The sequence below is a fragment of the Vanessa atalanta genome, chromosome 16 (assembly GCF_905147765.1).
Source record: "Vanessa atalanta chromosome 16, ilVanAtal1.2, whole genome shotgun sequence".
Taxonomy (NCBI): domain Eukaryota; kingdom Metazoa; phylum Arthropoda; class Insecta; order Lepidoptera; family Nymphalidae; genus Vanessa; species Vanessa atalanta.
This window is the reverse complement of record NC_061886.1, coordinates 9,653,576-9,941,933: the sequence shown is the minus strand read 5'-3', so window position 1 is coordinate 9,941,933 and position 288,358 is coordinate 9,653,576. Positions and strand designations below refer to the sequence as shown.

The 288,358-nt window shown below is 32.1% G+C and overlaps 19 protein-coding genes across 31 annotated transcripts; 9 read left to right on the top strand and 10 right to left on the bottom strand.

Annotated features, from left to right (window-relative positions):
- The first annotated feature begins 2,913 nt into the window (after window positions 1-2,913).
- On the top strand, window positions 2,914-23,103 carry LOC125069949 (cyclin-dependent kinase-like 1). Its single transcript, XM_047679577.1, has 15 exons — window positions 2,914-2,970; window positions 14,818-14,935; window positions 16,482-16,622; window positions 16,841-17,035; window positions 17,226-17,395; window positions 17,573-17,694; window positions 17,840-18,020; window positions 18,514-18,586; window positions 18,808-18,879; window positions 18,963-19,029; window positions 19,786-19,859; window positions 20,586-20,758; window positions 21,611-21,720; window positions 22,425-22,501; window positions 22,956-23,103. Exons 2-15 carry the CDS (start codon window positions 14,855-14,857, stop codon window positions 22,998-23,000), a joined length of 1,581 nt encoding a protein of 526 aa, XP_047535533.1. The 5' UTR covers window positions 2,914-2,970; window positions 14,818-14,854; the 3' UTR covers window positions 23,001-23,103.
- A 2,071-nt stretch (window positions 23,104-25,174) lies between these two features.
- Window positions 25,175-67,115, bottom strand: LOC125069950 (SH2 domain-containing protein 4B-like). The gene is made up of 10 exons (XM_047679578.1): window positions 66,906-67,115; window positions 33,544-33,658; window positions 29,796-29,912; window positions 28,570-28,743; window positions 27,424-27,648; window positions 26,991-27,168; window positions 26,763-26,876; window positions 26,530-26,637; window positions 26,174-26,368; window positions 25,175-25,795 (listed from the first exon to the last, which is right to left on the bottom strand). Exons 2-10 carry the CDS (start codon window positions 33,646-33,648, stop codon window positions 25,698-25,700), a joined length of 1,314 nt encoding a protein of 437 aa, XP_047535534.1. The 5' UTR covers window positions 33,649-33,658; window positions 66,906-67,115; the 3' UTR covers window positions 25,175-25,697.
- A 24,173-nt stretch (window positions 67,116-91,288) lies between these two features.
- Window positions 91,289-93,412, top strand: LOC125069747 (glyoxylate reductase/hydroxypyruvate reductase). The gene is made up of 3 exons (XM_047679314.1): window positions 91,289-91,947; window positions 92,112-92,373; window positions 92,687-93,412. The coding sequence occupies exons 1-3, from the start codon at window positions 91,796-91,798 to the stop codon at window positions 93,320-93,322; spliced, it is 1,050 nt and encodes a 349-aa protein (XP_047535270.1). The 5' UTR covers window positions 91,289-91,795; the 3' UTR covers window positions 93,323-93,412.
- A 1,122-nt stretch (window positions 93,413-94,534) lies between these two features.
- Window positions 94,535-95,812, bottom strand: LOC125069847 (thioredoxin domain-containing protein 15). Its single transcript, XM_047679440.1, has 2 exons — window positions 95,663-95,812; window positions 94,535-95,415 (listed from the first exon to the last, which is right to left on the bottom strand). The coding sequence occupies exons 1-2, from the start codon at window positions 95,712-95,714 to the stop codon at window positions 94,592-94,594; spliced, it is 876 nt and encodes a 291-aa protein (XP_047535396.1). The 5' UTR covers window positions 95,715-95,812; the 3' UTR covers window positions 94,535-94,591.
- A 1,171-nt stretch (window positions 95,813-96,983) lies between these two features.
- On the top strand, window positions 96,984-106,802 carry LOC125069967 (sarcoplasmic calcium-binding protein 1). 2 transcript variants are annotated; one of them, XM_047679603.1, is made up of 4 exons: window positions 96,984-97,245; window positions 101,300-101,478; window positions 102,582-102,815; window positions 105,497-106,802. In XM_047679603.1, exons 1-4 carry the CDS (start codon window positions 97,194-97,196, stop codon window positions 105,617-105,619), a joined length of 588 nt encoding a protein of 195 aa, XP_047535559.1. In that variant the 5' UTR covers window positions 96,984-97,193; the 3' UTR covers window positions 105,620-106,802. The 2 variants fall into 2 exon arrangements, with proteins under 2 accessions (XP_047535559.1, XP_047535560.1); XM_047679604.1 differs by having other exon boundaries at window positions 96,998-97,245; window positions 101,300-101,466; window positions 105,497-106,800.
- Window positions 106,803-108,931: 2,129 nt separating this feature from the next.
- Window positions 108,932-168,724, bottom strand: LOC125069924 (NPC intracellular cholesterol transporter 1). Of its 7 annotated transcripts, XM_047679545.1 has the most exons (24): window positions 168,446-168,724; window positions 152,283-152,402; window positions 128,594-128,810; window positions 127,910-127,989; window positions 127,217-127,429; window positions 126,475-126,667; window positions 125,173-125,235; window positions 123,992-124,186; window positions 123,372-123,653; window positions 123,024-123,210; window positions 122,783-122,948; window positions 122,142-122,403; window positions 121,763-121,964; window positions 121,476-121,676; window positions 121,230-121,398; window positions 120,901-121,123; window positions 120,573-120,710; window positions 120,173-120,379; window positions 119,391-119,665; window positions 119,200-119,295; window positions 118,924-119,118; window positions 118,458-118,545; window positions 114,126-114,205; window positions 111,325-111,703 (listed from the first exon to the last, which is right to left on the bottom strand). In XM_047679545.1, the coding sequence occupies exons 1-24, from the start codon at window positions 168,527-168,529 to the stop codon at window positions 111,692-111,694; spliced, it is 3,948 nt and encodes a 1,315-aa protein (XP_047535501.1). In that variant the 5' UTR covers window positions 168,530-168,724; the 3' UTR covers window positions 111,325-111,691. The 7 variants fall into 7 exon arrangements, with proteins under 7 accessions (XP_047535500.1, XP_047535505.1, XP_047535501.1 ...); XM_047679544.1 differs by lacking the exons at window positions 111,325-111,703; window positions 114,126-114,205 and adding an exon at window positions 108,932-109,310; XM_047679548.1 differs by lacking the exon at window positions 119,200-119,295 and having other exon boundaries at window positions 118,924-119,035; window positions 119,642-119,665.
- Window positions 168,725-169,024: 300 nt separating this feature from the next.
- Window positions 169,025-170,190, top strand: LOC125069927. The gene is made up of 2 exons (XM_047679553.1): window positions 169,025-169,337; window positions 169,408-170,190. The coding sequence occupies exons 1-2, from the start codon at window positions 169,128-169,130 to the stop codon at window positions 169,891-169,893; spliced, it is 696 nt and encodes a 231-aa protein (XP_047535509.1). The 5' UTR covers window positions 169,025-169,127; the 3' UTR covers window positions 169,894-170,190.
- A 447-nt stretch (window positions 170,191-170,637) lies between these two features.
- Window positions 170,638-171,683, top strand: LOC125069881 (G patch domain and ankyrin repeat-containing protein 1 homolog). Its single transcript, XM_047679482.1, has one exon. It carries the CDS (start codon window positions 170,735-170,737, stop codon window positions 171,662-171,664), a length of 930 nt encoding a protein of 309 aa, XP_047535438.1. The 5' UTR covers window positions 170,638-170,734; the 3' UTR covers window positions 171,665-171,683.
- A 461-nt stretch (window positions 171,684-172,144) lies between these two features.
- LOC125069769 (congested-like trachea protein) lies at window positions 172,145-173,568 on the bottom strand. The gene has a single exon (XM_047679339.1). The coding sequence runs from the start codon at window positions 173,427-173,429 to the stop codon at window positions 172,533-172,535; it is 897 nt and encodes a 298-aa protein (XP_047535295.1). The 5' UTR covers window positions 173,430-173,568; the 3' UTR covers window positions 172,145-172,532.
- Window positions 173,569-174,507: 939 nt separating this feature from the next.
- Window positions 174,508-185,338, top strand: LOC125069683 (SWI/SNF-related matrix-associated actin-dependent regulator of chromatin subfamily A-like protein 1). The gene is made up of 14 exons (XM_047679212.1): window positions 174,508-174,970; window positions 175,074-175,189; window positions 175,844-175,944; window positions 176,074-176,208; window positions 176,440-176,545; window positions 177,284-177,367; window positions 178,252-178,432; window positions 178,643-178,793; window positions 179,179-179,343; window positions 179,920-180,073; window positions 180,494-180,625; window positions 181,130-181,255; window positions 182,947-183,006; window positions 183,807-185,338. The coding sequence occupies exons 1-14, from the start codon at window positions 174,631-174,633 to the stop codon at window positions 184,041-184,043; spliced, it is 2,088 nt and encodes a 695-aa protein (XP_047535168.1). The 5' UTR covers window positions 174,508-174,630; the 3' UTR covers window positions 184,044-185,338.
- A 322-nt stretch (window positions 185,339-185,660) lies between these two features.
- LOC125069684 (serine protease inhibitor dipetalogastin-like) lies at window positions 185,661-187,265 on the bottom strand. Its single transcript, XM_047679213.1, has 2 exons — window positions 187,117-187,265; window positions 185,661-186,368 (listed from the first exon to the last, which is right to left on the bottom strand). Exons 1-2 carry the CDS (start codon window positions 187,244-187,246, stop codon window positions 185,728-185,730), a joined length of 771 nt encoding a protein of 256 aa, XP_047535169.1. The 5' UTR covers window positions 187,247-187,265; the 3' UTR covers window positions 185,661-185,727.
- A 16,574-nt stretch (window positions 187,266-203,839) lies between these two features.
- Window positions 203,840-205,013, bottom strand: LOC125069859 (mitochondrial coenzyme A diphosphatase NUDT8-like). Its single transcript, XM_047679456.1, has one exon. The coding sequence runs from the start codon at window positions 204,686-204,688 to the stop codon at window positions 204,032-204,034; it is 657 nt and encodes a 218-aa protein (XP_047535412.1). The 5' UTR covers window positions 204,689-205,013; the 3' UTR covers window positions 203,840-204,031.
- Window positions 205,014-205,404: 391 nt separating this feature from the next.
- On the top strand, window positions 205,405-206,160 carry LOC125069930 (mitochondrial coenzyme A diphosphatase NUDT8-like). Its single transcript, XM_047679556.1, has 2 exons — window positions 205,405-205,443; window positions 205,526-206,160. The coding sequence occupies exon 2, from the start codon at window positions 205,559-205,561 to the stop codon at window positions 206,156-206,158; it is 600 nt and encodes a 199-aa protein (XP_047535512.1). The 5' UTR covers window positions 205,405-205,443; window positions 205,526-205,558; the 3' UTR covers window positions 206,159-206,160.
- Window positions 206,161-206,486: 326 nt separating this feature from the next.
- LOC125069819 (chloride intracellular channel exc-4) lies at window positions 206,487-241,610 on the bottom strand. 2 transcript variants are annotated; one of them, XM_047679399.1, is made up of 8 exons: window positions 241,435-241,610; window positions 212,813-212,914; window positions 212,304-212,468; window positions 211,366-211,505; window positions 210,809-210,911; window positions 208,957-209,067; window positions 208,619-208,687; window positions 206,487-207,936 (listed from the first exon to the last, which is right to left on the bottom strand). In XM_047679399.1, the coding sequence occupies exons 1-8, from the start codon at window positions 241,504-241,506 to the stop codon at window positions 207,841-207,843; spliced, it is 858 nt and encodes a 285-aa protein (XP_047535355.1). In that variant the 5' UTR covers window positions 241,507-241,610; the 3' UTR covers window positions 206,487-207,840. The 2 variants fall into 2 exon arrangements, with proteins under 2 accessions (XP_047535355.1, XP_047535356.1); XM_047679400.1 differs by lacking the exon at window positions 208,619-208,687 and having other exon boundaries at window positions 241,435-241,608.
- A 378-nt stretch (window positions 241,611-241,988) lies between these two features.
- LOC125069677 (pre-mRNA-splicing factor Syf2) lies at window positions 241,989-242,954 on the top strand. The gene has a single exon (XM_047679203.1). The coding sequence runs from the start codon at window positions 242,118-242,120 to the stop codon at window positions 242,817-242,819; it is 702 nt and encodes a 233-aa protein (XP_047535159.1). The 5' UTR covers window positions 241,989-242,117; the 3' UTR covers window positions 242,820-242,954.
- A 4,044-nt stretch (window positions 242,955-246,998) lies between these two features.
- LOC125069676 lies at window positions 246,999-254,459 on the bottom strand. Of its 5 annotated transcripts, XM_047679200.1 has the most exons (5): window positions 252,713-254,459; window positions 250,958-251,173; window positions 250,613-250,777; window positions 248,113-248,160; window positions 246,999-247,936 (listed from the first exon to the last, which is right to left on the bottom strand). In XM_047679200.1, exons 1-5 carry the CDS (start codon window positions 253,953-253,955, stop codon window positions 247,911-247,913), a joined length of 1,698 nt encoding a protein of 565 aa, XP_047535156.1. In that variant the 5' UTR covers window positions 253,956-254,459; the 3' UTR covers window positions 246,999-247,910. The 5 variants fall into 5 exon arrangements, with proteins under 5 accessions (XP_047535156.1, XP_047535158.1, XP_047535154.1 ...); XM_047679202.1 differs by lacking the exon at window positions 248,113-248,160; XM_047679198.1 differs by lacking the exons at window positions 246,999-247,936; window positions 248,113-248,160 and having other exon boundaries at window positions 248,931-250,777; window positions 252,713-254,006; window positions 254,264-254,459.
- Window positions 254,460-254,806: 347 nt separating this feature from the next.
- Window positions 254,807-256,046, top strand: LOC125069900 (ragulator complex protein LAMTOR3 homolog). The gene is made up of 3 exons (XM_047679506.1): window positions 254,807-254,963; window positions 255,040-255,232; window positions 255,763-256,046. The coding sequence occupies exons 1-3, from the start codon at window positions 254,920-254,922 to the stop codon at window positions 255,901-255,903; spliced, it is 378 nt and encodes a 125-aa protein (XP_047535462.1). The 5' UTR covers window positions 254,807-254,919; the 3' UTR covers window positions 255,904-256,046.
- Window positions 256,047-256,322: 276 nt separating this feature from the next.
- LOC125069761 (glyoxylate reductase/hydroxypyruvate reductase-like) lies at window positions 256,323-263,713 on the bottom strand. Its single transcript, XM_047679330.1, has 7 exons — window positions 263,410-263,713; window positions 261,485-261,633; window positions 258,818-259,007; window positions 258,073-258,236; window positions 257,279-257,443; window positions 256,957-257,082; window positions 256,323-256,740 (listed from the first exon to the last, which is right to left on the bottom strand). Exons 1-7 carry the CDS (start codon window positions 263,553-263,555, stop codon window positions 256,619-256,621), a joined length of 1,062 nt encoding a protein of 353 aa, XP_047535286.1. The 5' UTR covers window positions 263,556-263,713; the 3' UTR covers window positions 256,323-256,618.
- Window positions 263,714-263,921: 208 nt separating this feature from the next.
- LOC125069826 (glyoxylate reductase/hydroxypyruvate reductase-like) lies at window positions 263,922-272,165 on the bottom strand. The gene is made up of 8 exons (XM_047679414.1): window positions 272,051-272,165; window positions 269,941-270,020; window positions 269,411-269,550; window positions 268,733-268,922; window positions 267,511-267,674; window positions 266,250-266,414; window positions 264,986-265,111; window positions 263,922-264,168 (listed from the first exon to the last, which is right to left on the bottom strand). The coding sequence occupies exons 2-8, from the start codon at window positions 270,009-270,011 to the stop codon at window positions 264,047-264,049; spliced, it is 978 nt and encodes a 325-aa protein (XP_047535370.1). The 5' UTR covers window positions 270,012-270,020; window positions 272,051-272,165; the 3' UTR covers window positions 263,922-264,046.
- Between the last annotated feature and the right edge of the window lie 16,193 nt (window positions 272,166-288,358).

Below are 288,358 nucleotides of genomic sequence, written 5' to 3'. Positions count from 1 at the left end.
CTCAGTGCTCTTTGTTTAGATTTTATTTTTCTATTAAGTCCTATTAGTTTCCCATTGGTGGGCTATGGTCCCGTCGCCTTTTGAGAAAGTTCGATGTGGGTTAGTGGGTACACAGATGGCAGACTTTCATCTGACAAATGACGTTTTCGTTATGATATTTTCCTTTTCCTATAAGCACGAGATAAAACACCTGAATTTTAAGCGTTGCTTGTCCGAGTTTGAACCTGCAACATTCGGTTTAGATTCACGTTTTCTCTTCTTACTAAGCTTAGCTAAGCAGTATTCGCTTGTAATGTAACAATCGAAGCTTTTGAGGATTCGCCTGCGATCGAGTCAGGCGTTTTTACAATTTTGGACTAAAAGCGGTCATATAGAGCTCATTAATATTCAATATGATTCAACTATGTTATTTACGTAAGAAGAGTAAAAGATAAATAAAGATAAGGTAATGCTCGAATCTGTAACCTGTAATGTAATCTGTAAACTGTAACAATACAGGTGAATGCCCCCGGTGAGGGAACACCCTAAGATTACCCAGATAAAAGGGGTATATATGATCTCACGAATAAATAACATTCCGTGTTATCACTAACGTTAAAATTTAATTACACATGCTCGTTATACAATAGGCTGTGGTTTATAGTCCTTCGCTCCTTAGGGTCGTAGCGTGGAGTTATATAATCTATGACCTACTTCAATAAATGTACTAACTCACGTTGAAATCATTATTCAAATTATTTTCTTTTTTTTATATAGTTTAGTTTATTATATTCTTTTTTTGACATCAAAAATCAATCACCAAACTTACTAGTGTACACAAATACTCACTCACTCAATTCACTTAATCGTTCCTGATTCAATAGACAATATGATTTTTTTTAAATAACATTAAAAAAAAGACATATTTAAAAATAATCAGCTTATGATCTTAAATTTCGTGTATTTCTTTCTGTTTGTTCTAAAACTATTGTCTATTATACTAGCTGAAACTGCGGTTTTACCCACGCGAGGGGTGAAATGAAAAAAGCCTACGTTCGTTCCTGGGACCCAAACTGTCTCCACACCAAATTTCATCTAAATCGTTTCAGCGATTTAAGCGTGACCGAGTTACTTTCGCATTTATAATAATAACACCTGATACTGAACGGTAGCACCTGAAATAAGCGCGTTCAAACATAGTTGCTCTTAATCCTTATAATATTAGATATTGTAATTATACTTAATATACGTAATTATACTATATATTGTAATTATACTTAATACCGATAACAATAATAATAAATAAATAAATATTGGATAACATCACATACATTACTCTGATCCCAATGTAAGTAGCTAAAGCACTTAGCAAAGTGTTATGGAAATCAGAAGTAACGACGGTACCACAAACACCCAGACCCAAGACAACATAGAAAACTAATGAACTTTTTCTACATCGACTCGGCCGGGAATCGAACCCGGGACCTCGGAGTGGCGTACCTATGAAAACCGGTGTACACACTACTCGACCACGGAGGTCGTCGTACAATAATCGTGAGACATGATTATCAATACATAGGAAGGAGTTATAGTAATACAATATATTATTTAATACGTAATGATTCGTTTTTTTTTTTTGCAACGTTTTTTAAACACTGAATATAGGACGAGGGTGCTCGGATTTCGGAAGTGATGGATTAATCATTTGAGCGTCGGAGAAATTTGATTGATGGTTTTTTTACATGAAATAACCTGAGACGAATTTCCACGTGTGGAAAATTCGGGACGGGAAGTTAAAGTCGTTATCTTGACTCTTGTCGATAAAGTCTAAAGGAATATTGCTCTAAGTGAGGCTTCGCACGAATACAAAAATGAATTTTGATAAATCGTCATTTTTTTTACATTAATTCCGTATATTTTTATAAGCATAGATAATATATATTATATCAATCAGAAATAAATTAAACTAAATGTCGAATAATTATCTTTATAATATAGCTTAATTTGATATTATTAATATATTTCAAAGTTCAGTTTTAAAAACAGTTTCACACACATTACATATATTCCCGTGTAAAAAGGAACCCTTTGTTGAAACAAATAGTACAATGAGTATAAAAAATTAGCCAGTTAACCCAGTTTTTTTTTTAATTATTCTAAAATTAATATTGGGATATAAATTGTAGAGTACAAGAATTATTGTACATATAATTTAAATAGTTTGTATATTGACTAAATTTTAATTTTAGGTAAAGTTAATTTCTCCTTTTACAAATAATAATATATTAAACCCCTGCCTTAACCACGTCTTTACAAGTAACTTACTAAGTTTTACTTACTTTAAATGTTATAGATTCAGTTCCATATATTTTATATAATAAACTTTATTTTCGACATAGCTTAGTTAATCACGCTTCTCCGATTGCGGATCTATATGCATAACTTACAACATGTTACCTGATGATTGCGGGTTCGAACCCAGGCAAGCACCACTGAAATTTTTTGTGCTCAATTTGTGTTTGTAATTCATCTCGAGCTTGGTGGTAAAGGAAAACATAAAGGTTAAGGTTAAAACATTGTGAGGAAACCTGCATGTTTTTAATTTCAATGAAATTCTGGCACGTGTGTGTAGGTGTACCAATCCGCAACGGAGCAGCGTGGTGGAATAAGCTCCAAACCATCTTCTCAAATGGGAGGTGAAGCTTCTGGTATATCTCAGCTTCAAATACTTTGACTACAAAAAATGTTTTCAAATTTAAACCCTAGACGGTCAATTGGATCAAAGTCTCCACTGGGCAGTCAATATATTTTCTGATAACTAGATCTCTTAGCACTAGACTACAAACTACACAGACTAGACACATTAGCTTCACAGCAATTACTATATCGGCAGTTTTACTAGTCTTATGTAATAACAGTAATATTCTATTTAAGGTCAGCGGGACGCGATAAGCCAAGCCTACGGGAAAGTTCCGAAGTTTTATGCCAGAGGTAATTTTCTAGCAATTTTTCTTACATTAGTTTCAGTTTTATTATAATGTAATCATACAGTGCTAAATAGGTTTTCTTATGGACCGGTTATAGTAACAATTTTAGAAGTAGAATAAGTACGGGTTTTTATATAAATATCCGTCAAAACGTTAAGTCTATTCTGAATATAAGTTGCCTGTAATTACAATAAAATTGCATGTATTTTTTGCACGTTAATTTAAAATTTGCTAATTCATTATTAATGTGACTCTGTCAAACGACTATCGAAGTTTATTTAGTTTATTATAAGGCTCTGAGTAAGTAAAAAGTGCAAGTATAAAATCATTATATAGTAAAAATATATATAAAAATTGTACAGCTTATCAAAACATATTTATTGAGGTGCAACGTCCTACCAGTTCGTTATTTTTTCTTGTCGCGTTTACCAAAAAAATATTCGTAAAGAAATAAATAATTATTTATCACATTCTGTATAGTTCAGCAATCGATTAAAATCTGAATAGTAAAATTTAATAGATTTCCGATTAAAGATTGTTCAGCGGTTCGTTAGGGCAATATGTTTTTTTCTCTGGCCACCCCCTTGACCGCGGGTAAGACACGCGAGGGTTCGTTGAACTGTCGTCGACGGTGAAGTGACTGCGTTTGGTTTTACTAGAGCAGTACACACACTTGTTTTATTATGATTGTTTAAAATACAAATTGAAAGTATTTATGACTTTAGTATCGAAACAGGCCCAATTAATGTAGTTTAAAGTTATTCCTAATAGGTATTTCTAAGATAAAAATTGTTACATCAAAAATATTGATTAACTTAACACACATTTAACATTTGATATTGTTTTAAATAAATATATTAGTGATGAATTGTTCTGAATGTCTTTTTTATGTTATAATGGTTTGCTTGTAGCGGCGTGCTTAAACAGAAGAGCTTTTCGTCATTGTTTTTTAAAAGTTTAATTTATAGCCTTTCTTTCAATCTATGTTATTGTAATGTAGAATCTAAAGGATACACTTGAATAAAATATAATTTACTCAAACACCAATATTATTTAAAATACCATTTTTACCTTATAAATATTTTTAAAATGTTAATGATCTTTTTCCACACAGTCCCTGTACGGCTTCGGAGGGTTTAGATCTTACCCGGGTGAATTCTCCCCGGCAAATTTTAGGTGCTGCATTATCTATTTAGATTTGAACGGCCTGGCTTAATCTTGACCAGTGATGTCCAAAATCGGTATATCAAGAAGTGGTTGTTTTGGTCAACTTCGCTGCCATCGATACCACCTAGTTTCCGACTTCGCAAAGTTAATACATCCTTCCTGGGGCACGGTATTCGTTTCTATAATAAGATTCCGTGGTTATTTTTAACTTAGCTACTTAAAAAATTTAAAGCTCATGTCAATAAAACATTGATAAATATGGCATACTCAAATACTCAATACAAGGTTATATTAAAGATAATAAAGAGTGAACTTAGTATTTATTAATTTCTAGGTGGGATATATATATTTACTGACATACTCTGTAATTAAAATGGTGGAAAAGAGTTTCTTGCCGGTTCTTGTCGGTAGAATCTACTTTCAGAATTTAGCTTTACACTTAATTCAACATTGTAACATGACGGTTCTCAAGTGCTTTGACGAGCCTACTTGAATAAAGAATAATTTGATTTGATTTGGTTTGTAGTGGGGCAGATGTCGTGGTAAGAGTTTCCAAGGCAAATAATACTCTTCGGGTGATCGAGTGTACATAGGTTCATATCACTGTTTGCACACACAGTTCTTTTTACACAGTTTTTTTCTTCTGTCCTGTGCGAGTGAACATCATGTGCGCGTGGTTACTGACTAGGTCCTCCAAGCTTGGTGGGTGGGCGGTCATGTGGTTTGTAAAATTGTAAATGGTGCATACCATCTTTCCCAAAATTGGTGGTGCAATAACTATGTTAGGAATAATTATTTTTTAATTACCTGGCTATGATAACTGGTTCCCACTTGGTGATCAATATTTAAGTCTTTAATTAAAAAAGGGATATATTTTTTATAAATTTTGAGCAAGTAACAGTTTACGTTTTGACATTACTGTGGCTGCAACTTAACTATTTAAACCGTGTATTGAACTTTTAAAGTTGAGTAACTTATGTTATAATAATAATAACCTTAAAACATCGTGTAAATTATTTGTAAGAAAGAGGTTCCTTATAATAATTCGTAATCTAAATTATGAAGTATTATGTCAAGAACGTATAATTATCTGCAGTAGTGTTTAGAATTTGTATGGAAACCAGGACATGGAATTACACCTGGACAAAGAGTACTACAGCTATTAATATTTTATATGAATGTTCTACTTGGTTAATATCAGGTTAATACCCAATTTCTAGGTAAAAGTCTCGTCTAACTTGTTAGGGCTTTGTGCAAGCCCGCCTGGATAGGTCCAACCTACTCATCAGATATTCTATCGGCAAACAGCAGTACTCAGTATTGTTGTGATCCGGTTTGCAGGGTGAGTCCGTGTAACTACAGGCACAAGGGGCATAACATCTTAGTTCCCATGGTTGCTGGCGCATTGGCGATGTAAGGGATGATTTCTGTCACCAATGTCTATGGGCGGTAGAGACCATTTCCATCAGTCTCATTTGCCCGACCAAACCTTAATTATAAATTAAGTTCGAGAGGAGAATTGGAGCATATTCCACCATGCTGCACCAATGCAAGCGGATACAGATGCGTTATAATTACAACCGACACATGCAGATTTCCTAACGATATTATCAAATAAATTCAATCACTGTTCAATATATTTTTTTGGGTTTTAATATCATATCATCATAAGATATTAAAAATATAACTCAATTTTATACAAGAAGAGCTACTTTGTTTACACATAACCTTTTTTTTTTTAAGAATCTTAGTTATCGAACATTATTTGAATCATAAAATAACCATAGTAGCTTGTACCACACGAAGCCGCAAGCCGCAAAGTCTCCATCAGGAATAAAATATGAAATTATTAAACCGCCTAAACCCGCATACCCTCTATCAATTTCATGGCAGTCTACGTTACTTCACGACCGTAACCGCCCGCGACGGTCGCTACGCCGTAGCCGCTACGGTACACGTGACCGAGTCGACTTTTTAATCTGTGTTATACAACCTTCGTTAGTTAATCTTTATAGTTCAATAAAAATAGTTTATTTATCAGACATGTTGACGTTCGTATTAGACGTGAACAAAAATATAATGGAATGCGGTGAGTCTTTACGATATTTATTTATCGACTTTGATTTTGGCGGTAGTTATAATTTAGTAGTAGGGAAATAATAATGTCATATTTATATCTGCTTTAGTGATGTACTGATATGTAAATTTTCGATAGTCGATACTTTGTATGTTAATCGTAATAGTTCTAATAATGTTGTAGTATTGTATTTATTTTATACAAAAATAAATAATTATGGAATATTATAGGCGTTAAAAGATTTGATCATTAGCTGTGTACGACCGCAATTTGAATAATTACAATCTAAATGTATTTTATTCGAGTGCTCTCTATAGCGAAAACATTAAATTTTATATTTACTAGTTCAAAGGAACCAGTAAAAAAAAAAGTATTATTTTATCAATAATAAATGTATGTATGTGTTAAATTATTTATTTTTATGTCAAAAGCATAATAAGTAAATACATAAAAATATAAACAGGCTTTTAAAAAAATTATAATATAATACAAGTTTGATTTACTTTGGATCCGGATAAAATATTTTTCCAGGGAAAACGAATTCACTAAAATATCTATAATAATAATTCTCTAATTCGTCTAATTTATATCATAGTAATGAGTCTAGATTATTCATGATATATTAATCATGAATTTCACCAAGATTTATTTATTTTGTATAAAAACGTTTAGGTTTAATATTGTAAAGAAAGTTCGAGTATATGAACGTATAGCGTATTTGACATCTATATCAGTTTATTTAATCTAATCTCATAAATAATAAAACATTTATTTTTAATGATTTAAAAAAAAAAAAACAATGTACATAAAAATACACCAGTGTTTTGGAGAAGGTTTTAATATAAGTAATACATAGCCATGCTTCGCAGTTTTACTCGCTTACAAGTATAAATTTCATTTTGTTGTTTAAATTGCCCCTTGATGGTAGGGCTTTATGACAGCCCGATATACCACCCACTCACAATATATTCTACCGCAACAGCAATAGTATTGTTGTGTTCCGCTTTAGTTGAAGAGCGAGTGAACCGCACCGAACTTAACATTTTTGTTCCGAAAGAACTAAGCTTTGGCGATGTAAGGAATGGTTAATATTTCTGACAGTTCCAAAGTCTATCGTTAGTGACCACTTACCATCTATTGGCTAATTAGTATCAATACATTTTTGTGGGGCCTATAAAAAAATATTGATTTTTTCCATCGAAAACATACTTAGTAAAAGCCTCGGAAAGCACGTAAAGCCGTTGGTCCTGCGTCTGAACTCTTTTCGGATTAGTCGTCTCATTGGATTTGAGAGAGTCAATCTGAGGGATTCTGATATCTCGAAGTGAGAGTCCATTTGTTTTTGCACACACACTTCTGCACTATAATACAGTTCCTTCGTAGTGGGTTAGTTTCCCTAGAAATTGCCGATATCATCACATCACATATAAATTTTTATGTATACATATTATTATTTTTATTTAATTGTATGACACGCATCTAAACGTGTGAGTGTTTTTAACATGTGTGACTTCTTTTTTGAGTTTTATTTAAATAATCAATTAAATTTAAATATACTTTTACCAGTATCGTCAGGTAATGTTGTCTTGTAAACAGATTATTACGTACGTACCTAGTAATTAGTCGATTATTTCGGAGACGGTAACCGGAATCGCTCCACTTTACGTAGTTACTTAAAAGTAACTAATGACTGACCCGGTTCTAGTCTAAAGAGGTTTATATAAAATCCTCGAAACATAGCTAATCAGTTACTTTTGGAAATTGCTGTTTATTTTTCATTAGTAAGCAGAGTAGAGATACTCAAAAATATTAGTATATTTTCAACCTAAACATCCTTACTGAAAGACTTAGTTCTCTTCTCTTTATGTACGTATTTACGTATATTTCTATTTGTAAGCTGACATGCATGAATTGACAATAGCAGCCTTGAGTTACATGCATGCATTAGAAATAAAATCAACTAAATACTACTAAATAAATATCCCATTAAATACTACTTTCTACTGTAATAAAGCTTAGTTATTTTATATAAATATATATTTATACATTTAATTTGCAGTATATATATTTATTTTTATTCGTGATTTTGATACCTTGTGTACGATAAATTAATTTAGGTATTATTTAACATAATTGACATCGTTTTCCTTCATTTCTTCGTTTAAATGTCTGTGAAAATCTATAAAAATACAAAATAAATATTATGGTAGAATATTTGAAACGAAGAAAACATTGTTCTCAAATCATAAATTATAAATTCGACGTCGAATTTTATCGTGAAACGGAATATTGAACTCCATGGACATGCGACATTTATACACAATGCTATAATTACTATAACAACGAATGCAACCCTAATGTATCAATTTAGTGAATGTTTTAGTATTAACAATAAAATTTTATGTCGTTCTTTAAAATTTTTGTCTAGCGATGTTGCCAGAATTGAAAATAATTATTATTTAAATGTAGGATTAAAGTTAATATCTTCCCTCAGCTTATTCGAATGGTGTTTAAGTTTATTATAAATTACTTTTACCTGATTACGTTGAATAATAGATTTATAATTTACACGCAAATTCAGTCGGCAGATGTTGTCTGCTACCTATGAAATATTCAAATCTCTCCAAAACGCGCTGCATGTTCTGGTATAATTTTAACTAGTAATATTACGAATTTACGAACAATATTATGAATTACAAACTCACTCACTCACAATTTACGTTCAGTCTATTATATATTTCACTAAATAATAATACGAAAGTAACAAGACAGTACAATCTATCTATTTTTCTTTAAAGAGTTACTATGACGCATAGAATAAAAAAATATAATAATTCAAATACAGAATACATAAAGAAATTTTATTTTTTCAATATTAAAAATACCACTTCTTCTATAAGACAATTAGAGGAATAAAAATATCTCTGGTTTCATAAGCCTTACGATACAAACATACACACATACATACATATGTATCATACTTCAAGTTATTTTCTCATAATCCATCCACGTGATCCGTACATATCGACCGTTTTTATTAATGCCGTATATTCTCGTGCATTGATCTAGTACGCTATAAAGTTAGCGAAAAATAAATCAAAGAATCTGATTCGACGTGAGCCCAATCCCAAATATAGCGGCTCAAGCATTTTTATTGATTAGTATTTGTTATGACAATACTATACCGGGACACGCGATACTTTTGCTCGCTAACAATTTTTACTTAAAACGCAAGGATGGGGAATCGCTGTAGACGATATTAGGAAGAAGAATCGTAATTTAAATAATTTACATACCCTCCTCTATTAATCATTGCATTATAATGTATGATTGTCGTTTGTTGATCGCGTTTTAAAGCATTTTAATTTAAAAATGGTTTGTTCTTTTTTTTAAACAAGCGATGCGAGATAACACGGTGCATGGAACTCGTGAATCTAAACTGCAAGTTGTGGACTCAATCTACAAGCCACAGATTTTTAGGTGCTTAATTTATGTAAATAATTCATTTCATTCATGGTTCGGTAAGGAAACCTTTATCTTTCGAATGAAATTCTACCTCATATATGTATAACCAAATCGCATTGACACAGCAAAAGGCAAAAGGATTATATATTTACAGGTAAAGTTTACGAAAAAGGTACATGTATAATGTTTATATATATGTTATACGTGAATTAAAGCGTGCACTAATGTTGTATTTGTTTTAAAATTTATTGGTGAAGAAATGTACCTACTTATGTAACTAAAGTTGATGTGTCACGGAAGTGCAAAAAACGTCAATAAATATGTAAAAAATACGTGCATCGCCCACACGCGATATTGGCTTAATTAATTTATCAATATTTATGATTACAAAACAACTGTTTCACATTCTCGTTTGTATTTGACACTCTATCATTTTTGATATTGTTAAAAAAACAATGGTACAATAATCTACGAACATAATATCAAAAAGATTTTACACCATATAAGTTGAACAAAATTCAAAGAGATATTTCTTGATTGTATTTGAATTTTTAAGTAACAATGTCGCGCTGATAACGCTTTTATTTTTTTAAATGGTGTACAATACTTAAATTATTTGATTTATCATAGATGACAAATAAGTGTAACTTTAAATAGGCCTACCTATTTCCGTACAATCCGTTTATATTGTAGCGCTTAAGTTATCGAACCGATTTGTTTATGACATTTATCATTGTATCTGATGACGGAATTAGGTCTCATAACACTAAATTAATTCTCAGGGAATACTGTGAATTAAGCACCCTTACTTAGTCGTATAAAAATAAACTGTCTCGTAACATTTAACGTAATATTTGCTTAAGACCTTAATCTGACAGCGACTCGCCGAGCAATGTTTGTGTAGGTAAATTCAGCTGTCTATATTTTAAGACGACATTAGCACGCAGGTTCGCATGGCAGTTTTAATATTTGTTTTGTACATTTACCATCGTGAACTGCTTCATAGACTTGACAAGTACTTCGGTTGCACTCTGTTAGAATTGAATTTATTCCACATTATATTCGTCGATGCTTTCGTCCAATATGGCGTCGTTATATATATATATATATATATATATGTGTAGGTTTGGATGTGTTGCTTTTCACAGGAAATAATTGTATTTGTGATTTTAGTCCCTTTTCCAAAATTATGCTGGAAACGGTTGGAAAATTACTTTTTTGTTGTCAGCACGCTTTGACAAAAGTTTCTGTAATTGATTGTATGCTCGTGTGGCCTATGGAGCTCAAATCAAGGAGTTCGTTTATATATTCTTGTCATTATAGCGGCTAGAATGTCCGCGACTGCAAACGTGCTAGGACGGTCAACAGTTCAATATAACCGTCCGATTATATCAATATAATGCAATAGGTATCCTCGCATTTTACAGATAGTAATTCTCCGCTGGTTTGCCGCCTATTTTTGTAGAGGAGAACCATTATTTGTCACTAAAAAAATGTTGTATGATTTTCTGTAGAATTGCAAATAGTTCGAAATGCAGAAATTCCTAACTTGTCTTACCATAAGAGACTTGTATGTTTCCAATTTACATCATATATAACCGTAAACCTCAATTTTAACGCAATAAAGTTATTAAGGGTTGACATTGAACCGAGCACCCATTACCCGCACGACACACCCCCGTGACATACTCGGCCACGTACATTTTTTATAATGTTTGCATATACCCTACCTACGGTACCCTTGAAGGTCGGTTAGCATGATGGTATCGTACAGCCGATCACCTCTAATACCACAAATTGCTGGACGCTCAATATCTTGACAAACATAATCGTGTATTTCGCGGTCAATATGAATTTGTCAAAATAAAAATATTTTTGGATACATACATTAGAATTTAAATTGAGTCTCAAGAATTTATTAAGCGAATATATTAAATCTTCGATGTTTACAGTTAGATTAAAGGCAACGTGTTATGGTCCTGTTTTTTCAAGAAAACTTACTGATTTCGAAAAAGGACGGAATATTCGTAAGTCTGTCTTAATTTCCGACGATCTTTAAATAATGACCTGGATGCGTTTGAGTAAAATATTGTTAAAACATTTGAATACCCTAAAACTAAAGTAGTATCTGCATCTCAACTGAATGTTTAACATGCAGGAGATCTCCTAACCGAATTTCGACAATGACAGCCTAACCAGAACTAACTGATTCCAACTGTGTGTGCGCCAACACAGTTGCTATATCTATTACTTTATATTCTTATTGTTCAATGGATTAACAATTCGACACTTAGATTAGTACTTTAACGTCATCTTCTACTTCTCCTTAACGTGGATCAGCTGAAGATATCTGGTTCCAAAATGTAAAATTACCTACGTTGATTTTTCATTTGCATTAATTATTATGAATTTCTGTTAATATCACATCTGAGCTGTAAAAGTGGGTGCAAGGAGAGAAGTGGTTGAACAAGGTCTAAACCTTTTATTTATAAGTAAATAAGGCTTTTTTCCAGGATTTTTCCTAGTATAGGTAATTTATTTATATACTTTTTTTATCAATAAATGTTCTCGCTCGTCAAACTTTTCATACAGCCGTACGGAATCTATTTTTGTTATACAAATATAGCCAGGCACTGCCTGTAACGAGTTTCTAATGATAGTGATATAACCTTGACCGGCAGACGTAAGCTTTGATAATTTGTAGCTATTTTTAATGGCGCCATTTGTGTAATCGTTTCACCACAAACAACTGTAATGATAATTAAATAGTTTTTTTTTTCAATGACGTTAAAAGTCATTGATTTATAATCAATAATAAAAAATGTTCTGACTGACTCAACGATTTGTGGTTAAATCGTAATATTCTACTCCATAAGGGTATCGAGCACTGGTCTTTCGAGTGACATGATGGGATACTAAAAGGTATATAATATTACTAAATAAGCAATAAGTGTGTATAGTATCGTTATATATAAAAACCATAGCGGGCAATCGCAAAGATAACCGCGTAGAAGATACAGTAATACACAGATGTGTACGCAAAAACAGTTTCCCACAAGGCAACGGTTTGGCTTTACTTGTGTCCCGGGCATTACTGACGCACATGGGTGACGGTAAGCTTTTACATCATCATCATAATTTTCGCTTTCTCCTTGTTAGCTACTAAAATAGAATAATAAAGGTATTCCGAAATTAAACGAAAAAAAAAACATATAAAACCTTATTTCATTTTTTTTAACAAATATCATTAATATTAAAGTTCCAAGTTCAAGAGTTCCTAGTAAGAATTTTGTATTGTTGACAGCTCGTTTGAATAAAAAACCGATATGACAGTTCTACTAGAACTAATAAAGTATAAATTCGTTGTAAGTAGTATTTATATCTAAACGTGGGAAAGACAAGGTGAGTATAATGATAAATATCCACTTCAAACACTAGCGGAAAGCGTGTTATTAGATTTTTTTTTAAATATCCGTTTAGCCTTTTTAATTAAGTAAATGATAGTGTATCGTTGTTCACTTTGATATCTACTTTCAACAGATTTCAATTGATGTAAAATAATACAATGGCAACCTGATCCAGGGCCGGAGTAACCAAATCGGCCCCTAGAATATGCACTTCCCTTACTATCCTCTAACTTTCTAAAATATATTTTTCAACGACCGTGCAATTTGTTTCATAATTGCTATGTTTTATTATATATATATATTATAGCACGCAGTTAAGCTTGCGGCAACGGCTCTTTAATTTGATCTGATTTGGTTAATTTTTTATTATGGTATTCAATTATTCAGAATGATATATTCTGAACAATTGTAGAAACGGTACCTTTTCTCAACTAAGGTAAAGATAAACCACCTTTTATCATCACTCTCTATTGTGTTGTGTGTTATCCTCTTTTTACTTTTACTCTTATGTTCCGAAGAGACGGCAATCTGACCCTAATGAATAGAGGCAATGACAACCAATGATAATAAGTGCCTTTCGACTCGGTTTTGAGCTACCACTAAGATTTTTTTCCCAATAACCAATGACCCAAAAATATTTGTTTCATTTCATTGTTCCCGACACAGATTTCAAAATGAGAACCTTGACATCCGCAGTTTTATAAGCTAGTTACTAAACCAGCGATCGAAAATGAAAAACCAATATAAGAGAGCTATTAATTTAAAAGTGGAAAGTAATTCAGAAAAAAAATACTTCTTTTACCCGCTCTCTTCACTAGCTTACACCAACAGAAATATTATAAATTAATACTGACAAGTAATTGGCGACACAAGGCTGTGTCATTTTATGAATTATACCTTTGAGGTGATTTAAATTAGTTCAAGACTGTTTTGTCGCAGCTCAGCTGTTGTCCAAAATTCGCAATGATATTCTTCCGTCGAACAGCAATGCTTAGTATTTCGGTTCGATGGGTGAATGAGCCAGTGCAACTACAGGCACAGGGATATTTTAATCCGAAGGTTGATTAATATTTCTTATAGTACCACTATCCATGGGAGGTATGAACGATTGACCATAAGGTGGCCTATTTAAATGATAGGTTTTCCTCAATAAGTTGTAAGTTTGGTTCAATATAATGCCAGTCCTCAGTCATTTCAGGTCGGTACGTTCAGTAAGCGCAATTTACGGTGCTTGGTAGGGAACTATTCATGAGTTCACTACACTTATTCTCAGCTTCTCGTAAGCGATATTTTATCTGATCCAAATACAGTAAAAACATCAACACACCTACAATACAATTGATACATTTGATGTGGCTCGTGACGGCAAGCTTGAACCAAAACTAGCTTTAAATCAGACACCAGTTGTTGTTTAAAGTAATGCTTAGTACTGTTACGTTTCCTGTTGAATGATGAATAGTAACTGTTTCTTTTAATAAAAGTCTCTTTTAATTTTGAGAAGAAGACTCAACTTGTCGATAGATTACCAAACACTTGAAAATTATCGATGAAAATTACTAAATTTTGAACCGTATACTAATATCGATATAAATATTTAACTACAAATGTAATATTAATATACTTTCTTTGTAAACTTTTATTAACGAGGACATTAAACCATTTTTTTAACCATAGATTTTATTTCGTTCATTATCTCTTAAGTAAATAGTTTTAACGTTATCAATTTTTCTTTTAGTTTCAGAAGTAACTGATGATGCGTGAATATCATAAATATGGATCGTGTTCGTCGTGCCGTCCTCTCCCCCTCCACTCCTAGGAGCCGAGCCATGGACAAATATGAGCAACTGGCCGTTGTGAGTATTACCGAGATCAAATTGAACCTTGTTTCCCAACCCTCATGTGGAATCATGTGAATGTTATCACATGATGGAAGCACCACTATAGAAATACCTCGAATTTTAAGTCTATGTATTTTTGAGGAACGTGTATCGTATGAACGTTTCCACCACAATATGCAATGTTGAGAATTATACTGATTTTATTGATCTGATTTTTTTTCCGAGTTTTCATTCGAAGCATAATGTATACCTGATTAAATGCCTTATGAGACCTGAAAAAGCGTAAATTAAATTCGGTTTAGAAAAATGTAACACAATTTTATAATCTTTGCCTCTCTCACATATATATGTATGTGTTTATATATATAATATATATATAATATTGCTTGGATCGATAATAGCAATATAATATTTGTATTTCTCGATGGAACAGTCTCATAAAATTCATAGTGTTTTACTTTATTGCGACGCTTTTAAAAGTTAACCAACTGATACTTTTGTTAAACGGTAAGTCAGGATAATGAGGAATAAATTATGACATTTCCACTGTCTTTTGGTGCAATGTGACCTAGTTTAGTGTTATCATAAAGTGTAACATTGAATAAAATATTTAATGAATACTAAATGAAATTGTATAAGAAACTATTCTTATTATTACTAAACTCTCATATCGGTTCAGTTACAATACAAACGAATACAAAATTCACGAATAAAATCGATTTAATTTGACATTATATTTTTGTCTTTACTTTTATGATTTATTAAAGATAGTAAATTTAGCCATCCAGTAAATCCTCCTCCACGCTTTATCAGCCCAATCTTTTCCCGCTGCTTATAATATATAAAATACGATATACTAAATTTAGGCAATTCGAATATTTAAATACGTTTACTAAATATATTTTGACCATTTTTGGTATGGTACGCTTTGAACAATTGTTCTGTGAGACTACGGCTTGTTAGATTCAGTTTAAGACTATATACGTAATAGTTAGAATAGTTCGTATATTATAATATCAATTAAAGAAAGAAATACATAGTTTATTTGTCGGGAATAATAATATAGTATTAAAAAGTTGCACAGATTTTATAATCAAAATCAAAATATAAAAATCAAAGTAGGCTTTTACAAGCACTTTTGAATCGTCATTTAACAAACTATATTAAGTAACTATGTTAAGTAAAGCTATCACCGGTTCGGAATGTAGATTCTACCGAGAAGAGCCGATAGATTTAAGGTTGTTTGTTTTGCAACATAGACAACTACAAAAAGTATATTGAAAATCAGTGATCAGTTTTGTGATCCAACTTGGAACCTTTTGGATACGATTGCAGTCATTGTTTCTTAAATCTTTCTTGTTTTTCTCTTAATTGTTATGTTTTATTTTTGATTAAGTAATATACACTTTTTTTTTTAGTCATGTGTAGTGTCAAGTTTATGACATACTTCTTTTTTTTGTTGTAATATATTCGTGTTTCAAATATATTTTTTATTTTTCATATATTAGGTTAAAAGAGGATAAGACTTCACAGTATTGCATAGATTTTTTTATTATTCTAGGTGGGCGAAGGCTCTTACGGTGTGGTATTAAAGTGCAGACGCCGAGACACAGGCCAGCTCGTTGCTATCAAGAAGTTCCTGGAGACAGAAGACGATGTTGCTGTCAGGAAGATGGCGCTGAGAGAGATAAGGATGCTAAAGGTGGACATATTACTTTAATTATTGAGCGCTATTTGATTATTGAGTATCGGAACACCGGCTAGGAATGAATTACTTCAGATAAAAAAAAAATCCACGAAATAAACTCAGCAATATTATTATTTTTACAGTTCTGGTAATTTAATCAAATTAACGTCCGTATGCAACAGACAGATGGAGTCTATCGCTGCTAGTTAATATTACATCAAATATTATTCCAGAAACTTCGCCATGACCATCTAGTGAACATGCTCGAAGTTTTTCGGCGAAAACGTAGATTTTACTTAGTATTTGAATATTTGGATCACACTCTGCTGGATGAACTGGAGGCTTGCCCCGGCGGCCTGGGTGAAGATACTGCTAAGAAACACCTGTACCAGCTGCTTAAAGGGATCGATTATTGTCATCAGAATTCGGTTGGTAAATTAGAATTTTATTTCAAACGCGTGGGCTTTTGGCGCTTTTAAATTTTCCTTACAAATACTTTGACAAACTATGACTAACATACAATATGATTATTATGGACGTCATTATGCTGAACTAAATATGACTAAGCTAAATATGGTAGTATGACTATAATCTTTCGTATATCCTATTTCTTTTCAGATAATCCACCGTGACGTTAAACCGGAAAATGTTTTAGTTTCTAATAACGGTATCGTGAAATTATGCGATCTTGGATTCGCAAGAGCTCTAGCTGCGCCCGGCGAGCCCTACACGGAATATGTCGCCACGAGATGGTACAGAGCTCCAGAGCTACTGGTCGCTGAACACAGGTGATAATAAATATATAATTCTCATTAAAACTCTTTTAAATATTAATCTTGAACATTTCTTTGCACTAAGTTCTTTGGCAGAGAATGCTTAATTGATGCCCGTAGGATCTCATTGGGGCTTCATAAAATTTCATTACTTTTTTTTTCGCAAATCTAATATAGCTTTCCTTTTTATAGATACGGACCTGAGGTGGACATTTGGGCTATCGGCTGTCTATTTGCGGAGATGTTGACCGGTGATCCGCTGTTCCCGGGTGACTCGGACATTGATCAATTAGCGCTGATTATAAAGACCGTTGGTGAGTTTATTGTTTTTTTTTTTTAATTAATTCATATGTATACATCACACTGTCTGAAAGTAAAATGGACACTTCGAAGTGAAGTTCACGTGTTCTGGTCACTGCGTCATAATAGCTGAATTGATATAGTATGATATTTTTTCAGGTAAACTTGCACCTCGTCACCAGCAAGTAGTATCTCGGTTGTCAGGCGGCGCGGCGCTGGCGGCTGTGAGTGGCACGCGGGGCACGTTGCCCGGCGCCGCGCACGCCAAGGACCTGCTGGCGGCGTGCCTGCGCACCGAGCCGCGAGCGAGGCCCGCCGCCTCGGCCCTTCTAAGACACAAGTTAGTTGACGAGGTTTTCGGACCGTCTAGCGCAATTCTCAGTTACGTTTTTACCTAAATGTGAAATCAATTGATTTATACATTTTAAATGTTATGTCTTCGTAGCTGTAGTCGAGGTAACTGATTTACCTTTTAAACTAGAACACAATAATACTGTTGACTAAAGAATATTAAATGAGTGCGTGTAGTCCGCTTGCTTGGGATTGCACAAAGCCGTACCACAAAGTAATGATGTTTATCTTAAGCCATTCATTTGGCAAAGGCATAACCTATCAGACGTCCCTTTATTGGGCATGCTTCTTACTGATAGGATGGTATCCCACCATCAAATTGGTTTGTGAGACGCTAAGCGTTAGTATTGATCGACGTGCTTTACAAGATTAGTGGATTGAGTTGAGAGAAACACTACTTCTATTCTATTGTGAAAGAAAGTACGCTGCATTCTTAATTGATATAATTATTCTGATCAAAATTTAATACTTTTTTTTTGCAGATATTTTTTAGTTGATGGTTTTGCGGAGAGTTTCAGCGTCGAACTCAAGAAAAAATTGGGCAAAGAAATTGAAGTACGTATATAAGTTTGTAGTTTGTTTTTTGTAAATCTTATTTAGTACGGATGTTTAGCATAAGGTCTAATTTAAAAAAAAATGTATTTGATTAAGCACAGCATTAGTATTTGATATTTTTTTATAGTTGAAAAATATAACACTATACAAATATTAGGGGTTTTTAGTATTCTTGGGGAGCCAATTATTACTAACTTTAAAATCAAAGTAATTTATTTAAGACACCAGCCGCTCACGTTCCACCACGAGTCGTAGGAAAACCGCGTCAGCAATGGACGTTAAATATTATAGCCGTGAGTATCATTTTGAATAATCTGGTAATTTGCTTTATATAACCTTCAGTTTTCATATCTAAAATTATGTTTTTTTCGTAAAGGATCACAGCAGATCACGGACGAGCAGCACCGCGGGTGAATCACTAATAGATTACAACTACAATCCAAGTAAGTATTGGACGTTAAACTGTTCGCTTTGTTATATATTTTTAATCAAGTGTACCAAAATAAAATATTAAACGTGCCAATAAATAAATGTTTAATTATAACTATTTTAATGTAATATAACACGGACAAAACTATACTTCGATTATTGACTTTCAGAACAATCAATTCTACAACATTAGGTCTAAAGATCCCATGCGATTAGAAATTTGAGGCTGTTTGTTTGATTGGGCGTAATTTAATCGCTCAATTAATTTAATTTTTATATGTCACAGGCATATATTTAAAGCTGTGAAATTATTAATTCACTAGTAAAATATAATTTGCAATAGAGTACGTGGTACCCACCAAGGCTCAGAAATCACTTACACCTGTAATGTAGTTCAACCATCTGTCAGTATCACTTGGCTGTAAGTTATTCACGTCATCGAGATGTGAATATGATGTAAGCCCGCCACGAGACCAATACTTTGTACGTACTATTGTGTTCCCGTTTGTGGTGTGAGTGAGCCAGTGTGACTACAGGCACAAGGGACATAATATCTTAGTTTCCAAGGTTGGTAGCACAACGGTGATACGAAGAATGATTTAAATTTACGTTACCTTTGTGTATGGACAGTGGCGACCACTTACTTTCACATAGATCAATAATCAATCCTCGGACTCATATGAAATACAAAAAATGTATTTAACGAAAGTTTTATAATCGTGTCACTATTTAATTTTTGATAAATAAAATATTTTTAATTTTATCTTCAGGTACAGAAATACAAATGGAAACAGGTCCTTTTGAGAAGAAAGCGCCGCCATCACACACCACGCAGGAAAATGAGGTTATTTATTATTGTTGTTTTTTTTTTAAATTACAAATAGTATCATATAATCACAGTTAGTTTGATATGCGTGATGTTGAATCTATACTAATATCATAATTAACTAATAAGGTAAAGTAGAGTAAAGTAAGTCTGTCTGTTACGCTTTCACGGCTAAACCACTAAACCGAATTCGATGTTTATGAACCTCAAGGAAGGACATAGACTATTTTTTTATACCTAAATCCTACTTCAACCTTCCAAAAAAATATTGTGCTAGAATCAATAGCAGTGGTTAATTTATAATACTTTTTTTAATTGTGTTCTTTCAATGTCGACGACCTCCGTGGTCGAGTAGTGTGTACACCGGTTTTCATGGGTACGCTACTCCGAGGTCCCGGGTTCGATTCCCGGCCGAGTCGATGTAGAAAAAGTTCATTCGTTTTCTACGTTGTCTTGGATCTGGGTGTTTGTGGTACCGTCGTTACTTCTGATTTCCATAACACAAGTGCTTTAGCTACTTACATTGAGATCAGAGTAATGTATGTGATGTTGTCCAATACTTATTTATTTAATGTAAATTAATTGGATCATTATTTTACAAATAGATAATTTATTATAACTTATTATATACAATATTTCGACAATTTACTGCGACTAGGTAGGTACTAATTATCTTGAATTGTATTTTTAAGTCTACCATGAGTACGGGCTTTTCACTCGTTTGTTTTGTTTTCAAACTAACAGGGCTCTTTACACTCCGTCACGAACACGACGAACACGACGCACACGGGAGCCGGAGGTTCGGTTACGGGCGCGCGGTCGACGTTGCCGCGGTCATTGGCGCGCGCGATTGATGAAACATTCCAGACATTTCCCGTACCCGTCAACACGTACCCACGGACGCCCTACATTAAGAAGTAAGATTATTGGATTCCAAGCGTTTGAAAATACTTGTAGCATTTTTTTATTTAATCTTTTTACGAAAGGTTTTGAGTATGGATGTGGATGGGTATAGAGGTAGGGGACGACCCAAGAAACGATGGATGGATTGTGTGAAAGACGATATGGTTAGAAAGAATGTTACTTGTGAGATGACGTCTGACAGAGAAGTATGGAAGAAGAAGATATGCTGCGCCGACCCCAAGTAAAATTGGGATAAGGGCAGGAGGATGATGAATCTTTTTACGAAATTTATGAAAACGGCGGTATCGGTTTGTGCTTGCCCATCTGGTTAGGTACTGCAGCCAACCAGCAATACTTGATATTGTTGTTCCGGTTTGAAGGGTGAGTAATTCAGTGTAGCTACACACACAAGGGACATAACATCTTTGTCAACCAACCTTGGTTGGTGGCGCATTGGCCATGTAAGGAGTGAATATTATTGTTTCTGACAGCGCCAATATATATTGGAATTTGTGATCGAGTACCTTTAGTGCCAGTGATGACATTTGTATTAAAAAATATATTCACAGTACATTGCCTCTGAATATTTTTATTTCGTGTTCTAATTTTAATTTGAATGCTTTGTTTTAAAAGGTCCCAGTATTTTTTTTAAATTAATACTAATAGTGGAAAAAGTTCTAATACAGTAACCGTCCACAGTTTCACATTTTATTGCTTAGTCCACAGTGTTTCTCCGCGGTTGAATGGTGATACATCCAACACATAGACATTACTTCCTGATGTTTTCCTTTATCACGGAGCCGAACACAATTTATCAGTTAAAGTATATCAGCTCTGTGTTACTAAATTTTGGTATTACATTACAGAGTAAATAGCAAGTTAGTAATGGACGAGGAACTCTTGCGCGGTCGAGCCGCTGCAAAGAAAGCTTCTAAGAAAATGACGCCTGATTTTTCTCTACCTTATGTTCCTGGAGGTAAGTCATATATTAGATAGGTATGTGGGTATTTTATCAATAGTAGTAGCATTTGTGCAAGTACGTCTAGGTAGGTTAGGTTAGCAACCCCACTCATCAGATATTGTACCGCCAATATTGCTCTGTTCCGTTATTTTTTTTTTAATATTAACCGGTTAGTCATATTATTCAACTTGATGGTAAGTGGTAGTGGAGTCAAAACGCAAAGACAGCCGGTACAGTCAGGAAAAATGAACGGAACTGGAGTCGAAGATTGGTGACGCATTGGCGATGTAAGAAATGGGATTTGTAAATGTTCAGTTTAAAGTTTTTTTTTTTTACAAAAGTTTAAGTGACATGTCGCCAGGATAAGGGCTGAGTTTAATTATTTGGAGACTGTAAGACAACCGTAAAAAATTTCGAATCTACAAATCACTACATATTATAAAATAAACTCCTCCAGCCGCGTCTGCAGAAAAAGTATACCGACCAATAGAAGATGTATATAAACGTTTTTTGTAAACCATTATTCTACACGCGCGAAGACATTTTCTAGCTAGAGCATTATAAATGTAAACTTTTTTAGATATAATAATGTTCTCTTGAGAATGAGGGGGCTCTTATATGTCGCAAACCTCAAACAGCGACTGTAGATTAACGAGATATTTATAATTAAACCAAACAGTTTTTTATATTGTTACTATTTTTTTTTATTTTCGTTGCAGCTAGCAATAGCCCAGTTAAGAAAGCCAAAAAGCCACCTCCGTATAACACCAAGTCTTATGACGTGTGGGATCATACTGTAAGTGCATTAAATTACAATAATTATAATAAATCATTTAAATATGTATGAATGTTACGTTATTAAAAATAATACCATTTTTATTTATATATATTAGATATATAAATAAAAATTTTATTATTATATATATAGCTAAAAACGCTTTATTTACATAAGAATTATTAACATTAAGGCCTTAACTACATACAAATAAGAATTAAGAATAGTTACTATACAAATCATGACCGCGTGGAATGGTGGCAAGCAGCATTTCGCAGTTGATTCGCAATTCCGATCGTCTGGGCAAAAACCAGCCCTCTGTCATCAGTGGAGGCAATAAGGCGAAGTGTTATAATTTTAATGAAGTTATTTGCATTACTACTCCAAGGTCCTAGTGTTTCAACTGCAAATAAATCAAAATAAAATATGATGTACCGCTTAATGCTTTAGACATAATTTTTATTTTTTATTGTAGGTAACACCAAATTCAAGAACACCAACGAATCTTCCGTATATGTGACTATATGGACACGGCTTGTGGAGAGCCAGCCACTATTAAAATTACAGTTCTGAAAAACATTTAAAGTTTATTCGAAATTAAAAAATAAATTTGAAAATAGAACGCATACATTTTTGAATGTGTCTTGTAAAACAAATTCTATATATATTTTTTGCAGAATGTTTTGTGCAAATGCTACAAATTAAAAAAATCGTCGTCATTTTGCGATTTATGTATTATTTCTTACGATACAGTCACCACTTGGCGGTGTTACTACTACAGGACAAAATATTATGAATATTAAAGTCTACATCAATTTATATACAATTTATTAAAATTGTATATAAATAACATAATTTTTTTAAAGTATTTGTAAAAAAAATATTATTTGTGAGTGCGTGTGAATTTTAGTTGCTTATTATAATTCTAATAAGTGTTTTATTAATATTTTCTAGTTACATATGTCCGGGTTAAAAAAAAAACCAGAAATTTTTGTCTTTAGTCTTAAACACTTGTTAAGAAAATTCATTTTTATACAATATAATATGTGCATATTTTTCAATGACAGATAAATTAAGTGTGGCCTGGTGCTGAAAGGATCAAAGTACATTTTTAAATAATGTGAAGCGATTTTGGTGATTTTTTTTGGTGTTGTGAGATTTTTCAATATAATTATTTTTAATGCGTCTAGGTGATCTGCGTTTGATAGCGTTGAATTTGTTAAAAAAAAAACTATTTTTTGAACTAATATTTTTTATTTCCTTTTTAATTACTTAAAAAAGGTCCCCAGAATCACAGCCAGAAAATCAAATCAAATATAGAAAAATAAAAGAAAATTAAAAAAAAAAACGTGTGACATTTGCCGAGATCGGCATGTCAATCACTCGCGTAATCACAATCAATCAATGTGCGAGGATTTGCTTTTCCCCCTACTGCCCTAATCGCCTCCCATAATTTATGAATGCCACCTAAATACTTATACCAACAATATAAAGTAAAATAATTGTCATATATTAAACAACCAACATCTGTTCAATATATTATGACTAAAAGTAAGGATTATTGGATATTGGTCCTTTTACCACCAGGCCATAGACATATTGTAAGTATTCCATTTAAGGACATTGGCACTTTTATGCTCCACCATTGCCAAACCTTTTTTTATTATTATTTGTTGTTGTAGCTTGTGATCAATTTGAATTTAATTTGAATTTTTTAAATTTAATAATATTATAATAATTATGACAATGTGACGAATTTAGATGAACTTTACGCAAGTAGATATTTGTTAATTGTGTTTTTGTAAATATGTACAGTATATTATGAAAATTTAATACACGCGATATTAAAATCCTTTTTACCTATAATTTGTCTTTTATTTATACCTCTGTTAGCATTTCATTGGATAAGTAATTCATAAATGCTTCAATCTATGTATACTTATAATCTTTTTCCTGGCTGACTATCGACACACAGCCGAAACCACAGAGTCTAAAACATTGAGTTTATTTAAACATAAGCGCCTTTGAAATGCTTGGGATAACTTTATGTGAATTTTACTCGCACGAAGTCAGCGTAGGCAGCTAGTAGTTTGTACATGTGTATGTCTATAGGTGTAACTTTATTTCACATTACAGAAGTTTTATACGTAGTCGAATATTAGTATATGTATCAGGTTGATTCTGTTAATTATTGTTAGGAAAAAGTAGTAAAATTGTCTATGTTTATCTAAATGTCATCGTGTTTGATTAGTTCGAGGAGTTTGTATCTACGTCTGCTTTTTAAATATTTTTATGTTCGTGGTTTCATAATCCTCGTCCACTGCTGGAGATAGGCCTTCCCAAAGATACGCCAGTGAACTGGCGATCTTTAGCTCGCAATTTGCATCCGCTGCCAGCCACTTGGGTTTACTGTCACTACGCAGCTGGAGGGTATCTTACACTCCGCTAGCCAAGGCGTGATCTTCACTCCATAAGAGTTTACTAATATTTTGGGCTATGTTGATATTTATATGCGATAGCTTTACTTCTCCGTCGGATCAAGATTTAACTCTGTTCTTTTGTTTCATATATTTAGCCTGATTAATTAAAAAAATATATTATTTTTCCAAAACATCAAATCAACAGTATATGCATTATTTTTGAGTATACATTTTGTTTGTAGTATGAGGTATATTTTAAAATAAAACAAAAGTGTAATGTGTAAATTTATACATTTTATACAATATATCTAGTTGGCAGTTAATGACTAAACAATAAACACAAGATCAATAATAATAATCATAAACATACGCGTAAATGGCATAAAAAAACACTTATGCAACACCAATTTTCGAATAAAATCAACTTTGGCTAACCTTTTTTTCCCGCCTCAGGGATCATCGTCTCAATAATACTGAAGCACAGATAACCGATGCTTTAAATTGTTCATGACAATAAATAAACGTTTACTCTTTTTAAATGTCGAGATCTAAACTCTCCTAATAACTCGTTATATATTCAAAAGCACACAATATATCTTAACCGTGAAGTGTATTAGCACCTTTAATAAACAATCTATTAACAAAAAGATCGGTACTAGGAATCATTACCTAAAAACTGTAAGTATATTTCCTATTAAAGTCAAAATCTCAGTGAATTATATAAACGGTAAGGAGTACATCTTAATATCTAATTAACGATACATTGACTGTAGAGTAGTTCCGTATGGGCCGCAGCACTACACGACGGGCGGGCGCGCGGGCGGGCACGGCGCCGACAGCAGCTCGCCGCCGCTCTCGGTGATGGCCGTCGTCCTGTGGTAGTTGATGAGGTCGGCTGCAACGAACAGTTAACATCTTTTAGTTTCATATTAGACATATCTATTCAGTGAGCCGATCAGTGAGCCGGCAAGATGACGACTAGTATGTGTACATTTCTGATGTTATAACTTATCTTGCACACATTTAACGCGACACATTTGTACGCAACAGTAGTACTCGCGCAAGATCATACGCCAGATGGGGTACGATACCCGGCAATACTCAGTATCGGTGTATTCAGAATTGATTTACAGGGGCAAGGAAATAAAATCTTAGTTCTAAAGTCAGTGGTGCAGTGACGATATGAGAGATGGTAAATATTTCTTAGATTGCCAATGACTATGGCCGGTGGTGACCACTTATCATCCGACAGCGGGGAGACAGCGGCGCTTACCGAGCGAGCGGTGCGCGCGCTGCGCGTCGCCCAGCAGGCGGTAGGCGCCGCGGCTGGCGTCCACGAGGTAGTGCTTGCAGCGCTCGCCGCGGTACGACAGCGCGTAGCCCCACACGCGCTCCGACACGCGCACCAGGAAGCTGCCCTCGGCGCGCGAGCTCAGCAGCCGCTCCGACTCCGACCGGCTGATCAGGCCTGCGGAGTCATTGTGGTATTCGTTTACATGAGACTACTTTGATGTATATATATCTCTAGCACCGAAGTCTCTCCTGCGAAGGTCCAGCGAGGTAAAGATGTGTGTAACATTTCAACGACACAAATATTTGCAATCATTTGATTAAATATATATAACTTACCGTGAAACCAGTCAACCGGTTTGTTGTTCTCGTCTAAGCCCACTCCTCGTTTCACTTCATGAGTCCTGAACCATTCCAGTACCGCCTCTCTGTTTGGAGGTTTGTCGGCTGAAATGAAATTTGAATTCGTTATTGATAATATTGCGTTTATTAAACAAGCACTCACAAACAAAGTGGAAAATTCCGATTGTTTAATGTGATTAAAGTATTTGCAAATATAAATCGCGTGTAACCTGGGAGCGCGGGTGTGGGCGCGGCCTGCTCGTCGGGCGCGGCGCGGCGGTGCGCCTCCCGCGCCGCGCGAGCGATCTGTCGCATGGCGGCCTCCGCCTCCTTCGCTTTACGCTCTGAAAAATTGCATTACACGTTATTACAATCGGTAACCTTTACGTAATGAGCGAGTTTTATTTCCTGCAGTTGTAAATCAAAATAATATGTAAGAATGTGACGGCGGCACCGACCCTGCTCCCTCCACACGGCGTCCTCGTCCTGCGCCTGCAGCTGCGCGTCCCGCAGCGTGCGCGCGCGGCGGGCCCGCAGGCCGCGCAGGATGTCCCCGGCGCGCGCGGCCGCCACGCGCCGCTCCCACGCCGCCACGCGCAGGCTCACGCCGTCGCCCGCGCGGGGCACGCTGGCGTCCTATGACGAGTGCTAAGGATTAGTTGGGTGATGTTGGATTCGAAAATCAAGAACGTCGTAACCGATTTATTCAAATTAAATATTAATAGATCTTTTAAAAAACTTGACACTATGATACACCGTAGGCATTTTTGTAAAAAGTATTGAAAGGAAAATTAAATAGTCTATACTATTGTTAGCGACAATTTTGTAGTAGCAATTAAAATTTGTCTACAACATCGAAATAAATCCAAAGTAACAGCAAACGCATCGTACCTGTATAGCATCCCGTTTTCCTTCAATAAAATTGAACTGCAATGTACTCTTCTTGAGGTTCAACTTGAGGTGTTCATCGCAGTAATCCTTCTCAGTTTCTATGTCACTCTTCTCCTTGACTTCGGGCTCTAGTTCCTCGATTCTCTGCCGAAGCTCATCAACTGTACAATACAAATCAAAGCTTTCTTCGAGAGAATCAACGTTTTTTGGGGACAAGTCGAATTTCTGAAAACAAAATATACAACATACAATCAGATGTTTAAGTTTAGTAATTAATTAGGTTATATGGGTTTCTTCGCAGTATTTAAATCTTTATCACTATGTTTATTTGAATATATTTTTTAAATATAAATATAAAATACTAAGGAGGTCGGTTAAATGGATCACCGACGGTAAGTTGTCCAATTGGTGTTGTAAGAAACTTGGGAACTAAGATGTTATGTCCCTAGTGCCTCACTGACCCTTCAAGCCAGAACACAAAAATACTGAGCATTGCTGTTTACCGCCTCGGATCCAGGCGAGCTTCACAACCCTAACACATTATAAGAGAAACAATTTAGACAATAAAAGTAACTTGAGTGTTTTTATTTAGTGATAACAGAACCAATAATAAAAATACATTCGTATCTAAATGTTATTTTAATTAATAGAATACTTAAATATGACGTTTGGTAATGTTCTTTCGATTAGTGAAGATATGCGTATACTACTTTAAATACCTCTATATCTGTAAAAATAATTTTAATGGTAACATTTTCTGAGTTACTTTCATGTAATAATTATGATCAATAAATATTTTCAATCTCATCTAACATTCCCATGTTAAAAAACGAAACAAAACTATCAATAATGAGTGTTAATTTTCAAAAGGTCTTAATAATAAAAGTACGGAAGCCTATATACTAGAAGTAGTATTAGTTTTCTGTGCGTCAATCTCAAAGGTAGGTCAGCGATTTAAAATTTTAACCTTCGATCCGTATCCACAATTCTATTATCGTACTTATTATTACTTAAACAAGCTTAACGCTTGTTTGGAGTAGTAAAAATACTATTAGTCATTTCTTTACTTGCTAGTATTCTAAATAACTACGTTCATTTATTGTTTTTAGAAATGATATAAGGTACATTAGATACTACGACACTGACCTGTTCCAAGCTGTCCAAGGGTTTGTAGTCAATTAAATGTGTGAGCTCCTTCTCAACAGACTTGCGGAGCTGGTGGGCTTCCTCACGCGCTTGTGTGAGTGCACGCTGTCGGGCCTCTTCGGCTAGAATGCTCTCAATAGACTGATCGTCGGGGTGCTCTCCCATTACCCAAACCTGGAAAAGAAGAGAACAATTTATGAGCTTCATTAAAAAGCCGTCCTTGCAATACATACTTTAATTATACCAAATTCGCAGTATCTTACTTCAAGTTGTAAACAAAATAAATATACACCTTCAAAAATTGCCTAATTTATATAAAATGTTTTACAAATATTGTTACGACATATAAACAAAATACGTTGACCAAACCTTTATCCATTAGAAATACTTCAGACAAAACTGTTTTCAATCTTAAAATCCATAAATCTTAAATATATGGTTATAAACAATATTTGATTTCTTAACCCTTATAACGCTTTATCCTCGTTAGAAGCTGACCAAATAAAGATACAATTTTATTTGTCCAGGTGTTACCAGCAGGTAAGTAAGTACTATCATTATACACCCATTTTAACCTACTTAATACAAGGTTACTACCAATAAAAGTCAAGATCGACTTATACGTATTAAAGGATTTATAGAAGATTTAGTGGTCTTTATGGTTAAGAAATCAAATATTGTTTTTACCCATATATTTAAGATTTAAGGTCGATTGCACATCATTTATTTCTGGTATCAGATCACCTGCATATTTTTAAGTCATTTTACAGGCGAATTTATGATATCATGTTATCGTACCTTTACGAATATTTCGATGTAGTTATCAAATAAAAAAGAAAAATGAAACTACGCCCTTAAATATCATTCATGTCATTCTAGTAGTCAGATTATTAGGCCGCAATTTCCGAAGTCTTGATTTAAAACTTCAGGTCGGGCCATTGAACAGATACTGGGTGTTTCTGTCGAGAAATCTCAGTAATAACCTAAAATCTGGAAATTCACAGTGCTTTGAAATTACACTTTGCCTCGGAAAATACGTAAAGTTGACGGTGCTGGGGTCAGACTATTTACGGTCGTGCCGATTTGTGATCCCATCGATTTTTGAAAGTGTGAGAATAGAGTGAGCAATTTTGTTTGCATATACAGTTGTTCACTATATACTCCACGCAGTTGCGCAGTCCTTCTTGAGGATATAGGTAATTTTAAATGATGAAAACTTTACTTACCCATGGCTCCCCGTCTTCTCCGTTCAAGAACTGCACCTGCTTCTTTCCATTTGTTTGGATTTTTCGCTCATTCTCCTCTTTGCTTACTTTCTGGTCCCAAACCTGCCATCGACGCACCTGTGATATAAATTTATTTTAATTAAGTGTTTCAATTTTATAACATTGTATTTGGTCTTATCTATTTGTTTATTACAAATAAAGTATTTAAATAAAAAGTTTAGTATGTTTACAACTTTATTTTCTTATCGAACAATCGATTAGTCATTGGTTACTGTGTTTCTCGATTTAAATTCAAATAAAGACCAAATAGTTTTTCACTAAACGCTGCTTTCATTTCATTTTACGTTAACCTGAGAAAAATATTTTGCTTAAATAAGCGTAACCATATAATAGATATTTGCGCAATTTCAAAAGCGCAGTGTGAATGCACATTACAATTTCTGTACACTTTCATCTATCACGTCACATATTTTATGTATTATTATATACGACTGCATTGACTGTATGGCATTTATCGAGATGTCAGGAAAATTAAAATAACGTGTGTCATAAAGAAAAAAATATATATAACTATTAAATCAGTTATAAAACAGCCTGTAAATGTACCTCTTCAGGGATAAGGTCTGATTTTAAAGTTATATATCTATAATTAATAATACAAAAAATAACATAATATGCAGTTATATTTTATACAACACTAAGAAGAAGATTATCTTGCTTATGCCGTGTCCACAGCACGGTATTCCACCTTTTTGCAACAGACTCTTTGGTCCGGCTACCCGTAATTAGACTACACAAAAAGTTCTATACGTTAACTCGTGCTCCATAACAAACCGACTTGAATGAGATTTTTTTGTAACATTTATGATTTATTCATGCAGGAGATAGGCTTTCGTTCAGTTGAGAGAAAAAGATGGGGGGTTCAAATCCAGCGGGCCAACGAGATGTCTTTATTTACTTAATGTGTCTATATAATGCATCTTGTCTTGGTCGGTGAAGGAAATCATCATCCAATCTTAAAATAACACATTAAAGCGGTTTATATCTATCTGTATGTGCAATAACAAAATAATTGACGGCATTTAGCGTAAGTTTTATCCTAGCATAATAGTAAAGCAAAGGGTTGGTTGTAAAGCTTTGTGCAAGGTCGCCTGGGTACCACACAATCATCAGATATTCTACCGCCAAAAATCAGTACTCAGTATTGTTGTATTCTGGTATAACATCTTAATTTCTAAGGTTGGTGGCGCCTTTGTCTATGAAAAAAAGGCAATACGCGGCTGTATTCATAGAAAAAAGTCGAATTATCTATTGTATGAAACGTTATAGTAATCTACAGAAATATAATAATAATAGCCAATTAGAACTTACGATACTCGACTTGAATAATATTTACTTAAACAGTCACTCCTCTATCTACATGGAACAGGAATTTATGGGTGGGGCGACACGACAGCGTGTATCATTGATAGCGAATACATACTATAATTATACTTAAGTTGTAATGCGTACAATTTGTTTTAATATAATGTTGTTCTGAACGAATTTCCAATTTGAGAAGCCAGACACACACTCGTGCACTGTGAACAGCACAGGTACCATTTCTATTCCCTCGTTTTTAACGTCCGACGGAACACCAATCCGATACAAACAGGTCCATATGGCCATGTTCATCCTAACTAACTGTCGACTATCATTAATAAATATGGCCATGTTCCTTCATCATTACTAACTGTCGACTGGCAATGAAATTTTAGGTCAGAAAGACCCAATAATAAACGCCTAACTAATATATTGGACAACATCACACACACATTACTCTGATACCAATGTAAGTAGTTAAAGCACTTGTGTTATGGAAAATCAAAAGTAACGACGGTACCACAAACACCCAGACCCAAGACAACATAGAAAACTAATGAACTTTTTTACATCGACTCGGCCGGGAATCGAACTCGGGACCTCGGAGCGGCGTACCCATGAATACCTGTGTACAAGCTACTCGACCACTGAGGTCGTCGTATAATAAAAATACTTTATAGACCCAGCTCGGAGACGCTATACAATCCCGTGTTTTAAGATAACTCATAAATTCGTTGATCTTGAACTCGCCTGGGTCGAATTTCCTATCCCATTGGATTATGAGCTTGGTGTACTTTTGTTTACGCACTATAATATGACCTGGGCAGATGACTAGTCTCCTTTGAAAATTTGCAAATATTGGTCAGGAGGAATTTCCTACTGGTACTGGAAGAAGTTACTTCTAACATTTAAATGCGCAGTCAACCACAGGTTTTAAATATTTCCCAGTAAAAGGCGAAAAGATGAATACAAAGTATCTACCTACTATTTAGGGTAACAACAACCACCTGACCTCTGACCACTGTTATAAACATCGAATAAATATTGGACTCAAACTGCATGTGAAATTGTCGACGTAAAAAGTATTAGAAAACTGGTAATTATGCCTTAGTACCTATAGGGATAATCCGTAGAATTAATTGGATAACTTTTATTATTCAAATAAATTACTCATATTTTTTTTCAGTATATAACTTCACAAAGTTCGCTTTTAGTGCAAATTAATGTAAGTACTTTATAGATTAAAGTATCAGAGATATGCATATCGGAAGATGATTTAAAACAGTACTTATTTATAAAAAGGTGATTACGTATATTTCTCATATTAAATATGAATTAAACTTTATGCAATTCAATTGAAATTAATTTTTGTATATCAATAATAAACTGGTAATATGGCCGTTTAAAATGAGACCTTTGACCAGAGAAAATATGTAAGGAATTAGGCGAAGTTAAATGTTGGAACTACCCGAGTTGTTTGCCGTTTTTTTTTAAAACAATGTATTGCGAACCGATAGTATCTAACTACTATTTACTTGAATAGAGCTATATATTATTGATTTGAATAAGGACATGTACAGGCATATTATTCAACACAAAATTATATAGATTATAAAAAAAAACGTGAACCACATACATACTTGTCACTTGTTGACTGGATATACTATATGTATTTGTAGTTAACAAATGATGAACCAGTTTACGTTTAATATAGTACTGTAAAATATCTACTTGAATAAAGTATACTTTTAATTAGATTTTTGTCTTTGGCTACTTATTTTATTGTTTATAACATTGACTGCTAGAAGCATATAACGTAGTCTTAACTTTCCTAAGTGATTGTCTAATCGACCTTGAGTTCATATCCTAGTAAATGGGCTTGCCATTACCAAAACAAAGAATTCAGCGAGACCGTGAAAACCGTTGAATCGAAAAGGATCTTTGCCAAACGTCGATGTTGAGAGGTACTGGTAATACTGAAGGTCATTTTAGACGGGTTATTGATGCACATGATTTCGTGTTTTATTTGCCGCAGGTTAACTTTGTAAATACAAATGTTAATAGTGATAAGATATTTTCTTATCGCTGGATGAAATATTGCCATCTGTGTGTCAGAAAAACCCGCATGGTAGTGGGCATGGTGAAATAAGCTCCAAGTTACTTCCGTCTGAGGAGGTTTTCCTGACAATTGGAGACCAGAGTAAGAACTAATTTTTTTTTAGAAGAAATATATGTCACGTATCATCTAGCTTAAGAATTTGAATTGTTTCCGCACTTCTATCAAGTGAATTTCCTTATTTATTATGAACACAAACCTTAATTCAAGATTATTGTTGCTCTATCATTTCCTATTAAAAGAGAAGAAAATGTAGGGAAGTCGCCGTACCTGTTCCTCGCGCATCTTGCAGAAGAGCGTTTGTTTTTGTGTCTCGTCGAGCTCGGCGAGGATCTCCGGATCCACCCACATGTCCCTCAAGATCTGTTGCAGCATTTTGATAATTCTGTAAAACATAAAGACTAATATTACTCGAAGATTCAACAAAACTATCACGATATTTCATAGAACTCTTAAATGAGCATAATAGACAACAATTAAATTATAAATATATTTATAGGACATCGAAGTAACATTTGTATATATTTCTATTTATGTAAGTGAACTGTGCGCAACACCAGAAGAAATTTGCGAGTTGGCCCGGTTAGGTAAATGCACGATTACATTGTGACCACAACAATGTAATGCAATAAATATAGCTAAACATTTTTTCTCTAACAAATACATAAGATTTTTTCGGTTTTAATTTGTTTTTTGTAGGCAGTATACGTGTCAACTGATATCAATATTTCGATTTCTCTTGTTGTCGTTGTCATGTTGGCGTTTATTGTAAAAACCCGCAACCATGGTCGTATGCACGCATCTGGTAAAGGTATCTCACACTTGGCGTTGCCTTATCGCCGCAGTGTACCCGCTTGGTTAAAACTGACTGCTGCTGATGTCAAGAAACAAATTTTCAAACTTGGCAAAAAAAGGCCGCACGTCTTCCCAAATCGGTGTTATGCTTAGGGATTCACATGGAGTTGCCCAGGTCAGTTTGTCACAGGCAAAAAAGATATCAATAAACGAATCTATATTTTTGACTGTAAAAAGTTATCTTAAAACTTGATTAAATTCTATTAGTCACAGTGGCTTAAGTTACACTGTATCCTATGCGTATGTTGGATAAAAATCTGCTACATGCGTGGTGGAATGTTTATAGAGTTTAATAAAGTCTTGGAGTTTTCAACATTGAGATATGTAGACACGTAATGAAATGTTATTTGATAAATATCAATCCAGCAACACGCGTCGGAGTAGCGTGGTGGCATAAGCTCCAGCCCTTTTTGGTAGACATGCCTTAACACAGTAAACCATGTACAGTCTCTGTTGCTATAAGTCAATAACCATAAAATATACTTTTAAAATATTTTATAATGGCACAAAATGTAACCACATATTGACACAGGAATTATTTAGTAATTGCTAATTAGTATGTAAAGATGTTAATTACTTCTTCCGCATGTTATGACTAAATTAAGACGTGCGCGTGTGTCTAAAGGTTGTAATGGTAACGAGAAGTGATCGACTTCCGCGGTAACCTTGTCTTGTGTAACCTTAGTCTGCACTTAACAATTTTAAAAATATAGATTGATTCTTATGCTGTTTATTACATAATGCTAATGGCCGGTATTTAAATATATATGCAAAAAAAAATCATTACTACGATCCGAGAAAATTCGCGAGTTCCAACAACATAGCATGAACAAAATCAAGCTAAAACATACTAATAATATAAACGCGAAAGTAACTCTTTTACTCCTTCACAGCTAAATCACTGATACGAATTTGATGAAATTCGGGATGAAACTTGGACCTTAAGGAATGACATAGGATTTTTTATACCGATAAGCCGCGGACGACTTACTTTTTTAGCAAATTGATAAGCTTATTTTAATCAATATCGTTATAATACAATATATTATGTGTAAAACTAACATAAAATCCATCTTTTTTGTTTATATGTTACATAGAAATTATCACATCTGATACTGATACACGTGAGGAGTTTAAGAATACATTTAATATAATTTGTTTATGTCAATGAGAACTTTGAGAAGCATTGATGATCATTATTATTTTAAGAAATCGGAAACGCGCACCGGAATAACCTGTTAACAATTTCGTTTTATAATTTATGTCTATTTATGTCAAACGACGCTGTAGGCGATAATATGTTTACTGCAGGCCCCGATATATTATTGCAATTAGTGACAAAGTTTTTGCTAATTTTTATATTTCAAAAAAATGTTAAGCAAACGGAAATGTTGTCCAATAAGGAAATTCTGCTAGCATTCTTGGTGACATTCCAAGCGGGATTGGTTGACTACATACACGAATAATTATTTCGATATTTTAATTTTTTTTTATTATATACACTGTTATCACAACAAACAAGATATAGTATTTATTTTTAAAGTCCTTACAATAGTGTTTTCTTCGTGTTTTCGATAACGATGTAACGGAATTTCCGTTTATGATAACAACAATGTTAATATTCCAGACTGAAAATGCTAGGAGGCCATTATGTAAGATATTTGACACTCGATGACTTAATTTGATGCTCTATTTTAATATGCATTTCTTCTTCTAATATAATTGCAATTAAAGCCGTATATTACTTTCTGTGATTTCACGATCGAATTCTACAACGAGTTACGAGTTTTATCCAGAATAACTCCTATTTCGTAATTAGAACATTTATTTAAAAAGGTAACATCCCTTTTTATTGAAGCATAGAATATTTAAGTCACCGAATACTTTAAAGAGCGATGAAAAAGTTGTAGAATACATTGCATTGTGAACCTTATGTCTTTTACAATATGAATGTAAATTGTTGAATATATTATGTACCATATAATGTCTGAATAGTTCCCAGAAAGCGAGCGAACAATGAAATGGAAGACGCGTTGCATTCGAATATCAATCAGGCGCCGAGTGACTCCATACATTATTCATACTGCGCACAAACAGTCACATATCTTTACCCCGAATGAAACAAAGCAATACTTACTTTTTGACTCACTCAAAATATTCCTCTTATTATTAATTGAAGACACGCTTTACTATACACATAAAGTATCCCTTTTTTTCTTCATTTTAATTGATCAAAAAATTTTATGATATTTTAAATTTATTTTTATGATTTAGAAATTGTATATGGCAATATAATTATATTAAAATTATTATTCAAAAATAAATGTTTAAAAATGTATTCATGTATATCGGTAACTTTATAATCAAGTCTAAATTTTCAGTGGAAGTTCTATTTTTTATATTTGGGTAACCTCAAATGTTGACAGTTGTTAAGGTTCCTTCTTTTTATTCGTGAGTTAAAGAAATTAAATAGTAAATAATATAACAAAGTTAAGACACCACCTGTTCCGTACGTACCAAGAACTTAAATTAAATAACATACCTATGTAAATTAATAGTCAGAAAAGAGAACTACCGAGTTTCTCGCGGCTACTTCTCCTGAAAATCTATATTCAGAACCGTTGGTACTTTAAAAAGTGCTTTAAATTCAAAACTGCTAGTGCCCTTGAATAATGAATTGAATTTTTGAGTTATATTTTTTTACTATATTATTTTTCCATCGAAAACAAAAAATATTTAATTTAATTGGATTATTTCAATATTGCAAATCACTTACAATTGTTTACAATATAGTCTATTCTAATGGCTATATTACCGAAAGGTTGTGTTAATAATAAGCTTTATTGAAAGCCTTCGGCTTACAAAGCAAAGTCGTGACAAACGATGTTTTTGTAGAGTGTATATGAATTGCGAACCAACTCGGGATAGTCCTATCTAATTAATGTTGAAATCTTTTTAAAAGTAATATGCATTTAAAATCATGATTGAATACGATTTTAAAATAAGCATTAAATTTTCCTTTAATAATTTTATTAAGCTATGAAATGTAATTACAAAATGAGACAATGCACTTAATAAGATTATGTCGGTCAAAAGATTCATCATTTAAAAATCAATAAAGAGATATATATATAAATCAATCGGAAAACTTCAATACCTAATGGTCTTCCTACTATAGTACACATATCCTTGTATTACGATAAATCTCGTAACACAGTCTGAGCTATAAGATATTAATTTTAATTATCGACAAAAAACAAACATAGAAAACATTTATTTTTTACTAAACTACATAATAACTGCCCGTATCACTCGCGTATCTAAAAGAGCTAATTCCAAGTTCGATCAATTAAATTATTATTACTTTTCTGACAATATTTTTAACTCATAGAACATAGCGGTGATTTGAGATAATATTTAATGAAATACCGTGTATTTTTTTCAGCGAACTCTGAACTGTTGACATAATAAATTATAACAGCATAGTGTTATATATCTTAGCATCGCTATCAACGACGGTGAGACAAGATAGTCGCATACTTAAAAGTGAAGGTGACTACGAAATGCCAACCGTCATTAGATAGAACCGGTCCGAGCGCTTTGCGCATGCTTGTACATGTACATGCCTTTGTCACTGTATTGTGTATTATCGTAAAAAAAACAAAAGCTTTGTTTGATAGGAATGTATTCATTTCGAAATTATTTTATTTATTACGTTATTGCCGAATCTGTAGCTTTTCTTTCTTTCCAGCTTATAGGTATATCTAATATATATAATAATAAATCGTTGTTCTACGGAACCCTTATTTATGAGTTGTTACCTGCGGATTAATTCGCATTATTTCTTATTTCATACAGTTGGAGTTGTTACTGGGAGCTATATAGCCTATAACAGTTATCATAATAGAGAGTCTATTTGACGCCAAAAGAAGCTAGTCTTACAGTAATATGATGAGGAATATCTGACATCTTACCTTAGTAATAAACTATATTACATTTTTAATTCGTCTGGGAAAATGGATTGGTGTTGGTACCGTTTGACGGTTATCGTGACGCTATCACCGCGGGGAAGGATTGGCCAATCAAACAGCGCGTGCTTCCCCGGCTACCTGTCACACACACCCGTTCCTTTTAATAAGATACCGGAATATAATAAGATACCGAAAAATATAATCAATTTACCATTTAAGACTAAATTAATAAATAAATCTTATTATTCATTAAAATAATACTTTTTAGAAAAAAAAAATGCCTGGATTTAGGCTCGGTATCCATCACAGGATACTAATTGTGAAAAACAGCATTGTAAATCTGTTATTTCAAAAGAGCAACTATGCGAGTTTCTTGCCGTTTCTTCTCGCTAGAGACTGCTTTGCGAAACAGTGGTAGTGTTTAAATGTTGACGATTCAAAACCGCTTCATTGTGAAGTTCACTTGAATAAGATACATTTAATTTGATTTTCACAAAAAGGTTACACATCGAAAAGTTAATCGGCCTGGAAGTTCTTGTAACCAGCTCGTTCAAACGTACAAATTATCCAGCTATATAATATATAAAGATTACATTTATCTGTTAAAGCCATATCCAGTGGAACAAACACAGAATTCTTGAAACTGCAAGTAATCACAGGATGTTTGTTGTCGCAGCGCATGAGTAGAATTCTGATTAAAGATCGTTTGAAAGATTCAATGTTAATCTTTGTAAATATGCGGCTTATATCAAATGTGTACATTGATACCTGTAACAAGGCAAATTTAAGCAAATAGGTCTTATATGCATGGTTTTTAAGCAAGTATATTAGTTTATATAGTATAATATACGTTGCGTATTATTTTTTTTTATTTATAGCTGGCTGGCACAGATAAGATGAGGCAATATATTACATATGTAAATTTTTCATTGAATATATTTTTTAATCATTTGTAATATATTTTTTCGTGTTGAGAGATTTAACATAATTATCTCATGTGCATTAACTGAACATTTGTTTAATGACAAGTAGTTCCATTTCGAAGGCCATGCGAAGTTATTCTGAAACAAATTTGACATTCGATTTTCAAACCGATCTTTAAAATTTGAAAACCGACTGAATTATGATTGGCTAAGTATGCATATATCAATTTCTGACTTATCCAATCACGCTCTTAGTAGATTGTCGAGTTTGTCTTACAGAATACGCTCTATCACACACACTAACAACGAGATCTACACATAAACAAATGCAGTGTATGAAGCATTAGCCGTTCCTTGTATTACTGGTATGGAACCAAATATAGGATATGAGTAATGTCGCTTAAGACTGTTTACACAATATAATTCGAAGCGTTAGCAAGTTCGCTGACTTCGTAGTTTAAAAGAGGACTAACTATTGGAAAACAAAAAGAATTCCGATGACAAACAATTATGTATTATCCTAATGCAATTACACATAGGTAATTAATCCTCATTTTTCAACACAATACATAATACTAACGATGAGTAGTTAACAATGACATTGATATGAAAAGACGTAGAATAATTATTTATTTCTCAATAGTTCGTATTCAATTGAATTTATTAACGTATAACATTTAAAAGAATCGCACATGACGACCTTAAAACTGATTGAAAAATATAATGCTTATAATTTAGAAGAATTTAATCTAACGCATCAGCATATTATAATAAACAAGCTGAGCCGCGACTTCGCTTGCGTGGAAATCAGTTTTTGAAAGAAAGAATACAACATAAGCGCGTATAACTATAAAATCAGTTCCGTAGCACTTTTGCTTTACGAATTATACGTTATCTCAGACTGAAAGGTTATTATCAATGAAATATAATCTATACTAATATAAAGCGAAAGTGTCTGTGTCTGTCTGTCGCTCTTTCACGGTCAGAACACTGAAACGATTTTGATGAAATTTGGTATGAACTTGAACTCCAAGGAAGGGCATAGACATTTTTACGGATAACAGCTGACGACCAACCCCTAAAATGCGAGCGAAGGATGACAGCTAGTTATAACATATTACTTTTGGATAAAGTAGCTTAATTATGGCGAAAGAATTCTTAAGCTCAGTTCATTTGTTGTAAAGTTTATCGATAACAAAACAAACAAATCTCTTCTCTTTTTATTATATAAGAAGCATAAATATACTATTGCCAAATAGGACGAAATTTTGTAACGACTCATCATAGCTACGAGGCAGGTTTCTGATGTCTTTATCGGTTGAGCGGTCGTTATCATATTTCAGTTACGTCTGGGTTTTTTTTTCGTTCAATGTCAATAATTATATGATATTTTTTTTTTGTTTATTTACAGTTAGATTACTCATTTCGCGTATATATTATCTGAAAATTAAAATTTTTCTTAAGAACTGTAAGTATTGGAATACTTTAAAATGAAAGACGAATGTCATTCTCAAGTTATGGCATGACCAAGGGAAATACTAATTTATATTTTTTTTTTTTAGTGTTAGCAGCCCGTAAATGTCCCACTGCTGGGATAAAGGCCTCCTCTCCCTTTGAGGAGAAGGTTTTGGAGCATATTACACCACGCTGCTCCAATGCGGGTTGGCGGAATACACATGTGGCAGAATTTCGTTGAAATTAGACACATGCAGGTTTCCTCACGATGTTTTCCTTCACCGCCGAGCACGAGATGAATTATAAACACAAATTAAGCACATGAAATTTCAGTGGTGCCTGCCTGGGTTTGAACCCGAAATCATCGGTTAAGATGCACGCGTTCTAGCCACTGGGCCATCTCGGCTCATCTAATCACGTAAGGTATATAATATATATACATATATGTCAATAGCACCGGTCTTTGTAAAGTTGGTACAGCGATTGATGCTGCACCTGAATTCTCTTCGTTCGTGATGAATTGCGATTATATTTATATATAGTGCATTGACGTTAACGCAAGAACTTTATTTATTCAGTTAACGTAATAAAAATTAACAATAGTTATATTAAATAAAAATACATTAAATAATAATAAATAAAGTTAATTGCACTTTTAAATCAGTGAGATAACGACGTGATAAAAAAAAACGTTATTTCCTACGCCTATAGCTAGATTGATTTATAATATTAATTGTTAATACTGCCCTCGTACACAACAAACTAAATCGAGTTACTCCTGTACTTAAAACAATTTATTCTTAATTTACACTCAAAGTGTGACAGATCATATGAACGATACAGTTGCACATTGAACCTCCTGCATAGTTGTCTCGCCATACTGGAAATTAGGTCAGGACTGATTTTTTATTACTAAAGTACAATGTGGGTCATATAAAATGGTTAACATTTGCATTAAACTCAAACATCGAGTTCAATAATGGTCTTAACTGCCACTTTAAAATGAGCTTCAACAAATAAAGCAAATCATTAAGGATTTGGATTTGTCTTTATGTGTCTGTCATTAAGGTTAAATATTTCTTGGGATCAAAAGTCGCGATTATAAAAAGGTGACGTAACACCACAAAGTAATAAAATACACATCGACAAACAAACATAATAAAATCAAATATTTTATTTATTTTTTTTTATTTAAAAAAGTTATGCTAACTGGGAAATAGGTCAAATGTTGGTAATTGGTCACCATCGCCAATGCACGTTGGAATTGTAAGAAATACACCAATTTGTTTTATACAAATTACATCACCAATGCGCCACCAACCTTGGGAACTAAGCTGTCATGGCTTGTGTGTGTAGTTGTGTGTAACTGCGCTAGCCCTTCAAACCGGAACACAACAATAAGTGTTGCTGCTTGGCGGTAGAATTACACATAGCTTTGTTCATTTACAAAACACATACAAACTTCAACAGATTATATTAACAAAAGAGGTTTGTTACGCTATGGTTTTTAACGGCTTATATTTTTGGCGCTGTCGTGCAAAACTCGACCGACATGTGGCAAACGTGTGGGAAACATGTCAGGTCTTCACGGTCTGATTTAGCGTTAAACAAAAAATTGTCACACATAAGAAATTTCACTAAGCCAAATGGCTCATCGAACTGAACTCATGGATCTCAATCAAAGTTGCGAGTTCGAATCCAGGCAGCATCGCTTTTTATATTATCATGAGCATAATCATAGTTGATGATGAAACCTTCATCGAGTCGATTAGAATTTCTGAAACTTTCTGAAAAATACCTCATTTTGCAAGAAACAAATCGAAACTCACCACTGGACACGAGCATGAAATATCAGAATTTAATATGAAACGAAAATTATAGGATACACGTATCAAAGTCGGTTGTCAACATTTCACAAGTGAGATACGAAGTGATTTCTTACAGCTGGTTAGTCAAATAAGTTCCGAACATTCTTCTTTATTGCAATTGAAATTTTGTAACCCTACTGCATATATGTATTGCAAACCATAAAATTATTATAATTAATGAAAATATTAATTAATCTTTAAACAATAGCATACCTGATCAAACAATAGTACAATTATCAAAAGCTTTAAGCGTGGTATTGAATGAAGAAAGCGCCCGCACAAGACTAGAGCGAGTAGGCGTGACCGGTCATGGAGTCAAGGACATGTGAGTCTCGATCTTCGGCAGACCACGTAACAACCAGTTATTTTGAATTTAAATGTTTCAGATTTACTTTTACACAATATTAATTTTAGATATATACATATATATATATACTTAAAAAATGTATTTATTTACAAAAAAAAACTTTTATAAAAAGTATAACTCATCGCCTTATTACCTCCACTGTTCTAAGTCACCAGTTTCAGGGTTAATTTTTTGATCGAAATTGCGATGTAACCCGGAATTGCTGCTACCATTCTTGCCATCATTCTAGCGGTCGTGATTTATACTGTAACTATTTTTAACAAAGCCTTAATACAAATGTGTGGTTTGGTTCTGAATCTGACACATGTAGATTTCCTTTCAATGTACGAGATGACTATAACCGTAATAACTCAATGATGTGAGCCTGTATTTGAAGATATCTTCGGCTAAAGTCTACCTACCCACTAACAATTGATATATCGCAAAAATACCAAAACATATCTCCATTATAAAAAAGTTCTGTTAATATTTTGGTGTTGTATAAGTCTGAATTTGTTATAATATGTTTCGAAGACTACGATCATTCTGGCATCATTATGGCATTAAAATGAATTAATTGATGTTCAATTGAGTAAAACTGAGTAATGGAAGTAATTAAATAATCGTAATATTAAAAAAAAATACACGTTGAAATATAAGTAGTGTGTGAATTTGAATATCAATAATAACCAATTGACACCGAACTGTACCGATTTGTATTATTGTACTGAAACTTACTTATCTTTACTTTTAATGTCACCATTAACATTTTGAGGACGCTCATTAAATTAAAAAATCTACAAGAATAGCGTGCAGTCATAACCATATTTTAAAGACTTTTATGAATAACTGTTTTTTCGAAACATAATTATATTTGAATTGTTAAGGTGTGTGAAGTGACGTCGTCTATAAATTTTAGATGAGGGAAATAAGAACATCACTATGGTATGCTATTTTAAATAAACTTATTTTTACGTAGTTTAACTTTATTCAATAACAATAATAAATTCAATGACTAAATGAGTGATTGAGTATTTATTAATATACGATGTATTTTATATTCCAAATATTTAATACTACTTGAAAGACGTATTCGATAAATAAATCAACTAATTAGATGAATATTTAAATACTTTTGCTAAGAAATGTTCAGTTTTTTGCCTAATATAATAAAAACGATAAAAGAACAAAACAGTAATTTACTTCATGATTTAGACGGACGGACAAATAGACCACTTGATGGGGAAGTGGTCACCACCATACAATCACATAAAAAATATTAATCGTCCATCCTTGGGAGCTAAGTTGTTATGTGTCTTGTTCTTGAAGTTACTTTGTCAATCACAAAATCCAGATACTACAAACACTAAACAGCGTAAAAGCCACATCATAAAACATATTTTGATACTGAACTTATTTCTTAGGTACCACAGCTTCATTTCCATCGCCAGAGAAACTATATAACAACAGTTTTTTGTTTAAGAGAAAATTCAAATAAGCCGTATGTAGGGCGCATGGTATATCCGTATGATTATACTTGGAAGAAAAACATTATTATGTACATAAACTTAGCACATCATGGATTTGCGGGGTTAATTGCACGGTCTTTGTTCCATTTGTCTTATTTTTTATTCGCAAAATGTTAACTGTTGTTTGTATCTGGGCTAATAGCGTGACGCGTTTCTTGGTAGTGTTATACCATAATTCTGCTACTGTTTTACCGGGTAATGTTTTTTGTTTGTTTTTTTTGTGCTTGAATTCGAAATTTGAAATTATAATTTTATTATTATTTTACAACGTAGGTTGTGTTAAGAAAATAGAAACTATACTCTATTATATTCCTCCAAACGTATTTATACTATACCTAGTTTAAATTTAAAAACCACTAATATTGTAAATAGTTACGTAGTACAAAATCTTTGTATCAATATACACGTTACATATATTCGAAACGGCCTTGCCTAATGCCTTGGCCTAAAAAAACATCCTTGTGAAAACCAGAACAGTGAAATTTGAATGAAGAATATAAAGGAGTTTAACCGTTGCTAATTTCAACAATGGTTTGAAAAGTGACTTGAACTGTCAGAATGACAGGAGTCAAATAACACAAATGGCGGGAAACATAATTCGAAAGTAGGTTACTTGAACAAAAGAAGTTGTATTCGATAATCATCCATGTTATTTTTTTTTTTAAGATAAACAATTTTACTCGTGTACTACTTCATTAAAATGATTTTTACTACATCTGCTCCGTATATGTTTACAAATTATTATCATCATTTCGATTCCACACGATGTTTATAATACAAAACAACTGCGTCTTAACTAGACGCAGTCTTTTGCATAGATTAAGAATCCTAGTTATTTTATATTATAGGTAGCCATGATATATATGTACTTTTATAAAAATAATCTAACTCAAAACAGTTTAGTTGTTATCCTAGCCTCAATGGATTTTTTTTGGTTAGTAGCTATAGATGAGTCTCTATGTTGTCAATAAAAAAATAAGCCTAAAATTTATTATCGAAATTCATAAAAGTTACCTCAAATTTTCAATCACGATTATCGTGGAATTTGAACCACCAAGTCAAAACCACGATATAAAGGCGATGTTATATGTAAATATAGTATATTTAAATATACCTACTTATATTTGGTGTTTTAATGTAAATTATAAAACTGCACCCATCCATCTCTAAAACATAAAGTACCTACAACGATTTACTTTCAGCTTGAATTCGGTACTTTCGTTACGAAATAACGAATTACAAAACAAGTTTACGGTCATTGCCCCTCCGCGGAGGCGGTCTTTCTAGAACATACAGAAATCTATAATTAAATCTTACTAATTATTGTTAATTAGAGAACACGAGGAAATTGATATTAAATGTTATGAAATCAACTTTTTTTCGCTCTTAACTTAATTATAAAAAAAAACATCGAATGTGTATCAAGAGTATTATCAGCTTAGTATTATTAATAGATGAATATCTAAGAAAGTAAACAAAACGAAAACACTTTTATTCATTGATAGGTTCGATAAATATTCATGAATTTTTGATATTTACATGTTAAATATTGATTACATAATTGAGCTGGACAAGTTTATGTAAATTCGCATTATCAAATCACAATAAATAACTGAATTTATTATGTAATCTCGATCTTTAATATATATCTTGGCGCTAAAAGGGACGCCTTGAATTTATCTTATAATAAAGTTCCGTAATCTTCTTGATGTTACTTAATCAATCTTATGAGAAATCGTAAAAATAAAACAAATTCATTTTTAACGTTTTCGTCGGATTAAAGATTACTTGGATATTATTTTTATACTAACACTAGCTGCCCATCCCGAATAAAACTGAACGGGTAAAATTCAAACAAAGTTATTTACAATCTTAACCTCTGACGCCCCCCCCCCCCCCCTAATAAAATAAACCAATTTCCCAAATTTAAGCTTTTTACCTACACATAAAAAAGATATTATACATTGTATAGAAATAAACGACGGACATTTCTATTAGAAATTAACTTTGTAATAATCATTTCATAAAATAAATATTCAATACATATATAGGCAGAGCTTATCATATTTGGAAGTTGATTAGCTAATTAAAGTACTTAATTGTAATTTTTTAAACCACAGGATACACAGGTATGTTCAAATTCATTCTCATTAATTACGTAAATTTTTATTTTATTATGTAAACATGGAGAACGACCTATTTTTACAATTTACAAATACAAATAATATATTAAATAAAATATATCTTGGCTGACCAATATACTCAGGTTTTAACCCATCTAAATCACCTTAAAAACCTCCATGATAATTTTTCGAAAGTAGATTTTATCGCCTAAAACGAACGTCGGTAACAGTTCTATAAAACATATTCATAGTTTCTAGTTATTATTAACAACTAACATTATTTTTCTTTATCTTTAAACAATCAGTATAATAATATACCTCAACATAAATGCATAGCAAATTAACCTACTTTAAAATTTTAGGTCGATTTTTTGGAGTAAAGTATTTAAAGAAAAAAAAATACCATGAATACATATACCGTTAGCCGAATGCAAAGTAAGTACAACACGGCATCGTACACCTTACTTATACGATGATACATTTAAAATAAAACGTGTTATTTGACAATCAGTAGCCGCCATATTGAATTTAACAATTAATTTAAAATACGTTAACAGATTAAATATATTACGTTTAGTTTAGTTTTTTTTTTTTTTATTTGGGCACTAGGTAGCTTTATTTTACATAAAAGGTCCCTAAATTTCAGAGTCTTGTATTGGCTTGAAATTTAATGAGATATAATATGATAATTTCAGGTATTTTTCATAAACGACGTAGTTTCTAAACATTAGCTTGATCTGGAATGTTAATTGATCATCTGCGCTAGTTAGCGGCTTGATTGATATTACTATTATATGTGTGCGTGTAACACACCTTCCACGTATCTAATTTTGTTTTTGTTTGTAATTGTTCTTACAATTAAATAATGAAAATCTGAATAGGATATTTTTTTACTTCTTAACTACTTAATAGGTACAATGATAGGTTTATTTAAATTTTAGCCGAAGATCACGATTTCAAATCCGCACATGTAAGTGCGCTGTTTTCACGTGGTTTGTTTATGTTTATAATTATTTTTCAGTTATGTGTGAAGAAAAAACATCGTGATATGTCGAATAGACTTCTTTCCTAGTTTACAGAAAAGGAAGTAGAGCAGCGTGGTAGGATGATGCCCAAAGATTGACATTTGACAGGAGACCTTTACCAGAAATGGAACATAATTATTCCAGCATCTACCGTAAATAAAATTATATCCAAATTATTATTTTTTAAGGAATACTAAATTCTTAAATATTTTAATACCAATGTCCATGATGTGATGATTTTATTATTATCATTCTAACCGACATTTAGTTCCGTTCCTCTTAAACATTGAGTCACTTATATTACAAACTACGCAACTTTGAATTTAGAACGCATTCACATCAATCTCACATAACTGAAATATTTCGCAATATAACTGCAATTCATCACAACCTTTTTTTTAAAAATTATAATTGCAATGGCAAAAGCACAAATCATAAGCACATAAGTTAGATCATAGCAAAACTCATTATTCGCATTAAATCAATTTCCCAATACTGTCACGTCATATTTTTTTGATTGATGATGGGAAGGCAAACAAACAAATTGATCGGATGATACACTCATTTCCGTAGGCATTGTAAGCAAATTATTTCCTAAGTTAAGTAGGAACCGTGAGATTGTTAAAAAAATATATTAAATTACTAGGTACTTGACGCGGTTTTACCTGGATTAAACATTACTACTCCCAGTTTTATTCTACTAAAATGCTTGTTGAAGTTTTTGTAGGTCTATAGGTTTTAGCTATATATTTACACATAAAGGAATCATGACCCCATTTTGTTTCTCATTTCTATTGAAAAAATGTAGCTGTATTTTAATTCAAAATTTATAAAGATATAAAGTCGTTCATACACGATTGTAACCAACAAATAAAATAAAATCAAAAATCATAAATTACGGAATTCGAAGATGATCGGTTTCACGGTATTATTTCCGCTCTATCGCTATGAAATGGAAAACAAGATATAATTATGCATTGAACGTAATTATTTCCGCGTCGTCTGTATATGTTGATGTTAGTAAAAAACCGGTAGAATGAAATCTCCTTAGATTGAGATATGTGATAGAATCATTGTACTGTTTTAAGAGCAGCCTTGTGAAATGCGAGGAATGTGTTATAAATATACCTATAACATTACTAGATGAAAAACCGGCTTCGCTCGGGCGAAACTAAAAAAACTAAACAAATACGTTTATTATTTCCTTTTCATATATATTTTTTTAAAACGTGGTAATTCTATTTAGGTTAAAACTAACAATAATCATTATGTACACAGTTTTTTGAACGCACCCGTAAACGTCAAACATGGCCGCCCGCTGAACTGTCATATCATTGAATTTCACGGATTTAATATCGAAATACCTCGATCATACGAATTTTACGGATATATCAATATGGTGTCGACTAAAAATCATTATTTTTTAACGATATATAATAGTGGATAGGTATCGATCGGCCTTATCGTGAAATTACTAATTAAACCTACGAAATTATTAATTAAATCTAAATTTATTTATAAATTTACTTACGAGTAAACAATACACGAGTTTAAATACAGATTTATCTCTTTCTGTCATTATTGATTGGACATTCGAATGAAGAAAACAGAATTATTCACCCATTAAATATTTATGAGTCAGTATTGTTAGTTTAATTAGTGCTTTTCATTATAATCAATAAAATTAAATATAATAATATTTTTAATATTACACCTTTGTCTTATGTTAAATACAATTTAACTAAAGCAATATAAATAAATATCTGTTTGAGTAACTCGTAAGTAACGCAACTAAAAACGGTATCTAAAAATATATCTAACTTATTTTTTTAAAGAAACGATAAATAAAAAGTATCGCGTAACTTTTATCTACATATAAATGTAAATTTACATATTAAAATCGTTACAAGGATTATGTTATATAATAAGTTGTGCGTATTAAAATCCATGGCGTCATTCTTATTAAAAAGCCTGTATTCTGATTGAGCAGTTTATTTAAAAACAGAAATATTACCAGAAAATATAAAATAATTTCGCGGGGAATCTTCCTAATATGAAGATAAAAAATATAGATAATATATTTTATCTTCTTTTTTTTTTTTAAGTAATATATGTATGTATTTAATCTCGATGCGTTTCATAAACATTTATTTGTTATGAATTCGAGAACGGGTATTCGGGAGGTGTATTAAATAATACTAGTATTATATTATTAATATTATATATATTAAAGCTCTAAAGTTTGTATGTTTATACACAATTAACTCAAACTAAATATAATTTTAATAATTTTATTTAAGTTACATAGTGTATTAGTTGAAGTAGGAAAAAAAAGTACTTGTTTTACTTAACGCTACGACATAAAGGTACGGCACAATAACAATATCAAACAATATGATAAACTAGGAATCAAGCGTGACTAGCTCAAAGGCATTTTATCAATATAATAAATATAAATTTCGGAATAATAAACATTATCTTATAAAATACTACTAATTCAATAAAAGTTAAACTAAAATAACTTAAGAACTGTTGCTTTATGAAATGCAGACGCTGAGGAATGTTTTTTTTTTCATAAAATAGTTAGGCGGATTAGCCAACGGGCCTTATGGTAAGTTATCGCCATCATAGTAAGTAGTAGGAGCAGAAGAAATATTAACAATTTGGCAACTAAGATTTTCCGTTTTGAAGGATGCGTGAGCCAGCACCCTTCAAACCGGAACACAATAATACTGAGAATTGCCGTATGGCGGTAGAATTTGTGATGAGCTGGTGGTATCTACCCAGGCATATAAAGCTCTATGATCAAGTAAATACTTATTGTTTTTTTTACTATTGTGTTATCTTTGTGATATATGTGTTCGTGTTGCTATAGGAAACTCTCTAAAATAAACAAGCAAGCCATTGAATTCATTTAAATCCATAAGCATATTATTTATAAATCACTTGTGAGATAATCATATATCATGACGAATAGATCAGATCCACGAGATAGTCAAAATACTGCATCCACTCGTAAAAAATAACGATACGCTCTCTGGCGATATGTAAAATACATCCCGTATAGCAGGTTGTACGCGAGTTGTAATTCTGTTTACAATTGTTGTATAAATCTCATCAACTTTTTCAATCAAATTCGATTATACATTACATAATTCGAAATTTAAATATTTGTTTAATGTTTTTAAATTAGAACTTTTTAGAACATTATTATGCAAGGAAATGCATATATTATGTTAAATTAAACTCTTTTTTTTAAATCTTAAACAGTATCTATTAAATGAGCTTCTGCTAAATAACATTGTACGTTAATAGTCATTGAATTTGCTACTGGGTATGTACTTTACAAACTGCGTCTCTTTTTTAATGTCAACATTTGTTGGTGACAAAAGTTTACAATGAATGAAATCTATACTAATATTATAAAAAAGCGAAATCAACTCTGTCTGTCTGTTGCTCTTTGACGGCCAAACCACTGAACATAATTTGATAAAATTGTATGAAGTAAATTTGAACTTCAAGAGCTACACGGGCTACTTTTTTAATGCAAACACCTGACGACCAACTCCTAAAACGCCAGCTAAACCGCGGGCGACAACTAGTATTGTATAACTGGGGTTACTTGCAAACAGAGAAGTTTCCAAATATTTCTGAGAAAACTATCTATTAAAAAGTTTATTTTTTTTTGCTTTTCTTATATGTGTATGTAGGATTTATAATTTTATACAACCACTTCATCATAATAACTCTATGAATCATATTATTTATCTTTTTTTTTTCGATATATATCAAACACGAATTGGTACTTTTATCTGAGATATCTGATGATAAGATTCGGTAACCAATAAAAAACTAAAAAAGTAGCCAATACTTTCCTTATATACTATATATACTTACTATTATTATATAAATTAATGTATGTGTGTTCTTATGTTTGTTACGATTTTAATATATAAAAGTCAATAACTGGGAATGAAACTTGGCTAATAATAAATTAAATTAATAACTGAAATTGATGTCAAGCGACGTGTTTAAACATGTGTGTGTTGACGGTGTTAATGACCACGTGAACGATTTCAGTCACGGGGACTGTTATCAAGAAAAACTAATCAAAGGACATACTATAATGCACAAATGCACTTACTCTTTAATTCGTCGTCCTCATAATGTGATGTGTATCCGACACGATATCGAACGATGAAGAGTTCAAATGCAAAGGGATTTATGTGCTTCTAAGCACAGACAACTTCAAACTCCGGCTTACTACTAACTAAACTACTAACTTATTTCTTAAAAAAACCTAATAAAGTTTTTTTTTACTTCAACTGGCATTTGTATATATGACCTTGCTCTTCTATACTAGACACGAGACTAACGAGACAGTTGATAAAGGTTAATATGCATAGATAACACAAATCGAGTTTTTATTGATATAAACAAAGAACGTATAATCGTAGCCGATTCAAGTTCAATTACAAACGATATCGGAAGGTCACTCAATGTTCTCACAGAACAATCAACAATGGCGCTTAGAAATTTTCGAGATATTATGAAAATTCGGAGACACGCTCTGCCGATTTTATGATAAAATTCTACGACAATAAACGTTTCTTTTTTTATGATTCAAAAGCACATAAAAGGTTGCTAAATTTTTAGTTATTTTACAAAAAAAAATAATAGAAAAGTAAGTCTTTTCATAACAATTTTTATGCAATATAATTGGATTTAAAAGTTTAATTAAATAGATGATTAAATATACATAATAAATATTTGACTGATAATAATTTAATTTGTTTCAAATTTTGAGACAAAGATCATCCGTAACTATGCCCAATAAATTAAAAAAAATATATATCTTTACACCTTTAAAAATAAATAGTTTCACGTGTTTGAGTTTCAATTTGAAATTTATTTCAAGTTTTAAATTGTAAATAATTATATTACATTGTAAATATATATATATATCCCTCAAATATACGAATTCAAGAATGCGATTAATATGTTAACTGTAACAAGTGACATATATACAAAACATGTTGCGGTTTTTGACATTTAGTATTGAATTCTTCAATTCGTTTTTGGTAGTGTGAAATTTCTTAAAAACTCGCATACCTACTAGAATTTTAGTTCATTCTAATTTAAAAGCCGTTACATTGTAACCAAATCAACCACAACACGCCTCTCAATTTTATTTTATGTCACTAATAAACGTTGTATAGTTAAATATTGCGTTGTCTTCTTCTTTCAAATGTCGAACTGCTAATAACAGAAAGAGACAATCGCTTTGTTCGGGAGAAATTCAACATACAATGCTAAACAATAATTATATATTAGTACTAGGCTGCAAGACTAAGGTATAAGGAATGTTTTACACTTTTGTCAATGTCGATCTATTTGAGTAAAGGTGAAGTGAAGATAAATAATAATTTGTTCATTTGCCCTGTAAGTAAAAAAAAAACAACATACCTTATATGTAATATTATATAAAAGCAAAAATTCTATTCAACGTCCACCATGCGAGGAAATAAATTTATATACAAAGTGGTCATTGTTATCGAAACGGAATTGTGTTACAATAACAAACGCTGTCAGTTTCACCTCAACATTAATTTAAAAAGAATAATGTGTCCATGGGAAAGTGAAAGAGGTCTCCATAGCACACACGGGAAAACCCATCCAAAGTGTGCTCAACTATTATAAACTACATGTACTTTAATTGAATATATTTTGTTTTATTTTTCAGAAAACGACGACTCTAATGCGATTCTAATTCGTTCGTCAAACAAGCGAAGCAAACAGTTACTTTAGTTGAAATCGAAAGGATAAAATATTGTTGTGAATATAACGAATCATCCTAAAACTCTCAAGAAGTGCGTCATGTCAAGAAAGTTAGGTGACAATTATGTCTGACACCACCGAGATCTCGCTTTCCCCTCGAACGGCGGTTTAGTGAAAACGGTTAGCGGTATTTTCACCCATCTAAACATTATGGATCTACAGTTTATTGCAATTTAACCACATATTATATATATAACCAATTAATGAAGTCATTTTAAAAATTAATCGAATTTATTAAAAAAAAATCCTTTTTTATTTAATCAAAATCAAAATGTACTTTATTCAAGTAGGCTTTTATAAGCACTTTTGAATCGTCATTTAACCAACTATTTAAAGTAAAGCTACCACAAGTTCGGAATGTAGATTCTACCGAGAAGAACCGGCAAGAAAAACAGTAGTTACTCTTTTTAAACATCTAAAAATACGGTCATGTTAGTTAAATACAATTATATATGTATGTTATGTCTCCTGCCTGGAAGTCAACAAGTCAAATATTAAAGGAATTCGTTTAATGTAACATTGAAAACCTATCATTCTCCTTTTTTTAAACGACATTGTAGCTTAAATTGAAAGCTATTATAAAATCAAATATGTAGTATCGTTACAGAAATTTAATTTAGTTCGAGCAACTAAAGGTTGTCGTACATTTAAATTGCAGTTGAATTATTGGTTGATATCTCGGACGTGAATGACATTTCCTTTAGTCTAGTCAGTTTGTTATATACTGTAATTGGTTCGCTGTCCAGACTGTTCGAATACGCATAGCAATAATAGTTACTCGTTATAGTAAATAATATATTTAATTATTAAATCATTAATAGAAACATATTTCTCTAATATAATAAAACAATAATCCACATAAGATCGTTGTGCAGAGATGTCATAGTGCACAGGTGATTGCTCCCACACAGGTGTGAGTTGTCTAACTTGCATAATCCGGAATGATTGGATCAGGCACCAGACCAACGACTTTACTGGATTGCACAGAAATGTAAATAATGCAGCATCCTAACAGAATTTCTCGATTTTAAAGTCAATAAATTAAAAAAAAATCCCAGGCCCTATGAATCTGCAGTTGAATAAGATAGCCTCTCAACCTAGGCGGCCCGTAAGCCACTTAACACTGTTGATGCAGTAAAATAACACACAAACAAAAATAAAAAACAAAACAGACTATATATTTAGAAAAGAAAATAATAGAAACTAAGTATTTTCCATGATTAATATTACGTAATTATTTATAAGATTATCCAAACAAAAAAAAAAACAAAAGCTTTTCACGAAATAAGAACAATGCCATATAAAGTTCTCACATCGATTGTAACATCCGTAGGATTCACTTTCATCAGACAACATCGAAAGTGTTTTAACAATTAATTTTAATTTCAAGTGAAACCACACTGTGAATAGAACGTCTAAATATAAAAACTAGATACGTTTAAAAGCATTTAAAATTAATATTTAATGTTAAAATAACTGTAACACCTCCTTTCGTAGACTATTATAGCTAACACCCGCCATATTGGATGTATTGTCCGCCATATTCAAAGTCTAATGGCGTCATATAACCTAAATATTTTTAATAAATATAACAAAACTTTTGGCGGACAATGGCGATAGTCTATAGTCTGCCATATTCGATATGTTATTTGACTTATTTAATAGCTTGTGACGTCATATAGACACATTTGGAACGATTGAACACGCTGGTCGATTAGCGTTTAGACATCAGACATTAATGACTTCGCTTATTACTGTCACATTATGGTCTTTGTAAGAAACGACGAAATTCGAGATAAGAACTTATGTATTGCAATAAAGAATAACAAATCGAGATCGCTCAGGGGTTAGAATACGTGTATCTGAACCGAAGACAGTGGGTTTAAGCGTGTAGCGGTGGGCTTAAGCACTAAGCAATAAGATTCTGAATCGTATCGCCAGACGGAGAGGCCTTAACGGAGCAGTTAGCTAGTTACAGGCAAGTTACTTTTGGCAACAACAATTCGATACCTATAAGATATTTCTTCTGTCTCCTTCAAACTATTCGAACGTGACTTAGTAACGAGTACATCAATTTAAGCACTTTTAATAAAATAATATATTCTGAACTATAACATGAAAATTGCGATCCATAATCTCACTCCAGGACATCCGACAGCATGGTCAGGACATGGTACAGGACAGGAGGATTGCAATCCGATAATGAACAGACTGGTCAAATACCATCCACCATACCAGACCGGCCAAGGAATCAAGAATCCCAAGATGTACAATAACAAAATAAAGATGCACCAAAGGTAAGAAAACAATATCTTGGAGAATCAAGTAAATAAAATAAAATTTATGTATTTATATATAGATATGATAAAAAAAAATACATTTAATATGTGAACTCAAGAGAATATTGTTGTAATTATCAGATGCTTTAGACAGAAATCCACTGCGCTACAGTAATAACCTATTTTGATAAACAAACATAAGACGCGATTACAATTAAAACTACACAATACTTATTGTTTTTAGAGATAATGTGAAATAAACAGTCGTGATAACACCTAATCCTCATAATGACATGTTCTAATTTCTTCTACGAAACACGCTATCGTTACAATTTATTTGTTTACATATTAATCAATCATTACAGTTCAGCAAAACACGGTTTCTGTATTTATCTCCATAAGCTTCGATAATAAAAACAACAACATGTTTTTTTTTTTTTTTATAACCAGTAAATATAATACGTTATTAATCGAAGATCGCGAGCTGCAATCCGGAAATTGTACATCTGGAGTTTCGTGCAATTTTGTTTTTTTTTAATTCATCTCGCGTTTGGTGGTGAAGTGTGACACCGTAAGGTAACCTTTTTTTGCTTTTGTATAAAGAGGCAGCTTAATTATAGATTATGGATAAATATTCTCCTTTATAAACCAACATAAAAAAAATATTAATACCTGACTCCCTCCGTCTCACTTGCGGGAGAAGCAACGGGCAGAAGCTAGTGTTTAATATATGTCCTTTCTATTAATAAATATTTAACTAGTGTAAAGCTATATTTCCCGAAGCTATACTAATATTATTAAGACGAAAGTAACTCTGTCTGTCTGTCTGTTGCTCTTTCACGACCAAATCACTGAACCGAATTAAATGAAGCAAGCTTGAGCGCGATACATCTCGAGTGAAGCTGTGGGCGACAACTAGTATACCATATTTGTATTTTTATAATGAAAAAAAAAACTAGCCATCTGATCAACCGTCATTTTAATTTAATTTAAAAATAGTCGTGAGTCACAATATTAAAGTTCAAGCAAATACAGTAGAGTCATAAACTCAGACATATCATATTATTAATTTTATCAGAACTCTGTCTAGACGTATATTCGACGTCTCTATCTGACTACAATAATAATAAACAGGCATTAGGGACTTGACCCGTCGTCGTAAAATTAATATTTATTTCATGACATAATTTATTTAGTTCAATAATTTATGAGTTGGGTGCGGTTATGATGAAAATTAAAGATTTCATCTATACGTACATATAATAAAATTGGAGTGTCTGTTTGTAATATTAAAATAACCGCTTTTATCTATGCATATATACATATGTATGTATACGCCTACTTATATCAAAATAACATTTTTTTTAATTTTTGACTGCCTGTATGTTTGTTCCGGTTAATCTCTGGAACCGCTGGACCGATTTTGACAAGACTGGCAGATAACTGATGTATTAAGGAGTAACTTATGCTACTTTTATTTTAGAATTACATATAAAATAATAATAGTCACGCTTTTTTGTGCATACGCGCACGAAGTCGCGGTCACAGCTAGTTAGTAATATTTTTACATATCGAACGCTTCTGACACCAAAACTTCGGTCACGTATTAATGACCATTCGTGCTTCACGCTTCATTTTTTTTTAAATATATGTATATTCGCGTACTGGCTTGATATAAGGTCAGATCCCGAGTTACTGAGTTTAAACTCCAGGTCAAACCGATAAAAAGTTATTATGTTTTTCCGTCTATAAATTGTAGGTAACAGCCCGGAGTCTGAAAGTTGAAAGTGTGTACATCCCCGTGCCTCGGATAGCATTTAACGCCATTGGTCCTGCGCCTGAACTCATTGCGGTCGTGTCGGATTAACCGTCCTAAGAGATTAAGTCAGTGACGGAATAGAGAGTACTGTGATTGCGCGCACACTTGTGCATTATAATCTATCCTGCGCAGTTGGTTGGTTTGGCGTGAGATTGCCGTGATCCCGCCGAAACGGTCGGACGACATCATCATTTAGCACTATATCGTTTAATACATACAAATCATCAAAATATACTTTATACAGTTTCTTGAGAGTGACTCTGTTGCCGATGTGGTGCTTCAGGGTATGGAACTATTCATTCCGTTTTCTGCGGTGCGCATCGGTGGCAAGTTCCAGCCCTGGTTTGGTCGTTTCTGCAAAACGGCCTCACGCCGAAAATGGGAACGTTACCATGACTGGGCTAACGCATCAGCGTCTCGTGATGTAAAGACCAGCGCATTCAGAAAGGAATATAACTCTGCCTCTAGGTCCTTCAAAAATGTGATTGCTAAGGCGAAGACGGAGTACATTGGCAGAATTGGCGAGAGACTGGTGCGTCTCCCTTCAGGAACACGTGCGTTCTGGTCTCTCGCTAAAGCTGTTCTTGGGAATTTCTGTCAGCCTTCTTTTCCATCTCTGCACAAGGACGGTGATTCATTGGCCCATACCGCGAAAGAGAAAGCTGATCTTTTAGGCTCTCTCTTCGCGTCGAATTCGACCCTGGATGACCAAGGAAATTCACCACCAACAATACCGCGATGTGATACCACGATGCCGGAGGTTAAATTCCGGCAAAGTGCAGTTCGTAAAGCACTTTTTTCCTTGGACATTCATAAGTCGAATGGACCCGATGGCATCCCTCCAATCGTGCTACGGACATGTGCTCCCGAGTTGGCATCGGTCTTAACGCGTCTTTTCCGGCAATCTTACGCATTAGGCGTCGTCCCGATCTCCTGGAAGACTGCTTTAGTGCATCCGATTCCCAAAAAGGGTAACCGCTCAGACCCGTCCAATTATAGGCCTATAGCCATCACCCCCTTGTTCTCCAAGGTAATGGAGTCCATTGTAAAATGTCAGCTCCTGTGGTATCTAGAGGAGTACCAGCTGATTAGTGACCGCCAGTACGGTTTCCGTCGAGGTCGCTCAGCCGGTGATCTTCTAGTTTACCTTACTCATAAATGGGCGGAAGCAGTTGAGAGCAAGGGGGAGGCATTAGCAGCCAGTCTGGACATAGCGAAGGCCTTCGATCGCGTATGGCACAAAGCGCTTCTTTCGAAGCTTCCTTCCTATGGGCTTCCCGGGAAATTATGCAGTTGGATTACCAGCTTTTTGGCAGATCGGAGCATCAAGGTCGTTGTCGACGGTGCATGCTCCGACCAAAAATTCGTCAACGCTGGTGTTCCACAAGGCTGCGTTCTGTCACCCACTCTGTTTCTTCTGCATATCAATGACTTGTTGCAAATCAGGAACATTCACTGCTATGCAGACGACATTACCGTTGATACCTCATACACCGGCCGTGCTAATATTTCTCGGGAAAACGTCGAAGAAAACCGGAACAAACTTGTGTCTGAAATCGAGTCTTCGTTAAACGAAGTCTCGAACTGGGGCCGGCTAAACCTAGTCCATTTCAACCCCAAAAAGACGCAAGTTTGCGCGTTAACCGCTAAAAAAACACCATTCGTCGTATCTCCACGATTCGAGAACATTCCGTTAGCCGCCACAGCTAGTATCGGAATACTTGGCGTTGATGTTTCGAGCCTCGTTCAGTTCCGCGGTCAACTGGAAGGCAAAGCCAAATTGGCATCAAAAAAGCTTGGTGTGCTCAGCAAGGCAAGACAGTATTTCACGTCGGCCCATCGCCTAAGACTATACAAGGCGCAAATTCGGCCTCACATGGAGTACTGCTCTCACCTCTGGGCGGGTGCTCCCCAGTACCAGCTCCTTCCATTTGACCGTATCCAACGTAGAGCAGCTCGAATTATCGACGATCAAGCCCTTTCTGATCTGCTCGATCCTTTGGCGTTGCGTAGAGATGTTGGATCACTCTGCATCTTCTACCGAATTTTCCACGGGGAGTGTTCCGAGGAATTGTTTGGATTAATCCCGGCAGCTGAATTCCATCTTCGGACATCTCGACAAAATTCTAAATTTCACCCACACCACTTAGATGTCCGTAAATCCACAACAGCGCGATTTTTAAGGCATTTTCTGCCTCGCACAACCACTCTGTGGAACCAGCTTTCGCCGGCGGTTTTTCCGAACCGATACGACTTGGGAACCTTCAAGAAAAGAGCGTACTTATTTCTTAAAGGCCGGCAACGCACCTGTAACCCCCCTGGTGTTGCAGATGTCCATGGGCGGTGGTAGTCGCTTTCCATCAGGTGAGCCTCCTGCTCGTTTGCCCCCTATACCATAAAAAAAAAAAAAAAGTGAATGGGCAAATGGGCCAGCTGATGGAAAGTGATCACCAACGTCCGTAGACATTGGCGTTGTAAAAATATTTAATATAACGTACATCGCCAATGCACCACCAACCTTGGCGACTAAGATGTTATGTCCCTCGTGCGTGGCGGAATATATAATGAGCGGGTAGGTACTTACACTCGAGCTTACACAAAACCTTACCACCAAGTGACTATGGCCAGAGACATGTGGTATGAAACTAAGCCAATAATAATTGTATCTTCGATTTATAGTGTAAAGTAAAGAAGCACTATCTCCGGTTACAAAAAGTGTTCCTAAAAATGTATGAAATTTATAAGACGCTGCTGGAGGTCGTTAAGACCTTAATATGAGATAGATCTTCTCACCTCTAAATGGTCATAGTGAGACCATAACTCACCGTATCACGTGGTGTCAACCCCGATAACTCAAGTAATAAACTAGTTTGCTGTAAACGTGATCATAAACAAAGCCTCGTGCGTTTCTCGCACTAAATTATTGCCATTTGATGACGCGCGCACCGATAAGAGTATCGGCCATTGTTATGCGTATTTGGAGCAGAAATAAAAACAATCACATTATGTATATGTAAACGCCGTGATTTTATCTGTGTCGCTGTCAATTGCAAATGACATTTATTATCTGTAATGCTTAGGGTCTTACTTACAAACGTCAAACATTGTTTAGCTAGGGTGTTCAGGTCAACACTGATTTCACCCTGCCATCATTGATGTGATATTCAAAAGGACAAGATAAAACTTAAATTTGTTTAACTAATTAGTTAGGATACCTGATTAAATATGCATAAAGTCTAAGGAATTTTACTTTTACCAAACATAAATCCGAACCACCCATGAATATACATACATTCATATAAGGCATTCATATATGACAATTCATAGTTGCTTGCTAGACCCTACTATGCAATATTCAAGATAGTTTAAATTGATTTTCAAATCGCGAATGGGGAAAGTTTTCAATACAGAATTGCCAATTAGTTGTATTACGTAACTAGGTTAGAAAACACGTTCCTGGTTGATCTTCTTATTACGTAAAGCTAGATATATATTTATAATATATATGTTTAATTATAAATTATAAAAAGCGCGTAGCGTTCGTTGATTATATGCATGAAAATCATATTATATAAACAATATTATTATATAAATGTAATTGTATGTAATTAATACATGTAATTTAATTAATGAAATGTAATCATGATTTTAATTTTCATCTTGTAAACTTACGATTCATAAATATGCTCGTAATTGCAACGCTGAATATTATTTAGATTTTGAAACAAAATTAAATTAAAAAAAAATAATTTACTAATTAATTGTTACGTTCCCTTGTGTTAAGATTATGCAAGACGACTCTTTTTAATGCGTATATGTTTTATTTTAAGTCTATACTTTGATTATATATGTATAATGTTGTATCAATAGTTGAAAAAAACTTGCGTGCTCCAAACCTATCATATAGAATATATGTACAATTATTCCCCAATAATAGATTTGGTATTAGGTAATATAATGCATGTTCTGATTTTAACAACTAAAATGATAAATTGCTTCAGTACAAGAGCCTAAATGGCCCAATGGTTAGAACGCCTGCAGGCAAGCTCCACTGCATTTTCATGTGCCTAATTTGAATTTATAATTCATCTTGTTCTCAGCGGTGAAGGAAAATATCGTGAGGAAACCTGCAGGTGCCTAATTCCAACAAGATTCTGCCACATGTGTATCCACCAACCCGCATTGCAACAGCGTGGTGAAATATGCTCCAAGCCTTCTCCAGGCTACAGGCTACAGGTTGTTAATGTTTTAAATTTTTAAAAAAAAAAATATGTAACGTTACCATTTGGTGTTTTGCTTTAAAGTAAAGAAAACTTTATTTTTTTCCTAAGCATTACTTTGTTAAGAATTACTACAAAGTCATGCCAATGGGTTAAATTGTACTTGTGACTTTCACAGTAGCACTCTAATTAAGCTCTCTTCGAGCAATCTAACAGACAATGTATCGTACCTTTAGAATGTGAATACACGTCATTTTTTTTTTCTTTTTCTTTGCAGAGAAAAGAGTTCAAAATCCCATAATTGACAGCCAATTGATAGATTAAGGTACAAATAATTATATGTATCTAAAGATAAAATCCAGTTAGCATGACGTTGTATATTTTCTCTATAATCTGTTTATTTTTTTTTTCAACTGTCAATACGATTTCTGTTACAAGTTTATACTTAAGCTAATACATACATAAATAGGTTTATTATACGTATTATGATGTAATAAGTTGCGGGGCATTGGCATTCAAGACGTCGACTTCCCGGTCGAGATACTAACTTGATATGTTATGCAAGACAATTCCCGTGAAAGCGTGGCGTGACGGGTGCTAACATAAACATGTGATTGGTAATACAAAGCACGCGAACGCACGTGAGATTTGATTTTTGGATAAAGTGTCTGTGACCGAGACACGACAACTCATTTAATAATAATATACATATTATAACGATTTTTAAATAGATTTCAACCGTGGTAGACAAGTGTACGGTCATCAAATGTTCTACTTGCCATAAATTTTTGCTGTCTTCCGGTGTAAAGTATGAATGAGTCAGTTCCTTTGCCCCAGAAATGTTGCGTTGGCGAATCAATGGTTTATTTGAAACTGTTTACAGTTCACGTGTCAAGGCGAAGGTGACCATGGTGGCTCATGATTTATAGGAACTAGCTACTTTTAAACTTTTATTATTATTACAAAATCATTTTAAAATAATTGAATATAGAAGAAAACGTAAAGCACGATTCCGAGAAATAAATAATTTTATAAAATAAATCAGTTTAACAGTTGTTGAAAAACGTTTATAAAAACAAATCATCACAAAAAGATGTATTCACGTACATTTTAGAAGACTTTTTATTGTAATATTAAATTCATCGACTTTATTGCAAACAGGATGTGTATTTGGCAAATATACCTCATTTGTAAACTCGTGTAGTTCTTAAAATAGCTTTAAACCTACATCATTTCATGTTTTATTCAATAACTAGTACGAAAAATCGGGTCCAATACGTGGAAAGGATACAATTATTTTTACTCTACGCCGTACGAATTAAAAAAAAATTGAACTAGTTCTTAAATGGATAAGATACTTAAATTATAATATTCGATTTTATTGAACCAAATGATTCAATATTTGGCCCCATACCCGTCTCGAATTGTGTTCGTTCAACTTGTGGGTCGTAGTAGATAGGGTCGGGGATCGAGCAATAATATTTTTCAATTACAATTGTTGTATAATCCCCACCAAATCATCTTAATTATTTCGAAATTAAAACACAAATAAAGACTAAAGGGATTCGATATAAGAACTGATTCGGTCCATTAGAACAAGTTTTTGAATTTCAAAGTTCGAACAGTGTCAACTGTAAACGTCAAACAGACCATGCTACCATAGACAATGACAAGCTGCCAGATTGATTTATAGGGGTAAGTTATCGATATCTCATAGACACACTGTCATATATAATAAAGACAAATATAAATTGACGCAAATATTATAAACAAAGTTGTTTTTACTTTTTATTTTGATATAATCAATCATATGACATATGTCGATTACAACAATAACAGATAACAATGCATTTCTTTAATCCAATATTTTAATATTTTCAACTTTATTAAACATTCTTAACGTCATAAATCACATTAATAAAAATAGTAGGTATCCGTAATCTTTTATAAACCTAGATTTGCTTATCGGTTTACGATGTGCATTAATCGACATGATTTTTATATTAAAAAAAACATCGCCCACTTTATAAGAACTGATTATATTATAAAACTTTACTGCACCTTCTAAATCGTACAAAAATATTTATAATCTATATTTTCAAGTATTCTAATTTCAAAGCAATTATGCGTTCATAATAAATAAAAATAACGTTAATTTAAAAATTGTTATCTAAGGATATTGAAAAAAAGGAATATTATAGTCAATAATAACCAACAAGGATTTAGCCTTGAACCCAGAACAAAGGAATGTTTTGTTGAAAATTGAAAGTCGAGCGCAAACTGTAGGCTAATAAATATGACCTTCGTAAATGGTGTCGAACATCGTTGCTGTCAGTACTACCCGTGTCATGTTACACGGCCCAAGAGAAAATAACGTAAGTACAGAAATGAAAAAAAAAAGTGTATTATAATTATAAATAAAAGTATTTATTTTGTATATATGTAAAAAATAGTACAAATGATAAGGTTATCTCTCTTTTTTTTTTAAAGAATTTTATTTGTTATGGGGCTTTATCTTCAAAACCGAAGTGTATTTGTAAACATTGTGCGTTATGGATAAACATAAATAGTACGACGTGTGACTTGTATGACTTATGGCTAGTTGAGCTTTGTCAATTGTTCATTAATGGTGCACATATGGTGCAATTGAAAACTGTATTCTAATATTATCGTGGCAGAATTTTTGGTACATGTGTCTCGGTCGAGTTTTATCAGATTCTATTAATTTGAATATCAACTGACACACGCCAATATACATCTAACTTTGTCAAGGCGATAAATATGTCCGTCCGCCTTATCAAACAGCTCTAACCTAAAATTTGTTCTTGAAATTTGGAAAGCAAATTTATCTCTTATCGCTAAGTGCACATAATTGTACCAAATTAAGTGTTATAACAAACACAAGTATCTAATCAGTGTATCCCTTCGATAAGAATGCGTACTCTGAATTTTGTTGTACTTCTATTTTTATATTTACACTGATATGGTAAGACGTAGGTGGAATTTTGATTATTTATTATTATGCTACTAAAATCAAAATACACTTCATTTGAGTGGGCTCTAACACGTACAAAAGTACGTGTTAGATGATACATGTCAAACTGCGGAATGTAGATCAGCCAAAATGAAACGACATGTAGTCACTATTTATAAATTAAATTATATCAAAGGCTATAAATTTAATTAATTTTATATATCCTGCGTAAATATCAATAATTATGAAAACAAGAGCTCTAAACTTTATTATCGTTTAATACAATAATAATCATGTATTATGTAATATGCCTTATTTGTTTATCTGATGTTTTTTTAAACATATATTGTATTAAATATATATGAATATAGTCGTGTATAGGAAACGATCTGTTTCACGCGGTTTCATGCATGTTTTGAACGTTCCTGCCCTGCTCGCGTGTCGAGAACTGGGTATTTCAAAAGACAAATGATTGTTCTTTATCCGCCTGGTAGTTCCAAATAGGTTCAACCTAAAAACAAACTCCTCAAATTTTCACTTGTATTCATTAAAAACCCACAATCCTATTAAACAAAATACAATGGCACGTCTACAATTACCCTCGTTTGACCCGTAGCTTTCGATTATGACCTATTATTACCACCTGACACCTATTAACTTACTATGCAATCTGATTCGCCATAAAACGTATCTAATCGTCATACCTTCAATATCCGTTTACATCTCGATACAGATCGATCGTTACATCACGCTTTTAGTTTGATAATGCCAAGGTGACGGACAGTTAATGTAGTTATTGTATTCGTTTCATTATACAACATAAGCAATATAAAAATTTATGTTTATTGCTTTTCAATGAATATAAAATTACCCGTATGGCAGCCAAACTTTGTAATCAATCGCGACCACCATAAAAATACGATCAATTATAATATTATTACTAAAATGAGATTGTGTTATACAATACTATCGATTTCCAAGAGAAAAATAATTTTATGTTTCAATTTAGGACGAAGACTTCCTTTCCTAAGATGTTTTGGAATTTGGTAAATATAAAAATTCTATATTTAAAATATTATTAGAAGGGTAAATGTAAAATAAAACGTAAACAATCTTGTGTCTTCTTCCCTCGAATGTCGAAACAATTATGTCAAAAAGAGTGAAATCATTGTTTAACTAAACATCCGCTAAAAAACGTTTATAAGTAAGGCCGCCTTTTGCTTTGAATCAAAAACCAGTTAAACTACATGTTCGTTATCGCTATCTTCATAATAGTAATGGTATAATTCACATTCACACCTAAACACACAGTTAAAGCTTAAACCATAAATTCCTCATTACTCACAATAGAACTCTTTGTAACCGTTACTTACTGACTTCTATGAGTCATGTTTCAAGTATCAAGTACCAAATTCAAATCGTTGACTTTATTTATAACAAATTATAAGGCTAAGGTTTAATAGTATAAGTCCAATTTATCCTACCCAACATTTAAAAAGTAACGATATATAATAATAAAGATTAATGGCAGTACAATTAGAAAATATTATCTAAGTATCGAACAAAAAAAAAAATTAGACCACAAATCTTTTGCCGGTCCAAGGCCTGCTCGTGATTGTGAAACGGAATAATAAAAGTAAATATTAAGTAACGAACTTAACGATTGTAAACTTATTACATTCATAAAATTATTAATTAGAAGCATTTTTTAATTAACGTATTACTTACTTAATCACATCAGAATTATTGTAAGTCTAAGATGCCTTAATATTTAAGTAGCAACTAATAATAGGTTGTAACCTAAAATATTGCAAACAATCAAGTTAGAATACTTAAAATAATAATGTTTATTTACTCAATTATGACGTTTACTAAATATGATTAATTAAATAAAATTTATTGATTGGCTTAACGATTTATTATAAACGATTATTATAAAAAAAAAAAAAAACATTATTGTGCTTCCCCTGAATTAAGTAAACATTGCATTGCGTTATGTGATAATTGATTATTGTTTGTTTTGTATTTATATAATGGTGATATATTTGTTTGTTTGTTGTTTTAAAAATGATGCGGGTAGTACTTTATATAAACGCGCGAAGAGGTCGTTAAATTCAATTTAAGGCGGATACTTTTAATTTTTATGTATTTAAAATATAACTATTTTTAATTACCAAGACAAAGCAACAAATTTTAATTTAACAGAGACCTGGGCTATTTATTTATTTTTTGTTTATTCTAGATTTGTCGAAGAAAATTTTAATTACGAATAGTATACAATTTTAAAATAATTTATTTAAAGAAAATATCATAACACATACGTACTTGATTGATTTACAAATATTTTAATACAGAAAAATTATTCAGGTAACAGAAATTGATTAAGTAATTTAAAATTTTCACTTACAATACTTTGGCCTCTGGAGAAAATGTCTTTCCAAACTTTCCCCAAAGCTCCGATACACGAAATCACAACACTACCACAAATTATACGAGTGTTTGTAATGTGAAACCTATTTTCTTTTTTAATTGTTAAAAGAAAAAATATTTGTGTGAAATTCGAAATTTATCAAAGCGCGCACAACGCGTCTGTCGCGGCTGCGCGCTCTCCACTAACTGCCGTCTGCCGCTGACGCGTTCAGAAATCGGAGAATGCGACGCGTATCTCCCGAACCATTCTCAACACATGCAGTCTTTGTCTTAAAAAGTTTAATATAAAATTTGAACGTAAAATATTATTAGTAGTCATGAAATCGTCATGTTATGAAAACTTAATTTCAATTAAACATGGTTCAACGTCTCATTCGGTATTTGAAAATTATGCGCAAATATTCTCTCAAAACCAAGATAACGCTACAATTTTACCTATGAATTAGCAAATGTAATAAAATGATATATCGATACTGTTTTGAAGCCGTGTCAAAAATAAAAATTGAATTTTAAGTAAATATGTACCTACATCCTGTCAATTTTAAAATTGGCACAATAATTCTTACTAGCTTTTAACTATTTGGAATTTAATATTTTATTTTTTTTCTTTTGTGACAACAATTTTGGATAATTTAAGTAAACATAATAATTTATAATAACAACATGTATATGTCATGATGGTTGTTATGTGTACTGTAAGGAGTAATGGAATTTCGATGTTGAACTTGAAGTAAATTAACAATTTTAGAATCTGGTCAAAAAAATATATGATGTATATCTAGGTAAATGAATTGTACCCGTGCCGAAGCCGGGGTTTGTGACTAGTTCAAAATAATTTACTTAATCTGAATAAAATTTGCAGATGTAAATTGTACAGTTAATTACTTATAAAGCCCAAAACAATGGCGCAACTTCAAATGACCTAGTCAGCAATTTAACCAAATAATTTCTATACCAGCACTTTTCAAACTGAATCAAGACCCAAAAAATATAATTGTGTCGAGAACAATCTATTATATACACGTGTATAACAACATTAAAGCTATTTTTTGTTACTATGTTCTTATTAGCTTAAAATGTTTCTCGAATTTCTTTAAATTTTCAAACCCACGAAGAACTTTACGCATCGCATTTTGTTCACGTCATCTTACAGGCTAACTTGCCTGCACAGGATATATTAACGGAGGTACAAAAGTTAATACACAAACACAGGTGTAAGAAGTTAAATAAACGACTTTGTCATTGAATTGATATAATATGGATTTGGTTTGCTTTCAAAGTTTCGATTACAACTTTGCTAATATTAAACGGCATTTTTTACGAGTGCATTAATCATAGTAAAGATGTTCAAGATCTTCAAGACCATAATGGCGTCAATTAGATGTCAAATGTTGGCTTTTGTTTTCATATGGTTTAGGCTATATAGTACATTGTGAGTGGTACTTAATATTTTTATGCCCTAATCATATGTACAATGTGGAATTTAAAAACTTAACAATATTGCAGTTATCCGTTTAAAAGGGTGATGTACTAAAGTCATTATATGAATGTATAATAATATAACATATATATGCCTATCTTAGATCATCGTTGGCGGCTCATTGACCGCATGAATTAATGGCTTATATTTCTCACAGGCCAATGTTACGGTGAAGGTGACCACGTATCTACCATCAAGAGGCTCACTTAAATCTTTGCCTTCCCACAGTGACACAATCAAAAATTATAGTACCATTCGAATAATTTTAATCATAATTAATGTATTATTTCTAAAAGAAAATGTCGCATTTTTTCAAATAACTTTAAAATATTCAAAGATAATAATATATTACATTGAAATATTTGACTTTCCGAAAATGATGAATTAAATAATTCTTACATAAAAAAGTATAATACATTAGTTGTAGAATTAATTCGTTACACAAATTTCAACCGTATCATTATTCAATTAAGATATGAAATGACGATAGCAACTATTTTCATATAATTCATACTTTCACTATTAAATTTGTCAATTTAAATTTTAAGCATTCACAAGTTAAAGATTCTCTCTTCACTCTAAGACAACTTATTAAAGATCATTTTGGCCATTAAAAAGGAGATTAATGATTTTAAAAGAGTTAACCAAGTGAAAATAATTGATATATAAATGAATCTAAAAATATATCTATAAAAGGTTATTTTTAATGACATGTAATTATTTTTTAAGTGGGTACTTTTTTATTTCCTTTTCTGCAAAGTATGTCGCCAAACAGCCCAACCTTTTTTTTATGTACAACTAAAATATAATAGTTATTAAAAGTCTTAATAATAATGAGGTTAAAATATAATATAATAAAAATACTCTATTTATTTTTAAATTATAGAAACATCATCACAAATTCCACCGACTAGGTTATTATGTAGAGCAATGATATTGTAATAAACTGCTATATAAATATTACTAGAACATCATTGATGTGGAGTAAACACTAGCCTACATGACGTTTTTATAGCATTTCGCTTACATAAACTTTACTACAAAGCATTTTTACTCTGATTTCACAAAACGTAGAACGGAAAAAAAAGGTAAAGAGTTCGACATAAATTTAATTTTACTTAGTTGCGTTTTTTATTAGTTACAAAAATTTACTTATTACATTATTGTCATGAATCGAAAATCAGTTTACTGTTAGAAAGAACCGTTGCCTGATTTTTATTTATATTTGTAAAAACATGTTGTTTTTTTTAAGTTGACGCTTACAATGATTCGTACAGGTAAAATATTGACTGTATTCCGACATTTTTATTAATGATAGATTAATAACCTATACATATAATAAGTCGAGAAAAAAAATGAATAAAGTTATTTAATATATTTAGATATACTAAAAGGCTAACAATTAAGTAATTAAAAAAAAAATTCGTCAAAAAATTTAAAAAGAAACTGGCCGTCAGTAATGGTATAGGCGATAGTAAAAAAAAATCTAGTGTGAAAAAATCCAGTAAGCCATAATTGTGTATTTAGCAGCAAAAAATCTGTGTAAAATGTATTTCCAACAATCTATCAACGAAAATATGATAAAAAATTGAGCATACTGAATGTAGTGTACACAGATCTATAATAATATATTCATTAGTATTAGATTCATATTTTATATAAATATATATTATCTGTGTATTTATGCATCTGTCATCTCGAGTGACACAAATCGAAAAAGCGCGGGAAAAGAGGATATATAAAATGGGCGCGCGGTGTGTGTGCTCAGCGAGCTGATATTTAAATATAATATTTATTTTATTTAATTGATAGATCGACTTCGGTTTCGGTTGCAAGATTTTACCCACTAATAAAAACAGGTTAAGTTAAATAAAACCAGGGGTTGAAATCAAATTTACTATAGGGCAAAAAATAGAATTTCAATTAACTTAGATTAACTGACGAACGACCATTCACTAAAAAAATTACACTTTATCGCAATCGAATCGAAGCATAACTTGGTGGTAGGGCTTTGTGCAAGCCCGCCTGAGTACCAGCCACTCATCAGATATTTTATCGCCAAACAGCAGTATTTAGTACTGTTGTGTTCCGGTTTGAAGGGTGAGTGAGCCAGTGTAACTACAGGCACAAGGGACATAGCATCTTAGTTCTCAAGGTTGGTAGCGCTGCGCTACTAGCGCATCGGCAAAAATTCAAAGGTGCTTGTAAAAGCCTACTAGAATAGACTATATTTTGTTGTTGATTTTGTGCGATTCATAGGTAGCCACAGATTAAATATTTTTATAATTAATTTAAACATTTTATATTTAGAAGGAAATGCACGTTTAATGGCTTCAAAACAGCGGAGTTCAATGTACGTTTCTTAAAATATTTTACTATAAGTTTATTGACTTTAATGACTTTGTTTGTTTAAAGATGTTTTAATAACGAAAGTAAAAATCAGTCTTTGGTTAAAATTCATTTAAGTATTGGTATTAACCCTTAACGTATGACTTGTAAAATTTATTCGACTGTCTTAGGTATGTTGTCTTTATAACTATCTAAAAATATTTATGAAATAAGTTCATCTATTTTAGCTTATAAGGACAAATAAAAGTCACAAAAGAAAGTAAAGTAATTACTGCATACAGATACTACTGCATAGATACACAAATGTTTTACAAAATTTTGATATGTTAAGGCTGGTAAGGAAATTTGATATTGTCTGATGAGAGTTTACCATGTTTATATAAACCAACCTACAGTAAAGCATCGTGATCGTTGATGCACAGAAGTATAACATTTATTAATGGCTTTTATGAATGTAACGATTTCTATACAGAAAAGTCGTCCGGCTATTCGAAAGTCATAAGTTCACTTTATATACTGTTTTTGCAAACGATGGAATGAGCAGGAAATATTATTAACAAAAATTTTAGTACGAAAAACGAACTTTCACATTGTCATAATAAACATTCGAATTAGACGATACTAACACAAACTCATATTAAATTATTACAAGCATTACAAGCAATAAATTTGAACATAGTTTTCTAAAAAACTTTATTTTTCTTTTCATTTTTAGGGATATGAGACCTGAGTTCTATTCCAAGATTCCTTGATCACTAAAACTAAATACATTTAGTTAAGGACTTGTGAACAGTCATAGTATATTTTTTTATTTATTTCAGAAAAGACGCCTTTGGCAGACGAGTTAGCTTTCTGAAATTAAGACATGCCCTACAAATACCCACTTTGTACACCTTATATGTGCCACCATCTTAGATAGCTATCTTAGTTGCTATCACAAATCGCAACAAAGTCATCAAATCGCTTCTCTTTGGTTGTAGTATTCCTGAAAGTACCCGCCGAAACGAGATATACCCCCGGCAGAATCTTACCGCCAGTTGCACTCCAGGCTCTATAATATAATTTCTATTTAGGATAGAAACTAATCTTTAGTTATGTATTTATATTATTGTAATCTGTTTTAAAGATTAATTACAAATAATTTAATTTAATAATTATAAACAATTAAAAAACATGCTTTTTTTTTTTGTTATAATCTAGACGAATTAGTTACCTAGTTTCTCTGAGACGGACCGTAATTATAATTAGTATAATCAGTCTGAGATTACGGATTACGTAATACTACTTTCCCCGTTACAAGTTGCAATTAAAAAAATAATACATCATTATTTTTATGAAAATATATTATAATTATTGCGTTTTAAAATAAGTTATTGTAACGAGGCACAAATCACAGTAAAATGTCCGAAACAGAGATAATGAGTCGAAAGCGATAGAAAAATATACAACGAATTAAATAGATACATGAAAAATTCTTTGATGTCTCTTAAAAGTGTGAGACTGGAGTAGCGAAAACAAGCATGCTATATAGCACACATGCTGCTAGTGGTTCGTTGCCGATCGTAAGCAGTTATTCTAAGTACACTAATAGTGCTTGATACTATAAAAAAGGCTCTTGTTACCATCGACGTTCCAGCTATTATTAAGCCCTGTGGAATTAGTGGTTTACTACGACTCATCATTGACCAAGAAAGCACAACATTATTTACCGTTGTCAATAAAAATAAAACAACTATTAACACACGTACCGTTCCACACGAGGGCTTGTCCTCGTACCCAGAGAACCAATGTCAGTCCATTAGGTCTCTTACGATAGTCACGACTAATTCCACGGGGCTTAGTAAGAGCAGCAACGTCGATGGTAACAAGAGCCCTTTTTATTGTATCAAAAATAAAAATAACTTACTACCAATGTTTACACTTTCCTCTAGGTAGCACGCGCACATATTTTATAGCGTGTTTATTTACGCAAATGTATTCGCCACACTTGTTCGTACAGGTAAAGTATTGTAGCGAACATGTGGTTTAATTACCATGTATGACCTCCATAAATTTTGATATTTATAAAATTAAACTATACTAAATATTATGGGCAATTATCCGCTCCAATTGTTTATTGTGTGAAATAATACGAATATTAATACCGCCATTTGTTTTACTAGATATTAATTTAAGAATGTTTAATTGAAATGCTATGACTAGACTTGGTGTTAGGGCACATAGGCTATTTATCATATACTCTACTTATTATTGTTGTAAGTGAGCCGATGTAGCTAAAGACACAAGGGACAAAACATAGTAGCTATTAACGTGAGTGGCCCACTGGCGATCTAATGGTTGACATTTATTACAACACCAATATCTTATTCATTCATAAATTCAAATCATTTGCAAAAAATACATTAATAAACAACATAAATAACAAGTAATACATGATAAAAAGCTTGATATAATATATAGACATAATTGTATTTAACTATTATAAAGGTAGCTTAAATTTATATACTTTGTAAATTGAAATCTTCTTCAACCTTTTTTAGTAAGCGTATTCATCGCAAAAGTACCTACTAACTATGCTAAAATTGAAGTCAATCGGACCAACAGTTTCGGAGATCTAGTGATGAATCAGTGGTATTTCGCTTATGTATATTACAACAAAGTTATAATAAAGTATCGAAGGCTATAATAACATAAGATATACTAATCTTATTTTTCACATCCCTATACGAATACCGGAATCGTTAAGATTTTAACAATACAAGATCACTATATAAGAGCTTTCTTCTTAATAGTTTTGTACTTAAATATAATGATAGATTTAGTATATTTTCTATAATTAATTTGAGATTACAAAGCATCGCTCGATAACTGACGCTAGAGATGAGTAATACACTAGGGATATTTTGTAACTTATGTGGCGCCTTCGATTGCGTTCAACATGAAACACTTCGGTCCGAAAGCTAAGTTACTATGGCATCAAACAAAACACTAAACCTTCTGGTTTAACACATATGCAATCGAATTGATGATATGAATAAGATATCCGTTATATCCAGTGCATATGAAGAACCCTCAGGAATATATTCTTGGTCCATTTCTATTCCTATTTCATAGCAATGGTTTGAAACAACTTAAATAAAAAAAGATATCATTGTCTACTGAATGAATATTCGACTAGTCAACGCTCTTTCTGACATGCTTTACGTGTTGAATAAAGTTTCGATTTAAATGAAGTATTTTTTATAATTTCTGGGTTAGATTTTTATAATTTTATCGGACTAAATTAATATTGTATATTCAATTTAGTCGATAAAATACTTTGTTTTTCGTTATTACTAATCCATCAAGCACGACTAGATTACGCTCGAGTCAGGCTGGATAAATAAAATCAAGTCTTTTCTTTAAGAAAAAGAAACGTAATAATTATTTTTTTATTAGAAAAATCTAGCATCTGTTACATTCAACATAACCAATAATATTGCCCTTGTAAAATAAATCAATGTAAGCAATATTGTTATTTTTATACACTCGGTCACATGAACTCAATCATTGGTTCATGGAATCTGTGCATGCGTAATTGATGTCACGGGACCGAATGGAATCGTCCTGCAACACTGACGCGAATGAAATTGCTTTATTGCGAGAATCAAGACGTATTATTGTGACATCTTCAATGTTGACATAAAATATACTACAACATAGATATGTAATCTATAACGTTTGCAATAAAATTAAATGACATACATTTTATAGATATCATTATTAGATGTATCTATTTAAATGCAATAATGTTGATTATCTGTGGAAACTGGGATATGAGTAGATCATCGTTTCTATAATAAAATTCCGCAGAAATTTTTAACTTTGCCGTTTCATAAATTCAAATCATTTGTCAAAAATACTTTGGTGAAGAAGGCATATTATTCGATACAAGATTAAGAGAAAAAAGCGTGGAGTTAATACTCGTTGACTTCCAGGCAGGATATACTACATACATAAATATATAATTGTATATAACTAAAATGACTGTATTTTTAAATGTTGAAAAAGAGTAACTAATGAGTTTCTTGCCGGTTCTTTTCGGTAGAATATTGATAGAATCTACATTGCGAGCCGGTGGTAGCTTTACTTAATGTACATAGTTCGTTAAATGACGATTCAAAAGTGCTTGAATAAAGTATATTTTTATTTGATTTGATTGAATTTAAATTATTTTATGATAACTTTCTACTTATTATCCTTAGAAACTATAGACACCGGAAGTTCATTAAAAACTCTATACATAAATGCATAGTCCAAGTGGACCACACACAGAAACTATTTACATTTATCTTGACTATATTATAAAATACGTAAGTTTGTGTTTAAATGTTACTAAATCGAAAGGCTTAAACGGATATTTCATACCATTCATATCTTTCCTCTTCATACAAATGGGCTAAGAGAAAACCTTTATTTCCTCTCTTTATTTGTTAGCTATTGATCAGCTTTAGTGATAAAAAAAATATTATTTTTTATTAACATTTTATCAAAATGTCAATAATGTTTATGGTCAGATTTTAACCACTAAGTGAAATCTGGTATTAGTTATAACATTATCACTAATGTTATTTTGACCGTAAATAATGTATAACAGCAGGAGGTCTATTCCGAACCCGTGCTTTTTTTCGAAATGTGTATTGTTGTTGGCCCTAAAGACCGCTGTAGAGGACAGCGACACCGGGCGGGGTAGGCGAGCTAAACTACTCAAGCCTAGTGTTGAGAACCCACTTGAGGGCTCAGAATACGCGCATCCTAAGGGTACCTCCTGTGAGGCCGGACCTCGGCTTAGGACGCCGTCGTCGACGAGTCAGTAAGAATGAGGGACCCCGACCCAGCCGGCGGGGTCTGTTGGCGGGATTATATAGAGACAAGCTTATGGCGCCTACAGATCGGATAGGGAAAAATTCGTGCAGCCCATGCTTGCTTTGCATCTATTTAATCTATTAAAATTATAATTCAAGAACTTAGAATAAAATATATTTGACATAATATTTTTATTTATTAAACAAATCAAACGAATTTCTGCTTAAAATTCTGCATAATATTACTAAGATTGTACAATAAAATTTTAATTAGGTAATTTATAGGCATTCGTGACACGTGACTTCCCGTCGTTTATTGTACCAGTATATCAAAATTAAAACATCCTAAACCTGTTTTTATCAATAATTCAAAACGAACCTTATTAACATACCCCTAAAGCATATTACGCTATACAGTAAGAATTATATTAATACATAATATAACTGCAAAGGAAACGATGTCATATCGTGCAGTATACATTAAAATCAATCTAATATTATTGTAAGATCGGTTTTTTTCTTTTTTAGGATACGTTTTGTACCTGGATTAATAGGTAATTACTTAGATATCGTTCTCTCTTTACCTTTTCTATTAAAATAGAGATAAGTGTGCATATTTTTAATTAAGTTCATACGTCAATATACAGACTATAGTCAAATTTCTTAAAAAAAAAACAAAGAAAAAAACAAACTTTTAATATTTTTCCATAATTATTAACTCTCTAAATAAACGATGAGCAATAAAGTTAATAATCAATACATATGAGCAATGAGGTTAGTAAAACTTACTTAGTTACTTGATACAACTGTTTATATAAGAAGAAGCGAAATGTTACAATTTGACTCTAGGTTAAAATTGCCTAAGGGTTTATTTTTTACTTTTACATACATACGGAACGTTAACAAATGGTGTTACTGTCAAAATACGGCGGAATTAAGTGAATAACACTCATAAAATGGCCGACAGCAATTAGAATGGACGCATGCCTCACTGCGCCTCACGGTGATTTAGTTAGGGTTCACACTTAGAGAAATACAGTTTAATAATTGTATTAAGGTTCTGGAAAGGAATAAACTTACAAGCATAATAAAATAAAATTTAAAAAATAAAAAATATTTTATTATAGAGAAACGAGACAAAAGTTAAATAGGTAGGTATATAAAGCGATAACTATTTCTTTTTTATTAAACATTGTATTTTAATTTCAAAAATAGGAATTCGAAAAGGCTACATTACATAATAAAAAAAGAAAAGAAAATGTTTCATAGGCTTTTTATGTTTTACCAACAAATAAAAAATATATTTTACATACCGTTTATTCCTTGTTGGAACAATTAAAACTCCTTTAAATGCTATAAATATATTTATCATAAATATCTTCTTAATAATATTTAGAATTGCGTTACTTACAAAAGTGTTACTGAGAGAATCTCGACAAAGAACCTAATAAGTAGTACACATCTCACCAAGTCATATAACAGAATATATGCTATAATTGAAATGAACGATTTTAAAAATATCCTCAATTAACATTTGATAAGAAAGTCCACCAAGATTAAGATGTATGAATAAAACTGTCCCGCAACATAGACCGCTTCAAGATTGTATCTTTCCCCCACTTTCCCAACTCTACAAATTTATGTTAAATTAGATTACGATTGGTTCAATGTCTTAATTGTTATGACGTACAAAACAGAGAGAGTAACATTCACAATTATATTAATCTAATTATAATCCCTTCTCGTGTTGTTTCAACCCTGTGCTCCAAATTATGCAAAATATGATACTGAACTTGTTATGTCACCGTTTCGCTCCGAAATCCAACAGTCACAAATAATATCGTTTCCGGCAGACGATTTCGTATTATTGTTATAAAATGTAACAATTTTATAGAGCTATATTTGAATTCAGAATCTATATAGACTGACTACTTGATTTCTTGATTTTACGTCGCCATTGTTCTTTAAAAGACTTTTGCCTTATAACAAAATGACCCTATCATATTTTTTAGGCTCAACATAAGCATTTCATATGTATTCCGAGCAGACAAAATGCCCATTAAAAATAATTTGTCTTTAAGTTTCCGTTTTTCCTAATTAGGATACCGTACAAAATATTTTTTTATAGGAACACATCAATAGAACAGTGGGACATCGATAAATTTTAAGTAGAGTGGGATCTATACATTCTATTTTCGATGTATCTTCAATAAAAAAAACATGAAGTACATTGATCTTAATAATTCTGTTATTTGGTGCTTTTCCCCATACTAAAAACACATTAAAAAATTTAGATGAACTAAACCTTCAACATCCTCCAATTTATCTTATCATAATGACATTTGTAGGTCGACAATATTTGCAGGAACATAAAATAACATACGTTGTACGTGAAAAGTCAAAGAAAATAGATTAAACTGATAACATGTACATGTATTAAAATGACGATTTTTTTTTTATATAAGATATTTCGTAACGAAAATGTTCAAGAGGAGAAGAAACACAACACATTACGTTTAACGATAACAATGTTTTTTATTTTTTATTTTAGTATGATAGAAGTTTTAATAGTTCTATTTGGCTTAGATGAGAAGATAAAATTAAACGAAATAAAATATCTGTCATAAACAAAAATCTTTAAAATATTTACATTTTATTTAGTTAATAAATAAAATATAATTGAAGGCGTTACTGAAAAATCTGCTGATATGAGTCAGTCTTGATATTTTATAGTATTTTTTTTGTTTTTATGAAAGATTTAGCGTTTATTGTATTATAATCTAAAGATTTTCTAAATTTTATAATCTAGCGTTTATTGTATTAAAATCTAAAGATAAATATTATGTACTTTTGAAACATCATATAATAATTAAATATAAAGACAAAATGCGTAATAATATTTCCATGAACAAACTTCTTTTAACATTTTTTTTCTTTCGTAATACTGGCGTTACACATTTTTACTTAATAGCGTGTAGATCCATTCTACTTGGAGAAGTCGCTCAGAGAAACCTAGTCGTTACTACTATAATATAATATAAATAAATTAAAACCAGACTTCGGTATCATAAATTCTATACAGGTTTCAAGTAGACCTATTACTCTAGTGACTTGAAGTTTCCATTCCATTACATAATAAGAAAAACTACAACTTTCGTTCTTAGAACAAAACTACTTCTAGTTCCTTGAGATTTCTCAAATATAGACGTATTAAAGCGTCCATTGTTTGTATTTAGTTTCAAAAACGCAAAGATGAATATATCATTCTTGAATTATTTACTGTTTCGATTAAGTTATCTATTGTACTTCGACTTGTATCACTTGGAACTTTAGAACATTTAGTCTAGCCAATCGGCGAGTCAATCATTATATTAAGATAGTCCCGATGCCAACAAATACTTAAAAAAATATATATTAAGAAAAAATTGCTAACGCCGTATTAAATATTAATCGTACCAATCATTGAAACTTTGAAATTAATATCCCAATGACCCACTGCTATTCATAGATCTTTCTCGAAGAAATATAGTAACACAAAACAATATTCCATTCTGTTTCAATTGCTACGTAAATTAAGCAAAGCGAACTTTTTAGAATAAAAACCTTATTAGCTCCTTAAGTTCTCACGATCTTGTTAGGTACTAAAAAGTAGTAAAATTGTCTATGTCTAAATCTCATTGTCTATGATAAGTTAATATCTATTATATTTGACAGTACATATGTATGAGTGGGGTCTATCGAAGGAATAATAACTAACATGTAGTGTAATTAGGAGTTAAACAAGAGAAAAACGCAATACTAATAACAATACAGATCTCTCAAATAATTTCCATTACAATAGCCTTGTAACTCAGTTTCTAAGTTCGCCTTGTGATTATATCGACATAAAAAAAAATCATTGCGCTCGGCTTGAGCCTTTTACAAGGACATTTTAATCCCTACCTTGAAAGGCTCTCATGTCTACTATATTTGCTACTGGTTCTTACGGAATACATATATTTAAAATAACACGCATAACTCGGTAATTGCATTCTTCGTATCTATATTTGAAATCAATTCCATTACATATTATGATTTTACGATCGACAACTTTTGCTTTTTTTTTTTCCTTTGGCAGCAATCATCTGCTGTAGTTATTAAAAAAATATATATTATATCGTTTCGACGATACACTTGCTTATTCGCCCTAAAACTAGAATTAAGATTACAGTAAATATGTTTGCTGGAAGCGGTTAAGTCGTAACCGTTTAGCCTATTCTACAAACGTAACGAACCAATTGTAGTTCGCTCATAGTTCGATCGTAATATAATTGGGATCATATCGTAACCTATGTAAATAAGAAGAATTGGTCCACAGTTACGATTAAGCTGAGGTTAATTTTTGTGAGAAATAGTTAAACTTTGATTGGAATAGAATCGGGAATTAATCAATACCGTTATAAGATAGTACAATTGACCCCCAGACGCTAAAATCTCTACAACTATTTGTCTTAAAATATCATGCCATATAAAAAAAATACTCAATCTTCAAAAAGGTTCTACATATTATTATTGTTCTTTGTAATAAACAGGAAGATAAACAGACTAAACTATGTCTATAGATTTCAACGTATGGCATAACGATGTTATGGCAACACCAAACAAAGCAACATGACATCTAAGCTATTCATTCGCTTTTCTAACTGGTATACAGCACTAATTAGTTAATTAATAAAAGTCCTACTGACCCAGATTAGGTCGCTGCGACCATAGACTTATATACAGGAGACATATTGTATGTAAAAATGCGTACTCTCTAATCCCTTATTTACATAATCCAGTGGAACGACAATCTGTCAGGATTGGAGAGAGAAACGCAGGATAAAAGCAAAGAAAACAAAATCAAAATATACTTTAATTAAGTACGCGCTTACAAACTGATTTTAATATATATATATATATATATAAAAGGTTATTTTTAATATCAAGAAGAACCGGCAAGGAACTCAGTAGTGTTATCCTTTTACAATAACAAAAGTACATGTAATAATTCTAAACAATTATATTTATGTATCCTGTATGGGCATAAAGCATATCTACAAGGTTTTCTATCATTTACATAGTCCTGTACCGTAAAATGAAGCTTATATTTTTTTAAACTGTATTTTAAACATACTTACAAGTTACAGTTACAAGCAAATGCAACGTGTTCTGTTATATTTTATTATGGAATCGAATAAATAATAATAACGATCGATATTCTATACCTCACTAAGGAAGTACTAACTTTATGAAGTCGAAAGCTTGATGTTAGAAGTTCATCTTTACTTCTCGTGTTTATACAATGTATGCCACTGTTTCTGTAAAAAATATCGATGTTGTTTTTGTAAATATATAGGTATAATATATCAGCTTCCTAACTCCGGGAGTTTCACAGCAGACACACTCAACAACTTCTTATAACTCTGATTCGGAATTAGAGCTGAAGGTTTCGGGATCTGTCCTATAAGATAACTACTAGCCCACTGATCCAGAGACAGCTTTACCTACATAGTATTGAAATAATTGTGGTTAAATATTTATTATTATAAAAAATGTGGTCGTCATGGGTCGGCCACAAAAGTGACACGTATATTACGTATACATAATATGTATGGTTGTTTACTACATACATAGTTCGTATTTCGATTGTAAAATGAGTATGTTATATAATTTATTTAATATAATATACTTATGGCGTCGAAGGAGATATATAGTATACTCGCCATGCACACACAGGGAAGTAAAGAGCGACGGCTGAGAGGAGTCAAGATAGTATAAAAACCTCATACCGTTTGTCGTCACGGCATACCCGTCGAGTTTTACCTCTTAAGTCTTCACAACTCTTAATGTTTTTGAGAAAAATATTTATAAAAAAAGCTTACAAATGTACACGTTGTTTTTTTTAAATGAACACTGTATTCAAATGAAATCAAATATATTTTACTCAAATAAACTTTACAATAAAGCGTTTTTTGAAACGTCAATATTAAACACTACCACCGTTTTGGAAAGCAGCCTCTAGCGAGAAGAAACGGCAAGAAACTCGCATAGATCTCTTCAAATAAACAGATTTACAATGCTATTTTCTACTATATAACTTTTATATGAACGTCGGCAGCACCGATGTGCAATTTATTAGTTTTTATAGAACACGTCTAACGACAGATTTCTACTGGAACTGGTTCTAGAATGAAGACAATATTTAATTAATAAGAAAAATAACACTATATTTCAGCCTATTATAGATAAGTACCTTCATAGTTCTTTTTATGTTTTTTTCTTTTTTAATGCGAAAGTAACCTACCTACCTCCTTAGCTCATAAAGACTAAACAACTAAGCTAATAAAAAAAATATTTATCTTAAATTAATTATAAGGTTCGAACCTGTCCTCTTGTATTATCGTTGTTCCCACTATAATATTACTTATTAATATAAAGTAATATATAAGTAATCCTTATATTTGGTTAGTACCTACATTAAATAAAATATATTAACCAAATATACAACACCATGAGAATACCTGAATGAGAGGAATCAATTCTGCCACAAGTGTATCCATCAACGAAAACCAAAAACCAAAGATAATCATGTAACAATAAAGCAGGGTCGTATAATAAGCACCAAATTTTCTCATTAAGGAACATTCAAAATTACGTAAACAATTAAATAAAAAAAATATTGCTATTATTGTAAAAACACTAAACCATTTATTTTTATAATGTTCTAAATTTCAAATTAAAAAAATTATAAAGCCTGCCATTCATTACCGAGTCGCATCCAATTATAAGGCTTTATATTTCCAGTGCTTGTTTTTACATTCACTTACGATTGGTTACAATGACATAGAACACAGTACGATGTAGTTTAGAGTTTAATTAATTTTGAAGTCTGTGCTTCCTAATCAGGCATTCGACTCAGTATTATGTAAAATAAAATTTTATTCAATTAAGTAAATAAGTTGATTTATTTTTGATATGAGTGTCTAAAAAATTTGTTCAATATTTTGAGGTTGAGTTTAACAGCTTGTAAATGTCCCTCTGCTGGGCTATGACCTCCTCACACACAATTACACACAAACACACAAAATATAAGTTACTCATTGGAAACAATTATTACTTTGTTTTTAGTTTAAATGTTTGTATAATGATAAATTTTTATATACACATAGGGGAACAAATTATACAGATTAGTGTAAAAAAATATGCTTAGTAACGGATTTAGATAATCCTTTATACGTTGAGTTCAATATACTACTGCGATTCTGTAAGGATTCCCTACGTACCCCCGCGTCATCTTGACAACCGACTTATGGTGATATGCCATTTTGATAAATATATTGTATGAATTTCATAATTATAAAAGTCAAGGTTGCCTATCATATTCTGTCTAATGACGCTTTGGGTTTTGATTTTCTTCTTACAGAATAGCTCTACATCTCAAATCTACTTTTAACTTATATTAGTATGTGAGAATTTTTTGCATGAAACATACATTTAGGCAAATATTGAAGTTTTTTTTTAAACATTTTTCAACGTTTTATAAAACATAATATACCAAAGTAATACAAGGTAATCGCAAGTGCTAATAGTTTAGCATACACGCTACACAAAATCCTTGGTAAAGACCTTCCATAGAGTGGAAGCACGCGCCGATGCATTCAGCCGCACGCAATGACAAAAAAGTTTTTTTAAATATCGACCTTGATAACGAACTGTAAAGTATAATTTACTTTGAAACATTTGCTATGAAAATATTAAAAACTTATTTTAGAATTGATTTTAATGACAAGAACCTGATAAATATGTGCCTGATTACTTATACTTCCGACTAAAATATAATAGTATTATTATTCTTTAACACTCAAGGTATTCTTGCTAAGGATTTAACGCCTAAAATGTGGGCTGCTCTCAAGCCTAAAAAAGTGGTTATACCATATTAAAAATATGATATCTAAAGATCAGAAAATAAATTTCCCTTAATTTTTTTGTAGCCAATTCGCTGACACTATTATCTTACTTAACCGTTAAGATCAGTCTTTGAACCAAGTAGCTCGTGGGTAATGATGGAGGCATAATTTTTTTTTTTTGATGTTTACGCACCAAATTTTTCAAAACCCAAACCCTCAACAGTAACAGCCTGTAAATTTCCCACTGTTGTCCTAAGGTCTCCTATTTGAAGAGAAGTTTTGGAGCATATTACGCCAATGCAACCCGCATTGGATTACATCTGCGGTGGACACACATCTCGCACTCATTTATTTCGTTTATACAAGACCTTCTGGGTAGGTACCACTGACTCATCATAAAATCTACCACCAAACAGTGGTACTCAGTATTGTCAATTTGGTTGGCGGTGAACATGTAATAAATGGTTAAGTACATATTTTATACAGCGCCAATATCTATAGGTGATGATGACCACTAATTGTCAGATCACCCATTTGCCTGTTCGCTAGAATTTAGTGAAAAAAATTGAGTATTTGTGGCGTATTAGAATTTGATCACCTTCAGGGACTGCACTTGCTTTTCGGGACGTGCTCTGGAAATGAGATACTGCCAGAGAGTCTACGCAAGTTGCATCCCACACAACGATCCATCCCAACTCCCATTGAACATCGACTATTCTTGCCCCATCAGGTCTCTAGCCATCCATCTTTGCAAAAACCGCTTGGTTCTAATTTCTAAAGTGGCATTATATATTATCTTTAATGTAGTTAGCGCAAAACCTTTTATAAACACAACACTCCGTCTTATTGCCTCCACATTCACCCAGAGGATCGGAATTACGATTCAAGAGGGTAATGATGCTAGCATTCTTGCCACCATTCCACGCGGGCATAATTTATACAGAAGCTATTAGTAATTTTAATTAATTTCGATATAAAACTGGATATACCTGACATATTTTACGTACTTTATTTTTTGTTTATAATTCATATCCGTACTCTGCAGTGAAGAAAAACGTGATGCATCGTAATTGCAAATATCGGATGAAGTTTTGACACACCATGTGTACCAAAATCTTCTCTCTGGAAGAAAGGAACGGAAACCTATTGCCAATTAATGTGCTATTTACCTGATTACTTATAAACGCTTAGCGCGACAAAATAGTGAACTAAAATTTTATTATAATTGATCCACTTTACATTATCTAATGACATGAATAATATAATTTAGATTTAATAAAACAATGTCAAATGCTATTTAAATGTGAAGTCATTTTTGAATGCACTCCCACTCTACGTTGTGTGCCCGTATAGTGTCATTAAAATTTACCAATTCGCTGAGATGCGGGTTACTTAAGTGCTCGTTAACTTACAGTGAAATAACAAATTCTGTTATCGGAGATGTGCATGCGTACCACGTGCACATTCTTGGCAATCGACAATTCACTATCTAGTTCGTCCTCAACGGTTAACCACTTAACCTACGCATTGAGGTGAAACGGAACGTGAAATGGTGACGTGGGAAGCGGGAAAATGGAATGAAAGCGTTTAATTTGATAAAATCTATGGATAAATGGTCTGTGTAAATAATTTACCAGTGATACGTAAAAAAACTTTTTTGGTGTCACCATAATACATAAGTATTTGACTGTAGTTACAGTTCGTTGTCACATTGGTCTAATTCCTCTTACTTGATGAAGGCTTGGAGCTCATTGCACGACGTACGTATCTAAAGTCGTAATTCGTCGAAAAGAAAATAAAAATTACCTTGTAAAAACAAGTTAGTATAAGAAAATTAATTACAATAATAATACTTAAATTGTGTGTACAGTCCGTGTAGTAGTATTCCAGTCTGTTAATTTCGAACTACTGGGGGAGGCTTGGGGGGTTTCAGTGCGCTGTTCCAATACAAGTTGATGGATAAAATATTGCAGACTTTCGATTCATACATTTCATGCAGGTTTCCTTTATCAACGAACCCGATGATAATCACAAATTAACAACATAAAAAGCCAGCGATGCTTGTTTGGATTGGAACCTGCAATTCGGATTCGGTTAAGACATATTGTAGCTTTCGACAATAATAACAATGAAATAGACAAAGACTATATAGATAATGATAAAGGCCCAAGTTATAATACATAGATTTCGATTGAAGGTCGCGCTTTCAAAATTGTTCAAGCGTGATTGAATTTTTCTGTTACTATTTCTGCTTACAACTGTTGTGATTAGTTTGCGAAAACACTGTAACTAATCTTGTGAGTGTTTACGAAAATTCCAAAAACCACATATAAGATAGTTTTACTTCCTATATTTATACTATAAGTAAAATATTTATTTGCTTGATTGAAGCAACTTTGAATATTCCCGCTTATCGATAATGTGTTCAAGCTGTAGATTTTATTACTAAAATTTCTCCTATAAAAAAATATAACTTTACGGTATAGTGTGACATTTAGCGCCTTTAACTTAAGAAATTCTATTTGGACTCTAATAATGATGACATTTGAGATACAGTTATTTAATATCCTATTATACTTTCTATTATATTTATTAATAATATTATATATATATATATATATATATATATTTATTACATATACTATATAGATATATGTATGTATATATGATTTATCTATAAATATCTATAATTTGTTTTATATTTTATTTATTAGTATTTTTTGTATTTATGTATCTGCTATATTTATTGAGTTGTATTTGTTATTATTCCATTATGTAAGTTTTTACTGCACCACCATATTGCCGTCTTCCATACACATTATTCCTCTAACCCAAAGGTTGTCTGGAAGAAATGGCTTATAAGCCATAAGACCGCCTTTTGCTTGGCCAACTTCGTTTTAAAGACTATATATATATTTTTTTTTTTTTTTTATCATTATGTATATTTGGTGTGCAAAAAAGAGTAAAATAAATAAAATAAATACACGAAATGAAGAAACCAGAAGAAACTATTTCAATATCTAGAAATCAAAATTATTCTTAATTTAATTTAAGTATTCTATTTTTAAAATATTTTCCACAGCTATTTTAAATATATTAATTTGTGTAGTGGAGAAACGTAATATAATCTTAGGTGTGTCCAAAATATTTCATTCTATTCACAATGGCATTAGGAACCGGTTCAATATATGGTACGGCACAAAATTGGTCGTCCATCGAACATTTGACTTTAATAGACCTATTGCTATACTTATTAGACGGCTGCAGACTCACTCGAAGCATGAGGCCCCGAAACCCGAGGCAAAGATCACAATTTTAAATCCCGTGACTGTCAGACCTGATTGTCAGAAATTTTTTAAAGAATGCTAGCTAATGTAAACCATTGCGCTATTAACGCTTTATTTTATCTCTTTTTGCAGTTTTGCACCCCTGTTCATCATTAATTTTACTAAACATTAATACTTGTTGCTATATTCCGGCTTAAAGTATATGTGAACCAATGTAGTTACAGACAAAGGCAACACCTTAGATTCCTTAGTTAGCGGCGCAATGACCGTGTAAGGAGAAAGATAGATACTACATCTTGGAGTGCACGTTTTATGGGCACTACCATTAAGTAGTCAACTCACTCGTATGTTTTTCCATAATAATAAAAGTAAAATTATGTAAAATACCTAATTAGTTAGTAAATTACTATATTAATTCATGTTAAAGTATAGCGCTGTATAGAGCTATGAATTTAATGATTGGTTACCTTATTTTTTCCTATACGTCGGTGATAGGCCGTGTCACACCCACATTTTTCTCACGTCTAGTTTGGCCGGTCACAGGAGACGGCCTTGCTTCCATTACTATGTTTAGGACTTTTAAATATCGTTTCAAATTTAGGACAACTACTTTTTTACTAAGCTTAAGAAGTAACGTTCGCTTTTATACTACTATCGTGAAATACATAAGTACGACTATAATTTTATCTCAAATGCAGTTGGTCACTATTTTCTTAATAAAATCTAAAATTTTCAACAGGGCCTCGTTCATGTCAGTAATATATTTACTTATATCTATACATATAATAAAACTGAATGGGTGTCTTGATGATGCTTAATTAGATATATTCAGACAAGAAAGGATACATTTAGTTGATCTATGTTTACTTGACTCGAATACCTATAGTTACTGCATACTGCACGAAATCTAGAATTGTCATTGGTTTATTTGGTTATAGAGATGTGATTTCTATGAACAATTTAGTAGCTACAGCACTCCCAATATTAACCGTAAAACCATTCTCTATCTTTACCAAGCATCGAATATTAAAGAAAGTCATTAATCATTACAAATACATCATAAATTATTTATATTATAATTATTTATAAATCTAAAATTCTTGTTACAAACATTGGTAAAATCTTTTTTTTTTTTATATTCTTACAGTCACTATTTTATCTTAGAGACAGACAGAAGCGTATCAAAGATTAGCAAGCAGAATAAATAAATTATATCATATTATTAGACGTAGAATATATTTTTTATACCTAAGACTACTCATTATTTCTGTCAATATAATTAACGCAGCAAATAATTATAATCAAAAAGCAAATCTGGATTAATACAATCGAAGAACAAGAAATACAAAGATAGAACACAAAAGAAAAGATATCTATCTATCTTTCCCGCTCTCACAATTAATTTAGTTACTCTCTCATCAGACTTATTTAATTTAAGTAACAAAACCAGCTGCAGCTGAGTGTGCAATCATTGTTCATGATATGATATTATGTTTCACCACGCGTGGTAACGTCGTTTGCATTTACCGGAGAAATGTTAATTGTTGCCATATGATATACATTTAATAGCAAATCTCATCAAGAAATTTATATAAATTAATTTACATTTCTTTCAATACTTCGAGTTAATACGTTCTGCTGCGTAATGAAATATTTTTTTGGTTAAATAAAAGTTTTTGTTTTTATTTGGAATCTTATTTGAAAACTTTATAATTGTAATATTATTAATGTATTTTTTAATGGTTAGAAATGGAAGATTTTTTATTTAATCAATGATTAATCACTATTTGACTAACTTATACCTAACCAACAGTTACGTAAATAATACAGTACAGTACAGTAAAATGAAATGTGCTATTCTTTGTTTTAAGTGAAAACTGTAGAAGTACTAGATTTATTTATAATATATGGATGTTCATATGAATTACATATGCAAGAGTTAATTCCAGATTGATTGCGCCTGATTACACGTAGACCACCAGAACTACTCGAACGAAATAATCCGATTTCTCTCGATCGCCGACTAGACGCTAAAATTCCTGCTCCGAAACGGTGTAAATTAAAAAATTAAGTGCGTTCCGTTCGCGCTTATACTAACATTAATCTTGCATTTCCCGCCTCGACTGTCGCGCTGCTAAATAACATCGCTGCACTTTCGTGTCTGAATTCACTAATTACTCGATAGAAAGTTACAATTTTTTTCACCGACCGATTCGCATCAGCGTCAACGAAATGATTTTTGTGCGTTATTTTAGTCATTATATTTATCTATGTTTAGTTTTTATACTAACAAGATGAAAGTCTGACACTACAGAATCACGTTTGCATTCCTGCGAGCGAACTGGAGTCTGAAAGTGAATAATATACTTTACTACAATGAAAGTACGGCGGGCGGTTTATTTTTCTAATTAATTTTTTCGTAGCGAAAATAATTACACATTATCAAGTCTACGTAATATATATGACCATTAATTAGCAGAGATTCAAAGTTTTAATTTTTAGATTGTAATTTTCTTTTATTAGCTAATAATATAAGTTTTTTTATGTAAAACAAATGCGGTGGCCGTTATTCTAATACTATTTAATCAAACGAAAAGATACGCTTGACCATTTTTATTTTTCTCTCGTATTAAAATACTTAGTTAATTAAATCATATGACGATTCTGAAAAGTAATTAATTATGCATAAAATCGTTAATACGTAAACGAATATCAATTTTTTAGGCATATTTTACAATGCGATCGGCTAGTTAACTAACAGCTGTTTTTATTTATTGAGTCGTGTTGGACATTCTTGTACAATACTAATGATCGCTTGGGTATTAATTATCTCGGTTTCAATAAATAGAATTAAAATATAATTTTAAAGATTATAATGCATTTTAAAAATAATTTAAAACCAATTTTGATAAAAAAAACTCATTAGATTATAGTGGAATTTTATCCCAGCTCTCCTATTCATAACGCTATTAATTACCACTATTAAGTTCTTAGATTTATTTGGTTACTAGTTATACTATAATTATACAGATTATTATTACAGAGTCCCTCGGTATAAGCCCTCTATAATCTAACATAGCCCGCTAAAAACATATTTTAGACACTCGAACTAAGGCAAAGGCGATGAGATTAAGACATAGACAATTTTTATTTTAGATTCACCTATTATTTAAAGGTTCAGCCACGTTTTGTCTTCATTTCTATATGATACCAAATACATACCTAACTACATACAGTTAGGTATACTATTTTTTTCACTATCCTTACCTGTAGGTCTAGTCCTATTCTATTTAAGTTTCTTTACTGAACTATGACACTCAGTTGTTCTTTATGGTTCTGTAATGTGTTATGGTTTTTATTTTAGCGGATAATATTTCTCCAACATTCGTCAACATTCATCATTAATCTAATGAAGGCAAGTTTCTTTATTTTTATATTTTCAACTGTTTCTGTTTGTCGAACATATTATATGTATAATAATTGGAATAATGATTCTAGGTGAAAAGTATTCTTTTAGAATTAGCGTATGGATTTTACGGATTATTATATGGCTCCGGTATTTGTTTAAGCATTTCAATCTCCCTTTGACTTAGCAGATCATTATTGGTAAATAAAAATATTATTAAGTTATACTTTCATATTAATATATTATACTTTTAAGTAAAAAAATTAAATTATTATTATTTAGAAATGTCCCATCAGAAATTCAAAGCGCCTATGACTTATATTTAGCAACCATATTTAAAACAATACATTAGCTACAAATGTTTTAAAATAAGTCATGTAATCGTGAAAATTATTACCTACTTATATTCAATTCGTTAAACAGTATTGTAGCAATTAACGTCGTTTTTTATGTCATATGAAAAGGCGTACTGCCAAATGATAAGTGGTCACCAGTACGCCAAACTGGGGAACTACGATGCTGACTCTTGTGCCTCTGGTTGCAATGTATGATGAGTGGGTGATACAGGCAGACTTTCAAAAGCCCTACCACCAAGGGAAATTCTATTGGTACTTTATTGAGCATGGATTAGTTTAGTAATTAAAAGTAGTGCTTTGTATAGTAACTGTTTTGTGAATCATGTAACTAAAGATCCACCAAATAAGAAAATCAAAACGAGATATAATGTTTATCAGTATTCTCTAAATTCTATTTAAGATATATACCAATTACCTATATCATGTAGGTAAGCTAGTAAAATCCGATATAGAAAGGTGAAGACATAAGAAAATATTAATAACTAATACTTTATTTATTTAAGCTAGGTGTTTATTTTCGTTCGATCAGGTGTTTTATATGTATTATTAAGAGTTGATAAGCACTTCCACTAAACATTATTCAAGACATAACAGGAACAAAAATTATTTATATTTTACACAAAACGTATGAAAAGTTGCTACATTGCACAATGTTTTTTGACATATTATATTTATTTAAAGTAGTTAAAAGTAATGTTTCTTGCTTTTAATTTAATCTTGTGTGGAATACTGTGACGTTTTATCGTTTGTGTACCTACATTTTACGCAACACGGATTACCAGTAATATCTGTCATTTTTCATTTCTGAATCTGTCATACTGTTATTTGGATAATGAATACTGATAGTGATAAGTTTAAAACCGATAAATACTTGACAAATGAGTAGTCTCTCGTTTACCTTATACATACACACTGACTGCGAGTTCCGAATTCTGACTTATTTTCAATTTGTTTATGTGTACTAAGCTTAAATATTAAATCTATACTATGTCTACTGTATCATTCATTAAATCAACAAAAGGCAAAGTTATACTTGCTACGGTAGCGGCTTTACATCTGGCAATTTACGTAGTGAAACCATCTTATTTCAAGGGCAATGAAGATAAGAAAGGTTACGAAGCGCCACCTAAATATCTGCCATAGAACAGTACGACCTTGGTAAAGATCTGAACCCGGAAATTATTCGCACACAAAAAACAAATACATTCAATTGATTCATGATTTATAAAACAGCCGCAGTTTCCGTAGCTAGTCTGCTTCGTAAAGGTTTGTCAAGTAACATCACAAGAACAATGAGTTCAGGAAGATATAAAGTATATATTACTCGCTCTGATATGCCTGAATGTGGGGTTGATTTGCTTAAAAAACAGTAAGTGTATCTGTGACTTCATAGAAACAAATATTTTATTTTTTAATTAAAACATAACCTTAAATAATTAATGTTTTTTCATAAAACATTTAATTTTTTTATTATTCTAAGAAATATTATTACTTCCAGTAATATTTAATCAATATATTTTTTTTCATTTATAGATGTGAAGTTAAAATGTGGAGCAAAGCATCTCCCGTTCCACTCGATGAGTTTAAGAAGTCAATATCTGGTGTTGATGCTATTTATTGCTCTCTTACTGATAAAATAAACAATGAGATTCTCGATGCTGCTGGATCGGACTTAAAAGTTGTAGCAACAATATCTGTTGGTTATGACCACATTGATGTTGCAGAGTGTAGGAAACGGGGTATTAGGATTGGGTACACACCAGATGTATTAACAGATGCCACCGCAGAACTTACAGTAAGTTGTCTTGTTATTACATTATAGTAACATATATATTGTATGAATAACTTACATTTGATTAACAAGTAATAGGGTGTGTTCATACGCACACAATAGAAAATTTGCAATGAGAAAAACAAGTGTAGCTGTTTAAAATAAAGTAATCACTAAATATTCATCAACTATTACCTATGTCGTTTTATCTTATAGACAACATAAGTTACAAGGTTTATAATAACATTTTTTACAAAGCATATCCATGTACTAATATAAATATGAAATTTATCTTTCTGATTGTGTACTTACTAACCAACACAGATGAAAATTTCAGATGGCTCTGTTATTGTCAACATCCAGACGTCTTCCAGAAGCACAACATGAAGCTAGAACTGGAGGTTGGGTATCTTGGGCTCCTACATGGATGACAGGACCTGGCCTAGCTGGATCTACTGTTGGCATTGTAGGATTGGGCAGAATAGGCCAAGCTATTGCGAAACGCATTAAGTCATTCAATCCCTCCAAGATTCTCTACTTCAACCGAAGTGAAAAACAAGAAGCAAAGGAATTTGGTGCTATTAAAGTGAGCTTTGATGAACTTTTAGCGCAAAGTGATTTTGTCATTTGTTCTACTGCATTAGTACCAGAGACAAAGGAGATGTTCAATAAAACTGCATTTGAAAAAATGAAACGTACAGCTATTTTTGTAAATACAAGTCGAGGTGGCACTGTTGATCAGAATGCTTTGATTGAAGCACTTCAGAACAATACAATAAGAGCAGCCGGTTTGGACGTTACCACTCCAGAACCTTTACCATTAGACAGTCCATTATTTAAACTAAGGAATTGTGTTGTCTTACCTCATATTGGCAGTGCTACCATAGAAACTAGGAACACAATGAGTGAATTAAGTGCTAAGAACATACTAGCTGCTTTGAATGGTGTTGACATGCCCGCTGAATTAAAGTAACGGTGCTAATTACGGGTCTTGACTAGTATAATATATTTTTTGTGGATTTTACCATAATTATTTGATAATAATATATAATATTAAAGTTGATATGTTGTTATTTCATTATTTGCTATAGATTTTATTGCTTGTCTTTTTGTTGCTGATATTTTTAATGGATGGAGTTGAAAGAAATCTCATATTATCTGGAATAAATAAATAAATAATAAATATTGGACAACATCACATACATTACTCTGATCCCAATGTAAGTAGCTAAAGCACTTGTGTTATGGAAATCAGAAGTAACGACGGTACCACAAACACCCAGACCCAAGACAACATAGAAAACTAATGAACTTTTTCTACATCGACTCGGCCGGGAATCGAACCCGGGACCTCGGAGTGGCGTATCCATGAAAACCGGTGTACACACTACTCGACCACGGAGGTCGTCAATATGGAATATATGTTATTTAAATAAAAACTGTATACAGCATACATAAATATCTTAAAAATTCCTTCCTTTGGTTGAACTTCATGATTTCATATCAATAGCCAAACTAAGATGATGTTTTCCTGCTAATTTAAGTTATTTTTATATTGTAATGGTATTGGCACCTGATGGTAAATGATTACCAATGTCCATAGACATTGCCTCTGCCTAACAATTGTGCAACCAACCATGGGAGCTAGTATGTTATGTCGCTTGTGCCTGGAATTATTGGCTCATGCACTCTTCAAACTGGAACACAATAGTTGTTTGGTCGTACATTATCTAAGCATACACAAAGCCCTACCACCAAGATGTCATCCATTGTGCCTATAGTTACACCAGCTCACTCCCTTCTGATACACAGCAATACTAAGTATTGCTGCTTGACCATTGACCTGCCCAGACTGGCTTGCAAGTCATTCCAACAAGTGAAGTATTACATCACCTCTTACATAAATTCACCATAAAATGCATTATAATTATATTACTGTGGTAGAATTTCAAAGTTGAATTATTTTATTAGGCTTTTTTTAAGTATACAATAATAAATTACATAAGCACACTTTCTCACATATGTGGTTAAACAGGAAAGCAATATATATTTATGTCTTATTTTTCATTTTTATTCCATTGACGTTGTAGAAATTCTGAATGGATATATTTAAATTGAATGTATGATACAGAATATTGAATTTAAATGTTTTTAACTTTAGTTTCATTGTAAAATTAAAGACAACTTAAACTTAACACCAATAATTTATTTATATATACAAATGCAAAATAAACAAAATCAGTCAGTCATTGTGTTCATGCTGAGCTTCAGACTCCCTCCAATTATTTTGAATCATTTCGACAATCATTTTCCACCATTTTGACTCCATGAAGTAATAAATGGAACACACAATAATGAAAAACCATGATAGAATTAAAAAATAATCAGTTTCTTTTTCAACAATGCTTGATACAGGTCCTTGAAAATCTTTCGAAGTAACTAGCAAACCCTGTGGGTTTTGTCCTGTTATAGCATGGACGAATTTACTAAATAAGTGGATATTGTACTCTGTGCCATTAAATTTACCGACAGGTCGACCATTGTGGAACATTTTCAGTGTCGGCACACCCACAATTCCATATTGTGCATTAATTCCATGGTATTTTAATGCATCAAGTGCTACCATTTTTATATTTGGATATGATCTGGCTAGTGCATTGAAATGTGGTGCTGCATGAGCACTGAATGGACAAGCTCTGGCATGAAACAATACTAAAACACAATCGGCTTCAATATCACGGCTGGCTATATCTGGTTTAGCTTGCAGTAGTTTTGCAAGAGAAGTTCCATTAATTATTTCTACAGAGGGCTCCACTAACTCACTTTGGTCATACACTATCTCCTTACATTTGACTAGTTTCCGAGTTTCATTCAATGATTGTGTTTTGTTTTCTACAGATACATTAGCCGAAGTTACATGATTATAGAAATTTGTTAATGTTTTATTTACATCTGATACAACATTAGACAATAGTGATTCAGATTCATCCACTGTAGAAAAGTCATCATCTTTTTGTAGATCTGTTTCTTCATCTATATCGAATTGAGAAGTTATTATAGGATAGCCTGTAAATATAAGTGTTATTTATATATTCATCCATAAAAAAATAGTATAATATTATTAACAAACACTCAATGCCTCATATTCGATAGTTTACGTTTAGTTGTATTACACCACTACTCCATCTAACCTTCATTTGTTACATTTTAATAAAGGGAAATTAGCATATATATTTTATTTCAGAAATTAACAATTGAGCAGCATAATTAAGAAAACACATGTATTACATTATTACTCTTGTAAAACACTTACCTACGAGCAGTATCGCTACAATTAAGGCTTTGTTTGTAATAGCAAAATTCATGTTTAAATATTTTACAAATAGATGTATCGTATTAATTCAATTCAATTCATTGTTTTGTAAAAAACACGAGCAACAACATTCTTGATTCTACTGTTGTTCTTAAGTATTCAGTATTGACGTTTGACAATGACATTTTACTATATAACTGGCTTTTTTTAAATTTTATTCAAAGGCAGTACATTTTACAGCCTCGTCTTCACTTTCGTTAATGTATCCTTCATAAAAGTCAAATTATCTATAAAAAAATAATGTAAATTTATAACATCGTGCAGTTTAGTTTAAATTAGAACTATTTTTCGGCATACATATATGGCTTTGATCTCAATGTATGACAATCACTTTATTTGTTAATGTAACGGTCATTAAATGTTTATACAATTAAATGTTTGATTTGAACTAAAGAGCTACATCTATAACGTACTCAATAAATCTACAACTAATGTAATCACGCTCCCAAATACAACAAATTATGTATTGTTTAAAACGTGTAAGTACTTAGTACTTTCAGAAAAAATATTTTTATATTATAAAAAAATATTTTTTAAGAAACTCAATCCTCACGGGCCTGCGGTAGGCGTTTAAATAGAGAACTTGTAATTATTTTGTAATCATATGAACATCGGGCTTTTATTTTACGTATCAAGACGACTTGAAGGAACATTTAAACTAAACAATTATTCAAAATTTATATATATATAAGCTTTAACGAATTTCCTGCGAATGCTAATATTTTTTTTTAGTCAAAATAAAATGACTTTTAAGTTTTTCTAATGGTTACGCCATGGTTCGGAACCGTCAAAATAAAATTAATTGCAGTTGATCTCGACCTTGCAGTTCTGAGATGCGCTAGCGCAACCAATTAGCCCTGTGTCACATCGTATAATGACCATGGCTCACTTTATTGTTTTGCACATATTTTTAAATTTTAATTAGCAATTTTCTTTTTTTTCCATTTCGATGTGGATTTAAGTTAATATTTATACAAAGACAAGTCAACAAGTCGTCATGACAATATGACTTGTAGAAGGTGGTGAAACTGTATACGGAAATCGGAGGATCGGCTTCGTTGGCGCACCTATAGAGAGGAGGATGATGATTGGATAACGTCGAAAGCGTGATAAATCTACCAATCTATTTCACGAGATGTTCAGCTGCAGGAGGTAAGTGCAGGTAAAAACTATGAATATCACCTTGGTCCTGGTATCAACATCTCTTGTTGTCACCCTGTTATCAGCGTGCCAAAGTCACAAGCAAAACCGATAGTCTGCCACTACGATATAGTAGATATATTTAGGGCGTCTATTGGATCCGTACTGTGACGTCGTCCGTCTCGCAATATTGTTTTAATTCGGATTACACGCGGCGCGGGCGGCGCTGACAGTCGTGAAGCGTTCCTGTATGTGTTATTTGCATTTTGCGCTAATATTCAACTGAAAATATAGACCTTATTGTGCCGAATTATTAATCAAAACAGTAACTATGGCGTACACCTGGGACAATAGAGTCGCGTTTGTTGTACGTTATCTTTATGGTGAGTCAATAATTTCACTTTACTTTGAAATAATAATAACGATTCTTTCACATGTAATGCGATTGAATGTGCTTAAGATAAAACGCTTCATATTTTTTTAAAATTATACATCAAATGGTAAACCACATAAATTTACTCTTCGTATAAAAAAATGTATATATATTTTAGGTTTTCCTACGTAATACTTCTCGTGTTATGAGTATGTATAATGATAATGATGATTTGAGAACACATTTATTCTTCGCTAAGACAACTAATGATAATTTGGTTGATGATTCCTATACGTATCGTGTAAAACACAGAAATGCTAATCATTTTTTTTTTAATGAAATTTAATTGTACTTTTTAAGAAACAATAATATATAATTGTATACTTCAGCTTCGGCAGCAGCAGTAAATAAACTTACATTTGATTTTTTCGGCCAATAACTCTGTCTTAAGTTAAAAATGTTTGCTGTTACTCCGGCCTCAATCGCTCCGCTCGTTGTAAATTGTCGTTCTATCGAATTATGAATATAAGGAAACAAAGGAGCCTCTGGCGTAATGTCGACACTTTTATTCCTGATATTTTAATAAAATAAATCAAAATTTTTGTTAATTTTATTAAAAAAATTTAAAGAAATTATATCTATATATGACTTCATTCGGTAATAGTAAATGTTATTAAGAGAAAAATAACAATTGTTATTATAATTTGACAGGAAGTTAATACAAATATCGGATACCATTATTTAAGAATCGACGTTTCATGGACGCTTCGATTAAACGAGCAAAGTCGAATTATGCGCTTATATAAATAAACAGACACACCCACAGACTATTACAGAGGAAGATTTATTACATCTCACAAAACCATTACTCAGTTAATTGAGCGATATTATGTTTTTGACATTGGAAACGGACCAAAAATATTTCTTTAAAGATAATTAAAAGTATTTCTTGTTAAAATTACATTAATAAAGAACATTTAGGTTTTAAAAATACGTTTCTTTTTCATTGCATTGCTATAAAGCGTTAAGAATTTTGCTTGCCAAGTGTGAAATATCTTAAGAATTTTATTGAGGTAATACGTATTTGGAAAACAAACAATTACTTAATGTCAAATATTATCGTTAAATCTCATAAGAAAATCAAAAATCGTCTGAGTTGTTCTAACATTTAAAACAATAACTAAATTCTACAATTTAAAAAAATGTTATACTAAATCTTACATCACTTGCCGTAGGCTACGACTAAAGTGCCCAAAAAATATTCCCTGGTTTTTAAATTTCGTTAATTAAAAGTTATTTCATGCGCATGCAAGACTAAATTAAAAACAAAATACACTTTAACTTTTTAATTTTCAAATTTGTTTAGCTGTAACATCATAAATGTGTCCATACCGGAACCGTTCGTCAAGACTGTTGGCACACGGATGGTTTGAAGCACGGAAACATCTCAGATCGCTCTCATTCTTCATCTCTCATAAGATCTTTATTGAATTGAATGTAGGAATTCCAAATGACAATAAGTTAGTATCGTAGCTAGGAGTTGGCATGGCAGTAGGCTGCCAAGAGCCATAATATTTGGGGAAAGACGCGCGTTGCAAACCCAACTTTGTAACTTTTGCTGTGAGCCAAGGGGCAAATGCACCAACTCGTATTATCCTTCGAATATAACAGTAAAATCTACCTGTTTTAAAGTTTAATTTCAAAGTATTGGGGGCACAAAATCCAAATCGTTGCTAATTATTGTTCATCTCGAGATCAGGCAGCGTGTTTTAAAGGAAATTATACCACATTTATCTCCACAAACTCTGAATTGATAAAGATTCGAACACTTCCTTAGCATGCTGTTGTCAGGCAATATGAAATCTACTTACTGTCTGTTACGATGAGTTTACTAAAATTATAATTTCCTAAATAATAATTACTTTCCTAAACTCAACATAAAAAAAATTCGAGTAATATGTGTGTCTCTGTGTCTTCTCGTGTGTCACATTATTCGTATCACATTCGGCAAATCAATAACTAATCAAAAAATTATGAAATTAATATTAAAGTATGTATGTGTATAGTTTGAATTACCAACAACTTGTAATTAATTATTATCATTACATAATATAAACACATTTTTTGCTCTTACTTTGCAAACGCTGGCTGAACCCTACGAGACAGATCAAAATAATGTACTACAGTATTAGGTATACACCTTAAAATAGTTTTCAAAAAAGTTCACGATGGTCATATATCATCTCTTCGAGATAGCCCACAACAACCATTTTTTATCCTTTACTTTTTACGAGAAGAAATAGCTTATTTTCGGAGCGATTTCAAGCAATAAAGCATTAATCCTTATCTATATGGACCTTTAACTGTGAACGTCGTGTGAACGTTGTAAAACTCAAGATATTCTGTAGTATATTTAGTGGAAACATTGTACCCGTGCGAAGCCGGGGCGAGTCGCTAGTCTATTATAAAATTATCATTTGAGATATTTCCCATAATTATAACGTTCTCGCCGTCGGTGATCAATCACTTGTCGTAAGCAATTAAATTGGATATATGTGCAATTTAATTCAAAATTTCAATCTTTATACCTACTGAAAACGATATCTTATAAATATATTAGTATTTGTTAGACCATAAATAATGCTATATTTATTTAATTATTAAATAGACACTGAAAAAATATATTGATAACCCTAACCTTTATATTGAATGAACAAGACGATCTATTTCAGAAACAAATCTTCACATTGGCATTGAGTTCTTGATTGGCAAACACCAATACGCACAGATTATATTAATCACCGTCAGACCCAAAAGAACACTAACCCAAATCATCGTTTGGCTCAAATATGACTAAAATTTGTGCTATTTCTCTATGTTCCTTGAATTCGGTAAACATAATTTTTTGTATTAACTTTTATAGCCGTGATTTTCAATATATTAATATGAATTTAGATATAGTTAAGTGAAGTGATCTATAAAAACAAGTAAAATTATTAGATAATTATTAGGTTCTAAAATGTTCTCTAAAATTAATAAATATTTCGAGCATTTTCAAATTTTTTTTTTTTTAATATCCGTAATTACTAGTATTATTTCTTCAGCCAGTCAATTCACTGTATTTAGTTGATTTATAAGTGACAAAAAAATATATCAGAGTTTATTACTTAAATTATTATCAATATTAAATTAATAATATTGTTTAACTACTAATTAAATATAAGTTTTAATTATGGCAAATGTATCCAGCTTGACATAGACTTGCTATTATTTTAATAATTTGTGATATTCATAACAGACCTTAAGCATAAAACAAAATAAAATTTAAAAAAAAAACTTCGAAATCAAATCTAAGCTAGCTAATGTCAAGAGTAGACAATTCTAATAATTAAATCTCATTAGCTGGTCATTAAAATGTATGCAATAATGACTCTATATATTAAATAATACTGTCATACTTTAAATAGTGATATATTGATCTATGATTGTCATTCTAAAATTTCAAACTCGTTAATAGTTCGTTCAGGTCCAAGCTTACGAAAGGGCTGGGTTTTGGCATAGGTCTTGAGTAATTGCTGGTTAAAATAATCGCTGCCATTGTTTACCAGTGCCGGCCAAGTCGGATTACTTCGATTGTTGCGACATTATGTCAGTCAGTCTTTTACAAATACAGACTTCATTGTTGTGCCAGATTTCTTAAGGGCTTATGATTTTGTTAAGATTTCAATATCAACTAGCATAAAGGATAATATATTCTTAGTCTTAATATTTTATATCTTTCCTAATTCGTTTACTTTTAGCGAATACGCAACAATTATTACATAGACACCGATGCTCACATCGAGAGCTTATATTTTAGAAATGTATGAATACATTGTATTTATGTTCGAAACTAAATAATAGACTTCAAAATATTAAAGTACACAAATTTAAATATTAATAAATTTTATAGGTAAACGAATAAGATTCTTATTTCACATTGATAGATTGCCAAAAGAAATCTGCCATTACCAGTGCGTTGCCAACATGAAAAAAATAAAAATTTAATTTTCCAACTTTTTCAGACATCGATAATAACGGCTATTTGGATGCCCACGACTTCCAATGCCTCGCTTTGAGGACTTGTGTATTGGAAGGGAAAGGGGACTGCAGCTCGAGTCGCCTGCAGAAGTACCAACATATAATGCTGAGTCTGTGGGAAGAAATAGCCCAGCTCGCGGACTTCGACAAGGTGCCAGACTATGTCGGTTACACTCCACATTACACGCATCGCCTCTTGCGCTGTTGTCGTCGTTGTCTTAGCTACTGATGGCGATAGTTGATAAAGCCTAACAACTGAACGCCTATACTGAATGTGTAGAAATTAATTGGCTTATTTAATTGGATTGCTAGACATTAAATATTAATATGAATCTAAATAAAATCCTAATTTATAAATAATTATTTGAGTAATGAAAGTCCAAGTAGGATACAAGGGGTAATGAAATTGTGAGAATTCATACAGGCTCTTAGAGAATAATTCCTTTTTCAATATTTTCAGATACTTAATGCCAAGATAGATTCGATTGCCACTTAAAGGCATTAAGAATGACTTCGATCTATTGTTTTTAGTTTTCCTGTTGAGTGATCTGAAAAATACTTTAGTCCAAGTTAATTTGTTCGGTTAATGAATTTTGAAAAATTGAAACTTAATACTCAGTGCAGTGAGGACTATATCTTGAAAGTGCAAAAACTGCCCATAAAAACCGACAACATTCTTAATATAGAACAACATCTTTTAAAACACGGCCCCTTAAATCACATTTCTCAATAAAAGTCTTTAAATGTCGGTACATTGATCAAATTATTTATTATTTGACGGCTAATAATCGAAATTTTACGTTGCTGAATAAACTAGAATGTTATGGCGCGACTCTCCACGCTAAATTATCGGAGTGCATATTGATAACGCTCGCAATGCTTACAAGATGTCTTAGTGTGCTGTAAGAAAAACGTCAGCAAAAATAAATACAAGTTGGATTGTATTTTTGTTAATGCCGATAATACAACGTGGAGGTGCGCACCGTCATGAGAGAACAGATTTTATATATTATTAGTAGCACTTATATCTTACACACTATATTTCTAATAAACAAATAACACTAATAAGACAAATTTACACATTACGAATAGTCACATTAAAAAATGCATGAATAATTATGATATATTATTAAAAACGCTGACTTAAAAAACTAAACATCTAATTCCACGTACGGAGCACGCATTGTAGCAGCGCACGCTAGCCGCAATTTTATATTTTTTTTTACAATATGGCGTCTTTGTCTATGGTCACTATATTTTTTACAGGATGGAATAGTAACTACCGATGAATTTAAAAAGGCAGTACAAAATAGCTGTATTGGAAAACGTTACGAGGATTTCCCTCAGGCGATGAAAGCTTTCATTGAGACAAATTTCAGGATGATTGATATAAATTCCGACGGAATACTCGGCATTGAGGAATATCGATACGATTGTGTGCAGAGAATGGCTGTGAATGACATCAAAGCTATAGACGAGGCGTATAATTCCTTATTAAATGTAAGTATCTTTTCATATACTTATTTACAAACTAAGGAAATGCTTAAGTAGGTCCGTGAATATCAAAAAGTTTTGGTGTACATATTCAGATTGAATTGTTCTATCACTATTTTATTATAATATAATATTTATAATACCTCGTGAATAATAGCTTTATTTATTATCTGTGAAAAAATCTATCAGGTACTGTAGCTTATATTTAGTATGGAGTTATGATAGATTATATTATCAAACCACTTACGATAATATTACAATTTTGTTATTAGCCATATGGCGAAAAGACAACAGATCATGATTTATTTGGGTTCAAGTTATGAGTTGTGCTAAACAAAAGGTTTATTCGTCAAGAAATTTTCAGTAGAACGCATTTAGTAGGTGGCAGTGCTTACAAACCCGTTCCTCGGGAAGCACGTAAGGCTGTTAGTCCTATCCCTGAACTCTCTCGGCGCATCCGAATTACCGTCCCATTCGATGATTAGATTGAAGCAGAAGCGGGTTTGATACCCTGGCTACTCTAGGCTAATTTTATACTGCCGCTCCTTAATGTACGAAAAATGTAATGATGTCTGTAAATTAAACCTAATATCTTTGACTGCCCTAGATCTGAGCCTATTTAACCTGGATAGAGATTACACCTTTATATATGCACATACTTGTGCGAGATGCCTACTATCTGTCAAGATGACATTCAATTAGTAGTATTTAGATTTTTATTATATTCTTGAGATATGACAGATGCTAGCGATTATTTTTAAATTCGTCATTAGAGAGGGCAACATTGAAGTTCGTCATTTTGAATTTAGAATAATAGAAAAGGACTTTAGGCTCCTGTTTATAAGTAAAAGTTGCAGTGTTTTCAAATGGGATAGCTCGTAGATATACAGCTACTAAAACATAAATATTTATCGATTAAAGTAGTTTGCTATACTTAGTACAACAGCACTATGTACAATTTGAAATAAAGACGAGAAACCAACAACAAAAATATTAAACAAAATCAAAAATAGATTCATGTATCTTTAATGTTTTTTTTTTTTAAAAGTCACGGCCATTGCCACACTTGTAACGATCTAGTTACGTGTATCTACGTAACATTACGCGATTCTCGGAATACCCGGCTGATATTTGGCAAAGTCTTCCGAGAGAATTTATGTCAATGACGATTAAATGCAATCGCAATTTTAAACTGACGCTATCGGGTATCGAACTTCATTTTCAGTTAGACAAAACACTATCGGCCTTTCTTAACTCTGTTTAGCGAATGTTTATTTACACACTGGTCTTCCCTGTCTGTCATTATTGATTTGACAATCGATAAAAGATGATGCACTGTTTAAATAAGCTGCCCCCCCCCTTCCCTGACCGATACATAGATAAAGCCTATATAATATAACTATAAAATATAAATAAATAAGGTTTGACTTTACATATCTTATTACATTCATATAAATTTAAAATTGATTTTGATGATTTTTTTTCTTTTAAAGGAATTACTAATTTGCTCAAAAACATCATAGGGCACAACTTAACCCAAGTTGTGCCCTATGATTAAGATTAAGATGAAATTGGAAAACAAATATCTATCGATATCATCGAAAATTCTGTTTAAGTTTATTTTAAAAAAATGTAAAAAAGGCGCCAAATGTATGATTCGTCCGTGGTGCTTAGATAATACGGCCGGACCTGCGCACTCTGTATTTTCTGTATATAAATACGTATTTCATTATCATTACATAAACTAAAACTAAAAAAATAATACTAATGCAAACTTTTTGCATATAACAAAAGCAACATTTTAGTGGCATCTTAGTCTCATTGTATTATAGTCATATCAGATCTTGTAACATGAATTTTGGCGATAGACGTCGCTTGACAATGTCTCTTTGAATCGATTCTCAAGAAAGATGTTCCGTGAACTATGAGGAAAGTGTTTATGTTGGCGCTCGTCCAGCGGTAATCTCTTGTTAAACTTTTATTATCTTGTTGCATAACTATGTTTCATTCTACCATTTCTACTCGCTAGTTTGTTTACATTTTAATGAAAATTTAAATAAAATACATGTTTTAAAACAAAGATTTTCGACCATAAATTAATGGTAACACTGACTCCTTATTAACACGGAAATGCTATTGAGAATTATTTGACAAAAAAAGCCGAGAAGCCGAAACTTTAAAATCTGCGTTATTATAATTTAGCTATTAGTGCTTAGTCATTTAAAAAGTTAGCTTTTCAGTGATATAATTCAGACCATTAGGGAACAATTATTGTGTATCCAAGAAAATATTGACGTATCAATCTTCTGTATATTAAAACTAGAAGTCTCATAATACTAACATCAAAAAGCCCTTTTTACAAGCATATAACAATTTTATACTACAAGTGTCGGGACACTTGCACAGAGCTTCCTGGGATTCATAAACTATTAATAGTTTAAGAGATTCCCAACTTCACGCTCTCGTGAAAGAATAGAGACTACATTTGTGTTTACACACACATTTACATTTATGCTTATTTTCCTTTGAGAATGGATGTCGCAGTCGATGTCAGCCAATTATAATAAATATTCTGACAATAAATAACTAAGTGGAGCAGCTTTAATAAGTGATAACATAACTATTCAAAAAACTTATAAATTATTATTTTTTAATATTGGCAATACAAGTATATGTCTATTTTTCAGGACGACGATCGACGAAAGGGTGGAATCGCACTATCGAGATACCAAGAACTCTTCGCTCTCTTCCTCAGCGATCAAGGCGAAGACTGCCCAGCGAAGTACCTGTTCGGGCCTTTAGAATTATAATTAAAACTGCGGTATAATACAATTATGAACTGATTTTCAATTTAAATTATACGTAATTTATTATAATTAATATATAACATTAAGAATACAATCTAGGCCAATATTTAAAAATATTAACAGCAAAAACTAACAAGTGTCTAAAAGGAAATAATGTTTCCACTTCGTCGTAAGCGCCACCGAAAAAAATATCTTACATAATATTTCGTAACTGAAACTGAACTGAACTAAGTAGAACGGTTTACATAATTTAAATCAGGAACTATAAATCCGTTATCTAAGACTACCAGTGTGATTTTAAATGTTAAATACTAGACAGTTTTAATAACACAAGGATGTCTTACTTATTGGTTAAATCGTTATTATAAAATATTCGTCTACTCGACGAGTACGAATGCGAAATTCTTAACCAATAATAATCCGGAAACTATTCTATTAATAAAAAAACGCATCGTAGAAAGTCCCGCTAAAAATACAATATTGCCGCGACGATACGTAGCGTTTAAAAATAGAACATCAATTATAGATGCGTTCTAAATTCCAACATGATAAGAGATAATAACGAAAGTGTGTTTTGATTAAATAAAAAAATACCGACAGTTAAAAAAGTCATAAGTACAAGTATGTCCACGTTAGTATATTTTAAGTTTAGAATGATTTTAGACCTAAAGATGTGTGCAATGTTAAAAAAAATCTTACCTTTACTGTGTTACAAATTACATGTATTCTATAAAAAGTTATATGAAAAAAAATTATATCCAAAACATTTCTCATTGATTGTTTTGCTTCCAGCTTCAGAAACGCTGATCAAAGTCAAATTCAGTTAGGTTAATTTGATCTGAGTTGTAATTGGTAGATGTTTGCCGATGACGTTATAAGCGTCCAATGAGCGTTTAGTATTTACTCCGATTACTGAATCTGACTTTGCACACCGTTTCAGAATCTAGAGGTTGATGTTATAAAATGGATTGTTGTATCCTAATCGCTGTTACGTTCCTGATGTATATTTTTAATCACTTATTTCCAGATATTTAACGTGTAACGTATTGTGACAAATGAAGGCTAACGCAATTTATATTTGTGTTTTTGTAACAAACAACAAACTATGGCATGCTCAAACAAAAATATCTAGTCGCTTGCATGTTTACTTTTAACGAATCGTTTGTAAATATTTTTTTACGTTAAATATTCTTAAAACAGTTAATAAATATAAAAAAAAATATATATTTTCGTTTATTTCAATTATTTACCGATGTTTGATGATAGTAGACAAAGTATAAAATAATAATTATTAAAGTTATTTTTATATTTCTTTACATATGTGTGACTTTATCTTAATTGCATTAAAACCTTTGATTGGTAATAGTTTGTTATGTTTAACACTAGCTTATTAAGCTCCGTATACACTAGGGAATAAATAGAACAACATGCTTCAGGACTTGCCCTCTACAACTTCGTGGAATGCCCTTTGGACATATGCCGCACTTTTTGCAGACCAGTCTTTTTAGGAGTTGTGAAAGTACGGTATCGTTTCCACACTACTGATATATTGGCGTGATAATGACACGTATATACAGAGTACACTCGCTCTGGAACCGGGAGCAAGCAACACGTCCCGTGTCACGCAAAATGTTCCGAGGTGTGATGCAGAACACTGTGCAACGCTGCGGGACCAAATATTACCAAGCGTAATCGTCGTTTAAATCTTTCATTCAAGATTGACAGTTTGTTTATAAAATAAAGTTGGAATAAGAAAATATATTTTCAGATCGTTTATTAAAAACGCTATTACACAGAAATCACGAAAAAACACACAAATGCGCTTTAACACAGTTCAGCGAATATACAAATTATGTTAAATACAAATCGTATCAGTAAATACTAATATACTTTTATTTACATCAACTTTGGAATAGGGACTTTTATTAAAAATCTTACACTTAGGAAGTAATCGTTTATAAGTAATTGTATTTTCAATAAAAAAATATATTATAAAAACTTTCAAATCAAAAGAAATAATAATCGCGTATGAACACTATTTAATATTTTATTAAACAAGTTATTTAAATTCAGGGACCCAAGGGTACTTAAAAAAATATCGTATAATAAATAAAACATCATTCTAAGACAAGGTAAATGGTTTTAGATAAATTAGGTAATAAATATACGAAGCTTAATAGGTAATTGTTTCAAATAATTACAATGTAAGTATATATCGATATAATTTTAAGTTTTAACTGTATGATATGCTGATATAATCTATATTATCTGTCAAATTGACATAAGAAGGCACAAGATAAAATAAAATATAATTCCCGTTAAATTAAAACACTCCTTTAAATTGAAAAAAATATTAAATTAAAAATTAGCTAAAATAAATATTATTCTTTTAATCTTACATTAATGATAAATCCTGAAAAATTCGCGAGAAACATTATATACAGACAGTTTTAGACGATAATTCATTGAAATATTTTTTTTTTATATAAACATTTCATAAGCACTATGTTTACATAATATGATATATATTTTACTACTGTCACTATAAAAAAAAATATCGAATATTATCTCCATGCTAAATTCTGTTAAAAAATTTCAAAAAACTTTGTACTTGGTCCTTTTCCAAGAAATTTCGTTTAAAAAAAACTAATACCCATGAAATTATAACAATATTATCCTATTGAGGATATAATTTTCATTATAATATAAAACTCAGCTAACATTTATTCTAAGTTTTCGACTTCGTCACTATTTATCACATATATAAATATGTATAACAGTGAATAATACTAATATAATTATTTCGTATATATTACGATTCTAACATGAATATCATTACCCCAGATCTCAAGCCTCGACTTTCGCATAGACAAAATTAAAGAGTGTCATTGCATACCCTCTTTAAAAAAAAAATCGTTAAAAAATCTACTAGAATTTGAAGCTGTTATAAAAAAAGCATTTATTTATGAATGATCTTAATTTAGAGTAAAAAAACTAATTACTTTACATTTTGGCAAACATAAAATTTTACATAATATTATTTATTATGTCGTACCGCCACACGTTTGACATGTAAAATGTCTTAAGTATCGTTAAATGTATCCAGTGTGGCGTTTAGGGTTACATTTTACGTAATTAATAATGGGGCAGAAAGGATAGCACTTAGATTTTTATCTTCTTTAACTGTACTTAATGTACGTAATAAATTGGAACGTTGTTTAACATTTACATATAAAATTTCTACCACATTCTACCGTCGATTTACTTTAACTACTACTTGACACCACTCACTTTTTTTTCAAGTCCAATCTTCCACTGAGATTTACTGATATCCATTATTTTACACCACGGTATCAAAATTTGAATAGAAAAAAAGCTCTCATAAAATCAATAAACAGCATTAATATAATTGCATTATTATGACAATATTTATGAACTGTTCTTTTTTAAATTACCATCAAAAGATAAACCGGTTTTTTCCTTCCTTTTAACATTTCTCTTATTAACTTAAAATAGCATTTATATAACTCAGTAGTAGGGGTCAGTAAATCCCAGATACCATTACACTACATTTCGTTGGTGAGGTTGAGGCCGCTGCCGGAGGCCTGGGGCTCCACTGGCGTAGAGTTTAGACTGCCGTAGGTGCGGCCGCCTCCCGGGACCACTCGCCAGCGTCCCCGACGGCGGGTTATGCCTATAATATGAATCGTTGTATACACGCTGTTACTAAATATGGTGTGATACAAAAAAACGGCAATTTTAGCAGCAGTCTATGTACACACTACATAAACACTTACAGCAAGCATGTTCGTTGAGCTGGTGTTCAGATATTTGAGTCAGATATTATGTTTCTGAACGAAATATTTGCAATATCAGTGAACTTTACATTTATGACCAAACACGTTTTCTATAGAATTTATAAATATTGTGTTGGTATTGTTTTTTTGAGCTAAAATCATAAAATACGATGTTTGCTAACTACTGCTGTGCTTAGTCTCCAACTTTAATATAATTGTGTATAAAATTATAAATGTAGAGAAACAAAAACAGTAAAATATAATTTTTTGGACAATCTATATCTCATGTATCTTGATAGTCTCTCTTTTTTTATAACGATATTTATAAAAGTCTGCATTTAGAATTTTTTGAGCATGACTGTTCGTTCTAAATATTGATGTAACAGGAATTAACTTTTGGACATACATTTCTACAGTGGTTCTATTGTTAATTTATACTATTAGGGCACCAAACTGAATATTTAAAAAATATTTCCTCCTGAAATTTACTTATAAGATACTTTAAATCCTTAAAAAAACTTTCTTCCTATTCTAATAAAAACAAAACTAGTATGAATTATGATTAATAATAATTACTCATAAATATTAATTTCATTTATTCAAGTATTGATTTTCGATATTCTCTGTAAAATATGATCGATAAGTTTTTTTTTTAAATAATTTTGGCCAAAGCTAATTTGACAGATTCGTGAACTGGTTAGCGATACACAAAAACGATATTAATTTTAATAACATTCTTATACAATAGTCACTAATTATTTTTACAAGACTTCTTGTCTGGTCTTATTGATAATATAAGACTTTTTTTTATTCTTAATTAATGTTTAACAAATAGAGTCAAAATAATTAGTGTCTTTGTCAAAATTGATTTACAGATTTGGTTTTTTTATATTCTGTAAAATATGTTTAGGAGCTTATGAAAATTAAGTCACTGTTAAATCTTAGCTCACTAAAATTAGCGGCCGTACTTATAAACGTTGCTGCGAGGGTGTTTATTTAAACACTGATTTCTCACTCTCTCATTCTGTTTTGACTGATTTGATATACGAAAGAAGAAGACATAGCATTGTTTAACGAATCACCCTCTAAACAGCGTTTATAGGTCAAGCCCTAAGATCCTTGGATTATATTAAGTATAAAAAGGTTTCTTTATGAAATACTTACTTTTTTAATCCTCAAAATTTGCAACAGCTGCAATTAACTCTTAACTTTTTTAAATTTATAGTTTCGTGTATCCCTACGTGTAGCCTGATACAAAATATAAGCATTTATTTATATTTTTTGTACTTTATAAATCGTTTTTTTTTTATTTTACTATTTTCTGGTCAAAAGCACTATACAGAAATGTGTCTTGTTTTGTAAACTGTAAATGTTGCTAATCTACTAAAGCTCTAACTGCACATAATATGATAATCTAAAATACATTATTTTTAATGTTAGGTGATGACGATCAAATGTATGATGTTACGCTAAGTGCTTTTGCTTTAATACAATGAATTCCTTACGTTGCTTTCACTTGCCATGAGCAGATCCTTTTATAAAAAAAGAAAAAAACATTTTTTATAATTTGTACATTGGACCTTGACTTAATTTTAAATGGTAACATTTAAAGCCGCCTTTATTATTAATTTATTAATATTTGTGTTACTTAATTTTTAAATTAATTAGAAAGCATTGTGAAATTAGTAATAGCATTCGTTAATGCTTAATTGTAATCAAAAATATTTTATTATTAAAAATTTTTATTAATATTCAACAAAAACAAATAAAAATCGGTTTAATATATAATGGCGGGTTTAGATGTGTTATTGTGTAAATAAGCGTTCCATGCAATGATATGGCAGCAGCGTAGTGCTCATGCCATGCAAAGGTGCTAGACTAAAAATAAAACGAAAAGAAAATAAAAAAAAACGTAATTTATTTCTATTACATTAAGTTGTCGGTTATAACATTAAATTAAACCATAACCTTTGGACAATGAAAGCGTTTCCCTCTATTTAAGTACTAACTTTAAGTAGGAGATTCAGTTCTTAAAAAACATTCGAATCTTTTTACAATTATTGTTATATTTGCATATTCATTACGACAATTCGATAAAATATTTTATTTTATATCAATACAAATCGTCTATACAATCATATAGGAACATAGAGGGCAATACTAAGAAAATCTCTGGAAATAACATCACATTGACTAAACTAAAAGAAATCGTAAAATCACCAAAAGAGCTACATTACAAACGATATAAATAATTATATTTTCTTAATTTCCTTGGTCTTTAAAGGCGTACCTGTAAAAATACGCGCCTCTTTATATTTCGTTTATGAATAAAAAAGAATAAAACCGACACCATTTTTTTAAGAAATAAGTTAATACCTAGCATTTCCCATTGTTAGTTATGTAAATAAACACAGTAATAATTTAAATTAAATCGTTTTCACGGACAGGACTTTTACAACCAGCGACGAGACTTTCACTTACCTTGTAAATAATTGACGGACAACTATTCAATGCAAATAATACTATTCCGTAATACACAATCTTCTCTCTTTTTCTCGTCACCGTTATTGCAAAAGGTCTTAACTCACATATAAAGATTTTTTTCCAATTTCAAATATATCAATTTAATAATTCGAATATATAACCTCCAGTTATAAGCTTGCCAACTTTAAAAAGGTCGATATCAAAATAGAATGATTTAAAAAAAATACTAAGCATACATTACACGATATTTTGCAATAACAATGGTTCAAAATTGACAGCTTACGTTTTAGTGCTGCCATATAAATTAAAAGATTATATAGTAACAGAATTAGCATTATATAAAGGTAGTTAACCAAAATGTGTAATTTAAATTCTAGGCGGTGTATAAAATCGCATCTCTCGTCAACTAGCACGTCGCTCTATCTGAAGGATCAAATATTTTGACGTAATTATTGACAATTTCCAATTTAAAAATTTTATTTTCTTTAATCTTTTTGCCTTTGAGATTATAACAAATGACTAACTACAAGGCCGATATAAAAATTATTTTCAAGTACAATCTTCTAAAAATATTTATTATCTTTATTTTCACCTACAGCGTGTTACATTAAATTATACCTACTTTACTTTATAGTACGTCACTGGATGTAAAATGTTTTTTTTTTCAACATCTTTTACTGTTACTGATCACTAATTAAATATTTAAGCTTTTTGTTCTGGTTGTTAACTAAAATTTTTAAATATAAGGAACTTATTGATAACATAAATTAAAAATAATTTAATATGATTTCAGATACTTCATAATTTAATACTTCCAAATAACTTATAATTTAAAAAATACATGAAGCACAGAATATAAATATAAAAGAAAATAAAGCGTCGAAGCGCAGAAAATAATAATCATGAAAATTATATTTGCGTAATTATCAACGAAATTAAAGCCTTGTGCAATATATTATGAAGTATATTATAAAACGCGATTTATCTACGTACAAATATAATAATATATACTATGAATATTCGAATTAATCCGCGCGTCCCTTTAGGTGTATCGATTTAAGTACACATCGCGAACTCGAGGACATGGACACGACGCTACTACGTTCAAATGCGATTGTAGAGACGTACACGCAGATGTATCGATAAATAACATTATCAAAATAATTAAATTCGAAATATTAGGAATGACTAATGTCAATATACATCTAAACATGAAATACGAAACATGCAAATTTGAAGGAAAATTAATATTCTACAGGTCCCTTCAACCAACCAGTGGTTAGAACCGAACCCTTTAAGGAACATTGCAATGCGACACGAATCTTCTAATCAAAAATCTCACATTGTATACTTTACATCATCTATTTATATAATTTCAATAAAAATCAACGACATTATCTAGTCGATTGCAAATCTCCTTTACATATAAATGCTAATAATATTATTATCAAGAAAGGGAGTACCAAATTCCCGTGTACAGGTCAATGCGACAAATTCAACTTTCCATCATTAAATACCTATTACTTCAAAATACAACCGAAAGTTGCTAAATGTCGCAAAAACACAAGTGACTAAGTTCGACAGCTGTTTAAATAAATTTGCAATGTTGCTGTGACACTCAACCAGTTTTGTTTACAAATAAAAAATATCGATAAGTTAGTGATCGAAACGAGATTGAACTTTGCACGTCACTATTGTTCCATTCAAAATTGAGGAAACAAAATTTTAACATCATTACGTACCGATAGTAGCGAAGCTTATGTTAAAATCTCATTTCTTATAACTTACTCATCACTTCTGCAGTACAAAGATAATCGTGCAAGCTACCTCCTAACCATCATATCAATAATCAATCGTAAATCCACAACAGAGACGATTTCGATTGAATATCGAACAAGTGAGCGAGACGCGAAATGAATGGACAATCGGAAACGGTTCCGCCGATTACGACTCTGAATCGAACGGAGTTTTTAAAACGACAGGGCATTTGACTTAATTCTCTTTTTTTTTTAAACATACAATAAAATCAATAATACAATAATCGACAGCTGCTCAAAACTGACGATTAAAAAAAAAAAAAAATCTAACGATTGTATCGATATATTTTTTAAGTTTGCTGAATCAAAGTCTAGTCAAAGTCCCCGGACGTGAAGGTCCAGTCTCGTGCGTGCAAGCGTTCACGCGAGTAGCGTGTCAAAGTTATAGTGTCGGTGTGTTGGCGCGCTTACTCGCGTGAGCGACGTCTCCGCGACCGCCTCCTTGCCGCGCAGCAACTGCCGCGCCAGCTTCTGCTTGTTGACCGGCGACCCTGCAATTACATACGTGTCACCTCACTGCCTTCCGCTCCCGCCCACACGTGGGGAGCAGCCACAGCATTGCTTACTAGATTATAGCCTCAAGTTGAACAATGTAATTTAATTCGTCAAAAAGAGTAATTCCAGATTTTCTTACCGGTTCTCCTCGATATAATCAAAATTCCTAATTAATATAATGATTTACATATAATTTGATCTTATGAAATAACGACTCAAAAGCGGTGTATAAATAGAGGATATATTGAGATTTTTTATTAAATCAGAAGGATACACACTACTCAAGACATGAAGGCCTCAAATTCGATTGTGACCTTGAAAATCTGCTTAACTAGATTTTCTTTAAATAAATGCTTCGGTTTGCTGTCCTGGTGTCGTATCAAATAACATAGACGTTACATTGTTGTGTAACGATCGAATGGCAAAGGCAATGTTTATGAAAACGGTGACCACTTACTACAAATACAAATACAATATGATCGTTTGGACGTTCATTTCTCAAACGATTTGACAGTTAAGAATCTCTATTACCATCATGATGTAATATGAACTGTAATATTACACCACTACCTTAGTATTGGTTAATAATATTTCTAAGTATATAAACATCAAATTACTATAATGAAAAACTACAGACCAGCAGAAACAGAATAAATATAATTGTACACAAATGACCAAAAAATAAAGTGCAAAGCAACAATAGATATAAGCTGTATAAAATACACATATACTTATTAGCATAAATAATAACCATACTAGAGTATCACCGAACATAATTATCAAGCTTTATATAATATTGGGGTTTCACACTCATTTTTTCACAATAAAATAAGGCAAAGGAATCTTTACAACAGACATATAAGTTAAAATGTGTTATAACCTACCTTTCTCGAACTTGTATTAATTCTCATAACTATATCACAAATTAATTTCTAGATGTAAATAATTTTATTTACAGACACAGATACAAAATGTTTTCATTTAACATAGACAAACTCTTTTGTACTATTCTGTGTTATCGAGCGATTATTATACTACATTGTGTTTATATTTCATTCATTAATTAAACAATCTAACAGAATATAAAATAAAAACGTAACCATCGCAATTGTAAAACATCAACATATATCAACGTTAAAGGAAAGATATATTTCTTTTGTCACGTTATATATGTAGTTCTATTTTCAAATTTACAATAATTGTTTCAAAATTGTTAAAGGAATAAAGTATTAGGTGAATTGATGTAAATGTTATTACTATTGACACTTAAATTCAACAAGTGTGGCGAAACTGTTTATATTATAAAATTAAATATGCATATAATATAATTATATGTACCTCCTACCTCTTTGGTTAGTTAAGCAAACGCTTGGGTTAGATTCTAAAGACAATCACAAAATAAGACTTGTAACAAGCCACATACATTTTATATGAGCATATATTTACAAATTGTACATTATGCAATAATTTAAACATTCGATAAGTTCTATAATTATATAAATTTTCGTACAATTTATAATTATATGGAACATATATGTTAATTGTTCATCTTAATTTAAAAAAGGTCCAATATACAAAGAAGCAAAAATAAAAATGTGCATAAAATCAACTTAAAACTGAAAAAGATCATGCCGGAACTAGGAAATGATGCAAGTCGAAAGAATACAATGAACAAAAATAACAGGTGAGCATAATTCTCATAATTGAAAAAATATTATCTGTTTATCATAATATATAATACCGTTCGTCGCGGCAATCACGACTTCACGGTTTAAACAAAATCCATTCAAGAATAGTTGAACGATTTCTAATTTCATTTCAGTTTGACCAACATTATGTTACTTAATCAAAATTGAAAATTAATTAGTTGTTTAATCGTTTAAGAAGGGACTATTATCTATATCATCATCCATTATCAATCTTCACCTGACATATCAGATACCCCTCGACGTTTCCATATGTTTTTGTGTATCCTATTATAAGCTCAGTGGTAGACCAAAATGTGACCTACCTTTGAACTGGTGTACTATTAGACTCTCTTCGAGATGTTTTTAACAAAGTAGGAATACTGACTATTGCGTCACAGTATATTTACAACAATATTATGTATATTCACAGTACCATTGATCACTTTGATAAAATCAGTGATAATCATTGTATGGGCACAAGAAGTAAGGATAAACTTAGAGCGCCAAGTTTCCGACTCCGCAAAGTTAATAAATCATTCTTGGGGCAACGTATCCGCTTCTATAATAAAATTCCGCAGACATTTTTAACTTTGCCATTTCAAAGATTCAAGACAATTGTAAAAAATACATTAGTAAAGAAGGCATATTATTCGATACAAGAGTATATTGATGATAAAATAGCGTGGAGTTAATGCTTGTTGACTTCCAGGCAGGAGACACAACATACATATATAATTGTATTTAACTAACATGACTGTATTTTTAGATATTGAAAAAGAGTAGGTAACTACTGAGTTACTTGCCGGTTCTTCTCGGTAGAATCTAAATTCCGAACCTGTGGTAGCTTTACTTTAAATAGTTTATTAAATAACGATTCAAAAGTGCTTGTAAAAGCCTACTTGAATAAAGTATATTTTGATTTTTTTTTAATTATAAAATTGGGTATTAATATTAGATTTTTGTTGCGCTAAATCTTTACCATTATAAATTGTTCACTAAATGTTCTCGATCGATAATTTCGTTACTTGGATTATAAAATTCTGTTGGAGAAATTTCAGTGTATCGAGGCAATTGTGCTTAAAATTATAATTTATTACATTTTTTATATTTATCCATTTGGTCGAAAACATGTTGTTGCCATGATAGCTATTAATTCAAGTTCTTTAGAACTGTATTAATCGAGAATTCTGCTCGCCTGCTCTACAAAATTGTAGAACAACGTTGCGTTTTATGAAATATAAAAAATATTTTTAATCTGTATTTAATCAATTGTGTGTAAAATTATATTCAACGATACCTTGACTATAAGAAGATGCATATATGGTATATGTCCATATCGTTTATTTTTTATATTAATTATAATGATTCAAATATGCACGCATTTTGTGCCAGTGTAGGTAGGTTATTTGATATTTTTAATGATATCATGTATCAATACTTACTCTATGTATTGATACATGATATCATGAAAAAAAAACGTTAATTACAGTATTCTTGAAAAATCATTTAAACGAATAAAAATTCCTAAAGTCAATTTATATTTCTTTTTTACATCAACGAAATTGTCGAGCACCTTTGACATCTGACAAAACAAAATAATGTTCAGGTTGAAATATTTAATTTTAAAAATCACCTTACAACTCAACCTACCTGACTGACACTAGGATAGAACTGAACACCAAAAGTGAATGTGTAAAAGCTGTACTAGCTCACGAATATTTGGATATTCCAATTCATTGCAATTTCTACAAATGTATCATAAAAGTTAAAGCATCGGAGTTCCTTTTTAAATATTATCTTGGCTACACTGCGGGCTTAAACAAAGTTACCCCTTCAGTAAGGATTGTCTAATTTGATTGAAGAAAAATTATCGTTATTTGAGACCCGAGCAGAATGCGCGCTGTTACCGCATTCGCTGTGGACACGTGGGTACTGTCAGCAAATGCTGCGTTTTCGTCAAGCGAGATCTCAAGTTAACTCTTACGGGTTATACGTACGTCGTAATCGATATGACACGTGATCATGGATGGACGTCTGAATGATGACGTAGACAGTTGTTGTTCTTAAGTGAAAATTATTTTCAGCAATATTTTTTATTAATTAATTTTCCTGTTAAGTACCATATTGTTCAAATTTAGAGATCTCTTGGCCTATTTTAGAATGAATTTTGTCTAATTCCACTGTAATCTCACAGAAGGTTCACACAGTTCGATTTTAGTTGACCAACATTGGTTGATAAATTTCTGAATGATTAATATGAACTGAGAAATTATCTCACCAGTAAACTTAATTGACATATTGTGCTCGCTCGAATTCGAATTGAATCGATATAAGTTGAAATATCACTATTTTTTACATTGATATTTTTTGCTTCAAATCGATTAAAAGTATTTACAGACGATTTAAATACTAATTGATCCACTCTTATCGACATATGTGAACCTGTTATAATCGAATTGAAAATAAACCATTTGAAATTTGGAACCTGTTTTTTGAAAAGATTGTTAAAACTGTCTACAAGTTGTAATGAAACGTATTTTTTATAAATGTATTTACTTACCGATATAACTGAGCATGACGGGCAGGAATATGAGACCGTGAGCCGCGCCGAACAACACGATGCCCAAGTACATGCGGAAGTAGAACACCTAGAAGAGTAACAATTCAACTATATTTTATATTAGAATAGTGCTTGGTTTTAATGTATTTTTTTTGTATTATCAATATTTATAAGAATTCCTTTTGCGACTATGTGATTCTGTCAGAATAAATATTACCACTTTAATCCAAATATTAACGCAACAAATATTTTCCGTTTTTTTGTACAAAACTTATTTTGTATGGAGTGGGAAAAATATTCCCGAAAAAAGTAAACGTCAGATAAACACACAGACGGTGGCAGTAAAACTTTTTTCGGTGGCGTACTTTAGTGCCGTACGTCTATTTAAAATACAACGGAGGAGGTAGGCAATCACCTCACGTGCAATATCGAAAGTATTTATTGAAAGGAAACGAATGAAAGGAACCTGGAAGATCTGGCTGTTGGCGGTGCCGAGCACGATGATGCCGCCGAACTTGGTGAGCGTGATGCCGGACAGCACGGACGAGCCCATGGTGGCCAGCGCGTGCGACGCGCGCGCCACGCGCCCGCCGCCGCCCGACACGCTGAACGAGTGCACCAGGTGCGAGCAGAACTCCACCGCGATGCCCACCGCCATCACCTGCGGCACTCACGCACTCACTACTCGGGCCTCGCGGGCGCCGGGCTTGGTTGCCCTCCCTAGATCTACTGCTCGACTTACCAAATTAACCAGCGACACGGCGTTGAGACTGATACCCCACCAGTACATGAGACCGCCGAGGTTGACGACGATCATCGTGATCGTGATGACGACCACCTGGAAAAGGGCATCGAACGATTTACAGACGTCCATTCGAGACTATTCAAGTTCGGACTTCACGTCGGGGTGCGAAGCTGCGAGGAGGAACTCACCAGAGCGGAGAAGAGGTCGAAGCCCATCAGAATGAAGGTGACGATGAAGATGGAGAGCACGGAGATGCCCATCGACTTGAGCGTGTCGGGCCACATGGTGAGGTACTGCTCGTAGAAGACGTAGAAGACGGAGTAGGGGAAGACGTTGACGGTGGAGTTCTTGCCGGCCTCGCGCAGGTTTCGGTTGAGCGTCTCGCTGAGGTTGGCGGCCACCGAGCGCGCCGCGCGCAGCGCCGAGTAGTAGTCCGCGCTCGTCTTCAGCACCGTGTGGTAGCCTGCGCCACGCCCGGGGAGGGGTTATATCGCCGCCTCGGTGGTCCAGTGGCTCGTTACAAGGCCACAGATACCGAGGCTCTAAGTTCAAACCTCATGTCAGACCAATAGAGTTATTAAGTTTTTCAGTCAAAAAATTCTCAGTACCAGCTCAGAGTCTGGCAATCGGAAATGTTTACAGTCCCGTGCCTCGAAAAGTACGAAAAGCTAGTAGTTCTGCGCTCGAACTCTTTCCGGTAATACCGGATTTGCCGTCCCATCGGATTATGAGAGTGATGGAATAGAGTGCAGCTGTTTTTACGCGTATACTTGTGCCGTATAATATGTCTGTGTAGTTGTGTTGGTTTCTCATGATTGGATTCGATAGCCGTAACCAAAATCGCCCGGACGACATTATCCCACTGAAAGATGTATTTAACCTGACTATGAAACTGTAGCTATCAAATGGATAGGTTTCCCGAAGCGACTCAGGGTCATCAGTAGTAGTGTAGCGTATACGCATGGCATACCCTGGTAGTACGTGGCGCCGATGCGGGTGTGCGTGCGGTTGTTGACGTAGTTGACGGCGTGCGAGTAGGCGGCGTGGCCGCCCTTGGCGCAGGAGAACCCGGGGTTGTCCTGCAGGAAGAAGGGCACGTAGTGCTGGAAGTCGGTGGAGCTGGGCCGCTGCTCCGGACCCTCCAGCGGGATGGCGCACTTGAGGCACGGTGGGGACGCTGCGGGACGAAGCGTAATTAGACAATGTTATAAAGTTTAAGCTCTCCAGCCCTCTCAATTAATTTGATTATATATTGTTTTTTTTAAGTGAGAAAATACTATTGCTATGTGATGAAACACACTTACATATAAGTTATTCATTCAAGGGACTCATGTGAAAACCTTATTTCCCATATTATCCCGAAGACTTACTTGAGTAATCGTTGGGACAGAAGCTGCTGTTTGAGGGGAAGTACTTGCAGCAGGCTGACGATGCGGCCCAATCGAAGAAGTCGTCCAGCCACGAGTTCGGTGGCTGAGCGATGTACGTTAGGTTCGGTGTACGGTACGCTGAAATTAAAATTATTTGACTTATATTAATAATTAATATTGCATTTTGTAACTAGTTCATTTTAAATTGATAAAAACGCACAACTATATCGTTATATATGACATTTTATAACCATGTCATTTGAAGATTATTACAATTATATAGAAAAATAATTTTAAATAAGCAATTAAATACATATAACATACTCACCCGAATACAGTTGCATTGCAATACTGTCAGTCCTACAGTATCTGGTTCCGCAGACCATATTCTGAACGTCTCGGTCTGAATAATCTAATCCATCCATCACAACGAAGTACACCGGCGGGCCAATATTTAAGTATTGGTTCAAATGTTTGAAGTACTTCAGTTGAAAGCTGTCGTGCGGCATGGAGAGCTCCTGGTCGAGACCTATGTCTATGTGCGGAGCCACCTAAAAAAATCCATTTAAATTAACGTCCACACAACCACAACCGTAATACTCCGTTTCCAAGACGACACTGTTAATAAAATCGAGGTAGAATCGAAACGGGACTCACCGCGACGGACGAGCAGAGCCAGGCGAAGAAGATGATCATGACGGAGGCGCGCACCTCGCGCTTCATGAGGAAGGGCACGTACACGTAGCGGAACAGGTTGAACAGCGCGCCCTCGCCCGCCGCCGCGCCGTCCGCCTTGGTGCCCGCCGCGCAGCACAGCACGTCGAACCTGCGCCGCGGACGGTCAGTCTCCTCCCGCGAGTGGAGCGCCACTCCACTCCGTCGCGTTGAGCGCTAGCGGCCTACCTGTTGTCGTTCTGGCGGCGCGTGTCCAGCGCCAGCAGCGCCACGAAGCACGTGACCTGCAGCAGGAAGTCCACGAGCAGCGCGGCGCCGGCGTACAGCGCGAAGGCGCGCACGGCCGGCATGTCGCTCAGCGCGCCCAGGAAGAAGCACACCGACTCCGACACCGACGTCAGGAACATCGACGGGCCCACCTGCCCCAGCCTGCAGCGCCGCGCACGCGTTATGCCAAACGATATCTCGGTTTTTACGAGGGGAGGTTCGGGGCGAAGCTGGAGCGAGGCACTCACGTCCTGCCGATGTGCTGCGCCACGGTCTCGTCGGGTCGGCGCGGCTCTCGCTGGCTGGTCTGCACGAGGATGAAGATGTTGTCCACGCCCACCGCCAGCACCAGGAACGGGATGACCTCGACGATGATGAGTGTCGCCGCCACGCCGCAGAATCCGAAGATGCCCATGGAACACACCACGGACGCCAGCACGATCAGCACACCTGTAACGTGTCGCGTTATAGATATTTTTCAAATAGTATAAATAGATGTGAAGTCTGTAGACATTTTAAAAAATATTTATATAATAAGTATTTAGTCACAATAAACGATACACGCCAAAATTATACATATAACACTATACAGTATTTTTTCCCTTGTAACAGAATTAAACGGCTCACCTCCGAGACCAAGTGTAATCTTGCTGTCGATCAGTAGCCTGGAGCACGTGGTGAATCTCCCCAGAGATATCGTGATGTACGCGAACATAATGAAGTAGGACACGAGTATGGTGGATATGTCTGATTTCGACTCTCTGTCTAACTCGTCCTCGATTGATCTCTCTGAACTGTAAGCGATGTCCATATACGAGGGCATTTCGTTTTCAGTGTAATTTTTCATGAATTTGATATACTCCTCCTCCCATTCGAGAGCCGGTTTCAGCTGTAAATATTTTATTTTTCTTATACAATTTCTACAAAATATGTTTAAATATTTGTAAGAACAGTAACTTATGATTTGATTAAAAACAACTTAAATGAGGATCAAACCTGATCCGTTTTAATTTGGACAGTAATACAATAATCATTGGGGCATGGTAGCATGTCAATCATTATACGATTATATGATTATATTAATTCCAAATACAGACAGTATTTATAAGGACAACGTGTCCTTGGAGTAATGTTACTTATTTATTGTTATTAAAATCGTTAGGATTATTTAGTAATAGTTTAATAAATCTATTTTATTGTTTATAATTTCTGAAGATAATGTTATCGATACAGGTCAATTTCTTTCGAGTTATAATATAAGTCTATACCTTCTCCTTGTCGTGGTGGTTGTTGACGAGGAAGGTGAGGATGAGCGCGGTGGCGCGGTGGAAGCGCGAGGTCTTGGAGAGCGGCTCGGCCGGCGACAGGAAGCCGCCCAGCGCCACGCCCGGCAGCACGGGCCCGCCCCATACCGACAGGCAGCTGTACGGGTTCCTGCAACGGGCCGAGGGGTCAGAGGGCTGTGCCACGCCGACCGCGGCCATCGCGCACTTGGTACGCTGTACTCACTTGGAGCAGGAGAGAATCTTCTCGAGGTACTGGTTGTCCTCGAGGTAGTCGGTGACCTGGTCCGGGTCGTTCTCCCACCACCCCCACACGGACTGCACGGCGCAGTTGTCGGCCGTCACGGGCCCGCTGAAGGGGGATGACATCGGCGCGAAGCAAATGTCCTCGATGCGGCTCGTGTTGCCCAGTGCTGGAAAAATTGGAAACGGACATTCAAGTCAAGTCGTGGGACATAAGAATGGACCACTCGTACACTGTACTGGTCATGATGAGTAATTTTGCTCAAAGACAGAGAATATAGTGTATATTAAACATAAATCATTTTTTAAACCACATAAAATATTTACTCACCCATAATTCTATTTTGTAAATCGAGGACCTTCAAAAGGAAAGTGGAGTTAAATACTGGACCGAACGACATGACGTTACCGTTCGGCGAGTTATACTCTATATCGGGCAGGCCCTTCGAGCTGATGATCAACATCTCAGTCCTGTAGAAAGGCTCGAAGTGCGAGTCGAAGTATTTCTTCTCGAGACGGGAACGGGAGTTCGGAGCTGCCCACAGTTCAACCGGATTGGTAGTCACTTGCATGTACCTTATACCGTGGCCGAGGGCGACAATTACACAAAGACCTGAAAATAACAGATAATATAATAAATATTCGCCCGTAAAATATCGTAAATATTGAAATATTACATCGACTCAACCATTCTTAGTTAATTCGCAACGACAACTTATTCCAACTAAAATTCCCACAAAATTTATAAATTTATAAATTAAACATTTAAGTTAAACAAACAGTAAAAGCATATTACACAGAGTTAGTAAATCTTCCATAGATATGATTTACGCGAATAATATGGAAAGTATGTTCTCAAGGACATCATAAAAACCAATAACATTTTAGATTATGGCAGTCCACTTAATTTTACATATTCGATGTAAATAATATTTGTCTTTTAAAACATACCCAGGAATAGGACAATCCAAGGTTTCGACGCCATTAAACAACCCCACCACTGGAAGAAATCCTCCAATTTAGTCTCAGTCTCTGCGCCTAGTTTCTCAAAGAAAGTGGCGTCCTCAGCACCATCCGGCTGATCTGCAGACCAACCAACTGATGTTGGATTGGTAGCCATTTCCTGATTGTTTTCTGAAGCGACGCCTGTTTGCAAACATGATACATTAATATCAAGGTATATAAGCATCATTGAAAAAAAATACTACAAAAACTCAAATCTCATCCTAGCATGTTAAATACAAAAAAAAATATTATCAAAATTACACCGATAAATCAAACACTATATGTATGTACATATATTCTATATGAAAACAAATTATACGTGAACATTACATATACAATAAAATCTATATCATAATATATCACCATGCAGTTAATATATGCCATAAGTATTTAAGTAAAGAAAATAATAATTACATGCAATTTCTAAATACCATTTGTGTAAAAATTATAATTAGTGCACCACAACAACGAACCCATTATTTTTTGTTTATTTATTTAATACTACAGATTAAATTATACCATTTCATGTAGGAATCGCAGTAAGGCATAGACAGTTAACCAGAAAATGGTCCGACTACACTTTAAAACGGTGGCATGTATGTACTGTGTTCATTGGTCGAGGTGACCATTAACGATTACCGACATCATCATCAAGGATCAAGTTGTAATGTCCCCTGTGCTTGTGCTCTGGACTTACAGATCCTTCTGACTGGATCGAAACAACAGTGGGACACGTCTTTTTCCTTTTTTAAATTAAAAGAGGTAGGCAGCTGGACCATCGAAGGGTAAGTGCGACCACTCAATTACATTGGCATTGTAAGAAGTATTAACCATCTCTTACATCCTCAATGTGCACCCAACCTTGAGAACTAAGATGTCAATTCCCATATGCCTGTTGTTAAACTGGCTCACTCACGCAATAAACAGCAACATATTGATATTTGGGTGTAGAATATTTGATGAGGGGTGGTGCCTACCCAGAAGCGTTTGCATAAAGCTGTACCGCCAATAACGGGTTTAGAGTACGAATTTAAAGGCCGATCACATCATGCCAAGGTACGTCACGAGTATGCTAAGGATTAGACTTTCTATTACCGTAATCTTACAGTATGGAGGTATGTACGTACTGGAGCGATGGCTGTGGAGCGGACTGGTCTCGGGCCCGCCACGCCGCGCGCCGCCCGCCCAGTCTGCCGCACCCACACCACGTTAGAGACCCACCCACACACCCGACACGCAGTACTGGATTGCTTATCGTTTTTTACTGATTAATATCTTTATTGTCAGCAATCGAGTACCTTTGCCCATCGAGTCTGTGTCGTTATTATATAATATATTATTAATCCTTTAATATTGAACACTAATAGCTATCACCAAGACTAAGAAGCTCTGCTCTCTCTAATTTCTTTATTTTAATATTTTTTCCTTTTTTTATTGTAACTATTTTTTCCTCTTAATTTTTAGAATTTATTCAATTAAGCCAATTGCATGTACAAATTGTGGATATTTTGTTTTTAATATAATATTCGTCCTGTCGTGTAATTATTCCATTAGTATACGATATATAAGGAAAATAAACCAAGTAAATAAAATCCATTTATAACCTATTCCAATCAAAGGAATAGAAATTAAAATCTTGAATTTATATATTACACACGATTTACAAATAGCTCTGCTGTATTATGTACTAAAAATAGCTCTTAATTAATATACCTTTATTAATAATACAATACTATTCCACATAACAACTTATATCCACTTTAATTTTACTTTCAAAAATCCGATAACAATTGTATCGGGATTCAAAATGGCGAGTATTCAATATACCGACCAATGACATAGCTTCAATTCAAGGTCAAAGTTGTTTACTTTTCTTTCTCCTCGTTTGATTGGAACAGGCTATACGAACATGTTGCACGAGCATAACTGTTTCTTCTACGTACATATGACGCAGTACGAAACTGACATATCAGTGAGTGTAGTACTTCCCTTGTAAGTGCTACCCAAGTTGAAATTACAATAAGAGCGTGATTAGTGTTTAATATCAATGTCTACAATAGCATAATAACCATCACCATATAAATTTTACTAATTCATACTGTGTTACGGATTAAAATAACTTTGTATGTGTATACGTCGCATAAAATAAATAAAAGTTATCGGTGTTAATGCACAATAAATAATCTATATATAAGTATATAAACATAATATGTATGTTTTATAATGACATTAAATAAAAATAAGTCATTTTACACATTTAGATACTTTTAGAACTTATAGAGGATAAAAAGACATAATATTTCTTACTATGTTATTTAGTAATATCAATTTTCAAAGTAAATAACATTACAAGTTCATTTCTGGTGGTATTTAATTGTCATTTAGAGATTTCCAGTCAATCATATGTGTATACCGCAGGCGTGACTAACCGACAACGTTCTCCTGCTGGTTGCAGCAGTAGACGCCGCTGAGGAACAGCGTGGTGAAGATGAGGAAGACGATGGCCATGATGACGGCGTACCCGTCGGCGCCGTGGATGCTGAAGGGGCGCGGCGCGGGCGGCGCGGGCGGCGGCGCGGGGCACGACTCCAGGCAGTCCAGGCACGAGCAGCCCGGCTGGCCCTGGGGAGCGGTTGGACTGTTGCTACTTGAGGAAAAACGAGCCAGCCTTAAGGTAGTCGCGTCAATTATGCGGTACATCTGGCGTGTCACCTTGGTAACATGCCACATTAACATTACATCCTCTCGGAAAATGAGTTGATACCATCACGAGACGGTCATCACTAGCATCGTGCACGCTCATAGGTGAAATCAAGAAGTGTTCTTTTTGGGCTGCCTTTGGTTCCTTTTTCGCGAAATTCATCCCAGAGATTGCAGACGAGAAGGAAACGTACATCATAAACATAATATAAATAAATAGTACAAAGACAAAACTGTTCAAAATCTTTTCTCCTCTTCTTGTCCAACAAATTTCTTTCATTCTTTTTTGTTTGATAGCTATATACACGTCAATAGCCACCAAATAAAAATTTGAAAAGTCAATAAAAAAAAATAAGAGTAGAAAAAGGAATGTTCGAAATATGAAACTAAGATGTTTTATAAAATTTTGATGATAGTCTATTTTCGACTACTGGACGAACACTAGTGTAAAATAAAACTTTGAAGACTAACAGGCAAGCCGACGTTACAAGGCTTGGTTGGTGGATTGTAAGGCGTGAACCCATCGACCGGTTCATCTCCGCTGATGTAATTAATCTGGAACGGCACGGCGGGCGTATCCTTGTCGCCCATATAATCGAACCAGTGCTGTGGAGTACAGAAACTGGAACCGTAGTCGCCGCACATGAGGTCCATGGCGAGCTGGTTTGTAGATGGCATTTGGACCTAAAAAAAAAACAATTAAATTCATCAAAATACATATACAGTCGATGTCAGGAGTAATAAACACAAATAAACAATTTTGACATATATTCAATCTTGAATAATCCATGGTATGGTATGGATTCGTGAAAAAATTAAGTTTTTAATGTCTTAAAACTTTTATGTGTAGCTTTGGAAGTAAAATTTAAGATGATGTGAGAAGTAGAATAGTAAGTGCAAGACCGCCTCTGTAGTTAGGGTATCCACTCATCAGTTTTTTTTTTTTTTAAACATATTGTTGTCTTCTGCTTAAAAGGGTGAGAGAATAACTGCACAAGGGACATAATATCTTAGCTCCCAGGTTTAGAGGCGCAATGGTGTAGTATGACGTAAGGGGTGGTTAATATTTCTTACAGCGCCATTGTCCATAAGCAATGGTAATCACTTACCATCAGAGGACCCATTTGCAGACCATTTGAGTATTTAAATTTAATGTTTACTTACATTCGCGCATGAACTGTACGTGTTGTTCATGTACGTCGCGCTTAGATGATAACTGAGCTCCACTACCCTTTTGTGTGTAGCTGGAATAAAAACAACACACGAGTTAATTAACAATAATAATAAAACATTTAAAACTATCATGATCGATGTAAAGCCCAGTGATTTAAACACCAGAATCCTAAGACTTTCTGGGACAGTAAACGCCTCTTGACATCACAATACTTAGATATTGTATCTAGTGCCCCTGATATCCTAATAGGATGGGTTCAAGCCCTTGCAAACACAACTTTTGATTTTATCGATCGAAATTGGAGGAATTTCTGCTACGTATCTACCAATCTGCCTAAGGAAGAGATGGACCATCTGTGATACATTGCCGATCCAAGTTGTTATCGATAGACGAAGTCAATCTACACTAATATTATAAAGAGATAAAATTTGTTTGTTTATATGTAGAGGGTAATCACCGGCGCTAATGATCAAAGCCAAAAAATAATTCATAGGTGGAAACCTACATTATTTCCGCGTACCATAAAGTATAATTTATATTTATATCATATAATTTTCCTTATTATTAAATTTACACACGCGGGTCGCAAGTCTTTAATAAATGTAGAAGCAGATAACATTACGATTGTTTCTTGGCTGTCAAAATCAGTTCGGAATGGAATTATGGATACTTACAATTGAATTGTTCTAGTTTGGGCATCAAAAAGTCGCTTTGCGTCGGCGAGCAGGTCATCGCGCAAATGTGCTTGTAGAAGTTGTCCAGGCAAGACGGACATCTTGAGAGAATATTCTCTGCTTTTATTATGTTATCGTTTAGGTTCTGCAATTGCTCTCTGTCGCAGCAAGTAAGGCCCCCGGCTGCGAGATCTGGGCAATACTTGTTGATGATCGGCTGTAAAATAGAAAAAAAATCTTGTAAATGTGTGCAATGTTACATTATCAAAAGCATTACTAGATAGAACTTTGAAGTTTAAGGGAACGTGAGCCACCTAGCGATGTTCTTGTGCTATTGGCACTCCTATGCTTTATAAATATATGAATATGTTAGTCAGTATCCCCCCCTCCCCCTATGAATAAGAATAATTTTATTATATTATATACTTAGGCACTAAATTCATCATGCTCGGCTGAAACTAGAAGGAAACTATCCAGAATCTTAAAACGTATAACCACCTACCCGAAATGCGCGGTAGAGTAAGCTCGAAACTCTTCAAAATTGAGAGTCCATTGTCCAGTAGTGGGACATTAAAAGGTTACTTAACATTTTTTATAGACAATAAAGTTCTTAATAGTCTTCAAACAAGCAATCTTAAAATTACATAAATTATATCGAAAAATCATCGGACTTTGTAACAGTCTTAATGTTTTCAAAATAATTATTCACTATCTGATTAAGATTGAATGTATAAAATGAATCATAATAAAAATAAAAAGTGATTCACGAGGCCCAAGATAACTGATAAAACAGTGGACTATAAAGACGAGTCTTGTTTGGGTCTGGGGCGGCTTAATCGTAATGTACATTAAGTGACCTGAAGGCTATCAAACGATTTAACACAGATGTCGTTTGTCTTCACTGACAGTGATTATATACACGTGACCTCGTATTATCCAATGTTCCTTGAACATCAGAATTATCAAATTATATGACTAAAATTTATCAATATGACCCTTTTTTATTATTTCGTAATCTTTATATATAATACTGAAATGATTTTAATTAATGTGGCACTACGTAGTAACGCCACCGCAGCAGAAAAAAACGTTAATATAGGTTAGGATTTTTTTAGAATTTTTGACATATAAATAAACCCTAACCTAACCTATATTGGCACATTCGTAGATTTTTTTGCTGCGACGGCGTCAATTCCGTTACACTATAAATGTTTTCTCTTTCTTTTCAATGTGATCGGGAAGCATATAAAAAAAATCTTTCATCCGTACGATGTAGATTTATCATTAAGAATATATTCTTAGATTCAGAATTGCGGATTTTGTTTATTTTCTTAATATTGCATTTTTGCTCGGAATTTTAAAATTTATCTAAAATAAACAGCTCCACACATAATGATAAGACTATTTGTGGGTACTAATCGAATTCTGTCTGAATTCCAAAACAATTTGGAACAGAGAATTATGCAAACTGTTAGTGTTATCGATCACAAAGTCGAGGTCATGGCTACGAACCAGACGAATCAAGTATCACTGGTCTTTTATAGTACTTTTTCTGGAAGAAACAGCTAATTATTCATAAGATCGCCTCCCGTAGTACACGCTCATAAGCTCTAATAACTTTTCTACAATGTTTTCGTGTTCTAATAAATATATTTTTCGCTTAATTTTATAGTATACTACACTACTTGTCGTCTGCGGCTTCGCTCGAATTTTAGGGGTTAGTCGCCAGTTTAGTTAGTCCTTTCTTGGTGTTGAAGCTCACTTCATAACCATCAAAATGGATTCAGTAGTTTAGGCGTGAAAAAGTAACAGACATACAGACAGGCGGAGTTACTTTCGCATTTGTATTTTCAGTATAGATTACATGCCCTTACTATATTTTATTTCACTAGTACAACACCAGATTAAAACACGATATGTGTGAGCCGAAATATTTACCAAACAGAACCTACCAACAGGTAAATCATCACCTTCGCTCATTATACACCGCCAACGCCGACAAACAAAACCTACTTCGTAAATTCAAGCTTGATAATAATTATCCAACAAATATATTTCTCAACGACTTGCAACCATCTAATTATTTCTCGTGACTGATATGTAAATGTATTTGTGCCCGTCTTAAATAGTACGCCAAATAAAATATTTGACTATTTTTTTTCTCACAGACGAACGAATCCTCGCATTGTACCATGTATATTATCTAAATATTCGCGACCTGACCACCTGGTTGTAATTGGTGATCGCCTATCGATATTGATGCTTTATGCTGTATTAACCCTTACACCGTCAAAGCGCCTATAATCTTGGGAACTAAGATGTAACGTCCCTTATGCTCTACCTCCAATGGCTTACAAACCCTTAAAACCGGAATACAACAATACTAATTACTGCTGTTTGACGGTAGAATATATAAAAGTGAAATATACCAAGCTCTACAACCAAATATATGAGGCAAATAGTGGTCCAAGTAGTTAGCCATCGGCTGATAATGATTAAGAATTCGGCACTCGGTCATCATGTTTTACGTCCAGTCGCTTATCATATTACATTTTGCTTTTACATGTCTGTCATAATGATAACGAACACCTGTCGTATAATCTATATGGCATAATTTCTTCGTAATTATTTTTATCGTGGTTAATATTCGGTATCTACTTCTAAATATATAATTTATTTATTAATCATATAAAAAAAACCAAAAAAAAGACCGAAGTCATTTATTTAATTATTAAAATATGTGTGTTAGTCAGCGGCCTTCACGTTTAACAAGATCATATCAGCGTTTTTACGATTCACTTGCTGATATGAAAAATCTATATATACTACCCCGACTGTATTCGGACACACGTACTGGGCTCTAACTATTGAGAATTCTGTTGTGTGTTCTCAAGCGACTGACATAGGCAATTTTTGCAGCGCATGTACGACCACATTCACTGCAGGTCAGCTGGGTGCGACATAATTATAATGAAAAATCTATACTAGTATTATAAATGCGAAAGTATCTCTGTCTGTCTCTCCGTCTGTTACAATTCAAGGCCAAACCACAAACACATATGAGGTGAATTTGATGGTATAAAGCAATCTCTAACACCAAGAAGGACATAGGCTACTTTTTTATGGCTAACAGCTAACGACCAACTAGTACAACATAGTATATTAAAAAAAAAAAAGAAACAAATGATACGTATAATATGCTGCCCTAACACATACGTATATTTTATCTTATATAACGATTCGTCGGATTAATTAATATATAGTGTGTATATATGTTACTGTAAAAGCTCGAACTACGGTAAATCTTAAGATTTTCCTGTAAACCTAAGATTTACCGATTATGAATGGTAAATTTCCAGAAAACTTTGGGATTCGAACTTTTACCATCATTCACTTGATAAAGTTTAGGATTTACACGTTAGGTTAGGTTAGGTTGGAATGGTAAAAGTCCGAAAAAGTCGTCCCTTTATAATAAATACTTAATTTACCAACTCATGTCGGTAAATCTTAGGTTTTACTGGAAAATCTTAAGATTTACCTTAGCTCGTGCTTTTACAGTAACACATATACCTATCGGAGAAAGATACATTTAATAACAATATATTACTAAACGAAAATAAAATTACTAACAGTGCCTTTTACCGATGTTGCCTTAGTTAAGAACCGCTTGAGCGCTGACCACTTACGAATACCACCAAACAGTAATACTTTGTATTGATATGTTCCGGTTAAAGGGTGAGGGAGCTAGAATAACTACAGGCACAACGAACATAACATCTTATAATACGTGACGACGACGACGATATAAAAAGCACTTTAAACTTCATAAATTGACATTGGCAAACCTACCTACCTACCATCTGGTGACCAAAAATATATTATTGCACGTGTAATAGGGAATGAGGAGTCCTAACTTAACTTGCCCGTCGTATCGTGGTTGCAACAGCTAACGTAACGCGTTCAAGAGAACGCGTTATGTTTTTTCCTAATGGCCTTTACGAGTAGTGGGCTAATATCATGAAATCCACGACGTTGTCTATTTGAATACGTCACAAGACACAGTGAGTTTCGGCCGTTTTCTTTAATGTCATGACACGAATAACGCTTTGTGGTTTGATGATTTAATAATATTTTTGACTAACATATATTTTAATAAGAATCATTAGAGGACTAAGAATCGAGGTCCAAAAACACATTTTTACTAAAGTTACTGAACCAGTCGTTAAGCAATTCATTAAAATATACTTAATAGTGATCATGTATTTGTTTGTAAAATACGTCATGGACATAATTCTATATAGCCTATGCCAATGGAAGTAGGAAAAAAGATAAACAAACCTTAGATTTACATATTTCATGAGATTTGCTAATAACTCAGCGATATTGCGCACTACTACTACATTTTTTGGTATCAGTTTTAATGTTGTATGAACATCGTCAAAACAGATTCTCTTGGTAAAGACTACTATGATTATCGTTTGAATCGATTTTAGCATTATATTTCGTCCAAGTAGGTACGTATCAAATTTCTTAATTTCAGCAATTAAGCGTGTCGACATATAACTCAATCAATTTATATACATATATGAAGGCGACTGCGATAGATCAGCTGGCGTAAGAGCTTCTGGTAACGGGTTCATGGCGTAGGACTCAGGCAATTAACCACAACGATACAGTATGACAATTCTTGTATTTTATGAACGTAATCAGCAATCTCAAATTATAAAGTAGGTATATTATACCTATCAGAGTTGCGTGAACCAACGGTCCCGTTCGGAAGGCCCGCACTGTATCGAACTTTATAATAAAATTTAGCTTCCGATTCGAAATAATTCAAAATGTGACAGTTGTCCCTTCAAACGATTCCGATCACTTGACTCAACTGAATTACTAATTATTATTCATAATCGACGACATATATATTTTACAGTCGACATCTGCCCCGATCAAAATTACTTTTTACCGATTATCTGTCATAAGGCTGTCTGACTGCAGTTAGGGTATCACAGTTCAGTAACAGAAGGTCATGTTATTCCCATTTCTAGATAAAATTGCAGATTCGCGCGCTAATTTTTATGGAAGTTTTATACCGGTACCCTCTCCTTCTCCCGAGGGGCGCTCGGAATCTAAACTAACCCTATATTATTAGCACCTTGTCGATATGATCGATTTCTATTCCTAGCGAATCGTTAATGAATACCTTTAACCGATAAAGTTGGAGTGGTTCCGTTTTCGAAACTTACGAAACGTTTTTCATTGGGATTCCTGACATTTTCCTCGGAAATAATCCTATGATCCGTAAGCGGAACGAATCGTTTTTTAAAATAGGAATCGGACATTCGTCAAAACTGTTGCTAAAGTAATTTTGACTGTAACATGACATTACATTACTTTATTATAAAGTATGAATAACTGAATAATTATAATACAAATTGCTAATTTAAAATGAATAATTTCGAAATATAAAACCGGAAAATACCAAAACGCGTATTCGTTACTATTTAATTCCGATTTCCTCGTTTGAGATAAATAACCACCGAAATTATAATCATTTTAACAATTGAGACTTTTTTATCTCTTTTCTCTGTTCTCTAAGACCCGTGGCTTTAACATTATAATTAGTATGTTTTGTTTCAATATCATATCTGTTTACTATCTAACGGCCCAGTGGTTAGAATTCGTGCGTCTTAACCGATGTTTTCGGGTTCAAACCCAGGCAGGCACCACTGAATTTTCATGTGCATAATTTTTGTTTATAATTCATCTCGTGCTCGGCGGTGAAGGAAAACATCGTTAGGAAACCTGCATGTGTCTAATTTCAACGAAATTCTCCCACATATGTATGCCACCAATCCGCATTGGAGTAGCGTGTGGGAATATGCTCCAAACCTTCTCCTCAAAGGGAGAGGAGGCCTTAGCCCAGCAGTGGGAAAATTTACAGGCTGCTAATGTAATGTAAATGTAACTAGCTAACTCTTCGATTGTTGTAAACGAGTTTGAGAAAGATTTTTTTTTCTGTGTAATTATTCGACAAAACTAAATTAAAATAAACCGTTGATCACTGCCGTGAAATGTCTTAACGCTGTATGTGACATCATCTGCATTACTATCTAATTCAATTTAACAATTAAAGAATACACACATCACCGTAAGTAGCTATTATAGCGAAACAAAGCTATGCGAAAACTATACAAACTGTACGGCAATCATTTCAAAATCACTTTATTGACTAAAGATTGTCATCCAGAGGCGGAATTTTTAAATTTTTAACTTTTAACGGTTATAGTAAGTTTGCAACTTGGACTATTCCTAACAAATATAAACCTCATTTAAATCGTAACTGAGGATCAATTCTCCTTATTGATATCGAATTTCGATCCAACTTCAACCGTATTGTTATATCAGAACAGCCAGTGTTGCTATAATAAGTAAGATAATTACAATAATAAATATACCTTGTTAATCTTTACCGAGACTCACCTTTTCATACAATATTATTTTTAATTATTTACGATCACGCATGCACATAAAACGTTCAAAGGATTCCAGTTCTTATTTTAAAGATGTTACGTATATAATTGTTCGATAATCATGAATACTTTAATCGTTTTATAGTATAACAATGTTTCGTATAGCTGACGAATAGATAAAGTATATGACAAGATGACGTGTGCAGTGGCGTGACTAAAACGACCAATCCTCGTATTAATGCTGAATATTAAAATGCAATTATTATTTTATATAATTTCAGATTCTTTCATATAATTGGTTCAGAGAAGATATAAGCAAGTGGATTAATTTGAAAATCTGCTTTGAAATACTATATTAATTATGCTCGTGAAATAGCAATTACAATCAGGAAACGTATATATATTTAACAAGAGAACATAAATAAAGCGTTTAGCAATTGAATACCTAACCGATTTATTACATATATAACAATAAGTTTACTCGTATACGAACTTTTTAGTTAAGATTTTGAAACATTATTACAATTTATATTCCTACTTATAAGGTTTGTTTATAATATGATTTGGAACGATTTTCTTATCCATTTACCTATATGTAAGTATATATCGAATATATTTTAGCATCAAATTGCAGTCATGTATATTGCATAAAGCCAGTCAAACTCTCAACGTTAGACAGGGAAACAACACGGACTAGTTTGAATATTTTAATAATAATTTTTCAATTGTATTAAGTGTTAAGATTAAGGGTAGACCGTTATTCATAGTTGGACAAAGAATCATTTTTACTTTCAATATTTTAACTTTAGTGGCGACAAGCTCACAGAAGATACGTAGTCTGGATATTATTGGTGTATCGTGCATGGTATTCATTCCCTCACACACTCTATCCTTGTTAGACACTTTCTATTGTAAATATTTCATTTATATCTAGTTCATCATAGTTATCATAATGAGTATCCGATTAGACCTGGTGAAGGTCGCGGGAAGCCGCTGGTTGCGGGTTGCACATACCGGTCGTTGTGGCGATCTTTGGGGGAAGCCTATGTCCAGCAGTGTACGTCCTTCGGCTGAGAGATGAGATGATGATCCGATTAGATTTACATCATTTTTTTTATGAAACATTACTACATTCGAAAACATCCGCCATTAATTATGGTTTATCTGTTTAAACCGAAATAGTTCTTACCTCTAATAGCTTTTATATCCCTAAACACTTCCAAAATATTTATATTTCACGATACAATGTATGCAGATAATCTGAGCGGAAGTTGGCAATACTAAAAAATTCATATAAGCAAAAAGTAAACATTTTATATGTGAATGTAAATTGCAAACGCGGAACTTTATCATAGACATGTTGCTAACCTAACGTCTAGGCGGCGTGTCACTTATAAATTCAACACAGTACATCGAATCGAACTGAACAGAGCGAATACTTGAAATGATTTATGTTCATTTATTTCGAATGCGGCACCATCGACTTTTCATAGGTAATCATTTTTTTTTCTATTAGATTTTGAATGACAGCTATGAAAATAGGCCACTAGATGATAAGTGTTCACCAATACCCATCCATAGGTATACACATTAAATACACATGACAAAGTCAATGGGACTCAGTAAGATATTATGCCCTAGATATTAAGCACTAGAAGTTATCCAAATATATTTGTACAGTGGTATAAACTCTAATATATTACTATTTGTTGGTAGACTAGATAAGTGTTACTACCTCAATAAAATAAACAGTAAAGCTTAGCTTATATTTAGACGAGTTTTGCAAGCAATGGCTTACTTTGCATGATAGTAAGTAATAGCTTACAATTTTGCAGTTATTGTCGCTACATATGTATATCGAAATTTTTCGGAGTTTCATTTCAAAGCAGTAATTACCACAGAACAATATCCTTGTTACGTCATCACAGGTAAGCAATATTTACATTTATTTATTTTATTTTTACGAAATTATCGACTACGATATCGCTTAAAAGCACAGATTTTAATTGTAAGCTAATTATAATAGTTACTAATAGCGTTATTTGAAATCTATTTAAATTATATTCCATTAGTACGTTGATCGATCAGATCCTCTCTTTAGAATTAATAGATAACAGAATCTAAAGAATAAATAATTAAATAATTTATTGTATTTTTCGTATGTCATAATTAACAAATATAACTTTTACTAATGAATGTTGTTTAGGTGCTGAATAGTTAAACAATGCTCTATCTTCTTATTTCCATTAACAAATCAGTGATGACAAAAAGAGAGAAATAACTGTTTCACTGAACACCCGTAAGTAACATTTATAAGGCCTTAAATCATATCTTAAACGCCGTAAGCATATTGTATTTTTTATCGAACACTGATGTTTCATGAATCTGTTTTGTCTTCACAATAAAACGATTCCATAAAAACAATTAGTATTAGTAAATCGTTAATCATACACTATCATTTAACTACAACTCTGACTAGTGACGTGTCAACGTGATGGACTGGAAGCATCAAGTTTTGATCAGCACCACGAGAACAAAACGTATTTATCAAGAATTCATTATTGATAAGAAATATTCATCTATTACCCGGCCCGGCCGACCCGACAAGGCCACACTATGTTTTACTGTGAATTATATTGCATGGTAATATTTAGGTATTGTCATCTCAGAAACGCACTGAATATAATGGTTCAAAAGTCATTTCAAAATATTAAACAATTTTTGCTTGATACAAGATAAAAAATCTTTTTATATATAAAAGAACATTATAATGTCTAAGTTTTTCATTGATTCGATAGTATTCAGCTTGAATTATATAATTAAGTATAGCATATTTTATATTTCTTCAAGTTTTTGTTAATAAATTTTAGAATTCATTATATTAATTTAAAAGGTAGGAAAATTTATATTTCGTATTAAAAATTATTTGTATATAGAAACATCATAGTCGTTTCATATCAAATATAGAATAATATAAATATCGAAACAAAAAAAAAAACTAACTCCGCAGAGCAATTCAACACCCAAAAGAAGCAGGAACAAGTTCAGTTCAAAAAAACATTCAAAACTGCTTAAAAGGAAAACTTTAATAGTACCTACACCATTCGTAAACCGAAAATAATATTAAGCGGAAAATCTTTAGTATCGTGAATGCCAAATTAGATTCAATTATTGCAAGCGCATCGGCAAAAACAGGCAATGGTTCCCAACTTTGTGAATTCGACGAACAATCAACTTTGATGTTTTGTTGTGCCGCTTAAAACAGACATCGCCAAACTCTTCATTCTAGAAAAAACGGAGATTTTTTTACGCTGATCTTAAGTATAGCTGATGTTAAGCTGGCTTTCTAACTGAACTGACTGATTTTTTTATAGTAGAACTAGATGTATAAAAATTCCTATTATGTATTTGTTTGTTTCTTTTATATTATTTATTATTATTTGTAAATTTAGAGTCGACTTTAATAAAACTTTTTTCGGCTGTATATTTAGTAGCCGTCTTCTGTTATCCCTATGAAAAAATTAAACGATACGACGCAATTCGAGCCGATACAAATATCAAATAAAAACATACATTTCATATCGAGTACTTCATTAAATATAATGGATGCTGTATTATAAAACTTAACACGTACGTTTGGACGCGTATGCTCAGTAACGTCCTTCATGTTCAAAGGAAAGTCGCCTTTGCATATTGAGTAAGCAATTAGTTCTGTTTAAAGACAACGACATACATTTAAATTTTTTTAATACTAACTTTTAGCTGCCAGTTTTAATTAGTGTAAATGAAGCTTCAGTAATTATGCATTAATTCTATTCTTAAAAAAGTGGCTGTCACATACGGACGGACAGACACACAGACAGACATGACGAATCTATAAGGGTTCCGTTTTTTGCCATTTGGCTACGGACCCCTAAAACGATCTCAGTGATCATATTTCATACCAAAATGCCAAACATATAATAACTCTATCCATAAGGTCACCTTTAGCGACTCCCTTCAGGATGTTTTTAATAAAGTGGATACAGTTACAGTTGCTTCGCAGTATATTTAAAACAATATTATATACCTATATCTTCACAATCATATAAATCTTTGAATGAAACAGAGATAATCACATGAGGAGGAAAGGTAAACTAAAATAAAACCTGGTTTTCGACTACACAAATACATCCTTCCTGAGGCACGGCATTTGTTTCTATAACAAGATTCAATAGTTATTTTTAGCTTATTAAAAAATAACTAAATTATAATATAAATTTAATTGTACTTTATTGACATACTATGTGATAAAAAAGGTGGAAAAGAGTAACTCCTGTATTTGCTGTCGGTTTTTCTCGGTAGAATTTCTTTTCCTAACCGGTGGTAGCTTTTTACTTAATTCAACACAACACTAATATAACGATTCAAATTTTATGATTCATGAACCTACTTGAATAAAGAATATTTAAGTTATTTTTTAGTTATATGACAGTTGGTTCATTAGTTGAGGTAGCCTTAAAATATAGCTAAAAAAATATCCTTACACATACCATAGCGTGCACTAAAGTTTTATCTGCCTACCTATCTGTTACTATAAAATATTTCAATTAATCTGACAGGACTAAAACTAAATCATTCATTTTAAATGCGAAAGTGACACTGGCATTGTGTTCGTTACGTCAACGCGACTTAGCCACAGAACAGATCGTAATGAAATTTGATAGTGGTTGTCTGGGACCTAAACAAGGTCACAGGCATAATATAACCTACATGTTGAGTTAGCCTGTAAGTGCGTACCCAACGTTAATTAGGAGTTTTCAATTTAATTATCATGGAATATGTTCAATGTTACCCGCTTGCTTCAGTATCAAATAATAATAATAAATCATAAGAACAGGAAGTATTTGCTAATTATACAATTGTGAACAACATTATCGGAGATATTAAACTGTAAAAAGAGTTTATGTCCTGAATCACAAAAAATATGTTAAAGAGTTATTATTATAAACAAATCTGCAGAACTATTTTTATACGTATATTATTGCGTAATAATTTTAATATGCACAAAAATTTAAATTAAATATATCATGACAAAATAACCAAAATAACCGTCAGATAATTGTCGTGTCATGGTCAAACACATTAAAAAAAAAAAACATTATAATCGCATTATACATAATATACATAGTCAAATAAATTCCAAAAAAAACAATTACAATTAGCATAAAATACTGCTATTATGATTGAAAAACCATGAAGACACAATTTGAATCTATTATTTAGCAATCTGTGATGGTATTAAATATAAAATTTACCTTATTATTATTATATTAATATTTTTTATTACATAACAATTTTAGAACGATGTAATTCAGTATTCATTATTTTAATAGTAAAAAATCTATTGTTGTATGAAAAAAAAGGATAATCGAGGATTTACTTAATTATTTTAAAAGGAATTCTCACAAATACAAGCGTTTGTTATTGGCATTAATTTCTATAATATACTAGTCTTTTTTTATTAAGTTAGAGTAAAGAGGCGATATCATATGTGGCCAGTGACTAGAACACGTATTGATCGAAGATTGCGAATTCATACCCAAGCGAAAACCAATGAGGTTTCATGTACTTATTACTATTTTTATAATTCATCTCTTGCACGGGTTTCTAGGAAACATTGTGAAGAACCCTAAACATATATATTGGATAATGTTATCCAAGCCTTTCCAAGAGTAAAAGAGGGCTTTACCCAATTATATGGCAATTTTTTACTATTATGATTCTACAATATTTATCTATTTCTACCATATTTCGAACTAGTTAGGTTTGAAGCATGTCTTTTACATCTATCTTTCAAAGAAAACATTAAGTTTAGTTCTGTGCATAATTATAACAAAAAAATCGTATAAAAATGTTCATAAACTCTGAAAAATCTATTTAAGAATAAAACATCCAGTTACAAAAAAACTAGTACCCGTCCCGGCACCACACGGATACAATAAATCATAAAAATATCTACAGTACATACAACTTTTTATATTCAAAATATAAAAAGAAAAAGTTCTATCTATTTTCTGCTTAGAAAGTTGAAATTCTTGGCTTTTCTCTGCTATAATATGATTATATGTAAACCTTTCTCTTGAATCATTCCGTTTATTGATAGAAACCGAATTAAAAAATAGTTTAAAAGATCTAAACGAACGGACGCCGCCGTCTGTAAGTCAGTCTATCTGAAGTGACTTTGTTTTATACTGTGTAGAGATGATAATTAGTAGTATATACAAAAGACGATGTTTTCGCTAAAAGAGCGATCTGGTCTAGACAACTAAATAAATCATGCTAGTCACGCTGTGTACCGATAAAAAATAAAAAAAGGCATATATAATTATCGTAAATAAAATAATATAATTTTATTGGCTATACAAGGAGCGGTTTATTTATCTTACAGTAGCAATGTATGTCATAGTTATCGGGGAATCCATTCGTTTGTCTGTCATTTTGTAATATGAAAAAAAATGAGGGTCAGGAAACCAATACTATGATAACAAACACCAGTGCCTACATTCATATGCAATATTTATTATAAACAGGAATTATGTGCACGGTCCTCAACTTATTTACCAATAGTTGGTAAATGAGTTGTACAAGCCGGTCTGGGTAGGTACCAGTCATCATATAATGTACTGCCAAGTAGTAATATTTACTATTGCTTTGTTCCGGTTTGATGGTTGAGCAATCCTGTGTAATTACAACCAAATAGACATGACAACTTAGTTCCCCAAGTGGCGAATTGGCAATGTAAGGAATGGCCAACATTTTATAAGGCGCCAATGTTTATGGGCAGCAGTGGTGACCACTCACCATCAAGTGGCCCCTTTGCTTTTCCGCCTACTAATATTATAAAATTTAATATAATCCTGTAAAATTAAAGTCAAATAATTATAAAAACCTATTTGTATAAAGTATATTATTATTTTATTTTTGTCGGTTATTCCGTTAAATTAATTATCATCGCCTAAATAAGCTTGTATAAGATTCCCATTTACGAACAAAAATGCATTCCTACTTCATTCAATTTTATCATTCATAGCGTAAGAACACAGCTGTGACATTGTTTCATTCATTGTCACTATTGATAAGTTGAATACCGTATGATAGGATAGCCTTTGATTGAATAAAGCCTGTTTCAATAGAAGAAGGAATAAAGTTAAACAAACTTTAGGTACTTTACATACTGCATGCGATTTGCAAATAGCTCTGAACTACAAACTGATTATTTAATTATTTATAATACAACACTATTTCACTAAAGCAATTATAGTCAATTTAATTTTACTTCCAAAGTTCCGATAAAAACATGTCCGACCTTCAAAACGTATTTTTGCATCCATAATGATACCATAGATATCAAAGATTATTTAAGATTTCGACCAATGATATGTTGTCAATCCAATGTCAAAGTTGTTTATTTGTCTTTGCTCCGGTAGTGGTTGGAATAGATTGGATAGAACTGCTAAAATTCAATTGCAAGATCTGACCTACAAGAGATTAAGATAAATAAAGAAATTGTAATAAATTATTAGTAAAAAAAAAAAAAAACGTTTTATGTAAAAAATTTGCTGTTAATAGTTGAGGAGTTCTTTCGGAAGGAGCCAATCCTAGATGTATAATATCAACATCTTAGGATAACAGGCAGTGGTTTGTAGTGTAGTATATAAGCAGATGACACATGGTATTGAGGGGCAGTAATAAATTTATCTTCAAACCTTAAACATCTACTTTATTTACCTAGTCCCGTCCTTACATGGCGACCCTGCCAGGATTAAACCTTAAACATCTACTTTATTTACCTAGTCCCGTCCTTACATGGCGACCCTGCCAGGATTAAACCTTAAACATCTACTTTATTTACCTAGTCCCGTCCTTACAGGTTAATTATTCAGCGTTCAAGATTATGCCTAAACAAACTAACAATCATTGCTTGCAAGCTCAACAAAATCTTATTAAAAGAAGTACATCTATTGAAAAATATAAAACTATTTATTTGATAATCGCTAAAACAAATAATAACAAAAACATCAATAAACTTAACATATTTATTTTAGACAAATAATGTGTCATATTATTATAATTAAACGTAATATTTATATCGTACGAGTCATATTACGTTCCAGAAGTTTCTATCGTACAAAAAATAACAATAGATACTTTTATTGTCATTATTAAAAAAAAATCAACGATCCTTAGTAAAATATTTACACTGACGAAATGTTGTAATATTTAGATATGTAAAGGAAGTTAGATATAATTGATAGTGTAAAAAAAGCTATTGGAGAACTACAGTCAATTCAAAATGGCGTATCGCCGCAAACGTCCGTTTAAATACTTGACGTCTGACGTCACGCTCATTCGCAGAGCAATACATACTTCGTTGAAAATAAATCGCAAAGTAAAGTATAAACAAGTTGGGTCAAAGCAAACTGAATTTGTTCGGTACACTTTATAATTAAGATATAAAATGTCGATAGAGTTTGATGATAAAAGTTTTAAATTGATTTAACTTTCATTTAAATTAGATTACGTCCGTCTGACCGATCGCGGTCACGGCGGCCATTTTAATTATCAACGTAATAATATTATATCGTCAGTGAAAAGGAAGTAAACGCTTAAACGCTAAAATTATAGTTACACGTTCTTTTGAAAATGAGATTTAAAGTAAAAAATTTAAACTAATTTCACAAAAAAAAAAATATTGGGCGCTTCAGCTTTTCTTTTTTTTTCACTGACGATATATAATGTACCCTTAATAATCCGATGGGACAACATTCCGATTCGAACGGAATGATCACATACGAGACCGACGCTTTATAGCATTGCCAACTTTCTAACTCAGGGCTCTGAGAAATTCTACTTAACAGAAAAACCCAGACTTACTGCCAACGCGAGATATATAATACCTAGGTATTACACCACCGAGGCAGTTATTGTTTATTTATTATAGAGTGGAATTTTAAATGAACCGTGAGTGAAAAATGTCGTGCATTCCTCGACAAAAATTAGATTATGTTATAGATTATAAGTTGAATACCCTTGAATAAAATATTACTACTAGCTTTCTAGACTTCGATTGCATGGAATAAGCACTTTAAATTTCGTCCCCTAGTGAGTTAACTTTTATAAAAAAAGTTTGAGCATTGTCCTCAGATTTCAAGTATCCCATACTAGATTTCCTAAAAATTGTAAACACTTTGCAAACATTACTGAATAGAACTTTTTGGAACAGATAAACTCCGCAAATTACACATAAGACATTACATTCCGAAACATTGTACTTAAATTCGACCTTGAAATTTCTCATCTCGTAACGTCCAAAAAGTATCACTATAAAATAAAATCAGTTTAACAAAAAAAAGGTCAATAGTGTCTGATCGAAACGCATCGCAATGATTTAATGTTGTTCATAGACGTCAATAAGACCGCTTGTGTTGTTGTATCTCATTCAGTTCAATTAATTTCGTTAAGTGAATATTATTGAAGACAATTATAAAGTCATCGGCGCCATTGGCGTTGCTACGAGAAAGATCTGGAGCCAAACATTAAGACACAATTACATAATTTATTGTGTTTGTAGATGTTTGATTATTTTTATTTCTAACAATACATCTATATATACATATATAGACCTGGAGATAATGGCACTAATGTCCAAGTGATTTGGTAAAAGTGTGACATCAATTTAGGGGGTCGAACTGAGTAAGTAATGGTCAGTGCTGTTCCTCGCAAGTGTAATCGCAGGATAAATTATTATCGAATTTCTCGTGGTCCTTCAGAACCCGTAAATAACTTGGTTATATGTTTCATACAATCATTCACAATTACACAACAGCGTTACGTATTACAAACAAAAAAAATGTTTATCTAACATTAAAAACAAGTTATGTTAATACTTATGTTTAGGGTAAATAGTGTTGCTTGATCTAAAAATCTAAAAAAAAAACCATCAAGCATAATATTTTATAAATAAAAAGAACCTCTTTGGATGTGACATCAACGTTATAAACAATAAAGGTAAGGAGCTTAATGAAATTTGAACCTTAAAATGCCAGATTTAAAGTTTCAATTAAACTATACGGCCGGTGTTTTACGTACGTATGTTGGCAATGCGCCGACGTACTGTGTAGTAAAATCAAAAACAAAATATAGGGAGTATGAAAATTATTTATTTGGCAAACCGTATATTCGCATTGTGAAGGTAATCTTATCTTAGAAAGAGGAACTAAATCATTTATAACGTCTCACTTGCATATAACATATGTGTTAAAATCAAAAATCAGTATATAATATCTGTCCGGAGCCCTTGATATCCTTATGAAGTTTAAAATAATACAGCCCACTACATTCCTAAATACTCGTGCGTCATTAAGTACTCATTAATAATAAGTAGAATAATGTAATGACTAAGTCACACAATAGATTGATACTCCGTTATCTGGCAGCATGTCTGACTCAACCTTATGTTGGATGACAAAACATTTTGTAGTTTCCTTGTTTATAAAATCATATTTCAATGTAATCGGATATATATTTTATATTTAGCAAAGTTTAAACTATATCATCACAACTTATAATGTTACAGTATAGTGTTCAAATAAATAGATTTGGAAGACAACAGATATTAATCCGTTTATTAAAATTAAAATTTCTCTAATAAATATTGAAACATTCCATTTCTACATTGATAGCTAAAGTATAAACTACGAAAAGAAACTCATCGATATTTTTTTAGTCAGATTTCATAATTGTTTACCATTTTAATAGTAATACATAGGCATAATATATATATATAATATAATAAGAAATAACGCTATATTCTCAAGGTGTACTATCATAACAACACTAACAATTTTTTTTATTTATCTTCAGTAATTTTGATTTCATTCGAGTATTAAACGTAATAAGTTTGTTAAATACCAACATAATGAGTATCAGTTTTTTTAAATGTTAAAAATTCGATAATGGGTTTATGTATTAATTAAAATCGATCTTACACCCTTCAATGCCATGTATATATTTTTTTATAAATGACATGATATAATAAGAAATATTTATTTTGATAGTACCGTGGAACATGCGAAGTCATGCTATTTCCTAAAGGATATGACGACAGCCATTGCCCCACTTTCTCCGACCCTGAAGTAAGCTCAGGACAACGTCAATATTAAGAATATTTTTCTCGAAATAAATAATATTACATCTCGGCTAAAGTATTCTATAAATCAAGGCAAATACATCTTTCGAATTCCATTAGGTTATTTAATCTATGTATTTTCGTATACACTTCCCAAATCTCTACTGATATATATACAATACGGTGTTATGGGAAATTTTCATTTATTCTAGAATTTGGCGCTATTTCTATGATTGTATTTCTGTTCCGGTTTATAAGGTTAGTAAACCGGTTTAATCGCTGACACACAGTTTATAATATCTTAGTTCCCATGAACATGATTGGACGCGCATGGGTGACAATGGATTAGTGAATATTCAGATCAGTTTTGTTAAGGCATTTTTCTTTGCCTTATTCGGTGGGAAAAAAAAGTTTCATCGTCTTGGAGGCGCGCCGTAATCTATTACACCTGCGCTTATCTCCAAGTCTATTAAGGTGCTCCAGCTTTCTTGGGTAAGGTTAGACGTTAAAATATTATGTTGAAATAGGATAACTGCAATGTTATCTTTTAGAAAAACTTGCACAACATTAGTACGATAAGACAAAACATACATATAATTATAACTTTGTTCTGAATTGATTTGTGATTACTAAAAAAACACCAGATATATTTAATACTAATGTTTTTTTTTTCATGAGCGGGTCGAGTTCCCGATGCTCGTTTTAAAGTAGGCTTCGTTTAACGTCACAATCGCATGCAAATGCTAAATATAGAACTAACAGAAGTAACCTCGCAGTTGACCCACTTTATACCCTGCAAAATCGCCCTTGACGGATTAAAAAAAAAGCAAAAAAAGGTTGGACAACAACAGCAACATCGAAATTGTATATTTATCTCTGACTAACCAAATATATACGTGTATAACATTACTAAAGAACCAATTTATTTCGGTTAATTCTAATTGGTTATTTTTTATCTGTTACATGTAGACAGATTAACAAATGAACCCTGATTGAAAGTGATCACCGCCGCCACGATCATTCCTTACATCGCCAATGCGGCACCAACCTAGGAAACTAAGAAGTTACGTCTCTTGTAATTAAACTGGCGCAGTCGTCCTTCGAAAGTAAATAAGTAATGCTGCTTAGTAGCTTTTTAGAATGATATATTATACTACATTTTTTCTATAACAAACAAATAAACACATTCGGAAGCCTCTTCTCAAAATTATAGTCTAATTTAAAGTTGTATTCGTTAACTCCGTGCATTGTCAAAGCACGATCTGTGAGTTCATAAAGTATATTTTGTAAGTGGTAGTGCCACACTGCATACCTTCGGGTTGCAGCCGAATGGGCCGGCACGCCCGGGGAAGTACCACTCTCTCACTTAAAATCGGCGTGAAGTGGTAGCTATGTTACCGCGTTTCGTCTGGTATGTGAGAGTCCCGGAGGCCCGATACCCCCCCCCCCTTAAACATGATGGTTGTGCAGAATTTGGTTACATTACCCCAGGAGGGTACCATCAGCGACTGCGGTGGAGAATCCCTCTCTGGGCATCCATGCTCAGGACATACACCACCTGAGCAGGGATGCCCAGGCTGCCCTCCGAATTCTGGGGGGGGCAATTTTGCGCTCGCCACTGTTCGGGGCAAGCGGAGCAGGCATCATAAGGCAACCCCTACCACCCTCACTGTGGACTTCTGCAACATAAGGGGACTCAACTCGAACTTGAACGCCGTCCACTTTCACCTTGAGACGGCGAAGCCGGCCTTGCTCTTTCTTACCGAGACTCAGATATCTTCTCCTGCCGATACGACTTTTCTTTCCTACCCCGGGTATAAATTGGAACATTCCTTTGTACCACGAGCTGGGGTGTGCGTTTACGTCAGAGATGATATCTGCTCTCGACGCCTCGGCAGCCTTGAAGGACAGGACCTATCAATTATCTGGCTGCGTGTAGATTGTGACGACCATCCGCGAATCTACGCTTGCCTTTATAGGTCCCATAGCGGTAATGCCGAAACCGACCGACTGGTTGAGCACGTCCAAATGGCTACAGATTCCGTACTGCAGCAGATCCCATCCGCAGAGATCGTTATTCTTGGCGATTTTAATGCCCACCATGCCGAATGGCTTGGATCGCGCACTACCGATCATGCGGGTAGATCTGTTCTCGACTTCGCTTTAGCATATGATTTGACACAACTAGTCCCCTCGCCAACGCGAATACCAGACGTGGAGGATCATACACCTTCCCTGTTGGACCTTCTGCTGACTTCCCATCCGGATGGCTACCAGGTTATCGTCGAACCCCCTCTGGGCTCGTCGGACCACTGTCTCGTCCGAAGTACAGTGCCGGTTGCGCGTTACTCACGACCTCGTTTCGTGGGCTGCCGCCGAGTGTGGCACTACAGGTCAGCAGATTGGGATGGGATGCGGTCCTTCTTTGCATCCTACCCATGGGGGCAGGTTTGTTTCTCGCCGGATGATCCGAGTGTTGTTGCTGACTCTGTTGCCGATGTGGTACTTCAGGGTATGGAACTATTCATTCCGTATTCTGCGGTCCCCATCGGTGGCAAGTCCCAGCCCTGGTTTGGTCGTTTCTGCAAAACGGCTTCACGCAGAAAATGGGAACGCTACCAAGACTGGGCTAACGCATCAGCGTCTCGTGATGTAAATACCAGCGCAATCAGAAAGGAATATAACTCTGCCTCTAGGTCCTTCAAAAACGTGATTGCTAAGGCGAAGACGGAGTACATTGGCAGAATTGGCGAGAGACTGGTGCGCCTCCCTTCAGGAACACGTGCGTTCTGGTCTCTCGCCAAGGCTGTCTTAGGGAATTTCTGTCAGCCTTCCTTACCATCTCTGCACAAGGACGGTGAGTCATTGGCCCATACAGCGAAGGAGAAGGCTGATCTTTTAGGCTCACTCTTCGCAGCGAACTCGACTCTGGATGACCGAGGAAAGTCACCACCAACAATCCCGCGGTGTGATACCACGATGCCGGAGGTTAAATTCCGGCAAAGTGCAGTTCGTAAAGCACTTCTTTCCTTGGATATTCATAAGTCGAGTGGACCCGATGGCATCCCTCCAATCGTGCTACGGACTTGTGCTCCCGAGTTGGCGCCGGTCTTAACGCGTCTTTTCCGGCAATCCTATGCATTCGGCGTCGTCCCGAACTCCTGGAAGACTGCTTTGGTGCATCCGATCCCTAAAAAGGGCAACCGCTCAGACCCGTCCAATTATAGGCCTATAGCCATCACCTCCTTGTTCTCCAAGGTAATGGAGTCCATTATAAACTGCCAGCTCCTGCGGTACCTAGAGGAGTACCAGCTGATTAGCGACCGCCAGTACGGTTTCCGTCGGGGTCGCTCAGCCGGTGATCTTCTAGTTTACCTTACTCATAGATGGGCGGAAGCAGTTGAGAGCAAGGGGGAGGCATTAGCAGCCAGTCTGGACATAGCGAAGGCCTTCGATCGCGTGTGGCACAAAGCGCTTCTTTCGAAGCTTCCTTCCTATGGGCTTCCCGGGAAATTATGCAATTGGATTACCAGTTTTTTGGCAGATCGGAGCATCAAGGTCGTTGTCGACGGTGCATGCTCTGACTTAAAATTCGTCAATGCTGGTGTTCCACAAGGCTGCGTTCTATCACCCACTCTGTTTCTTCTGCATATCAATGACTTGTTGCAAATCAGTAACATTCATTGCTATGCAGACGACAGCACCGTAGACACCTCATACACCGGCCGTGCTAATATTTCTCGGGAAAACGTCGAAGAAAACCGGAACAAACTTGTATCTGAAATCGAGTCTTCGTTAAACAAAGTCTCGAACTGGGGTCGGCTAAACCTAGTTCACTTCAACCCCAAAAAGACGCAAGTTTGCGCGTTAACTGCTAAAAAAACACCATTTGTCGTATCTCCACGATTCGAGAACATTCCGTTAGCCGCTACAGCTAGTATCGGAATACTTGGCGTTGATGTTTCGAGTCTCGTTCAGTTCCGCGGTCAATTGGAAGGCAAAGCCAAATTGGCATCAAAAAAGCTGGGTGTGCTCAGCAAGGCAAGACAGTATTTCACGTCGGCCCATCGTCTAAGACTATACAAGGCGCAAATTCGGCCTCACATGGAATACTGCTCTCACCTCTGGGCGGGTGCTCCCCAGTACCAGCTCCTTCCATTTGACCGTATCCAACGTAGAGCGGCTCGAATTATCGACGATCAAGCCCTTTCCGATCTGCTTGATCCTTTGGCTTTGCGTAGAGATGTTGGATCGCTCTGCATCTTCTACAGAATTTATCACGGGGAATGTTCCGAGGAATTGTTCGAATTAATCCCGGCTGCTGAATTTCACCTTCGGACATCTCGTCAAAATTCCAAATATCACCCGCACCACCTAGATGTCCGAAAATCCACAACAGCGCGATTTTTAAGACATTTTCTGCCTCGCACAACCACTCTGTGGAACCAGCTTTCGCCGGCGGTTTTTCCGAACCGATACGACTTGGGAACCTTCAAGAAAAGAGCGTACTCTTTCCTGAAAGGCCGGCAACGCACCTGCAAGCCCCCCGGTGTTGCAGATGTCCATGGGCGGTGGTAGTCACTTTCCATCAGGTGAGCCTCCTGCTCGTTTGCCACCTTATGACATAAAAAAAAAAAAAAAAAAAAAAAAATATAGTATTTTTTATGATCACATATATTTAAGTATGATGTAAGTACGAACAGTTTGAGGGTCATACGTTTAATATGATACTTTTTGCATACACGTGATCTTCATATTACTTACTAATAGGATTACAGAATTATTTGTTTAAGAGAAGACAGAAATCACTACATATTATAAAGCAAAGTCACACCGCATCTGTCGTTCTGTATGTTTGTCCGAATGTGGTAAACTCACAAGCTACCGAAAAGATATAAATATAACTATAATTGTTGAAAATGTCGCAAATAATGATGCCGACTGGAAGCTTATATATTATGATATAAATGATTTATAAAGAAACTTATTCTGCCTATGCAAAACCGAGATAGCGATTAAGTACTTCTATAGAAGTAAACTAAATTTTATTTTAATATACGGTTATCGATTTCATGAATTCATTTTTAAAAATGGGGACAAAGGCTCACTCGCACGATTTAATGTTTTTATTAGGGCTTATACTAAAGACCTTTATGTGTCCTTGAATGTTTTTTTCGTGAAGTTCTGTTATAGATTGGGATCAAGGTTTATTTCTTTAATCAGGTGTAAATCTTAAGTTATAAAACTATAATACTAAAATATTTTAGAATCTAGTATTAGAAGCACATGTAAAAAGATAGCAAAATTCCTTCCACTTTACAATAATACATAACAGTATTTGAAGTTACCATTAAATTGGTATTGAAGGATCATTTCAGTGAAAGTTAAATGGCAACATTGATTTACTGAAAAAATGCTTTAATCAAATAAGAATTTAAGAGCATTTTTAAATGATAACTTGAAGCTACCACATATTATGTGTGTGGATTGGATATTGTGAGACGTAAGTAGAAAAATTCAAGAACTAAAACCTCTTAAGTAGCTTAGTCATTCTAATAGTCTGTATCACAATATGACGGTACCAAAGTCTTAAGGTTTAAGAACGTTATCAGACATCTTGTCTTCAAGTGTAACATCATCAGCAGATAATACAATAATTACTTTCGCAAAATAAACGTTGAATATTGTTAGTGCAGTCATTACAGCTCGCTTACTATTTACTCTATTTTGATATATATTTATGCAATCTATTGCAATGTGAAAATAGATATAACAACTGTGTCGTGTGTCAGATTATATTTAACACACACTGCAAAGTATTTTGTTTTTTTTTTATATTTTCAATACTATTTAGCTTCGCGCTGTATCACCTTTTAACACTTATTGCAATGTTCTTATTGTACGAGTCTTAGCATGACTTTCTATTGTCTATATCTTTTCTCAATTAAAAGACTATCTTCAGATCGAATTGTTATAAATATCGTTAAAGATAATATACTAATGAATATTCATTTGTTATCATTTTTGAAAAGATGAATCAGGTACTTACCAGTGCTGTTTCATCGAGGGGCTTCGCAGGACCATCGTAGTAGCAATTTAGCGTTTTTTCAGTCGCGTTTTTACATACGCCATACCAGATGCAATGGCCTTCTGCAGACGCGGTTGGAATCTGTAATGTAAAATTGTTATTAGGTCATGAGAACGATCATACCGGTACGGTGAACTTGATATATTATATCGAGGAACTCTTTCCTGGAATGCTGATAATAAACACTAAGTAGCTAGTAATGTAGACTTTAATTGTTTATATAAACTTAGACATCATGTATGGAAACATATTGGCAAAAGTAGCCGCACTACATCTTCACTATGCAGCCTTCAACCTTCGTGTGGAAATAAAATATAAAGCAACCAAAAAAACTGAAACTTAAACATTAACAGGACCAAAAAAATGAGACACTCAAAAACAAGTTATCGATCCAGACGCTGCTGTTCCCAAGGGCATTATTTGGTATGCGTATCTGAAATCGTAAAATTTCGAACCAAGCTTAGCAACAGTTTTGAGAAATAAAATGTTGCCGTCATTTCTATCCTTGAATTCATGTTAGGTTTGCAGAAGAAAATACATCTACATTAGGTGTATATATTACCTCAATAATAAACATTTATTATTCTTATAAAGCTTGTCTTTCTGGTTCAATATTTTTACCGATTGCCATAGATACCCATTGACATAGTGACCAACTTCTATCAATTTAAATTCAAATGGTATCAATTTTTGTACATGTATACTATGAATCCGCTCCGTCTTTCTTATTTCGCCCATGCTTTGCTAACACACCGTACAACATGAGTCATATTTGTTCACGTACCTACTAATTAAAATATCTCGTAATATTTCTAAAGGTACCTGTTCTAATTCCAAAATAAAATGTTAATTTTCCATATACATTTAAGAGACCTACGTTTTTACGTATCTATTGTAGTTTTGGCAGCGTTCGGTTTGAACGCGTCTAGACCGTCAATTCTCTCAAAAGATTACGTCGGCATATTAACCTATATCTCAAAAAATATAGAAGATATTATTATACGAGCTACCTTATGTGAGAGCTGAAAATACAAACTAAAAGGGATAAAAAGTTCCATATCAATCGAATACAAAGTTTTGCATCTTTTCATACATTTATAGTCTGAATATATTTAGAGTTTAAACGCAATTTTTCTTTACTACATAATTGTAATTATCGTTAACACTTGTTTAAGAAGAAAAATGGTTAAATTCTCTGTTCATCCGATTGGATGGAAAATAATTAGGATATAATAAAATATAAATTTATAACACTGAAATATGTAAACAGTACAAATTAAACTACATTTCTCCCATCAAATTAAAGGTACAAACCAAAAGATACAAGACAGTTTAAAAACAGGGGGAATTATTGAACTTTACTTGCATTCATCACAAATTAATTGTGATGAATGCAATGATGACGAATAATAATATAAAGTTAAAACATATTTTAGGGCTAAAATACAATTTCTTTGGTTTCGTTATAACGAAGTAAATTTAAATTGTTAAATTTTCATCTCCCCACACATGTTCCGTGCCTTTGATCTAATCTTTAATTTGTGTTTTTAAATTTTGTGTGCTTACAATTTTTTACAAGCAGGCAGCGTCACAATTAAACTTTGTGGATTTTTTTTGTCGATGTCTGTCTGAAAACCAGTCGTACATTCTAGACGGACATTCGACTGGATGGTTTTCAAGCAGTCTGTTTAATATCGGATTATCTCTACTATGAATCGCAATTTTTAGATTATAATCCAGTTTTTCAGTAGGTAGTCGCCAATTTTTAAGATTGCGTATTAAAAACGCTTTTTATCCACAAAGTTAGTTTAATACGAGAACAATGCTGCATGATCATTTATATTAATCTTATACATAAAAAAAACAGTATCAGTTGAAGAAGATATGCGTTGACGTGCTCAGCAGTGAGTTGAATTCAACACGTACGTCATTCCGATGTCATGAATGAACCGTTTATATTTCATAACCAAATACTAAATCAATTATTTATTCACCGAGATGTAAAAATCATACAGGCCTATACAGTTTAGCCATTTTCTACTAAGATTCGCTATAACTGAAATAATCACCGAATTATTCTACGAAACAAACAGCAGGCGCTCCTAATAATTTACAAAACAACACAATAATATATTTAATAGTTCATTATCGATCACCCGCTACATCGCATGTTCAAATGTACTTGAAGAAAACTAAATACATTTCAACGAAAATTTTCCACTCCTTTGGCCTTTGGTAAGTGTACGAATGTCAAATTCAAATCTCGAACAAATAAAAAAGAAACGCAAAACGATTCAACCAAAGGAACAAAAGATAGTTTAAGCATTATCTTTACGATAAAGTCATGACAAATTAAAACGATAACTTTATAGATCATTGAACGTGTTGTTTATTGTAGATAACGTTATCAAACACGTAGAAATCAAACAATAAAATACAACAAATACTCGTATTTGATAAGTGCAATTACATCTGCGGCCAAATATTATCGATTTATTCAATATTTATAAAGCCTTTGAACAGGTAACCCAATCGAAGGTTTTATAAATTGGTATATCACGCTAACACGTAAAGACGACGAAATTTCGGTATTCTATTAAATTAAACATATGCTTATGAAATTAAATAGTAATATAATTTGAATTCTTGATGCTTGTCCCACAAGATACTTGGAATTTAAAACTTTAAATTTCAATGAATTTAAAATGTATGACGCAATAGATAATGACTTTGAAAACGAAGCAATTCGAGATTCTAAAATTGATATTCAGTAGAATTTATGTTAACAAAATAGCGGATGCATACACAGATGGTATCGTTGAATATTTTTCAAAATCAAATACAAATGGGGCACTTGACTTAAAAATCATGCGGGCCCGTTACATTGACGTTGACAATATTAATGGAACTACGAAATGAGGGTCCGACCTGATTTAGAAATTTTCGAAAATAGGAATCACACCCGTGGACTACATAATTTATCTCATAAATACTCCAAAATACGCCATTGAAATACATACAACTTTCGACAAAGGAAATAACTATACTATCTACAATAAAAAGGTTGGACTCAAAACGTTTACTAAAGAATATTATGGTAAACTATTACAAGCTAAACAGAACTCGATCTTTTAAAAAAATATATATTATTAACAATGGCCTATTTAAAATAATTACGTTAATTTTTAATTTAAGCTTGTACTAGGATTCTCTACGCCTCCGCAATAGTTCAAGGGGTCAGAAAGGAACTTGCGACTTTTTAAATCGACTTTTTACAAACATACACTTCATACTTATTCCCAGACTTATATCAAAGGATAAAATTTTCCTATACCAAGTTTTGCGGCGTTGTTCAATAATTCATATATTCAGCCGGGCGAACTTCCTGTATCAACTGATACCTGGCACAATAAACAAACGATAACAGTAAAACGAAATATCACCAGGCGTTAAACGTGTAATCGAGTGTCGGATTTGATTTTATTTAGAAATATATCAAACGGAGTTAATATTTTAGATCTGGTATTTAGAGTATCTTAATTTAAACTAGTGCAGCGTTTTTAGTGAGAGCATTGTTAAATTAAAATTGCTTACATTTTAATTATACTACTTTCTATTCTAGATCCATGGTATCTTCACTTAAAATATTTTCTATTTAGTCGGATTCATTTGAATATTACTCATTTTTAAGCTGCTGGGGCTCTCCTTTGACATTTCATATATATAGCAGGTCATTTGCCTCAAATTACTGTCAAGTGACTTTGTTATACTTTTTTAATATAACTGCGGCATTTCTCAGTTCTGCTATAAAATGTGATAAATTATTAAAATTTATTATTTTCGCATATACTAAATCTCATGGATAAATTTAATACATGATTCTCATGAACGAGTATAAACTATATATTCATCTTAATTGAATAAGCGAAATACAAGGGTAAATTTGGTACGAAAACAATTTATCTCAACATACAAATATATTTGAGTTTTGATATTTCGTTATTATAGAAAAGCTTACGTATCCGAAAGCAATTTGTACAAGAACTGCTTTAAATTTGACGTATTACTTGCTATTTATTCGTTTTAGTTGAAAGAGAGATAGAAAATCAATTCCGCTGCAGGTTTAAAGCGAAGCCTAACAACCTCATATCGATCGAAGCGCGATTTGTGTGTAAACATGTCTGGCTTTGAACGCTAGTAGCCTTGAATAATATATATATACACAAAACATTTTTAAATACCTATTTGGAAATATAAAGAGACGTATTTTGTTATCGTAATGCATCTGACATCTATATAATATAAATCTTTATTAATATCGTCGATTTAATTAAGATATAATCAACCAATTATAATCACAATAATATCAATTTATCATACCGTTCGTACCGAATTAATGTATGTAACGTTACGACAATTATTTTTCTATTTACTGGCATTTAAGAACTTCGGATGTGACTTCCGCCGGCGTAGACCTTTACGTATCTATCGATACCGTTAGCTTTAAGAACCTCAAGATACCTATACTGGCAGAAAACACACCAGCGAAAGCATTTCCGCTTATTTATAATAGGAACTTCTTTTATGAAATCGGGGGCCAACGGGCAAATGGCCCATCCGACGATAAGAGGTCGTAGACGTTGGCGCCGCAAGAAATTTTAATCATCCCTTACATCTCCGAGCAGAGATGGCCCAGTGGTTACAACGCGTGCATCTTAACCGATGATTTCGGGTTCAAGCCCAGGCAGGCACCTCTGATTTATTGCTTAATTTGCGTTTATAATTCATCTCGTGCTCGGCGGTGAAAGAAAACATCGTGAGGAAACCTGCATGTGTCTAATTTCAACCAAATTCTGCCACATGTGTATTCCACCAACCCGCATTGGAGCAGCGTGGTGGAATATGCTCCATACCTTCTCCTCAAAGGGAAAGCAGGCCTTAGCTAAGTATTGCTACTTGGTGGTAGAATATATGTTGAGTGGGTGGTACCTATCCAGATGGGCTTGCACAAAGGCCTACCACCAATAATCTTTAAATTATGTTGTGAACGAATTTTTTTATAAATCATTATATCACACGTGACATAGGCGAAATAATCTGTGCCCTCATAGCACAAATAAAAGCCAGAAAAAAAACATTATAGAAATGTGAAGTACAGTTATATTTTTCGGTTTTATCAGACAATAATGGCCTTTCTGCAGAATTTTTCCTTTCCCACGTAACATTGGCAATAATAAAAAAAAAATACTTAAAAATTAACCTGCCCACTTTATTCATTAAATATATTAAGAGATCAACCTCAATAAGAAAACAATAATGAGACAAGCTTCCAGAACATTCGATAATTATTATTACAGAACTGATAAAAGTAATTATATGTATAACATATTTACTCATTAGTTGATATATAAAATCAAGTATAGGTTACTTATAATATGTAAACATATATAATACTTCCGTGTCATATTGATATTGATTGATAACAATTTAAGGAAGTTGATAAAGTAATATTTTCACATATCGTATGGCATATAAGCCGGAGGACATCACTATGATAAACCGTCATGGTTCTTTAAATGGCCCTTGAAGTTGTTTTCATAGAATTGTTTTCCTTTTCTGTTTTCCAATATTCAAGATAACTAGACCAACGGCAGTACTGATCATTATGGACTACGTTTTATAATTCAATGAATATCTTAAAGACAAAACACTTTATAGCATCAATCCTATATATTATTAGCGTAAGAGATTTTTGTCCCAGTGATTATGGGAAGATAGCTGCACATATAAAATCGGTTAAGGTATTTTGAAGAGCTCCAGCCGTAGATGTGCAGAATAATAAAGATGATTCTTGATTGTACTTCACTAATTAAACAAAGAATTAATTTTACAAAGCGGAAAATCGTTGCTGACCGGTAAGAGAGTGGTGCGTACGGCTGGATAAAAAAGATGAAAAACGTAAACAAAATTAGTAAATTGTTATCAAAAAAGCTCCAATTTTAAAGGACTAATATATAGATACTATTTGACATTAAAAAAAAAAACATTTAAATAGTATTGAAACACAATAATGATTTATTGCAGTTTACAATGAACTGAAATTTAAATAAAAAAAACTTTTGAATAAGCGCGAAGTTTTGCGCGCGGTTTTATAATAATGGCAATCTTAGTATTACTGATTTCTAATAATAAAGATTGCTGGACCAGCGTTATCTCGAACGTAAGAGTAACAATTTAGTACTAATAATGATGAACAACAGTTTCAGCTTGAACACCTCAATGCCCTTTACATTGTAAAAAATACACGTATTTAGCAGAGTGATGAAACTACAAACTCACGTGCTTGTTTAAATTGTACAAGCTTAACTTTAGGTCGGCGTCAGATTTTAAGTATCAAAGTAGCCTTTTTTGAGGTTCAAACTTGCCTCCTACCTAATTGAAACGGTTAAACACCGTTAAAGAGTAACAGACAGAGTTATTTGCTTATTTATAATATTAGTGTAGATTTAAATCGTCGATTTTACTAATAATCAAACCAAGAGTATTGCATAGAAATAGTACAGCTTGATTAATGTATCTGAATTGTGCATCTTAATAGACTCCTATCGTGCCACACTTTCCTATAATCAAAGCCCGAGGTCAGAGACAGCTTTTATCTGGTACACGAAAGCGAACGATCAATTTCAATTTTCAAGGCAGCTCTCGTAAAGCAGAATGCTCTTGTAAAGATAAATCGAATTTATCTACACTGTTGACAAAGATTGGTAGGTAACTATAACCTTTTTGTTTAGAAAGTAGGTGATTTTAAGTCCATAGACAATACTTTGTCTTTTCATAGCAATGGAAACATCTCCATAAATAAATATAAACTAGACATAACATAACGTTGAACTTGTAAATATAAAATCGAAGAGAGTCTGACAAACGAAAAATTCTTAATAAAGAACTAAATGAACTAAAGATGCCGGTCAAGTGTAAGAATTTATCTCCCGATCAGACGATGTTATATACAAAACTAATATTTATTATTGTCTTCTTTCAGACGTGTCCGTAATAAAGCTTTTAATAGAAAAACAAAACCTTTCATTATTATTTATCTATATTTTGTCGTTCCGTATTCTACTTGATGGTAGCCCGTCTGGGTAAGTTCCTACTCATCATATTCTAACGCCAAATTTATTATTGCTGTGCTCCGGTTTGAAGGTCGAATGAGAATAAATGAAAAATAAATAATAAATAATGAGAATGTTATGTTTAATATTTCTTAAAGCGCTAATGTCTATGGGCGGTGGTGTCCGCTTACCATCAGGCCCCGCTTGCCTGTCCACCTACCCAAATAAAAATACGATGCTATATATGTTCTAGTTGTTCCTTGTGACCTTCAGATCAATTTACTAAGAAAATAAAGCAAGCGTTATGTGACCGTCTGGTATGTATACCATTGCCGATTATTCTACCATTAAAAGATTAAAGTATCGAATGTGCCATGGTTCGATTTAAATGATGTGCGAGTCAGTCTAATCAGTCTAATTAAAGGCACTAGACACATAATGTCTTAGATTCAGTGACGTTATCTTTGAGCTTTTAAGATAACAACTAAAAATCAGATTATCCATTTGCTTGTCTGAATAAAGATTTAAAAATGTTCCAATTCGATGACACACCATGGACTAGTTTAGTTGCCCGTAAAATTACATCTTTCTCAATGATTTTTTCTGAAGAATAACTCGTTTAAAACATGTTTAGATGTGAAAGCAGTACTATCAGAGTTTTATACTTGTATCGATATAAACGCTTCGCTTTTACAAGCAGGTAGAGATTTAGACATCATTGGTATTATAGAACAATACAACGGAGATACAAGAGCTAAGCACACTCAGCTCCACGTGCGTAATGTGTTCGCTTTGCCAACATGCGTTGTAATGAGCTTCCAAAACTAATACCATGATATTGACATATCAAGTTTCAATCTATAATTAAATATTCAAAACAACATCTAAAATTAATATACATTATAAAGTAATAACAGAGTTGTATTGTTGTTTATTTATGAATTTTATTTTCCAAATTAGCCAATGGGCGCATGCCTTGCTTTGCCTATTTAAAATGTTTTTGTTAACAACTTTCCAATAGATTAGGCATACCCCTATATCGACTCTCTGATAAAGAGAATTGTTTTCAACGCTGTAGATTAGTACATTTGATGCAGGCAACACGCTCGTAATATAAGACTGAAAAATATATATTTTATTCATTTACAAAGACAAAGGCGACACGATATTTCTAGTTCTTTGTCATCTCAGGATAACCAAAAACGTGACATATACGAGCGTGTCACTAAAATGGCTTAAAAATGGAAGTTAACATGAACCTATTGACCTTCTAAATGAATTAACTGCTTATGCTTGTAACTCGAAATACAAGAATAGTTCGACCCTGATTACGAATATTAAAAGGTTTTAATAGTATTTTGTCACACGAGAAAAGTAGAAACACGCCGCTCTAACGTCACCAAAGGCAATTGCTGAAACCACTGTAACATTCAATCGCCGCATGGCATCCCGTATTACACATTATAGATCGATATAATCAAATTATGGCTTTTCAAATTTGGAAGCACCTTGAACAATGTATGAATTAACAATGATAAAGAATGATGATCAACCTTCAAAGCATTTACTACGCAATGTCTTCGGAAATAAAGTACATTTTCGATTGTTATTTATTACCAAGTAGTCGTAGGGTGTAAATCAGGTCTTTCCAGTTCAAGAATGAGTCATAATATTTATACTCCTGTACATGATTGTAATATATGCTACCTTTATACTAGGAAGTATTCCCGCACTATTTTGGTACAATTTCTTGGATATATGTTAGCAAATGATGCCAAGATATTGCACAAAATTTTGTTTTACAGTACAAAGTAAGTATGGGATTCAACATATGATTATATATGGTTTTTGTTTAGGACCTGATTTTTAATCACAAGTTAAATTTTCATTAGTTTGTCATCATGTCGTCGGATTTATTCTTCTAATAACAACTAAAAGATATAAAATGTGATTTAGATATTAAATTGCCTTCGAGATTAGATAGAGAAGTAGAATTACTACGTAACAAATTTATGTTGTTTACTCAGATTTGTTTTTTTTTTTTTGTTTTTGCTTATAAACTTCTTTATTGGTGGCAACGCTTCATGTGTTTAAGTTCTGAGGTGGCCGCAAGGTTAACCGTGTGTTGGCAAGGTCGACTGACAATTTAACGTGCATTAATATTGCATTATTAAATAATTTACATATATTTGAATATTCAAGAGAAAAAATATTTCCAACAATATCGTTAGTGGACTACAGATCTTGGAAAACTGAACATAAAGAACTACTGAATCAATGCCAATGATGTACCATTAGTTATGAAGATCGTATCGAAAATTATCTTGAGGAATCTTGCTTTAGCATACATAAATTGCAAAAAAAAAATGTTACGTATGAACCTGTAAACGGACTGAGCAAAATAAGCCTCTTCTGTAGTTTTAAAAAGGTTTAGAACTTGCTGACGCTGCATTTTGGTTGCTCAACACTAGGGGCAGAATAACATCCAACACAATCGTTTTCTCATAGATATTTTACCGCTTAGCGTTATTAGCTCACGCATACTATCTACTGGAAAATCACGGCTCTTTAAATAATTTAAATTACAAAGAAAGGACTCTAAGCTCTGCTTATCGTTGTTTTAATTCAAAGTGGATTAATGAAGACAAGACTTCGGACACAAAATTTTAAATTGAAACAATCAGATTATCTTAGATTAATAACAGGATCCAAAACTCAAGACCAGTTTTACTGCTGTACCATGCTTTAAGGCTCAGTAACCTAATTATCATCCATATAAACAAGAATCGAAAACGAACTTTTAAAATGAAAATTACGTAATCCTTAGTTCATTGATAATACAAAACAGGAGCTAAATAAATTTTAAATTCATCCACTATTAGGAAATTGCATATTGATTCTATTTCAGATCTTCGATTTTCCATTGACAATTTGTAAAGTAAACACAGACATTGTAAGTCAAAATAAAACGTGTCAATATTATATATAAAATTAATATGAACGCATCATAATTCATAAGTGCTCCCTGTACCTACTTGGCTATGGAACAAAAAAATAATAATTCTCACACTCCAATCAATCGATGCAAGTATAAACAACACGTACAATCCGAGAATATGTTTTATTATACACTTATGGCACTGAGCGGTGCTAATGAACTAAGAACAAAGTACGTGCACGATAATTCAGAATAAAGAATATATTTTTAATCTGCACCCAAAATATATTTATTTCTATGCTTTCGCGTTAAACGAAGAAAAGGATGACTCTTCCATATTTATGGACGTATTTGTAGAGTAATAGCTTTTTAAATGACTACAAATTCAAGGACAGTACGTATCTATTTATCATCTTTATAGACGGTTCTATCATGTTAGATAATTACGGTTTTTTGGGAAGTAATGGCCGGCTGTGGCAGTGGAGCGTCCGCTGGGCAGTTACATCGACTAAATTTATCCATTCATATATTCTGCAATAGGTTTATTTCGCAGAACCTTTATGTTTGTATTTAGAATAATTCGAATTTCAAACGATATGTTTATATTTTCGGTATTGGCTGATAGCTATACTTAAATATAATACGTAACAAATCAGCAGGAAATTGGTACATTTAATTCGATGGACAATAATGATAGAACATTTTGAAGTAAAAGTTACCAATGGTGTTTATTGAACTCTTGGGTACAATGACTTTGGACTTATTGACTATTTCATTGGCTAGAATAAAACGAGCGAGCTTACGACGTCAGCGTGATCTATTTTAATCCAATTTATGAAGTAATCAATCATTTACATTACATTTTACTAAGTAATAAACTTTAAGTTGCTTCTAATTTAATTTGATTACATCAAATATGTATAAAAATGTATATCACAAACCCCTTTAATACATAGTTTCAGATTAAGCTCCGGTGAGTCTTGTCTATGCTTGTCTAGTCTAGTCTATGCTTTTTGATCAAATTCAATGACGTTCTCAAGACAAAACGAAATGATATGCATTCGAACTAATTTTAGGTCGAGGAAAATAATTATAAAGTACGATCACAATTATGCATGATATATCAGTTAAAGGCCTTGAAAGATGCAATACAATAACTAGTAACCGCAACCGGCTCGTTTCTCAAATGGCTAGCTCATAAGACTGAAATCCATGGTCCTGGGTTGAAATTTCGAGCAAAAATTAATCGATTTTTTCGGTCTATAAGTTCTTAGTACAGAATTTTAAAGAAGGGTTTACCGTAAATACCTCGAAAATGATGTAAAGCCTTGTCTCCTGTACCAAGGATTTACTCTAAGGACACTCTGGGTGCCGATGGGATGGTGGGACGATGGACGATGAGAAAAAAAGTATTCTTCACGTTCTCGAAAATAATTTTCTTATCTTACAAAATATTAATAATAAAAACTATTGTATTTCGAAACTTAACCACTTTATAAAAAGTTTGATAATGTTTTGATGACATTGTGTTATGGTTGAATTCGGTACTACCAGCAACTGAACTGATGTCGGGTGTTCCCATTGGACAGATCACCCGACATCAGTCTGATTAGTCTAAATGGGAATAGATAATAGAGTTCTAGTTTATTTGCATTGTACAGTGTTCTATTATATTGTGTGGGTTCTATGAAATTGGTCGCAATGACACCTAGAAAAAATAATATAATCAAAAGTAACGAAATAATTGAAAACGGAACACTTGCACTTGCATTCATTACAAATGCCTACTAAAATATAAACAAAACATACTGTATATCATCAAGTATATATTAATATTTTTTACAAATCTGCGCGTTAAAATGAAATCATCATTGCAGACGTCACTACATATCAAATAATATTCGGTAAAGCGCCTATGTATAATCGTGTACAGGCGTGTTTATATTTGTGTGAATCGAGAATTATACTTTTTTTTTTCTCGTCTTCTATCGCCGAAGAGAAAAATTCCATGAACATGTAGATATAATTATGATTATAATTACCACTAACTACGCATTATCATGTAACAAACCACCAGTAATCGATTTTATTGAACTATTGTTTTGTTTTCGATAGCTTGAATTTCATTCCTTTATTTTCGCACTGGTCTCAAACATGATAATTTTTTTTTTATACATATGTTTATATACATACAGACCATACAACCTTTAAATTAATTTATTTATAACACAAGAAAAAAACTATCAAGTGACTGCATCATTCAGCTTTTGTATCAATAAGAACATACACTCCGGTATAACTTTTTTTTATTTTAACCTCGCCAGCATTGGCACTATTGTGCCAGCGCCTTGGAATCTAAGATTTTATGTCCCATGTGCCTTAGGTTACATTGGCTTACTATTCAAACACAATATTCGTACGTATATCCATTGGGCAGTAGGTTATATAATACTTCATTTTATATGTAGCTCTGGTTAGTTAATAAATGCAAAAAACTTTGCGGTAATCCAAGGTCAAAAAACATGCGATTGACCGTTTTGGCGAGTACTTCCTGAAGATGTTCCGGTTTTGTATGGAATGTGAGATACTTGTTTTGAGGGTTATCTCTACTATGATGATGGAATATTGATTTTGACATTTATATACGTGAGTTCCATCATTGCAGCGTGAGTATCACTTTGCATAACAATGATTTTCCCCAAGTCTTCCAATATATTATATTCATAGTTTAATGATTTGACAACAAAATCGTGTGAAAACTATGTACGTACATGTTTTTAGTATTCAATGTTCAAATTATTTTTATAACAATGGTTGCAAGTTTTATAAGATAATATTTCAAGATATACTCATTTATTTATGTACAAACGCAATGAAATTATGTATTAAATTTGGTAAATAATTGACAAAACTCCTTATTATAAAAGCATTATATTTTTAAGTATTTTATTATCATATCATATTTTTTTTATGCTTAACTAAAAATCTGTGAAGTGCGATTAGCAACATGTAGCTGCTCATTGTAGTTTTGAGTTTCAACTTACATTACATCAACATATATTTAATATGAGTAGATATTAATAGCATTAATGAGCAAACAGATTATATTCACATGAATAAATACATTAACAGATAATCCATCTTTCGCATAATATTTAATTATTGAAATTTTGTTTAAAATTATATGTATATAAAGGTATTGCCCTTTATATACATATAATTTCGAACAAAATTTCAATAATTAAATATTATAATTATTGAGCATATTTTTTAAGATTCCTCAATCTGAACAGACACAAATTAATAAATATTTTAATAATAACAAATTTCTAATTCAAATATATAAAACAGAAGTATTACACTTTCTTAATGATTGTCAAAATTCTACCTCAAGTTAGGAGAGAAACACCAACGAGAAGAACCAGTGAAAAAGACATATTCTATCATCTATGAAGTTTTTAATGTGGGTTATCTGGTAGCTTTTAAAAGAATAATAATCAAGCTATAAATACAAGCCCCTATACAACTGTCTCAGCAATTGGACATAATTCATCAATTTATAAACATCAATTAATTCTCATCAATCATGATTACACTGATTGACATTTATTGCCTTTATATCATGTTACTTAAACAATATCCCAGTAACCATATCAATTTACCCCTCTATATATAAGAGATTAAATAATGTGAGAATAAAAAAAAAACCTAAAGAGCCCCAGAAATAATTCCAATGGAAGGTAATTATTACTGAAGAGGATTTATTGGAATTAAAAAAAATTAAAGTTATGCATTCTTCATTTTGAATTAAGACTAGGGCAAGGAACTATAGCCTTTTTTGTAAAAAGTACAACAATGAAATGCAATTGCATATATATTTACTATAGACATATACATACAGACATACACACTGTATTGTTACAACTATAATACAATTATTAATATTAAAAGTTGAAATAGGATAATGATATTATATACATAAGCAAAAAGACTATAGTCTAAAACAGCTCCTTTTAAATTACTAAATTCTGTCAGATAATAAGTCTATAATATTTGTATCAAGTATTTCTTTTATCATAGTATTACATTGTTATTTGTTATCAGAGTAAATGTAATCATCTTGTGTATGAGGTGGAAGGCCATTTTAAGTAAAAATTTATCTTAATTTTTAAGTAATAATCAATATAAAAAGAAACAATACCTGTACAATCATACTTTGAGGATGAAAACAAAATAAAATTTATTATTATATTTGTTTCCTTCAATTTTACAAAAAACATTTTCCTATGCTCCAATATCAAGGTAATGTTTAATGTAACAAATGCCAATTGATGAATCACTACAAATATTTTTTTTTTTTATCTAAATACCATAGATAAGACTGCATTGGGTAAAATTTTCATATGCATTTTTTCACTTAACTCAATTTAATATTTTAAAACAGTACACTATACTATTTAATATTTGTGTATTATTTAAAATAAAAATATCAATGATGATGATGCAGAATCATCCTCTAACAGATTTCTGGCACAGTTCCTATATAAGGTTATCCTTACTTCTATTAACACTGATAGAACCCAGGACCTTGGACTTTGTAACTTGGTAATTAGATTTATAATGAAATATACTATTATGCCTTCAAAATTGATGTGTAATCTCAACTCTATTGTGTCTCCTCCATCACATCTGACATTGGTGACATAATCTGGGCTATTCTGGCACAAATAAAAGCCACAAAGATAAGTCAATATATAATATTGTATAATGTATTACCATGAACAATGTTTTGATGAATTATCAATGGGAACTTATAACTCTTATTTTTATTAAACTTTTTACTAATATTAAGTATGCAGTTTTTACTTGGTTGAAATATATTATTGTGATAAATATACATCCAACAGGAAATTTCATACTTTATAGAATGAAATATTTATCATTTAAATATTTATCATATTATGTGTCATATTAAACTTGGAGAGTCAAAGTAGATTTAAGGCCAAAATAAAAGTTCATTGTTTTGTACTCTTTAAACCCATAGTTTACTATATTATGTTCTACACTCAATTAAACTTAGCCTTGTTTTAAAATAAAATTATACTACAAAAAGAGTTCGAAGGAACCCAATGAGAAGGATCAATTGATATCTTTTTTAAGATAAATCAAACATTTTATGCACAATCATTTCACACCTCAATAAAAACTGTTAAGAACCTATCAATTTTAGTATACCATTGTTAAAGTACAAAATTAATGATTCATATTTGTTTTAGTCTATAAAAAGTATTTTTGTAATGAATTACTCCAAAAATAGTGTCTCATAATTATCCTAATATATCCTACGCGCATACAGTCACTAGTTATAAAAATGTATAGAGAATATCACTCCTTAGATATAAAACTGTATTTTATACCATCCTTTGTTTATACTTATCTCAGTAGTGTAATTAATAATAAATATCATAATATTAAGACAAGTTTGTGTCATTTTCATTACAGATTTCGCTACATTTCAGTTAATCTTTTTACTACAGGGTTTGTTATCTGAATGTATAAATTTTTCATGAAATTAAGACATTTATGGAAATATTTTATTTAAAAATTGTACACTATTGATTAAGATAAGCACTGATTTTGTTATCAGTACAGTAACAGTATGATTAAAAACAATAGTTTTAAAGTGAGACCGTGAAGCTAATGGTTCTTAGAATGTGCATTTATTAGTCATTTTTTATCATATGTATATTATTTTTCGCAAATTTAAATTATGGCCAATTTATTATTTTTAATAGTTATTGTATTTCTTTTCTGACGTTACTCGTCTCTTAAATATAGAGGTATTAAATAAGTAAAAAAAAATTTTTACCAATTTTATGATCTCATTTCCTCATCAATGCGCAATCGCCTTGAGTACATATACTATGTGTTTAATTTGCAAGGTGAATGTTGGTATATAAATCGAATAAAGAAACATAATTTGCACAAAATGTAGTTATTATACATTAATGGTGAACAAATATTTCTAGAAAGCTTATTGGTGCGGAACAATAAAATGTAATCATAGTACTTACGTATTCCGCTATGTGTATAAGAAGCAGATATCCGAAGAAGGTTGATAGAAACCTTCGCAAAAACATTTCACCGACGCCAACCATTGTCAAGTCAAACTTCACAACTATAAATTTAAATGTATAAAGTCGTCATGCCTTAATTACACACCACAAAAACAAACGAGATGATGGAGTCGACACAAATTTTAAAAAATTGTGGTCACAATTAGCACAAGAGTATTTTATATCCTCCATTCATCGACTGACTGAACTAATACGTAGTGGTATATACTCATTGGTGATTGGACTGAACTCAATAAACCACAGAGTACAGAAGGTTTTCGTCATGACGAAACGTCATGAAAAATTCCATTATACTCATTATTTAACAAAAATAGTAATAACGAAAATATATATTTATTAAATATATTCCAGATATGCATTTTAAAAAGTAAAAGTATGTTTAAAAATGAACTAGCAAAAAGATATACAATTTATTATGTAGCTTACACTAGTTAGGTTTTATTAAGTGTGGATTAACTGAGTCTGGTAATATTAAAGAGCAAATGTCGTGCTGTCAAATGTCTTAAGACATGTCATAACTTCATAAAACAAACCAGAATAATCAAAGATAATTTTAAATTAAAGTTTAAAGTTGTTATAAAGGTATACAGTTCTCATTTGAAATATATATTTGTACATTATGGAAGGCCGAAAAAGGCAAAGATGTGTTTATGTCACAGCCCGTCAGAAAAAAAAGCTCATCGAACTGATGTCAAAACATCCAGAATTGATATCTTGCAAAGTAACTCAAGATTTTAACTATAAAGATTCACAGAAACTGTGGCAAAATATAGCAAACGAATGCAATGCTATGCCTGGAGCGAGAAAAACTTGGAGGCAATGGAGAAAAGTGGGAACCTTCATTTGACATTATAAAACAAAGTTATTGATGTGAATTTATTCATTATTTGTTCTTTCAGACTTGGCATGACATTCGCTCAAAAATAAAGAAAAAGCAAGCTGAACCGAATGGGGAGTTGCCAATTTCTACAATTATGCTGTCTGCTGCAGAACAAGATGCTTTAGGCATCAAAACGTCTTCCTCTACTGAGGATTATCAAGAGTCAACAGAGTTTGTGCCCCTAAGTGACACTCAAAATGACAATTTTAATGATGAACTATCTGCAGCTTCCATAAGTGAGCCTGAATCACCCCCTGAGCCCAAAGTTTTTAATATAACAGAACAAAAATCTACAAAATTAAAGTTAAGAGGGTCAAAGCATAGTTCTAAACACTCAAATAATTGTTTTTTAAATTGTGATTTAATAACTGTCCAAGAGCAAAGAAAAATACAGATTAAAGAAGATTATTTAAACTTTAAAAAAGATTACTTGAGACAGAAGTTAAAACTTTTAAAGGAACAAACGGAAGCTCTTAAAAGTATAGCCAAGGAACTATCAAATTAATTTAAGTCAATCCAAACTCACTTGCCCTCAGATCTCTGTTTGTGGTTTTTGACTGATTCAAAATGATACTGCTTAGTAAAAATAACATTTGAAAATCAGGACTAAACCAGAAACAAAAAACTTCTATATTTGGAACACTTTAACATATATTTGTTACTGAAATATTAAAAAGATAATATTAGGTAAATACAACATTTTTTCATTATGTTGTAAGTGAATGAATAGCAATAAATACACAATAAGAATCCAGTACAATTGCTGTATATTAATTAAATAAATGCCTAATAATTATTAAATATATTCAATGGCATTGTTAGTGTGTTTATACTTAATTGTAACTTATATTTTATGAAATTTACCATGTTAAATATTGTTATAACATTAGCAAACAAACTCAATAAACATGTAAATTAGTAACATACAAAGTTATATTTTTTCATCTCAGCATTTGTTTCATTTTTAATATTCATGTAAAAAATACCTTAGCTAAATTAAACATAATTTTTACCTCAATTACAACTATATTAAGCAAAAAGTTTGTATCACGATATTTATTTTTTCCGTAATAAAAATCAAATCCTAACAATATTACAACGTTCATTTTAATTCGGGATCCATTATGTAGACCTATTTATTTTTTCTGTCTATAGATTGTAATAAACAATCTATGACATTTTGTTATCTGTTACATTTTTAATATCAATATGATTTGACGTTTCATTAATCATTTGACATAATGATAAAATAACAATATTTACGCGTGCTCTACTTTCAAATTATTGTATTTATTATACTATTTACTAAGGGTAGCATTTTGACATCTTATTAATTACTTTTTGTCATGTACCACAAGGAATACTGTAATTTTGTGCGTCCCACGTCCGAAGAGACTGCTACATCTACATTTTTTGCTACTTCATTAAACGGAGAAACAGCGAGAAAACTTTATTTAGAAGAAGTAGGTAGCTGTCATAATTCACAAAAATCGAAATCCACTGTTAATCAATCCGAATGTAAGATAAAACGTAAGAGTAAAGATGATGAAATCGAGTTATCTAATCTACAGATGTACCATTGTGTGCAAAATAATGATGTTGATAAGCTACGACAGTTTCTAGATAAATATCCTGATAAGATAAACACGTTAGATGAATTCGGATGGAGTTTGCTCATGATAGCATGTCAGGCCAACTCTATTGAAACTGTCGAAGAACTTCTTAAACGTAATATAAACACAGCAGTTAGAGACAAAGCGGGTAGATCAGCACAAAGTTTAGTAATAAGAAATAAAAATGTCATACTTGCTGATATACTTTTAAAACACAGTAGACAAATAAGCTTACACAAGGACAAGATAAATGATAAGAAGTCAAATAGTGATAGATTAAAAGAAAACTATGTTTGTGAAATTTGTGACAATAAAGTATTTGAAAATAAAATAGAACATTTATCTTCAACAATACACAATATAAATGCCAGTAAAGGAAAAAAAATTCCAACAAAATATGTCATACCTGAATCTAATAAGGGTTATCAAATTATGTTAAAAGTTGGTTGGGATAAAGAAGAAGGTTTAGGTCCAGATGGTACTGGGAGAAAATATCCCATCAGAGGTATCCAAAAAAAGGACAAAAAGGGCCTTGGACATAAATTAAAAAAAAAGGAGACCCCTACTACAGAATCTGTGAGAGAATTTAATAAAAAGTTGGCCTCTAGAGAGCATGACAAACATAAAAGAATGGAAATAAATTTTAGAAGAGAATTTTATTAAATATACAAATTAGCAAATTTTTAACCTCAATTTTATTTTTAACTTTCCTTTTTAACACAATTTTAACATTTGTTCTAGATATATTCAATTAAACTATATTATAAATTGGTAGTTGGATAGTAATAGATACTTTAGAATTTAGTTAAAGGCTACACAAAATTTAAACTATAATACATATATGCATTTTTAGTCCTTAATATTTGTTACAATGCTACATACAAAAAAAATTAAATGCTATGTTTTTTTTATAATTTGCAATGTTATTTCAAAATATTTAATTTTAATGCAAATATTTTTACAAGAGAAAGTGATGTCTAGTCCTGTCACCCGGGGCAAAAAAATGATCTTACATTTAACACTTGACAAACAATGACAAACTATTTTTTGGTTTAGTTAAAACTTATTCAATTATATGAGGAAATAACTTGTTGTAATTCTATCAACAACGGGAAAATAAATAAAAAAAAACAAACATTAGTCAAAGGCAGTATATATTATCCTCTAAAAAAATAGGTAGCATCCATTTACATGTCTTATAAAAATATATAAATTTTCATGTACTTAACATCAGGAAACCGAAAATAATGTAAAAAAAACTTTAAGGCAACAAAATGTGGAGTAAAAAATAATTTTAGCTATCTAATTGTGGATGTACAGCTTTTAGTGTTACATATTAAAGTTGTCATGTAAATAGATTATTTAGCAAATAGCTAAATACATCCAACAAAGTATTATAGTAAGCTGAATTACACTTATTTGTAATTACAGTTATATAATAAAAGTTTTATTTATACTTAGGGAACTTACTAATATTCTATAATACAATTTGATACATTCGTCATAATTTACAATACACCATTATTCGTCATCAGAGATTGGGAGCTACCCAGTTAAGGAAATTCACAGCCAATTCAAATCCTACAAAGCAAGCAGCATTCGCTGGGAATGCTCTGATCATGACGGGAGTCACACCTTTATATAGTGCTGTTGGTCCTTCTCTCTCCATAAGCTGTTTGAAAACATCCCTCATACCATTAGGATATGTCCCTTCAGGAGCTGTCTGCAATCTACTCTTTAAAACATCAGCGGGCATGCCTACTAGCCAGTTAGCTATACCTGCACATCCCCCTGCAACAATTGTCGCAACCATTTTCATTTTAGCATTTGCATCTTGTGGAACAAGTACTTCCTTTACCCACTCGTAGGTCATAAAGTACATGCCACTGGCAGGCACATCTCTTAAGATAGTCGCAACACTGCCCTTGTAGATACTCCTCATACCACCTTCCGCATATAACTGTCTGGCACAGTCAAGCATGCCACTATACTTCTGTGGTACATTCCCTCCCTGCTGGATTTGAAGTAAGCATTTGATACGTTCACCAGGGGCCATTATAGAGGTAGTAAAAATACCAGAAAAAGCACCCGCGGCAAACAATTCCGGTTTAGTAAGAACCTGATTTTCATCAGACTTAATTAACTTTTTACCAAGTCCAAATCCGAAGAAACTTATCGCAAATATAGGAGCAACTCCTGTTAAGGGTGCTGACATTCCTTTATAGAGGCCACGGAAACCCTCTTTTTGAATAGTTTTTTTAAAACAATCCCAAGTTCCACCATACAGAGCTGTTTCGCCTGGTTTAGGCAAGGGCATAGTCTGTAATCTTACTTTAATTGTGTCCATAGGATGTCCCGCTAAGACAGTGCATACCCCGCCAAATCCCCCACTGAGAAAATATTTGATGGGGCTACTTTTCTCTGACATTTTTTATTTATTATAAATAATACAAAAGAGAAAGGCCACAAGTTGTACAACTGCACTAGTACAGGTGTCGAGTTTTTTAATTTAAAATAAAATGTCAAAGTCCAACTCTGCAATCTTGTCTATCAACCAACCAATTTATTTGTCAAGCTGTCAGGGTGGCCAACACTCAATTTATTTCTCCCTAAGCTTGATGTCAACAACCCTTTAAAGATTACATTCGGAAGCGCTTGAGGATTTTAATAAAAACATCATTCTTAATAAATATAGAAATCCTAACACAACATTATTTCTATCTAAATTTACAAACGCAATTATATATTAATGGCTTCTAGGTAATAAATAAATGAAGTATATTAGATGTTAGATAACTGATGTCAACTATAATAATTAGCATTAGCAGCCCGTAAATGTCCCACTGCTGAGATAAAGGCCTCCTCTCCCTTTGAGGAGAAGGTTTGGAGCATATTCCATCACGCTGCTCCAATGCGGGTTGGCGGAATACACATGTGGCAGAATTTCGTTGAAATTAGACACATGCAGGTTTCCTCACGATGTTTTCCTTCACCGCCGAGCACGAGATGAATTATAAACACAAATTAAGCACATGAAATTTCAGTGGTGCCTACCTGGGTTTGAACCCGAAATCATCGGTTAAGATGCACGCGTTCTAGCCACTGGGCCATCTTGGCTCTGCTCTTCTTTGATGAATGTTTAATCGCACGTGACATTGGCGAAATAATCTGTGTCCCATTGGCACAAATAAAATAGAATGTAAAAATTAAAATGTGCGGTAGAAAATAAAAATATATATATTTTTCTATGCAGTCTGGTAGTAATTTAGAAAAATTCAAACTAATCAAATGAAAGATGTCAAATTTATACAGAAATGACGAATTAACAGTTTCATCACTCTACGATCTCTGTACTCCTAAACTGAGGCGCAGTGGGATTCCGCACAAACACACCGGCTCCTTGTGTACTAGGAGCTTTTTAATTATATGATATTGTAGACTGTAGTTATCTGTGGCTAAGAAACTTAATTTAATTTAAATCGTAGTGATCACTGATCAGTGTTGTTACTTGACTACTTGTTACGATATAAACGCAGACAGTTGACACTAGTTGACAAGTATGTTATGTTTATTATGAAAATTAAACAAACATCATATTATTTAAAAAAGTTTTCGTGTGCCAATAAAATATGGCATGTACCAAAGAAGAAATTGAAAGGAAACGCTTAGCTGCCTTACAAAAAAGACAAGAAAAGCTTAACAATAAACAATGTTTACGAATGAATACATTTTCGCCTATAAACTCAAGTGCTGGACCTGTGAAATCTAGTGCTGCGTCGTCTATAGGATTTCATCCTTACGGTAAGCCGGAGAATAGCAAGAGTTTCGCTGAAAATGCCTCCATTCCTAGTACAAAGGTTGTCACTGGCACTGTTTATTTGATTTCTGAAGATAGATTTGAGGTGAATCCCTCAGAGTTTAGCGCCCCGCTGATCAATATCTTCAAGACAATACCTTCTAAGACTTACGGTAAGAAACATAATTGTTACTAGTGCTATTAATTTTGTATATAATTTTAAGTTAACATTTAATATTGATATGATATTTTACAATAACATATGTTTGTCCGCAGATATAAATTCGAAGTTGTGGAATTTTTCCATAAAAGATTATCAAGAGTTGATGTTGAAAGTATCATCATTAGCACCACATGTAGTCCTTGGACCTTTGCCATCATATGTCTTAAAGGTTTATAGAGTGTTTTACATGATTAAAAAAATACTCCGTTAGTAATGACATCATGTGACATCCTGGGTGGTTCTTTATACCTTTGCTCGAATGTAAAAGAGTATAAAGGTTGGCTTTTGTATGGTGACATCGGAGATGAATAGTTACAATCAGTTATACATTAAACCAGTAATCATTATTATTGTTTGCATCATATAATACCTCCATATATATGTTCAGTTTTAACTAATCCATTCATAAGATACCTGTAATGTTTACCTATAATCTCTACACAAGTCTGTGCCTTTAAATTTGTGATACAGTTTTTAATATGTTTTTAGAAATTGCAAATACATTATCTAACTAAGTTACATGAATGATTAAGAAATGAAAAGCAAGGTTATTTGATAGGAAATACTTAGTGATTTATAGTAGTCAATCATAATCTGCCTGATAAAACATAAATAATATATAATAGTTAATCATTATTTTTACAACTTTCTTTTATTTACTTTTATTTAAATATATATGTATATGTCATAGTAAAACTTATATAGTGTTGATGTACCTAATTTAAAAAAGGGTTTAGTTATATCTAATAAAATTGATAGATTTTCTAGCAAGATATTTCTGATAGTGTATTTTATAAAAACTAATGTGTTTATATGTTCGCAGATACTTAATGAACCTGTAATAGATCCAAACACTGTGGATTTATCGCCAATAGAAAAGACACTTCGGAATAAATTATTGCCATTCCAGGAGGATGGAGTTCGGTATGACATTTGACAAAAAATAATTGGAATCATTACTTAATAATTGGATTAATTTAGAGGATATTTCTTACATAATATTAAAGCCAGAGTAATAAGTCAAAAATCAAATAACATTAATAAAATATTTAGGTTCGGTATAGCAAGACAAGGGCGTTGCATGATAGCAGATGACATGGGGCTCGGGAAGACATACCAAGCACTTGCTATTGCTAGTTATTACAGACACAACTGGCCTCTGCTCATTGTTACAACGTCTTCAATGAGGTAACAACATTAATTATATTTTACTTACACTTCCTGTTTGCAATAGAGTTGAGAATCATTTGCACAAAAATAATTTTGTTCAAGTGCTGTAATATTTTTTGTCGAAGTGGTATGTTACGATAAATACATTTACATACAAATAATATATATTTTCACAATAATGTTGATTTATTACTTAAATATAGAGAGATAAATTTGTATTAAATTGTATTCAAAATTTTTTTTTTGCAGAGAAACTTGGCAGAATACAATTCATGAGGTGTTACCGTCCGTCCCTATGATGAACATCGTGACACTTACCAGTAGCAAGGATAGTGAATTCGTCGCGGATAGACAGGTACTATAAATTATATTATCTATTACATACTATATCAAACTCAAAACTCAACTCAAACTCAAACTCAAATTCCTTTATTCAATATAGAAGCATTACACTTTCTTATTGATTGTCAAATTAAACACTACCACCGGTTCGGAAAGGTATAAAGGAAAGGAAATAAAATATAAAAGGAAAGGAAAGATATATGATAGGCTTCTGCCTATCAGGCAGGCGAGGCTTCTGCGTAGCGTGCCTTGGCGGGGCTCCGTATAAAAATTTGTTGGGGGTCCTTAAGAAGGGTATAGAGTCTCACAAAAGAATTTTTTTGATCAAGTATAGTTTGCGTAAAATTGCTTCGTCTCGTCTCCTCTGCATGGGTGTACGATTGCATGCGTTCGCATGGGTGTACCCATGCAGAGGAGTACGATTTGCTTTGACGATCTGCTAATACCCAACAGAAGTGGCAACATGGTTTGCTTAAAACATTAGAATAACAAAACCATGGTCTTGGAATTTTTATGCCTGCCTTATTGATGTATGAATAATAGTACTTTATTTGTGGTTTATATGGACTCGTATTTAAAAACTTGAAATGATACGGCACATCGTATGTAGCTGCGCCCCTGATAGTGACGTATCAAATCAATAAAATGTAGTAATTGTTAATGCACGAAACATTAGCTTGGATGCTTGCGCCTTTGTGCGTGAATAGATCTACATTAAAAATAAAAATGTAAAATCGACTGTTTTTTTCAGACGGAGATTGTTATTGTCAGCTATAAAATAGCAGGCATGCATACAGAACTGCTGAAGGATAAGAAATTTGGAATGATTATTGTTGTAAGTATTTTTAAATTAAGTGTAGATTTTTTCTAGCTTAACATACCGTATACTTATCGTGAATTTAAAAACAAAAACGCCAGTAATTCATGCCTATGTAATCTTACGTCTAAAGTCGTGAGTTGTGACATCGATTTCTGAAACTCGATATAGGTATGTACCTATACCAATAATAACTTAACGTACCTATAATAACTTAACGTTAAATAATAAGAAGACAAAATGTATTAAATTCACTACTCTTAACGTAGATTTTTAACTATTAAGCAAGGCTAGTGTAACTTCTATATTGAATAAAGATTTTTGACTTCGACTTTGGTATGACCGATTTTTGTCTGAATTTGGTAAGATTGCAACCCAAAAGCAATCCAGTAGTGAGGTGGTAATATAAATATTTAAACATCTGTGTTTATAAACTACTATCAATAGAGAAGGAGATTAAAAAACATCGTTGTCTCTCTTAGTATGCGTCCTGACCGCACCTTGCACGTGTTTAACTCGAAATGTTTGAACCTGTCCGGTGTGTGAGCGAGTACGAACACGCATTATGCGGGTACTCTTGCCCGGTGCGGCGTGTCGGATGCCAACTCCTAGAGATTGTCCCCCCTAGGACTTCAAATTCCCGCCAAACGATTAAAAACCCCCTACAGTTTTATTGTACAACCAAGTCGAGAGGAAATTTCAAATATAAGTGTTTTTTTGTTTCATAATTTTTCTTTCCTTAAATTCACTTTTTTTTTACTTTTAGTATTTTTGGTTATTTTTCCCATAAATAAATTAGCCTCCTTAAAAACGACCCCCGTGTGTCTCGATTTCTCCTACATTCGGGGGGAAAACCCCCAAATCGTCGCCACTGACGGGGCGGGCTTGGACCGGCGTTGCAGGACGAGTCGCACAACCTGAAGTCGCACAAGGCGCGCTGCACGCAGGCGCTGGCGCGCGTGTCGGCGGGCTGCGCGCGCCTCGTGCTGCTGAGCGGCACGCCCGCGCTCAGCCGGCCCGCCGAGCTCTACACGCAGCTCGCGCTCATCGCGCCCCGCCTGCTCGGCTCCTTCACCGAGTACGGTCAGTATCCAACGCTACTCGTCGGTAGGGCTTCGTGCGAGCCCGTCTACGTAGGTACGCCCGCACAATTCTACCGCCGAGCGGCAGTATTGTATCGTTGTGTTCTGGTTTTGAAGGGTGGCTGAGCCAGTGAAACCACAGGCCGAATGAAAAAAATATAAATATTAATACAGGAAAATGAGAAAAAGTTTAAAAAAGAATGCGTCTTAGGTAAGCGGTATTGCGGCGGGAAACAGACGAATTTCGGCTGGGACATGACGGGGCAGTCCAACTTAACCGAGCTGCAAATTATGCTGCAAAAGAGATTCCTTATACGACGAACTAAAGAAAAAGTTTTAACAGATCTGGAGAAAAAAACAAGGTACTCCGTTTTATAGTTCTCGATTTTCTTTTGTAATTATTTAAAATAAGTAGTCGCCTGCGGCTTTGCTAACGTTTTAGGGATCGGGTATTAGACATAAAAAAGTAGCCTATTTCTTTCCTTGGGGAACTAAATTTCAGCAAATTTGATTCTGTGATTTGACCGTGAAAGAACAACAGACAGACAGAGTTACTTTTTCATTCATAATATGCGTAGATAAAAACCCCCGTCGTAGTAAAAATGTTTACAGATTGACGGACAAACAGCAAAAAAAATAATGGCTGGTGGCTTTTTTTTAATAACGAATGAATGGATTAGGAACGTATAGAGAACAAACATAATATAACCATTCCTTCTTATTCACATAAGTAATAATTTTATCCAGGGAATCAGTGCTACTGGATCACTCGCTGCTCCAGTTCACAAAGGAGGAGGCGCAAGGGCTGTCTCAGATGGCGAAGGCTTTCGAGAACACGAGGTCGTCGGACAAACACGCAGCGTTGATTACTTACTTTAGCAAATCGGCTGAAGTCAAAATCCCTGCCATATGGTATTATCAATGTTAATAGATTTTACTTGAATTAGTTTTAATTAGTTTCAGTTCCACTATTTTATCCCTTTCTTTCAGCATTGATTTGACATTTGAAAGAATAAGACGCAACATTCTTTCACTTATCACCACATAATCAACATTTATAAGTAAATTATAAATTAATAGGGAAATAGGGAAATAGTAATATAAAAGTAATTTAAATTATACCAGCTGAACCTGAGGCATTTCCCTCGTAATTTATACATTACCTATAGCAGACGAAACGCCCCCCCCCCCTTTAACCCTCGAGGGATTAATTAATTAAGTAGCCTATGCTCATCACCGGGACTCAAATTATCTTCGTTTAAGGGCAGAATCCGATCCTCTTGTGTTAATGTAGACATCCCCCCCTAAACAAGCCTTAGACGAAAATGGAGGGGTAAATAGGTATATTAGTAATTCCTTATAATGGGGCATTATTATAATTATATTCCCCTAAAAAAACAACTTGGAACGAAAAATAGTTTTTTTTTTTAAATTAATTACTACCTTTTTATGAAATTTAATACTTATGAAATGTTTTCAACTCTACAGTAAATACATCAAGCAATTGCTAAAAGAAACCACCAGCAAGTTCCTCGTGTTCGCCCACCACCGGAACATGATCGACGCCATCTGCTACACCCTGGACGAGGCGAGCACCCACTACATATGTATAGTGGGTTCCACCCCCACCAACACCAGAGCCGTATGTACATACATTGCTAATTTTTACACAATACTACAGAATAGTCCCTTGATTATTCTTAATGTAAACATATTATGTATCATTTGTAGATTTACATACATATTGTTACTGGAATGTGCATCAAATTTATTTTTGTATATTTATAAAGAACATGAAAATATAAATAAATAAGGAGACCTCTTTTCTAATAGTAAGTGATCTAGTGGAAAAAATACTAAACCATGATACATATAACTTATACGAAAACATGCTGCGCGTTTAACTCGCTTTAAATGAAGTTAAGACTAATGACGTCACTAACGTGAATTTCATGGTTCTGTTTAAATGTAATTAATAAAATGTATACATATTACATATATAAGAGCACTACATAAAAAAGATAAACTTAAAAGGGTATTATCACTTAATCAACCCCCCCAGGAGCTGGTGGAGACGTTCCAGCACGTGGAGTCGTGCCGCTGCGCCGTGCTGTCGGTGACGGCGGCCGGCTCCGGCCTCACGCTGACGAGGGCCGACCTGGTGCTGTTCGCCGAGCTGCACTGGAACCCCGGGGTCACACTTTATTACTCTTCTTAATGAAAGAAAATGCTTAGAAAATTTTATTTTACGATCAGTGTGTCTAGTGCGAGTTTTTTTACTTATTCGATAGCGTTGACGTTAACGCTCGTGGTTGGTTGTTTCCAGTGGATTTCAAGAGGGGGCATTTGTGATAATTTTAAAAGTAAAATTTACGATAACGCGACGGTCAAGTTATATTGAAGAAATTTCGCGGAACTAGCACTACACATACAGCTAGTTATTATGTAATATAAGCTCGGATGCACTGCCAAGTTTAGACACTAAATGCTCGTCATTTAACAGAAATAGTTTTTCACAAACATTGCTTGCATTATGTTAAAAGTCAGGTTTTTTGGTATCAATTAAATATATTAATTTATAATTTAAGTCGATAAGAACTACTCAAGCTGTGATATATGCTCTGTATACATTTGGAGCTGAGTTTTAATTAAAATGTATCATCACCGTAATGTGTGGCAATCCCCCGCCGCGGCACAGATGCTGACGCAGGCGGAGTCCCGCGCGCACCGGCTGGGCCGCTCGGGCGCCGTGTGCGCGCGCTACCTGCTGGCGCGCGGCACCGCCGACGACTTCATGTGGCCCATGCTGCAGGACAAGCTCGACGTGAGTGCCCGCCCTCCTGGAGGGAAGATTCTGATTCTGGGAGGAGTCACAGGATGCCTTAGGGATATTTTGTGATTTATCTGAGGCCTTTGATTGTGTGCAACACGAAACTTTGGTCAGGAAGCTACGTCATTGTGGAATTAGGTACACTGCGCTCAGTCCTCTTATTTCGTATCTGAGCAATCGGATTCAGAGGGTTGATGTAAATGGAAAGAGATCTCCCGGGTCTCCAGTTACTGTGGGGGTCCCTCAAGGATCAATTCTTGGACTTTCTTGACGGTTCTTCTCAGGTCCGAGGTGTTAAATTCCGAACCGGTGGTAGATATTTGACTATCAATAAGCAAGTGTAAGCACTTGTATATTAAATAAAGATTTTTGACTGACTTTGCTCCCAAAACTTCTCGAGAGGAGGGGAGGTCTTTGCCGCAGGCGTTTAGTTTGGTGGTGGTATTTATAGTTCGTAGCTGTTTGTATGCTTCGTGAGCATTTTTTGTTTTTAGTTTGTTTGGTCAAATAACAATATCAATCTATTATATATTTTGTCCAAATAATAATATTAAAATACAGTTCTATCGGTATAAAGTTGTTACTTCAGCTTCATCCGTCATTGTTTGAGTTTGATAAGATGTTCAAGTACTATTAATTTAAGTTCAGGAACGTATCGGGCCTTCCACCTGCCTCTATTATAAAAATAATAAATAAAAAAAAACTAGGAAAGTTAATACGATAAATTTACTTCAATTTGATAACTATAACTTTTTGAGTATTTCTTGGCATCCTGATGAAAGCCTAAACTATATCTGATCCTATGTAGTTAGGTAACAGAAGTAACAAACATCTTATTATTAACAATAGTTATATATACTAATACATACAGTGTGTTAGTATATATAATTATATATTACTAAATTTCTATTAATAAATAATTATTTTTTCTTATCTATGTAAATAATATACATTATTTCAAATAAGTTGTATAGATATTTTGGATTGGCCTTATTCAGCCCACCATAAGTTTTGATTGATTACTAAAATATGTAAAATTTAAATTGTATAAAATTATTGCTTGGAATGTCACTAGATGTGTAAACCAGACTGATGTTATTCATTTTAACTAAAAATTTATGAAAATTAAATAATTCAAACTAAAATTGATTAAAAATTCAAAAATAAGACAGTTATTCTAAAGATATAAGTTTTCACTTCTGTCGACAGAAGGATATTCCAGGCAGGATATATTACATACATATATAATTGTATTTTACTAACATTAATTTGTATTTTTAAATGTTGAAAAAGAGTCACTACTGAGTTTCTTGCCGGTTCTTGTCAGAAGAATCTGCATACTGAACCGGTTGTAGCTTCACTTAATATAGTTTGTCCAATGACGATTCAAAAGTGCTTGTAAAAGTCTACTTGAATAATGTATATATTGATTTTGATTTTGACTGACGTCCCTCCCTCGAGAATATTTTATACGTGATTAGCATCAACATTATTGGAATATACCTGAATTTATTTATTATAACTCAGAGTCACGATTTAAGTTACAGGAATTTATTTAAGATTGATCAGGCAATACGGTATACATATGCAACAGTAATAATATAAGTATGTATAAGGCGTTGAGAGTCAAGATGACCTCATTTCAATAGTATTCAAATGTTATTCGTCGTCTCCCATTGTTCCAGGTGTTAAACAACGTAGGTCTCAGCGGCGAAACCTTCGAGAACACCACCCTGACTCGTCAGGTATGATCCCATTATTAAATAGAAACGAATTATAAAAATAATTATTTATTACAGAGCATGTTTATTTTTAAATTATAAAATATGGTATTATTTCAATTCTGTATACATAAATATAAAGAGACGTAATGGCCTAGTGGTTACAAGGCGTGAATCTTGACTGGTGTTTTTGAGTTTAAACTTTAAGCCCTGGTCAAGCACCGCTGAATTTATACTCCGCAATGAAAGAAAACATTGCGAGGATTACGCCATTGGAGAAACATGGTGGAGTAAGCCCCAATCCTCCAAAGGGAAGAGAAGGCCTTTGCCCAGCAGTATAACGTAAACAAACTTTATTTTTGACGTAGTATGTGCGATGGGTTTTCAATTTACTGTTCCAAGAATTACCATCACTAATTGATCTCTCAAATGTTCAATTGTATTTTCTTTTAATATATTTATTTTTTGTTTAGTGTTTGTGAGATCTCTATTATTTAATAAATCACACATTACTTTAGTTACGCATTAAAACAATAATCATTTTTACAAATAATTAGTGCTTAAAACGAACTGTACTTGGTGATAGGCCTTTGTGCAAGACCGTCTGGGTAGATTACCACTGCCAAATAGCAGTACTCAGTATTGTTGTGTTCCGGTTTGAAGGGTGAGTGAGCCAGTGTAACAACAAGCACAAGGGTCGACTTAAGGAATGGTTAATATTTTTTCTATGGATGTTGGTGACCACTTACCGTAAGGAGGCCCATTCTCGGCCTACCTACTTAAAAAAAATACAACGAGCTTAATTCAATTATTTTTATTCACAGGAAAGTAAAAATAGTATGACACAGTATTTATCGCCGAAGAGCAGTTACAAAAATAAAAATGATTACATTCCCGGAACGAATATTAGAAAAGTTCCATTGCCGTCTGAGGCTTCTAAAAGTCAAAACACAAGTAGCTTGGAAGAAAACGCTCAGGAGAAAATGCAAACAAGTTGTGAAATGGATTTCTTTATGGAACACGATGATGACGACGACCTGCTTGCGAACTTGGATTTATGAGACCGCGCCTTTTTCAAATATTTTATAATCTGTTATAAATGTCAACATTATAAATTACTTATCTGTTACCGAAATAATTAATCTTCTTTGCTATTTTGTGTGATATTGATGAAATTAATTGCGGTCGTTTGATACATAGCAAGCAGCTAATAATTCTACGAAATTAATAATAAAAAAATATGAAAACATACATCATACATCAATTTATGTCCGGCCGCTGAGAGAATGCGTTCCTTGAGAGGTCTTTGACTGAGGGCGTGAATCCGTGATCGTTGAATGATGTGAATTTGAAATGGCGTAAAATTTACAATAAAGATATTTACATGGTTTATTTGCCCTACAAACGAATAATATAATTAAAAACTATTAAATTATACCAACTTACAATAAATGACAGAATTGTGTGCCGCGATATATTTTAAGTTATTAAGATTTTTTAATTTATACTGGCAACAATATGATTCAACACTACATTGTTGTAGTCTGTCAGTAGCGCAGTCGTACATACTGATCAGCTCAAAAAAATTCTAATAGTAGAGGGGACTCCACCGTTGATAGAAAATCCAGATAAGTGATTTTTTTAAACAAAAGGAATATATAGGAAATGTGAAATAGTAGTCGCCTGCGGTTTCGCTCGCGTTGTATGGGTCGGTCGTCCGGTTTTAGACTCCAGCTTACTTCATATCAAATATTATGAAATTTGTCAGCGGTTTGTCCGTTAAAGAGTAATGGACAGACAGACAAGGTTATTTTCGGATTAATAATATTAGTATAGAATAAAAGGCTTTTCGTGTTTGGGTTCAATGACCGTAATATGTGTGCGTGACGATCGTCATATTGGTAACACCGGATGGACGGGTACGATCGCGGTGACGGTAGCTGCTTGAAAGGCCTGCCTCAAAACCTGTAAGACTATGATCACAGTAGTCATTAGCTGACAGACGTCAGGAACTCATTCTCTCAGTAAATATGTATTCATAACAGGTTTATTTTATCGATTTTCTTAAAAAAAAAGCCAATAAAAGTATAATATTTTCCTTTTATAAATAATATATTGTAATATTTAAGCCTGTGTTGATACTCATGAAACAATATAATAAATCTCTGTTAAATATTTAATGTACGGTTTTTGGAAAAATATTTTTTGTAACAAGTTTCCATAATTTATATGATTCCATGTTATGTTAATTTTTAATTTTTCTTATGCGCTAAGGGAAATCACTTGTCAGTAAAAATTGCCAGTTTGAAATTCGTTATTTTTAATTTAAATAAATAATAAAAAATTAACATTGTTTTTTTTTCTCCTCTTTTAATATTTAAACAAAACAAAAAAATAACATTTTTCGTCACGATAATAGTGATGTGAACAGATTCAATAATATTCATGTTATCTAAAAGGTAACATTACAACAATATTATATTATTGTAAAGTTACATTTTAGATAACCTGCATAAAAAAGATGTAGGTAAAGTTGATTTTAATATTAGTAAATGAAGCAACCAAGTTTACTAAAATAAATTAATATCGAATAAACTTGTAACCGTGATGGCATTTTGGCGGCCATTAATCTATTGCTTAAATTTCACCTCGGCTTTGGAAATGAAAATTTCATAATATTGTCAATTTCGCACTTTTTTATCATCTAATTCGGTCTTAATCTAGTTAGTATAGATGTTGAGTATCCTACGCAAAGTCACAGGGTCCGTCTTTGACAACGGTCAAGTGTGTTCCCGAGCACTCCATGAGGCACACGTTGTTGAACGTGACGCCATTGGACGCGCACACCGTAGCTAAGTTCCTCGTGCACGCGCACGACACATTCTCCGCGTGCTCGACGACTTTAATATCATTGGTGCAGCGGCCGGCATGGTCGATTTGTAAGTCCTCGTTCTGCTCCCGAGCGCAGTTCAACATGCACGGGTTGCTGTACGTGTTGCCGTCCGTGCCGCACACGGGCTTCCTCTCTCTCGTGCACGTACATGGCAGCAGTTTGGTGACCTCGTCGGGCTTACATTCGCCTGTGTAGGCGATCTTGACGTCGGCTCTCTCGCATTCCAGGGAGCACTTGTTGGGATATGTCACACCATTCGTCCCGCATATAGGTTGGTACTCGTATGTGCAGAAACACGTGGGTGGTTCGATCTCGCACTGTCCGCGCCTCTCGACCTTAAGATCTTGGTTTTCGAGACGCTTGCAGTTGAGCAAGCATTCGTTGCTGTATGTGTTTCCGTCGGAACCGCAAACCGGTTTCAGTTCCCTTGTGCACACACACGGCGGCAGCGCAGATGTCACGGACAAGTAGGTGCCAACCAGAAGTAAAACACCTAGCAAAAATTTTTTTATTAAATAATTGTAAAGAATATCATCCTCTATTTTGTTTAAAAATTTAACTATTTGTTCCCTTTTTAATATTAAATTGTAATGTACTTCTAATTCTTACAAAATTTTACTTATAAAAAACACGAGTTTTTTATGAATTTATTAATTAAAAAATTATGAACCTTTAGCTAATCTATGCTAGGATTAGTATTATTAATGTGAGCATAAACTAAAACAAAACGTAGACGTACATTGTAGAAAAAAAACCCTTTTTTCATTTATTATTTGTAAAAACGTAAAAACTATTTCGAATAGTTTTACTTTTATGGTGAAAATTAACGTAACAGAAATGTCATTAACACATAAAGTACGTATGCATTGTTGTTCGTGGACACGCAATATTTTATCTCGTTTCTATCGTAATTATAGATTTGATCCGGTGTAATTGATTGATAGCTTAGAAGGTTGCAATGTCGAGGAATCGCAATTAAATATGTTTATTTATTGTTTATAAATAAATGTTTTTGTTCGCTAATATTTAAAAACTAATGAATTAGTTGTATGAAAATTTAGTACCTATTGTTAGTTATTAAAATTGATAGTTAGCATTTGTTTAAACAAATTCAAGACAATTAAAATTTAAGAAGATTTAGTGATTTCTAAATATTCACAAAATTATTTTTATAGGTATTATAATAACAGTATTTTGTATATAGTACTACTTAAAATCAAAAATAAAACCATACTACTTACCGAACTGGTAAAACATTTTGACAATTATTATTCTCTTAAAGTTATCAAGAAAAATGTTATGTGTACACCACACAGTACAAGATTGCGTCTTCGCTCTTGAACGAGTTGAATACTGAATGATAAATGCCATAAAACGACTCCTTTATATATAAAGTAATATTTTCCCAATGAAGGTTCTCTCGTCCATGTGATTTCCCAAGCATGCGTCAACACAAACAAACGGTGTTTCCTGCGAATCGGCTCGCGTATTTATTTATATCGTTCCAGTACTTAGAACTGTAAGTCAAAAATAATATTGTTTATGGATACTGAAGTCTTCATTTGAAATTTATTATTTCTTATTATAAGTATTCGTCAATATAACTTTATGTGGGAATACCTACATGTGGTAGTTTAATGACAATTTTTTATTCTTATTTAGATAATGCATTAGTGCTCTTTCCCGACATGACGACGTCCTAAATCGAGCCAACCGGCCTCAGAACAGGTAGCCATAGGAGTTAAGACGTTTTTCTGTGCTCTTTCCTCATCCAGGTGGCACAGTCGAGGCCAATGGGTCAAAATTAAATCCGCTGCCAATTTTATCAAAGTCAAACTAGTGTGTTTCTAAAACACACTATTGTACTATAGGCACCTACTTCCTGAACCTGCGGAATTATTAGCGCGAAATATATAAAACACAAACTTCCAACACACGTTTTACTCCTTGAGGGGTGGAGTTTCGTAAAATTCACTCCCTTACGGGTGGAGTTTCGTAAAATCCGTTCTTAGCTGATGACTACACCACTACACTATACGGAACTTACCTGCCAAATTTCAAGAGTGTAGGTGGTATAGTTTCAGAGATTTCGTGATTAATCAGTGAGTGGTATTTCGCTTTTATATTTACATATATATATATATATATATATATATATATATATATATATATATATATTTAATAAGCTCATTTGCATGGTTTAATCTGTGCATAACATTTGAAGTTTATTAATAATATTCTAAATATCACCTGCGTCTAGTTTTATGTTGCCAAATAAATAAATATGTAACGTTGGTAAAGAACGATAATAATTTATACATAATCACAAAAGCAGCGGTCAATAGGTCATTTATGTTATGCTTCGTATACTTCCTCATAATAATGTCGAGTGTGTTCGATAATCACAAACGTTATGATCGTATTTCTTATAAAGATCGAGGTCGATAAAACCTTGACAGATACAGTGTTACATGTTACCGCAATGTCTCAGTTCTTTAGGGTCTATTTAATATACTTAGTGATGCCTTGTCGTTTGTTTACAGTATATACAAATATAATACATGGGTTTCAGTCAATACAATATTTGATAAAAAATAAAACCCCTTACAAATATTTCCATTGCCAATATAATATGACCCATTTTCTATTTTTGGTAACATACAGACATGCTAATTATGTAAATGTATTACATAAATATTTAACAAATAAACATTCGACATAACATGTACTATTTTTGCAGCTATTGGTAAGTTGCCATATAATGTAGATTCCATATCAATCGAGAAAGTAGTATTTGCATGAGACTAAAAAAACACTATACCTAATACACACTCCTTAGTATATTAGTAAACACATAATTACAAAAGACCAAACAAAAACAAATATTTTAATCATTTTAACACAGTCAATAAAAATAACTTAAGGTTATAGTAGCTTCGTAGCAAAATAACACAACAATGAAAATAATTCGAATCAAAGATAATAGGAGCCAAATTATATACATTTTTATACCAATGCATTAAAAGTGTTTGGTTGAATTTTTTTATTGATATGATTAGTATCACTGTTACGCGGTGGAATATCTAGAATGAGTGGGTACATACCCATATGGGTTTGCACAAAACCCCACCACCAAGCAAAAAATTAATTAATAATTTCATTTTTACTCAGGTAAAAATTACTTTTACTCGAAACTTTTACTCGAAAAAATATCCATAGCCGCGGGAGTCTAGTAGTTGTAAGTGTGTACCTACTTATTTATATAAAAGTAACGTTTAACAAATAAGAAAATTGTATAGGTTTTTTGGTTATTTCATAGTATTATATTTTACGGCAAAATTTGGTGTAATGCTATAAATATTTAAACTGTTTTCATTATTGGCTGTCCCATCGGTTAAGAGAACAGCATCTCTCTTTGCACACAAGCTTGTGCACATCCTGCGTCATGGCTACCCTCCCTCGAAATCGGCCGCAGTTGAAAAAATCGATCAGGAAGACATCATCATCAATATTAATATGAATGTCACAGATAATAGACATTAATTTAGTTTATAATAATTACAAGAAGAGAATAATCACGCCTGTCACTTGAATAGCCTAAATTAATGCGAATGAAACTGCGATTCCCAGGTATTTGTGTAATATTATTTTATAAGTACTAAAACTCTGATACGCGCTGCGTAGTCTGTTGTAAGAATTGGTTTACAAGGTTTTTGGTACGAATTTAAATAAACCTAGTCAATTGTAAATATATATAATTAGAAGGTATTATAAATTCAAATCTATACTTTTGCTACGCATAAAAAACCTCATCATCTGAATAACGCTGATTTATTTTTATTCTTGAAATATTGACCTTCGAAATGTTCCATTGAAGATATTTCCTATTTAAGGATTGCAAAATACAATTAAAGGAAAATTTATAGTTTATATTATTATCTCATTGATCTTGATGTTTAAATGGAATGTAGAGCAGGGATATCCATAAGATATGTAAGTTAGGTTCTGAACATAGATATACATATTATTATGAATTACATTTGACCGGCTTCACATACTTTTACAGATACAAAATAATTTCCGACTATCCGATTGTTTTTGACCTTGTTTGTTTACGGATATTAGAATTATTTAGAAATTGTAAAAGAAAAAATTACAACATATGTAAATGACTTTATTTGTAGGCTATTATTAAGTATTAAGTATAATCACAGAAAAAACTTAATGTCTACAAAATACAATTACTCTTTATGTATACCTAACACTAACAAAAACAAAAAAAAAAATATTTATTAGTTTCGATTACGTTTACGGAGCTCCATAACTGATCTAGAGGTAAGAAGTAAATATTTCATAATAATTAATGATATAAGGGTTTCATAAATTGGCAGAATGTCGTATAGCCATAATTAGTAGTTACTCGCTATGTTCCTAAATCGACTATTGCACATTATAATCTTTTAAGTCGTTATTGTTAAACGACAAAAAATAAAGGTTTTTCCTTTTTTAGAAAATTATCTCATTTAAACGTAGCTATAAATTATAAAAACTTGAAGACTGCGTCACTTATAAACTCATTATTTGAAGTCAAGTTATTACTGATTCGTTTAAAAAAAAAGCTTTCTGAAAAGATAGTTGAGTCGATAAAACCCAGATTCAGATCCGAGCAAGGAGTGCAAGGACTACTAAGTTTACACCTAAGGCACTTGATTGGTGCATATAAGTTTGTAAGTCGTTTGTAATTTCATCCTTAGTGTTAAAAGATGAAAAAAAAAAGATATATGTCGCAGGAGTGTTGGAAGAAAGTTTCTTTCGCAATCAAAAAATAGTGTAAGCTTACAAATTATTTTAAATAACATATTTTTTAAAAATCATTAAAGGTTGTATAGTTTCTAGCTATTCAATCACATAATTATATAAATGAAATAGATACTTTGTTGTTTAACGTTTTATAAAAAAAAGTAGAAAAAGAATATTTTTGAATTTGACATGATTTTTAATCAGAGTTTATAAACGGAAGATTGTAACCAAAACTGGTACCTAAATATAAATACTGTAAACTATTATAAATATTGTTGATTATTTGATGTACCCGTTTACTTGAAGCTGGGTCTTCAATATGATACTACATACTTTATTCAAATTGCGAACACTTGATTTCGATGATTCTCATTTTGCAAGAATGAAAAATTTATTGAATGGATCATATGATTTCTACAACATCCACAGCAGCTAATATAATCTTTAAACTTTCTTATTAACCTCCCTTGGATCCTATGACATCTACCAATATATATATTAATTAATATTAAATAGTACCTGGTGTATAATAATAGTAACTAAGTATTATAGTAAATTATATTTACATTTACTATAAATGTGAGAGGTATTATTTGTTACGGCAAATTTTAACAGTTTAATTATCTGTATATATTGAAACTGCTTGTAAACTATTTTTATTAAGGTGTAGGTTATTTATCATTAAGAAGTTCTAGTTTCCCTTAGTACTGCGAATCACTTTACAGCAATAGTATATTCTCAGTAATATAGATAAACATTGTGTAAACACGAGAAGTAAGGATAGACTTATAAAATCAAGTTTTGTTCATATACAAGCTATATTTTCTGTAACAATTAGTACTTAAATGTAGGTCACATGTTATAAAAACTGCGTTTGTTCCTGAAAATTAGTGTCCACATCCATTTAAAACTTCGTGAAACATATTTATGAATTCATCGATGTATTTAAAAATATGTATATTAAAAACCAGAGGTTGGATAAATAAAAAAAAAAAATAAACATCACGCAACTAATATAGGTAATCTATATCTCATAATTCGGAGTAACGATTTTAACGGTAACACTATTTATAATCTCACACTTCCTGAAACCTACACAATCGTTTAATTAATTAGGACAATTATTACTATAAATTTACATGAAACTATCGAACGACCACCGCTCGAAAGGGTAAAAAAATTTAAAAATTATACAGAATATTTATCAAAACCTTCAGGTAAGTTGTTTATTTATGTTGTAATTATAAGTAATAGTGAATCATTGATGATAACTATTGCTTAAAAAAAACAATGCGTTAATAGATGTTTATCGTATCTTATCTTATTATTACGGTTAAGTTTGCACTTATTACATATTTGTTAAGTGTGCCAACACAATCCTTAGCACATTGTTTTTTATGAAGGAGTTACAAATCAAAGATCCCTAACTACACAGCCCAAAAAGGGAGCGAAATGTTTTAGGATTCATATAAAATGTGTGATTCAATTGTACATGCAACATTTTAAAAAAAAACTATGATGTTATTAACTTAGATTATATTCCTGTACTAACCATATAAAATTATTAAATATATTTTTTAAAAAGTAGTTATGTTAATAAATTTCAGGCAGCGGCTCGATTTTTTCAGCTTAGCTACACAATTGTGTGAGTAAATATACAATTATACTTATTTCATTTCATTAAGCTAATTAAATATTTAATTTACACGATGCCCAGCATTTATATAAGCCCTGGAAAGGGTACATAAAATTAATTAAAATCATTCACATTGTAATGAATTGTTAATGAACTTTTAATAATTAGATACATATTATAATTAATTACTGAATGCTGTTCATATACATTGTTCTAGGATATTTATAGAGGGGTGGAGGTTAGTCACCTCCTCGTGGCAAATCCTGGCCTATTCTGACATCACTGTTTGGAAAACACAAGACTTCACTGATGTGATTGTGACAGTTGGGACCTCGTGCGTCATTACAAATTACGTAGTGTTGGACTCTTTTTATTACATTATCGATCCGGTGCGGGGATAACTCCTACCCGAAAGGAGGTCCATCGGATATAAAATCGATCGTAATATTGAAAAAAACATTTTAATATTTTCATTTAACATCTTGCGATGCAAACCCCTTAGAAAATTGGGTAGTTTTTTCAAACATTTGTTATTTCAACGAAGGAAAAGTTTCCTGACTTCCGCGTCTTTTGGAATTACATTTACAGTCATTTGTGTGATGTTATGCTTATAAACGTAAACTGCGGTAAAACAACAATGCGCATTTAAAAACTTTAAAAACAATTTCCACGTAGAAAACTTGTTTAGAGGTCACAACACAATCACGCTATTAACTAACCTACATATGGCTATACTTGTCTTGATTCGGAATCGAACCAGTGCAGTCATGCAGTTCAGGCGATCACCGAATTCGAAAAACAGAGTCGCCAAATTCATTTAATAACCTCGCAATATATTAAAAATCGTATAAATAACTTTATACAAAAACTCATACACACATACAGACACATTCAAGCACACACAGACATATTAAATTTCAATTCATTGTAATCTGAGTGATCGTCGGCATTAAGAAAATTGCATCTTGTAGATTTTCCTCAGTCTCTGTTAATTAAACTCCATAATTTTTCATCATGATTACAATATAATGGCTAAACATTAGAATTAAATGTGCGATCATTTTATATAAATAAATCATCTTAAGTTATATTATGAATAAGTCAAACTTTGTATGTACCACTGCATTATCAACGTAATGACAAGGAGTTATGACGCGATTCTAAAAATTGGTTTAACGTCCTACATTATTCCTGAATGTTATGATATAAATATAAGTAGTTTATACCATAATTATATTTATACGAAATACCATTTTCTTTATTAATAATTTGCAGCACGAAGTCGGGCCAGGTCACTAGTAAGAATATCAAAAGAATAAATCATCAATCCTGTCGTTAATTTCTTGTAGGTATCTAATCGATGTTTTCAAAAACAGTAAATTTGTACAACTGTTGCTATTTCTTTTTAAATATTTGTTTATCGGTTTCTATTGTAACACGTCAACCAGATCAAGGTACACACTCCATATTGCTATATATGAAACTAAAATTTACATAAATTCATACAAATTAGTAGAACAGTTAAGTTCATTTTGGGAGTGTGCAAGAGCGAACCCGAAGTTCAAAGTACCTCTTTAATCAAATGTTATTTTCAGGAGACTAATCAGATCGGTCTTAAATATAACAAGCGGCGATTGCAAGCATTGTTCTGGCGATCTCTACTAAGCAACAAAAATATTTCATTTGTCCAATTCCGATGGTCCAAGACGATGATCGGCGAACCGACTCCAATGCGCGACGACCAGGTTTTTGTAATCCCTGCACCCTCGGTTAAAGAGGAGATGAAAGTAATCATATATAAGGACTGAAAGCAAAGTGGGTATAGCAAATAACTATTAAAAAATTGTGGAAAAAGTCTTTAGAATTTAATATTAGGCTTTAATTTTTAATCACATCATGTCGATATAATATCTCATTTTGTAAATACATTTTGAAATAGCTTAGATATTTGAAAAGCTATTAACTTTACTGATCTTATCTAAACAATTAGGCATAGAACAACGTTCGTAATCGACGGGAAAACACATCGTAAATCTAAGCTCATGTTAATATATTTAAATAATATTTATAACAGCTATTTGTTTCGCACACATTGCAATCGAGGTTGTACTCAAGCGAAACTGCTTGTGTATGATTTACACTGCAACGTTGTTTGTGTTCTCTGCTTAAATAAATACGAGAAAACCCGACAGAGTCCGTATATTTATACATATTGTCATGGCATCGGTTGAATAGTTTAGAAATTAAGCGCTGATGTGCAGTACATAAGACGGTATCGAAACCTTGTCCAAGTAAATATGCTTGGTTTGATATACAAGACGCAGCAATAGATTTAAAAAAAAAAAAAAACAAAAATTATCGATGTCTTTCGAGATAACAAATGTTAAGCTATGTTTTTTTAGTTCGACTTCATCAATATTTTTTCCATTGCTAAATTGCATTAGCACAAGTATCCGCGCACGAGAGGAATTATAAACACTACCAAGCACATGAAAACTCAGTGTTAACTCGGGTTTGAACCTCCAATTTTCGTTAAGATTGACGACTATTATGATTATTTGGGCATTTTATTACGTATGTATTGGTAAAAAACGCGATGCAAAGTAGAGAATATTTGTTGTTGTATTGATGGTGCAATTTAAACGATAAGGTTTCCTTGAAATTTCCTTCGATATATATTTCATAATTTCATATTATTACACCCGTGTAATTTGATACATTAAAAGGACCCGATCTCATATGACGCCTTTAAATACGATAACGTTAAACGTTTCACGCGTGTTGTGTGCGAGACTAATTATTCTATTACGTACCGCCAGCCTTGGAAGTTTAGATGTATGTCCCTTGTGCCTATAGTTACACTGGCTGACTTACCCTTCAAGCCGGAACACAACAATCGGTCTTTCATTACATGGTCTTACACAAAGGCCTAGAAATAAGTTATTTAATAGTATTTTCTTCTTCCGTTCTGTATTAATTCTATTTACAATTTGCCATGTTGCCAAGCGGTTAGAGCGTTTAAATGAATTCGAAAAACAAATAGGCAATAATAATGTAAGTACTAATAAATGCAAACATATAACATACATAAGTATAACACCTGAGACAATAAATATAATTTTAATAATAATTTAAAAAAACGTTTTCTGTTAGGTGTACTGTTAGGAATATAACAATAAGTAAAAAGTAGTAAAATTGTCTATGTCTAAATCACAATGTCTTTGATTCGTTTCGAGTTCGGGATTCATATTTGACATTAGGTCAGAAGATCACGTTAGATTAGGGTGGGTCTATACTGGAGGACTCTGCAATAATAATCAGTATAATATGTTGTTTGAAATCAAAAAAGACCAAAAATTGAATAGTAAGTAGTAATTATACAAAATCTTGAAGATGTATAGATAATGAAAAGACATTTTTAGATTCAAATATGACTAATAGCGTAGAAAGATTTTATATAATGTTGTTTAATTTATTTTTTTTTGCAAAAAGTTGTACGATAGTTAGCATTAGCATTAGCAGCCTGTAAATTTTCCCACTGCTGGGCTAAAGGCCTCCTCTCCCTTTGAGAAGAAGGTTTGGAGCATATTCTACCACGCTGCTCCAAGAGGGTTGGCGGAATACACATGTGGCAGAATTTCGTTGAAATTAGACACATGCAGGTTTCCTCACGATGTTTTCCTTCACCGCCGAGCACGAGTTAAATTATAAACACAAATTAAGCACATGAAAATTCAGTCGTGCCTGCCTGGGTTTGAACCCGAAATCATCCGTTAAGATGCACGCGTTCTAACCACTGGGCCATCTCGGCTATATACGATATATTACGTGCGTATAATATATGTACGATAGTTAAGATTATTAAGTTCACAAATTCATGTTTAATTTAAGTATATTTTATAAACATTAAAACTTGTAAGTTGCTATTAATCATTAATCTCATATAAATAGCGCAACACGGTCATACTATGGCACAAATCCATAGACTTCGAGTTGCCATACTGAGTAGATGCTATTTCACAGACTGAAGCTCTAATTCTTAAACACAATAGTAAAAGTATCTCAATTGCTGCTTTGTACCATACAAATGTTATCATTTTATTATAAAATATATCACGATCGTGCTTAGTGTTTGGTTTTACACGAAAAGTCTTCCGTTCCAAATTTACACTATTTATTGCTGATAAATAAAATGTGCGGTCCATTCTTAACTACACGGACACTTAAAGTGAATTCGACTCATGCCACAATATTACTAGTCACGTTTAACGTGATTTATAATTTATATATTTATTTAAATGGTAAAATATATATAATGTTGTCTTAGATTTTCGCGATTATTACACATTGAAATAAAACAGTGTTCGTGGTCACGGGCAGTCTGCCCGTGACCACGAACACTGCAAAGTGCTCGAAACGTCGGGATGTTAAAATAAAATAATTAATATACGCGATTAAATCCGTTAAAAACTAGTTTTATTTCAATGGTAAAATATATATATATATATCCTGCTGAGTTTCTTTCGCCGGTTCTTCTCAGGTCCGAGGTGCTAAATTCCGAACCAGTGGTAAATTTTTGACTATCAATAAGCAAGTGTAAGCACTTCTATATTGAATAATGATTTTTGACTTTTTGACTTTTGACTTATATGGAACGACTATGTTTTATTTGATACTTGCGTAAAAAAAACCAACTACACTATTTTTGCACAGTAACAGAACATATAAAATATTTAATTTATTAATATTAAATATCCTTAAAAAATGGTACTTAATTAGTGTTTTCATCGTATTATAAATATATATTTTTTTCCTTACTTATAGCCGAGATTTATAAAGGAAGATAATAAAGAAAATGTATTATAATTGTCTATTTAAGTTAGGCTGGTTCATATTTTGGCCAGAGGTTAGAAATAGTGATTCAACGGAGAAATGCTAGCATTCTTGCCAACATTCCACGCGGTCATGATTTGTGCTGTAACTTTTTAATTTTTATTTGGTATAGAGTTAAGTCTCTTAGTAATTATTTGAGTCGATCTCGTTTAAAGTGGAAAAATATCTATATTATTTATATATCTATTTGAAGAATAGGGGTGGGATCCCTCACTTGTCTCTAATGCACAGTATTTGAGCAGCGCTATTTAAACTATACTTCTTACCTAGATTGTAAAATTGAACAAAAAAAGATTTAAAATATAATTTAAAAATAGGAAAAACAGTAATAAGGTTATTCGCCAGACTGATAAAAACGATAAAAAGAGTATTGGGTACGTCATTATTTTCATAAAAATCTGTGCTTATTCATCTTGTTCTCTAAGGTGCCGTGGGAATGCCTGTATGTATAGGATGGCAATTTGGCATATGCACAATGTGTATCAACCCGTATTATAACAGCGAAATGGAATACGTCCTAAATCTTATCTTACCGATAATTCCGAGTACAAACCCGGGAAGCCCCCACTGAATTTTCATATGCTTAATTTGAATTTATCTATATTTGTATCTCGTGCTCAGCAAGAAGAAAAAAGCGTAAAAAAACCTGCATGTTATGGATAACAAAACAGTCATATGTGTAACCTCATAATAATGGTTTAATGAGCTTCTAACCTTCTCGTCAAATGGGAGAGGAGGCTTTACTCCAGCACATTAGATGCTGTAAGCTGTTACTTTACTTTACCTTCATATAAACATATTTGAAATTGTGGTATATTGGTATCTTAGCATTGGGTTGCTGGACCTCAACAAGTTCTGTTTTTTAAGTGATTCTTAACTTTTAAAAAGTCCATCGAGTCCATTGCATTGTTCATGTTTCAATTTAAAATAGGCTTATTCAGGTTTATATTAATGTATATGAACTCAGGTTATTTTTTAAGTAAACATAATATTATCAGTTGTTTTTTAAAGGATTAATCGCGGGTTTTTCCTACCATTTTAACTACTGTGCGCTTCCGCTTCGTAGATCAATAACTGGTCTTTCCTGAGACAAATGAATAATGAAGATGAAATGAAGAATCTCTTGACTCTATTGTTATTTAGATATTAATTTACTTGTGAGTATTTAGTAATGAGTCGCAGATCATTGTTTTTAATTGAAAATATTATACACTAAAGGAATAATTTTGATTTCTAAATGTGTATTATGTATAAGGAGGTACTTAATAGCCGGAGTCCCCCTATCTGATGTATCTATAGCTATTAGATATAAGTATTATTAGAAATTTGCATGACTGGTAGCGCTTGACGATACAAAAGTACTTGGGATTTTTTTTTATTTGATTTGTTTGATATACTACTTAGTATTAAAAATAGTATATGATTTAAATTCGGGATGGTTTTTTATAATCTATTTATTCATATCTGTACAATTGTTTTGAATAGTTTAGTGCAAAGGCAATATATAAGAGATTAGTTATAATTGGCTAAATTTTATATGATCATTTCAAAAACACCTTATTAATTGATTTAATTTATTTATGATTTAATTTTATATTAAAACATGGATTATTTTAAAACTAAATAGCTAAAAGATATTTAAGAGTCTTTAATGACTTTGTATGTTGGTAATGCCTAGAATGCATATTATTCGTTTCGTAACTTGCACAGTTACCACAATGTGTAGAATTAAAAAGTTTAGATTTCTTCAAGTTTGTTAAAATTAAGTTAAAATTAAGTTGACATTATGTACAGTTCCCTGTACATAATTTCAACTTAATTTCAAACAATTACTCTGGATGTAGCTTAAAAAATTTTCCATTACCTTTAAAAACTTAAGAAAAAAAAGTATCGATTATTAAAAAACTAAGCAAACGAAAAATACACTATTTAATGGGTATCTATATTAATTCAATCAGAGATTAAGGAGAGATTTGAGGAGTAGAGTAGTAGAGTAGAGTATGTATATAATATACATAGTATAGAAAATTTTACACACGAAAATTTAATTTCGCGCATAAATCGATTAAAGTGTTGAACTAATTGATTTAGCACTTTGTAAATTATAAAACTGTACATATAAATGAACAACAGCTAATAAATTAAACTTTTACATTTAATAAAATAATATTGTAAGTTTTATAAATAACATTAAACACTAAGATTACTTTAATTGAAATTTATTTGACCTTATCTTCTAAATTATATATACCCTTTCGTAGTAATATTATAATCGTTATAACAATTATTTTAAATAAATAACCAAGTACACTTCATTTAATAATTGAATTTTATATTTGTTTTTATAGATACCAACCTACTTAATTTAATTTGTATCGTAAAAGAGGTTTTGAAGTGTCCATTTAAATGTAAAGCTGACAACGAATCGGAATATAGTTTCTTTCAAGACGATACAACAAGACACTCTTTAATTACACATTATAACTAATCAGTAATAAGTAACAGTCTGTAATCAATCCAATGAAACAAACTTCGGGGGAAATACCTAGCTCTTGTTAAGGAAATACGGAACTTATCGCGCTCACGCCACGGTTTCTATTTTTAGATTTCCACGCAGTTTCCTGTTTAATGGATGAAAATTCTACCAATAACCGTCTCAAGCAAAATGAGGGGTGCAAGCACCTTTCAGGTAAATTTCCCTTCCTCTGTCTAAAAACATTTTTAAGTTACCTTCTTAGCTCTTAGCTCCTTTTTAAAAGCCCTACCTATACATTTTACCATCATAGGTAAGGCCCACCCTAACAGTTACCGATTTTTTTGCCTCCCCCGTTCTCTGGCTTAAGATAGGCCTGCCTATCGGAAAACATAGCGATGTGATTATTGCCGTTTCGATCCTAGTTCTTGATATTGTGTTGTACCACATTAAATTAAGTATATTAGCAATTACTTTAATAAAGGACATTGCTTGCTATAAAATACTTCTGTAATTGTCTGTTTGTTTTAGGTAAAATTTTACTTTGTTATACTATTTTGTATAAAATATGTTGAAGAAATTTTTAGCTCTGTATACAACCTTCTCACCTGAGGAAAATAATGAAATAAATAAAAAATACTTGACAATTAGCGTAAACAAGTTACAATCTCTTGAGAGGAAAATACGTCGCTTTGACGTCACGTCGTTTTCGTAATTGTGTCAGTATAATTGCGAAAACTTTGAAGGGTTTCTTTATATTTATTTACAAAACACTCATATCAACGAATTCACTTCAGACATGAGGGTCATCTGAGAAGTTTAACACAGATGACGTGCGAATTATTAAAAATAAATAAGATAACTGCTTATAAAAATCAGAAAGGTTTTCAAAAAAAAATTAAGTTTGTTTTTTTATCATTTAAATTTAAAATTCCTGTTCAGTCGTTCACTAAATCTCACTTTGATGTTAGTCTCCATCCTTAGTCAAGTAGTTAGCTCTTAACTGTTCAGTATTTTGAGTTTCTGAATTCAAATTCCGGCTCAAGCCAAAATCAAGTTTATTGTTAAGAATATCTCAGTAGCAACTCGGAGTTAGAAAGTGAGATTTTATATATTTCTGTCCATGGAAAGCAGGTGGAGACGGATTTCCCAATATATCCCCAATAGACAGTATCGCCCCCGCTATATTCGGTCTGGAGGACCGGTTTTGTAATTGCTGTATGAATCAACATACTAGCGGCCTGCTCCCTGTATAACCTGTAGTAGTGATATAGGTGATTCATAGTACTCCAGCTTGCCGATTTTATTGGAGACTGCAAGTCGAAACACCTGTTTGTAATGCATACTTTGAGGACTCTTGAGAATAACTGCTGAACGTAGTCTTGAAACGAAATGTATTTTTTTCAAAATGTTTTCATCGTTATTTATAAAACATATTTTGATTACCAATGTTGATTCTAACATAACGGAGAATTTGAAGTAAAAGTTTAACCTTCATTACCATCAAATTTAATCAATATTTATAAACCGAAAATTTATTTTGACAATTATTATAGGTATTCTTGACGTATTGTAATGATCTCATTCGAATAAAAATCTAGGTAAAGAACCGATTCAGCAATATATAATGTAATATAATCTTACCATGCATCACAGGTACGCATGAGACTACAAATTGCAAATAATTTATGCGTATGAAACAAAACAACGCGTGCCGATAAAAAAACAATAGAAACGACCAGTACAGTTAAGTACCGGAGATGTTCATGTTTATTGCTAACACTTGAAGATCCAGGTCGTCAATCGTTTACTTTTATTAACCTTTGGATTATCAAACGGAAGCTAAATAGATAAAACCTTTAGCTAATATATAAAACACAAGCCAGAATGTCGCAGTGAAAGTTATTCGCCATTAGTGTGTCGACGTTAGTAGAAAAAATATCAAATGGATTACAGAGTTGGTAAGATATTTTTATATAATCGTTTTAGTTCGTTTTTTCTCTAATTATAGTTTGTCTTTGTCTTTAATTGCATTAGCTACAGTAATGTCGTTTATTTTAAAGCAGTAAGGTGTCGGACCGTTTTTATATTAACTTTTTTATGTTAAGCTTTAACAATTATCAGAAAGTAAAAAAAACTTGCTAATAATTTTTAACTAAATTTTGTAAATTTATAATACCTTCTTTTTTCTGGTGTAGCTAAATCGATAGACATATGGACAAAATGTTGAAATAAAAATAAAAAATATTCTTGTACCTGTACAGTTAACTTCAATTACAAACTTAATTATTTTTTATTTGTTGTGAAAAGGATTTAACAGGTGGATAATTGGATATCCATCTCGTATATGATTAATCTAGCAAGGTCCACTTGCTAGATTAATCATTACCGATAAATATGGTTTTACAACCCTTTGGTACCGGAGAAAAGTTCCACGGGTCATTTTAACACAGTCTCATCCCACAGTGATTTATAAGGCTTCAGCTTGCATCGCGATTAAAGTGCATCTAATTGATGCACTTTAATCGGATTTTATTTTAATTTTAAGAAAAATATTTTGCCGAAGATTTCGTTGGTTTGAGTTGCTGATGTTAATTGTTAAAGAATAAAAAATCTGATGTTAGAAAATGGTATTTAGGCTTATGGTAATGAGATACAGACATATGTGAATGTTTTATAAAAAAAAAATAAGGAACCGGAGGATGATTCGGCTCTGGCGTAGTCTAGTTAAATCTTGCTGTTGAAAGTATAGGAAAAACCTCAAGAGAACCTCAACTTCAAAGTAGGACTATTTTATAATGATCTACTCGTATATCAGTCGAACATGTGTTTTAAAGTTACTCCCATACTCCACTCGTAATAACAAAAGTTTTTATGAATAATATTTTTTTCTTTTTAGTTTCCTTTCTGGCGATCATGCTGACATCGTGTGTCTGTTTACCAGACCCCAGCATATCGTGGGCTTCAGAGTGTCTCTGCGCAAGAATATACTTACCTCTATGTGCATCGGATGGAAAGAATTACAACAATTTATGTGAATTTCAATGCCATGCAAAGCACTTCAAGCAATTCTTTAACAAAGATCTTTTTGTAATAAAGGAAGATTTGTGCGAAACATTAAAAGGATAGGTTTCTTTTCGGTATATATATCCTTATTACTTTTACTATTTCACGACGATAACGATTTGATGGTTATTATTTTTTTTCCATCATATCATCAAACATTATTCACCTTGTTCAGTATATTGCCTTAAATGGATTTGCATTAAAGTAGACCCATTAGTCAGTATAAAATTTTATACCCTAAGTTATAATTAAGATACGTAAGTAAGATTTGTAAGATAATCTACATTCTATCATTTTGTATTCTATTTTAAATTTGTCTGAGCCATGAGCAGGGCCGGATTTAGGGGAAGGCAACCGGGGCAACTGCCCTTGGGCCTCCTTAGGAGAGGGGCCCCCACAACAGACTACTACTAATTACTATTTTGAAAGTTACTTATAACTGCTTACTAACTGCTGACTGTCATAAAAATATTCTAATTAATTCATAATATAATTTTTAGGGTCTCCTCTATTGGTTTAGGGCCTCCACACCTTTGTGGCCCTAGGGCCTCCACTCCTTTAAATTCGACTCTGGCCATGAGCAAAATTAATTGAATGGAACAGGTTTTTTTTTGTTATAATATTGTGTTTAATGTGCTGATATAAAGAAGGCAGTAAATACATAATACTTTTTTTAAATGTTTTTATGTGAATTATATACAAACATAAATATTTTGTTCATGTTAATGTGATGTTGATATATCGATAGCAATAAATCACATAAACTTCCTATTCGTTTCTATGAAATATTGCTATTTAGGTACAAAAGGAGATCAAAAACTAATATAAAAAATAAAATGACACTTATATTAAATACTAAAGTATTCATTTTTTTTTTCAGGTTAATTATTTATTCTGCCAATACAAAGAATTTCAAGATAAAGGGAAGACGTGTAACAAATAAATAAGATTAATAAAAATAAAATTTTATTGTTCTATAAACTTTTTTCAATCCACCATTAAAGTTAAATTTTGTCCGTTGTAAAATATTGATTTCTATTGCAATATTAAATAAAATAACTCTTCTATATTAATAAATCTTTGTAAAATATTGTACTATAAACAATAAAAAATAGAATTTATCACAGTAATCATTACTACATCTTATTACTATTATTTTATTATGCCTTAGGGATATAAATTCTACAGTTCAAAATATTCAGAAATTATAAGAAGATATTTTATCATTTGAATTACAAACTTTTCAAATCATCAACCATGTATTATATACATTTTAAAGGCATTCAATTTATAATTTTGATGGCATAAGTTCCTCTAACTTATAACCCTTTCGAGTGAAATCTACATTATACAAATCACTCGGTAAAAAGCATTGAAGAAAAAAGTGAGTTATGTATCCAGTAATTCCCCATATTTTGTGTTTTCCGTGTAAAAATACTGGTAATAATATACCTTCATACTTTAAGTGAGCTTGATTAGCAGTATCGCAAAATGTTGATATTGGTACTGAGAAAATTTCCTCAACTTCATGTATATTCGGATTTAAGTTATTGAAAATAAGATCCTTTATTACACCAACCACTGGAGTTATCAGTATGCTTCGATCACGACCTTGAACTGGGGACATCTCACACCAGACATCAACTGAATTTCCAGGTACTCCAATTTCTTCATATGTTTCTCGTAAAGCAGCATCTATTACTTTCTCGTTTTCATCTATTTTTCCACCTGGGAATGATACTTGACCACTGTGACTTTTCAAATTCGATGACCGGAGTGTGTACAAAATGTGTAATTCTCCGTTTCGCTCGAAAATTGGCACCAGAACAGCAGCTTTTACCTTTGGTTCTACATCTGATCTTATAAACGCTGGTAAATCTTTTAATTTAGCTACACACCTCTCGCGCGCTAAATTTGACAGCAAAATGTGTGGAGATAAAGACATCGTTAACACCTATTAACACTTCTGAAGGCACTATAAAAACGTCATTGAAAATTTTAGTACAAAAAAATATATTTTGAACTTTGTTCGTTTCTATGACAAAATAAATACTGATTATACATTATATTGTATTACAATGTGATAATAACCGATTGGATATAAACTGATAATGAACCACAGGAAACCAACCTACTATATACCTTTATACTTAGGTTATTTCAAACAAAACCGAATTAAGTCAGAACTAACAAGTAATGTAAAAATCGTTCAAGTATAACAGACAGACGTATTTATGTAATGACGAGTGATCAGTGGAAAGTGTCGAGCATTGTCAAAATCAGCTGTATAGTGTATACGTGTAGTAGAGTTAGTAAAAGTAGTCTTAACTCTTAATTATTAAAAACAAAATAAAAACCATTTTATTAATTATTTTTAAGAGATGTTTAACTTATATGTCATTTTTATCTTGAATTATGATAACATAAGTCTCGTAAGATTGGCTAAAAAAATAATTTATTATATTCTATAGAATAAACATTTACGATGAATTGGCAAGTTGCCAGGATTTCTCTTTTTCTTATAATTTTTGTTACATACATAATATTTAGAGATATATATATGGTTTAAACAGTATCTCTAAACTTTCTATAAAGACAAAACACAGAGTAAAGTAATTACTAATGTTGACATGATGACAGGTCTTAAATTGACTGTTATTTTGATAGTGGAAGCTGTCATTATGACAGCTTTTTTGGAAAGTGGGGAATAATTTAATTTTTTTTTTACTATATTACTTTTATTATATACAAATTTAATATGAGTGCTTCGTCTTCGTTTCAGAATCTTTTTTCACTTGCATCACGTGAGCGATGCATGACAAATTTAAAGAAATTTCGTTTGCCACTAAACAAAAGAGGAAAACAGCCTTCAGCTACAGCTGCCGTCTTAGTTCCTTTTTGTCGTGTAAATAATATTACAACTTTACTTTATACAGTGAGATCAGCCAACTTAAAGAGCGCCAGTGGACAAATATCTTTTCCTGGAGGTAAAACTGATAAAGCCGAGACACCAATAGAGACCGCTTTAAGAGAGACAAGAGAGGAAATAGGTTTATCACCGGAAAAGATAGATATATGGGGTTGTGGTCCAGCTTTGCCCGGTAGAGACAATAAAATAATGATTACACCAGTTATTGGTTGTGTTGCAGATTTAAAAGAAGAGGATTTGTGCCAAAATAATGACGAGGTAGAAGAAGTGTTTGCTGTTCCCATTGAAAACCTGTGTGATCCTAAAAACCAATATCATACTCAGTTTTCCAATGGATTCATTCTGCCAGTATTTATTGCCGATGAACATAAAATTTGGGGCTTAACCGCTTATATAACTCATATGTTCTTGAGCTGTTTGTTACCTATAGACGTCTATAGGAACGAATGGATGAAAAAAAAAATCGATATTAAAGATATTAATTGATGTTGAATAGGAAAATAAATTGTGTAAATTATTTTCAGACACATAATTTGTCCAAAGAAAAGTCATTGTTCTTTATATTTGAAAATTTATTGAAAAGTATAAAAGCTACAAACATTATCACAAGCATAATTTATTTTACTTTCATAAAATGCTTTGAGCATACATACCTGGTTACACACGTTTAATCATTAAAAAAAAAATTCAATGATGGCACATATAACAATTTATTTTTTTAAATATAAAAATAAAATTTAGAAAGAAAATTGGTATTAAATATACCGAAATAATAAAAATTAAAATGAACAAAAGGAAAAAAATAAAACACAAATAAAAAAATAATAATATTTATCCAGGTTTATTCCTTAACATTATATTAAAATCTAGTATTAATATTTTATACATTGTCCAATTGACATGTTGATGTCTCTCGCCCTTGTCTATTGTGTACTATAAATAATAAATGATTCACAAAATAATCTATAATGTTTAAAATAAAAATTTATAATAACTTTCGGGATTCTATTCAGGTGGTCAATTTTTAAAGCATTTATGTTGGAGGTCAACAGGGTCGTAAAACATAGCTGAAAGATTTGAAACATATTTCCATACAAAATTGATTACAATACAAATAATCAAGCATGAACTATGAAAGCTATACATATCAATACACCAATGGTTTAAATGATGTTAAAACAAATGTGATTCCCATCACTATTTAATTACTCAATCTTATGAAAAATAATTTACTATCATATGGTGTACATAGAATAATTAGTGCTTTTAAATTATGCATATTATTGACAACTTATGTAATTATGTTCTAAACACATACATATTAAGATTGAATCTATGTATAAAAGATAAGTACTTAAATACTACCTTCAAAAAAGGTAACTTTGAGGCAGGCAAGAGCACTCAATATGCTTTATATTGATAAATATAAGTAAGAATAATAATTGTTGCAATTACCAAACCGTACAGGCAGAGGTGTTTATAATGGCCGAAGTTCTTAACTAAAATCTAAACTAAGATGGTTGAAAAATGAATACTGTAAGCCAAAGGTTAAATTGTGAATACAACTCAATAATCCAAATGTGATTTCGTTGTTTGAATGCCGAGCTAAAAATATAAAAAACAACCTCTATATAAATACAAGAGAATAATTTTAAGGTGAGTGTTGCTAGTAGAGTAACAAAATAACCTCAGCCAATGTTTGTATTTTGGTAAATAAGAGCTGTTTAAATTATAACCAATCAAAATGGCCACAATAACATCTCGTGTTAACGAGAGAAAAAATTCAGAGGATCGGAACTTGGAAATCAGACTTACATTATCATTTCAATCAAATTCAAAGAGCCGCTTTTTAACAATCATCCATAACAACATGATTCCATCAATTTTATAATTTTAATTGCACAAAACTATTCAATCTTTTAGATTTACCGTATTTAAAATCAAACGTCAAAACTTATAAAAAATTACAAAAAAAAAATACTTTTTCACCCAAATCTCGTCGCAACTTGAGTAAGGTGCAGGAAGAGATATCACATAGGAGTGATATGAATTGGATCCTCGGTAAACTCCTAAGGAAAGGACTTTAATTACTATTGGCAAATCAGTAACAATAAAAATTCAGCTTAAAGCCTATTGTACCGAGGGTCAGTTTTTGCTCATCTATCGTTCTACTGTTCGGAGTTATTCGAATCATTGACGTCGATAGGGATGGACGTCGTAAACGTTGGCGTTTCGAGTTCTTCATGTTTCTTCATCTTTAGCGCCTGTAACATACGAGTCATAAATTACTAAAACAATCATAAATATCTAAATCAAGAACTCTTTTCAGGAACTATGGAATCAACAATTTACAACAATTAAAATTAAAAACAAAGTTCGGTACGAAGTGTCTATCGAGACGATACTCTATAAATTATATACAATCTTCAAAGTTATATAATTTTAAAATTACATATTCACATGAAAATATATTTGCGAATTTTTTATCATTTACGTGCAAGTGAAATCGATTAGATAAGAATTTATCGATACAAAAATGCTAAACATTATTTATCGAATAATAAACCAATCGATAACAAAGTCAGACAATGAGATCACCCTGAATATTTACAGTATAATCTTACATAATAATTTCATAATTAAAAAAAAAAACAGTAATAGTACTAAATAGTTAATACAATAAAGTTATCACATCAATAAACCGCAACCAACGTTATGAATGAAGATACGTCACAGCAGGCATGGAATTAATCTGTCAATAAGCAATGTTCTGTGATTTGTGAAAACTTGTGCGTCACATTTTCAAAATACCCTCATTTTTTTATTGCGGCCATTACATATGTTGCCAGTTATGTTTAATGTAGGTTATTGCAAGGCGTAAAAACTTTTTTTTTTATTATGATCTATGTACACAATGTTTCGCGACGTCACAACCACGCAACGTACCGTCGTCGCGGCGTCCTCTTTGCGTTGCCTTGTCAGCGTCGGCGACAAGATCAAACCTTTTGTAGATAACTGCAGCCGATAGTAACATGGATAGAAAATAGAGAATAGAAAAATGATACCCGAAATTTTGTTGTTCAGTGACAGTATTGGACATAAAATACAATCAAGGTCTACATAAAATTAAGGAATAGATAAAAAATAAAAATAGCTACCATATGGATAGATAAAATAAGTTGGACTTATGTCCAATATTAAGATTTAATAAAAAACATGTCAATGGTATGACGTATTGGATTTGTTTAGGGAATTATGTTTTATCTGTTAAGGTTGCGACATACCTGTTGCAATTTGTAGTGGTTGATGATGTCTTGGTCGGCGGGGCAGCTCTGTGTGAACGCGTCCAGCTGGTACATGTGGTACATGTAACGCCAGAGAGCGCGGAAACTCGTCTGGAAAATAAAATTAATCATTTTGAGGTGCAGCATTATTATTTTTAGATACTTTCAAACGAATGTAAAAACGAATCAATGTATACGCTTCTACAACAGGATCCCAGAAAGCGTTCAAAATGCTTCTGTTGCGAAATTTAAAAAAAATGTTAAGGAACGCTTGTGTGCGAAAGATTACTATACAATTCGTGAGTTTATGTTTGATAGCACACCTTGGGAATGAAACGATCGCCTCCTGGCTGTTTCTATTCAAATACAATTATGTATATAATTAATTTGCGTAAAAAAAAAGACCCGCTGAGTTTCTTTCGCCATTTCTTCTCAGGTCAGGGTGTTTGCTTTTCCGAACCGGTGGTAGTGTTTAATTTGACCATCAATAAGAAAGTGTAATACTTCTATATTGAATAAAGGAATTTGAGTTTGAGTTTGAATGGTACCAAAGCTAACCAATCGTTATTATAAGCACAAATATAATTTATTTGATATAGATTCCTTATAAACAGTATTGTACACTTCAATACTAAGTAAAAAAACTATCAGTACTAAGAAAATAACAAGACATAACAGAACGTAACACATCGTGAAGTACAAATAAACTCTGAAAATAACCGGACTCTAGGTTACGTTAAATTTTCTACGATACTCGACACTTAGAATGTAAGACGACCTTAATTGTCAAAATTGATGAAGTCATTAAGCTCTAGGTAACTTGATTACAACAAGTTTAGAGTTATAAAATAGTAACACTAGTCGCACTGCTGCGCAAAAACGTCTTGTCCTCTTGAGAATATAGGTACGCTGACGGGCAAATGGGCCACCTGTTGTAAAGTGGTCACCACCACCCATAGATATTGGGGCTATAAGAAAAATTGACTACACTTTACATAGCCAATGCCCTTGGAAGCTAAAATGTTATGTCTCTTGTGCCTGTAGTTACACTGGCTCACTCAACCTTCGAACCGGAACACAACAATACTAAGTTTTGTTTGGTGGTAGAATATCTGAAAGGTGGTTGGTAACCTACACAGCCGGGCTCGTACAGTCATACCAAGTGTAATCACATGTGTTTGAGAAGTTCATCCAAAACGGGTAAGCTTGCTTACGATTCTTTCCTTGACACCGATCAAGAGTTGGATAAACAGAAAACTCAGTGCGGCTTCAATCAATTTAGGCTCCACAAATTTCGATCAAGGTTCACGTTTTTCATCCACAAGACATTATATCACAATGGAGGTAGTAATGTAATTGAAAGAATTACTTGATTACAATGTACAAAATCTCAAAACTTATTCATACGAGGTGACGAACAATATTTGCCTTATTTATTATATTTAGACAAACTGAAAATTGGACCTGTTGTTATTGCTTTCATCCCATTTACTTGTTATTGCTTTGGACTCACCATGCGAATCGGAATCGTCAAATTCAAATAATAAAATTAGTGTTAGCAGGCATTTGTCTTTGATAAATATGTAGTACAGACGAACATGCCCAAAAGCCGTTCAGTTCGATTCTGTAAGAATTTACTTCGTATTCCACTCAACAACAAACCACAACCGACTTAGGTGATTCGCCAATTTATTATTCGTATCCTATAAATTGCATAATAATTATAAATCAATGTCACATTCGGACATTTCTCACTCGTGTTATGCGGAGAGTTTCTTCAGAATAGCCCATTGATAATCAATTTTTGGGCAGCCTTTTTTAAAGGAACAAATATGTAATCCGTGGTTCTTACCGGTATTTCAAAATCGACGAAGTACTTGCCGGCGACGCGGATGTGCTGTAGGCGCGGCATAAGCTCGCAGTCGAAGCAGCACATCGTGTCTCCGGTTAAGAATCTGTTGATGAGGTTTTTATTAAATTCCAACTAGAAAACGAATATAAAACTCGAGAACCGATACGACACAATGTCAAAGTTAGTATATTCAAATCTAAGCTACTCAAGATAAATCATGCATTATAAGAGATACGTTGTATTTTTGTTATTGCAAGAACGATTTGCACATTTCCTCAAAATTTTATTTTTATTAGTCACGTACATTTTTAAGTGGAGCTTCTTTCGGTATGATAAGAGTCAAATATCAAGGTCAAATCGGAGTGCTACAGATTTCAAAACAAAACTGACAAAATGTTACTTTCACGTACGTGCTGAGTTGAGCGCACTCTTTTTTATACATATATATGTTGGTGACCGAAGCAATATATCATACATTTATTATTCTTTGGTTCTACAAGTAGGGTTAATATAGAACTCTCTCGCGAATGTTTGCAAGAAAAATCTGTGTAGTTTACCTGGTCCCCCTGCGCTCAAGCAGTGCATCGATGCGCTGAAGGTGCGCGCGCAGCGAAGCGGACTTCTGCTCGTCTTTGCGCACCAACACCAGTTTCAACTTCGAATACAGGTTCTCGATCAACGACGCCACCTCCTTGTCCTGGTGTGAAATTAATTTTTTCCACAAATTATTGGATTGAAATACAAGTCTTCCGACATCATATACCAACTTATTACAAAAATTACCAGACCATAATTAATAAATATAATGCCGATAATATTCACGAAGATGAGAAGTCAAGTTCGAAATATATATACATTAAGTAATGAAAACATAATAAGGCCATTATGTTGACTCATCTAAATTTAATGCATCGTCGATAATATTAACTTCTTGACCTATTACATAAATATAACACGATTCTAGTCGCGACGAGTTACATCTTTATAATGCAATCGAGAACTGGTCTGATGATAAAACACGTCCCAATAAACTAGTTCACAGCACTAAATGTTTGCACAATGACGCCAAAAACGTTAATATGGTTATTAATTGGTGTCATCGTTGTAACAATAAAATTGATGAATCTCTTGAATTATATGTCAAAGATAAATCGATTCATCTCTATTATCTCGAGGTTATTTAGAGATTTTAAAATTCATGTGTGGTATTTTTATTTTCTTAAACGACTAGACATATTTGGTAAATTTTATTATTCGTACTTATGAGGTTCTGTTAGGTTCTTCAGTAGGTGGTGCTGTTCGACATCTCATATTTTTTTAACACGTATAAACATCGAGTTGATAAGGGATTTCTTCCAGAAAACCCAAGACCTATTAGACGTCATATTCATTGTGATTAGCCAACATAACATTATTTGTAGTATTCGTTTCTTATTTAATGTGAAAATGTTAAAATTATTTAATTCTTATTATTTTTGTATGCATGTTTCCTGACCTGTACAAACAGATTGTGTCCACCGGGAACAGATTTCATAATATGCCGTTCGATCTTCTCATTTTCTAGGATAGCCAGACCGTTGTCAATGAGGATTGGCGGATGCGTGGCCTCGAAGTTGGTGCGGAAATCTGGTGGCGGTTTTTGCATGTCGACTGTTGTCACCTGTAGTATAATATTTATTTTTAAAAATACGTTAAAAGTTATATGGAAATTGAAGCTACTGAAGCAAATGAGCAGCTTGTTGGTGAACGATAAATTTTGCCCAAAAATATTAAAAAAGTAATAATAAATAGGCATTTATTGACTTGATAACAAATTTTGCTTCTATCCGTAATATATTTTTAAATTCTTTGCTATTAGCTTAGATCACTTTAACGCAACAACACAAAACAGTACCTACTAGGCGGTAGAACAAATATCACTGATAAACTTTACATTAAAAATACAGCTCACTTTGTTAATTACTTTCATAAGCTTCTTTATGATTTTATAAAATAAATACTTACTTTTAAACTTATAGTTTTGAGCTCTGCCAAGAGGTAAAGGTCCATGAAATACTCCTGACAGAAAAGACACGCTCCCTTCCGCCGGCCATCGATAGTGGATGCCTGCAAATAAAATAAAAACAGTTAATTATTTATCACGTAGCACCTAACTTTATAAGACTACATTTCAATCATTTTTTAGGTCAATGATCTTATATTCATCGGCAGTAGATCTATTAGATACATGATTGCGTGTATGGGTACCATTAGAATTAACCATAGCTTATAATATAAATCGTTCGGTTGCTTTAATGTAAACTCTTTAGAGTTTAGACCATCGCAAAGATTTAATGCCATTAAATCAACGTCTTAACAATTAGGAAATAGTTGAATAGGTTCGGACACAAATTTGGCAACATATTATATTTTCAAAAGTTTGACAACATCAGTCGAATTATATTCCTAATGACGCCATACAGACACATAACGCACGAATCTAAAGAGCGTTTACCAAAACAAGATGTACATAAAACATAGAAACAGTAAAATGATGGCGTAATGTATTCACTAAACAAGTAAACAGCATCCAGTCTAATAGAAGCTATTTCCAACGTCAAAGCGAACGTAAGATGCAGACCTTCATTGAATATTCATGACACCATTGTTTCGTGACACGATACCCCGTGACCGAATGTAACGACTTCACAAAGATTTAAGTCACATACATACATCAGCGATTGTTTTAAACACTGTACAGACTACACAAATTATACGTTTAGTGGTATTCGTGGATTGTTATGCAGGATAAATAATAATCTAATCGAATCTGTTTAACATATATATGTATATTAGTGTAAAAGAGTAGTTTTCTTGCCGGTTCTTCCCAGTAGTATGTTTATTCCGAACAGGTGGTATTATTCTTAATTCAATATTGTGACATGACGATTCAAAATTACTTTGGAGTTTATATGGAAAGCGAATGTACACTATACGAGGTTAAACAATTTCATAAAACTATTTGAACTTTGAGAGCCGAGATGGCCCAGTGGTTAGAACGCGTGCATCTTAACCGATGATTTCGGGTTCAAACCCAGGCAGGCACCACTGAATTTTTATGTGCTTAATTTGTGTTTATAATTCATCTCGTGCTCGGCGGTGAAGGAAAACATCGTGAGGAAACCTGCATGTGTCTAATTTCAACGAAATTCTGCCACATGTGTATTTCGCCAACCCGCATTGGAGCAGCGTGGTGGAATATGCTCCAAACCTTCTGCTCAAAGGGGGAAGAGGCCTTTATCCCAGCAGTGGGACATTTACGGGCTGCTAATGCTAATGCATTTGAACTTTATAGGGTTCATACATATATATGTAACTGTAGCTGTTGAGTATGAATACAAAAATGAATAAAGATGTTCTTAGGGCTGTCAATAGTACAGTTGGAAATCAAGACGTATTGGAAATGAAGAGGTATTATAAAAACAGAACCAAGTATAGAAGATAATATAGTTGAAATCGTCTTTAAAAAAAAATTGGTTTCCTATGAAAGGAATTTCCAGTCGTAAGATTAAAAATGGTAAATTAGCGCACATTTTTATTCTTAACTTTTAAGTACTATCTTATGAAATTTGAACGATATAATCGTAATAGTAAAACAGAACGATAGGTTCCGTGAAATATCCGATAAAATCAAATCCGATGAACCAGTTATTAACTTTTACTTTATTAGAACATTGAACGATTATAGAAACGAGCTTTTCCTTCAGCAATTCAATAGAAAGTGATTCGGATACTGGCGAGTTGAAGAATTTATCTTTTACAATAGTATTTATTCTCCACTTCATTCGCGTTTATTTAGCAATCGAGAGCTGTCGTCTTACAACGTTTAACAATCAAGTTTTGTGTTACGTTTTTGATTATGTCTTGGTTGGAGGCTTAAGAAACAGGCTTACCGCAAAAAGACAAGTGCATATCTGGTAAAAACTGTCAATCCTACATCTAAAAATATGTACTTTTAAATCATGACTTCTAGAAAAGGATGGAGTATCGCAGTGAATTATTACCTATTATATAAAATGGCATATTAATAACAAGACGTAATTTTTACACTTATACAATAAATGACTTCATTCTTTAGAATAGTTTTAAGTAATGGACTGTATACAAGTTATCCTGTGTAATACAAGTCTGCCACTTAATTTATCGTTTAAGCAGTTTAGTGTGAAACGATCCAATTACTTTATATATTCATTACTCATCGGCTTTTTATATACCCACACGTGCGATAATGTAAGGGCTCTTTGTAAGCTCTTCATGAGTCAGACTTGCCCGGATTCGAGGTCAAAGGGCTGAATATATGCGTTGATTAGAACAACTTTCTAGTACACCCACAGACGTGTGAAATTAGAAATTGGCAATGTTTTCTACATTAACTTTAATTATTTCTACAAAAATTAAAATTTAATATTATTTAGAATAGTTTAAAATAATTTGATTTAATTTTCGAAGCAGCTAGTTAGCTACTCCGAATATCGATAATCGATTCACCTCGATTGAACTTTATAACAAGCGCTAAGTGGACAATCGTAGAGCATTACAGATAATATATTTTTATTACTTACGAAAAATATATACTAAACAGACATTAATGAATTAAAACACAGAAAGTTCCAAGCAATTTCCAATTCTATTTTTCCTTTAAAATTTCATATCGGAATTTAAAAATAATAACATGGTATCTATTTGTTTAAAGACATTTCTTAAAGTCCATTTTATTAAACAATAAAAAATAACTGACATACGGGCTTACATAGCGATACCTTTGCGATAAAATAATTAAAAAAAAATCGCATATTTGTTTTTTTAAATAATTCATATACTAGACAGTTGAAACAATTTATAATTTACTGGAAATGTGTGTTTTCTCTATTCTTAACGTTATGGTCTAATGGTCACGATGCATAAACACATAAACAATACGCGTCTAAACGACATCTAAGTGGCTAAGTTGTAGGATATAATGCTGTAGTTTTACCAAGATGCTAATACGTTTTCTAGTTATTATGGTACGAGAATATATGTTTATATCAAACGTGGTCGTTGTCTTCATTTGCATGCTACGCTTCTCAGAACGTAGATAAACTAGTTCATTGAATACGAAATTTGATGAGATTTGAAAACAATTTTGATGCGAAGGATTCATCATATCTAGTAGCAGTTATGGAATATATACCTGACAGGATAAAGGTCTCCAATCAATTAAACGTATGGACTCCATTCAATGATGACTTAAAAAAACAAATAATGAAAAAAAATTGTGCTTCAGGGCAGGCTATAAGCGATATTTATTTATTTTAAAAAGTTTATAAAACCTATTACAAATCTTATACAAACTTACCACCTGTTGGATTTGAAATAGCTAAAACGATGATAAAAGTTCATACAGTGGAAAAAATCAGGCCAGAAAAGGTTAGAAGGATTAACGTAACCTCTAGAAACTTCTAATAAACTAGTAAGTTACACATTATGGTGTTTTCATAACCAACGACTGGACAGAAAAGAAACTAGGTGAAGCAATGGCGCGTAACGCATAGACATAGAACATGACGTACCCGCGTGTATACTGTATTTACGATTAGAAACCGTAGACTATTCAATTGACAATGGTCACGGTTGAGCCATGAAAATCTGTTGAGCGTCCTTTCTCATATTTGCATGCCAGCTTAACGCCTGATTGAATTGTTATGTAATTTGTATTATAATCGGTCACATAATGACTGAATATATTATTTACCTGATGGCTCGTAGCCAAGATATTCAACACATACCAATTATTTCACAGGGAACGAATATTTTACGATGGCATTTGTGTAAAACTGTAACTTTAACACACTTCCTCATTGGAAATGTATGCACAGTGTTCGAAATTCATTGGAAATAAATATTTTGACAGTAAAATATCCTTGAACGCTCGTTACATCAACGTTATATTTGGTACAAGCTACGATGTTATTCATATATGTATTTTATCAGTTGTTTTGATAAATGCCAGTAATAATTGCGACAAAGTTACATTTTTTTTTATTCTGAATCTCAAAAGGGCTTAAGTTTAATTTGGTACATGTGGTACATAAACACAATTCGTTTTATCCCTAAAAATTACTTTACGTAATTTGTTGTTAAAGTTTATATATTATTTATTACTCATAAAATTAACGTTCTGTGACTAAAATGGCAATTAAAATCAAATAATATCACTGAGTAATCGAGTCTTTCATATTCCAAGAAGTTTGCGAGATACGAAAACAGAAAAATATTTTCGAATAGTATTGAGAAAATGTAATATAAGCTGCTCGCGTTGTTTGTAACAATAAACTAGTTGTACGTCGTGCCGTAAGAATACAAGGAAGTAACGGTGCGCGACGCGTCGCTGCTGAGACCGGCTGAAAACAAAATAAATTGCAACACCGAATAACAGCGGCATCGAAACACGATAGGATAAGACAGCAAAGAATCAACCAGGCGTGGCAAAACAAACATTCAAGTCAACGACATTGTACACATTACCCGAACATATATGCACTTTCAGTTTCATGAAAATGAAAGCAGCCCATACACCACCCATATGTTAAATGAGAATTTTTATCCATGCAGGAGGAAAAAGTGATTAATTCATCACAGAGCTCGCGTTGTCACATCTAAAACGATCAGCCTCATAATTTATAGAATGTAAATACATTTACAAGACAGTAATCTTATAAATATTTGTTCTTAAATACTTTTATTGTAGTGTTTTCGTAATGTTATTGACGGTAGTTTCAAATTTTACCAAAAACATATTAATATTTTTCCTTCTTTTCTGTTTAATATATATATGAAAATAATAACATATCAGGAAGATATAGAAGAGAGATTTTGCCAGCATCTAAAAGTGCAATGACCCAAGTCGAGGAAAGCAACCAACACTTGACCACGGTCCAACCTTACAGACCGTGAAAGTGTGGTCTCTAATTACGCACAACCCGTCTTTCCTTTCCAGGTGCTTGAATATCTTTGAAATTTCATCTACAGATAATTATATCTTTACTTGTCTGTACTTTATCACACATTAAAGCAGAATAATAGTGAAAACGAATGATGTACATAAGTATTCCAAGTTAAAAAAACCAGAATGTTTTTAAGTACATTTTGTATAAAATGATAAGTAACAATTTAACGGACGACATAAACCGAAAGTGCGATTACAACAAGCCGTTTGTGATATAATAACAAATGAAGATCTCGCATGTTTTAATAGAACACAACTGTCTGCGCGCGCGTTGAGTTTGATAAATGGACTTGTTCAGTTTTACTCGACGCTCCTGAAAAGAAATATCGCGTGACGATTCGTTTCGGTCAAAGTGAAATTTGATATCGTCCGCATTGCTTCGAACACTTCCTCGCGTTTCGGACACGTCGATAGATTTACGATTGCTAGTTACTCTCGCTACTGCAGTTGTGTCTAAAATTAGATCACCTGATAACTATTGTTACATGCATCGGATGTGAGCGTTGATAATGGGAACTGGTTGCTGATTTACATTTTTTCTTTGACAAACCGAACTGTTCAAGATAATATTATGTAGGGAATAAAGGCATGTTATAGGGTAAACGCACCGGAAGTCAAAAGGCGTGGACAATTGCATAATCAGATCATATCCGGTGTCCGCTTTTTGTTGCTTTAGGGCTTGACTGAACATATACTTAAACATGTTAATGGAAATTAAAGATTATCTTTTTATAATACTACTGTATAAAAAATCGCATTAAGTATTAGCTACATAAAAAAAGAAATTTGTCTATAATTTTAGTTCCACGGTTGTATTTGTAGCAGCTGAAGGAGTTGACCTTATGTTTACTTTATTATTCAAGCCAGCTTATAAAATTTTGATGATCTCAGCTTAAAGTATAGTCATGCGTGTGATGACAATGACATCACGACCTTGCCTCACGATGCTTACGTACATGGAATAGCTAAAGGAAATTCTTGACATGAAATACTAAAGTGGTGACTTTGTTCGCAATTATCCTGGACGTGACAGCAAAGGAAATAAATGACATCGTTACAGAATATGAATGGGTGATAACTGACGGTAATTAAAATAGTCGTGAAGTTATCTCAAAGGTTACAATAGCTAAAGACAAGTTTGGCAATATAGAAAGGATTTTACACTTGACCTTATAAATTGTGAAAGACGCGAAACCGGGTCAGAAACGTGAACAGCTTGTTCATATTGACAATTTGCATGTTCCATTAAACAATAGTAGCACACAGAACATTTTGTGAGTAGTCGTGGTTGTATTAATTGATTATCTTGTTTGCGCTTTGGGTTACTTTGAAGACAAATCAATTTAAAATTGATAAGTGATATGATTTCTCGTGATAATAGGAAAGATTGTAATAGTATTGACTGTTCGCAGATAACATAGAAAACATTTTTGAAAATTCAGTTACTCAAACAGAAAAACTTTGGTATAAAATTACAGAACGATAACAATACTACAATAAGATTATTATATAAGACACATTGGACATCACAAATGCCAATTAAAAATAATAAAATATAGGAAATTGAAACTGACATCACTCTTTGACGACGTATAACCTTTTGTCTCGAGTGGAAGAAAATTATTATTCAAAATTATGAAAACAATGGCCAATTTTTTGCAGTCTCTTTTGACGGACATGCGCTTACATATTTTTTTTTATGTAAATACCTGTTGAATTCATTATATATAATTACTAGCGTAACATTTAAACGGGCTAGTTTTCGTAACAACGACATCTCTTTGAATGCAATTGACCTAATGAATGCACATCTGCTGCCTGGAAGGAAATACCAGTGGAATTTAAACTTACTTGTACTTGACTAGAGGAATGGCTTCGGATTCAAACATTTTTTTTTTAATTTACTGTGTTCGTTACAATTTTCAAAAATATTTTATTTTACTTTTGCTGCTATTAGGGCGTGGAGATCAAATCATGGGACTGAACTTTAAACCAATTTCATCCAAACGATTGAGCTGATATTTTGGACACGATCTTGGAGCTGGTGAAATATAGCTACTATATCAAAATCAATTGGTATTAATATTTATAACATGGATCGTAGAAATGCTTGGCTATATATTATAATTAGGTAGCCAACGATACGTAATGAACACATCTATGATGAAATTAAAATTAAATACATATGATCAATATTGTGTACACACTTACAGGCTAACTCAAAATATTATTTAGCTCTTTACGATAATAATCATTTTGAGTCGATTACATATGGCAGAATTTCATCTGTCTCGTGCATCTTTATTCGCAATATTTATGAATTACCCGTTCCAGATGGAATTTTAAATATATATTAAAACTTCATATGCAACCTTATATGCGCGATATATTTATCTAATCCCGAAAGGAATATTACCTAGTCTTATTTTTCTGTGCTAAAAATAACACTGATGAGAACTGACTGACGACTGACAAATCTTTTTTCAATGCGTGTCTATATTGCAAAAGGAAAATCTCCTAATCTTCAGTTTATATTTATTATAATGACCTGTACATGTGAGCACATATAAACATGTACTTATGTGTATATAAACTCACACTATGATCGAAACATCTCACCCTGAACATGCAATATCGCTAATGGATATACATTTATTGATAAATAATTATCGTTCAATATGTCTAACATAATACTAATTGCTTATATAAATAATTTCTTGAACATTATTAGATTATTATTTTAGATTATTTTCAAGATAGTGGTAATTAGAAATCGTTTACACATTTTATCACTTATTTTCAAAACCATGTATTAATTTGTATGTCAATGTACTCTATTATAATACTATCCTTAAAACGTAAAGAGTCCTTGAAAGCTATGACGGAAAAAACAAACAACGGTGTTACCAGCCTTTAAGCATTTTGATGATAATATTGCAGAAGAATAGCCCAAATAGTCAACTCAATGGACCTTTTTGGCAATCGAGTTAGTGTTTATTTAATCAAGGATATATCCATAAGTCACATTTATTATGTAGTAGTAATGATAATTAGATTTTGAATGACAAAAATATCTAAGATAACTCTATTCGAAAAGAATTAATCAAAGTATCTGTTTAATTATTTCAGTAATATTTATTCAGCAAAAAGCAGCTATCAGACACCCTGAGCAGATCAAAAGAAAAATCGTATAAAATGAGACATTACTCACGATCAATAAATTCGAGCTAAAATAGCCCATAACAGAAGTGAATTTGAAATTCAGTAAAATAATAGACGTATTAAAAGTATTCTATATATTTTTTCGACAAGGTAATAATGGAATACACTTTCGACCGAAAATTTATCCCATAATTTGAAACAATTGTTCTCTTAAAGCGTTTAATTGTTTGTTGGAACCGTGTCCAATTTACCTACTTTCTTTGTAGCAAACTTTTTCTATTATTTGTTTAGCATTTATTGTAATTGCAGCTATTTCACGAATATTTTACACTTTAGCGATTAATTTTGATAAGGCTTATATATTAACCTCCTTCCCGCATTATCGCATGGTCATAAAAGTGAACATATAATCGAGCTGATACGATAATTGTGCCATAGATAATTACAAAAAACACAAAAGATCTTATGCTTTTTTGCGGCTCATAATAGTAACGTACAGTATGGATGTGTCTCTTACGAGTTCCCTGTTCAACCGTTTATCGGAAGTTGCTGTCCTCGACCGCAGCGTATGACGTCATTTAAGTCATCATTTTATATTTATATTCAGTGTTACCAACGATAATACTTGTTTTACTCAATTATTTTGCAGAATTGATATCGTTTAACTGTATATTTAAAAAAACTCCCGCACGTTCACGTCCAGGGAGAACATGCCTTCTATGAGGATTCTATCGTGTCATTAATATGTTTAGTTGGGTATCTTCGTGGGTTTGGCTATCGTGCTTCCAAGTGACGTCATCGGTCCTGTTTAATATAGCACAGATGATAATCGTTAACTCTATGTAGTAAAACTATTTAAATCCGATATATCTCAAGGCCAGCGTTAATTTTATAGTAATAATCTAATGTCTGAGATTATCACTTATAGCTTTGGGTTTTGTCAGGAAATTTCTTCTTCGAAAACGAGATACAGCGATCTTTATCCTTCGCCTCTGATTTCGCAATGACGTAACAAAGCTGCTTCTTCTGTCACAAACTATTAGTCACGTTCACATGTTTAACACTTAGGATACTTTATTGTGATAATTTTAGCGTCCTTGTCACGTAACGTGTACAAACATGCGGTTTCGTGGTCGTTTGAACATACTTTATTATATTTAATTCTTTTTTAAACATATATTTGTCATTATCTTTATCAAAAATTATAAAACAAAGATCAACACTTGGGCGGTCGTTATTTTAATTATCTTAAAGCTATATCACAAAAACGTTTCAGCATCATTCGATCAACGTATAATAAACAATACGATAATTTTAAAAAAGCAAAGCAGGTGCAGGTGGCGATACGGTCGCTTAAGACCATATATAATGAGTTATAAGGAGAAGTGCTTCGTGACATATAATCACTCAGACATTTAACTTATTAGCAGAACGCCTTAAGCGTGACTTTTGGTCACTTAATATTTTGCAAAGAACGATTGTGATAATCATCAAAATTCTATCAGAAAAGATTCTTCGGACGTGATTAATTCAACAAATAAGAAAATGATGATGTTATCCTTATTAACATTTTAAAATAATCAATTGTAACTTAAGTGTTCATTAATGAATACTCAGTAACACAACGAACTTGAATCGCCGGACATATTAAAGAGGCTTCGTATCGTGTTAGTCTTCATGTGAACCAAGTGTACAATGAGATTACATAATCACTTGTCCCATTGACTTGAGTTGCGCAGCGCGTTACTTACGATTCTAGAAATAGCTGTAAGCAGCCTATAATGAGAACTATAACAATATCTCCGTGAATCAAAGAAAAACATGATTCTATGATATAGACTCTATTCATAAGACTAACATTTCAATCAATTTATTTATGAAGTAAAGTAATGACTTCATTACTTAATTGATAATGGTTATGTATGTATATTATTTATAGCAATTTCAAGGTTTTCATATTTTTAATTTATTGAATATACAGTAGTTAAAGACTTAAAATAAATAATCAGACTTAAATAAAGATCCTCTTGTTCGATAGAAGGTGTGTTCGTTGAGAACAAATATATCAATATATAAACCTATAACACTCATAGTACTGTTTACACTGGAAGGATAACAATAAAAAATTAACGATAGGTTACGCTCTTATAAGTAAAAGATAAGAAACTTTATAACAGTGAATAGTTCAATGGCAATCTTAGGCCTTAAGTAAAGAGTTACAACTACTCGAACCCTTCCAATAGCTTAGCAATACTAAATGCAGTTTAGTTGTAAAATTACCGCAAAAGAACCACCAACCACCTGATCGAACAAATCATAATTTTAAAGTAAGCTATGTAAAAAACATCGTGAACATATATGTGACAGAAGAAGATGACATATATGACGAAGAATTTACAATAATATTTCTGTTAAGGAACATAAATTAAACAAACTACAATTTAGCTATCGCATTCATTAAAACCGATTCATAACAATTAAAAGGGGCAATGCCCGAGTACTAGCAACGGTTGTAGATAAAACGTAAGTTTCTATTACAAATAAAACGTAACGAGCAATCGCAGCCACAATTTAGAAAATAGGCGACGATTTGCGATTGAAAAAAAAACAGTCGAAGCGTATTTGCGACTGACAGTAACCGTGATAGGAGAAAAATTACCAGAGACACTTGCAACATAGAGACGGTTGAAAAAGGTAAAGTAAAATGTTATGATTAACAAATACTTGCTAAACCTGTGTCATATGTAACGTGTTTATATCCAATAGACGACTATATACTGGATATCTTTAATATTACTCGTTTTTTACTATCCGGTGTCTATATCGTCATCTGATTGGGTACACCCGTCTCATCAATTTTATTCTACCGCTTAAACATCAATTAAATACAAATCTATACATAAAGGACACATATATATTGTTTGTCAAAAATCTACCAAATGTTTGATATCACCTCTAAAGAGAACCAGCGAAAGACTACCAACATAAAAAACTTATTATAATATCAAAAAAAAAATTGGCCATACATTTAATTATCAAACGTATATTGAACAGCTACAGTCAATACTTTTATTTACTTAAATTTACTTCTTAGGGGCCATTCATTTATTACGTAAGACTATTTTCGCTTATTTTTGACCCCCTCCCAACCTATTATAAGAAAAATAAGAATAGGCCGACACCCCCTCCTGTTTAATATTTATTACGTAAGAATCTAAAGGAAAAAATGAATACACGTTTGGTTTATTTTAATGTTTACGTTTCAAAGAATCCTTTTTTTTTAAATATATTTATTCGTAATTTCAAAGGTACTTTGAAATACTTTTTAATAATTTTTATTTTTTTGGCCCGCCCGTTTCCCTGTAAAGGACAACATCGTTTTATACCTATACGTATCCGAGCGAACCTCGACAATCGAAACTTATTCAAATAATTTTAACTTTGCGCATTTTTTTGATCTTACGTAAGAACTATCGAGACTCCTTCCCACCCCCTTATAAGAAAATATGACATAGTGAACCCCCCATCCCCCCTCCCCTAAATCGTCTTACGTAATAAATGAATGGCCCCTTAGTGAAGTCGATGCTCGGTACCACGAACCATATATGGCTTATTAGATTGATGGTGTAAGTAGTTGTTTACACTTCTTGTAGCGCCTGCGTTTATGAGTACGTAAGCACCTAGCATCAGCTGGCTCATTAGCTTGTCAGCCTCCTAATACCCATATATTTTAAAAACTACCATTAACAGCTTCGTTAGCTTTTATTCGTATACGAGTTAAATGTTATAAAAGTTACATTTAATAATGACATTAAAAGTTAACAAAGACCAGTAGCAAAGACATTGAAATTTTGTTTTTTATTTATAATAGGAGAGCAGATGGATAAAAGCCACCTGATGGAAAATTGTGACTGCTGCCCATATAATTATGATACATAATTTGTAACGAAAAATTTGTTGGTCGTGTAGCCAACTTATAGGGGTGCAAATTTTAACTTCTTGAGTTTAAATCCCGGGTCGAGTCAATACTAGAAAAACTAATAGAACTCTTCTGACCGAGAAACTGTTAGATATTTGGGCAAAAGTTTCTCAGCAACTTCTTTATGTAGGAAGTTGGCAGTAAAATGTTCCGGTGTTTTGGCAAGTAATGGCAATTTTTCTGCACCTGATCTATTTCCAGTCCTGTCTGAATTTTGAACTACAAATTTTTTTCTCTACTTATCTTGATGACGCGAATTCAACACACATTTGTACCTACCAGATTTTCTACTGTTACCACTGCTATTACTACAGAACCACGTGGCAATTCATTCATTATTATTTATCGAAGCGTTTTCCAACTTTTTACTGCGGGATACTTCATTTATTGTATGCAATGATGCATTTTTAGTAGGTAATATTGTATTAAAATGTTTCTGCTGTATCAGTTTTAGTAGGTTAAGTTTTTATCGAAATATAATAAATATCGATATAAAAATCGGTCAAAAACATCCCAATTGAGATTAAGATTTTCTTTTTATTGTACATGTCTACCTCTTTTTTCTCAGCAAGTTATTTTTCTTTCTTTGACATTATGTTATATATTTAAAAAATATATATTTTAATGTAATAATTGAACAAAATATGATTAATATAATAATATATAATAAATTGTAATATTCGTTATCAATAACCGATTGTTAACATTGATAAAGAGTTATTGAAAAGTTTTACAATATCCACTATCTGCATTGCCGTCTGAATTCTCGAATAAACCGTTCAGAATAATATCATTGTGACGTATAATTATTCAACAGATTACTTGCAATTATACTATAATTAAAATTGATATTCAAAAATACAAAATGACTTTACTTTGCTTTTGAAAGTATTCATTCAAAGTCGAGCAGTGGTTACGTGCAGCTTGCGGCTTCCTATTTTTTAAACCGCGGCGCAAAAAGAGACGGTTTATACGTGCGTCTAACTGTGACATCGTAGCTCCTAACCGAAAGAACCGATTTTGTTTCAGATTTTTTTTGTTTGATGGCGACTTCGCGGAGTTTTCTTAGCTATGATAAGAGCAAATCTCTTCGTTGTTTGAAGACCATCAACTCTTTTGTTGTTGTATTAATATGATAAACTTCCACTGATATAATAAATGTGTACTGTCTGTGTAATAACAAAGCACGGTAACCAACTCCTCACTAACTTACAACAAAGGTCTTTTGTAAATCATAAACCTGTTCATGTCCTATAAATTCCAGTATCTTTTGAAATTTTAGAGATTTCGTAATGACCCTCTTCGGGACCTTTAATTCTGTATGAATCGAAGATTTATCTGAGACAAAGTTATTTCCATAATCCGTCACATTGTATTAAAACTCAGTGATGTACCCGCGACCTCGGGTTTAGATCCACGTGTACTAGACTTGCTCGGCTTTATATAAATTTAATATTATCCTGTTACACATATGACATCGGGTGAAAGCAATGCTCATTCAATTTCATATTATTTATTCTATACAGTTTATATTGTTCCTATAGTATGACCATGTTCTACCCTACTAGTGGTCCTGGTAGGTATAGGTAATCCTATACCGAGTTTTATTCCCATCTTATATATACTATAAACATATTTTATAGTAAATGAATATTCATTTAAATACTAACTTGCCACTATGCGCATATTTCATGGCGACTTTTTTTTGTTGAGTAATTTTAAGCGATTGCAACATTCCCACTAATCCTTTGAAACTATAAGATAATTAGAACAAAGAAGTTTGTTAACTGAGTTTGGAAACAGAACGTACTTAGTCAAACGCGCAAACAGTGTAATCTAATCGACGGAAACGTTATCTGCTTTGTCTTTGGTAACGACCAATAGCTAAAAATATTTCAATGAAAAATTCGACTAACAACTACTAATGCATTATAAGCATTATTTGTGTAAAAAAGTCGCTTAAATATTCTCGACATACCTTGACTAGTAATGCAAGATACAATATTAACATTACATAATAGAACTCATAATAATTTATGATATGCTAAAAGATAATTATGATGGCCTAGTCGATAGAACACGTGGATTTTAATCGAAGGTCACGGGTTCAGAGACGAACATACTCCGATGAGTTTTGATGTGCTTAACTTGTGTTTATAATGTATCTCGTTGGCCTCGAAGGAAACCATAAAGAAATCCTGCCACATTGCCCGTCCTGGAGCAATTTGGTAGAATAAACTTCACGCCTTTTCTTCAAGGGACAGCGGTCTTTATTCGAAAGGAAGATATTTGAGTTCAAAACATCTTCAAGTATGGGTACTATTTATATAAGAACAAGAACCCAACTGACAACAGAATAAACGAGTAAGTACGAAACAAAATACGCAATACGCAATTGCTCGAACGACTTTCGATACAAATTTCTTTTCTAATATCGACCGGTAAGTCGTACTAACCAAACCGGAGTACGTCTGGTCGGCGAATCCGGTTTCTCGGTGACTCACTCGACCTCATGACGACCTCTCAATACCACCGAATGTCCTCTCAATACGGAGTTATGAAATTTCGAATCCGCGGTTTAACGTTCCACAGTGAGTGCCAAAAGGTTAGATTTTCAATTGGATAACAAATGCTGTTGCAATTTAAGTGAGCTTGCATAAACTGTAGAAATGGCACTGAAGTGGAAGGCGGAGCTTACGTCAGTTTTGCTTTTACTTCTTAACATTTTTACTTATTGGTATAAGATGATCATTTGTAAGAAGGAAAATGTAATCAATGAAGAAGTCATGATAAAATATAAAAACTAACTTATTAACTAAATAATGACGCGTTCGATTGTTTTCTGTTAATTCATTTTGACCGTATTCTTATATTCTACCTATCTGTGGTACCAAAATAATATCATTCACCTCTAAAAATTATATATCGAGGGAATTTCCCTCGATAAATACTAATAAAATGTATGTACAACAATTTGCGGTGTTGACATACAAACATGAGGAAGATTTGCGTATAATTTTTACGCAATTCTTCACACATCTACAACTTCGCCCGTACACTAAAGACCACTTCATACATTGTCAACTAAAACGCGTTGTCAATTATAGGATCTAATGTTGTATCCCTAGTACCTGTTCTTCCACTGGCTCACTCCTCATTAGGACCATGAAACAGCAATACAGAGTATTGATGTATGCTTGTAGAATAATTTGTGAAATTAGAATAATATTACTATGTTAATAACTGCAAATTTTAGAATTGCAAACTTGTTATTCATTCAAGTATTTAAAAAATGACTGTAATGGCTTCAAACACACGTATTGGGCATAGATAAGCTTTGGAAACGTACAGGTTTTACTGTATTATCTGTTAAGTCATGCGTGATGCGTCACATTAACAATAGTTTGAGTTTTAGACTCCATATTTGTAATGTATTATTCGTTAAAATGTCTTGTGATAATATCCTCATTAAAAAAACGACTAAGCTACACATAGAGATTTGTAATTTAATAAAACACTCTATATTTCAAAAAAATATAAACTGTCAATTATTCTGCTAAATATTTTTAGTTAAGTTTGAGATACAATGTTATGTGTTAAGCAATGAAAATTTACCTTCAAATTGTTTGTTTTTTTTTTTTTTTTTAATTCACATTTATATAGGCAGTGGAATTAGCTTAGTAACAGTTAAGTATCACTTAAGCTTAACGGCTCAGATTATAAAATAAAATGCTTATATTTTGTATTCGCTTTTGTTGCTTCACTACAATTTTCTGTGCGTTTTATCTGCCTGTTTCTGTTTTAAATTCTGGTCTTAATTAATTAATTCTGGTGTTTATTTATTTATTTATTTATATAATATATTTATTTATTTGTTTAATATAATACATATTTTATTTACTTTGTGGAAACGAATAGGTACTAAGTCAAAGTTGCTCGTTAAAGATTACCTAGACAATGAATGTTTTTATTTGATTTCCATTGAGCAAGAGAATATATTTAAATATAATTTGCTTACATGAACTTTCATTATGTGACCATGTGTAGAGTAACCTATACTCTTGTTACTACCCTACTCTATATTTACTAAGTGTTGCCCGTGGAGATAATAATGAGCTTGATTTATTAAATATATATATTTAGCGGGTATCATTAGTGAATATTTCATGTTTTCCTTAAACTGTGCTAGTCGTGTCAAGAACGAACATGACACTGCGTTTATTTTCGTTTTTTCGAAAATAATACAACATTGCTTCACGTAAAAATAATAAATTAATCATGTGCCTTATTTCATCGTTTAAAAATGTAAAAGTAATTGACTTTCAATGTTGATAAGAACGAATGATAATTGAACTTGTATAAACTAATAACAAATGAATACTCCTTGCTAAAAGAGGCGGGGCTGGTTCAGCACGCGATAGCTAGTAGATATAATAAAGACATGAATTATATAACTGAGGAAAGGTGTTGCCCGATGAATTAATCAAAATTGCTTATGCTTTAAATTGATAAAAAAAATATATACCAACGATATTTCGACGTGAATTATTAAAAACACGATGCCTTTTATTAATATATTTCTTATCTATGGATAATCTAAAGCCAAGCCAATGTGAAGGCGGTTCTGAGGGAAATATATTTTTTTATGGTGGTTGAATTTAGATATGGCGGTGACACGTAACGAGCAACAGCTGCTTCGAGCCATGTGCAGGAACCGGTAACCCTCGGAACATGATTCAATATACTTTTAACTGAACGTTGAATTATTATCGTTATTGAAATCGAAAACTATTAATAACTGTTAAGTTACTCAAATTATAACGTTATCGACTTTTAGAAAAGTAATATAAAAAATGTAATAAAATTTAATTGATACGTAATTATATTTTCATAAGTCAATTAAAACTATATCGCTGTTAATAAAACATATATAACATTAATGTTTCTTGTCACATTTCGTTTTTAATTTTGCACGAAATCGTTTGAACATATTTATGGCATAATTGAATGACGTTAATTTTTATTTCATTTACAATTTCATAGTAAAATGTGAGATAAAATTTTCGATGTTAACATGATATACGTATATTTTAGTCGTACTTTTGTAAATATTTAATATTTGAAATTAGACCTTCATGCATCGTAATCTGAAATTAAATTTAAATTTCGAAAAGAAACAAACACAATTTCGTTGTACGTTTTTATATAGATTAAACAATTAAGATACACATCCTAACTAAACATTCTTCACGAACAGCTGGTACCCTTTTATGAGATAATCGCTGTCTAATGGCATTATAGAATTAACATACCTTTTGCTCCGTCAACTAGAAAATTACACATTGGAAACTTTGAATGAGATAAGCTCGAATTAATTGTTGAAAATGTTTTATCAAATCTTATAATTATGCAATACAAACTGCTAATTAAAGAAGCTATCCTTTTCTATACCACACGTGAGAACGAGATAGAAACTTCTTAACATTATACTGTAAAATCGTACTTATGAGTAAAATAAAAAAAATAAAAAACAATGTATAGTGTTTTTCATAAATATGTATAATTCTATTTTTATCATGTTCGTTATGATAATTGCCTTTTAAGTATTTAGGCTACATTTTATTTACCAAATACAAAAATAAACACATTGCATTTTTAATATTAGTTACGCAAAGATTTGTGAAATACTGACCTAACAAACCGAAACAATTATATCATCACTAAAAAATAACTTAATGAATTCGCACAGTCTTGTGATTTGTTGCGAAAAAATTTAAAGACTACATTTTATTTATTAGTCAATACTTCTGTAACTGGTGAAGCAAAGACACTACGGCATAGAGCCTTGTCTGATGACATTATTTAAAACCCTTTTTTTTATTTTTTACAAATTTATATAATCTGTTAAAATAATATGCACTAAAAAGTTTAAGTTACAACAAAAGTAAGACCTAAATAAATACGAGGTTTCTTATAATTTAAATATATATTTTGAATATAATTTACAAAACGATAAGATGTTGAAGTAAACGCTACGATAAACTAGTCTGAATATAAAATGAACGAGAATAAGAACACCGTAACAATAATATATATACTTTTTTTGTATATTTTAAATATTAAATAATAACGTAATAGAAAATGGTTACATCGTTGTGACATTTCGAAATTTATAGTATCGTCTCGCAAATAGCTCATAATTCGTCCCGTTTTTAATAATCAATGACCATAAACATTGATTCGATACAATACAGTGCAAATAATTACAATACTCTCACTTCAGCTTGAACATAGAATGAAAAATAGGAACAATAGGCTCTTATTATATAGCAAGATAATATTATATTGAAAAGGTAATTGTTTGCTTTCGATAATACAACGTAGACATTCTATCTGCAGTGTTGCAAGTACAAAAAATACATTAAATTGCAACGAGTGACTTATTACATAATAGAATTAAAGATTGTAAGCTCAAAAGAACCAATCAAAGTTACGGATTTTATTTAATAAATTTATTACATTACTTAATACATAGTCACTGAATAATTTATAGCATTTTTTTGTTTAAGATTTATTATGAGCCTTAGTTAAGCAACATAAGATCCGTTAATTGCAAATCGAACGAAAATGAGACAGACACGTTACATTGATGCGTTAGTATCGTTTCACTCAAACGTTGCACTAAAAATCTACTTTTAGCGTTTATAAAAATGTCTCAGTAACATCTAAGTATATATAAAATACGAAGACCAAACAGTTCAGTACCTTTCTCTTTTCGGGTTGTCAACCGATTTATTTTTTATTAAGTATTAATGATCCATACCATTGTCTGTCTGACTATCGGTCCAATGCTCTTTCACGGCCAAAGCACCAAGCCAAATTTGATGCTATGAAGCAATCTTGGACACCAAGGAAGGACATAGACTACTTTATATCCTTAAGGGGACTACATGAGCTAAATGCAAGTTTTATAATGCAAAAAAGTATATGATCCAATGCAGTAAACCAAATGAAAAAAATATATGATAATCTTCAGGATACATGCTAAGTATTTGTTATTTTGAAAACATGATGTAATTAATTTGGTACGATAGAAAAAAATCACAAAGTTACCTCTAAAAAGATCTTTTAATCAATAATAACTATACTTATATACGTTCCATAATTCTGGTTTTTTGTCAGATTATTCTACAAGCAATATACTATTTAACCTCGGTTTCACTTTTTTAGTAAAATCAATAGATTTTTTTTAAATCCGATATTCTTATTTTCGAACAAAATGCGTACGCATGTGTGCGTAAACGCCGTGTACAGACAATGCCGGCCGAGGCCTGATGCTATACAGACGTGTCGATCTTTTCGCCGCATCATTCATTACGTTACGAGATATTTTTTTGTAATTTTAATTGTAAATTCATTGTTTCATGTTTTCTTATAATAAATTTTATTCTTTCTTGTAAATAAATATATTAAGTTAAAATAGTGTAGTAGTAATTAGGCATTTGATTTTTAATAATATTTTTTGTTATAAATTTTAATTGTGTAAATATGGGAAATAAAGTGAAACGCGTGAGGAAAACTAAAAAACGTTTATATAAATCAAGCGCCGAACATACATATGAACGATATTAAAAGGTAAGAGTATTTAATTAGTAAACATATTTTTTTTTTATAAATTTTGAATATTGAAAACATCTATTAGAAAAATGTGCAATCAGTTCTCATATAATCAGATTTTTCGAGCAATTCTTAATAATTACGATAGAGTATTTGGTTAAAGGAAGGAAAACATCAATTGACTTTCATGGGGATCAAGTGACTACATTCGATCCCCATGAACTCGAAACATTTTTTTTTCATTATAACTACTATGACATATTAAGATACATATTTTTTAAATACATAATTTTATAATTAATAAAAATGTAATTACTAACATATATTTATTTTTTACAGAATAAAGAAAGTCGAAAACAATAACACGGAAGCTATTTATATTGCGTAAGAGTTTAATTTTATCGATTGTTTATAATAAGAATTAAAGTTATGTATGAACTAATTTTAATAATAATAAAAAAAAGTAAAGTCGTAACAAAAAAAATGTAATTGTTGTGAACCAGAGAACTAGAATATTTAGAAGTGTCATTTGTACGTAATTCATAAAATAAATTTTTTTGTAACGTCCGCCATATTGGATTGAATATAGCAGCAATTCATGAATCGTGCATTGTCATCGAGATTAAATATGTGTGCCAACTTTTAGCTGAAAGTGGGTGTAATATTTATTCCAAGATTCCAGGACATATGTAATAACATTAATACATACAAGTGAAATTAAATAAAATTTTTTTAAAAAAAATTAATACTAAATGTTTTTTTTTTGTAGTACTAAATATAAATAAAAATATTTTAAGTTTAATTAAATCAGTTTTATTTTTTAATCATTTTCGAATAACAGTCAAAAGCAATACAAATAATTCTAATATCCTATCTATTTTTATGAGATTTATGATTAAACCTATTATGATTAACCTTTCATTCATCAATGATTCAACCAAACCGAATTGACAACATTTTTTTCTAGTAAATATTTAGATATTTTTTTTTTAATTTAATATATATTTTTTCTTTATGAACCAATATTAATAAAACGAACAAATACTCCGCTATATGTTACCCCACGGTCACTACACTACAGATTTCGAACACTTACGATTTTATTATATAAATAGATCATTAAACTTTTATAAAATGTTAAATGTTAAATTGGTATGTTTCAATATTTAGTATAAGAACTAATTGTGGTATAATAATATAAATAATAGAAAAAAAAGGTTAAAACTAACTGTCTATTTTATTGTATACAAAATATAAATAAAAATATTGTAAGTTTAATTGAATCAGTTTTATTTCATAATCATTTGTTAACTAACATCGAAAGAAATAAAAATAATTCTGTTGTCCTATCTATTTTTTATGAGATTTATGATTGATCTTACGTCGCTCGGTTTGGCGCCATCTATTAGAATATTTGGGCGTAATCTCGTTACCTCGCTTAACCCTTAGTACACGGGCTTGCCGTTTTTGTCGATTTTGTAAGTGTGTGCGTGCGATTCTCAAGGGCACTTAGCTCTTGTAGTCCTCTTAACAGCTGACGACTAACCCCTAAAACGAGAACGAAGTCGCGGCCGACAACTAGAAATAAATAAACATTGGAAATCAATGTTTTCCTCAAATTTTCAATAATGATTATTGTTATTTGAATTTCGACGACTAAGAATAATTAATAAATTTATAACAAACATGTGAGAAAAGAAACGAAGCTATAGGTATCTAAAGTATTGTTAAGTCAGATTATGACGCGACTGCTACCGTTAAGGGGACTACATGAGCTAAATGCAAGTTTTATAATGCAAAAAAGTATATGATCCAATGTAGTAAACCAAATGAAAAAAATATATGATAATCTTCAGGATACATGCTAAGTATTTGTTATTTTGAAAACATGATGTAACTAATTTGGTACGATAGAAAAAAATCACAAAGTTACCTCTAAAAAGATCTTTTAATCAATAATAACTATACTTATATACGTTCCATAATTCTGGTTTTTTGTCAGATTATTCTACAAGCAATATACTATTTAACCTGGGTGTCACTTTTTTAGTAAAATCAATAGATTTTTTTTAAATCCGATATTCTTATTTTCGAGCAAAATGCGTACGCATGTGTGCGTAAACGCCGTGTACAGACAATGCCGGCCGAGGCCTGATGCTATACAGACGTGTCGATCTTTTCGCCGCATCATTCATTACGTTACGAGATATTTTTTTGTAATTTTAATTGTAAATTCATTGTTTCATGTTTTCTTTTAATAAATTTTATTCTTTCTTGTAAATAAATATATTAAGTTAAAATAGTGTAGTAGTAATTAGGCATTTGTTTTTTTATTATATTATTTGTTATAAATTTTAATTGTGTAAATATGGGAAATAAAGTGAAACGCGTGAGGAAAACTAAAAAACGTTTATATAAATCAAGCGCCGAACATACATATGAACGATATTAAAAGGTAAGAGTATTTAATTAGTAAACATATTTTTTTTTTATAAATTATGAATATTGAAAACATCTATTAGAAAAATGTGCAATCAGTTCGCATATAATCAGATTTTTCGAGCCATTCTTAATAATTACGATAGAGTATTTGGTCAAAGGAAGGAAAACATCAATTGACTTTCATGGGGATCAAGTGACTACAATCGATCCCCATGAACTCGAAGCATTTTTTTTTCATTATAACTACTATGACATATTAAGATACATATTTTTTAAATATATAATTTTATAATTAATAAAAATGTAATTACTAACATATATTTATTTTTTACAGAATAAAGAAAGTCGAAAACAATAACACGGAAGCTATTTATATTGCGTAAGAGTTTAATTTTATCGATTGTTTATAATAAGAATTAAAGTTATGTATGAACTAATTTTAATAATAATAAAAAAAAGTAAAGTCGTAACAAAAAAAATGTAATTGTTGTGAACCAGAGAACTAGAATATTTAGAAGTGTCATTTGTACGTAATTCATAAATTTAAATTTTTTTGTAACGTCCGCCATATTGGATTGAATATAGCAGCAATTCATGAATCGTGCATTGTCATCGAGATTAAATATGTGTGCCAACTTTCAGCTGAAAGTGGGTGTAATATTTATTCCAAGATTCCAGGACATATGTAATAACATTAATACATACAAGTGAAATTAAATAAAAAAATTAACACTAAATGTTTTTTTTTTGTAGTACTATATATAAATAAAAATATTTTAAGTTTAATTAAATCAGTTTTATTTTTTAATCATTTTCGAATAACAGTCAAAAGCAATACAAATAATTCTAATATCCTATCTATTTTTATGAGATTTATGATTAAACCTATTATGATTAACCTTTCATCAATGATTCAACCAAATCGAATTGACAACATTTTTTTCTAGTAAATATTTAGATTTTTTTTTTTAAATTGAATATATATTTTTTCTTTATGAACCAATATTAATAAAACGAACAAATACTACGCTATATGTTACCCCACGGTCACTACACTACAGATTTCGAACACTTACGATTTTATTATATAAATAGATCATTAAACTTTTATAAAATGTTAAAAATTGGTATGGTTCAATATTTAGTATAAGAACTAATTGTGGTATAATAATATAAATAATAGAAAAAAAAGGTTAAAACTAACTGTCTATTTTATTGTATACAAAATATAAATAAATATATTGTAAGTTTAATTGAATCAGTTTTATTTTATAATCATTTGTTAACTAACATCGAAAGAAATAAAAATAATTCTGTTGTCCTATCTATTTTTTATGAGATTTATGATTGATCTTACGTCGCTCGGTTTGGCGCCATCTATTAGAATATTTGGGCGTAATCTCGTTACCTCGCTTAACCCTTAGTACACGGGCTTGTCGTTTTTGTCGATTTTGTAAGTGTGTGCGTGCGATTCTCAAGGGCACTTAGCTCTTGTAGTCCTCTTAAGGTATTTAGACAAAAAGGTCAAATACATAACCCAGATCTTTCCTGGCATATTAAGCACTAAGCAACAAGAACACGTTCTAAAGTCACACTATTTTTAAACAATTTCACGAACGATAAATATAAATTCAATATTTAAATAAAATATACGTTCTGCGTGTGATTCGATATATTTAACTTTACCGTTATATCAAGGTCACGGCTAAAGAATTAAAAATTAGAATCGATAAAATTTTAACTATCTATTGTCAATCGATTTAAAGCTGCATTAATGAATGTAATAAAACGACTTGCCGATATATTACTATAAGCTGTTTTCCTTAGTAATAAGTTTTATTCATATTTAATGTTTTTTTTTTATTTGAAAATTTTGGATCTTCGTGTAATAGTGCATTCCGTTGTTAAATTATTTTATTATATAACATAAGTAATAATCTATGGAAGGATACGATCATTAAAAGGTACCTAATGAATGTCGGTATTTTATTATTTTCTAATACTCAAATTTTTCCTCCATCTGGGGTTGCCTTTAGGGTGATGGGGTAAGGCACGAAACTGCGACTTTTAATTCTCTATTGAGCTATTAAATCCTAATAGTCCGTAAAATATAAAAAAAAATAGCGCATGTACTAGTTTATTTAATTTATATATATTTTTACTTTTCCAGTATATCGTACCTTAGTCAGATGTTTGTCAAAATAATGATTATGACACTTATTATAGTGTCATGATCTATCGAGCTGAATTTAAGAATAATAATGTAACTGTTCAAGTGCCAACTCAACACACACACATTGAGAAATGTGAATTCCATTTTATATGCTCGTTAAGCTCTGCACTTAAAGCTTTTATAGCATTTGAAGTCCGTCTGTACCTTAGAAACGAGTATTTATTTCACTTAATAGCTTAAGTCATTTCAGAGAAAAACGAACTTCAGCGATAAACAGATATTATACTACATAGAGATCCCTGCTTTGATTCTTGGTATAAAAATTGAGTCTTTGGTATTAAAATCTTTCAATAAAAATATATTATTTTCTTATTCAATATAATTGCAAGTGTTAGTAATGTTGCCAGTATAAAATACACAATTTCAAAAATAAATATATCTTACAAACACTTTAGTGACATATGATAGCTGAATACAAAGTAAATTGATATTATATCTATTACAATCTGTGATAATCACGTATTAACTGATAAATTTTAAAATGTATGTTTATAGATTTGATGTTAAAGAAAGTCCATAATAATAAAATAATTTCTTAGCCTTGATCGTATATTTAAATTACTCTAATTATACACGAATGAGATTATGCTTGGACATGCTAATTGTTAGTGTCACTCAGTGCCCAGATGCACGTTCTGTCGCGTGCAATGTCACTTTCCCCTGGCTTCGACACCAGCGCAGGATTTCTGTTTCGAAGGCGCGCATGCGCTCTCTCGCTTGGAATGCTCATCTGCTCATCTGGAGATGCATTCATTACACCGGGAATTTTCTATTGCTATTTATGTAATTTAAATTCGCTGGAGTAATTTATTTTTATGTAGATATTTTAAATTTAGAACTAAAATTAATTAGTATTACTTAATCGTTTGTTACTTAATTATCACGCAATAATCGCTGTGGACGGTTGCGTTCAAAATAAACATTTGTTAAGTGAGATTAACTCCATCTATATATCAATTGCTACCGTGTGCTCACTGTGTGTATAATTCCAATTATAGTTATATAATTCAGTCAGCGCCTCTTTAGTTACAACTTATTTATCTATTAAACAAATTAATTTTCCTAGTTTACTTTATTGCTTGCATTAATATTGTACGTTTACTTTCTTAATATATTAACGTGGCTTATTTAATCGAGAACATTTGTTTAGTAATTAAATAATTGGTACTGAACATAAGATATACTGAAAAATAAACATGCAGGATATTTCGTGAAGTTTTCCAAAGTTTAATTTCTGGTTTCGATGTCAAACGTATGTTCACTGTAAACTTTACAGAAGTTATAAAACGCTGAACACCGACACAACAAATGCCATTATCCTAATTTGACCGAAAAGAGTTGAGGTGCAGGACGAATTAAACAGATTAACGTGCTTCCCAAGCCACGGGAGTGTAAACACTGTTCCTTTAAGAAACTATGGACTATATCTCGGGATCTAAAGGCTAAAGCTAGCCGATATACCAATGAGGCAGTCACATTTTTCTAATCCATATAGCTCGGTGTTCTACCAAATGGGTCACCTGATGAAACGCTTACAACAGACTAGACGAAAGACGGCGACGAATTGACATTGGTACTATAAGGAATATCATTCAAACCGAAACACAACAATACTAAGTATTAGTACTGTTTGTATATATAATATAATAAATGATGAGTGGGTGGTATCTATATAGACGAGATTTCACACAACCCTACAACATTTCATAGTGATACACGTGATAGTTACATAGTGATTTCATTGAGATAAGAAAATACATAATATGCAGTTTTTAAACTCTATACTCGATTTACACAGAGTAAATGTTTACAGTATGTAGGCGAGTTTAGAGTTTTAAAGATAGCACTTTTATGCTATTTTATAAATACATTAGGATTGAACTAATAATTGCGATCGTTAAGAAAATATATTAGCAAAACATGGTACTTGCAATCATTGGTTTTGGAACATAATGTTGAAGTATTTTAGACTTTGGCTAAAGCCCAAGGAGACTGTTATCTATGATTATGAATGAAATTTATTTTTGTTTTGTTTATAAAAATGTTTACGTTAAAAATCGAAATCTTATACATATAACATTTTTAATTTATCTAAACTATTCTTGGTCTAGTAGAATATAAAGTAATGTCATTTGAGATAGAGAAAACATAACATATGGTTACTAAAATAAGTTATGATGAATGATAAAGAATATATTTTTTTCTATCAATTAATTTATATCCATTTAATACATAGAAACACGAAAATCATAGATACGAAGTACTATTAACGTACTTACACTCAACATTTTGAATTAAAAACTTTTATAATAAATAATCGAAAATATTATTTCACATTTTCACAACCCAAAACATACCACACAATACTATTTTTTGGTTATTATGCTGTACTTAATTAAAGAAATAATGGTACCTAAATAATGGTACATGATAAACAAAAAGTCATATGGTAGTTAACAGTCCTTTTCCTTTCCTTTTAATCCTTCATCATTGTTATTTGATGATGTTATATGTTACTAATGCATATAAGCGAGTGAACTGCATAAGAACTCACAAACAAGTAACACCAATTCATTTTTAAACCAGTGGTAACTAGTAAAAGTAAAGTAGTACAACCCGTACACATGCCACTACTGGTTTAAAAAATTTTGAAGTTTATTCTTAATATGTTATTAAATTACTTAAAATATTTTAAATAACAGATGGAACAATAGTTGTTTAAAATATATAAGAAATCTTTATTTGCATAATTACTGTTTAATTTAATGATACTCATATCTTGTTTTTAATAATAGGTGTGAATGAATATTTTATCTTATTTAATCCTTGATGTTTAATATTCATGAACAGCAGTGTCAGAAAGATCTACTCTTTTAAAGTCAATTAAAATGTAATATTTATATTCAACTTCAAAGACAGAAGAGTTAATATAGTAATGTCCAGTTATAACATAAAAATGCACTAGATCGATTTAAATTTTATTGTATTGGGGCAGGTCCTAACTATAATCTGATTTTAAAAAATCTAGAAAATAATTTACTAGAATGTTATCATTATATGTTTATCATTGATTCATTTCTCAATGTCATGAAATCAATTTATAATTCAATGATTTACGTTTCACAATATTATAAGGAATTAAATTACATCGCTATTTTATCAAAATTGTTAAGTAGTATTGTTAAGCTTTCATTAATAATTGCAGACTTTCGTATGCTTCTCTTTTTCATGAGGGTTTTATTTCAAACATTAGGGTTTTATAAGTACAGTTCACAAGGTTTTTCAAGTAATTTCCCTGGTCTCTTGAATAATTTATGCAACATATTTTATGTTTTCACACTACTAAGAGCAGAATACACCAGCTAAGTCATGTCTACTTTATAAATATGCTATATAGCTAATAAATGCTCACTTAAATTGCTGTAATAGTACAAGCACTATTTATATACTATTTTTTTAATTTGTATATTTGTCTAACTAAATCAAAAATAAAATTAAAGTACTTAACAAGGTTTCATGGGTAGATTTATAAAATAATTAATATCAACATAAAATAATTCAATATTCTTCTTTACAATGTTTAAGTTTCTTTAGTTTATTGAATAATTTATAATAAAATAATAAGGTGCTAAATAAACAATAAGAAATTTGCATATATATAGGCATAAAGTTTTAGATCATTGCTTAAAAGCATGATTCACTACCAGGATTAGACATTATAAAGTAAGATACATTTACAATAAGCCATTATCATGTATGACCTCATCTTTTGAAATATAATTTTAAAGAACACACAAAAACACCATAGTCTCAATTTATACCATCAATAAATCAACAAAAACAGTCGCTAGTGACCTAAATAACGCGCATTACAAGTGCAGTAATAATATACTTTCATGCATACGAACCGTGCACGACAATTTCATGCGAAACAAAAATGTACATAACAAGATGTGAGGATAAGAATTAAGCACGTCACGCTGTTTGTTTAAAATAATACTCAAAAAAGAAAAAATATCTTCGGAGTGTCGCGTTTATTTAACTCCAACTTCACATAATCCTCAGGAAATTACGAGGAACAAGTAAATGCAATGCTGTGTTGTTGAATTGACCGCTGAATGTATTCAGCTAATCTTGCGCATAAACACGTGTAATATAAATGCTACCTTTATTATAAGTTCGATCTCTGGGACGTCTCCGTTCGCTGTTCCGTTCTCTGCAATTTCATCCGACATCATGAACTCCAAAAAACACTCGGATTTATTAAAAAAATATACTTCGTATGCACTTCAACACAACCGTCACTAATCCACAACACGGACAGACTGACTCACTTCAGTTCGTACTTCATATCAAACTTCAGCTTTTACAATGCTTACTTGGCAGAACTTGCGCAACTAACTGCAGTGAAATTTGCAATATGTAACTAAATATGCAAAATTAAACAATTTTTATTCGTCTACAGTTCTCAATTTCCAAGAGATTGTATCAAGAAATTCTGAATATAATGTATTTGTTAAGATATTTATATAGACTAAATAAATATATTATCTGTGTTAGGAGTAAGGACTGCAATTTCATTTTAACATTAAGCATACATACATATTACATAGCCCGTCTATTGTATTCACTATTTAGTTTAATTAAAATTGTCTATAGCATTCACCTACTAGAAGTACACTATACTCTATGACTTATTTGAGTATTGAGTTCTTGTCAGTTGTCAGTTTAATTGTCAACTTGTCAGAACTCAGACTTGATTTGTAAATATATAATTAATTGCGTAAATTCCTTCTTTATGTTATTTGATGCAGTTTAATATTTGAATTATTGTTTATCAACATTGAAAATGAGTACCGCGGGGACTTCATCAGCAGAAACTCAGATGACATTTGCTGAAAAGCAAGCCGAGAGGATGAAACGATTACGTTCCTTGCACTCAGCTAGAAATGAAGCTAGAACGCATAATCATCAAGAAGTTGTTGCCGAGGAAGCTAGGAATAAACTTCCAGCTAATTATGACGCCAAGAAAAGGCAAGCAGAGTGGCTGCTAGACGATCAAAATAAACGGGAAGAAGCCACAAAACAGGGTAAGGATTACGACCGAGTGAAACTGTTAAGCATATCTGCAGTTGAAGCAGAAAGGCTCGAACGAAAAAAAAAGAAAAAGAACCCTGACCAGGGCTTTTCTACCTACGAACAGGCCACCGTACGACAGTACAATAGGCTTGTTAAGAATATGCCCACAATGGATCCAGAACAATACGAAAAACAGAAAGAAAAATATGGCGATGCATTTTACGGTGGACAGAACGTGATTATACATGGTATGCATGAAGACCGTAAAGAAGCGATAGACAAAATGGTTAATGATATAGAGGGACAGATATCAAAACGGGCGAAATACTCTAGAAGACGTACACATAATGATGATGCTGATATTGATTACATTAATGAGAGGAATGCCAAATTTAACAAGAAGTTGGAGAGGTTTTATGGTGAACACACGGCTGAAATCAAACAGAATCTTGAAAGGGGTACAGCTATATAATTTTTTATCAAGGAAAAACTTTTATTGTCTTGAGATATCTGAATTTAAAACAAAGAAAATATATTTAAATACCACACAATTGTTTTAGTGTATTTGTGACTTACCGATTGAATAAACTGTTTTTTAAATTTTAAATACTTGTATTCTATTTTCTTGATATTTGCAAAGATTCAGCGTCAGTATTAATGTTTGAAAAAAAAATGCATCTACTTACAATCTGTATTGATAAGTGAAGTATTTTTTATGAACTTTAGCTGAAAAAAAATTCAAACCAATATACATAAATCTTATACTAGAATTGCATTTCGGAGAAGTTTTAGTATAAAGACGGTACATAACGTCCACTGAGAGTTTAGCTTAATATTGTTAATAGATACAAAAGCACTTTATGTATTCAAAATATACAAATGGTTTTTACATGAATATGTAGTCATAATTCCGTTTCTCCGTAGTAATGTAAAATATTAAGAAAATCAAATGAAACAAATTTGAATAACAATTTTATTTTGATACAGATGATTAAGTAAGTACATATCAAATCTATAGATACGAAATGTCTTAAATATATAATCTATAAAGCACTAGAAATTTTATTAATTTTTTCATTGTACAAGTTTAATATTTTAGTTACGTATTACAGAAATTGATTATGTCATGTCCAATATGTTGAATTAAAAATCACATTGTTTTCTAAAGATACTACTGGATATTACTGGCACTTTAATAAAAAAAATGGACATTTGAAATCAGACATTGAAGTTTTTCCAGATTGTTTTGTAAATCCTTGTGAAATCTATTGCAGTTATACTACACCAGCTCTTTTTCTTACATATAGATACTAAGTACAGATTTTTCTTAAACTTGCACTACCTTATAATATTCACTAGAAGTACTAATGGTATCACAAGTACTTACTCATATATACATAAAATGAGCACTTTATTTTTTACAAAGAAATGCTGTAAAGCTTGAGCTCCACTAAAAATGATAAGTTATCACTGTGATAACTAAAAAGTTGTTTTGTATATAATTAGTACATTTAAATTTATATAGATTAATTGAGCAAAAATAACAAAAAACTAATGAAAACATAGTCTTTGACAGTGTGAAAAAAGAACTGCATTAAAAAAGTGTACTGGTTTAAACAGTATATTGAGGTGATTTGTAGTGAGGCAGTCTCCTATTGGTCATGTCATAACAAACATTTATTTTTTTATTTTAATTATTTATTTGTCTAGAGCTCCAACTATTATATACCTATGCTTAGTATCGGTTGCTCTTTATAATGACAGTTTTGAGTTTCTGCATTGAGTTATCGTCGCTTGGTGACTTAAACTGTCTATAATATAGATATATAGACTCTATATGAAGGAAACACCATTTGGCTGGCTGATTTTCGATTTAACGAAATAGAACACAGATAACCATAAACAAAAACAGAAAAATATTAAATCCATGTTATCAATTAGAAAAAAATCCTGTAGTTTTTGTAGTATATATACTATAGGGTTAACTCTGCCATTTTTCAACTTAAGCAGCTACCGAGTATTTTTCGACGGAAAAAAGTAATGTCTTTATTGACCCGACCCGGGTTATAGATCTTGGGACCTCGTTGTTAGGTAGCGATTACACCGAAGAGGCAGACTAATCGCTGCCATATTCAGGATGGTAGGATGGCATCCTGTGTTGCAGAACATCGATAGTTGAACTTGAAAACTATTCTGGATATCGATAGTACTATCGATAGTATAGATAGCTCTCTGTAAGCAATACTATGGGTAACAGCAATAGTTTTGGGCTATCAATAGTCAGTGAATAAATTTTGAGAAAAGGATAATGACAAAGTCAAAGTTCTCGTTAATATTTCTTGAAATCGAGGCCTTAATTTATCATTGAATATTTTTTTTAAACGTCTTTGGCCATGGTCGTATGTAATCATGTAAATTCTACACTTCTACAAGAAGATACACAATTTTTAAACTTGAATGTATTTTAATGTATTTTTCATAAATCGAACAAAACATATTTAATGTATTAATTCTTATACTCTTTACTGGCGCAAATTTAATTAAACTTATTAAAATATATCAAATAACTTATCTTGAGAAAGTAATACTATCGAAAAATAACTGGCTATCGATAGTTTAGATTAAAAGTAATGGTTTTTGTAATACTATTGACAGAATCAATAGTATTTCTTATGAGGAGTTATCGATACTATCGATACGGTCGCTAACACCTTAACTATCGATTGTCTACCGATATCCAACACTATTGCCATCAATCAGCACGCAATACGATCATCATAAGAAGCAGCGCGCATATAAACAATATGCACAGGAGTATTTAAAATTAGGTCTCGTTCTTTTGTTTTGATTAAAGATTTAATGAATAGAGCATAGCTCTAAACAATTAAATAATCAAAAATTTTATTAAGTTTACTGAATAAGACTATTTCTCTTTAATTTGTTTACTAGTTATTACAACAAAATAATAAAACAATAAAAAAAATATTTAACTAAACTTTCCTAGAGGAGCTCAAGCAAAGTATATAATTAAAAAGCTATATAATCATAATACATTTATATAGCAAATTATAATTGCCTTTATTTTAGACGCAAGCCATATTATAATGGCAGGGTTACATTGTAATTCAATTACACACAAGCAATTTTCGAAGTACATATCCGTTAATGTATAGTCTATTCCAATCACAAAAGAACAAAAGCCAAAAAAACAACATTTGTCGTATCGTTACTTAAATGATCTATGTTATTCATTTTGCGAAAAAATGGCGTTTTGTACGTCGACGAAACTTTTATCGAAACTTTGGAAGTAAAATTATAGTGGATATAAGTAGTTTAGTGGAATAGTGTTGTATTATATATGAAGATATATGAATCAAAAACTCGTAGTAGTGCACAATATACCTAAAGGCTGAGCAAATTGCACGGTATAAATTTAAGATTTGTTTATCTTTACTATTTCTTCGATTGGAATAGACTTAAGACAATCCTCGCTACAACAATTCAAAGTTGTTTTTTTTTTATTTTGATTTCAAAGTAATATTTTCACAACTCATTTTTACTAAGACACAATCCGTGGCTACATATTATTTCAATAAAATAATGTTAGGTGTTTAAAAGTGCTTTTTAAATAGTGAAAGTCAATGTTTCAATAAATTGTCTATAAAGCAATTGTCAAAAGTATTATTTCATATGTTGATAATTATTGTATATGTATATAGGTATACTAATTTAAAAAGCATTTTTATTCATTCTATGAAGTATATGACGTGTAGGTTCACTAACTATTAATATTATTAAAAATGAAACAGACTATACCTTCATTGGTATCACAAAGGAATTAAAATTGTACAATTATATGTTTTAAAGTCTTGCACGTTTAATAATATAAAATACACATCTGGCGGATTTGTGCTAAGATTTAATAGCTCTTTAGATATTTTATTCGTAGTACAATAGCAAATACTTTTTTGAAAATATTATTGTTTCCAGTACGTCGAACACAACCGGAAAAATACCAGTACATCAAAAATACAGACATTTATAGTAATTTTATTGCTTGCTCAAATTAACATGGATTACTGTGGGAAAACACAAAGTCGTCATTAGGAGTATACCTGCAAGTTATTTTATTTATTCAACAAAAAATAAACTTATATTTGTATATTCCAAAAAACAGATAGTTTTTAATTGAAGTAAGGTTTTCAGTGCTATTATTTCTTTCGTATTACCATCTACAAGAGTTAATATGTCTAGTAACACTGGATGATACCTTTCACTTTAACAATAATGTGTATACATTTTTTAATTAAAATAATATTTATTAATGAAGTACAGATTGCAAATTTGTAAGCAGAGCTTCTGTCATTAATTTCGACAGGAAATTTATGGTACTTTTTAAATGTATTTTTAGTCTATTTTGTTTTTAGTGCTAACATAGTACCCCGTACCGACCCTTTTGACTTAATGTCGGCGCTAATTTTCAAGTTATAAATACATTTATTTTAGTTTGCTTCATATTTCCACACTGTTTGATTTTTTACCTACACAATAATTGTTCTTTCATTTATCGTTTCTATTTTCTAAACCTTACCTTCAATGTATATATATATATATATAGTATAGTATTCATTTTATATATTAAAATATGTGGATTTGACATTATACTATTTTTGGATTACATTATATTTGGCATATTGGCATGGAGCTCCTTATAATTTCATGATCACGACAGGTGGTGAAATAAAAAAAATGTTATCGTTGTTAAAACAAAATTAATATTTACTTAAGCTGTAAGTCATATAAGTAGATATCAATAGGCATGTCTCAAATTTTTGGAAAATCTACGGTATCTTATATTAACTTGTATGTACCATGTGCTCAGAAACAGCGTACTAAATTTATAATAAAGCATGAACTCGTGTTTTGTGACGATGCAAACATTTAATCTGCTTATAAATATCACGTTTGTTTTTTTTTAAATCAGAATCTAGGTTTTTTTCTAACGACTTATGCCTCATAAGATCACATTAGGGAAGCATTCATTTTTTGGAAGTAATTTCACGGAACTTAGTTCAATACTAATAAAAAATTGTTCAGTTTCCTTTTTTAGTTTTATGTAAACATTACTCAAGATTATCTCATAACACATCCAGTATAATAACTACATTTACATAATGTAGTAAAGTACATGTTAACATAAATTCCCTATCCACCTTAAGTGCAGCAGTGTTTAAATGAAAATAACATTAAGTTATTCGCATTTGGTACAACAGAGCACTCAGTGAGAATAGGAAAGTATAAGAGAAAAACGAAAATAAGGACAATATTAAAGTCACGTCAAGGTCCTCAAGTTCACTCGTAAGTTACGTTTCACGCAGTTCCTAATACTATCGATCAACGAAAGAACCTATAACCGTTTGTTTTGGAATGTGCAAATCAAAAATCCTCAACTAAAAATTAGACTACCAAATGCGAATATCACAGATAGTTTTTTATTTTATTGCTACTGCACTTAAGATAGAGGTCTTAACTTAAAAATACATTTCATTGACAAGGCTGCATTTCATAATACCCACGACCGCACTATTTCTGAAAAAAAAAGTCGAAATTCAATTAGCCAATTCACCCCCGTTCAATTTAACGAAATATTTACAATTTTCTGATGTTTTGAGTGCGATACATTACATAAATGTTATCAATAAGTCATGAAATATATATTTTACATTTATTTACAGCCCCTTAATTAATAATACTAGTATACTCACTCCGACGACCAGGCATTAAATGAACTGTGATTCCATCTGGTGCTCGAACTGCGTAAAAAATAAAACAAAACTCAAATATTATACTGTACAAGGAACATACTAGTTATTAATGTTAATGTAAATTTGAATATAACTTACACAACGGATACGGAAGCAAAACCAACGACAACACGGCAACAAACAAGGAGTTAAAATTAATAACAGATAAAATAGTACTTACCATAAGGCGGTTTTTGTCTTTTTTTATTAAAATTATAGTGATCTGTAGATCAAGTATGTTACAGTAGGAGTACCAAAATTTTTTATAACACTCGGAAATTATAGCTTGCAAAATTAAAAAACTTCAATCATAAATAAATTGAAACTAAAGCATTAGAAGCACATTATAGATATATATTACAAATATAAAAAAAACAAATCTACATTTTATGGAATGCCCATTGTAAAAAAATTGCAGACGGAACAGATAAATAAAAATAGTCAGGTTTTTTATAATTTTAAGACAGAATTTATAGCAAGCACCACCTTTACTTTGGTGGTTAGCTGAAGCGAAACAATATTCGATTGTGACAAAATTTTCTTGAATTCATATTTCAGTGCCTCTTTGCTGTGTTTACCTATTATTATATACTATATCCGGCCAGATAGTAAAATTAGGCTGTATAGTGGACAATTGCCAGATATCTGTTTTACCTCTAACATTAGTAATTTTGATGAAGTTCTTTCAATTCAATTCAAGTAATTATAACCAATTCATTACTAAAAAAATAAACAATGATATTTTTAACATTTTATTCTCCTTCAATAACCAAAAAAATGTTGATCACATTTTTAATTTATTAAGTATAATTAAGTCAATACAGTCAATAATCATTCTACAATGTAAAATTATTGCAATCTCTTTTGTATATAGTGTGTACTAAAATTAAAAACTTAGTTATAACCATCTGAACATAAAAAAAAAATGTAAAGAAAATTAGATACCACAAGTTAAATACTTATCATTGTAATTCACTAAATAAGTATATCTGTATATTTAATTATTAATGTATGCTTTAGAATATTTATTACGCCTGTACTGATTATCACAGTGAAATTCGGTAATAAATGTTAATACTGTGATAACTTGTAAGTGATTTGTGATTTAAATTACACTTAATATTCAAATAAGACTTAAGTGATATCAATAATTGTGCCAGAAGCCTTATATTTAAAATCTCTAATAATTTTCAAAATAGTTTTTAAAAATGATAAAATTTTATTATGTATATACTTTTACAATCAAATAATTTAAGCACTGTATTTTTTTATCATAAAGTTAAGAAAACTGCCTTTTATAAACTAACCAAATTAAAACCCTGATAACTCATTAGGCAATAAATTTTATAGCAATCTGAGCAAACGGCAAATTGAGCAAATATTATAATTAACATATGGCTAGTAAGTTCCGACGATATAAAATTTAAAAAAAATAATAATTTAATGTATTATTTTTGGCAAGGTGCTTCTAGTTTTATTATTATAATATTCTTATGAGATCTTGTGATGCCTCAAGATGTGACCAGATTATAAATAGGTGATGTATAGATTAAACAATAAATATTCCTACCGTATAGTATCATAACTTAACAACGACAATTAAAATAACAAGAAAATATACAATTCCACCTAATAAAATTCAATATTTTAATTAAAACTATCATCACATTAGATATATCGATTTTGATACTAAAACTTTTTAACAATTAATTTCATTTCTCTTTAAAAATGTTTATTTAATTTTTTTTTCCTTAATTTTTTACACAAAATCATAGCTCATCTTTATGGATAATTCAAGTCAACAAGAAAAAATTTAAAATGATGTGCACCATTCTATAAAGCATTAAGAGTTCCAACTATAATTTATTTAAATTCTTTTATATTCATATTATTCATTATCCTTACAGCCACCAAATATCTTAATTGTTATTCTGAAATTAAGATAATCTATTCCGACTTAATACCGTTTATACACTTTAACTCGGTAACTAATAAAAACCCTATATACATAAAAATCTCTCTAACTTTAAAAGGTTAATAAAATTACAAAGTATATAAGAACACACATGCAAAACTTCAATGTCTGATATCAAACAGGAACATTGGGTATGAATAGCAAACCGTAAAGGAGATGCCAATGTCAGCGACAGTCCATTATTGGCAAGTCCTTCAATAGAGTGGTCATGCCACATGCTAGGTTAAGATTGCACAATACTGTTTAGTATTCCTCATTTAGAAATAACACTTAAGTCTGGTTAAACACTGAAAAAACGAACACTCGTATATCAAAGGCACTTTTCAAGGCATATGGTAAATTTTCAAACATTCACTGCTCTGTAGTCACCGACTACATGGGAGATCGGTGCATCGGCCACATCTGTGGTCTGTCGGTTTGCACCCCTCCTGTTTCTATCGCGAAAGGAGCCAAAGCCCGAGTCGTGAGTGGTAGCTGGGGACGTACCTACGAATATCCGCGGCATGTCACACTCTTCGCACTTGTCAAGTAGTGGGTGGTTGCGGAAGGTGCACATATGGCACTGCCACGAGGTGGGCTGGCGCTGTCCCGTGTAGATGTTGCTGTAGAAGTTGCTTGTGTCGTCTGCCTCTGCAACGGGCATAACACGAGCTAATAAAAAAAAAAAATTGTATTTTCACTCAAAAAAAAAAAACAAAAAACATTTTATAATTATGTATAAATCTTACTTAAGATTAGATAATTATAAGAAGAAACTTGTTAAATAATAATTAATCAGTTAAATAGATTTCCTGATACTACTTTAAGTTGATTATTTCATATAATACATACCATGACCATCCATTTCTAATCGTTTAGCTAATGTATCACACTCATCCCGTAGCCTTTCCACATAATCTTTGAGCCTCTGCGCTGCACTCGGCGTCGGTGGTGGTGCAGCAAGTATCTGAGTCTCACGGTTAAGCTGCGCTAGGCGACCCTTTTCTTGAGCTACAGCAGAAGCTAATCGAGATAGACGTTCCTTTTGTCGGTCAATCAAGGAACGGTCTGGAATGTAAAATATATAATACTTATATATTAAATAAATATACCCAATGTCATAGACATAATACATACATATATAATTTTTATTGTCTATCTCCAAAACTAAGCACCAGATCTTTACGAAGTTTAAACGAGATATTTTCGGATTAAGCTTTTTCGAACATAAGAGAATTTTCCAAATCAAACAACATAAAATATATAAACATACAAATTGAGACCTTCCTCTTTTATAAAGTGGGTTTAAAATCAGAGACATGTTCCTATTTGGGAAGACCAATATAAACCTATTGCAACACATATAGCAAGTATCAGCATAGCCAAGGATCGATTTTAAGTTAATGTGTTTAATTTTCGTAGGAAATGGACGGCGTCGAAGTGAGCGAACAATTATCTACTAGGCTTACTGAAGTCAGAAAAGATGTCAATCATAGGTAATCTATTATCTATATTTGTATATTGCATGAGAAAAAAGCTATACTAGGGGAAATGTTTGTTAAATCAATTAAAACTTTTTTTCAGAGCAATAAAACATAAAATATAGGATAATAAGGCACTAGCGGCCTTTTGACCTTCCATATAAATTCTTATTATTAGTAATGCTCATGTTATTTCTTATTCTCTGCTATTAATTCACCTAACATTCGTGACTTTTTTTTTGTTTCAAGAAAATGGAGTTGATAGCTGCAACTAATATTTGATACAGACATTATTTATGTGTCAGGCTCCATGTCTTTAATGATCTTATCTTTCTAGAGAACACAAAATAATAAAGATGATTTCTTGGAACTGTCTTACTAACATCCACTCTGGAGACCAAAATTAGTAGTCCTGGTACTAAAAGGGCCATTGCACATTTTTGAGTAAAATGTATACCACTATTAGCCATTTGTAAGAAATTATAAAACTCTTTTGTTGTCGAATGATAAGTTTCACATTACTAATGCCGACAAAAAAGGGTAAATGTTATTTAAAACATCAAGCAATGACCATTTTAGCACCAAGCCAAAGATATACTATTGGCATGTTCTTTTTAAAAAACGAAAAAGAAACTTACAAAAAATACGAAAATTGAACAGTGATAAACTTATAAAATTATTACTTTATCTATTACTAGTTTTCACCTGCAGTTTAGGGGGGCATACCAATCAAGTAAACGTAAACAGAAATTTAGTACTAACTGTTAGTAATAAAAATAACCATGTTAATTTAAAATCTTATATAGAATTTTAGTAATTATTAACCCTACCCTTCTCCAAGTTAGTAAAAATTAAATAAAGTTATTTCACCTACATACATATAAGAAGTTCAAAATTTGAACCCGTTTTGAACTTCTAATATTTACATTAAGTTCTTTATTGTTATTTGTAAGTAGCAGTTTTTAAGTCTCAAAAATATTTTTTAGGCTATAGATGAATTTAATTTTTAATATTTATTCATTAGAAATATATAAGGCATAATGTCATGTTAAAAATAAACAGGGAACCCTTTCTATGTTTATGTTATACTTGAATGGCCCCATAAAAAAATAATCATAAGTCTTACCATGCGATAGACCCGGTGGTTCTGGAGCAGCCCTGCTAGGTCTGGGAGACTCCAAGTGAGATTTCTGCATTGGAGGTGGAGGAGCACGACGTCTCGGTGGTCGTGTTGTGCTTGGACTGACAGTTACCGTCACATGACCTTCAAATGCACCATCTTCTTCTCTTGTATCCCTTACAGGACTAGCCATGTTTGAAGTTGGAGTACAAACTGTTAAATTAACAGAAGTTATAGCTCTTGGGCTATCGTAATCACCATCAGAGTATGCACGACTAAGGTCCATATGACAATTAACATTAACAGACCAGTTGAGAGGGTATCCTCTATCTAGTCGGTAGTTGCCAGATTTTTGCTCTTTATTCTCTGGTTTTTGTATTGATGGTGCAGGGGAAACTGTTCTACAGGACTCAGCTTCAGGCTGTTTTAAATGATCTGTAAATGCAATGTCTGGATTTGGCTTGATGAAGTTTAGTGTGTTAGGTCTTTGGGGCTTCTCCTGTGGTGGCTTAACCGGTGATTCTTTCTTGATAGTTTTCTTTTCTTTAACTTCCTTTGAAGCATCTAATCTCTCATTTAAATTAGCTTTGATTTTAGTGCTCTTTAAAATTTTGTAATTTGTGCTTTCAGGTTGTTCAGAATCAATGCCTTGCTCCAGTTGTTTACACTCTTGAAATGTACTTTGTTTATCTGCCTTATCATTAGTTAGTTCCAAATCACTTGGGGACTCAGCATTATACTTTGCATAGCAGTTATCAATGTTGATAATGGTGACTGGAGATGAAATATTATTTATTTTGTCATCAGTGTTATTTTCAACAACATTTTGGTTTGCGTCGGTGTTTAACTTTAGTGGCTTTTCTTCTTCTGTTTCAGAGCTCGTGCTGATCACAGCTTTTTGTGGGCCTTGGCAAGTTACAGATTTAATAGCTGTACATTTAGCAGCTTCATGTTTTATGATAGGTTGGTTGCGACACTTGATTGGTGGATTAACTTTGAGCTCATTGAGCTGACGAGCTGCAGCCGAGGAAGAAGCATGATATGCATGTGTTAGGGAGGCCTTGACTTCTTTATGGAGATGTGTCTCACAAGCTTTCTTATCGTGACAGTACAGTTCGATTGTATTGGACACAACATGATCGGGAACGCCGGGAAACTTTTGTTTCAGTTCATGAAACAATTGCATAAGCGATATATTGGTGCACGCACATGGTGAAGGGCTCGTAGCGCTATCGGAGGGGGCAGACATCGCCGCCCATCCTCGCGGAAGACCTCCTCTGCACCGTGAACTCGCCTTTCACTGTATTAACAAAAATATACTTGCACTCACCGAAAAAAACTAACAAACATCGTATACGAAACCCGAAATTTTATTGTCTTTTCACTCTAGTGACGTCATAAACCTTAAAATCTCTTTTTCATATAGTTACGTGTACATCACTGAACTTTCACGGCTGCGAATATTCATGACTCGTTAATCCCTACGGTACACATGTGACGAAAAAGAGCACATAACGAGACAAGGCTGAATTTTTATATCTTTTGTTATCATCATACCAGAGCTATTTTTCGACCAGTTGCGACACCTTAAAAGTTGATTGTTCACTTTGTTTTTTATGTCTATTACAAACTTCAGTCTGCCGTTTATAACAGAAACACCTTTTTAAAGGCAATAGGTATATTAACATTTGTGAATCCAAAAATAAAATTACGAAAATCACAAACTTGTCAATTCGAACCTTCCATTTTGACTATAGATATAGACCACAGAGTATTAGCATACACAAAGAGGACATTAAGAAGAGCATACATTTGTATTCCATCATATTAGTCCAATGCTACACATGCGATGTGATTCGAGATTTCATCAAAGGTCGCTTTAATTACAGTTTACATGGTTTGTATATATTATAAGCATATATAATATTTATTTGAATAAGATTAATAATAGTAAAATATCATGTAATGATTGACATGGTTACACTATAATTTACTATTAAATAGACAATACAGTCTTTTGTTGTATTATTCATTCCGAAAAGTCTCCTGAGGGTCTCTTCGATCATAATGCGTGACATTAGCACTTGGCAGAATGTTTTGTGCCTAACTAGCGAAGATAAATAACATTAAAAAAAAGCCAGTGACAGCTGATTCACAGATTTGTTGTTGTATTTCTTTACCTTTGTTTTTAATTTAAAATTACAAAAAGAGAAATGGTCGATGATTTAAGGAAATATCTAAACCATTTGCTTGAAAAGTACTTTCTATACATACGATTTTTATATAATTTTATTTGTTTTATATATTTTAATATTATTGTCTTGTTCTTATAGGGTGAACGGTCTTCATTGTATCTTAATTACTGATCGTGATGGAGTTCCTGTAGTGAGATCTGTTACAGAAAAGGCTCCTCAATTAGCTTTGCGACCTAATTTTATATCCACATTCGGCATGGCAACAGATCAAGCAAGTAAACTTGGGCTTGGGAGAAATAAAACTGTTATATCAATGTATTCTAGCTACCAGGTATGATGAATATATGAATTATTTTAGTTAAAAGTATTAATTTTAAAACAAAAGTTGATTCTTGTATCTTTTTATTTGTATCATCAGTGAAAACAAAGAAACGCTAATGGACTATTTTGATACTTTTGGTAATGGAGGTTTACTCACTTAACTTTTAAAACTCATATCCCAAAGTTGCCATAGCCTTTCTCTCTTTTTACTGATGATATGCATAAAGTAAAAAGTAACATATATCTCTCCCATTGCTGGGCTAAGACTTCCCCTTTTCGAGAAGATTTGGAGATTGGATTGGTGCTCCAATCTATGCAGTGCGTTTTAAAATGTCAGTATTCCCAAGCACTAGCCTGAATGTGTAAATAATTAATTGGACTTATGTTAACTATTATAGATTAAACTTTTTTATAGTGAATATTAACCATTAAATCCTTCTAAAGTATATATATCTTTACAAAATCATACACACAGATTATGATATGGTAAAGCTGCAGGTAAAAATAAATAATGAATTAAACAGTTTTAATTTATTTTAGGTGATTCAAATGAATAAGCTGCCCTTAGTAATAACATTTATTGGCAGTGATAATTGCAACACTGGTCACATATTGTCTTTGGAAAGTCAAATAGAACCTTTTTTGAAGGATCTAGGAACTATTGTGGCAGATGCTCCATGATTGTGATTATGTCTTTAATTTATTCCTACTTTTCTACAATTAGTTAATCAACTTTTGTAAGGTCAAGTTTCAATTTCAACTCCTAAAATTTTGTAGAATACATAAAGAAAAGTTCTGTTAAAATTGGGTTAGAGGTTTTTTTTTTATAAGTCATATAAAGAAGGCAGTTTAAAAATACAATAATGTACATGTATTCTTTGAGAACAATAACATTTTTAAATTTATACTAATAATAGTATCAGCTTATATTTGAATATTGCTTTAATGTAAATAAAATATATATATCCTGTTAGTCCATTTTATTTTGAATCACTAAAGAATCATTTATGTATATTCAAGTGTATATATAGTGGATTCATGTGTCTGTTTATTGATAATAAATACAAAGAAATGTTAAAGAATCTTTAATCTCATGTAAATTCGGTTCTTTTGTTTTACCAATAACTTATTAATAAGAGTATATAGAGTTATAATTGACATTGTTAATGTTAATACAAATTTTTCATTCTAAAAATTTAATTTTAATTCTAAAAAGAGTAATTCATATATTCCATATTCAAAACTTAATTTAATTACTGTAATTTTATGTTACTACATTATAGAAAAAAATATACAAAGTCAATACATATTGTTAGTAAAGATTTAATAAAATTTAAGTCCCTAGACCATTTCTTGTTATATTTTTAAGAATATGGATAACATATCTGAGTTTGAATCAAGGCAGGACTGGAGTAATTAAAGGTTTTCCGGTGAGAGCATTTACTACATTGTTGGATGCAAGCACGGCCATGTCGCTTCTTGTACGCAGCGTAGCACTCCCAATATGAGGCAGGACAACTAAAAATAGGAATTGTTTAATGTGTCATGTTGTCATGCAGCTCTATCTTTTATATAAAGGACAAATAAGTTCATTGAAAGCGCTCCTACAAATGCAGGTTTCTTTCCATTTAATTATTTCAAGTTTGATTATGAAAGTAAAATCTCCCAGAAATACTACTTATTAAATTTGATAAGATTCAATAGAAACTATAGTATATATATCATTGTTCTTACATAAATTAGGCAGTGTTAATAATTTGTGATCCTTCGGCAGAGGTTCTGGTGTTGTGACATCAAGTCCTGCTGCGTAAATGTTCTTGTTCTTCAAAGCCTCGTACAAAGCTTCTTGGTCCACCAAATCTGTATAATTGTCAATGTTTTTTTATTTCATTTATGTTACAAAAAAATAATACTAAAATTGAATCGATTTTAGTTGCTTTAATTTGATTTAAACTATGTTCTTTATGAATCGTTTATTCAAAAAGTTTTCGATTTAATCAAAGGTATCTAAACAAGTATTAGGGATATCTTCAATGTGTTTGTATGTGATTTTTACCCCCACGTCCAACGTTGACGAGAATGGCGTTCTTCTTCATTTTTCCGAGGGTAGTGCTGTTGATCATGTGACGAGTTTCGTCAGTTAGAGGTACCGCTAGCACAATGAAGTCACTCTGTTCTAGGAGGTTATCAAGTGATGTGAACTCCGCGTTGAGGGCTTTCGCTGCAAAAGATCAGTTGCGTTGTTATCAATTACTTTTAGCATCTAAGCTAAGCTATACGCTGAAAAAGTACGCAATTTTAATTTCAAATGGACTTTGAATTTGAATCGTACGTCAAATATATTTATATTGAAATGAATACTGGACTGTCAAACAAACTTATAGGGATTAAATAAAAAATGATGATATGGTTTTACGCCATCGTTTGTATGTGTGTAAGTAAAGACTACTGCGAAACAGCCACACTTGGTTTTCTGAATTCTGCTTAAGTATGCCAGTGTAAGTCACAGCCACAAGGAAATTTCTCGTAATATTGTCTAGCATATTTGTTTATAATGTGCTTTAAGCTGTTCTTGCATTTCGCAATAATAACAGGATATATAAACACATTGGATAGCATGTTAACAGCCTGTAAATGTCTGCTCGGCTAAGGGCTCCTCTCCCTTTCAAGAGAAGGCTTGGAGCTAATTCAGCGCTGCTCCAGTGTAGGATGGTGGACATTGAAATTAGACACATGCAGGTTTACAAACAAAAATTAAGCACATGGAAATTCTGTGGTGCTTGCTTGCGTTTGAATAAGTTGTACGCTTGCTTGCGTTTGATTAAAGTAAGTAAGTACTTAATAACTTACCTTCAGGCTTTTCTCTATGGCCAGTGTAAAGGAACTTCCCGACTTCAAATCCGGACAGCCTCTTGACCGTAGCTTGACCAATACCACCGAGGCCTACAATGCCTACGGTACTGCCTCTAACGTCTTGTCCCAACACTTTGTCGAAGCCATTTTCCCACTCTCCCCTTTGAGATAAATTAGTAAAAATTTACAAAATATGATTACAAATATATATTTCAATACATTTAAACATTACATTATATCGAAGGAGCTGTTCTGTTATTATATATAGGCATTGATACTGGGGCAAAAGAAATTGAGGAATTTAAAAAAAGTACAGTTGGTTTTAGGGTTTCGTGCATCCGATGAAAAAACGGAAGCCTTATGGGATCATCTTGTGTTCAAAAAAACGATCACTTGTTAAAGTATTTACTAAAAAATGTATTGATAAAAAAAAAACCATAAGAAACGATTTTGTTAACGTTACATTTCCATGTTATGTTCTTCGTTTATCGAGCAACATCCTGAGCTGCAACGATAAATTGCGAAACAATTTTTATCTAGTATTTAATTCCTTATTTCACGTTATGTGGCTTTAAACGATTTATCTTTAATAATAATATATAATTTAATCCTTATTTAGCAGTTATTTTCTGTACGGCCTAAGGTTATCTAGTAGAGTTTTTACCATTAAGCCTTTTGTAAAATATAGTAAAATTTTTTGAGGTGAGAAAACATCTTAAATTATATTATAAGTTAGATGTACCTTCGAACTTGGTCTAGGTTCTCTGTGAATCGTCTAGCAGCTCCTAGGATGAGTCCAACAGCGATTTCAGCTACAGCCGAACTGAGAACATTGGGGGTGTTCGATAGTTTGATGCCACGGGCCTTCAGTTCTGGCACGTTGCAGTGGTTGTAACCAGCGGAAGCAGTGCTCACGATCTTCAGTTGAGGACCTTGGAAATTAATAGACTTATTAAAATATAATGATGTATCGCAGTAGACTTTTATTATAGCAGACATTAATGAAATTTTGCATTTTTTGTATATTTATATTGTAAATTTTCTTTATTTATTTATTTATTAGTATATATTTTGTAAAATACTATTTGTATATTTAACATTGATTTGAGAGATTCGGGGGAAGCAAAAAAAAAAAAACTGGGTTTTCGCATTGTGTGATTTCCCATACACCTTATTTATAATATATGCAAATACATTTGTATAAATTATGCGAAGCAAAAATAATTAGGTATGGTATTTTCTACACTAAAAATAAAATACGATTTTTAATAATCTACCTTTACAGATTTCTTGTGCAGGATCGGGCCATGATATATCAAAGTACTATTAATATAATTTATATTTATACCTAAATTGATTGTCTATTCATCAACTTACAAATTATTAATTAGGTTTTAATGAAGTGTCAAAAATAGAAATGACATAATGTTGATCCTTGTGAAACTCCCAAATATAGATCCAGACGAGTTTGGTGTTCAATTTATTATTAGAAGATTAACATTTACACGTATTATATATTAATGTATTGTATATTAATGTATTAGCATTGTTTTTAATATATATTATGAATGAAGTATGAAAGAATGCGAACAAGAATTTTTATCATCGATCATTAATATTTCAACATAATGCGTTTCATGTTCTACACAATCAAAAGCTTTAGATAAATAAAATAATGTCATTAGTCTTTCGTGATTTCTTCTATGAAATAAACAAAAATCTAAGGAGTTATATTTCCGCAATGATATTTATTTCTATGTTAAATTTATTGTATTGTTGATGACGATACTTCATTACTTATTAAAGTTGACTACTGACCGATCTACGAAGTACACAATGCATTGTTGTCTACTAATAACTGATTTACAATTTTATATACAAAACATATTTTATAATGTTAATGTAAAAAAAACACTTTAGATTCGTAACTTAAGTGTAATTTTTATTTATCGTCCCTGACTTGAACCATTAGATCTGCAGCATATGTTGTTTAGAAAAATTAGAGTACCTCCTAAATTATGCTAAAACTCGATCATATTGTGGCTATTTTCACAGTTTTACTGTATATCACTTTGGAGTAACGTTATTGATATTTAATCTGTTTACATTCTACAAAAAGTGGTGTCCAGGATTTTGTTAAGCTGGGAGTTCGAGACTAGGTAGGAATACCATAAGTTGCTTTACAATATATTTAAAACAATATTATATAGATTTACAGTAATTTAGAAAATGTTAATAAAATGCGACATAATTGTTTAAACACGAGAAATAAAGGCTCTATATACAATCTTATTTCAATATGTGGCACTATTCGAGTTTCCGACTCGCAAAGTCGATAAATCCTTTCTATATCTTATCCTTAGTATTTTTCTATAATAAAAATCCGCAGATGTTTTAAACTTTGCCAATGAACAACTATGTCATGTACATTTATCGTTGAGAAATATTACACAAAACAAGATTGTATAGATGATAAAAAAGCATGATTGATTTATTTTTATGTAATTCACATACCTACATGTTATGTAATTTAATTGATGGAAAAGTACCCTATCGTTAGAGTAAAATACATACATATATAGGTTCTAATCTATACTAATATTATGAAAGTAACTTTCACTGTTTGTCTGTCTATTGCTCTTTTACAGTCAAACCATTGAACCGAATAAATTGAATTTTTATATTAATTATATGAAACAAGCTTGAACCCCAAGATATGGATCGATGAATAACCTGAACAACGTGAGAGAAGACGCAACCAACAACTAGTTCGGAATTTTATGGTAACTATATATTTATACAAGTGCTAGAATCACAATTTTCTTTATTATAAGATATATTTTTTATTTCATTACGATTTTTTTTAATAATAATGTCTCTTATAAAATATATTAAAACAGCTATCACAAAATTTTTATTACATTTATTGGCAGTATTATGGCAGTACTTCTCAAATGCATTTTTATGTATCAATATCTCATCATTGATAACTCATAATCAATTCGCATAGATTCTGAGATTACGAATGCTAGTGTAACAATGATTCGAAGCGTTAAGCGTTTTTAAAATGTAATCTTTTTTTCCTTCTTTTTTCATATTTGCAATAGACTATTAAAGTCTATTGTTTTGGTGTGTGCAACATTGTAGTAAAGGAAGTACCCTGTTAAAGGTTTGAACACCAAGGATAAGGGGGTCAAGGTACCGAAATCACAGAAAGTTCACAGAATTTTGCCAGTTAATAGATGATAGCCTCTTGCCAAGCACAACTTCTACCCTAATTTGATACTAAACTAGACTAAAGAAAATTATTTTTACTTAATATCTGCAGTTGAAGCTAATGTCCGTCTTAGCTTAAATGTTGTGTACAACATAATAGGAATTATATATTACGCATACTTTACAAAATTACCTGCTTTGTCCAATAATTCTTTCGTGATGGGATGATGTGAAATCCATACCAGTGCTGATGATCCTGGTATTAGTTTCAGCAGTTCTGCCTTGTTCTCATTAGCGCCTTCTTCCCCAAAATTGCAGTATGGGCTCTGAACCACCGTGAAACTGTTGCAATTCATATACGTTATTTTTTTGTTTAACATCTTCACTTACTTAAGAGAGTACCAAGAAGCAGTATTTATATTGATGTTTTCCGGCTTAAAGGGTGAGCGAGACAGAGTAACTACAGGCACAAGGGACATAAGATCTCAGTTCCTAAGGTTGATGGCGCTTTGGCGATGTAAGGAATGGTTAATTTTTTTACGGCGCCAATGGGTAGTAATGCCCACTTACCATCAATACGCTTATTTGCCCTTCTGCTTACCAAATCATCTATTTATATATAACAGCGAGTTTCTGGCTATATTTCAGTTCAAATAAATCTTCAACGGGCCAAAATCAAAGAAAAAAATCATTAGCATATTAACATAAATATTAAAACAGTAATTGGTGGAAGTTTATATTGTTTGTAAACCTAATAAATATGCGGTTGACCAGCTATTGCTGTGTTAATTATTTAAAATCCCAAAATACCTCTAATTTAATTTATTTTATTTTAACATTCATCCAATAAAGTTCGTGAATAAAATTAATCTAGGCAAGTTTAAAGCTAAGCAGTCTGAGACCCATGGGCAAGTAAAGTAGTAAAAATAATGCTAATAAACTCTTTAAGTAATTTTAACCGAACAATATGTGTATTTGAACTTCTAGCGGAAGAACCCTTCAGACTCTCCGCGTTTGTTATAAACCTATACCCGTGTTGTTCAACCTTTTATATATTTACATAGAGTATTACCTATATTTAATTTATAATGACAGAGGTACCAATATCTATGATTAAACTAAACAAACATAAAATCAAAAAATCAAAAGTTGAAAAAGCAAACTCAATGGTAATAATTATGGTACAAAGTATAGTGGTATTTTTTATCTGTAGATAAAATCACTCAAATGCGTTATGACAGATGACCATGGATTGCAAAATAGAAACACATGATACACAAATAAAAGCAATTGAACTAAGAAATGAATTGAATGTTCACATTATGTTCGACGACCAATAAAAGTTACCGTAAATAATACCAGTACCATCAAATTTAACGATTTTTGTTGGAATATTTTTTTTATTTTGATGGAAATAATAAATAGGGTTACAGCAAGTCGCTTAAAAAAAGAAACACCTATTTTATTTTTGTTTAATATGATCCTAGTAACGATTTATTTTAGGTATACTTTACGTATTTTATCTGTGGTTTGGTTGTAAAATAAACGTCAAATATGATAAGAGAGCGGTTTGTTTCAGATTAGAAATAAATGCGGTTAACCTCAGAAGTAACTGTGTATGTACTTTTATTATTTATGCACATATACAACCTTAAGTTAATAATTATTAGAATACAATTCAAGGTAGGAACATATTATAACCTCAATTATAATATGTTCCTACCTTGAAATACATTCCTCCAAATACATTATTTTAATGTAATTCTTCAAGATTTTAATGTGATACCTAGTTAATGTAGTACCTAATTATTTTTGAGTGTATAATTATGAACATTAACTAATTTGAACGTTAATTTAAAAACAAAGCATTTTTTTATTTGATCTTAGTATCTAATTTATTTATATTATGTTTTTGTATGAATTATTTTATAATTCAAACTATCGTAAACACTTATTGTGATTTGGTAAAATTAATTAGCTGATTTTTGTCGAAACTGATTTGTTATATCGTTAATAAAATCAAACGTCTGTCGAAATTTACATAAATTGTAATATTAGTAATAGTATAATCAACATTTATTGTTTAAATGAGTGCTTAATAATATTATGGATACATACTGTTCACGAAGTACGTCCAACCCACTGGAAGGATAGTCGTTCGAAGACACGAGAACTTTAAGGTTTTTTGTCATATTTGTTGTTAATGCGTTGTGCGCCGGTAACAACACGCCCGCTACTGCCGTGACAATGAATGCATATAGCATTATTATATTTATGTAACACTGATAACAATCAGTATAACAATCACTCTAGATAACACTTGTTATCATTTGACGCGCTACTTGTGTTCTGTCTTCTGGTCTGAATGTAATCAAGGTTGCTGAGCTAAACTTATTCCGAAACAAGATCGGGCGTGGGTGAATGTAATGTTGTTACAGATAGAATTTGTATTTTTTTTACGGCCTAGTTTAGATATGCGAGACTAAATCTATTCAGCCAATTAATTTTGTAGTATTTTTAGATTAGTAAGTAATTGATTTGGGTATTTTTGCAATTATTTTTTTTGCAATTTCTCGTAACTACATGATTAAAAATAAAAATAAAAATGCAATCAATATTATTTATCAATATTTATTACTTAATACAAAAAAAGTTTAGCTTAAACCAATTTAATTGAAAATTTTGAAATTTAACGATTTGTATTTATATTATTTGCTTCAACGATTGTATTGAAGTGTATGCTGTTTGTGTTTATTCATAATGGGATAGGACACATCATGGGCTTTCCTTTAAGAGCCAAAAGTATATTCTCAGCAGATATTTTAGCCATTGCATTTCTTGTTTCTACCGTAGCGCTGCCCATGTGTGGAATTATGTCTGAAATATTATTAAAAATAAAAACAAACTATTAATAGTTCCAGTTTTATTAAATCACTTATGCGTTTTGAAGTTATATATTATATGCACTTTAATTTAAATTACTTTAATTAGCACAGAGTATAAATATGCTTGAGCGATTAGTATTCCCTTATCAATACATTTTTAAAATATGGGACGTGTATCTCATTCAGCAACCATGACAGTAGGTAAGATGTCACATTGACTGAATTAGTGTCAATAATATCAGCTACGCTAATGATTTGAGTCTTTTAAGAACTCGGTTTATGTTCTGATAAATCTCTTGTCTAAAAAAAATCTGTGGCCTTTCGGGCTGGTGGCAAAAATAATACCCGTGGTAAAAATTATGTCGGCTTATTTGACATTGACGAGTATATCAATTTAAATACAAGGCACTAGCCTCAAGGATGATGGTTTCTTTAAGGAGACGTTTTCGATAAAAACTAATATAATAGTCCAATAATCATATTTTTTATATCGAACGTTGCATTTGTCCATGTTCAGACAAATAATAGGACAGTTCAGACTACATTATTCTGCTGACTGTAAATCTTTTCAGACATGTAATTTGTAGTTTAGTTATAAATTAAAATCATACAAAGCAAATCGTGCTCAGCTTCACTTCTGTAGCACATCAATCATGTTTTTAAAATCTAATGTTAACTGTTACACAATAATGTAAAAATGGGCATTCTTGGTTCATAGGTTGTGTGCTCCAGCAAAATCTTGATATGATCACTAGCAGACTCGACTAAACAGTAATTGATTCTCTGTTAGTTAAATATATATTACTTACAACAATTAGGCAGAGAAACTATAGGGTCATCTTTGTTTAACGGTTCGGGCGTCGTGACATCTAATCCGGCCGCAAATATCTCCCCGCTCTTCAACGCATTATACAAAGCTGCTTGATCTACAAGACCTAGAATAAAATCGTTTTATATGTAAATAACTGAACCACTTTTGAGTATTGTCATTGGCTGAAAAAACCTAATTAATTGCTTGTAAGCAGGGCCGGACCGTGAGTTTAGGGGGCCCTGGGCCTTAATAAATACTACTTAGGGGGCCCACTTAAGACAAACAGGCCGCAAACAATACGATCTGTTTAATTTAATAAAAAGATGGATTCTTTCAAATTATCGTCTATTTTTGACTGACTTGACTTGAGGGCCCCTTGAATCCACGGGGCTCTGGGCTGAAGCCCAAAAAGCCGTACGGCTTTTTGGGTAGATCCGGCCCTGCTTGTAAGAATTAATTAATAGCGTTCTCTGTTACGCTATTTCCGCGTCAGTGAGGATAATCCTTATTTTTTTTAAAAGAATAGCACTACGATTGTTTTATTGTTACAGCTTAAACTAGAGTTTAGTTGAATCCCGATTTGATTAAACATTTACTAATGTGTTATACTAATCGCATTTTTTGAATTTGATTGAATTTTATTTTATGTTATACGTTGGGTTATTGTCTACAAGTACGCGATAATTCACCAGCCAGTATTCGAACAGTGACGAAGAATAAGCTTCAAACCTTCATCAATGTTAGAGAAGGTGCTTTATCCTTTAGGTATATTTACAGGCTATTTGCAGACGTTAAGTTGGTCAGACTCTTGATAACTTAAATCGTGTCGTTTTCCTTTTGCTAAATATAGCTATTTCAATCTCAACAGGATAAATATTTCAGATATATTTTTAATAATAATACAACAGCATGTCACTTAAATTTATTTCCAAAGTTCTGATAACCTACCAGTCCTTCAAAACGCAAGTAACCAGAGTCCATTTTGAATACCATAGATGATTTTAGGTCTCGACCATTGATGTCTTCTCAATTCAGAGTTACAGTAATTTATAAGCTTTCTCGCTTTATTCCCCTTTTCCCGGCTATAAATTTAGTAATATCTACTGCTTAAAAGATTGGTTAATTAATCAAATAGCTTACTAGGAAATTGTATGTTAAGGAGTCATTCAACGTGACAAGTTATAAAAATTGGATTGGATTGACAACATAGTATATTAATAACATACTACATACATTTCTGATAAGAATACAATCTTACGTACCTCCTCTCCCAATGTTAACAAGAACGGATGTTTTCTTCATAATGCCTAGGTTATCAGCATTTATTATGTGTTTCGTCTCATTTGTTAGAGGACAGCAAAGGATAACGAAGTCGCTCTCTTTTAACAATTGCGGGAATGGCACACGACTTGCTCCCAAGTCTTTTGCTGAAATTTATACGAAAGGATCAAAAAACAATGATACATAAATTGTTTTTAATGTAAATCAAATCGTCAGTGGGAGGAAGAAAGGCTAAAGCGCCAAAGTGCTGCATTTGGGAATTGAGGTTTAAATTTAAGTTATTAAACCTCATTTCTCGAAAGTACTATTTTGGCGTTTTTGATTTTTATTTTCCGCTGACGATATGTTATTGGTTAATTTTATGAAAAGTTAGTTTATAATAAATAATCTTTATTTATTTATTACGATTTATTTATCGTTTGCAATTCGAATACTTTGTTTTACTTTGTAGGTATGTATTCGATTTTTTATATTCTACGAGTATATAACTTAGTTAATAATACAGAATTATTATTTTTATTATCTAATTATATGTTGTATGTTTATCTCATTATAAGGATCCAGGTTCCATGTACCCCTTTTTCAGAATATACGATCACTGAAAAAACTTAACTAAATCAAACCTATGTTTTAGTCAAAAGTTATATTAACTGTGTTGCCAGTAAAAGTAATTTTGACCGGACAAGAGATTTGACTTGTATAATTAAATTAGAAAACAAATAAATGGATATCATCTGTGAATTAATAAGGATGAAAAGCTAACAAAAGCATTTCCAAAGCTGTATAAAAAAACTTATTAAGACGCTCACAGCATCTAATGACCTTCGACAGTATAATCACGCATAATAATAATTATTATTTAACGACTCATTATTCAAAATTAGCTCGCTAGTCTTACGATTTCATTTCAATAAATAATTATCTTAATAATGTTATCAATATTATAGCAAACATATTTATTTGTGTTGCTAATTCTTCACGATCTTTATCTAAAGCGGGTCTTCCATTTTATTTACATACCAAATTTATTTTATTCTTTGCTGCTAATTGAACAGAGTAAGTTAAAATGAATTATAGTCTACTACTTATATACCTAACCTGAATTATACATACGTTATAAATACATTATATATATAAGTGTATATAACTGTTGTAAGCGTCTTAATTTAACTATGAAATTGAAAATGATGATTCAATAAAATTGGCATAATATAAAAAAATAATTTTGTTTTAATTTTGAACCTTCTTTTTTATCTGTGCGTCCGCTATATATAAACTTAGCGACATCAAAGCCTTTCAATCTGCGGACCACGGCTTGTCCAATTCCTCCCAAACCCACGATACCAACAGTACTGTTGGCTATATCCTGCCCGAGACACCATTGCACGCCCGATTTCCATTCACCGCTAAAATAATAAGAAAATACTTCAGTATTTATAAGCGTACCAAAGTATTGAATACTTACCGAAGATGAAGAAATGAGTGTTATATTATAGCATATATGTATATATATATATATATATATATATATATATATATATATATATATATATATATATATATATATTAGCATAGCATAATATATAGCCTATTCAAATCACAAGAAGTGTAAAGACAAGTAAACAACGTTGAACTTGAATTGATGCGAAATCATTGGTCGATATCTTAGAAATGGCGTTTTAATGTCGGCAAATTTGGTATCGGATCTTAATGTGGATGTTATTAGTTGAGTGGAATACTGTTGTGACTTGAAGTTGATGTAATTATTTAAGTGTTGTACTATATATAAATATATGTAAATTGAGAAATGTTTGTCGTGCATAATATAGCTAATATATTAGGAAGTCGTATGGAATATGTAAATCTACTGTAATTTCAGTAGTTCAGGATGGCAAAATAAAATTATGTTGTACAATGACGCTCCAATCTTTCTCTATATTTTTACAATGCTCCACAATCATCCAATTGTTTTCCTTATGACAGCTCAATCACTTTTAAAATAAGAAATAGTGTTACATGCCAGTATTAAATGTTATTCCATATAAAATAATATCAACTGAAGTTGTACAAATAATTGATCAATTAATTACAATAATAATTGTAGATATTTATAATATGTAATAATAATAATAATGTGATATTATTCATGATATAATTTATTATGATATAATAAATTATACGATGCTACGTCATAACGTAGCATCGTATTGGAGACTAGAGCTAGTCTCGTAACACTACGGTTTGTGTGTCTGTACTCCTTTGATTGGAATAGGGTATAGTTTTTTAGATTTGAATAATCCTTTTTGTGCTAGACAATGTATTGATATTCCAAAAAATCCTTAAAGTAAATAGTTATGTACTTAAATAAATGATTGTACATTGTAGTACTAAGCGCTATCTAATCAGTAATCAGTAATCAGCACTGAAGATTCAAAACTGTTAAACATAATAATTTCATACTAACGTTTCAATTTCCTTGACGCCTTCTTTGAAGCGTCTCGCAGCGCCAATCATAAGTCCGATAGCGATATCAGCAACTGCGTTGTCCAAAACACTCGGTGTATTTCCCAAGGGGAGATTGCGCTTCTTCAGTTCGTCCGTATCTATGTGATCTATGCCAGATGCGTTAGTGGTTACAGCTTTGAGGCGAGATCCTGAAAATTGATAATAATAATTGGCGGATAAAGTTTCGATCACGTTGGTTAACCTTAAGCAGTTAGTTCTTCTGCTCAATACATATGCTAGTGTTTAAATTTATACACACACAGATTCTCTTTCTTCGCTCATGAGAACGTCAAAATAACCGAAATGTCTGTCCGGTAAACCGACACGCCCGAGGGTCACGAGGTCACGCGTCCTTGCAACGACTTTAAGGGCTTTACAAAGCACGGGATATGTTTTTGTTCAATTTCGGTTATATTTTTAGCCACATCAGCTAGCCACTACAGCAACGAGGCAGTCAACAATTATAATCCGTAAATGTACATGTCCACATAGAGTAGGTATTATAAATAAATCTCGTAATTTATTGAAATTATAAAGGTATAAGAAAGTTTTGTTAGATCCCTTGATAATTGTAACTTGATATTAACAAAAGATATGGAATATAAATAGGAAAAAAAATGAAATTAAATAATATTACCCGCTAAGTCCAATATCTCCCCAGTTAAGCGATGCTTTGTATTCCATATTAGACCGTCAAATCCAGCGCTAATCTTGGCTTTGATTGTAGCCAAACTGTCCGCTTCGTAATCCAAAATTGGTAACACAGTTGTTTCTAGTCTGAAAATTTTACCAATCTTATTTTAAAGGAAAAAAACGTTACGTAATCGTTTTTTTATGTAACGTGTTTAAGTTAAAGTTTTAAATAACGTTATTGGTAATGATTGTAATTGATAAAATGTAGTCGGTTAATACTCTTTTTTAGTATCGCTAATGTCAGATTTTGTGTAAATGTAATTAATAACCCAGTCTATCTAAATAAAGAATAAGATTTCGATTTTAAATAAACAGTTATTTCGTAAAGTTATATTATAATTAGTTATACATACAATATATTATTTTTAATAGAAATAAACAAAAAAAAAATAAACATATTTAACAATTGTTATAAGTAGGAATAAATTAATAATAAATCTGCAAAATGTTATTAAAATGACAAAAAATACTTACTCCTTTTTTAATAATTCGAGTCCAGCCGAGGGAAACATTTTATTTACGATCAGTACACGTTTGAGAGACATTTTGAGTATCTTAAAAAAATGAGAATAAAATATTTTAAAAAATGTATTAAGAATAAGTGTCGTCTTTGTAGTGTCGCGTATCTACAGAAGCTGAACAATTAGATAAAACTTACAGATAACGTTACATAATCGTAAAAAATAAACATGTTGATTGATATACATACAGGGCCGGACCATATGTTAGGGGGGCCTGGGCTAACACTACTGAGGGGCCTGGGCTAACACTACTGAGGGGCCCCTCTGAGACATATTTGGACGTAGACTTGAATTAAATTAATTAAAGGGGTTTGATTAATTGCAGGACTCGCAGGGCTGCAAACCATAATAATAATATCTGTTTAATTTAATAAAGTTATGGATTCTTTCGCATTATCGTCTTTTTTTTACTTTTTTTGACTTGACTTAGTTGGGGCCCCTTGAATCCACGGGGCCCTGGGCTGAGCCCGAAAAGCCATATGATAGATCCGGCCCTGTATAAATACATTCATTTAAATTTTCTTTGCTACAACATTTAGGATAACAATTTAAAATGGCCTGTATTTTTACATCGATGTATGCTGATCAGGAAACAATTAATGTTGGTTAAAATATCGATTACATTCTAAGCGGTAATTGCAAGTGATCCTGTAAACGATTGCTTATTGTATCTTATGTAGAAGGAAAAAATGGAAGTGTGTAAAAAGAAATATATTTTTTTTTAAACTTTAGTATGAGAAGTTATTACAACAATAAATTTAGCCTTTTCTAAGATTGAAATTGTGAGATATTCGCCCAAAATATTCTGTGGGATTTTATATATTTAAGTAGGTATAAACCAAGGTAGTTAATACACGCCTAGTTTTAAATTAAAATTGTGTCCACTGATGACACAAAAGTTAAAACAAAAATATTTTGCCTATTGTTGCATGTACATGGGTTAAAAACTTGGTCATGTTAAAGTTTATTGTACTTATATATTTGTATATAAGAACGGTGTGACATATACAATTGTTATTAGTCATCAACTTCTATTACAGGCCATTTTAATTAATGATTTAATTTTAATGAATTTAATGAATGAAATAATATGTTTTTGATTAACGTTCGAACATAAAACGTTTCAGTAAATGTTTAGGTTTGAATTGTGGTTCAAGGACCGTCAACAGTCAGCAATGTCAAGTAACCTTTGCCTGAACTGAACAATGGCAGACAAGGAGACAAAAAAGGAAAATACGATTGGCGGGAAAAGCAACAAATAATAAATGTTTTTTATTTTTTAATTTGTGCAAATCCCTTTTATAATTAATATATTTTTTATAAATTTTCTGTAACCATCATCGGGAATCACGTCCAGCTCGACCATCAATTGGCTATTTTTCGCCCTCGACCTTGGTTTTATTAAAATGACGTCGGTTTTGCGGAAATATCCAATTAAAGTTGGCACGGAATTTGACGGCAAGTGGACGCCGAACGGTCATTTTGAATTCTACCAAATGACGATAGATGGCAGTGGATAATAAACACAGTGAAATTAATTTACTGACTTAATTTAGTTTAGAATATCTGACTTTTACCAAAACTATCACGTTTCGTCGTTTTTTATCTAATTTGTCTTTCTATCAGTTCAGCAAACTCAATTTTTTTTTAATGTTATGGTATATTCTAAGTGAAAAATTAATTGTTTTATAATGAATAAAGGTATCTCTTGTTTAAATTTTTGTATGGATATAATAACGAATTTATTTAATTACGAACTATATACTTGGAAACTTAATAAAAACACAGATAATAAATTAAAAAAGTATCTAATAAAATATTTTCCATAAAATACATATTTATATTATGCATTCTAAAATGCATAAAAAATATACAATAGGTATATTATTTGTTGAGTTTTTTAAAATATATTGATATAGAACCTAACCTAAAAAACATTTACTTATCAAGATAATATTGTTTTTAAATATTTTCATAATTATAAGATCCGTTATCAGTGTAATTGTGTGTTCTAAATTATTTGAAATTATAAGCAAATATTCAACAAACATATACACACTTACTTGACAATTATTGATCAGCTATGTATTGAGCGCCAAATGAAGATTTAGATAAACAACCTGATGATGAATGAATTATATAAGATTACATTCGTTTTTTTTCAACTATCTCCATCTCTCGTCAAGTAGCGAAACTAAGATGTTCATAAATAAATTTCATGACATACATTCTAGATGGCGGTGATTGTCATCCGGTTCTAGAGTTCGTATTATAACGACGATAAATGATAGAAACGTAGTGAGAATGGAATGGAATGGAATCTCTTTGAATGATAGTTATGGAAATTTTGACAAATATATTTTTTATCTTTTTCCTTGACGTTAGCCGCCATAGTAAAATTCTTGGAAATACGCCTATAATTATTTAAATACCTATGTATTAAGCTCAGTTATAACTGAATATTAAATCAAATTATCTCTATCTATCAATTGTTATTGATGTGCATTGCTAATAAACTTACTTATAGTAGGTAAGTATTTGGATTCATCTTTAATTTTTTTTTTATTTGGCCTTTTCTGCCGAGACAGCACAGATTATTTCGCCAATGTCACGTGCGATGAAGAAGAGACGAGGGATATTGAACGGTACGGTCGAGATTACATGCTTAATTTAATTTTGAAGGCATACCTAATAGAAGTAGACTCTTTGTTAACCCATAACCTAAAACAACACAATAATAAATAGACAAACATAAATTATTATTAAGACAACATATAAGAACAATCACAAAAATATTTACATCTTAATTTTATTACGCTCAATGTATTTACATAAAAATTTACACAAAAATATTAACAAACATTCAACATTAATAGGACGAGGAGTTTTAGGAGGGAAAACGTCGTATACGGGATGGAGGAGTTTGGGGCAAGAAAACAGTATATGGGATAAGGAACCTTCGTCTAAGCCACATTCACACAAAGAGTGATCTCTAACCCTAATTTTACATAGGTGTATGTGTGTACAATGTACATGCATGTCCAAGGCGTAGTCGGCCGATAGTTGTGGTGACCCAACGATTAGCTTGCCTGTAAAGTTTCAAAAGTTTCTTCTACTTAGTGGTTCTGAATGTAAATTGAACATTCTTGTGAGAAAAACTGTCAGAAACTGAAGTTTTATTACATTTATAAAAAAAAAAAAACTTAAAAACGTACACTTCGTGAATTTCTACAGGGTTCTGTAGACAATGTATACCTTATTATATTAGGTATGATATATATTTCATAATACTCTATTATACGTATCTATAACTGAGGCCATTCGGCGTAACTACAACCTACCATAGGCAATTATTAATTTTATAAATAGTATTTCTGACAAGCGTCAAATAATAAATATCAGTCTTACAATACGAGTGTATAAAATATAAAGAAAATAACTATGGACTGAGACAGTCACGTCTTAAACGTACATAATAGTACTCATTCGGTTTCGCATAAAACGTTTTGCATCATTACATGTCTGTCGCAAGGGGACAGATGCGTTGTTTTGGCTAGCTCTCAACTATTGGATGAACTTGTAAATGGAGAAAATCACAGCGCATTCGACCATAAATACTAGCATCGTTTTACAGGGCCGGACCGTAAGTTTAGGGGGCCCTGGGCTAACACTACTTAGGGGCCCACATAAGACATAATATCTGAACGTCGACTTGAATTAAATTCATTGAATGGGCTTGATTAATTGCAGGACTCGCAGGGCTGCAAACCATACTATGTGTTTAATTTAATTAAGTTATGAATTCTTTCGCATTATCGTCTTTTTGTCACTTTGACTTGACTTAGCTGGGGCCCCCTGGGGATCCGGGCCTGTCGTTTTATAGATTTTGTTGTTCAACTTTGCTTATTGGCGATTTAATACGAGAACCGCTTTGATATATATTTTCGAAATATATTAACGTCATATTTAACTTTTTTTTTTTGAGTCTTATGACATCGGTATAATTTAACCACATTTATTGTTAATCCCATCAATCGCCTGCCTAGAGTCAGTAGCTTTTGTCGGGCCATGTAGGGCTTTTAAAAAGGATTCACAAAAGCGTTCAATCTGCAACAATAGCAAATGTAAAAGTTTGCGCGCAAAAGGTAATTAAAGTAAAAAAAATCGCGCAAAAGGTAATTAAAAAATCAGTAAGTTCATCTTCATAGATTCTAACACTTGTCATTATTTAAATCCACTATTTAATTTATGCTAATTATGCATACCTGTTTAATAAAAATAGTAATAATGATAACCTTAAACAATGACATTTATACCCATTAAGTTCCACACGTTCGTGTGTGATTCTTTTATTACTTCACTGCACAACAATGCACTGCAATTCGCTCAACGCTAGTTTGTCTCCGACGCGATGGCGCCAGCGTCGGTCGATACTGCCCTATAAGTTGGCTAAAATAAAACGTATTGTCGTCTATTTGTTTCTTTGACTGACCTTTAATGTCTTGGCGACCCTAGCTGGTCGTGCTTGTTATATTTATAAAATTAGTTTATTATATGTAAGAAATTTCAATTCCCCCTTTTTGCTCTGTAGGGCTACAGTAGTATTTAGATTAAGGAAATGATTATTCTACTTAGTTATCAGAAAAAAAAATGGATGAAACTTTCTCCTATAGAGGAAGGTAAGGCCTTTTGAGTCCATTTGAGTCAAAGGGAACTAAGGTACTCATTATGATTTAAAGTGTTTAAGCCTGAGGAAATTCATTGGTACACACACACATCTTTAAATTATGTGCAAAATCGTATATAATGGATAAATTATATTAATCTATATTCAATTGTTTCATAGGTATATGTTGTTTGCTAGTGTAAACGATTTATAGTATTAGTCATCTAATGGCCTGAACTGAGACAGTATAAGTCTCACATTGGCGAGTTGGAGTGGACTCTTAGAAGGTGACCAATACATGCAATGCGTAAAATTAGTTCTTACCAGCCACTCTACATACATTCTATCGCCAAGCAGCAATATTCAGCATTGTGGGTGATTGATCCAGTGTAACTACAGGCACAAGGGACGTAACATCTTAGTTCCCAAGGTTGGTGGCGCGTTGGTGATGCGGGAAACGGTTAATGTTTAAAGTACCAATGTTTTTGGGCAATTAACGTCAGAACCATTGCCCGATAGCCTACTTATGTTATTAAAAAACGGTAGTGTGCTAATAAAAAATCGATCAAGTTTACTTCTTCCATCCAATTCAAAAATAAACTTATTATTTACTGTTGACAATTTGAAACAAATGTACCCTATTTGTAGTTAGTTTAACATTATTAATTAGAAGTTTACTATAAGAAGAGGTAGCAAGTGTTTTAACATTACGATATTCGAAACTCAGTTTTATACCTTTTGATTATTGTATTCTACTTCTAATTTAAAAATATATTTATCCAATTCTAATTATGTTATAAATATTTGCTTATTTATTCTAAGCGTCTAGTCATAATAAATTTATGAGTGACTTGTTGTCGCCAGTGGCTTCGTTCGCGTTTTAGGACTTGGCTTTAGCTTCAAGCTTGTTTCAAACCATATTTAATCAAATTTGGAAACAGTAACAGACATACAGACAGACAGAGTCGATTTCGCATTTACAATATCTATACATATATTATATACAGTAATAACTATCTGAATCTGCGGCTTTACCTGCGCGAAATTTATAAAACACTAACTTTCAATCCCGTTTCACCCCCTTACGGGTGAAGTTTCGTAATATCCGTTCTTAGCGGGTGTCTACACCCTATAAGGAACCTACCTGCCAAATTTCAAGGTCGTAGTTGTTATTATTTCTGTGATTTCGTGATTAATCAGTGAGTGGTATTTATATATATAGGTATATGTACATTGTGCTTACAAATTAAAGGCATTGTACTTCGACATATCAGTTAAACTATAAAAATTCAATCTTAAGCTAACCGAAAGATTAGAAACTATGGATATTTTATACGTTTTATTGTAAGCTGAATCACCGTTCACAATCTTCGAGAGCTTACAATCTTGCGTGATAGATTACAATCTAACGGTATTTATAATTTTACGATACATACTCATACTTCAATGTTGTATGTCAACATATTAAGAAAGTTTTACACACAAGGATTTCCCGACCTTGAACATTGTTATCTTTATAATTGAATTGTAACATTTCTAAAACGAATAAGACAATACAACATGAGGAGTTTCCGTTTCCCGAATCGACGCGTGCGCATCACCTGTCTGAGCAAGGTGGTCGCGCGCACACTTGTAATGGCTCATTCCACTTAGTTCCGACCGAGTTAACTTTACAGTTTTATAAAATTGTTACAAAATCTCGTCTGTGCATGAAACTGACTTTTTATGACTCGAATTGTTTTCTTCAGATTTATTTAAAAAAATTCTACATCACACATCGCTCGTAGAAAAATAGGCCAGATAAATAAATTATTCAGTATTAGCCACTTGATGTTTTTTCCAATTCTAACATCAGTTACTTCACTGTTGTGTTAAATATTCTGTCATTACGAATTTTTTAACATTAAGTCCTTAAATATATACATATATAAATTAATAATAGTACCTACAGTACAGTATCTACTCTATAAATCCTGACCGCGTGCAATGGTGGCAAGAATGCTAGCAGCATTGCCCCATTGAATCGTAAAATATAGTTTTTAATTCACTTAGTTAAGAAGATTTTATTTATTTTTTTATTCTTAGGATCACCAAGAGAAATGACAAAAGTACAACAACGAAGATACATAATATTGAACAGCTTGACAGTTGAATTCTTTTTTATAGGTAATCATAATATCCATCAAACATTATTCAATTAAACTTAATTAAAAAAAAAAAGTATAGGGTCAAACGTAACTATTAATTATAAAAATAAGAATGATAATTTTGAATATATTGCCGTGTAATTTTACAATATTAGTGTTTAAAAACAATAAAAGCAATAAAAAATAAAATGAGCAAAAAAAAAACAAGAATAAACAGTAAAAATAAGTCTTCGTGTAAGAGTCGATTCGTTGGATCGAGAGAGAACATTACAGCTCCCATTTCGCAAGCCCACCTGTAGCTAAAAAACGTATCAGGTGGCATAGACGTTGACATAAATATGTTTTTACGGAGTTTTGGTAATGCTATTAATAGCTACATGATAATTAACCGACAATCCGATTAAAGAAACATTATAATATCGTAAACTTGTTTGCTCTTTTAGGGCTTGAATACAGTCTTGACGGCTTAACTTTTTTTTTTAACTTTACAGCACAGAAAAACAAATTAGTAAAAAAAAATATAATTGTCATTGGCTAAAAACGTACTGCCACTCTGGTCTGATAGTTTATTAAATACAATATTATTCTTTAAATCTTAGAGTCGAAAATACCTTGGCAGAAATATAATTCAAAAAACTTTTCTTGTTCTTTGAATTGTTTTCTAATGGTTAGCAAATTGCTTTTTTGTATGTATGTATAACATACTATATTTATATAAGATATACATACTTTATAATTATAGCCAACTGGTACTCTGTGTGATTAGCCGCCATATCTGCGTAATTACGCAGGAGATATAATAGAAAAACAGGTGTACGTTTATAAGTACAATATCTCCTCTCATCATCTAATAGGACGATAATCTAACAGGACCAGTGAAAGATCAGGCGCAGGACTGACAGCTTTAAGTGCTCTTGAGGTATTCGAGTGTAACGCTGCCAAATGTCATTTTCTTAATACTGCGCCTTACTGAAATTACCGGACCTTATATATTTTTTTCTTATTCCTGCCTGGGATTTCCTAGGATTTCAGGTTATCCATATACGCTAAATACTATTATATCGAGGGTTATGGTAAATAAAAAAAAAGCAGTTATCCATAAGCATCTGCTGAAAAATCGTTCCCAATATCTTTGGAAGTTGACAGAGAAATAGCTAACGCGATAAGTAATCATTAGAATGGGATCATGATGCTGACATTCCGGCATATAAATAAATTGACAAATAGGAGCAAGTTCAAAGTTCATTAAAAAAAACACAAACTTGCCTGTTTTAAATTGTTTCTATAATAAATCTTATTTTCAAGTCCTAAAGGTTAGTTTTAGGCGGCAAAAACTATCCCTTATTAATAAAATTTGTGTTAATGACACAAATGTTTAAGAAAAATTTACAGTTAGCAACTATGAAAAAAAAAACATCACACAAACCTCAACCTTATTTCGTAATACATAAACTATTAGGTTAAACCGTCATGTCTCACGTATTAATATTTTGTTGATTTTGAGGCAAGGGAACGCACATGTGCAGCCTTATGTGAGCCGTTTGTTATTTTTTATCTGTTTGCTCCTTTGCAGTCACAAAGTGTCAACAATTGACGCAGATGTTTCCAAATAAGAGAGCCAAATTAATATTTAGAGGCATTTTTATTTCAACCTTTAAACGATATGTAAACTCACTGACATCCGCTTTCGATTAATGACTTAATAATATTTTTAGTACTTTGGTTTAATTTAAATAATTGATAAGATATCTTTAAAGTAATTTTATAACATACGTGAATCATACTCAAAATGTACGTAGAGAAGTTGAAACGAGTGCCGCCATTTTATTTTATAGCATTCGACTACAACTATGTATAATATTTCAGGGGATATCCATGGCAAATAAATATTAAATATGGCGTCGAGCATGTTCTACGAATGTACAAATATTGCTACTAGAGAAGAAAGAACATGTACATGCTTGAAATAAGAATATCAGATTATTTTATATGTTTGTTTATATATAATAGATATCCGGTCTGACAAATGGGCCACTAACAGACGGTGATTGACGGTAATTGGTCACCACCGCCCATAGCCATTAAAGCAAGAAATTTTTACCATTCTTTACATCGCCAATGCCAACCTTTGGACATTAAGCGCTATGTGCCAGGAAATACACAAGCTCGCTCATTCTTCAATTATCGAATTTTGTATCGACAAAACAATACTGTTTTACTGTAGAATAAGTGATGAGGTAGGGGTGGACATGTTTGCAGAAAGCCATCAAGTGAAACAAAGATTAAAATACATCTAAGCATTTATATTAAGTTAAAATAATACTACTTTTCTAGTATACGACTTTCTTATTGGTTTCTTTTCGATAGAACTCACCATTTTATACAAGTAACTGTAACCAGGTTGGTTAAATGCATAGTAACAAAACTTAAGTTCAATTTCATATCCATATATATGGGTACACAAAAATAATAAGTTTTAAAAGCAGTTTGATACGTATTTTAAAAATGTCGTATTTAAAGAAGAATCACCAAGAAATGCCCATTTATTGATAATTAGCTTAATTATTACAGGTTTAATTGTACGTTGCTTTTTCGCAGAAGACATTTAATTGCGGTTTGTCCGTTTTGGGCAGATAATGTGAACGCGAAATATTTACCGAACGAGAATCTTTATAAAAGATTTCCTTAATTGTGATACTGCATAATATCGTATATAATAAATATATATGTATATATTATATCGTATAGTATTCTCGGTAGCTTATGTGACTGTTATAAAAATACTTCAAATTTTTTTTATTTAAACAGAAAAAACATTGATGAGCACATTCTTATTAATTAAGATCGTTACAGGTGAAAAAATTATCACAAATCTCCAAAACTCAGACGAAGACTTTGTATTTGACATGCACACAAGCAAGAAAGTAAACAATAAATGAGGCACAGGAATTAAATTACGATACGTTAATTCCCATCAAATGTGCGATGAGAAAGCTATAATTGCATTTAAACCATAAATTGCTGCTGCCTGGTAATAAAAACATGCAGGCTCGCGAAATTAACAAAGACAAATTAATAGATAACCATTACCATGTTTTTTATTTTTATTTGGTGGAGCTCGATATTTAGACATTATCTACGAATGTCTTGTTCACGAAACTCATGAACAAAACATTCACGTTTGAAATACTTATAGTAAAGTAACAATAATAAAATATATACATATAAAAAGGGAACAATTAATGTTAATACTATTATTTATTGGTTACAAATGATATCAAAAAAACTTACCTACTTTTTTGTCGAGTTGAGTTTGGTTAGGTTTGAAACATTCAATCATTCGAGAGAAGTCAAAGGGTTTAACATTATTAAAATACATCGTTTGTTTCAACAAATTGTTTCAAGGTCATAAGATATTCCTTATAAGTAACCTAGAATACTTAATATATTTTACAATTTTAAATAAAAGCAACACATAAACATAATTAATGAAGTATTTAATGTTAGTGAACTACAGTTTAAATAACGACTCACCAGACTAAACGAAAAAGATACATTTAATTCATAATAAATTAAAAAATATTAATGTTAAGAAGAACAGTAATGGATAGTTATTAATATCAAGTTTTACGTATAGAATACTTTTACGATTTACAAGATTAAACCAAAAGGACCGCTAAGTAACAGCTGTGCGTGGTATAAAAATACACGCACTAAATTGGTAAAATTCGACTCTGGGTGGTTCGACAGTTGATACTAACACTGCGTTTATAGCTATCTGTGTAAAGGTTCCACAGATGCAATAAAACGCGCGTGTGATGTGGATGCTACGGTCGCCTTGGGGCGTGGTGTAAGTGGTTAGTTAGCTGAATCTTTTTAAAGTAATTTTTAAGTACTTGTATTACTTTGTTTTTGTGTTTCATTAGACAATGATGCAGGAACAATTAATAATTTTGTTGTTTTAAAATAAATTACAAGGTTTTATTAATATAAGAATAATTAATATTAGATTGAGTTAAATAAGAATGTTTGAAAATAGCTCATCAACTTTTTATATGTATATATAAATTTTTAATTTAGTTCGAATTTAGAAACCATAAGTTATGACGCTTTTTCTTTCATTATTTGCTTTATTACATGTATGTAAAGTTACGATGATACGGAAACATTTACGTATCTTATCGAGAATTTTCTACAAAACGTGGAAACGATAACGTCACTTCACGTCACTATTTGACAACAAGGACTTGACAAGATGTTGGTCACCATATGATGTGACTATAAATGCGTAATTGCGTAGAAAAAACGTAGGAACATTTCCACAGATTAGTAAAAGAACACTCGAACGATGACAGACAAAAAAAAGTTATCAACAAATTTTCCAACATTTACACTTATTATTTATAGCTTTTGTTTCAAAAACGCTTTGCTCTTGTATTTTAATTCCATTGAACGCGTAGCGCGTAGTGAAGGCGACCGGCGTGCTGGCGACCGGGACGAGCCAATTTCACAGATTCGTCAGCGATTAGCACGCGCCACTCAATATTGCCAGAGAGTATTGGTCGATACGATTCGTGAAATTGGTTATGTTAGGAATACATTTTAAGCAATAAACGGTAAAAAATTTTTTTTTTTTCAAATATATGAAAACAGGTCATAATAATAATAAATGTGTTGTAATTGTTATTATGTAATTTATTTTTATAGGATGAATAATCACTAGTAACTGCTTTCGTTCAAAATTTTTGAAAACTTGACCAAACTTTAATTCGAAATATATTTTACACAATCGTTAACAAGTTTGTTCGTCTTATCGTTCTAACACGAAAAAATTAAATTTCATTATTATTGTATAATAAATGTAAATGTTTTTTTTTTTTTTTTAATTATTAAGCGCGTTTAATATTATAAAAAAAAATATGGAGTCGCCCTTACATTAGTTTAGCTTAACAGTTTTAAGATTTTCAAATGAGCCAATTTCGATTGGTGCGAGTATAGAAATTCAAAATGGCGCCAGTGCGGCGCCGAGATCACTGTAGTGTATCTGAGCAAATGTTCTCGTGTACAGACATACATACATGCATGTCGGCTCTGTATCTATATATGCTATTGTACACTTAAATTAAACTTTGTTATATATATCAGCATCATTTTTTTATATGAAAAATAATAATTATTTGACATTACAGTCATTTAATTGGTGGAAAAGAGTAAATTTTTGCAAGTTCCAGAATCAACGAATACAAACGACGGTAGGTCCAATAGGTTGGTAAAATAATCCTGCGATAAAAATTTATTGTCAATTTAAAGACTTCCGGTTCGGTAAAAAAATAGCCTGACGTGAGAAGAACCAGCGAAAGAAACTCTTGGCACTAATGAAAAAGGATACTATTGTAAAATGATTTGTCCCCAAAAAAGTATTTTCTTTTTCAAGCAAACAACTCTTGTGAAATAAAAAAATAACTATAAATAAAGGATTCCTTCCAATGATTCAGTTCAAGGCATATTGCCAAGAAGGATGGCAAGCGAAACAAATATGTAGTTAGAAAAAAAAGTTAGTTTTCAAGACAAGAGTAAGTGAGATCGTTGAAACCACAGCTTTAAAGTAGGCTAGATACCGCATGTTCGTTAGATAGTATGAACAAGGAGTGTGTCATCTTCTTTATAACTACGATGACGTCACCACAGCCATACTTAAACAACCTGATAAATGACAATAAAGTTAATTTATAATCATTTCATATTTGAGCAAAGATTAATACTTATCGATGGTAGTACTATTGACATTTTATACAAACTTCGTGTACTCGCTTACTCTTAATGTGTATTCAAAACATTTTTTGTTACATAATAAAACGTTAGAAGCCGTAACAGCTGTAAAGCGTTAAGAAAAATATATTACTTCGTAGGAATTTCCTTTTAAATTATTGTCCTTTATGCTGTGTAGGTATAAATTGAATTCCAAACTTAAATCATAAAGAAAATTAAGAGCTTACACTGGAAAAAATATACAAATTAACTTTTAAATGTATTCAGTAACTATTTAAATAAATGTAAATAAAAATTCTTTCGACAAGTCGACATTGCCGTTCAAGACAGATAATAGTTGTGAAAAGTGACAAATTATCTTGAGTTGACGTGCGGCCGGTGTGCATGCACCTTTTCACAAATTATTTAAATGCAAAAAAAAAAAAACTTTTTGTAGTATTTAAGATACGAATTCTTTATAATACGAACGATATTTTATCATTACGAACGTCCTTGCCGCGGTACACTTCGGCTTTTTTAGATAAAAAAAATGTCTCTGGTTTTGATGCGCAAGCGACTTTTTCAAGGTTAAAAATATTAAAAAAATATCGTGTCTAGCTATCAGTCTCGTTAAGGAATAAGGACTGAGGTGAAATATTTCTTGTATAAAATTTTGGTGATCGATAGTTCTTTGTTTTAACGTAGGTACTAAAAAGCTGGGGCTTGAATTGTTTCAATAAAATGTTTCAACAAATTCCAAAAGAGAACCAAGCTTTAGGTACGTATTTTTATGTAAGGTAAATAATCGATTAATCATTCGATGTAAGTATTTACATTACAAATTTTGAAGTGTAACTAGTGTTGTATTAAAATAATCGTAGTGCAAGGCTTATGAATAATCGGTATCGGTTTTAATAAATTCGAATGCAAATTACGGAAAAGTTAACGCGTAAATATTGTTTTTTTTTTTTTAGGAGTAATGTAATTATCAGGTAAGGCATGACTATATGCATGCTCGTCAACCACCCAACATTAATAGTTCGTATAAATGTTTTTCGGCTTTTTTTGTAATAAAGAATTACTAGTATTAAATAAGGATATCATATATTATTAATATATAATATATACTTATAGGTGCTTACGAATTAACGTTACCGGAGCAAAAAATGCCCTAATATAAGTTACCCGATATATATATAATTAACCGATATATATATATATATATTGCGAATAAAGGGGCATAGAAGAACGATTATTATTTCAAGAATTGCTTCAATAGTTACAACAGATCAAACATTAAACCAAATACTTTAATACAATACTTAATATCACAGATTAAATTTTCGCATTGAAAACAAGCGGTTTAAGTTAAAAATTATAATAAAGCCAACAGTGGTTCTACTTTTACCCAAAGATCAGCGGAAAAGACTGTAACTCCCTCATGTTACGAGCTTTTTATTGTGATTCATATCAAAGAAGAAAATCACAGGACATGATATTGCAAAACTGCTTCACCATTCTAGTCGATAGATGGCGTCACAATTGCTACTTACATTCAAAATCGAATAATTTAAATTATATTCAATAAAGTAATTCGATTTGATTCGAAATATAACGACAAACATTTTATGAAATTAAAAAAAAAAAATCTATAGAAGAATATCTATTTAATCACTAATTTTGTTTGTGTAATCACAATAAAGATGATTACTAATTAGTTAGCCTTAAATAAAACCTTCGGAAATACCTATGCAAAAACTCAGCAGCCAGGGCATTATTCTGATTAGGTATAAGTATATCTAATAATAATTTACTATAATAATTTATTAAGGAATAGTAAAAATGTACTTTTCTTTTAAAAATATACTTGCAATACCTGCTTTTATTATTTTTAATGAAGACAAGTATATAAGGATATTTACAATAGCTTAAGTGGTTATGGTTGGATCTGCGACAACGCTAGGCGGGTCTTTGAATTTTTGAAGCCGAATGAATTGATGGTAAATATATAAGTTAGTACATGTATTACGAATAAATTGAAAATTCATAATAATATATTGAATTAAATTACAATAATCATTCGTGAAAACTATTAAATTTATTAATTGATAGTAGTCCAACTATTACATATGTATAACATAAAATAACATTAAAACGATCCAAATAAAAAAACGTTCTGAATAGTGGCAGCTGTCGAATTGTTTGTCGAATACGATAAAGAAAAGTAATTAAATATAATAATGAATATGCCGAATATATATACGTGTATATTTTAATTACTAAAGGTTTTATTTGTAAATGTACATGTGTACTCTTAATTAAATTAATAATCAAAATTTAAGCGATACGTTGTGGAGTCTTGATTGCGGCTTACTCTATAAAAAACCTTGCAAATAATGTTGATAGCGGACGTCCCTTATTTTAGACGGTACTTAAATGTCTTTAGAAAGTAAAAATATACATATTAATGTAAAAGAATAAACCATTAAAGTAATTATGTTCTGTAGTTTTAGAACAGCTGATTTTTCGCCTGACCACATTCGGATACTCGCACCTGCAGAGATTTTTTAGCCGGGTGATCTTAAGTTTTTTAACTTTGACACCTGGCTGTCCTACCTAGCCATCGTTCAAGACAGCCGGCCGTGGAAGAATGCGCAGTGTTGTCTGCTCGCGTAATTAATAAAAATAAATATATAGCCTTTGTGGTAAGCATTGACCCTTTGGAATATTAAAAAAATATTGAGACATTAAAAAAATATATTCGCATCTGCTTCTGATTATAACCATGATTAAAATAAATATTTTTTTACACATTTTACATAATAAAATGCTCATTGTTTAATAAAATATATTTTTTTAATGAATATGGAATAAAAGTTTAGCAATTCGCGAATTTCAAATTTGTTGAATGAACGTAAAACAGGTAATAACTGACACAGTTCACTTAAGTCCGTTTTATTCGAAGAAATACATCCATTATTCCATTTAAGGAGTTTATGCGCTACTTAACTGGGCAGTATGTACAAGCTCGTTAACATTTTTTCTGATAATAAAATTTTTCACTCATTTTTCTTCGTTGGCTTGTACTATAATGTCTGTAAAAATATCGTGTCAAGTAAATTTACACTAATCATTAAAATAACATTAAAGTTTTATTTCTGCTCGTTGGCAATGTGCTGGCTTGGCTTACAATGCCAATGTCAACGTTCAACATTGACATCTTTACATCGTTATCGTTACGCCAAAACGAATTTCAAATCTTCTATTAATTCGTATATAATCTCTTTTGTGGTAAATAATAAATATATACTATATCCCAACCATAACAGGAAAAAAATAAACAGCATTTGACAGAGAAATGACGCGATATCATTGGCTGACAGCTTGATCAATCTATGGTTTTCACTATGAATTTGCAATGAAATGGTGTTTTGAACGTCGACGAAACTGTTATCGGTATTTTGGAAGTAAAATTAAAGTGAAAATAAGTGGTTAAGTAATAGTGTTGTATTATAAATAAAGATATATTAATTATAAACTCTTAGTAGTGCGCAATATGGCTGAGTTATTAGGAAATCGCATGAAATACGTAAATCTAGGGTTTGTTTATCTTTTTTCCTACTTCCATTGGAAAGGGCTATATGTACAAATTTGGAAATGAATAGATTTAAGCGTATTATAAAGAGTAATTATGTTTTTTACTTGTAAGGTCTCCCATTATACGTTTTGCGAGTTCAATTATATGTTATAAAGGTCATTCGTCATTTATGGTCAATCGACAATCATGAAGTACATACTTGTTTATTCAAAATTTATTAATAAATGTAATTGTTACGACAATTTTGTAAACCGTCCAACGGTTTCGTTCTTTTAATTACAGAACTAACAATATACCTTTATATAAAGGTTGAATAAATAGACAAAAAAGAACAGCTTCGCGTTTGTCCATAGTTTTTTTCATCCAAGTATTCGTCATAATTTTTTTTCTTTTGAATTACAATGTGCGTGATGTAAAATTATACAAACGCCACCGTGCTTGATTTCATGATATGTTGAAAATATTACCTACAAAAGTTTGCTACACCTGTTTTAGAAATAATAAATTTTTGTTATACGTAAATGTTGTTTTTTATTTTGCCCATAAACAATGTACGAGTATAATCATGCACCAAAGACTATTTTGTTAATACGCTGCTAAGTTGTCTCTTGAGCGATATATTTTTTATAATATGAATATTTATATAGCAAAGGTAGGCGGATTGCCAAATGGACCACCTGATGGCAAGTGGTCACCACTGCACATAGATATTTTTTTTTGTGTCATAAGTTGCGTTGCGCCACCAACCTTGTGTTACGACAGAAATTACACTGACTCACTCAGCCCAAACACAAATACAGTAATACAAAACATTGATACGAATGTAACTGAATTAGTATATAGTGCCCCTAGATGGGTTCGCACAATGCTCTTCAACCCGTTAATTTGTAATAGTTTAATGAAGAATACCTTCATCATTAGAAAATTAAAAAAAATAAATAACTAAGATGTGGTCGGTCTTCGAAGTTAGTTAAATAACCAATGTTTTACATGCGGGTTTACCACTAACGCCTTTTTTCTGATATACAATAGCTTCACACAATAAAAAAAAACAACAAGTTTGAAATGCATTAAATGTTACATTGTCATAAATTGAAAAAAAAATAAACTTAATAGTGTGTTTGAATGTACACTAACAATATCATATGGAAAATTGGATCTAAAAACGATGTCTTCGTTTTGTAACTGTCAACATTGTCAAAAGAAAAAAAAAATATCCGAATTTGCAAAGGACTAGACAACTACACAGGATATATTAGACTACTCACTGTAAATATAGGTTTATTCTATATTCCCTTACTCTTATAGCAAAATTAGTCGTAATCCAACAGGATCGGAAAATATTTAGGAAGCAAGCTTGCAAACTTCAAAACTGTCTTGTTAGAAAATCCCATTAACTTTTTACTGGTCTGATAGTCAAAAGATTTTGAATGGATTAATAATATATACTTCCTGAACGCTGTACCTAATCCATAGTTCGCTAAAATTACAACATAATGTGATTTACGTATGACGTAGACCTTCCATATGAAACGAGAAAAAAAAACAAAGACAAACTAGAGCTTATTTAATTATTATATTAGAATTATAATATATGTGGTGCATTCCCTTGTACACAATTAACGTCATCAAATGAATAAACCCTATAATATAATTTATATTATTATGCCATACATAATTTATACGTTAAAATAATAAAAAATATTAACAAACATTTAACGATGCGTTTTATCGTTTAAATATTGTTATGTTAATTATTTTTTCTAGTGTAATATCTATAACTTACCCGCGCTAACGAATACGAATATTCCGCGCACTCATTTGTTACTTTTTTTTTATGGCAATTGTTGGTGGACGAGCATATGGGCCACCTGATGGTAAGTGGTCACCACCGCCCATAGACAAAGGCGCTGTAAGAAATATTAACCAATCCTTACATCACCTATGCGCCACCAACCTTGGGAACTAAGACGTTATGTCCCTTGTGCCTGTGATTATACTGGCTGACTCACCCTTCTAACCGGAACACAACAATACAGAGTACTGTTATTTGGCGGTAGAATATCTGATGATTGGGTCGTACCTACCCAGACGGGCTTGCACAAAGCCCTACCACCAAGTAAAACTACTTACTAACTCATTACATATTATATTTATAAAAATATTGATTAAATAAATATTTGTGTACACATAGTTAAATTTTAAAGGTAGT

Bases quoted from the DNA above. Each gene is read 5' to 3' on its own strand.
- LOC125069949 (XM_047679577.1), top strand. From the start codon at position 14,855: ATGGATCGTGTTCGTCGTGCCGTCCTCTCCCCCTCCACTCCTAGGAGC. The intron at 19,030-19,785 runs GTAAGTATTGGA...TTTTATCTTCAG, and splicing joins AGATTACAACTACAATCCAA to GTACAGAAATACAAATGGAA. The intron at 21,721-22,424 runs GTAAGTCATATA...TTTTCGTTGCAG, and splicing joins TCTACCTTATGTTCCTGGAG to CTAGCAATAGCCCAGTTAAG.
- LOC125069950 (XM_047679578.1), bottom strand. From the start codon at position 33,648: ATGCTGCAACAGATCTTGAGGGACATGTGGGTGGATCCGGAGATCCTC. The intron at 26,369-26,529 runs GTAAGTTATATA...ATGACTCCGCAG, and splicing joins ACCGGTTGACTGGTTTCACG to GCCTGATCAGCCGGTCGGAG. The intron at 25,796-26,173 runs GTAAGCGCCGCT...TGTTCGTTGCAG, and splicing joins GCGCGCGCACCGCTCGCTCG to CCGACCTCATCAACTACCAC.
- LOC125069747 (XM_047679314.1), top strand. From the start codon at position 91,796: ATGATTTATAAAACAGCCGCAGTTTCCGTAGCTAGTCTGCTTCGTAAA. The intron at 91,948-92,111 runs GTAAGTGTATCT...TTTCATTTATAG, and splicing joins GTTGATTTGCTTAAAAAACA to ATGTGAAGTTAAAATGTGGA. The intron at 92,374-92,686 runs GTAAGTTGTCTT...TGAAAATTTCAG, and splicing joins ATGCCACCGCAGAACTTACA to ATGGCTCTGTTATTGTCAAC.
- LOC125069847 (XM_047679440.1), bottom strand. From the start codon at position 95,714: ATGAATTTTGCTATTACAAACAAAGCCTTAATTGTAGCGATACTGCTC. The intron at 95,416-95,662 runs GTAAGTGTTTTA...TTATATTTACAG, and splicing joins TGTAGCGATACTGCTCGTAG to GCTATCCTATAATAACTTCT.
- LOC125069967 (XM_047679603.1), top strand. From the start codon at position 97,194: ATGGCGTACACCTGGGACAATAGAGTCGCGTTTGTTGTACGTTATCTT. The intron at 97,246-101,299 runs GTGAGTCAATAA...CAACTTTTTCAG, and splicing joins TGTTGTACGTTATCTTTATG to ACATCGATAATAACGGCTAT. The intron at 101,479-102,581 runs GTCGGTTACACT...TATTTTTTACAG, and splicing joins TCGACAAGGTGCCAGACTAT to GATGGAATAGTAACTACCGA.
- LOC125069924 (XM_047679543.1), bottom strand. From the start codon at position 168,529: ATGGTTGGCGTCGGTGAAATGTTTTTGCGAAGGTTTCTATCAACCTTC. The intron at 127,990-128,593 runs GTAAGTATCCAT...TTTTTATTCCAG, and splicing joins CAAACTAGAACAATTCAATT to CTACACACAAAAGGGTAGTG. The intron at 121,124-121,229 runs GTGAGTCCCGTT...GGATTTTTTTAG, and splicing joins GGCTCTGCTCGTCCGTCGCG to GTGGCTCCGCACATAGACAT.
- LOC125069927 (XM_047679553.1), top strand. From the start codon at position 169,128: ATGGAAGGCCGAAAAAGGCAAAGATGTGTTTATGTCACAGCCCGTCAG. The intron at 169,338-169,407 runs GTGGGAACCTTC...TTGTTCTTTCAG, and splicing joins CTTGGAGGCAATGGAGAAAA to ACTTGGCATGACATTCGCTC.
- LOC125069881 (XM_047679482.1), top strand. From the start codon at position 170,735: ATGTACCACAAGGAATACTGTAATTTTGTGCGTCCCACGTCCGAAGAG.
- LOC125069769 (XM_047679339.1), bottom strand. From the start codon at position 173,429: ATGTCAGAGAAAAGTAGCCCCATCAAATATTTTCTCAGTGGGGGATTT.
- LOC125069683 (XM_047679212.1), top strand. From the start codon at position 174,631: ATGGCATGTACCAAAGAAGAAATTGAAAGGAAACGCTTAGCTGCCTTA. The intron at 175,190-175,843 runs GTTTATAGAGTG...ATATGTTCGCAG, and splicing joins TGCCATCATATGTCTTAAAG to ATACTTAATGAACCTGTAAT. The intron at 180,626-181,129 runs GTCACACTTTAT...GCCGCGGCACAG, and splicing joins AGCTGCACTGGAACCCCGGG to ATGCTGACGCAGGCGGAGTC.
- LOC125069684 (XM_047679213.1), bottom strand. From the start codon at position 187,246: ATGGCATTTATCATTCAGTATTCAACTCGTTCAAGAGCGAAGACGCAA. The intron at 186,369-187,116 runs GTAAGTAGTATG...AATTTTTGCTAG, and splicing joins CAAAATGTTTTACCAGTTCG to GTGTTTTACTTCTGGTTGGC.
- LOC125069859 (XM_047679456.1), bottom strand. From the start codon at position 204,688: ATGTCTTTATCTCCACACATTTTGCTGTCAAATTTAGCGCGCGAGAGG.
- LOC125069930 (XM_047679556.1), top strand. From the start codon at position 205,559: ATGACAAATTTAAAGAAATTTCGTTTGCCACTAAACAAAAGAGGAAAA.
- LOC125069819 (XM_047679399.1), bottom strand. From the start codon at position 241,506: ATGATGTCGGATGAAATTGCAGAGAACGGAACAGCGAACGGAGACGTC. The intron at 212,915-241,434 runs GTAGCATTTATA...TTTTATTTGCAG, and splicing joins AGATCGAACTTATAATAAAG to GCATCCACTATCGATGGCCG. The intron at 212,469-212,812 runs GTAAGTATTTAT...ATTATACTACAG, and splicing joins TCAAAACTATAAGTTTAAAA to GTGACAACAGTCGACATGCA.
- LOC125069677 (XM_047679203.1), top strand. From the start codon at position 242,118: ATGAGTACCGCGGGGACTTCATCAGCAGAAACTCAGATGACATTTGCT.
- LOC125069676 (XM_047679197.1), bottom strand. From the start codon at position 253,955: ATGTCTGCCCCCTCCGATAGCGCTACGAGCCCTTCACCATGTGCGTGC. The intron at 251,174-252,712 runs GTAAGACTTATG...TTTACATTCCAG, and splicing joins ACCACCGGGTCTATCGCATG to ACCGTTCCTTGATTGACCGA. The intron at 250,778-250,957 runs GTATGTATTATA...TTTTTTTATTAG, and splicing joins ATTAGAAATGGATGGTCATG to CTCGTGTTATGCCCGTTGCA.
- LOC125069900 (XM_047679506.1), top strand. From the start codon at position 254,920: ATGGTCGATGATTTAAGGAAATATCTAAACCATTTGCTTGAAAA. The intron at 254,964-255,039 runs GTACTTTCTATA...TTGTTCTTATAG, and splicing joins CTAAACCATTTGCTTGAAAA to GGTGAACGGTCTTCATTGTA. The intron at 255,233-255,762 runs GTATGATGAATA...AATTTATTTTAG, and splicing joins CAATGTATTCTAGCTACCAG to GTGATTCAAATGAATAAGCT.
- LOC125069761 (XM_047679330.1), bottom strand. From the start codon at position 263,555: ATGCTATATGCATTCATTGTCACGGCAGTAGCGGGCGTGTTGTTACCG. The intron at 257,444-258,072 runs GTAAGTTATTAA...GATCTTTTGCAG, and splicing joins CCATAGAGAAAAGCCTGAAG to CGAAAGCCCTCAACGCGGAG. The intron at 257,083-257,278 runs GTAAAAATCACA...ACAATTATACAG, and splicing joins CGTCAACGTTGGACGTGGGG to ATTTGGTGGACCAAGAAGCT.
- LOC125069826 (XM_047679414.1), bottom strand. From the start codon at position 270,011: ATGTCTCTCAAACGTGTACTGATCGTAAATAAAATGTTTCCCTCGGCT. The intron at 269,551-269,940 runs GTAAGTATTTTT...TAAAATTTTCAG, and splicing joins CTCGAATTATTAAAAAAGGA to ACTAGAAACAACTGTGTTAC. The intron at 267,675-268,732 runs GTTAGTATGAAA...TTATTATTTTAG, and splicing joins GGCGTCAAGGAAATTGAAAC to CGGTGAATGGAAATCGGGCG.